A 288,358-nucleotide genomic window follows, 5' to 3' on the forward strand; every position below is an offset into this window, starting at 1 on the left:
CAGTTATTGAACTGAACTAAATCAACACTGAAATGACTTGAGTTGAATAATGACACTATTGTCTTTAGAGCTGCTGTATACCAGAAATTTGAATTTGTCTCATATTTAATGAAATTTGAATTTGAAATTTGAAATGATCTGTCTATTAAAGTGCTAAATAAATAAAGGTGACTTCTCTTTCAACAACGCATCATAGTGAAAAAAAAATTGTCACGACAGTATATGACTTGTGCTATATTCCAAGTCATATGACAGCTGCATCACCATGTAAGGTACTTTTAATTTACAATCTTCCCCTCCAGTGAGCTGTTAACTGGAGAAGCACATGACCGGATCACTGAATCAGTGTGGTGCACTAAGTACCAATTCAGTTTTGTACCTCTCTGAAAGGCTGTTTTTGAATGCAGTGTGTGGATATGAACACATGCTCCTGTGCACATGAGGTCAAATGCAAGAAAAATCGTCTTTGCAAGGTACAGTATTAAAGGTGCCCAGGAATGCTTTTTCACAAGATGTAATATAAGTCTAAGGTGTCTCCTGAATGTGTCTGTGAAGTTTCAGCTCAAAATACCCCATAGATTTTTTTTAAATTAATTTTTTTTAACTGCCTATTTTGGGGCATCATTAACAATGCATTGATTTAGGCAGCGCCGCCCCTTTAATTCGCGTGCTCCCTGCCACATGAGCTGTCGACTATATTACAGCGCATTTACAAAGTTCACACAGCTAATATAATCCTCAAATGGATCTTTACAAGATGTTCGTCATGCATGCTGTATATGCTTCGAATTATGTGAGTAAAGTTTGTTTTATGTTATTTTAGTTTATTTGGATGTTAAAGTTTTATTCTGAGTGAATTTGAGGCTGTCCTCCGTGGCTAACGGCTAATGCTACACTGTTGGAGAGATTTATAAAGAATGAAGTTGTGTTTATGAATTATACAGACTGCAAGTGTTTAAAAATTAAAATAGCGACGGCTCTTGTCTCCGTGAATACAGTAAGAAACGATGGTAACTTTAACCACATTTAACAGTACATTAGCAACATGCTAACGAAACATTTAGAAAGACAATTCACAAATATCACTAAAAATATCATGTTATCATGGATCATGTCAGTTATTATTGCTCCATCTGCCATTTGGCTGCCCTTGTCTAATGCCTTTTATAATGTTGGGAACATGGGCTGGCATTATGCAAATTTTGGGGCGTTCACCCCGACTGTTACGTAACAGTCGGTGTTATGTTGAGATTCGCCTGTTCTTCGGAGGTCGTTTAAACAAATTAGATTTATATAAGAAGGAGGAAACAATGGTGTTTGAGACTCAATGTATGTCATTTCCATGTACTGAACTCTTGTTATTTAACTATGCTGAGGTAAATAAAATTTTTGAATCTAGGGCACCTTTAATGTAAACACATCTGGTTCGTCTTGAGTACATGAAAAATTTGAGATAAAAATTGCACGTGTGCCACATAATGGAATCTGAAAGCTACATGACATTGTTTTAATTTGTTTATATTTACAATGTTTAACCTCTGTGCATGTTCATGTTTGCTGTTAATAATGTTCCCAAAGCCTTAGCATGTAAAACATTATTCATCATTCATGGTTTGGAAGTGTTACTACTTGTTACAGAATGTTAAGAGAACATTCATTTTGCAAAACAATAAAATGGAATGTTCTCTTTAATGTCTGCATAATCAAGAAAAAAATCTATATATATACTGAACATTGAGATAATATAATTTTCAGAACCTAATGGGAACATTTTTCTTAGAACATATTTTTATAGGAAAACTCTCATGCACGGTACACCAGCTCATGTTCGTTCTGCCGGTGATGCCCATGAAGCTTCATGTACATATTTCCATTAAATGTCATAATGATGCAGAGATTTTTATGGCCTTGTGAGATACAAACTACATTCCTACATTCATCAGCTAAATAGCGAGAAAGCAATAGATACACATTTCATCTCTGCACTGTAATTAGACATGAAAGCTTCTCAGTATGCACTGAAAGTCAGCATGACCTGTTTACTTGCATAATAAATATTTAAAAGAAGATGATTGTTTCATCCTGAAACTTTGTAGTTTTTTGTACAAACTCTTTGTAAATGATAAGGAATTTCCATTAGCTAAATGCAAATGCAAACAATATTATTTTTTTTCATTTTGTCTTTGACCGCATGTACTCACGTGTTGAATGTAAATACTTTTCCTCTTAATATGGCCATAAATAATAATAAAAAAAAAATATGCATCTTTGTGATTGCTTTGTGATCATTAGCTGGATGCCAACAACAGCATTTTCATCAGTTCCAGTCAAGTACTGTGGCTTTGTTCATGATCTGAAATCATGAAAAGATCCCTGAGTGTTACTGTCCAATATTCTGCACAGTTTAAGTAGAATTACAAAGAGCTAAGCAGACAAACAGACCAAGACACTAACAAAAGACAGAAAGTGAGAGACGGAAAGATAGTGAGTGACACTGAAAGGGCAGGATATGGACTGACAGATAATGAGAAACAATGAGAAGAAAAGAAGCCGAGGTGAGAGCAGCCGACTGTGACGTATGGAGCTTTTTGAGAACGAACAGAGGAAATGAAAGACACAAAAAGAGGAAAAGAAATGCTTAAAATCAGATTCTATCTTATAATTTACAAATATTACAATCTGTAAATGGAAAAGCAAAAGTAGAGCCTGTCAGTATCATTCATCATCATGTTCTCAACATGTCTTCATATATTGAATAAAATATTAAAGCAATTTTTAAAAATTGGAAATCAAATTAGGTTATCACAATTAGGTATACATAACACAAGTTAAGATAGGGGTGAATTTGAAACTGATTTGAGCAGATGTTTTGTCATGTCCAATTCATTATGTTCCAAACAAGACATGTTTTCTTTGGAATATTGTTTGAATTGATACACTATATCACTGACACTTTATTATCCCATGAGGCCAGCGTATAAAAGAGCTGCCAGATTCAAAAAGTCATTTTTTGTCATTAGAACATTCCATTCTGTCTGATCAACGTGATATTAAAATTTCAAAAGATGATTAAAAATATGAGAATGTGACATCCTCATGTAAACCACCTGTCAATCCGTTCATTTTTATGAACATCCTGTTCATTTTCTCACCAACTTATAATTAATAAAGTTTCTGAGCTTGAGTATATTTCCGAAAGTCTGACATAGCTTTTTAAAAGAAACATTTCCTTTAAGGGATGATTCACTGTCATATACTGTCATGAAATATACTGTCAACATTTATTCACCCATATGTCGTACCAAACCTGTATGAACAGATCATTTTAAAAATGTTGGTAACCAAACAGTCTTCCACTGTATGGACAAAAAAGAGAGGCATTTCTTTTGTTTAAAGTCGGCATGAAATGGAAGTTGCGACTGTCTTCTCTATTGTGTGGTACAGTATATCTCAGTGAAACTCATTTTTGACTTTTTTCTCTTTTTTTTTTTTACTTTTTACTTCATGGGAATGGAGCGAAACTTGGTAAAGGTTTTTGCACTTGCTGTGTGAACACACACAAAAAACAAACAAACAAACAAACAAACAAACAAAATGGACATGATTTGAAAAGGTTAAATAATCCTACAAAAAAAAAAAATAGTCAGATTGTATTGTTCACAGTCAATTGGAAATGAATGGGAGACGAATTTCATCTAACAGAAACGTTTACTACTGCACCAAAACAAATTCTTACTGAAAGCTAAATTTTTGAGATATCAACCTCAAATTTGGAACACAACTTGTTTAGATTTATGTTTTTAGAACAAAGCATGTTTTGAAAAAATATATATTTCATATACAAATTAATATTTTATGCATTTTTCATAATGAAACTTCTATAAACTTTTTTTAGTTTCACTTTTTAACTTTTCACCTCAGCAATAATCTGTTAAGTGTCTTCTATAAAAAAAGGCCAAAATGGAAAAGTCAAGATTTACGACCAATCATATCTATTCCATAAATATACTTTAGTACCATAAAATCCCCTAAAATTACAAAGTATTACATAAAAAACGTTATCGAACTAAAATAGATTCATTTCATTAAATAAAAAATCTGTAATTTTTGACCACTACACGACCAGAGAGTTAAAAAAAATAATAAAGTGCGCAGATAAACCATTTATAATAAATACTGCAAAATGTATTATTCCATAAAAAACAAGGATTGTCCATTTTGATTTCATGGTGACTTTGAAACGCAAGCATATTCATTTTCTAAAAGTTACTGAGTTATAAAGTTTCTTCAGAACAGGAATGACCTGTTATCACTCACGGCACAGACATGCGGTACGTGTCGTGACAATGTTACAGCTCACTGAATCACACTAAACCAAAGGAGATGAATGGAGAAGAGTGGAGAGGAAAATATTGTGAAAAGATGAGGAGGGTTATTGTTACACAGTGATGACTGAATGAAAAAGAGATAATTGCTGAGACGTCAGACACTAACAGGACATAATCTGGTTAAGCATCAGTCATCCATTATTCTGATGTATTTCAGATGTTTTTTAACGTCACAAGGAAAATTAATCTTTTTTTATCTTTTATTATCTCAGATGTTTCTCCTACAATTCTGGGTCAAAAAAAAAAAAAAAAAAAAAAAAAACCCAAACAAACAAACAAAAATGGCATTTTATAATTTTCCATAATTCATTCTGAAGGTGACCAATGCATAATTGCTCAGAAACTTCTTAAAGCTAATTAGCTAAAGCAAATCTGGAGCTCAGTGAATGTGGAACGTCAGGGAGGAATAGTCCAGATCTGAAAAGAAGAAAACCAGGAGCGGTGGAAAGATAGACATCAGTTGTGTATTAAGGTCTTAAGACATTTTGTTTTAAAGGATTAGTTCACTTTCATATGAAAATTATCCCAAGCTTTACTCACCCTCAAGCCATCCTAGGTGTATATGACTTTCTTCTTTCTGATGAACACAATCGGAGATATATTAATAGGATCAACGAAAGTGCCTCCATCCACATCCATCCATCATAAACATACTCCACACGGCTCCGGGGTGTTAATAAATGCCTTCTGGAGAGAAGCAATGCATTTGTGTAAAAAAATATCTATATTTAACAAGTTATGAAGTAAAATATCTAGCTTCTGCCAGACCGCCTTCCATATTTAAATAATGAAAAAAAAAAAAAATGGAAATGGCGTTATGTTAGTTAAGCTTTTTCTGTAAGTAGAATAGGGAAGGAATAGGACATAGCGTAAGCTTTTTGAACTTTCTTTGTAAGTTGAATATGGAAGGTGGTCTAGCTAGATATTTTACTCAATAACTTGTTAAATATGGATTCTTTTTTTTTTTTTTACACAAACACATCGCTTCAGTCAGAAGGCCTTTATTAACCCCCTGGAGCCGTGTGGAATACATTTTGCTATGGATGGATGCACTTTCTACCGGTAATTTTCATTTGAAAGTGAATTAATCCTTTAAGTCACAGCTCAGGGTAGCTGCAAAGGGTTTGACAATGTAACTGAGTTCAGAACAACATTAGCATGTATGTTCAGCCTGCGTGCTTTCCTGCTGCTCCTGAGACTTTAGTCACATGGCATTTACGGCTCAGCTGATTGGTTCAAATAAGCAAAAATGGCTGATTTCAAATTTTGTGCTTAAACCAGGCTTCCTGCACCAGTCGACTGCCATTGAGATGAATGGTAATGCTAACGTACAGCTTTCTCCAGGTATTACAGACCTGCTTGGATGCATAAAAGGTTTTGTGCATAAAAACTGGATGAGAACTGAGACATAAAAAAAGAAGCTAAAGGGCAATCATCAATAAAGATGCAGAGAAGCTTCCGTGATCCTTCAGGCAAAAGCAAACCCCTGCTGCGTCTTTGGAAGATTCCACATCCGAAAGAGCAAAGCATGGATTTCAATAAGGCAGGAGGTGCAAGAGCAGGAGAATGTGAGTTTATAGATTAAAGCAGCTCTCCAGCGGAGAGCAACTCGTTCAAAGAGCTCAAGTATCGACATGATTTAAAATACCTGCTAAATGAACAAATATGCTCTAATGAACAGCAGATTATACCTGAAACACTGTCAGAAAATCCATAATCCCATAGATTTCTGATGTGTTTTCAACTCTATGTGAAATTTCATAATGTCACTGCTTTAAATTCACTTATAGTGCCATATGTGAAAATATGATATATTTTATGAGTCGATTTTCATGGATGTATATAAACTACCTACGAAACCCTTGTGTAAATCAGTCTTTAAATGAAAAGAAAATCTGCTGAAAATGCTTGCATGAATCTCACTAATTAAACACCTAACACCTACACTTAAACCTGAGTGAAAGAGGCAAATGAACTACACTGTGGCATAAAGGGACATAATTGGCGAGAGTGAAGTTCACCTGAGGATTACAGCATGAGTATTAGTCTAATTCTTTATGAGCTTTCTTCTGGTGAAAATTCACACATTCTGAATTATTGAAATAGAAATTTATATTGAAATGACAAAATGATTGATAACACGGTATCAGTGGAAAATGCAGCTGGGTAGATAGTTATATATAATACATGATATTCATATACTGCAGAAAATAACCTAAGATTTCTGTTCTTTATGTTCTGAAATCTTCTGTTTGGATTCTTGTCCAACTGCCCTCTATTTGTCCATCTGCTCTGAAGGGTAATTTATTGAATTTGGTCCTGATCCACTTTAAGGATATGACTATTTGACCAATTTATTTTTGGTTTTAGACCATAGCAAATATAATGCTAATGCTTTGAGGTAATTGCATTTTAAAAAGTTCAAGGTGTTTCAATTATAGCTTTATATTAAATTGTGCTTCCATTTGGAGAATCATTCCTTCTTGTTCCTTCCCCCTAAACTTGATAAATGCTGAGCTGGTGTTTTGGAAATGAACTGAGTTTATTTGTAAGCTGAGACATTTGAATCACTCTTTCTGAAGTGGTAATGGGAGCATGGGTCTTGTTGATATTAATTTTTAAAATTTGATTTTCTCAAACACACCATTGTTTTCTATTGCTTTGATTTTTGTAGTTCAGTATTTCAGTTGTTTATTGTAGGTTATGAAAAATCAAGAACTGATTAATTGGCTTCCTATCAATTCATAAATTGGAATCGAATTGGCTGACTGCACCCCAAAATGAAACTGGAATTTGAGCTGAACTGGAATTTGAATAGGAATAAAAGGAAGAGGAATTTACTAAATTGCAATAGAGTGCATTAGTTCCCAGCCACTTTTTCAGTGGTGCTGGTTCCGTAAGTATTTTTTCCATTTATTTCTCCCATTGGGATTTCAAAAAAGACTTGGTTAAAGTGTTTTAAGCCATGAACCAAGTCAATCAGCTATGAGGTGAATCATAACATTACAAACTTTGATTTGAAGTAAAAAAGCATTTGAAAATCAGACAAAAATACAAAGGTACAAGACTGTGTGCTTAATGGCTTTAGTGAGCATTGTGAACAGCATAATAATGAAAGAATTGGATAAATATAAAACTTATTTAAAAATGATTTTATATATATATATATATATATATATATATATATATATATATATATATATATATACACATATACATATATATATAGTTTTATACAATATAGTTTAAGTTTATTGCAAAATATGCATATATATTCAAATATTTCAGTATTTTGAGAGTATAGGGAGACCAACTCAATTATGTCATCGTGGTGCTTCATGGGAGTGGGTGGAGATAAAATGATCTTTTAGTGCTTTTTGTTTGTTTTGACTCTGATTGGTGAAATTTTCTGTACAGCATCATGGGTAATGTAGTTTTTCACCATGAATCCCACTGTTAAACACAATTATTTTACTTCTGGAGCCCAACTGTTGCACTCTATTGTTTTTCAAGACTGGGAGTTTAAAGTTTTATTAGATGGATGGATGGATGGATGGATGGATGGATGGATGGAACTTTGTAAATTTCACACAACCCTTCTGTCAAAATTTCACTAATAAACAGAGTAGCAGCATCAAACCTACTGTAGATACTGTATCATCCTCCTACAGAACGCCTGCAGGCCAGAGTGAGTTTTTAGAACATCCAGTCCTTTCTGCAGATTCAGACATGTCAAGAGGACTGCTGTCCACATTAAGGCCATCATCGGTTAACGGCAGTTGGCTTGCTGTTTTTGGGACAGAATGACTTGTGCTCTTCATCCCAGTGGTGGCAAAGCTGGCATTTCATGTCTGTAATGGGAATGAATGCCATGAATGATAAAGGAATAAAGTGCATAAGATACATAGAATACAAGTGATTAAGTTGAGTGTGGCTATGGAAGAGTTACGTTATCTTATGGAAAGATAAACTGTTTCTCTGAAAATAAAGTGAAATGGAGAACCTTATTATGCACCAAACAAATAAACGAGAGATTATTTGTTATTAACTAACATCAGCTATATTACATCTAATGGGAATTAGGAAATCATTTACTGATAATATACAACAATGCCAAGGTCTCTGAAAAGAGGTTTGATTAAGTGATATTTACGTTGCACGTGGTTGAGTCCGATGACGGTGACGTCTTCCACTGGTTGTGCTGGGTGACAATGCAGTGGGGAGAGGAGCCAGAATCTGTTTCAGCACTCTTGAACACGAAGCTCTGTGGGATGCTGATCTCCTGGAGCACCAAAGGGTCCTAAAATCTGGAACATGCAGATGAGGCCCTGGTGTAGGTGCAGAAGGTCCTTAACAATCTGGAACATGCAGACGAAGGTACCTTGGAGTGAAGGTTTGCTCTCCTAAGCTTAACCTTGTTGCAGATGTCGTCACTGTCTCGCTGGACGGAAACTCTGAACGTAGTGTTTGTTAATGTTTCCTCACAAGCTGTAGACTCAGATCGTGGGACCTGTTGTTGTCTCTCTGGATGGACCAGGTGCTCAGAACGGTGTTGTATCTGTTAGAATCTCAGCTTTGCAAGCTGGGACTCAAAACATTATATCTGTTATGTCTTCTCCCTTTGAAGGACCAAGGAGTGTCTGTTGAAAGAGTACTTTTATCCCTTTCTGATGAGGAGGAGATTGCAATTTGGCGCTTCTCCATTCGAGTGCTGTGATTGGCTGCTGGCAATCTTTACAGTGTCTTTAAAGTTTACCAATGCATTTCTCACTTTCCAAACCACCACCAGAATACCTTTGGCAATATTCTAAACAAATCGAGACTAAACATGATGAAAAATAATTGAACTGCCATGCATTCATTCAATTGTACATTAACAGCTGAATTTGTGTCAGATGTTGCACTACAAATAGCTGTCACTGAGAATACTTATTTCTGTGAATACATATGAAATGGATGTGTAGTTTGCATCAGTTCTAATGTTTTAAAAACATAGTTTTGAATGGATTTGGATGGATCTTTGAAATCTCTCTTTGTTTCACCCATTGCTGATAAGGTCCTGAGGAATTTTTATGGCAGTCTGTGGCCAACTTTAGGAAGTAGTCTCTAGATGGGTGAAGGGCCGAAACTGCATGTGGACCAATGAGAAGTCCTGTCCTTCTCGTGCTTGGTACAGGAGGTCTTCTTCTTGCCCTCTAAGAGGTGTCTGGATGTTGTCCTTACATCTTTATCTGTTGACGTTGGACAGTTTGTTTGTGTTAGTCCACCAAGATCCAATCAAAATGTAGCAAACATTTGTCCGCTGTTACGGACAGAGAGGGGCCCGGCCATAAACTGGGCATAATAGCATAATAGGGGCACTTTAATTATCAAGAGGTTATGTGCTAAATCAGATGAATTGGCCCTTTCCTCTTGTGATACGGCTGGCATTCATGTGGTGTCGTCTGGTGTTGGAGTGTGCGTCACCCTTGACTCCAGTCTGATGGCTGTGGATTGTGTCTGTTAATGTTTTCTTGTCCTCTTCTCCCTGGAGCCTGAACCTTGAAGTCCCAGATGAAAAATCTATACGTGGCCAGATCCTCTAGGTCACCGGCGCGGACTGCCAGCAAACAGACACAATGCACGACCAATTTGTTTGCCTGAGCAAGTTTGCACATAACTCTTAGGCAAGAAAAATCACAAATGAGATCTCTCTAAAGTCAACCTGAATGTTTGCAACCCATTTCATGTCTGGCGCATTTTCAATTGAAATTGAATATATTTAACCGGGAAGGACTTTGTATTCACTGGGAATATAAAGTAAAATGTCAGTTTTGATTTCACGTTGACTTTAATATCTTAATTAATTCTCCTACAGTGTAATGAGATTATGTGGAGTACAAATGGTGATGAAGTCTCCTGCTTCTGAGATGTTTCTCCTGCGATAACAATCCCAGTATTTTCACAAGTGTCTCCTCTAAAGTTTCAGAAGAGATCTCAGCAACATCACAGATTTGCTAAGGTACAAAAGTTAGAGATCTCAATATACATTCAAACATTTCTCATCAAATTCTTAAACAATCAAATGATCTGATCTGATATCTATATTAATTTTAGCTCTCTCTATGACAAATATTGACTCGTTTGTGTATATTTTTGTTTGCCCAAAGGAGAGACAAAGTTTGTACTAAAATTAGACCTAACACTTAATGACATCCTCTGAGAAATTAAAAAGCAACCTTTGATTAATCAAATTTTCCCCAGGCTGATTTTTGCTCTGTTAATGTTGTTATTGTAGATTTTCGTGTTGATGTTATCCCAAAATGAACTCAAATATTTCTCACCAAACTCTTACAAGACTAAAGGATAAGAACGTCTCAGGTTACGTATGTAACCATAGTTCCCTGAGAACCGTCACGTGACCCAGGTGTCGAAAGCACTATCCAACAACTCCAATTGCTATTGGCCGGCGACAGCCTATGACGTCATACGGCGCGTCCCGGATGTATAAAGGGAGCGCCTGGAGAGACAGTCACTATCTTATCGTCTTGAGGGACTGTTCTGAAGGCAGGCAACCTGAAGCATGGCAAAGGAACGCAGAGTCTCGTTCCCTGTTCTCAGGGAACTATGGTTACATACGTAACCTGAGACGTTCCCTTTCGAAGGGAACTCCACTCTGCGTTGAACAGAACGCATTGGGGAACGATATACCAACGCCGCCATGCTGGAGGGGAGTGCCTGCCAAAAAATATGGCTGGGGCAAAGACCTCAAGGCAGTTCTCAAACTGCCCAGCAACTCCCCCTCGGGTCACACCAGGCTGTCGGTGACAGCATTCCCTTTGGCCAACAGCCCAAGCTGACCTTCCCACAGGCTTCTACCTTTCTCTTTTAACAAATAGAGCCTAGAGAAACGCTAAGGCGTCTAGAACCCAATTTTCTTGTGAGAAAAGTGGTTCCTTTAAGGGAATGTGGCCAAGGAACCAAAGGGAACCTCGGCCAGTCACTCATGAGGGGAGCAAGGTCACCCTCATTGCCACCAGGGAGGCCGACCTGGTCTTCTCAGGGAACAGACTCAATTCAGGCCAACCCTGTCTGAATACAGAGCCTCTAAAACGCATTCTTCAGAAAGATAGTAGGTAAGAGTGACTGCAGAAAGGCAGAAACCAGCTCAGACCCACGCGTAGAGACGGGCATCCTGGAGAGCAGAACTCAGCTGAGTGCTATGAACCCTCATATCGAGGGGAGATAATCCGCTCAACCTAGGATCTACCCAGTCCTTAATTAACGCACTGAGGAGGCTGTGCGCTGAAAACCCTGAAAAGGGGAGCACAAACCAGCCTGGGGCTGACGCTTAAGACAGGGCCTGGTCAAGGCCGAACCATCATAATCAGCTTAGGGGGCTAAGCACTATTACAAACCCCAAGGGGAAGCGCAGAGCTCACCTAACAGGTAGACTATGCCAAGAGCACATACTCATGGAGGCCCGAGAGGGGCTACAACATGACAACAGTTCTATATACATAAAGACAGAAGAAAACTTCAGAAAGAGGCCTGTTTCTGGTAAAGCCATTCTGAACATCTGTCTAAGCCGGCGGCAGACAGACAACTTCCATGGCAGCAATAGAAAGCTGCACAGTGCTCTTATGATAATCCACCCAACACAATCCGACGAGCAGTGTACTCAGTAAAAGCACCTTTTACTCTTTAAGCAAGAGGAGTACAGCGTACGCCAACACGTATTAAGGAAGGCCTGGAAGGCCTATAACCTCAACAGACACGTGGCATCAGCTCGTGGCAGTGTTTAGGTCCCAAGCCTGGTAAACAGCCCGCAAAAGAGGGGGTTGAATCTACCACTTGGGCCCCTGGCCAACGAAAGTGTATAGAAATAGTTCTCAGAGAGAAATACACCTAAACAAACACTAGTGTATCCAAAAAGGGCGACCCGCAGGCTTAGCATCCTTCAGGACACACGGCGTAAGTCTCGTGGCCGTTTCCAGGAGCACAAAGATCCAACCTAAGCGCTAGGTGGCTCTTAGCTCAACTAGAATCATCGTCTCAGAGGCAACAATAGGTTAAACCAAACCTCAGTAAGGTTTCACTACTGACATCTCATCCAGAGCCGCACAGAAAAACACAATCTGTGCCAATGTGCAAACTAAAAAGGAGGCCTGAAGTGGCCTGCCGATCCAGTGACACGTGGCTTCAGCTCGTGAATTCCCAGGGAACCAAGCTTACAGGGAACCAGCTCTAACCCACTAACTATGGGAAGCCAACTGCTACCTGTGCTAGGCTACACTTTCCAAACAGGCAAAGTACCCTAAGTTCTTGTGACTAAGGGGAACCAATACAACCAACATGGTCTAAGGGAGGCTAATTAAGCCTACCACCTCAAACAAACATGCTGCAGGGCCTGAAGCAGTGTAATAAACATTCCAACAGGCAATGTGACACAAATACACCTCTTAACTGGGGAATATGTAGTCACCATCCTCTCAAATAGAGGCCGCTTTAAAGCAAAAAGGGGCCTACTATTAAGAGAACAGGTGCTAATCTGTGGCAGCATACGTAAGCTCACATATATAAATGTAGGGCAAAAATCTAGAACTCAAAGTAACATAAAACTTTGAAATGCATGCCATTTAAAAGGAAAAAACATTCCCATACAGATCCTCAAATCTGTTCCAAGCCTAGAAGACGAAAGGCTAAAAACTAGCATCGTCCAATCAAACTTGATAAATACAAATATCAAGTGGCTCAGAGGAATTCATTTCCCTTAGCACGAAAGTTCTAGGAAGTGGGGCCTAGCAAACCTGCATAACTTATCTACGCAAAGATAAGGGCCTACCACCTGAGAGACAGCATCAGGGAGTCAAAACAGTCTACGACCTAGCTGTTAATCTCACAATTGCGCCTACACAAGCAAGGGGATAATGGCATATGGCCTAACAACTCCCTCGGGAGGAGGCCAGAACTAGGAACTATACAACCTAATCAGGGATAGTAAACATAAGGTTATGTAAATAACAAACCAAACCTAGCTCTAGCCTAGCCGCTAAGCTACGGGCCTTCATGGAAGGCCACAAGCCTAGTGAAGCCCGGGCTTCACCTCCAAATCTCATGGATAAGAGAAAGAAAGTGAAGCTCACAAGCAAACAATGTCAGGCGGCCGATAAAGGCCGACCTAAACATCTATATATTAGCTGAAGTGACAAGTACTATCAACTTCAGTATGCCAAAAACCCCCTAATTTTCCTGACTACATGCTCAGAAAAATATACAGGAAATAAGGTCTTATTTTAAATGAATAAAATATAGACCCTCCTGCAGCTCAAAAACCAAAAACTCCTAATGCTCCTTTTTACATAAAAGGATGGAATCTAAGGTTCTTTAAGCTAAAAGATCCTCTTACTATCAAACAGAAACAGCGGGCTGATAGAAACAATGACTATGGGCCCAGCCATCAGTCTGACCATAAGAAGCATCTGAGCATGACATATGCTTATATATACATATACACACAGGAGGTGGAAGAAGAAGAGGAGAGGATAGCTATAAAGCGCCCTATCTAGCTGGGAGATTGATCACACACGCAACAGTGTTTACAATCGATCACCCATCTCACTCGCTCTTCCTCCCCCTCCCGTCTGTCTGGGTTCAGATACAAATCTGAATGGCTAGGGGTTTTTCCATTCCTGACCGATCTCAAAAGCGGAGATCAGAACGGAATGGAAAGTATGGAAGCTGCCGTATTAATGGACAGAAAGGAACCGCTCGCCGAACCGTCCGCGCGCGGCCCCTTTCTTAACGCGCCCTCCCGGCAGCCGCAGCCCAACGAGAAGTGCGTCCCAAACACACAGCAGCTCGCATACACCCGCCAGAGGAGCGCTCGCCGCCGGACGCGATGACGTCAAACACGAACGTCATCGTCATCCGGGTGCTCTCGCCAGCCCCAGGGAAGTTGAGAGAATAAAACTTTCTCAAACTTCCCAACGAGCTCCTCCGCAAGCCCTATGATTGCAGCCACCGTTAAGCCTTAGCAAAAACAGGGGCCAGAACCACCAGGCAGAGATGCAGACAGCTCTTCCCTCGGGAAGAGTACCAACGAGAACAGAGTAAACAACAGACAGACACACAGCAGCGCCCTCAAACACTGTGTATGCATGCTCCTCTCCAGACAGAAAACGCTCAGAAAAATATGTATATCAAGTGTCAAACCTTGGGACACGGATAAACACACTGTCATGAACGTTTGTAAGGTATATATAGAAAACCCTACCGGAGTCTTATGGTATAGATGCAATCAGACAGAACAGGACCGAAAGACGAAAAAGATAGTGACTGTCTCTCCAGGCGCTCCCTTTATACATCCGGGTCGCGCCGTATGACGTCATAGGCTGTCGCCGGCCAATAGCAATTGGAGTTGTTGGATAGTGCTTTCGACACCTGGGTCACGTGACGGTTCCCCAATGCGTTCTGTTCAAAGCAGAGTGGAGTTCCCTTCGAAAGGGAACTGTACTTATTAAGTTCATAGTGTTTTTGTGTCAGTTTTATTTCTCCAATGACATTTCAGAAACATCTGAGACAAAGTTGACACTTAAATGAGACATAACTGAAAACACAGATTTCTGCATGAATGATGCAGATGGGATTTCTGATAAATGTTAATGAGTTGATGTTAATGTGATTCCAGACATATGTCATGGTCTGTAAATATGGGCAATCACCATGACGACACAATTGAAGGTCTGAAGGTCCTCGTGATGACAGATGTGAGAGAGGAGCCATTAAATAAAATTTGCTTCTCCTCTTTATTCAAACAAGTTAACAGATTGGGAGGTGGAAATGCTTTTCTTACAAATAAAGCGGTAACTACCTCATGCTGTTTTCTATTTCTTGGCAGATTGTTTCTGTGATTTTACACCCTTTTAGAGGAAAAAAAGGAGTAACATTGTGTCCTCTGTGATTTTCACAAGTGTTGGTGTTCATATTTCTCTGTACTAATCAATGAACTATCTTCCTGACAGCTGGGAGCCACGAAAAAAGAGATGTTTACTGTGCATTTGGAGACAAAAGACCAACTACTGTGGTCCGGACACAGAAAAATCACACAGATCAGACAAATCATCCACAACCATAAGAGGAAAACAGTATGAAAGCACAGGATTTGCCATCTCTCATCTGACTTTACAGAGTTTTTGACTCTTGCATTATCAATACAAGAACTTGACCAAAAATGTATGCATAGGTGGATACATTTTTGGTCAAGATCTTGTATTTTTAGAAGGATTTTTTAGTTATTTCTTTTGTTCTCTGCCTTGGTTCCTGTCTCACCTGTTTTCTCTACCTGGTTTGGCCATTGCATTCGTTCCTGACTGTGACTACCGCATGCTATTCCGACTGATTAGTAATTCCAGTTTTATTGCCTGCCTGGTCATTATCTTTTTGCTTGTTCGACTCTAATCCTTCATTCCTGGATCTGCATAATTGTCTGCTGATTAAGACCTGTTTTGATCATCTACCTGAGTTGGTCTGGAGCCAGCTGTTTTTGCTCAAGAGTATATTCCAGCATTTGTCAATAACACTGTTAAGCATTCTTCTTCTCTTGGTTCAAATATGATATAAAACACCACCCTGCCTCTTATTGTTTTCATTTAAAAAAAAAGGAACATTAATAGGCCTTTATGGTTCAGGCAATGTGCATACTTTGATTATCTTCACTGTATGTATAATCAAATTAAATATGACATAAAACACAACAATGTCTCTTTTTGTTAAATGTTAGTTTTAATGAACACTAATGGCATTATAAAAGTATAAGATACGGAGCCCCGCACAGGACATGCAGGAAAAACAGTAGGCTAAATCGTGCGCACGATTTACTGTTCTCTCAATTTATAAATCATGCCATGATTTAGCAAATCGAGGGAATGAAATCAATCATACGCACAATTTACTTTTTTCTTGCATGTCATGAGTGGGGCTCCATAATAAGAAGCTTATACAATAGACAAAAAATTAATAAATAAAGACAAACTAAAAATTTACTCAAAAAAACACTCAGCCAAAACAATTTGCCCAGGAACAAATAAAACATTCTTGAGGCCAAAGATTGCCCGTTAGATATACCCAAAATGAATTATGTCTCATGTATAACCACTGCAGAGACATCAAAGCCAGCTGCAAATGTCAGAAGGACTTGCTGAGGTAGGGCTGTTCTCAGTGGGTACATGAGCACTGAGAGTCCAGCGATCACCGGACCTCACAACTCTGAAAACATCAAAGCAATTTTTCTACATTTATTTATAAATAAACCACAGATCTGAGGTTTAAACAAATATAATCTTGCCTGAAAAACTACATTTCTTGACAAAACAACATTTTAAAAATTATGCAGGCTTCTTGGTGCAAGATGTATTCTGCACAAGTCTCCTCATGGTGCATCCTCGATAAAGAGGGCAGAGCAAGAACACATCCAGGGATCTGAATTGTACTCGGCTAGATGTGAACTTTGAATTAGACCATAGTTGACGTTTCACAAGAAAGTACAGACTAGAACGCATAGTGAGAAAAGGCTTTTGTCATTGTATGTCCATCCCAGCTAACCATATTCAATGAGGCCAATTTAGCAATTTTGTCATTTGATTAACTGACTTCTCCACACCTTTTGAAATTTTTTTCAAAAGTTTAGGGACAAATCTAGTAGCTTCTTGGACAAAACTTATCTAGATTCTTATTTTGCCCACTGATCTATATTCATATTTATTTGATTTATTGATCAATGAATTTGCCATTATAATGTCATCTAGTGACATTTAGCTACCGGTTCTAGCTACTTTTAGTTGAAAGCAGTTGGCAACACTGACCATATTATGTGATTGTTACATAATTGCAATGCAATCTGATGACCTTTGGTTGCCTATGGTTACCTCCTGTTGCTATGAATACCTCCTCACCCAGCCCACAGAGTTATGGTTCATAAACTCTAATTTGTCATCTAACTTTTGTGGTTACTGAAATGTTTGAAAATGCATTGACTGGGAACCATATGGTAATGTGACTTCAATTTTTTTTGAGAAGGACTTCGAAAACAAAGCAAGGTAGAAAGCGTCGCCCACTTGTAATGTGGTGTTATGAGTGTTATACAGCTGTGACGGTGTGGGTGGAAACCAAGACAGAGGTCTTAAAAGATTATTTTGTGTTGGACAAAATGTCAGTGGGATAAAAGTGTTTGAATGAAGCCAAATAAATGGTTTATTAGAAGAAGTAGAATAGTTGAAGCCAAATTATGCAAACGAGTGATGAAGTCGTGTGACAAAAGTGTCTAGCTGTATCACCTCTCTGATTTACAGACCAGGCAGAAAAATAAACGATTAAAACGAATGTGGTTTGTTTCAGGCTATTCTTGGCAGGTCAGATTAATCATGTCACTGATGGAGCAGATGAAGAGAGTTAAAACACAGTCGCATTGATTCGTCTGTCAGAGGAAGCAGCGAACTGGAACGCAAAATGGAAAACAACAGGCTGAAGAAACAAAGTCTGTTCAGTTGTCATTGAGTCTTTTATTTTCTTTCCTTTGGTCTGTTTTTTTTTTTTTTCTTTTTCCTTCTGCAGTACAAACCTGTAGTTTCCTACATTATGAACAATACATCCTAATACTTTTTGTCCTGCATTTGAACATTGCAATTATATACTGCAATGCTCAAATGCTGGATTTTATATATAGTGTAGGAAATTTTTGTGTTTATTGGTTCCATTTACTGAGAATGACCTATAGTATAATCATGTTTGTATTTTACTGTAGTTATTTGTTATACATTTAAATTTATTCAGTATATTCATAAATTCAAAATGTAGTCATAAATAAATATAATTAATGTGTTTATTTTTAATGTAAATCAATTACTGATCTATTAACTATGTTTCTAAGGAAGGTTACTATACTTTTTTCATGTTGATAGAGCACTATACATTATGTAATAATTAGGGCTGTCAAGCGATTATATTTTTAATCTAATTAATTAATTAATAACGTACCTGGACTACTTACTTCTCCATTGATGTCTCCGTGTTTCCACTCCTTTGTCCCATCTTGTCTTCCCTCGTCGATCTTCTGCCAAAGAGAAAGGACTCTGGTTATTGTAAAGCTAGGTGACTCTACATCAACATGCTCATATCTACAAACAACTTACCTGTGTGATTCCTGTGTTCATACCTCTGTTTTTCAATAAACTACCTGTTTTACATTTACCCTCTTGTGCCTGTCTGTGTCTGACAGAAGACCAGACCACATGCAGAGCTCCATGAACATAGGTGAGGATCGTACCCCGGATCCGTTTGCCTCCTTGGTGAACGCGGTACAATCCTCTCTCAGCACACCCTCCATGAGCTAGTGCACGCCGTACGCCAAGCACTCCCTCAACCAGCACCTGCTGCAACAATTTCTTCAGTTGCCTCTGCCAGTCCCATGGCCCGACCAGCGACAACGGAGGACTGCAGCGGGTTTATACTCCAATGCTCCCTGTATCTCAAAGCACAGTTTCATCTCTTTGCTACAGAATGTGCCCGGGTGGCGTTTATCATATCGCTGTTGTCAGGATGAGCTCTACAATGGGCACAACCGTGCTCCTCTGCATTCAGAGGAGATCACGTTCATGGTGCTGAAGGGATCCACGGCTGGATCACATCATCCTGGGACGCCCCTGGTTAACACAACATCAACCTCAAGTACAATGGAACACTGGGGAAATCTTGAAATGGGGTGATAATTGTTGCCAATCCTCCTTATCTTCGATCATGCAACCACCAGTTAAGTTCCAATCTAACTCTTCCCATTCCAAGTGTGTCCCTCTTCTCTCTACCTCCATTGAAAGTCCAGAGACGGATCAGAAAGTGGAATTTCCTCCAGAATACCGGGCGTTCCAGGATGTCTTCAGCAAACGACTGGCAACCCAACTTCCACCTCACTGGCCATGGGACTGTGCCATCGACCTGCTACCTGGGGCTACTCTACCCAAATGCATGTAGAGTTTACCCATTGTCTATCCTGGAGCAAAAGGCAATGGAGTACGTCAAAGAAGCCCTAAATCAACGTTTCATCTGTCCATCGACTTCCCCTGCCGCTTCAAGCTGCTTCTTCGTGGCCAAGAAGGACGGAGGCTTGAGGCCGTGCATTGACTACTGTCATCTGAACTCCCAGACAGTCAAGTTCAGCTATCCCCTTCCTCTGGTCCCAGCGGCTCTGGAACAGCTCAGGGGAGCTCGCATCTTCTCCAAGCTGGACCTGAGGAGTGCGTATAACCTCATTTGAATCCGCCAGGGGGATGAGTGGAAGATAGCCTTCGTAACACCATCTGGCCACTATGAGTACCAGGTTATGCTGTACGGCCTGTCCAATTCTCCCTCCGTGTTCCCGAATTATATGAATGAGGTGTTCCGGGAATTCCTCCACCGGTTTGTGATAGTATACATCGATGACATCCTCATCTACTCCTGGAACCAGGCCAAATATCGCCAGCCCGTTGCTCAGTCTGTGCCATTGCTGACACTCCTAAGAGGCTCCCCAAGGGTAAGCTCCCATACCACAGAGACCCTGGACTCATATCGGAGTGGACCTCATGACTGACCTGCCACCTTCCAACAACTTCACCTGCGTCTTCGTGATTGTTGATAGATTCTTCAAATCATGCAAACTAATTCCCCTCAAAGGTTTGCCAACAGCATTTGAAGCGACGGAGGCTCTTTTCAATAATGTGTTTCGTCACTTTGAAATTCCTGAAGACATCGTATCCGATCGTGGTCCCCAGTTCATATCTCGTGTCTGGCAGGCATTCTTTAAACTCCTAGGAATGTCAGTCAGGCTGTCTTCTGAATACCACCCTCAGACCAATGGCCAGACTGAGCGGAAAATCCAGGAGATCGGGAGATACCTGCTGGTATATTGTCACCAGAACCAGGACAGCTGGAGCCAGTTCCTGCCCTGGGCGGAGTATGTTCCAATGCATTCTGGGTTTCCAACCTCCTCTACTCCCCTGGTTGGGTGAGCCCTCCGAGGTTCCAGCAGAGTGAGAGAGTGTGGGTCTCAGCTCATGTCCATCTACAACAGGCAGTTCGGAGACACAAACAACAGGCGGATACTACAAGAGGACCTACTCCACAGTATCAACCCGGCCAGAAGGTATGGCTCTCTACATGGGACATCCGTCTCCGACTGCCCTGTCGTAAGCTAAGTCCCCGGTACATAGGTCCCTTCACCATCCAGAAGCAGCTCAACGAAGTCACCTACGGGCTCAACTTACCACCTCAGTATCGTATCTCACCTTCATTCCATGTTTCATTGTAAAACCACACACTGAACCCTTGTCTCCTCCCTCTACAGATCCCGGTGACGATGCGGTACCTCCTCCTCCCGAAATCGCTGAAGAGGAGAACATCTACCGGGTGCGGGCAATCCTCGACTCTCAACGACGGGGTCCCGCACTGGAATACCTTGTTGACTGGAAGGACTATGGCCCCGAGGAGCGTTCCTGGGTCAACCGGCACGACATCCTCGATCCCTCTCTTCTGACACAGTTCCATCACGACCATCCGGACTGTCCTGCTCCTCAGGTCGAGGTAGACCCCGTCATCGGCGCCCCATCTGGTCATCAGGAGCCGCCCGTGGAGGAGGGGGTACTGTCACAGAATCAGTTCCCACCACCAACACACAGCGCGCATCGTCACCAGATCTCCATGCTCCACCTACTCGTTCCCAATCACCAGAGTTCTGATCAGCATCACCTACACCTCATCACACCAGCACTATATGAACACTCACTTCCCGCACCCCAGTGTCTGGTCTCGTTTCACGTACCTGGACTACTTACTTCTCCATTGATGTCTCCATGTTTCCACTCCTTCATCCCTTCTTGTCTTCCCAAAAATTCATTCAGGTCATTTTTGCCCATATATCTTGAATTTTAGGGGCATATAACTGCATTCTACAGGCTCCATCACACTGTAAGTTGTTAACCTCCTTCAGGTTCACCAACAATCAACCGTATGAAATGGACTGGGGCGCTATTTTTTCCCATAACTAATTAATTAAATTAGCACATTAAACTGACAGCTAATCATAATACAACAAATATGATAATGTACTTGACTGTTTTTGCCTGTCAGATCATTTATTACTTTTCTGTTTTTCTCCATCAGACACACACAGAATTGTTTCCCAACTCATCTGAACACAGAATGACCCCTACACTTCACCGGTTTTGATTCTTTGCTTTTGGGTTCATTCATTTTTTATGCATCGAGTACAGAAAGTTCTGAGAAATTGCTTTAAAGGTCAGTCCAGTCAAATGGTAATAGCTCTAAAGTCAGTCTGTTTTCACTTCCTGTCTTTCATACAGTGAACTGTGAGAACAGCTTTGTCATAAAAGCAGCCGAGTAAATTCTGACATTAACTACAGATAAGCAGGGCAGAGAAGCCAAGAAAATAATTTTAGGACATCAGAGAGCATGTGACATCCATTCAAATGGATAATAAGGAGGAATTAAAAAATAATGGTGATTATTAGCTGAAAAGGAAAGTTGTTTCAGAGACAAAGACAAATATTAGGGTACTTATCGATGATTTGTTCACAGTAACACATGGAACATGTATAAAGGAAGGTAATTCAACAACAAAAAAAGTAGATTTTGATTTTGATTTTGACTAAACGTAATACATGTATTGAGTAATACTGATAGTGTAGATCAATTCTAAATATGCATATTATAATGTGTGCTTTTTGCATGTCGTCATATATCAATTGTTTGTTTTTTCTCCAGAAGTTTTTTCGTCCATCGACTTCCCCTGCTGCTTTAAGCTTCTTCTTCGTGGCCAAGAAGGACGGAGGCTTGAGGCCGTGCATTGATTACCGTCATCTGAACTCACAGACGGAGAGAGCCCGTTACCATAGTTTACAGCCAGTTGCCATAGGAGCAAACCTGGATCTCAAACTGTTTTTGTGAAAAAATGACATTAAAGGTCCCATGACATGCTACTTTTTGGATGATTTTATATAGGTCTAAGTGGACCCTAGTACTGTATCTGAAGTCTCTTTCCCGAAATTCAATCAGAGAACCAATTCAAACCAAACCAAACCAAACCAATTCAAACCAATTCAAAATTGGTTAGTTTAAAACATTGTGTCTGGATACCTTTACATTAGCGATAGTAACTGGGCTGTATTGGCCCACGTTGAGGAAACAGTCGTCGGTGAAATATGTGGCGCAGACATACAAAACTTTGGGAAGTTGTATCAGCGCATTACCAGAGAAAATAAAATTAACCCACTGTTTCTTCATTGGCTCAGATGAAGGAACTAAAAAATACTAAGGTGTTCATTTGTACATCCGAACAATGAGCAACTGCCATGCTTCGCTCGTTTGCAAGCCATGGTGTCTCTCGAGGAAAAAAAAATATTGCGCTCGCCTCGCACAGAAGTAGCTCATTTTCTCATGGGCGGGCAAAGCAGAGAAAGGGGAGGTAACCTTTCCCCATATGACTACATATAGGGAAGATTCCAGATTGGGCCATCTGAGCTTTCATTTTCTCAAAGGTGAAGCAAAATAACCAGGGCTCGGTTTACACCCATCGCCTTTTCTAGCCACTGGGGGACCATAGGCAGGCTAGGGGAACTCATATTAATGTTAAAAAAAACACATAAAGTGAAATTTTCATGCCATGGGACCTTTAAGCATTAAACAAAATCCAGTTACATCAAGTTCAATCCACCTTCACATACCAGTGCTTTAAAGAACCCAAAAACCAAAACACTTATGCGAGCAACAGAATGAGGCATCAAGAACTATATTTATCTGTTAAGAGCCATATACTGTAGCATATTTGCAGCATATTTCTGCAAAGAGCCTTTGAAAAACCTTAGAAATAAAAACCCTGCAGGTTGTTACCATGGTAAGCAAAGACACATCATTCACCGGCTGCCCATGTGACAGCGCACTATAAAATGGCTTCTACTGCATTCATTATCTGTGGTTAATTTGCCAAAACAGTTAAATTAATTCCCTGGCAGGTCTGTTTTCCACTGGGAATGCATAATTATTTGTGTCAGTTAGTTCTGGAGAGATTGTGCCCATAACATCTGTTCCTGCTGCGTTAATTGATCACAATAGTTTAGTGACCCACAAATGTCCAGAATATCAAATGCATTATTAATCACGTCTACAGACACTCAGCGTACATTCTACCCGTTAAGCCCACTTCAGAGTCCTCTTCACTTGTGTAATAATGATTGATTAAACCATCATGCGCTTTGTTGGACAGTAACGTTATTTCTTTGATACTGTAGTACATTTTTGAAATATCTGTACTTTATCAGAGTATTTTTATTTTGGAAAACTTTTACTTCACTGTTCCAAAGCATAATATTGTACTTTTTACTCCACTACATTCTATAAAAAGATATCATTCCTTGTTATTTTGAACTGCCCCCTCTGAGATGCAAAATGTCTGATTTACAAATGAGTTGATTCTTTCCAATGACTCTGCTGAATTGGTTCACAAATAACACTGAACAGTTTGTTCACAAATTGGACTGACCCAATTGCAACGATGTCAACGATGAGCCAAGAGCATGCAAAAAAGAGAAAGAAACAATTCTATTTTGGATGTTTATGTTAACAATGTAATTCTCATGAAGTTAGTGTTTTTAACACAATCAAACCCCTTCAGCTTTGACTTATTCATGATGCAGCACTAGCCTCAAGTATCTTATTGCTTTTATAAAAAGGGTTACCACACATTACAAATATTAAAGCCAAAAATATGCATCAATGCAACTTTCATGAAGTAAACTCTTACTAAAAGCCTTCCTTCCGCCGGAAAAAAATTGTCCCTGACCATGAACAGCAACAGAAGTTACATTATTACGCCATAAGATGGCAGCAAAGACTGTCTTTATGAGTGTATCAGTCAGTAGCGAAGACTTTTACATTACTAAGCGCAACTGACAAATGCTTTGACTAGCGCTGTAAGTCATGGGAAAACCCCTTAAATGTTAAAAGGACAAGATAATACATCGGACATTTAAACAGATTTTTTATTATGAACATAGGACTGACCTGAAGGAAAATGCTAAATCTGAATGCAGGTAATAAACTCGCTCACTCAATCTCTTTCTCACAATACTCTTCTATTTAATATAGTAAACTTCAATGAACAATATCAATTGAGAACATACAGTTTACGTTGCTAAGAGTGGTTGCTAATTGTGTTGTGTAGTGATACACAGAACTGTTGAGTAAAGTAAAGTGGTCATAGCCATGTTTCATGGTGAATTTAAACACAGCTATTGACCAATCAGAATCAAGGATAGCAACTAACCATTTTATAAACACTTTTTAATGGCACATTTTGTAATATTTGCATTGCTTAATTTTTGTATTATTTTTGCATTGTTTTATTTATTGTTTTTATTTTTTTCTTAATTGCCTCCTCGGAGGAAACTCCCCTGAGACACATAAGATTACTTGGATTGTTTTCTTATGATAAGTGACATTTTGCTCTCCTTTTAATGTAATTTCTTCAAGGAGAAACAATTGAGATGTTTAAGACCTATTTTGGTGGATTTAGTACACTGAATCATGGGGGAATTCACTTCTCTCAAGGGTTTAGAATGCTAACAAGTACGAGTCCTTCTAAAAAGATTTGTGCTGTTCTCCCAAGATAATTTGTAGGCACCTTAATTTTCATCCATATTGTCAGAAGACTTGGCACTGCTGTTGATCTTAATAGAATTCAGCATCTTAGTTGAGTCTACAAGACCTTCCTTGTCAGCAGATATAGACTGTCCCACTAAAGTACTATAAATTCACTGTACACCTGACACATCCAGTTTTATTGGTTACACTTAAATGAGCATTGCTGCGGTACACAGGTGATGGTTCACCTTCTGCTCAGCATGCACTCGCTGTCTGATTCCATTCTGAGAGAGGGACAACTAAACCACTATTTTAATGGTTCTATTTATGAATAGCATAAGTTTTAGTGGATAGCATGTCAACATATTAAGTGATAAACATTATTGAGGAAAAGCACAGTGGATTCAGCAAAATTCAAATGAAGTGCTTTGACTACAGGTATAGGCTGCTTATTATTCCAAACAGATGCTGAATGAAATCAGCCATCAGTCACGTAGGCTATTCCAATTATTCAGATTCAGAAAATACACTTTTCATTCAAATGCATTACGGCAATTTAATTTGTAGTCCAATTTCTATACACAATGTCATATTCTACCACTTTCATATAAAATTCTTTTAAATTAAAAATCATATCATTAAGTAGACTTATTATTGCTTTTTTCCCCTTTGACCTTACATGGGTAGAGTCATAAATGTTTTACATTTCAGTGTCCCCATCATCATGTGCTAATAACAAAATATTAAGCTCACTGAATATTTTTACTTTAGTTTGAGTAGATGTTGTCATTTCATGTCCTTTTAAAATGAAAAACTATTAAATATTCCGAGTGTTTTTTTAGATTTTCCCAACTCTTTTTATTTCAATTGTTTCTCCTAGACATCAGTGAGATCAAATGAAGGGCAACATCTCCTGCTTCTCTGATTTTCTTACTTAGGAAAAGACTCATGTAATCTCACACGTATTTCCTCTTAAGTTTCAGGGTATGACAACAATGTACTAAAAACGAAAAGAAGAAAAACAAATCATTTATGTTATGTATTTTTTTAGAAAATGGCAGATCGTTTCTCTGATAAGACTCTTATTCCTCGTCTGGTATCGTGTAGAGCCCTCTGAAGCTGCACTGAAACTGTAATTTTGACCTTCAACTGTTTGGAGTCCATTGAAGTCCACTATAAGAAAAATAATCCTGGAATGTTTTCATCAAAAACCTTAATTTCTGAACATCTTGGATGACATGGGGGTGAGTAAATTATCAGGAAAATTTTATTTGAAAGTGGATTAATCCTTTAAGGACCCATCAGCTTGCGTCATCTAGAGTTTCATGACAGAACTTGGTATTCCAGTGCTGATTTAGTTCAGTTCAATAACAGATATGGTGTTGCAAAATTCATCAATTATGAAACAAAGTTGATTCAGCTATAAAGCAGCTCTACAGAAGACAATAGTGCCATTATTCTGCTCAATTCAGTTCAAGTTTTTCTCATTAAATAGTGTCAGTGCAGGCAAATCAATAATGCAGTATTATTGAATATAAAGAGTAAAAAAACAACTAAATCCGAACCCCATCAGGTGAGAGAAATGGAGAAAAAACCTTGGGAGAAACCAGGCTTCTCTGGCTTCTCCTCTGGCCAATTGATCGAACATGGTGTGGTTTATTCCAGGCTGCATCACAAGTCAGATTTGTGGATTAATATTATTCATTCTAAAGTATGCAATCAAAAGTCAGTGATCTCAATGGAACATTGATATTGAAGCGGCTTTACATAGCAACAAACTTTCCAGACCATATCATTTTAACAGTGTGTCTTCTTCTCAGGTTTGAAGCATGAGCATGACATCCTTGAATAAAATCTATAATTGGAAGGTCCTGAGGAAGTGGACAAATTGATGGATGAACACATAACAGAATTTCTTGGCTAGAACATTTTGAGCTCCTGTGCGAGAACCGTAGCTGTCGGCAAGATTCAGACTTAATAAAGACAGTGACACAGCCAACCCCGCAAAACAAAGACATTCCCCTTTAGGGTCTCATAACTTGGAGGACTTTGTTAGGAGCAATAGTTAAATTTTTCAGAAGTGAACAATGATGATGTATTAATGCTTTAAAGTGCGTTTTGTGTACATCAATCATCACAGGATGCAAATATTGGGCACATTTTAGATTAGACACATGGATTTGCCTCCGGAAAACAACAATGGCATCCTATCACAACCCAACTAAGCACTTTATCAGAATATATTCAGGGATTTCTTTGCAAAAGCAGCACAATCATTTTACTTTAAACAAACTTTTCTTCCGCATAGAGTGCTGCAGGCGTGAAGTCAAAACCCAGAAGATTAATTCGCCACTGGTTCCCTTGAGATTTTCCTATGGGGTTTTCACTTTATGAGTAAAATAAGGTCTGTGGTAAACAGAACTTGACAATACTTGGATGTTTTGCTCTACAACGTAAATTACACACAACCATATCAAAAAACAGTTTATGTTGTAGAACAAAACATCGTTATAGTCGACTTTCTGATTTCTGAAGGATCATGTGAGACTGAAGACTTGAGTAATGATGCTGAAAATTCAGCTTTGCATCACAGAATTAAATTACATTTTAAAATATATTAAAATAGAAAACTGTTATTTTAAATTGTAAAAAATTTCAACATTTCACTGTATTTTTGATCAAATGAATGCAGCCTTGGTGAGCATAAGAGACTTCTTTCCCTGATTTAGTTGAGAATCAAATCTGAAAATGCATAGCTATCATGGCAAAAAAGTAAATTCAGTAGATAGTCATAATCCATGACACAAAATGACTGAAAAGAACACAAAACGTGTGATGACTCCAATGCAGAAAGCTGGTCTCTTTTATGTTCTTCTTTGATCAGTTGAATGTCTGTTTTGTTGCAGTGAACAACAAATTTGAGATCTGCTATAGATATATCCTGTTCATCCATATCAGCACTCAATAAATCCTGCAAGTCAGCTGTTTCACTGAGAAAATTAAAAAGAGATTGTCCTATGTGTTTTTCAGCAGACAGGCTTCTTCTCTGACATCTGCAGGGAGACAAGGGTGCAAGTGTGTCATGATAACCAAAAGCCACGTCCAGCGCTATCTGAACGCTGAGCTAAACTACCCGCTCTGACCGGATCACTATCATCCGGCTAGGCCAGATGGAAAGGTCATGGCCTGACCGGTGTGAAACAATTACGATAATCTTTTGAATGCAATTACTTGTGTATTTCGTGTGTCAGTTTCAGCGAGGGAGAGCAGAGGCCTGAGGGGTGTTTGAAGGCAACTTCTCACAACACATATGTAGAAGACGTCCAGTGGGATCTGAAGTGTGTGATGTTACAGCAGTGTGTGAGATGTGCGGAGCTGTTGAGGAATACATATGAAGGTACAAGAGTAATGAAACAGGAATTTAAAATGATGTATTTTAGCAGCCCACACAAAACCTGAACAGTATTTATAAGTAACAGCATTCATTTATCTTCATTTCTTTCTTTTTTTATTAGCTGATTAGTCCATGGAAGAGTGAAGAAACTGGACATGACTCTTTGAATTAGTGATGTCTTTTGATCTCTTTTGAACAGGTTCTTTTTACTGAACCAGTTTACCAAATCAGACTTAAAGGGTTAGCTTGCCCAAAAATTTAAATTCTGTCATTAATTACTCACCCTCATGTCATTCTACACCCGTAAGACCTCCATTCATCTTCAGAACACAAATTAAGGTATTTTTGATAAAATCCGATGGCTCAGTGAGGCCTCCATTGCCAGCAAGTTAATTTACACTTTCAGTACCCAGAAAGTAAAACAGTTCATGTGAGGTTCAACCTTAATATTATGAAGTGATGAAAATACTTTTTGTGCACCAAAAAAAATAAAAAAAATAAAGACTTTTCAACAATATCTGGTGATGGCCGATTTCAAAACACTGCTACAAATCTTTTGTTTCTGTGATTTGTAGCACCAAAGTCACGTCAAACGTGATTTCAGCGTGTTTGATTACAAAAAGATTCGTAAAGCTTCAAATCTTCATGAAGCAGTGTTTTGTAATCAGTCATCACTAGATACTGTTGAATAAAGTCGTTACTTTATTTTTTTTAAGAGCACAAAAAAAACAAATTTTAATCGCTTTATAATATTAAAGTTGAACCACTCTACTCACATGAACTGATTTAAATATATCTTAGTGTCTTTCTGGGCACTGAAAGTGTAAATTAACTTGCTGACTATGGAGGCCTCACTGAGCCATCGGATTTCATCAAAAATATCTTAATTTGTGTTCCGAAGATGAACGAAGGTCTTACGGGTGTGGAACAGCATGAGGGTGAGTAATTAATGACAGAATTTTCATTTTAGACCATCTAGACCAGTTCGCGGCTCAAGTCAGCACAGATCTACAAGCAAAACTCACTTTCAAATGTGCCTGATAGTCACTAAATGAGCCACTATCCAGCAGTAACCCTTACTCACCCAAACTTTGCATGTGAATGTGATGTGAGTGCATTAGAGGGTAGTTGCTGAATCATAGGAGTTTCACATATGAGATGAGGACATAATGAGGCTGAAACCAGCACATAGTGCAAGTAGGCTTTGACTATTTCATTTTATTTATTTATTTTTTGTCCATTATATTGAAGAGACCTTTTTGAAGGATATTGGTTTACTTGTGCTCTTTTTGTGCACTTGAGCTTAGCTGAGATGATTGTTTGTAGACAGTCTGTTGTTGACCTTGGATTATTGCAATTTTGAGGTGTTCAGTTTCATTTCGACTTTAGAAAACAAACACATGATTGCTCTCCTCACAAATCAAACGCTTCTTGTTTTTCACTTGTCTCTTTGGTAACACTTCATTTTACAGTGCCGTAGTTACACGTTACTACATGTACTAACAGTAAATTATGCATAATTACAAGTAACTAACCCTAAACCAAACCCAGTAGCACTTTATTTTATAGTCCTGTTCCCCATGTACATACTATGTACATATTATCGTAATTGCAATAACTGGGTAATAACTAGGTACTAGCCCTGAACCTATCCCTAAACCTAACCTTAACCCATGTAGTTACCTTATAATACCAGTACTTTCTTAGGTAAGTACATGTAAGTGCATGTACTGTAAAATAAAGTGCAACCCCAAACCCTAACCCTAACTGTAACTCTATAGTAAGTACATGTACTTAATTAATAGTACTCATTACTTATCTGAGTAATTACAATGTAACTACGGTACAGTAAAATAAAGTGTAACCGTCTCTTCTTAGGTGTTGAGGACTAGTGCAAAAAATTCTAAATTCAGTATGAGTAAAATACTGAAGTACTGTTAAATTCAGACACTATGACTTTTACTCAAGTCATATTGGAATTGGACATTTTCGCTGTAAGGTATCTGCACTTTTACTCAAGTATGGTTTTCATGTCTTTACACCTCTGCCCAACACAAAATGATTAACTTGAATTTAACAAATTTTAAGTGTATTAAACATAATGAAATGAAGTTGCGACCAAATGTTCAAGAATAGTGTTGCTTTAGCTCATGTTTTAACACAGTAGTTAAAATGATGAAAGTAGTGATCTGATCTGAGAGTATCAGATTGTCATTTGGATGCTCTGTATATTTCGAGTCTGAGTGAAGGATCTTTAATGTGTCGCCTCTGAATAGAGTTCTCACCTCTCTCCTCTGCCACCAATTACCAGCAGACCAGAGCTGAAGGTCTTCAGAGACAGCCATCATTGCCTGCTAGGAGAGGAAATGTTTGCTTGAGTTGTTTCCTCCAAGTAGCACTGGGGTTGAGCTCTGTTGATTGGTCGTCAGAAAAAAACTGGCTATAGAAATGTTTGACAGGATTTTGACTTGATTTCACGACATTACTCTCTCTTCAGCCTTCGGCTCCCAATTCTGAGTGGCCCGTCTGAACACTAACTCTTTGAATTCTGAAATAAAATAAACAGTTTGGTCATGTCCTCTAGCTATGCCCTGTCACCTTTGCTGTTTATACGTTAATGAGAGGCCGTGCTTGATTTCCTCAGTGGTTTTACAGAGGCAAACACAGCCATGGATTCAGAGTTTTGATTCACTCCATAACACAAAGATAGGGATCGTGCTCACAAAGCTGAGACTCAAAGGAATTAATACAAGTGAAGCTCTGAGGAAAAAACTGTGTCCTGCAGTCAGTTAAACACAAAAAAATATTTGCAATGGTTTCTTAGGTTTTTCTGCAGTGGACCATGTAATCAAAAAATGATACTTTTAAAGAAGTGGTTGATTATGATTTCACTTTTTTAACTTCAGTTAATGTGTGATGTTGCTGTTTGAGCATAAACAACATCTGCAAAGTTACAATGCTCAAATTTAATGCAAAGGGAGATATTTTCTTTTAAAGAATTTAAAATTTTAAGGACTACAACAAATGGCTGGTAGGGACTACAACAAGGTTCTTCCTGGGTTGGTGACATCACAAACCCCAAAATTTACATAAACCCCGCCCCCGAGAACACACAACAAAGGGGGTGAGGCCATGTTGGGCTGCTTTAGAGAAGAGGAAGAGTTGTTGTAGTAGAGTGTTGTTGTCATGCCGTCATTTTACGCCGGATTGCTTCACAAACGAGGGTCAATTCAACGCTGGATTTGCACAAAAGATGAACATGACGGCACATGCTAGTGGATGAGTTGAATCAACTCCACAGCAACTACATAAATTTAATTATTTAATGTCCAGTTTCATTCTAAAAGTTGTAACTTCTTCCTGAGTCTCTCCATCAGTGTCGACTCCGGTTTGAACAATGTAAGGCTGAACACCGTTACTGGCAATCCTCATTTTGGCTGCGTGAGATTCTCCAGCTTTGTTGTTGTTGAGCAACCGAAGCATGAGCTGTTAAAGCTCCGCCCTCTTCTGGAAAGGGGGCCGGGAGCAGCAGCTCATTTAAAGAGACACACAAAAATCGTGTGTTTTTGCTCACACCCAAATAGGGGCAAATTTGACAAGCTATAATAAATGATCTGTGGGGGATTTTGAGCTGAAACTTCACAGACACATTCTTGGGACACCAGAGGCTTATATTATGTCTTGTAAAAGGGGCATTATAGGTCCCCTTTAAATCTAACTCTATCTAATTGGTTCCATATAATGGAAACTTGGGTAACACTTCAAAATACTCTTCTGTCATTAATGAGTGTCTACACAGAAACAAATGAGTTACGCAGTATTAACATCCATCAAACTATTAAGTAACAAGAAACTTTGACTAACGAATTTTTAAGTAATAACGCTCAGTTGTATTAAGAAGTTCACAATTAGCTAATCAATAACTAAATACCACTGTTGTAGACTAGTGTATGAATATCTTAAAATAAAAAATAATTAACCTCTGCTGCTCTTTGGTCATTTTTGACTGAAAAATTTACTTTTTTTAAATTTGCGGTTTTTTTGTTTGTTTGTTTTTTTAGATTTTTTTTTACTTCAGAATGTTACAAAACTTAGCTATGTGAACACACAAAAATACATGATTTAAAAAGGTTTAATGGTCCTGAATAAAATAGTCTCACTTATTTTTTTTTTCACGGTCAAAAATGGCCGCATTGGAAATTAATTTCAACTAAGTGGAAACATTTGGTACTGCGCCCAACCAAAATCTTACTGAAAGCTCATTTTTTGAGATATGCTCAAATTTGGAACACAACTTGTTTAGATTTTCCCGCAGTTTTAGAGTAAAAAGTGTTTTGGAAAATATATATTTCTTATGAAAATTGAAAACAATATTTTTGTGAATTTTTCATAACAATAAATGTAAAATTCTATAACATATTTAAAGTTCATTTCTATAAACTTTTTTTTTTTTTTTCATTTCAGCAATAATCTGCCAAGTGTAGTCTTTAAAAAGAGATCAAACTTCAGTCAATTTGGACAAGTTGGAAATTTAATTTTCAGGTCTATGCTCAAAAAGTGAATAAATGGATTATAACTACTGCATAAATTTAATTTAGTACCAAATAATCCCCTAAAATACAAAATATTAAATAAAAAACATTAATGAACTAAAATAAAGTACATTCACGTCACTGAAATATATAGCCTATATTAATAATAATAATAATAATAATAATAATAATAAAAGTAATTTTTGACCACCACACGAGGAGCACTAGAGGGTTATCTTGTGTATTATTTAGTGGTTGAAATGATCCATGCAACATATAATTTGCAAGTACTTTATTAGTGTAAATGTTTAGCAGTGTCTGATCTTGTGGGAGCAGCTGTCATCGAGATGAACGTGAATGCTAACAGCTTTCCTCAGGTCTCAAATGGAGCTCTGGAGTATTCACTCAGTAGCCTATATAATCTCAGCTCACGTACAAGGAGCAAATGTCACTAGGTTCTTTAAGACTTTTCTCAATCATTTACAATCACAGTTTTCAGCTTCCTGCATAATAAGTGCACATGTTCCAGATCGAGTGGTAGGACCTACTTCATGGTTCTTTATACAAGGAGTGTGTTAAAGGTTAAGTGCTCATTTCAATGCACAGACTCTGGTTAATTAGCAGCAGCGAGGGATCACGTCTCACATGGAATCCTGGATAATTACATGGTTTAATTTTAGGCCATTTGTGTTCTTTTTTGCTTGTGTTGCATATTACAAGTACTATTGAACTTAAGGTGCTGTGATATTGATCCCTTTTTAAATTAAACCCTTTTAAAACCCTTTAGGATTTTCTGCCTGGAGGTTGTGTATTGTGTTGTGTGTTTGTAAATGGCTCAGATTTTATTCAGGATTTAGAGTCCTTCACTTTGTGAAGAATCATTTTTATACATTAATTGGTTTTTGGGATATGCTGGAGGAGACTTTACAGAGTGCTCGACGCTTGCATTGTCAATACAAGATCTTGACCAAAAATGAATGCACCAAATTTCCATCAAAAGGTGCATTCATTTTTGGTCAAGATCTTGTATTGACAATGCAAGCATGTAGAGCACTCTGTAAAGTCTCCTCCAGCACACCCCAAAGACTTTCAATGAATTTAAGAGACTCAGAGGTGCCAATTCATGTGTGAAAATGATTGTTCATGCTACCCTCCCAACCATTCTTTCACAATTTGAGCCTGATGAATCTTGGCCATGGAATATGGCTTGATCTGTCTTCCTACATGGTTATTTAAGAAATGAAAAGTTACACAATTCATAAATTAGGGTTAGAAGAACTGTTTCCAAACATATGCTAGAATAATTCATCAATAATTGATCCAGTCATAGACTTAAGTATTTGCCTATTAAAACCCAAACAGTGACTTAGTATTTTGTTGTGAGTAATACCACTTTAATTCTGAATTTCTAACATCATACCATGGTATTAACGCTATATTTCTCTGTCCTGGATATTCCACTCTGAGATCTTGATTAAACTGACAGCAGAGTATCAATGACCTTTGCAAAAATCACAAACAAAACAGCTTAATTTAATCAAACAGCATCCTCCAGATTCACAAGAATGACACTTTTAAATGGCAAATCCACTTCAGAATTGCAAAGCAGATCATCTCTGCTCTCTTACACTCCTGCAGTAAACAAATCATTTCATTTTTCATTTAACCTTTATTCAAGAAGGGTAGTCACATGAGATTTCCTTCTCTTTGGCAATTCAGCTCTGACATAGAAAGCTGCATATGTCTCACAGTGATGCTAAACTTAACAGACAACGATGACAGTAACACGCCAACCAAATTAAACCGTCTTGACCCGGTCTGATTGCTAAATTAAGACCAGTGCTTTCATGCAATGACATGTTTTGATCTGGTTATTGATAATGGAGAGCAGGCTCAGGGGAATGGAGATCATACACACCTACTGTGAATTGTTAAATGATGTGAATTGTCCAGCGATGCCCTTGAGCAAATGAACCTCGGTATATATTTTTTTTTTCTCTATTTCAAGGCTGCTTTTTCATGCAGTTGAGGTACAAAAACTATCATTGGTTTTATAATATTTCAGTTTGGAGACTTTATTTGTCCACGTTGTGGAACTTTGACTTTGGCTTCACATTACAGAAACAAACAACATTAATTTAAAAATCCTATACACAAACTTACTCATAAATGAAAAAACTTCTTTAATCACTTGCAGATACACATTAACTGCTCTTTAATGAAAATATCTAATCAGCCAATCACATGGCAGCAACTCAATGCATTTAGGCATGTAGACATGGTCAAGATGATCTGCTGAAGTTCAAACTGAGCATCAGAATGGGGAAGAAATGTGATTTAAGTTACTGGTTGTTGGTGCCAGGTGTGCTGGTCTGAGTATTTCAGAACCTGCTGTTCTACTGGGATTCTCACACATTAAAGAGTTAGTTCAGCCAAAAATGAAAATTTACTCACCCTCATGTTCCACACCCGTAAAACCTTCATTCATCTTTGGAACACAAATTAAGATATTTTTGATGAAATCCGAGAGGTATATGACTGAGTCCATAGATATGACCACCACTTTCAAGGTCCAGAAAGGTACTAAAGACATTGTTAAAGGTGCCCTAGAACCAGTTTTTACAAGATGTAATATAAGTCTAAGGTGTCCCCTGAATGTGTCTGTGAAGTTTCAGCTCAAAATACCCCATACATTTTTTTTAATTAATTTTTTTTAACTGCCTATTTTGAAGCATCATTAAATATGCTCTGATTAAGCATGCGCGGCCCCTTTAAATCCTCGCGCTCTCTGCCCCTCCGAGCTCTCGACTATAATACAGTGCATTTACAAAGTTTACACAGCTAATATAACCCTCAAATGGATCTTTACCAAATGTCCGTCATGCATGCTGCATGCATGCGTCGGATCATGTGAGTATAGTATTTATTTGGATGTTTACATTTGATTCTGAATGAATTTGAGGCTGTGCTCCGTGGCTAACGGCTAATGCTACACTGTTGGAGAGATTTATAAAGAATGAAGTTGTGTTTATGAATTATACAGACTGCAAGTGTTTAAAAATGAAAATAGCGACAGCATATGCAAATATTGGGGGCGTACATATTAATGATCCCGACTGTTACGTAACAGTCGGTGTTATGTTGAGATTCGCCTGTTCCTCTGAGGTCTTTTAAACAAATGAGATTTACATAAGAAGGAGGAAACAATGGTGTTTGAAACTCAATGTATGTCATTTCCATGTACTGAACTCTTGTTATTCAACTATGCCAAGGTAAATTCAATTTTTCATTAGATGGCACCTTTAAAACAGTTGACGTGACTTCAGTGGTTCAACCTTAATGATATGAAGATATTTGATATTGTGTGTGTGATATTTGATATTTGTGTGTGTGCCTGTATTATGGTTAAAGCATACCAAAAATAAAATGTGTTATTTAAAAAAATATTTTTTTTTATGATCATCCATTTCAATTAATAAAATTATTTAAAATTATTAAGTTTTATGCAAAAATATAGACACTTGAAACAACAAAATATTCGAAGGTAGGCTCAAACTGGGCTAAGTCATTAAAACATTAAAAGTGCTGATGAACACAGTTCAGCTTAACACAGCCTTCAGAATGCATCTGCATTTTCTTGATGGTGCAAAGTTAAATATTTTAGTTGTGTGAGGCACTTAGATCAAGATGAGAGTAAGAAATCTCTTGCATCACATTGCCACAATATTTCAAGGGTTTTTTTTTTTTGTTTTTTTTTGTTTTTTAGAAAACTTTTTTTAGAGTGTGGAGTGTGTCTAGGCCTATTTTAATTAATAAATGTACACAGACTGTATTAAGCTACTTAACAATAAGCATGTGAGACCATCCATCAAAGCAGAAGCAGCACAGCATAATTGCAGTGAATTATCCTCCATTACAGCATTCCACTGTAAACAGCAGGAATCAGAGGAACTGAACCTTTTGGCACTCTGGTTTTTCAAGCAAACTTGTCAAGATCTTCCTAGCATCTGTCACTTCGGCAGCTTCTGAAACTGATCATCTTCTGGCAATCCAGCGAGAGATGAGGTGAGTAACGGCATGTCACTGTCAGCAGTGCCAAACACTTCAAAAAGATTTACAAACACACGGGATGTGTGTTAAGACTGCAAATGAAGTCATTAGCATTCATGTATGCTAGTTGCCATTTTGACGGTGAGCAATTAAAGCATTACAGATGTGTTTGTACAAATAGGCTATTTGTTAATTTAAACAAATTAATTTGTGAATGAAATGATTTAATGACTCACTCATATCTGCGTCCAAAATCGCATATCTCTCAGTAGGTACTTCTTTAGAACAAGTAACTACTTTGCCCGTCATGTTGTCATTGTCATGTGACCAACCAGCATCAGTTGCATTGCTTCACTGCAATTCATAAATCTTCTCACGTGGCCTCGCAGGATAGGAAAAATGTCCATTGAATGCGCACTTCAGAATCTCAGTGTAAATAGTAAGATATATCTTGAATACTGTTTTATGAATACTTTGAATTCAGACATACTACCATGTTGTTCACATACTGTTTTCACTTTATTATACAAAAGTACTATGTGATTTCTATGGAAGCTTGTTTCCTCCACTGAATAAAAATAAAGATATAATGTCACAAATGTGTGTTATAATGTCACGGTCGCTGGTTGCAACACAAAGGAAAGTTGTCAGGATCTAGATGCAGCAGCTTCTTTTATTAAACTTTACAAAACACTGGTTAATCTCTGGAACAGAACAACCAACATACATAATGATGAGGACAGACAGTACACTGAAAGAAACACAAATACAAGAGCAATCAAAAATTAACTAATTAGCGAGACAAACCTGAACAGAACTAATTTATTCTAATAGTATTCATAGAAAGAAACAGGGAGAGAACTGAGGAGAACTGAAATAAAAAATAGAATAACAGAGAAACTCAAACATGAACAGAACAGATCAAAAACAAACTCTAAATGTGAACAAGCAAACTCAAAGCGTGACACAAAGTCAGAAACTCACAATTCTGAGAAAAAAAGTCAGAATTGTAAGTTTATATCTCGCAATTCTGACTTTATTGCGAGCTATAAAGTCAGAATTGCAAGATATAAACTCACAATTGTGAGTTAAAGTCAGAATGGTAAGTTATAAAGTCAGCATTGTGAGATATAAACTTGCAATTCTGAGGAAAAAAGTTAGTCTTTTTCCTCCGAACTGGACTTTATAACTTGCCATTGTGAGTTTATATCTCACAATTCTAAGAAAAGAAGTCAGAATTATGAGTTTATATCTTGCATATGCAAGAAACAAAGCCAGAATTGCAAGAAATAAAGTTAGAATTGCAAGTTTATCTCAAAATTGTGAGTTTGTAACTTGCAATTGTGAGAAAAAAGTGGCAGAAACAAGCTTCCATAGATTTATAGCCAGTTACTTTTGTTCTTGAATGAATGAGAATCGGTCGAGTGAATTATTCAATGGTTCACTCATAAAAAAAGACTGAATTACAAAACCCTGCACATGACATGCAGGAAAAAAAATTGTAGGCTAAATTGTGTACACTATTTACTAATTGTTTGCAAGATTTACTTTTTTCCCTGAATGTCATGTACGAGGCTCCGGACTGAATGAATCAGAGTTTTGAACGAATCAGCTGAATGTATGATTCAGTGACTCACTCATAAAGACATCTTTTTCCACAGTCACATATCGTCACCTACGGGCGTAACTCACCATTAATACACTCTGTAAGTTACTAAATAAATGAAAAAATTCACAGAGGATGTTTCTTTCTACTTCAAAACACACTTATCCCCAATGTTTTGAAAATGATTTGAGACAGTTACATGTCTGTCCATTAAATTTTTATTTAAGATGACAAAATGACATAAGAGGCCAGTCATACAGAATTATGGTTATAATGGCACTAAAAGATATTTACACTACATTAGCTGTGCTACATTTTGGTTTGACCGAATCAAAGCAGAGCATGCATTTGCTATGCTGCTTTATTTCTGAAGTCCATGAAAAATGTAGGTTAAGCTTCCAGCACAAAATGTTCAGCAATTTCATCCAGAGCTCCTGGTAACAGGCAAACAAATTTAAGATTCACCACAGAATCCCTAAATAAATCAAATGTCAGCTCTGCTATAAAGCAATGCCATGCCACTCATTTAAAATTAATAGGCACAATCTAAATCTGATTATTTAGAATAAATCTACTGCATATAATAATTTAAATCATTTAAAATTTAAACAGGATCCAGTATATTGGGGTTAGTTTATATCTCTTCAGTCACAGCTGTAAAATCTAAAGCTGATTTACAGAAACAGATGCAAGAGTGAAGATCTGTATTGCCAGTTGACAGACATGACTAATGAAGAGCGCTTCATGACCTGAGATTGTGCATCTCACATGAAACCTATCTGAACATGTGGAGAGATGAGAAGACTTAACCATGACTGACAGCTCACAATGCTGAATGTCGGATGAGAGGTCACGATCATGCATATTGCAGTGAAATTTTTCTCCAGTTTTATTGCATTATTATTCTGTGTGCATGAAGCTTTATGGTTTTTCATCAAGCGAAACGCATGCTATAGAAACCACATCATCACATTTCCATTCTTGTCACTGACCTGTTTACAATCCAGGCTAATGTAAATGCACAATCACTCAAAATAATAATAATAATAATAATAATAATAATTCTTTGGTTAAACTTAATTTGGTTGTGGGCAGAGGTTTCACACACTGGAAATTGATTTTTTCAAAGGGATAGTTTACTCAAAATGAAAATCTTCATCTCGTTGCAGTCCTGTGTGAGTTACTTTGTTCTGTGAAACAAAAAGAAGATATTTTGGAGAAATATTTCCCAAGGAAATTAAAAACAAATAATTGTAAGATTTGCTCTCTCTGTGCCTGCTTGCATCAGGAAATGCCTGGCCTAGTTTCAGCAATGCTGCATTAACAGCGACGGATATTATTTGTGGAACACAATTGGATTGAGTAAACTTCTGTTTTAGAAATTGAAATGGATTGCATGAATTATACTAATTAAGCAAGCAGCAAAAAATCATTTCTGAATGTTTCAAACGTTTGCTTTCTCTTACAGTTGTTTGTATTAAATACAAAATACTGCACATCATATTATATTGCGCCTATTTTCATTTTTTATTGTTGTGTTTCATCTTTGGTATTTTGCTCAAATAATCAAGAGTGAGGAAGATGTTAAAAATTGTGACTAAACAAAACTGGTTATGGAAGGTACTGTACAATGTGCTTCACATTGTACAGTATTTTAAGCAATGTTGTAGACTGAATATTTAAATATTTTGTGCATACATATATATATATTTTTTTTAAATAAAGGTTGCAAAAGGGTTTTTTGCAGTGATACCATAGAAGAAACCTTTTGTTGTTGTTCAAACAGTGAACACTTCTTGAAAGAACTTTTTTCTTCTTAGTGAAAAGAACATTTTAAAATCTGAAGAATCTTTTTCCACTATAAAGAACCTTTTGTGGAATGGAAATGGATGTTAAATGTTCTTCATGGAACCATACAGTGAATGCCAATAAAGAGCTTTTATTATTAAGAGTGTATATATGAATCTGACACATATTACAGCAAAGCCTGCAGAATTTATGTCATACAAATACCTTGAATATCAAGGCATAACAACTGGATTTAGATGTTATGACAAATTGTGCACCTCCAATAACAAATTCCATTTTTTCTCAATTTCATTGACTATCATTTGATCAAAAGTGAATAATCACCAAAAATAGAGAATTTGCTTGAAACGTTTTTATTTACACAGAGCCATGTACAATCCAGCAAAGTGAACTATTGCAATTGACTTATGCTATCAGAAGATGTATCAGAAGTGGAAATATACTTAAACATTTATTTTTTCGCAGAAATGACACTTTGAAACATCAGAAAGACAGTGTTGTTGATGATGTGCAGATTGTGTTCACACTGCAAATGGACTGAACTATTCAAAGTGCTTACGGACAGTTTAGAAAATAGTTCCTCTCCGCATGGCTTTTTCCTCTAAAGGTCCAAAAAGTTCAGTCAATATTTTTCTGTCCTTATTTACCCCCCAGCAGGAAAAAATACACTCAGTCTCAGTGAATGTCCTGAAGCTCAGCTTTTGGAAACACTGCATATTTTATGGAGACGTTGGCTGTTTGAGATATTTGAGATGGCCAGAAAACAAAATGTTTAGAAATAGAATCAACTATCATGGTCTCATATGTCACATTACCAGTCAGGAGGCGGAACACACCTCATTTATTATATTGCTATGATTGACATTTTCGAATAATGGACTCATTTCCAGGATTCTCAAAAGCACAAATCTTCATAGTTGGATAAACTTCCATAGTTGTAAATGGAAACTACAACAAATATCATTTTTGCATTCCCATGACATTTGCTAATGCTTTTACATAACTATCTGCTTCAATTTACCCATTAAACGAAGATAGATCGATAGATCAATAGATAGATAGATTACTTATCTGAGTACTTACAGTACTTATTTGAGTAAGTAAAATGTAACTATGTCACCTCAAAATAAAGTGTAACCGATATTTTTGTATCTCCCTTAAGCTTTTTAAGAATATTTCCTTCAACTTGAATGGGAAAAACATATAAAAGTGTGTCCAAATGAATGACTGGTAATGCAGATGTATTATGTGATAATGCAATGCTATTTCAAATAAGCAATGTCTGATAAATCCATGTTGTAGAAGTATGCGATGATGATGCATTTAAAAGTTCAAACGAGTCTTAGTGGCTTTTTCCTTATTGGTAACGTCACATCCCGATATCCATCTGCACCACGGCAACTCCAGGCGGAGCCTCCGCCACCTTCTTCCTCCTGTAGAACAGCTTGGCCAGGCTCCGGATGGACGGAGTGGCTCTAAACAGCAGTTTCTTGAGGCCGGTGCGGTACTCCTGTCGGATCAGACAGTACAGCACCGGATTCAGGCAGCTGTTGGTGTGCGCCAGGCACACGGTGATGGGGAACGCATATGCCTGCGCGTTGTAAAACGCGTTACTGAACGGCACCAGGTCGAATTTGATGAGCACTCCCCAAAGGGTCAGCGCCTGGTTGGGTAGCCAGCACAGAAAGAACGATAGAACCACGATGGTGACGGATCTGGTGACTTTGGAGCGGCGCTTGTGCCGCCCTCTCTCGCTCTCCGAGCCGGGAATGCCGCTGACGCGCCGCCGCAGAACGAAGCGCAGCAGGAGGAGGTAACAAACGCAGATGATGACCAGCGGAATAACGAAGCCCAAAAGGACCTTCTGGGTCTGATAGAGCCCGAGCAGCAGCTGCGGGTCCCAGCTGCCGGAGTCCGAGAAGCGGACGAGGCACAGCTCGTCGTCGGACACCTGCGCAGTAGTCGAGTACACCGCGTGCGGGATGGTGGCCACCACGGACACAAGCCAGATCCCCAAGCTGGCCCACTTGACCTCGGCCGAGGCCGTTTTGGGACTTTGCATCCGTAGGGAAGAGGACAGAGAGCAGTAGCGCGCCACGCTCATGGCCGTCAGGAAGAACACGCTCGCGTACATGTTCATGGTGGTCACCGAACTGATGATCTTGCACATCACCTTTCCAAACGGCCATCTGAAGTCCAAAGCAGTGTCCACGGCCCAGAACGGAAGGGTCAGGACGAACTGCAGGTCTGTCACGGCCAAACTCATGACGAAGCAGTTGATGGACGACTGCTTGAGTCTGTGGCGCGACTGGAGCAGGTAAAGTGCCAACAAGTTCCCGACGAGCCCCAGCGCGCACACGATCAGGTAGACGAGCGCAATCACGACGCGCATGGCCATGCTCGAGCTGTCGCCGTAGAGCTCCGGCGCGGATTCTCTGGAGAGCAGCTGCAGCCAGCAGCGGAGCGACAGGTTCTGGACAGTCCGGTTCGACAGCGCATCGCCCTCGTCCAGTCCCGGACCGCACGACGCTAAACCCGGTGCCAACGCGCTGCTGTTCCCCTGCATGGCACGGCTTTACGCACCCATACGATTTCTATGCGCTACACAAATGTTTCCCTAAAGTTCATCCTACATGTGCAGCATGCGATCCTAATGTGTATAAACTCTTTATTCCCAGATTCAGATGCTGCTGCTGCTGCTGCGTGAATCTGTGCTGCTCCTCTCTCCTCTGACTCACCGCACCTGAATGAGCTCGAGGAGCATCACTGAGGCTTTTATAAGGGAGACTGGCTGCTGTCACATGGGGAAGTTTTCACTTATAGCGTTAAAAAAAGAGATAATAATGTAGGCTAGTTGTTTTTTTTTTAATTATTATTATTGTTATTTAACTTACTATAACAGACATTTGAGTATGGATGAAAGCATCTGTAAAATCAATAAATGTATGTTCTACAAGACTGAAACTTATATAAGTTCTATATAAAATGTAAATTCTTTAATGCAATTTTTTGCATTACAGTAATGCAATCTGATGAGAAATATATATATATATATATATATATATATATATATATATATATATATATATATATGTTTGTTCATTGGGGATAAAATGACCCTGGCATATTTTGTAATACCCAATTTCTGTAGCTTACATTTAAATGAAATTAATGTGGGTGACTACTATAATGTCTTTTTCCTGGTTAATAACTAGACTTTAGAGAGTGTGTCTATACTCAAATGTTCTTAAAAAATAATCTCACCTTGAGAAATATTCACTGTAATAAATGCTGTACTGACACACATATATAATGAACCCCAAAGCCATTAACATCACCGTAGCTAGAATCGTGGAATTGAAGAGAAGTGATTTTTTTGTGGTTGAAACACAAAAGCCTGTTCTGACTGAAGCAAAGTAACTGGAACACATATCAGTTAATTCATTGAGTTTTACCAAGTTTTTCACTCTTGGGAGATACTGAAATGAATTTAACAGTTTGTCCTGAAAATCATCTCTGTGTAATATAATCTAAGAATGCATATTCTTAAACTTTTATAGGTCAAACAAGGTGACTTTTCTGAATGGATGTGTCCTGTTTTCCTTGTATATTCATGAAGATTCTTAATAGTTATTGTGTGTTAAACAAAGACTGATACTTAAGTCATTATTTGCTGAAAAGACAATGTCATGCTTTTTTCCATACAAGTACGTTTAAGGGTTAAACAGAAACAGGGATGACGCTATTTATTTATGTTGTAAATTTAGATATTCTTATATCATTTTGATATGATCATACTTTTTTCTCCTCCCAAACAATGTCACTTGAAGGATGTTGCAGAATGAAGTTCAATTGATGACAGGAAAAAACAACTATAAATTGATTAAAATTTAAACTATATTCCTAAAACAATGAGAATATATAGAAAAGAAAAAAATAGGCACTGCTGAAATATTTATTTTTCATGTTAGTAATGAAGCAGAAATCATCTGATCAAAAACACCTGCTCAGACCAAATGAATGAAGCCATTTCAAATTCACTTAACTGTGATAAAAGCAAACTAATTTATATCTTTAAATAACTTTAAGTTTATAAACTTTAATTCATATAGGGAGGTTTTTTGAGAGGTAAATAACTGAGAAATGTGAGAGAGATGGTGGCTGAATTCTGTTGAGTTTGATGACCTTCAACATTTGCCTGTAAAAATGGGTCAGTATTCAGACTTCATATCCCATCAGAAGTGTTATTGGAATGCAAAGGGATTGCATTCCAATAACACTTATAAAACCATCATACTGAACCAGAATTCTTCTCAAAAAGCCAAGTTGAGCAGGAGGATGGACATCTGAATGTGTCTGGAGAATCACTGACTGCTCCGATCTCTCTCTAACTTCCCTTTGCATTCCAATAACACTTGAAGCAACAACAACAACTGAACCTCAAACCAAAAAAGGGAAAGTGGCAGTATGTGTAATCAATCACGAATGAACATAGTGTAATACCATCTGTTCTGTTCAGGGACGTGCAGAGAGTTCCTCAGGGGCAGGGGCTCAAATGTAAAAAAGGGGCAATGTAAAAAAAAAAAAAAAAATAATATATATATATATATATATATATATATATATATATATATATATATATATATATATATATATATATGATCCTATTCCAATTGCCATTTGTTTTTGGTGTATGTATTTAACGCTGTTTTCAGGTCTGTAAAGGGTATAGAACATTTTTCTGGTTTAATGCTTCTTTGGCAGCATTGTCGGCTTGCTCATTAGATTCCTGAGTGGCCAGGTACCCAGCAAAAAATAAACAATCTCCAAAACAATCGCAGAATACGCAGTGAGGTGGTGTTTATTAATTAATAATTGTGTGTTTATTAATTAATTTTAAGTTATCTAAAAATTTTTAAGTTATCTCCAAGCTTCACCTTGGAGGATCACTGGCCTACGCAGTCATTATGGTACACCACATCGCCCTCCACTGAGCGTATTAATGAGCAGCAATAAACTACATTTTAGCATTTTATGTCTGTCATACTTCTGTGGTTATTTAGGTGAAAGTAAATCAAAAGTAATGCAAAAGTAGTGTAATGCATTACAATTCAGAGAGAGTAATATTGTAATGTAACTAATAACTACTAATATATAATATATTACATTTTTGAAGTAAATTGCCCAACTCTGTTATTACACATACTGTCACTTTCCCTTTTTCGGTTTGAGGTTCAGTTGTTGTTGCTTCAAGTGTTATTGGAATGCAAAGGGAATACAGTTAGAGAGAGATCGGAGCAGTCAGTGATTCTCCGCACACATTCAGATGTCCATCCTCCTGCTCAACTCGGCTCTTTGAGAAGAATTCTGTAATCCAGAACGAACTACTCAGCCCTGGGCTCTGTGAGACAGTGATTGAACATGTTAGAGGTGGAGGGGCAATCGACTTTTCCTCAAGGCGGCTGATGCATTAATTGAGTTCATTCCAGGACAACTGGCTTTCCACAGATTCTGAGATATTCAGTCAGGATTGTTTTAGTGGCTCTTCTCGAACGTTTCATAATTAATAATCAATCCTAAATAATTCTAATGGGACCAAAGGCGAATCCTCAAAGAATCAAATAAGAATATTTTTTACACTACTCAATGAGCATTTTTTAGACCTCAAAATATATACAGTGGGTACGGAAAGTATTCAGACCCCCTTAAATTTTTCACTCTTTGTTATATTGCAGCCATTTGCTAAAATCATTTAAGTTTTTTTTTTTTTTTCATTAATGTACACACAGCACCCCATATTGACAGAAAAACACTGAATTGTGGACATTTTTGCAGATTTATTAAAAAAGAAAAACTGAAATATCACATGGTGCATGGTATTCAGACCCTTTGCTGTGACACTCATATATTTAACTCAGGTGCTGTCCATTTCTTCTGATCATCCTTGAGATGGTTCTACACCTTCATTTGAGTCCAGCTGTGTTTGATTATACTGATTGGACTTGATTAGGAAAGCCACACACCTGTCTATATAAGACCTTACAGCTCACAGTGCATGTCAGAGCAAATGAGAATCATGAGGTCAAAGGAACTGCCTGAAGAGATCAGAGACAGAATTGTGGCAAGGCACAGATCTGGCCAAGGTTACAAAAAACATTCTGCTGCACTTAAGGTTCCTAAGAGCACAGTGGCCTCCATAATCCTTAAATGGAAGACGTTTGGGATGACCAGAACCCTTCCTAGAGCTGGCCGTCCGGCCAAACTGAGCTATCGGGGGAGAAGAGCCTTGGTGAGAGAGGTAAAGAAGAACCCAAAGATCACTGTGGCTGAGCTCCAGAGATGCAGTCGGGAGATGGGAGAAAGTTGTAGAAAGTCAACCATCACTGCAGCCCTCCACCAGTCGGGGCTTTATGGCAGAGTGGCCCGACGGAAGCCTCTCCTCAGTGCAAGACACATGAAAGCCCGCATGGAGTTTGCTAAAAAAACACCTGAAGAACTCCAAGATGGTGAGAAATAAGATTCTCTGGTCTGATGAGACCAAGATAGAACTTTTTGGCCTTAATTCTAAGCGGTATGTGTGGAGAAAACCAGGCACTGCTCATCACCTGTCCAATACAGTCCCAACAGTGAAGCATGGTGGTGGCAGCATCATGCTGTGGGGGTGTTTTTCAGCTGCAGGGACAGGACGACTGGTTGCAATTGAGGGAAAGATGAATGCGGCCAAGTACAGGGATATCCTGGATGAAAACCTTCTCCAGAGTGCTCAGGACCTCAGACTGGGCCGAAGGTTTACCTTCCAACAAGACAATGACCCTAAGCACACAGCTAAAATAACGAAGGAGTGGCTTCACAACAACTCCGTGACTGTTCTTGAATGGCCCAGCCAGAGCCCTGACTTAAACCCAATTGAGCATCTCTGGAGAGACCTAAAAATGGCTGTCCACCAACGTTTACCATCCAACCTGACAGAACTGGAGAGGATCTGCAAGGAGGAATGGCAGAGGATCCCCAAATCCAGGTGTGAAAAAATTGTTGCATCTTTCCCAAAAAGACTCACGGCTGTATTAGATCAAAAGGGTGCTTCTACAAAATACTGAGCAAAGGGTCTGAATACTTAGGACCATGTGATATTTCAGTTTTTCTTTTTTAATAAATCTGCAAAAATGTCAACAATTCTGTGTTTTTCTGTCAATATGGGGTGCTGTGTGTACATTAATGAGAAAAAAAATGAACTTAAATGATTTTAGCACATGGTTGCAATATAACAAAGAGTGAAAAATTTAAGGGGGTCTGAATACTTTCCGTACCCACTGTATATTTTTAAAGAAAATTTTGTTCTATGTTTTTTTTTTATTATTATTATTAAAGCTATGCTATGTGAGTTAAAGCATAAAACTACAAGGAGGAACATTGTTTTGGTAATGACGTGAGTTGTGCTTCGGTTCCACTCAGGGCCGACACGTGCCTAGTGCGGCAGTGCAGTGAAGGTGGCAAAAAAGAGAGGATTTTTTAATTTTTTTTATTTCATTAATTAATTTATTTATTTATTGTACATTCATTTGAAATTATTTCACTTATATCATAAAGTTATCACCAGATTAGTAATTGTAAATCTAAATTACCTTTCCTTTATTCTACAACTTAACATAACCCAACCTAGAGCGGCATATAGCACACTGAACAAAAGCACCGGCATTTGGAGCAGTGTGTAGACTATGAGTTTGCACGCTCACATATCCTCTTATAATAATAAAACTAATTGTGGCGTGCAGTGGTGTTCTGAAAAAAGGAATGTAAATCAATGTAAATTCATGCATTACTCTTAACGTTGACACATCTTCCTTGTTAAATGAACATTACTTTACATTACATCAAAAAAAGAAAAAAAGAAACCAAATACAATTCTATTTTGTAATTTTACATTAACAATGTAATGTTCTATTTATCAAAACCAAGTCAATCTCATCAAGTTAGTGTTTTAAGCATTTCTACATTAATTCCAGAATAATAACTAAAGGCAAACACACCTGATTCAGATCATCAGCTCATTAGTAGAGACCCCAAGACCTGAAATGGATGTGTCAGACAAAGGAGAGATACAAAATATGCAGTGTTGGGGGGCCTCCAGGAAAGTGGTTGGAAACCACTGTGCTAGTTGATGAGTTGAATCAGCTCCACAGCAACTACATTCATTAATCCACTAACCATTATGAAACATTTAAAACTTCCTGAGTCTCTCCATCAGTGTCGACTCCGGTTTGAACAATGTAAGGCTGAACACCGTTACTGGCAATCCTCATTTTGGCTGCATGAGATTCTCCAGCTTTGTTGTTGTTGAGCAACCGCAGTCTCAAGCTTCCGAAAGATAATTCACTGTATCATGTATTATGTTTTTTTTTATTTAATATATAGCCATATACAAATAAAGACAAAACTAAATGAGTGTATCATGACTTTAACAATTACCACATACTGCTTCCACTTACCTTGTTGGTCTGTATAAACAAGTTGGGCACAGCTGTTGATTTCAGTAATCTTTTTTGTTGAACTGATTTGAAGTCGTCTGGAGAGAAATGTTCACTGCACAACTTCATGTGCTTGACGAAATTAATCGGTAAATTAACATCCCGTTGAACAGCCAGCAGCCATAGATTCAGTCACTCACGATCATTTGATGGGAAACGGTGAAAGGTAAGCCGTTCATTTTGTGGCAATGTTAAGGCACCTTTACGTTTACTCGTTATTTTTTCACGATTCGGACATCCAGGAAATGCACACTTTCTAACTGTTAAAGCTCCGCCCTCTTCTGGAAAGGGAGCGGGAGCAGCAGCTCATTTGCATTTAAAGAGACACACACAAATGTTTTTGCTCACAGCCAAATAGGGGCAAATTTGACAAGCTATAATAAATGATCTGTGGGGTATTTTGAGCTGAAACTTCACAGACACATTCTGGAGACACCAGAGACTTGTATTGCATCCCGTGAAAAGGGGCAGGTTCCCTTTAAATGCATATAGTAGTAGTCTGAGCTTCTTTCCTTTATTTACGGATATGCCGTGAACGCACACAGACGAATGATGAAAGTATGCAGTTTCCAGGGAAATCTGTCCCGATAACTCTAAAGTATGAATAATAATTATAGGCTTACCATAACGATTTAGGGTAAGGCAAAAACACGGGTTGGAAGATGTTTTATGACAGCTACTCGTTTATTATTTACATTTTGTTGATTTCGAACAAAACAGTTATATATAGTGTAGCTTTAAATATTGATGGAGAAACCCATGGTGCACAACTGAGCCAATTATATACCTATACTATTTCAGTGTTGTTAAGTTGTGGATATTTTCAGCAAACAGTTTGATTAGTACATTCAGCATTAGAGGGCAAATGTTAGCATTCAACTGAACTGTGTATATGCTTTTTCATAACACATAAATCACATACACTGCTTTTTATACACCTTTCGAAAATACAAGTGGTTAAAAGTGGACCTAACCAATGTTTAAAAAAACAGTTATGAAAACCTTTGTCATATTAGATATTGTAGAGCCTTAACAGACCCTCACTTTTAATGGAGTTTAAAATCCCTGAAAGACTTAATAAATATATTCATAATCATAATAGTCCTATATTGGGAACAGAATGTTCTGAAAGATCAAGCCTTTGAAGAAAAGTCCTATTCAAAATTTTCTGAATTATGATACACTAAAATGTATACCTGATTACCTGATAAAGTTTGTGAAATGAACAAATTAAGTATACATCGTAAACGTGATCTACTTAACTACTGTCAGTCAGAGGATTTTCAAATCACAAAGGAACTTCCCATAAATCACACACACACATATCAACACCTGAGGTTATTTATTTGCAAGTGGATGCCATCATTCAAGTCTGAATATCGTCTTAAAATACAAAGCAAAAGGAAATAAATACATTCAATTTGATGTGGTATTTTACACATTATTGCAAAACCTTGAAATCTTCCAACTTTATCTTGGAAAATATAATGCCACATACTCATAATACTGTGGTTACCAATTAATCAGTAATATTCTAAAGACTCACTGCTTCAATTATGCAGTATAAAATGTAAAAAAAAAAAAAAAAAAACAAGAAGTAGAAAAGAATTTAATGAGCAAAAACCCCCGAGGAAGGAGAGGAGAAATGTGTAGAAAGAAAACAAAGCTGCTCCTTCAGTCCAGGGTTGCACTGTATTTCCTGGAGCTCCACACTGTGTGCCAGCAGCGCAGTTTTGATGCAAAAGGATTGACCTTGAGTGAAATGGATAATTGTTATTCCTCACTGCCTTTCCTTCACCTCTAAAGCACACAACATGAGCAGAACATTCGGCTCAGCACCTGAAACTCTAGTGCGTGTTGGAGCGAAAGGTGCTTTTTAACGCACATGGCCTTGACCACTCCTGATGCGCTGATGAATGCTTCGGTCTCAGGATGTGCAATACTCCACGGATCCAATTATACACATTCTGATCGTCAGGCGACCGCTGCCTGGAGGTTCACAGAGATGGAGCAAGAAAGAGCAAACACCTGCTTGAACAATCTACATTCTCTGCTTCATTATTATGTAGTAAGTTTAGGTTTCACAGCTGCTGCCTGTTTTAATAGGCTACTAAATGGATTGTGCATCTAGTTTACAGAGCAACAAAAAGTAAAAGTGTCATTTAGCATTCAGGATCCGCACTTGAGGGAGTTCTGTGCACCGAATGAGTTAGAGAACAAAGTTATAGACAAAATGACCCCTCAGATAAGGATTAAGACAAAGATATTACTGGATACAAACTCACATTAACAAACGTCTGGAATGAACACCCAGTCCTATGTTGGTACAGTACTCTTTTGCTGCTGCTTGATTCTGCACAAATGAGATGAGCTGTCTGCGCATCAATTTGAGCTGATCAACAGCCGAAGCAAAGGTGATCTTGGCACGGCGATCAGAACACCGCTTGGCAGGAGCATTCGCTTTTAATGCGATGTGCCGTTTTAGGCCAATTTCCGAATGATTAATCTCTTCCCCGATGGCAACATTTAAAAACACAGGCCAGCATCTGACTTTCTTGCAAATTTGTGGATGCATATGCTGGCTCACTGATGCATATTGCACAGAAAACACTTCCTAATCAAATCTGATTGGCTGGTTTTATGCAATTTAAGGGAGTAAACAAAGCCATGTTTACAAATGTTGATGGTCAGAAAAGTCAGCTTAAAGGGGTGTTTGATTATGTTTCACTTTTTTCACTTTAGTTAGTGTGCAATGTTTGAGCATAAACAACATCTGCAAAGTTACGATGCTCAAAGTTCAATGCAGAGGGAGATATTTTCTTTTACAGAAATCTCTTTTTAAGGACTACAACAGACGGCTGGTAGGGACTACAATGAGCTTCTTCGCGGTTAGTGACATCACAAACCATAAAATGTACATAAACCCCACCCCTGAGAACACACAACAAAGGGGGTGAGGCCATGTTGGGCTGCTTTAGAGAAGAGGAAGAGTTGTTGTAGTAAAGTGTTGTTAACAAGCCGTCATTTTACGCCGGACTGCTTCACAAACGAGGGTCAATTCAATGCTGGATTTGCATAAAAGATTAACATGACGGCACATGCTAGTCGATGAGTTGAATCGACTCCACAGCAACTACATAAATTTATCCACTAATCATTCAGAAACATTGAAATGCATTCTATAAGTCTCTCCATCAGTGTCCGACTCCGGTTTGAACAATGTAATGAACACCATTCGTTACTGACAAACGTCATTTTGGCTGCGTGAGATTCTCCAGCTTTGTTGCTGTTGTTGTTGTATTACATCTTGTACAAGGAGCATTATAGGTCTCCTTTAAGCGTCTGTGAAATAAGCACTTTTCTCTATACACATTTTACACTATTTTTTGTTTTGCATACGCTGTTACAATATTTGACGTATTTATTTTCCCATTCCATTATGTTATTGTGTAAAAAACAAATATTCTGATAAACTTGGAATATTTTACACTATTTTACAATTTTTTGTGTGTTTTCTGTACAATTTTATTTTTTGCATAGGCTGCTGCATCATTAAAGCATGATTTATGTTTCCATTCCAGTCTGTTATTGTGGTCAAATCTATTCAGATAAACGCACAACTAAATGCAACTTAGAAGCAAAACAAACTGGTTGGTTGCAGACGGTCTGCACATCTGATATGTGGCCGGAATGAGCAGCGTTGCCATAGTCAAAAGTCTGGTATAATATGCACCAGTCGGTTACATCACTTCCTGTCTTTATCGTGATGCGATACCCAGCTCACTGAGGCAGCGTTGCCGGTGATGGGGTCGCTGTGGTGATGCTCACGGTCTCCGTAACTATGGTTGTGATGTAGACGGTCCATGTCGGCGTACTCGGGCCTGAGCTGAAGCTTGCTGCGAGGGGACGAGGACACATCCGCATCTCTGTTGACTGAATAGCCAGGCTGAATGCTGTAGACCTCCATCACCGAGCGCAGTGACCTGGACTGAACTGCAGGAGAGAGGGGAAGAGTAAAACAGATCTTGTTTTGAGTCTCGGCACAGTGACTCACTGATGCATATTCAGTGTCTTCTGTCTCCGGGAGTTTTCAGAGTCAGTGAATTTTTTCATTTGTATGTACATAGAATTAAACGTTCACCCAAGAGCAGTTCCAGGATATTGCTATAGAAAAAGATCAGTATGTCTGGACATGCTTTAACACTCTTGGGTTTATTCTGTCATAATTTTCTCAGCCTTCAGGGTCAGAACAATACGAGGGTGCGTAAATGACATTTGGATTAACTCTCTGTTTAAAACTATTGTTTTACTTTAGTTCTTTTCAGAACTTTTAGGTTCTAGAGATAATTTTCTATCAATAATCACTTTTGGCTGTATAGTGCTCTTGAGTTGAGCTGTATAGTTCTCTGGATATTAAAAGAAGTTGTAGATTGCGACATTAAAGATGTGTTTTAGTTTCTGAGTTCTTTAAAGAAGGGGTTTCAAATGTTTTGATGACATTGACCACAGATATAATGATCATTTTGCTAAAATATAATGGCAGACTATATTATTTTTATGTATAAAGACCCATTTAAATTGTGTGAGAAATAGTATGATATGTATGATACATCATTTTGTAAAATAATTATTTAATAAAAAATATTTGTATTTAAATATTTACCAACATGTTTTTTATAAAAATTAAATAATAATACTTGTTTTATTAAAATATTAGCTTTGTATTATTTTGAATTAATCTTCTCTTCCATATATATAAGATGCATCAGTCATTTTGAAAAATAACCATTTAATAAAAAAAATGTGCATTTAAATATTTAGCAAAATATTTTAAAATATTAATTAATTAATTAATTAATATAATTAATTTGTATAATCCATGCTTATATTATATATACTGTATGTACGTATATATATATATATATATATATATATATATACTGTATGTGTGTGTATATATATATATATATATATATATATATATATAACATTAAAGAGAAAAAGATGAATTCAAAATAATACAAAGGTAATATTTTAATAAAACAATTATTTATATTTATAATTTATATATTATTATTTTTTTTTAAAACGTATTATTTTTTAAACGCATATATATATATATATATATATATATATATATATATATATATATATATATATATATATATATATATATAGTCATTGTGTAATTATATATAATACAATACAATTAATTTATAATCCATATATATATATATATGCAGACACGTTATTTTATAAAATTAAATGATAATATAAATAATTGTTTTATTAAAATCTTTTTCTCTTTCATATTAATGTTAGATGTTACAAAAATTGAAGCATTTTTTTTTTTTATTAAATTAAAGTATATTTGTATAGTCCACACTAAATCAAAATTTTGTAAAATTTGTAAAAAAAAATAATAATAATTTTTTCAAGTCAAATTTTCCATAGACTTCTTAGAACCCTCTTCTAGAGCCCAGTTTGAAAACCCCTGCTATAAAACACCAGATGGTCTCTAGATGTAGAGAATAAAAGATTTTTTTTTTCAGCATCTCCTACTATTGTCCATAACCTTGTTTGGTTGAGTGCAAGCAGACAGTGAAACACTAGCAGAGATTAAATCAAGCAGAGTATGAGAAAGGTCAAACATGAGTTGAGAAGAAAAGTTGTGCCACATGACAAATGAATGCAGGTGAGTGTTCTGAACATCTGTGATTGTGAAAAGCACACATTGTATAACGTCTGACAGCCGTGACCCCATTGCTTTCAGATTGCTGTCACTACTCTAAAAGTACAGAAGTGCCTGGCGACTCTCATATGTGAGCTAAAAATTGCCTGTTCGCTTCAATGCTGCAGCCTCCCACTTTGACCTGTTCAAGAAACTCTGAATATAAATCAGGTTAAGCCTTGATGTAGAGTGCTTATGTGTCTGTATTATCTTTAAATTAAAATCAGTCGGTTTACATTGACATCTCAAGTCGCGGTGATTCACTACACGCTTCAGATTGGAAAACGGAGATGTTTGGTAGATACACACAGTTTTTCAAAATGCGTTGAGAAGCATATCATGATATAAATGAAGTAAAATTCACAGTTTCATGATGCTGTCTGAAATGCTTTTCATGTGGCATGATGTTGATGTTGACCAACCTTTCACAGTGCTGAAGTCCCCGGGGTCAGCGGCCCTCCTGTGTGAGATGGGCTGGAGGCTCGGGATGAGAATGAGAGAGAAAGAGATGACTAGCACCTAGGAAAAGAAGGAATATTAAACGAGAGGAATTAAATATACAAGTCCTGCTATATGGGTCAGCTTATGACCTACATCCTTTAAACAGGCTTGTACCAATCAACACTTTCATTATAATCAGCATCCTCATTCTCTATCAGGAAAGATGAAAAGATTCAGAAAATCAAGAATGTTCTTTACTATAATCGGCGATATTGCAATATTCTCTGTGATATACTTAAAATAAAAATAATATTATTTACACAGTTTTTTTTTTTTTTTACTGTTTTTGTTTTTTAAAGAAGTCTCTTCTGTTCACCAAGGCTGCAATTATTTAATCAAAAATGCAGTAAAAAACTTAATATAGTAAAATATATTTTTACATCTGTTTTCTATTTGAATATAATTTAAAATGTCATTTATTCCTGTCATCAAAACTGAATTTTCAGCATCATTACTCCAGTCTTCAGTGTCACATGATCCTTCAGAAATCATTCTAATATGCTGATCTGGGGCCAGATTCATAAAACATTCTTAAGAATAAAATCCTTCTCAACTGCTATTTTTATCTTATTTTCCAACTTAAGAATAATGTTAAAGAATACTTTGCAGACTTCTGGAAAAACTGAATTGACCAATGACATTTGAGCTTACACTGAAATAAGTAAAGTCCCGCCCCACGACTGACAAAAATCAAAAGTGTTCGCGCGAGCGAAATAGAAGATTGAGCGCGAGTGTGGGGAATGATGACGCGCGTGCTGCGAATCTTGTCCGAGCACGCGAGGGCTTGATCTGCGCACAGAGGAGATGTCATGCGCGCGCGCGGGTTTAAAATGAGCTTGCGGGCTCCCGTTTCCTCGCGTGCAGATCTGTTATCCTCTCGCGGAAGTGATTTACTGCGCGCGCAAGCATCAATTGTGCGCTCGGTCATTAATGGCATTAAAATGCCGCCATACTGAATGTAATCATATTGACCAGCACATCTCAACAGAAATTGAACCGAAATTGTGATTTGGCTTGCGATTATGATGATGCAAAGGCTTTGTGATCCATCTGAAAGCACTGCATTTGAAAAAGCAACACGCTTCAAACATACAAACTTTACAAACACGAGAAGCGTTTATGAACCTCTTTTCCAACAAAATTGAATAACGTGTTTTTACTCCAAACTCACTTCATAACATCAGTCGAGTGTTTGAAATAGCATTTTGATTAGCACTGCATTATAAATATATACGTTTTATTATGGAAATACCCAAGAAGGCTTGAAGAACACAGATAAACCATGTATTGTCATAGTCGTGTGTTTATTATATTCATGTTTAATCAATCAAAGTGTTTCAATCTTCTTTTTATTCAGTTACAGCAGTAGTATGATACTCATAGGGGATTTCCTGGAACTGTGTGTATTTATTACTTCTCTGAGGCATATCTGGAGTATCTGCTCAAGGGCGCCCTCTGGCGTCCAGTAGGAAACAGACATGTTTAGCACCAAGTATTGCTCATTCAATCCTATTCTGGGTAAAAATAGGCTATAACTGTAACTATACAATCAATATTTTTTTTCCAGAGCACACACTCTAAAAAATGCTGGGTTAAAAACAACCCAAGTTGGGTTGAAAATGGACAAACCCAGCAATTGGGTTGTTTTAACCCAGCGGTAGGGTTAAATGTTTGCCCAACCTGCTGGGTAGTTTTATTTAACTCAACTATTGTTTAAAAATTACTGTATTGCTTAATTAAAATTAACCCAAAGTATGTTGGAAATGAACATTTATTAATGTTCAGTGAATAATTATTAAACAATAAACATTTATTAAATTGCTTATTAATAAATTTATATTAATAAACTATTAAACTATTACATTTATATTAATAAAATATTAAAGCTTATTAATAAACATTCACCTTTTGTCTATTATTGTTGCCTCATTTTAAGCTAGCCATATAGCAATTTTTAAACAATAGTTGGTTTAAATAAAACTACCCAGCAGGTTGGGCAAACATTTAACCCAACCGCTGGGTTAAAACAACCCAATCGCTGGGTTTGTCCATTTTCAACCCAACTTGGGTTGTTTTTAACCCAGCATTTTTTAGAGTGCAGGAGGGGTTTTTTTTCACAGTGGATGCATAAGAGGCACATATTTAATATTAAATACATGGACTCCATTTTTTATTTTGCATATCTCCTGACAAAAATAAAGAAATTATTGTCACAGATCTTAACTTAATGTTTTATAATAAATCCTTAGACCTTTATAATTATTTATAGTCATAGGCTGTTGCATTACAAGTTTTCTGTAAAATAAAAATATTACTATTTTTTAATTGTTAGAGTTAAAAACAAACCTGATATTGTTTTATAAATCGCATTTTAAATCGCAATTTTAACCAGAAAAAAAATCTTTAAAAAAACGCTGATCGGTCTGCTCTGCGCCGATGCATCTCGAACAAGCCTCCTGTCTCTATGAAGCCCCTCCTGATTGGTCGGCTGGAGCAGTGTGTTGGGATTGGTCAACCGCTTCGAGCGTGTTTTAGAAATGTCCCGCCTCTTACCATAACCACAAGTTTCAACACACTGCTAACTAACTCAACCAGGCCCCGCCCCTTTATTTTGAGTATGCTTTGGGTGGGAATTATTCAAATGAGGAATATTGTGACGTGTTCGTTCCTGGAAGGAAACTCAAGACTACAATGGAGGCGTTTCAGGGAGTTCAGAAACAGTGACACTGATATGGAGAATAACTCCCGCTGGAGTGACTTGGTGCTTTGTAACTTTGCAGACCTTTTTCATGCTCAAACAGCAACATTACACAGAAAGTTTAATGCTCTTTCAGAGGAGTATGTGAAGAGCACAGCCAGATATTTCTGACTTATAATTGCAGCCTTTGGCATCTTGGCAAATCTGAGCATAGTTTGATACAGTAACTCACTGTTTGAGTACTCATGATCAGTCAATGATGTAATCAGTTGTAATAAAGAAGAAAATGACTTAATTAAGTGACACTGACGCAGACACAGCTGAAATCTCTGTCTGCTCTGGTCGATGTGTCACTGAAGATTTATTTTCTTCCTTTTTCTGACTCTTCCGCAAATGTTCACTTTGAAGCTTTACTTTGATTGTGATTCAGTTCTAAAACCGCCTGGAGCGGATTCCTTCAAAGCACAGAGCTACCTTTCTTCCTTCATTTCTTTTCCTTTCCTTTCATTCCTTCCTTCCGCTGTCATCTTACCAGGATGCAGGTTCCCGTTTGAGCCGGTTTACAGGAGCCATTCATCACCAGTGACTGCAGTCGACGTAACTGCTCCATCAGAGACCTGACAGATAGATGGGGAGAGTTATGAGTTAGGGGAAGGGGAAGGAAGTAGTAATAAAACTTCCATTTGATGTGAACTTTGAAAGTGTAAAGTACCGAGTCATGCTTTAAAAGGAAATGGCTTCATTTGAGGACAAATATGCAGTGAGTGGGAGGATTTCAGAGTGCTGAAAGGCGTTTTGAAAATGTCAAGATGGATGAAATAAGTTTTGAAGTTGAGTGAGTCCATCAAACCAAGTTTGTAATATATTATAATATATATATATATATATATATATATATATAAAAGTTGATTTATTTCACTAATTTCATTCAAAAAGTGAAACTTGTATATTATATTCATTCATTACACACAGACTGATATATTTCAAATGTTTATTTCTTTTAATTTTGATGATTATAACTGACAACTAAGGAAAATCCCAAATTTTGTATCTCAGAAAATTAGAATATTGTGAAAAGGTTCAATATTGAAGACACCTGGTGTCACACTCTAATCAGCTAATTAACTCAAAGCACCTGCAAAGGCCTTTAAATGGTCTCTCAGTCTAGTTCTGTAGGCTACACAATCATGGGGAAGACCGCTGACTTGACAGTTGTCCAAAAGACGACTACTGACACTTTGCACAAGGAGGGCAAGACACAAAAGGTCATTACAAAAGAGGCTGGCTGTTCACAGAGCTCTGTGTCCAAGCACAATAATAGAGAGGCGAAGGGAAGGAAAAGATGTGGTAGAAAAAAGTGTACAAGCAATAGGGATAACTGCACCCTGGAGAGGATTGTGAAACAAAACCCATTCAAAAATGTGGGGGAGATTCACAAAGAGTGGACTGCAGCTGGAGTCAGTGCTTCAAGAACCACTACGCACAGACGTATGCAAGACATGGGTTTCCGCTGTCGCATTCCTTGTGTCAAGCCACTGTTGAACAACAGACAGCGTCAGAAGCGTCTCGCCTGGGCTAAAGACAAAAAGGACTGGACTGCTGCTGAGTGGTCCAAAGTTATGTTCTCTGATGAAAGTAAAATTTGCATTTCCTTTGGAAATCAGGGTCCCAGAGTCTGGAGGAAGAGAGGAGAGGCACACAATCCACGTTGCTTGAGGTCCAGTGTAAAGTTTCCACAGTCAGTGATGGTTTAGGGTGCCATGTCATCTGCTGGTGTTGGTCCACTGTGTTTTCTGAGGTCCAAGGTCAACGCAGCCGTATACCAGGAAGTTTTAGAGCACTTCATGCTTCCTGCTGCTGACCAACTTTATGGAGATGCAGATTTCATTTTCCAACAGGACTTGGCACCTGCACACAGTGCCAAAGCTACCAGTACCTTGTTTAAGGACCATGGTATCCCTATTCTTAATTGGCCAGCAAACTTGCCTGACCTTAACCCCATAGAAAATCTATGAGGTATTGTCAAGAGGAAGATGCGATATGCCAGACCCAACAATGCAGAAGAGCTGAAGGCCGCTATCAGAGCAACCTGGGCTCTCATAACACCTGAGCAGTAACTAAGTATTGAGTGCTGTACATGCTCATACTTTTCATGTTCATACTTTTCAGTTGGCCAAGATTTCTAAAAATCCTTTCTTTGTATTGGTCTTAAGTGATATTCTAATTTTTTGAGATACTGAATTTTGGATTTTCCTTAGTTGTCAGTTATAATCATCAAAATTAAAAGAAATAAACATTTGAAATATATCCGTATGTGTGTAATGAACGAATATAATATACAAGTTTCACTTTTTGAATGGAATTAGTGAAATAAATCAACTTTTTGATGATATTCCAATTATATGACCAGCACCTGTATATATATATATATATATATTACAAATAATTTAGTTATAATTCATTCATTTTAATCCAATATCTTTATTTTATTGTTATAGGATTCTTTCTTCATTCCATTTGGATTGATTTAAAATTATGATTCATTAAGGATTGTTTGACAAGAGACTGAACACATTTTTCATGTTGAATTCTAAGTAAAATGCTGATGGCGTCAACCTTGCAAAAAACATCAAATCTGACTTGCATGAAACAGTGCTGATGGGTTCAGTATGATATTCTGGTGTCTTGAATGTATAGACCATTGTGCCTTGCCTAACAACATCCTTTTACTGGTAAAAATCATCATAATGCACAGCCTCTCATGGTTTATTGCTTTATTTTATGTCTGTTTTCACTAGACTTCTCCTTTAAATTTAATAGCTGATTTTACAGCATCTTAAACAGCCTGTAAAATAACCAATAAAAGACAGAAAGAAGTGCCGTTCTGCAAATGAATCTCATAATGGAACATGGTTTCAGGAGGGTCAGGTTTATAGGACAGTTAAAGAGGTAGTTTACATGAGCGGGTTATAAAACCTACACATTTTACAGCAGTGGTTTTCAACTGATGGGTCACGTTCTGATCACATAGCAGGGGAAAAGCAAAGCAATATATATGCAAATAACTACTGTATATAATCTTGAATAGTTCAAATAGCAAAATAAATCATTTTATAAAGGGAGGAGAAAGAGCTGTTGCATACATCACAGGATTTATATCCAATCAAATTTAGTAACACTTTAGTAACACTTTATTAACTAACATTATGGTTAACAAATGCTATATTATTTTTCTCATTGTACATGTTAGTTGATTGCATTAACTAATGTTAACAAATGAGACCTTATTGTAAAGTGTTACCTCAAATTGTATGATATTTTGAATCAGAAAATAGTAGAAGCTGCAAATAATAACATTGCTTTGGATAAAAGCGTCTGCTAAATGCGTACATGTAAATGTGAATGTAGAAGAAGGCCAAATTAGACAGATGCCAACATATGAAAGGCTTTTTGAGGACTGTAGGGGGAAAAATTACACTTTCACACTAGCACTTTTGGTGTGCACCCAGGTTCGACTGATGTCAGAGTTCAGTTTGTTTAGATCAGGGGTGTCAAACTCATTTTAGGTTGAGGGCCAGATGGGAAAAATGTAACCATGTGCGGGCTTTTTTGGTATATTAACCATAAAAATTACAAATTAATACAACTAGAAAAACACACTGCTCTGTGAAAACTGCCTATTTACTGTGAAAAGACTTTATTACATTTTTAAAATAACGTTTTATTTAACATTTTTAATAGCTGATTCAGATTTTTTACAAGCAAACCGGCCTGTTTCGGTTTGTTTAAGCAAATTTATTTGTTGTTTATTTGCTCTATAACAGGCCAAACTGGCCTTAAACAAACAAACAAACAAACAAACATTTGTAGCCAGCCAATTAAAGGTGATAGAGAGGATGTTTTCGTCGACTGAGAATCCAAAGACTGTTACTGAGTTTTCGAAATGAGCGCATGCGTTTCAAAGGAACGCCTCCCAAAACTCGTGCACGAGTATTTACCACCGGCATTCGCTGTGTCGTGTTAATGGATTCATTATGTCGGACTCACCGCAGGTAACTCATAATCTGCAGTTGTTACTCCTGTCTCCTGACAAAAACATTGCATGCGGCGCCTGTGGAGTGTGGAAAGTTACTGGAGCGCGCAGCCGCGCACGTCTCTCACAAGGAACGTCACGGCAGTGATTGACAAGCCAGAGGGCCAATCCTGTAAATCGCGTGATGTTTTTAAGGCCCTACCTCGTGCACAGATGATGTATATTAATATTATTACTTTCAGTGCACCTAATAAAGTCTTTTATCAGTTAGTAAAGACAGTTTCAAGTAATATTGCAAAAATGTATAAAACAAAACATCCTCTTTAGCACCTTTAAAGGCAACCACTACATTTTAATCATGATGCAAACAAAGATGCTACACATGTAACATGAACAGTTTTTTTTATTTAAATTATTATTATTATTATTATTATTATTATTGTATAATTTCAATAATTAAAGGAAAAACAGAATGGTCTGACTTTTGTGTTGTGAAATTATGCTACAAGACACCTGCACAAAACAAAAACAGCAGACAGACTGAATGAAAATTCACTCTCTGTCAGTAGGTGGCGCTTATGGAACAGCAGCAATATAGTGTTTCCTTGTTTACAGCTGTATACAAAACAGCGCTGCGCTTTTAAACACTACTTTATACAGAGGTAAGAGGACAAGAAAATGGAATCGAAGCTTATGAAGACAGTTCCTTTTCATAGATACAATCATATAAACCTAAATCTGTGTTCTCTTTTGCGTCAGTCTTCAGCGTGCCTCGTCTGGTCTGTGTTAATGTCCTGTTTACAAACGTAATAATATTCTACACAAAGGACATTTTGGGAAATGATTGCAAAGCTGTTTGTGTGCAAGTCTGGAATATAGATCGGCCAAAATACAACTTAAAGGTCCCGTTTTTCGTGGTTTTTGAAGCTTTGATTGTGTTTATAGTGTGCAATATAACATGTGTTCATGTTTCGCGTGTAAAAAAACACAGTATTTTTCACATAATTTACTTATCTGTATACCGCTGTTTCCACTGTCATAAAAACGCGCTGATGACTTCCTTGTTCTATGAAGTCCCTCCTTCAGAAATACGTAACGAGTTCTGATTGTGCCAGCGGTCCCTGTGTTGTGATTCGACAGCAGCTTAGCGCTCCTTGCCCGGAAAGGTCACGCCTCTTACCATAAACATGTCTTTAATTTTACCTTATCAATTTGAGCCGGAATCAGACCCGGTGATTGGACTGCGGGATGAAAATAACAGCGTTTCGACGACATGGCGACAAACACACTCTACAAACGCAACTCTTGTGTATTCCTGTGGGCGGAGGTTAGTCAAAAAACTGTTTTAGTGACGTCATTAAAGAAGGAAGTAGAGGGATGTAGTCCAAACTGGCCGTTCGATGTAGGCGACTTCTGTTAAATAAAATATCTCGCTTGGCATTGAACTTTGAGCTTTAAAATTTTACAGATTTTATTTATACTCTAACAACAACATTACACACTAACTAAAGTTTGAAACATGGGATCACGAAGAACGGGACCTTTAAAACCGTTACAATTTATGGCCGTTCGACTGGTGCATCTCTATTTTCTATTACTGTTAAAATCATCTCCTGGTCCGGATTGGACACCGTCGTGAGCTGTATGTTTGACACCCCTGGTTTAGATGATGTGAATGCTGTTTTCCGAACTCGGGTGTGCACTCGCGAACCGTACCCGAGTCTGCATAAAAAGGGTGGAAGGGGAGCAATCGAACTCAGGTTTGGACCATGCAACTGAACCAAGTGTGAAAGCACCCCAAGTTTCCTTTTGTAGTGTAAGTAATTTTAGTACTCTGTGGCCACTTGATGTCCAATCTAAAGTCTGGATTCTGAAGCAAAACTAGTAGAAAACCATTGATTTATTGCCTTGCCAGAGCGGAGCAGATCTGATATTGTTGTAAAACAACACTTACGTGTTGGTCTTCTCCAGCTGGAGGACTTTCCGCTGTAATTCCATGTTCTGAGTGCTACAGGCAGCCATCCTAAACCAGAGAATATTGGCCAATTACTCACAGTGATAAATCTGACCTACAAACACCCTCACACACTCTCCGTCTGTCACAGCCTGTGTACGTACACACACTTCCTATTTAGTGTGCATAGTGTGCTGCAGCATCAGTAACACAATAATTCTTGGTGGTTCAGTATTTCTCATGATTGGGAATGCCAATAAATGAGCCATAACCATATAAAAATGCTGGGTTAAAAACAACCCCAGTTGGGTTGAAAATGGACAAGCCCAGCAACTGGGTTGTTTTAACCCAGTGGTTGGGTTAAGTGTTTACCAAATGTCCCTGACAATTTTATTTAACCCAATTATTGTTTAAAAATTACTATATGGCTGGCTTAATATGAACCTAACCTAGTATCTGTAAAACCGCCTTCTTCCATCTAAAAAATATATCTAAATTACGACATATGCTCTCAATGACAAATGCGGAACAGTTGGTTCATGCATTCATGACCTCAAGACTAGATTATTGTAACGCTCTACTGGGTGGTTGTTCTGCTCGGCTTTTAAACAGACTACAGTTGGTCCAAAATGCGGCAGCTAGAGTTCTTACTAGAACCAGAAAGTATGACCGTATTAGCCCAGTTCTGTCAACATTACATTGGCTCCCTATTAAACATCGTATAGATTTTAAAATCTTGCTACTTACTTATAAAGCTCTAAATGGTTTAGCTCCCCAGTACCTAAGTGAGCTCTTAATGCATTATAGTCCTTCACGTTTATTGCGATCTCAGAATTCAGGCCAGTTGATAATACCCAGAATATCAAAATCAACTGAAGGCGGCAGATCCTTTTCCTATTTAGCACCTAAACTCTGGAACAATCTTCCTAGCATTGTTTGGGAAGCAGACACACTCTGTCAGTTTAAATCTAGACTAAAAACACATCTCTTTGCTCTTGCATACACATAACACATTATCAATACATTAACATTTTTCAAATCCGTTAAAGGATTGTTACGCTGCAATAATTAGGTCGGCCGGAACCGAGAACATTTCCTATAACACTAGATATACCTGTACATCAGAATAAGAATGGCATCTACGCTAATATCTGTCTCTCTGCTTATCCTGAGGTTTGCCGGGTGCTGGATCCAGGCCGTATCCAGATCAGATGGAGAACCTGTGTCTGGACCTGACTACAACGTAGCCCAGGAGACAATGGGCCTACAGATCCAGTTCTGGCTGCATCTATAATTCAGATTTTTAATCCCCGTATCCGCTTACATATATTTATATATAATCTATTTTTAATCTCTATAATAAAAATGTGTAATTCAGATTTTGATCTCCATTACATATATTATAGATATCTTCCAAGGGGTTTTTTCCCTCCTAGGACTTTTTTCCCAGTGTTAGCACGCTGGGTTTTTCTCCTAGGGGGTTTTTTCCACCCCTGGGAGTCAGCCGACATTGGCTTAATGTAGCACCATCTTGTATATGTTACATATTACCACGCTTGTTTGTACAGCTTATTTTTAACCACTTCCCTTTTTTCTGTGCTTCTAATATGTAAAGCTGCTTTGAAACAATTACCAATTGTAAAAGCGCTATATAAATAAATTTGACTTGACTTGACTTGACTTGACTAAAATAAGTTGGAAATTAAAAATCAGGAATAATTTCTAGAGGCACCAATAATAATCAAATGGTGATCATTTATTAATAAGCAATTTAAAAAATGTTTGATTTAATTATTTATTTATTGGACTATATAATTATTATTGATGTTTGTTTAATTATTATTCATTAAACTCAATAAATGTCCTTTTATTTAACATATTAATAAATATTAATTTTCACCATTCTTTGGGTTAATTTTAAGCAAGTCATATTTAAACAATAATTGAGTTAAAGGATTAGTCCACTTTTAAATGAACTTTTCCTGATAATTTACTCACTCCCATGTCATCCAAGATGTCTATGACTTTCTTTCTTCAGTCGAAAAGAAATTAAAGTTTTTGAGGAAAACATTTCAGGAATTTTCTCCTTATAGTAGACTTCAATGGGCACCAAACAGTTGAAGGTCATAATTAGTTTCACTGCAGCTTCAAATTGTTCAACACGATCCCAGATGAGAAATAAGGGTCTTATCTAGTGAAACCATCACTCATTTTCTGAAAATTTTTTAAAATTATATAAATTTTAACCAAAGTTTGAACTAATTTTTATATGCAATATGCTAGTTCAATAGTATATAACAATTAGTTCAAACTTTGACCTGTGGAGGGCAGTAATACGCTTAGCAGCATCTACACTGTTGGAATTCTAATAGAGAAGAAGAAGAAGAGAGCTAGTTCAAGGTTAGCATTTCTGGTTAAAATGTATTGGTTCAAACAACCCATTCACTGGGTTTATCCATTTTAAACCCAACTTGGATTGTTTTCAACTCAGCATTATTTTAGAGTGAATGTTCACCTTTTGATTATAATTGTTGCCAGCAATTATGTGTCTGGTTTTTAATTTCCAACCTATTTTGGGTTCATTTTAAGCCAACCACTCAATTTTTAGTTGTGTAAAATAAAACTGCCCAGCACACTGGGCAAACATTTAACCCTACCAGTGGGTTCATCCATTTTCAACCCAATGTGGGTTGTTTTTAGCCCAGTGTATGTGTAAATTCACATGACTGAAGTGTGAATGCGTGAATAAAAAACAGCAAGATGGCTGCGGTGCTTTTAGTGACTACAGTGCCTGCTGTGGAATGAGTTTGTCCTTTGGACAGATAAACCCACGGGCTCTTCCTTAAAGGCCAATTTCATGCCCTGAAATTTGTGCAGCAGTGTGTTCTAAATCATTTCTTCAGCCTCTCGGAGGATATACGATTCCTTTGATCCCAAGTTAAGATAAGTTCGAGCCTGGGTTTTTAATGACTTTCGACCTCAATTTCAACTTTACTGCGAGTTTACTTCGTAATGAGTTTTTCTTTGATGTCATATTCATTCATTCAGCCTACTTGTACCACAAACAGGACGTCTGAGGTAAATGCTTTGATTGCACACAAGACAGGTACATACAGTAGTTCACAATATACACTACCGTTCAAGAGTTTGAGAAATATTATTTCAATTTGAAATCATTTATTTTTGAATATATTTTCGAATGTAATTTATTCCTGATGCAAAGCTGAATTTTCAGCATCTTTACTTCGATCTTCAGTGTCCTTCAGAAATCATTTTAATATGCTGGTTTGCTCAAAAGAACAGCATTTACTCTATGTGAAATAGAAATCTTTTGTAAAAGTTTAAAAGATTGTACTGTCAATTTAATTTAGTATGTCCTTTCTGAATATAAACAATAATTTCTTTTAAAAAAGAAAAAAAAGACCCCAAACTTTTGAATTGTAGTGTATATATTCAGATCTGTTTTCTCATACTACATATGTGCAATAAAAAAATTGTAAGCTAAAATTGTAGAAATAAGGTCTGCATTCATGTACATATCTATATTAGGGCTGTCAATCGATTAAAAATTTTAATCTAATTAATTACATACTCTGTGACTAATTCATCTAAATTAATCACATACATAATTTTTGCTGTGAAAGTATTAAATATTTCAATTCAAATGAATCAATGCAGGGTTTTTCCTGGGTCAAAAATGGTCTTCGGTGGTGACAGACATGGTCATCCACACAAACACTAAAAAATGCCCTACCCACGTGATCTGCGAACCCGATACTGACAATAAAGTACCCGTCACTCTCACTGTAATTCTTTCTTGCCCTCTTTGCAAAAAAAAAAAAAAAAAAAAGTGATTTTATAGCTTTGTAAGAGAAGATGCTTTTTTGCTAAACCTGAAAAGTATTAAAAAGTAGCATTTAGAAGTTATATTAACTAATAATATAATTTTCTACCATATACAATTGAATGCACCTAGCTAACAACAGCTTGCTTTGTTCTGGTTTCACCTCACTCCAGTCTAAACTAACTGATTTTATAGGTAGGCCTAATTTACTACACATTGTCATTTAAATAACCTGAAAATATTGTGGATTATTAAGGCTAATTTTACTAACCACTCTTGCTAAATGGGGTAAGCACACTTATGTTCTCATTTCAGAGTTGTTCGAGTAAATGATTCATTATAGACCGTGTGGACAGATCAGTTGTTTGTCATGATTCATTAAAATGAATCTGTTCAAATCTGAGTCATTAGGTCGCGAATTGGACATTAGCGGACGTTGACGGGTTGCACGCGAATCGCGACTGTTATTAGGACATCGCAAAAGATTTGTCAACACAGAAAACACTTCACCACTGGATAGGATTTTCTTTTTGTTTACTGAAAGTGTGGTTTATGTCAGCTGCACGTGCAGGGCGCCTGTCAGAGAAGATGAGGTGACGTTCTTTTGAGCACTATTCACACCCAGCGGTTATTCAGGAAAGACATTCTCCGAATGCACCTCGTGAAACATGGATTCGGTCTTACGAACTTTTAGCATTGTGTCAGTTGATTTAGATTATTATGTGTGAGGTAGAGAGAGTGCAAAGATGGTGCTTACTTTGAAAACAGAGAGAGCTCGCGCGCACGAGAACGGCTCCAGGTTCAAAGGTCAATACGGAATGGATTAATTTTTCTCAGATTAATTAATCGAAATTAACGCGTTATTTTGACAGCCCTAATCTATATCTATATCTATCTATCTATCTATCTATCTATCTATGTATCTATATATATATATATATATATATATATATATATATATATATACATGTTCAATGGCTAGAGCAAGCACAAACAAGCCAAGTGTGGCAGCTCTTCCAGTGCACTTAGTGTCCGAGTACACTTTTTCATTCACTCCCTCAAGTGAACTACATTAGTGGACTAATGTATGAAATAGTAAATGAGGGTATAGTGTGTGTTCACCTGCCCTCCAGTCCATCTATGTATTCCTTCTTTTTCTTGCGGCTCTCCTGTGCCGACTGCTTGTTTCGGATTTTCCTTCGAATCTTCTTCAGAACCTTTTCTTCATACTAATAAAAGCATGAGAGAACAAGCCAGACAAAATGTTAAAAGGAATTCACCTTGAATTAAAACGGCACAAAAGTACATTTTTAACATTTATTTTGATACAGATTTTATTGAAAGGTCTGAAGTAGGTGACACGTGAGTTGAATCAAATCAGCTTATTCATGACATTATCCATTATCCTAACACAGAGGGAAAAACCTCTGCGGCTGAAAAGAAGGTGTTATTACGATGAGAGCCACCTTTCATCACTGACTTCCTTCATCTCAGCCTCTATAAAAGCCTCTTTAGTCCCTGCTGATGTCTGATCTGTCTTCCAGCAGAAAATATAGAGACACGTGTAGGACATGGATAGATTATTACAAGTGGCCACGTGGCCTCGGTCTAATTCAGGTGGAACCTGTGTGTGTTCGACGTACCTTGTTAAGAGGCAGTTGGCTGGGAAGACTGACTCCTTCCTTGGCTAAAAGTTTCTTCTCATCTTCATTGAGAATCAGTTCTTGCTGGGATTGCTGGGAGGAGGGTTTTGTCTAGATGCAGAAACACACATTTCATTTCATGCTCTTGTTCAAAAACTTTCAAATTTGTAGGAACTGCATATGTTAGGATTATGATTAAGGACACTCTACTTAGTCTCCAGTATCAATGCAGTGTAATACGTTCATTGCAATAATGACAAGAAATCCTTCAGGAATTCAGGAAAGTGTTTTTGTTTGTTTTTATGCAGCATACATCACAATGCATAAATCAGATGCAATGCATCATCAACCCAAACAGTGAAACAGCATCTGTGGATGTATTAAAGCGCTGTGAAGCACTAACAGCTCTCTATTTATGTTGCCCAGTACTGTTTACAGGTCAAAGTCATTACCAGTGTGAGGATGAGCTGTTTATGCTATATTTGATAGAACACATTGCCCTCTCCATCCTCAACATGCTTTTATCTGTTCAAAAAACACTATTAGGCTGCCTCACTGTCTGTTGTCTACACAAGCAGCTGCTTTCTAAGGGGGCATTCTTTCATAAAGCACTCTTTATGCTTCCTCGCCCTTGACATAATTTTCCATAGTTTATTAGACAACGCTTCCCCGCCCTTGACAGAATTTTCCATCATTTTTTAAGACAACGCTTCCCCGCCCTTGTCGGAATTTTCCGTCATTTATGAGACAACCCTTCCCCACCCTTGACATAATTTTCCGTCGTTTATTAGACAACACTTCCTCGCTATTGACGGAATTTTCCATAATTTTTTGAGACAATGCTTCCCCGCCATTGACAGAATCGCCATCATTTATGAGACAACGCTTCCTCGCCCTTGACAAAATTTTCCGTCATTTGAGACAACGCTTCTCCACCACTGACTAGACTTGTGCCGATATTCGGTAATGCGATATATCGCGATAATGAATATGCACGATATTGTTATCATGGGTATTTCAAAATACCGTAAATAGTAATTTATTACTAATTATTCAAATTTTTATAATGCATTTAAGAATACTTTCCCCATCAACCGTATAAAACGCACAACACCGCTGTATTCTGCGTCAAAAGAACACGCGCTCAGATGTAAACAAGCCCAACGTGCACGAGAAGCACATGACGGAACGAGTGAAGGAGACGCGCTGAATGTAAGTGCACGTTCACTCTCTGACAGCAGAGGGCGCTGATGGAACAGCAGAGTGCAACGGTTACCCCGGAAACCCCATAAACAAAGCAACTGCGCTAGTGAAGTTTTTAAAATGCCTCAAACATATATTTTAATCTGGACTACAACATGCCCTAATGGTTAGAAATATTCTGATTATTTGTTATTGTTCAGCAAAACTGAGACATAAGGCTTCATTAGTTAACATGTTAATTCATTATTACCAAACTGACAATGAAAAATACTTATAAAGCATTAATTATTCTTAGTTAATGTAATTTCTTAGTTACGGTTTAATATCATTACTAAAATCAAAAGAACTTATTTAATGGACCTTAAATTATCAGTTGTATTTCTTAACTAACATTAACAAAAAATAATACTTTCTGTAACAAATGTTGCTCAATCTTAGTCAATGCGTTAAATACTGAGACCTTATTGTAAAGTGTAACCTGTTCTTTATAGCCTAATTCTTTTGCATTTTAATCTGTTTGAAAATTTTACTTTATATATTTTTTGTGTATTGTATTATTGTATTTAAACATTTAGAGGTTTTTTTTTTGTTATTACAAAAAGAATTCTTAAACCTGTTATACTATGGCAACACTTTTTTTTGCAACTTATTTCAATACCGTATACCGTGATAAAAGCTTCAGCAATTAATCGCAACATGAAAAATTTATACCGTCACATGCCAACCACTGACATAATTTTTTGTCATTTATGAGACAATGCTTTCTCGCCCTTGACAGTATTTTCCGTCATGTTTTGAGACAACACTTCCCTGCCATTGGTGAAATTTTCTGTCATTTATGAGACAACGATTCTGATTTTCACTGTTGTACGGTGGGGGTGGGGGCGCTATTACGCTACTTTCTGAATCAAAACACATGCAAAAAGGAGCAGAAACAAGTGATAAAAGCATTACTTATGCACGTTTTAATTTTTGGAAAAAAATTTGATTTTCTCATCTTTTTGTTCAAAATGTTGCTTTAATGTTGATTTAAAATGATCAAAAACGCTGGCAGTGGCTGGCAACTTTTTTTAAAAAAAAAACACTGTAAAGCCTGACATATGAAATAATAGTCCAAAAAATGTTATTAACATTATAAATGTTTTTTGACCAATTTATCACGTTCTTGTGGAATAGAAGTATTAGTTTATTTTTTTTAAAACTGACCTTGTTTGTTGGAATACACTCTGGGATTTGCTTCTTAGTGAACAACGCATTTTGTTTTCATACTTACAAGCTTTAAAACGTTGTCTAGGTACTGTAACTTGCTAAGTTTTCGAGCCATTGCGTTTCTCTCTTTCTCTGTCATATATTTTTTTCCCAAGTTCCTCCATATCTCCTGTTTTCCAGTATGAAATCTGACATCTCCACTGCTTTCTCTCTCTATTCGGTTGTCATTAGCATCCGTGTGGATGTCACACTCAGCAGTATGTGTCACACTGAATGTCACAGCAGGACTGTTTAGTCACATACACAACATGGTGTCTGTTTGTGTTCTGTCAGTACTCACCGGTTCTCCAATGTTGGAGAGCAGCAGGTCTTTTATGGTGAGCTGGTAAACGGGGGTTGGTTGAGTTCTCGCCACTGCTGACGTGCACTGAGAGTCTGTCAGACCGTCAGAGAACAGGCAGGCCTCCCAATCTGCTACACACACAACACACACAAACACAGGAGCGTTTTACATCACGGAATGCATTTGTCTGTTGTTAAAGAACAACTCTTTTTCTGAGTGGTTGTTATTACATTGCCATATGGTAGATAGAGTTTTGGCGTTTTTAAGACATTGGAAAATAGTTGTTAGGGTGTTCTGAGAGTTTACCACATTTTAGGTGGTTGCTAGACCACTGCTGTGCAGTTGCCAAGGTGTTATGATGGTTGTTCACACTAAGGGGTTGTTACCCCATTTCTATATGGTTGCTAGGGCGTTACTATGCAGTTGCTAAGATGTTCCAATGGGTCATTACCCCATTTCTATGTGGTTGTTAGGGCATTGCTATGCATTTGCTAAGGAGTTCAAATGGGTTGTTTTTTAAGTGGTTGCTAGAGCATTGCTATGCAGTTGCTAAGATGTTCTAGTTGGTTTCTAGGGTGTTGTGGTGCAATTTCCAATGTGTTCTCAGTGGTTGTTAGCACATTTCTGGATGGTTGCTGGGGCATTGCTACGCAGTTGCTAAGGTGTTCCAGTGAGTTGTTTTTTTAAGTGGTTGCTAGGGCATTGCTATGCAGTTGCTAAGATGTTCCAATGGGTCATTACCCCATTTCTATGTGGTTGTTAGGGCATTGCTATGCATTTGCTAAGGAGTTCAAATGGGTTGTTTTTTAAGTGGTTGCTAGAGCATTGCTATGCAGTTGCTAAGATGTTCTAGTTGGTTTCTAGGGTGTTGTGGTGCAATTTCCAATGTGTTCTCAGTGGTTGTTAGCACATTTCTGGATGGTTTCTGGGGCATTGCTACGCAGTTGCTAAGGTGTTCCAGTGAGTTGTTTTTTTAAGTGGTTGCTAGGGCATTGCTATGCAGTTGCTAAGATGTTCCAATGGGTCATTACCCCATTTCTATGTGGTTGTTAGGGCATTGCTATGCAGTTGCTAAGGAGTTCAAATGGGTTGTTTTTTAAGTGGTTGCTAGAGCATTGCTATCCAGTTGCTAAGATGTTCTAGGTAGTTTCTAGGGTGTTGTGGTGCAATTTCCAATGTGTTCTCAGTGGTTGTTAGCACATTTTTGGATGGTTGCTGGGGCATTGCTATCCAGTTGCTAAGATGTTCTAGGTGGTTTCTAGGGTGTTGTGGTGCAATTTCCAATGTGTTCTCAGTGGTTGTTAGCACATTTTTGGATGGTTGCTGGGGCATTGCTATGCAGATGCTAAGGTGTTCCAGTGGGTTGTTTTTTTTAAGTGGTTGCTAGGGCATTGCTATGCAGTTGCTAAGGTGTTCCAAAGGGTCATCATTACCCCATTTCTAGGTGGTTGCTAGGGCATTGCTATGCAGTTGCTAAGGTGTTCCAATAGGCTGTTTTTCTAGGTGGTTGCTTATGCAGTTGCCAAGATATTCTAGGTGGTGGGGTAACACTTTACTTGAAGGGGTGTGCATAAGACTGACATGACACCTTCATAATCATGACATGACACATGTCATGAATACGAAGGAGGTTTTATGAATGTTTGACAACTGTCATTAAGTGTCATTCGCTCAGTTATGTCATTTTTAATGCAAAGATGACATTGTTTGAGATGTCCGAGTTATGACAACTTGACATAAACCAACACATCATAACCTGTCAGTGTCTTTGTCATGACAACTTGACATCATTTAGCTTTATGGGTTAACATTACATTAAACTGTCATGTGGTTGGTTTTGACATTGGCTGTCATGAGGCCATTATAATAGTGTCATGAATATGTATCTTGAGCTCAACTACAGTGTTACAAATTGAACTTGTCATTAAAATGTCATTAAGTGACAATACTCTGACAAATAATTTTATAACAGCGTCACAACTATTTTTCATTTCATGTTTTTTTTGTTTTTGTTTTTTGTTTTTTTTAAGTTTCCACCAACAGAAGGTCAGATAATAGACAATTTCAAATTTCTTAAAAAAGATGACACTTTTATAAAATAATGGTAACACTTTATTTTAGGGTCTTTTAACTAGTTGCTTATTACTATTAGCATTCATATGGCTAAAGTATTGGCTATTTATTAGTACTTATAAAGCACTTATTAATGCCTTATTCTGTGTGACCTTATTCTACATTCTTAATCCTACCCAATACCTAAACCTAACAGTTAACTATAATAAGCAGTAAATTAAGAGTTTATTGAGGGAAAAGTCATAGTTAATCGTTTATATATGTGTTCCCTATACTGAAGTGTTACCAAAATAATGTAATGTAATGTTAACCCATAAAGCTAAGTAGTTTTTTAAGTTTGATAAGTAATCTGCTATGTCATTTTTATGACAGGTTATGATGTTTTGCTAATGTCAAGTTGTCATGACAAAGACACTGACAGGTTATGATGTATTGGTTTATGTCAAGTTGTCGTAACAAAGACATCTCAAACAATGTCATCTTTGCATTAAAAATGACATAATTGAGCGAATGACACTTAATGACAGTTGTCATAAACATTCATAAAACCTCCTTCATATTCATGACATGTGTCGTGTCAAGATTATGAAGGTGTCATGTCAGTCTTATGCACACCCCTTCAAGTAAAGTGTTACCGGTGGTTTCTACAGTGTTGTGATACAAAGTGTTCAGAGTGGTTGTTAGCACATTTCTGGGTGGTTTATATGATGTTGCTATGTAGTTGCTAAGGTGTTCTGAGCAGTTCTTGTCACATGTTTTTTTTTTTTTTTTGTGGTTGCTGCTGTTCTGGGTGGTTGATAGGGTGTTGCGAGTGGTTGATAGGTGATTGCTTACTGGCTCAAGTCAAAAAAGTTGCAATAACTAAATTACAGGTATTTTTGGTGAGCACAGACCTGCATTAGTGGAGGAAAACCACCACTGCGGTGAAGCAGTAAGTAAAATTTACGTCCCTTGTTATGGTCTGCTTCCTCTTGGAAGATCACAGGCTTCTCCTGCCTGGCTCAGAATTATAAGTGCATTCCTGCTGATTCTGTTCAGACTCTGTTCACTACATTTGCTCAGGCTTTGTACTCTGAAAGCTATGAAAGTCTGTTGTGTGTTCTGATGGTTTTGCAGGCCCTACAGGTTGTTGTGATTGAAAGAATAAAAGGAAATGCAACCAATCCCAACATTACTTGCAATAGCTTGCAATTTTGCCTTATTTCTGCAATTTTCCACTCAAAAATTTGAAGCAAGTTGAGTTGAGTTGATTTCTTGATTTCTCAAATAAAAACTGAAATGTTTGTATGCAATTCAGTTGCACATAAGGTAGTGTTCATAAACGCAGGTCTTCATGACAAATTTATTCAAGTATACATAAATAATTATTAGAGCTCCTCTCTAGGGGTTTTTATATAGCTAACTAACCAACTGTGAACACTGGATAACTTTCCTGAGGTAAATGCAACGTTAAGCGACATATTGTTCACAGGCTTTTTTTTTTACGTCTTTCTGCGGTTTAAACACTGATTGAGCGATTACATGAAACATGATTAATTTCAGTAAGCTGTACCTTCTGATGTTTATGCGTGTTTTTTTTGTGTGCTGTAATTTGTTGAAGACTCGAGTTACTCGAAAAGGCGCTACTGTGATCTGTGACGTCACATTTAAGCACATCAAAATGGCATTTATTGTTTGAATTTCATGTTAAAATGGACAGAATTTGAAAGCTGATACTTGTTTCTTATCACAAGTAACAAACACACAAAGCTCTTTGTGATTATTGGATGGGAGGTGGAAAAAAAAAACACGCAGATCTGGCAACCCTGGCTTAAACTACGGGTGATTCATAGGGTCAAATAGAGCCTGCTTTAACGTTGCTATTTTTTAACTGTTAATGCATTAAGTTCAAGTTCATTTATTTATAAAGCACATTTAAAAACATCCACAAGACTGACCAAAGTGCTGTACATTAAAATCAAACCGTAAACACATAAAACAGAAAGAATAAAACATGTGAATTTAAAACCAAAGAAATGACAGATAAACAAGACCATGATACAATGAAATAAGAATGGGATTATAGTAGGCCAGATCAAACAAGTGTGTTTTTAAAAGAGACTTAAAAATGGGTAGGGAAGATGCCACTCTAATCTCAAGTGAAAAGAAAAAGCTCGTTTTAGTCTGGACTGAGGAACTAAAAGGATAATACTAATACTAATGCATTATTGTCATGTTAACTTGTCCTAAATTCAAAACGAGAGCATATAATCGGCCCTGATCATGCCGATGGCCGATAGTGAAAATAATTGCTTTTATCGGCGATATCCGATTATTGGCAGATACATCGGTGCATCTCTACTTTAGTGCATCTCTGATGCAGCATAAACTGTATATTCACCCTAACTGTACTCTTTAAATTTGTATTTACATAATGATTGTTGATGTTTTTTGTTTTTACTGCAAAATGAAAAACAATTGATCATAATTTCATGCAAGATGTTCCAATCAAAAAGATTCTGGTCTGACTGCTGTTTGAAGAGCGAAATCTCACCCAGATCAATGGAGATATCAGGCTCTATGTTTGTGGCATGTGCAGCCTGCTGCTGAAGACGCTGAGGAAGAAGATGAGGATGCTGAGGGAGGAAGATGGAGTCGAAGAGTGGGCTGGTGGGCGGCGGCGGGCTGTCCAGGTGGTCGGACGGGTCGTCACTGATTCCACTGTCACAGGGTGAGGGGACCCAGAGAGGAGAGCAGGGCTTTGGCATGACGCTGTCTGACGCTTGCAGCAGGGAGTCCAGGAAGTTATCAACAACAGCTTCACCATGAATCTGCAGGGATACAAACAGAAAACACTATTATACACATCTGTGTCATAGCAAAAACACACATGCAAAACCATGATACACAAACACTGCAGATAGGTCATCTCTGTCTCTAAAGTACAATATATCATGTTACATTTACTTGAACATAAACTTAAATTGTTCCTACAAAAAATAAAGCGTGTTTTCACAGCGATGCTAGAAGAACCATTTTTGGTTCCCAAAAGAGCATTTTAGCAAACATTTCTTAAAATAACCTCTTTTTTTTTAAAGTGTGAAGAACATTTTAAAAAATTTGAAATGACTTTTTTTCCATTATGTAGAACCTTTTGTGGAATTAAAGGTTCTATGGATGTTAAAGGTTCTGCATGAAACCGTCAATGCCAGTAAAGAACCTTTATTTTTAAAAGTTTTACCTCTATAAAAATGTCTATATTTACACAAAATAAGAAAACAAATATTTACATTTTTAATATATTATAAAAAATATATATCATTTTTAATGTATATTTTGATACAAAATTTCTGTCCAAAAATGTTTATTTAAGTTCATTTTGTCAGTGCTTGCTAAATAAACTTATTCTTAGTCTTAAACTAATAAAAATATTGATTTGAAATTTTAAAGATTTAGTTTGTATTTAGATCAGTTAATAAGTCCTATTTTGTCTTGAACTGTTCATCGCTCAAAAGTGGTACATGTTTTCTGCCTGTCCCCAGTATTGTCTTGCACCCTTGGCAGCTTTAACAGATTAAACCAACCAACTCTGACACCCATTAGTTTCCCCCAAGTAACAGCACATCTCAAGGGAAATTAAAGTATAAAAACGCTCCTAATGCAATGCTTTCTTAAATAGATACATAGCAAATTAGCATATTATAGAATGATTTCTGAAGGATCATGTGACACTGAAGACTGGAGTAATGATGCTGAAAATTCAGCATCTTATCAAAGGTATATAATACAATTTAAAACAGTGGTTCTCAACTCCAGTCCTCGGGACCCACTGCTCTGCAAATTTTGTATGTCTCTCTTACCTGATACACTCAGTTCAGGTCATGGAGTCTCTCCTAATGAGCTGATGATCTGAGTCAGGTGCGTTAAATATATTAAAATATATTTAAATAGAAAACAATTATTTTAAATTGTAATAATATTTCACAATATTACTGTTTTTACTGTATTTTTGATTTAAAAAAAATGCATCCTTTGTGAGCATAAGATACTTCTTTCAAAAATATTTAAAAATCTTCTGAAAGGTTCACTAGGTTTTGGAATCATACACAACAGTGTCATATCAGATACAAACACACACACACACAGAAGCTGTCAAAGTCAAATCTGGGTCAGACATGTGAAGTGCTGTCACTGTGCTTACAAGAAGATTTTCAGGGCACCTCATTAATTAAAATAACTAAAAATAAAATATTCCCAGTGTGCTCTCAGTAGGAAGCATGTCTTGCAATTTATCAGATAAACTCAGGTCACAAATATCAAACAGCATTTCACTCACGCTTTGATCTGTGATTGACCACGCTGGGTTGTCATGGTCACCATCGCTCTCCATATGAGAGACCTTATGAGGCTCGAGGAGCAGGTCTAGGAGTTCAATCCCAGAATAACCCTGAGATATAGAAGAAAGATGAAAAGAAGGAGGAAACGTGGGATAAAAACAAATGTAAGTCATGACCTAAGGTGCCTTCACACAATAAAGTCACCATTTTTTTAATGTATTTTTACAGTGTTTATTATAGATCAGTTTTTTTTTTTTTTTTTTTTATTCACGTTATCAAAATAATGTCTCCTCCCTCTTGCAGCAACATCTCTTCTCTGATGATGTGTTTACTGGCCTGAGGGCGGGGCAACCTGTCACTCACATGAGATCCACCAATAGCATTTTAGCTGGCCAAGCTGATCTGGTTTGCTGGTTTTAAAGGGGTTTGGGGCACTTATCAGCTGATTAGGCAAATCAAACATCTGAACCAGGTAATAATCTTATCCTAAAAAAAGCTTTTAAGTTTTAAGCATTTAATGCACGTGTTGTTCACAAAAGCAATGGCGTTCTGTCTTTTGGTGCATTCAAGTCATGTCAGAAAGATTATGAGTTGAATGCACATGAATGTCACTACAAAGTCGTAATTACAAGTGGGAAGCTCAGGATTTTTTTTAAGCCCTGAGTTTCCGAGTTGGTGGTGAGAAAACATGCTGTACGCAAAGATGCAGCATCTGTATTAATGATAAACTGCATATACACTGTAAAATCCAACAGTTGTTCTAACTAACACTTTTTAGGTAACTTTCCTTAATGTCTTAACTTAATTGTAAAAATCGAGTAATCTGTAATATTCACATACTATGCCTTGTTTATCAGAAAACCCAAGTTATGGTTAATTGGTTTGAGTGCAATTTTGTCAAGCAAATTAAAAAAAGAGCAGCAGGGCAATTCTTAATAGATTTTTCACTCATTTCCTCCACTTCTGCAGTTATCTTTCTTTAGTTGCATTCACTCATTTCCCAAAGTCATCTTGAATGTTGAATTGTCAATACAACTTAAAAATTCGAAAGAACATCACATAAGCTTTATAAATTGATGTTGATTTTCCTAAAATGTTTTTGTTTGCACTCACCATTATGGTGATTAGTGTTCCTTTGGTTGGGCACTTGGAACTTCATTTATATTATTGTAATTTTCTTCATATCGATGCAACAAGAAATCACAGTTATTTGGTTTCAAAGAAAAGGAAATAATAAATAGGTTGCTTTTAAAAGGTGACATAACTTACCAAATCATTAACTAATCTATTTTTCATGTTAATGAACTTTTAACATTTTATTTCTAACACTTATGTCATAAACACCTTGTGCAACTTTTATTTGGGCTGATATAATTCCTCTATATTTGTAACAATTGCAATTGATCATGCTTGAGTCACACAGATTTCAACATTCAGCATGCATAACACAATGGTAGCTATACTAATTGAAGAGTAAATCTAAAGTAAATTATCAAGTTTTTAGTTACACTCTAAAAAATGCTGGGTTAAAAACAACCCAAGTTGGGTTGAAAATGGACAAACCCAGCGGTTGGGTTAAATGTTTGCCCAACCTGCTGGGTAGTTTTATTTAAACCAACTATTGTTTAAAAATTGCTATATGGCTAGCTTAAAATGAACCCAAAATAGTTGGGAAATTAAAAACCAGATGCAATTAGAGGCAACAATAATAGACAAAAGGTGAATGTTTATTAATAAGCTTTAATATTTTATTAATATAAATTTAATAGTTTAATAGTTTATTAATATAAATTTATTAATAAGCAATTTAATAAATGTTTATTGTTTAATAATTATTCATTGAACATTAATAAATGTTCATTTCCAACATACTTTGAGTTAATTTTAATTAAGCAATACAGTAATTTTTAAACAACAGTTGAGTTAAATAAAACTACCCAGCAGGTTGGGCAAACATTTAACCCAACCGCTGGGTTTGTCCATTTTCAACCCAGCTTGGGTTGTTTTTAACCCAGCATTTTTTAGTTACTCGTGTAAGTGAACTATACTAAGCTTTTGTCAGTACAACATACTATTCCTATTTCACTTTACTTAGCTTTTGTTTAGATAATCTGTTTGCATGCTTTTTTTAAAGGCTAACTAAATAGATTTTACAGTGAACAAAATACCATATATTGTACAATTACAATAAAATATTTAGTGATTCAATTCACAGCACCTTCATAAACTGAATAAAAACATAAAGAAAGCAAAGACACTCAATATTGTATTCATCAAGCTCAGTTTCACAGGACAAAAACATTATCTCAGTGTGAACTGAAGGGTAAAATGTGGAGTTAACGTCAAATGTAGCCTATATGAATGTAGACGAATCCATTGTCATAGTCCCCAAGTATCTTGGCAAATCTCAGCGCAGTTTGAGACTGTGTTGAGAAACTTTAGAGGAGGCACATGTGAGATTACTGGGGCTGTTTTTGGAAGAAAAATATCATAGAGGCTTTTTTTGGATACTTAGGATATTTAACATCCTTATAGTAAACCACCCAGAACACCCTGCAACATGGTAGTGACCACTTCAGAAATTGTCTTCATTATTTCCACATGTCTGGGGTCCTGAATGTAAATCTTCCAATTTCACAATTTATTAAAGAATGAGGCAGGAAGCTGCTCCGACCGTTAAAGTTTAACAAGGTCCGTTGGGCCGGCATTAAGTATTCATTTGAAAGTCTGCAATATCATTGTTAGTGCTGTAGCACAGAGAACGCCTGTAGTTAGTGGTAAAGAATATGACATTTGAAACACAGCAGGCTGTTTGTGACACAGCTGACAGAAAGCCTGGTTACAGCATTAAGCAACAGGATAGCATCAAATGTGTCACAAATGATGACATGTGACCAGGCCATGCACCTGATATAATGAGCACAATGACACAAAAACCCATGACCTAGATGGATTCATGTTGACGATGAGTGATGAAGACTTGTTCCAGGCAAGTTCAACTTCAGCTCTGCTAACTCAGAAAAGAAGAGAAATACAAAATAAAAAGAATATCATGCTCTGAACAACCTCTTGATGTACCAGAGTTGAAAGATTCCCTCTGCCAGAGAAAGTAAACTTGATCCCAGAGCAATTAGTCTGCTGAGAACCAGAGCATTGATTCAGCAACACAAACGCACTGGATTCACACTGAATCACTGTTTTATTGGTTTTCTGTTTAAGATTTAGTTGATTAGCTATCTGTGCAGAATTAAATAGGTTGTTAGACTGCAAAGAAAAAAAAAAGATTTTCTTCCTCTGTATTTTCGTCTAGTTTTCCTGTAAAAATATCTAAACATTCTTAAATTAACATACATTTACTTGAGAAGCAAAATTACATAAGATATTAAGTCTTGTTTTCTAAAAAAAAAAAAAAAAAAAAAAAGAAAAAAGATGTAAAAAACAATATATGCCACATTAGCAGAAAAATAAACTTAATTTAAAGGGGACATTTTTTATTTTTTTTTTGTTCTTGTTTTAAGCATAATTTTGATACAATTTTCAGAAAACAAGAATAGCTTATACCATTTTGATTCAGGTAATTTTGTCTTGATTTGAGAATGTTTAGATGTTTGTACTGGAAAACAAGATAAAAGGAAGAAAATCATTTTTTTGCAGTGTAGTTTTGCTAAGCTGATTTCTAGCAACAGTTTCTCACAATAAACTTCTACAATTGACCCTAACTTGGCCTTCGGGAAGAAAAACCATTAATGAGATCTATTAATTTGATCTCAATTGCTTTTTGCAGACAGAAATTAGATTTATTTGAGATAAAATCGAGATGTTTGATTACTGTAAATCTCCTGTCTTTCAGATTTATCTTATGAAAAACATGCTGCAGTAATAAATATCTCAAAAATGAGATGTCAGTAGCAATGTTTTAAAGTGTGAACAGATAATATCAAAAACTGCAGTCAAAACTTTTAATATGATTTGAGCTATGTTATCTATATTAAATGTATCTCTTCAGTATCTCAACTGTTTCTTCCAGACACCAATAAAACTGAAAGGAGATCAAATAAAGACTTTAGTCTCTAACTTTTCTCCTAGGAAACAGATATCTCGTCTAGAGTTTTAGAAGAGATTCAACAATGTCCTTATGACTTTAAAAACAAACAAACAAAAACCATCTGAGACAAAGTTGATGCTTTTTTGAAATTCAAATCAATTCACATTTATTTGTATAGTGCTTTTCACAATACATATTGTTTCAAAGCAGCTTTACAGAAAATGCATGTCAACATTATAATTTAGAGTGATCTGTTATCAGAGTTGACTGTCCAAATTATGTAATTTTAGAAATGCACATATATAATCACACAGCTAACAATGTAATAATTTAATTTACAATCACTGTTAGCGAATTAATTGAAATGTTAATTGAAATATAAGCAAAAACTTTCCTAAGCTATAAAAGACAGTAGTGGACTAAGTACACAAATCAAGTAAGTAAAAGCACAGATACCCTATTAAAATATTACTCCAGCAAAAGTATAAGTAGGTGTTGTGGAATTTAATTTTTCATATGATTTTTACCTTTATTCTTGTGAAATATGATGCTTATGGAACATGGTATGATGTTGGCTTAAGTGGTAATGTTTAACATAGTGTTAACATAGATGTTAGAAATAGAAAGGCCGGGACATGCAAGATGTATGTTAAAAACATGTCTGTGCTAACAATGTGTGGAAAGTTACAGCCACTAAGAGATGTTCCTAATATGGTAAAAGGACAGAGGCTTCGGCCTTGGAGGTTAGAGATATAAAAGTGAGGGGAAGCTTTCGTTCTTTGTCTTACACTCTGCAGCTACTTGTGTTTCTGTATGACCTGTCTGACCTTTCTTGCAAGAAATAAAACCTTTAAAAATAATTGGATGTGTTTGTCTTTTATACAGTAGAGTCGGGTTGATTTTTTCCCACAACAGTAGGCCTACTCATTTTCAGTTTTACTTGAGTAAAAGTACAAAAGTACTTAATGTACTTATATGTATAAAAAAATTTAAAAATTAAAAAAAAAATCATGTATTAATCGCTTTTTTAGTGCCAATATTTGTGAACAGCTTGTAACGAAACTTAAAAAGTGATACCTTCCCCGACTTCCTAGGTTGTCTATATATGAAAGCCTGTAGACTGATTTTTATGTGAAGTTCTCAGGTCGTTTTTGCCGGGAAATTCGAAAGGATGTGACGTTTACACACGCAACCGATAGCCTCTATTCTGTTCAATAATACGTTAAATGAGTGCTTACACAATGTTCATATAATGCCGAAAGAACCATTCTGCACCGTAATGTCAATGTGTCATGCAAAGAAAAGCGATGAATTCAAACTATAGTCTCACATAGCCAGATATATCTATATAGTCTATCGTCTCAAATATACCCTATAATCAAATTATCAGTGCAGTTTTAATTACCTCATCTGTCGACAAGATGCCGGTGAATTGCAGAGCTGGTGCACACATATCCACATCGCTATGATCAGATTAACTGCTGCTTTCTCACCGCTGTCATTTTTGTTATTTTGTTATTGAGAGAAGAAAGTGCACATAGGTTACATATTCATCTAAACGTCTCTCTCAGCAGCGTGGACGATGTCTGGATGTTCGTTAACAGTATATCACTGCCTGGTATGTCCAACTTCTTTTTACTTCAAAGCAAAGAACAGAAAATAACTTGGCCATCGCGTTCATTCTCTTGTAACCTACTCGTGTGCACAGCTTCGAGCAAGAGCAATAAGTTGCTGGCTGCAGTTCACTTAATGACCACCGGTGTCGCTAATAACAAGGGTAGAATTAAAAGTAAAAAAAGTACTGATTGATGAACCATATACAGGTGCATCTCAATAAATTAGAATATCATGAAAAGGTTTTTTTTTTTCTTCTGTAATTTAATTCAAAAATTAAAACTTAAATATATTCTAGATTTATTAGACATAAAGTAAAATATTTCCAGACTTTTTTGTTTTCAATTTGATGATTACAGCTTGCACACTCTAAAAAGTGTGGTAGGAAAAGGTGTACAAGTGAAAGGAAGGCCGCAGGCTTGAGAAGATTGTCAGGCGAAGCTGATTTAAGAACTTAGGAGAGCTTCAAAAAGACTGAAGCTGGAGTCAGTGCATCAAGAGCCACCACACACAGACGTCTTCAGGAAATGGGCTACAACTGTCACATTCCACGTACCAAGCCAGAACATAACGTCAGAAGAGTCTCACCTGAGCTAAGAAGAAAAAGAACTGGACTGTTGCTCAGTGGTTCAAAGTCCTTTTTTCAGATGAAAGTAAATTTTGCATTTCATTTAGAAATCAAGATCCCAGAGTCTGGAGGAAGAGTGGAGAGGCACAGAAACCATGTTGCTTGAAGTCCAGTGTGAAGTTTCCACAGTCAGTGATGATTTGGGCTGCCATGTCATCTGTTGGTGTTGGTCCACTGTGTTTTCTGAAGTCCACAGTCAACGCAGCCATCTACCAGGAAATTTTAGAGCACTTCATGCTTCCTTCTGCTGGCAAGCTTTATGGAGATGCTGATTTCATTTTCCAGCAGGACTTGGCACCTGCCCACACTGCCAAAGGTAACAAAAGCTGGTTCAATGACCATGGTGTTACTGTGCTTGATTGGCCAGCAAATTCGCCTGGCCTGAACCTCATAGAGAATCTATGGGGTATTGTCAAGAGGAAGATGAGAGACACCAGACCCAACAATGCAGATGACCTGAAGGCTGCTATCAAAGCAACCTGGGCTTCATTACACCTGAGCAGTGCCACAGGCTGATCGCCTCCATGCCACGCCACACTGATGCAGTAATTCATGAAAAAGGAGGCCCAAGTATTGAGTGCATAAAAATTAACATACTTTTCAGAAGCCTGACATTTCTATTTAAAATGTCCTTTTTTTATTGATCTTATGAAGTATTCTAATTTATTGAGATAGTGAATTGGTGGGTTTTTGTTAAATGTGAGCCAAAATCATCACAATTAAAAGAACCAAAGACTTAAAGTACTTCAGTCTGTGTGCATTGAATTTATTTAATACACGAGTTCCACAATTTGAGTTGAATTACTGAAATAAATCAACTTTTCCTCGACATTCTAATTTATTGAGATGCACATGTATTTATTCTAGCCAGCACTAGTCAGACTAGTCAGAAGTCAGCATTAATAAGAAAGATTAGAGCATATTTGCAGTGTTATTTGTCGACCAATTCAACAGAATAATTGGAAAGAATCAACTCGTTCATGAATCGGACATCGCTCTTGCATCTCAGAGGGGGTGGCGATATCTTCAGTTCAAGATAATGAGGAACAATGTGTTTTTATTGGTATGTAGTGGAGTAAAAAGTATGATATTATGCTTTGGAATGTAGTGAAGTAAAAGGAAAAGTTTCCCAAAATAAAAATACTCTGATAAAGTACATGAAAAATGAACAATACTTTTATGTACAGTAATGAAGTCGAACTACCTTGTTACTGTCCAGCATTGATAAAAGATTGATTAAATGTTTCTTTGTCCTTACATGGTCGGCTGTGGCTTATTGACAGATTCCTAAAGGAAAGGTTTCATTTGGTATGACAAAGCCAAATTGAAAACTGTGATACCGAGTGCTAAGAATGAGAATGTGGCATTGGGTATCTAATACAAAAACAGATCAATTTCTCCAATGAATACCACAAACCCTTGGGATCATTTAAACCTCAGCTTAGTTTTTCATCCCAGACAGGCATGTCCTCTCAAACCTCAGTTTATTTGTGTTTCATTGACAGGATTCTTCAGCAGCCTGCGACCTACATCACTCGGTGATCATGTGGTTTTGCAGTGAAGATAAGCTTATCTGATCTGAGCAAAGTTTTATGTGGCTTGTCCTAATAGCACAGAAGAGTAACAAAACCACGACATGCTTGAGTAAACCTCTAAAGAGCAGGAGACAATTTCATAGCTGGTGGTTTCGAGGACACGGCAAGGATATTTGTGAAGTGAGACTCCTCAAATGAGAGCAAAGCCAGATGGGTGTAATTGAGTTTTGTCATCAAACAAATCGAAGAAACCTAAACGTGCACACAGACACACATCATATTACACAACAAAAGAGCAATCTGTAAACTCCAATTCCATTTGGGAGGTTTTATATAAACTGATTGCTGTACTAAATCAAGATTATAGATGGAAAAGTAATCCACTGACACAACAAACATCTCTCATGGATGAGTGGGTAATTACGATGTTTTAGTCTAATTGCGTAGATCTGTTGAACTTTCTCTGCCTCATCTGTTGTTAATGGAAAAACTCTGAGAGGAGCCTTGGGTTTTACTCTTGTTTATGTGCTCGCCGAGCTAACTAGACTAATTAGGAAAAGATAATTATCATCGGGTTTGTACTGTCATTTCCACAAGGTTTCAAGCACAGCAAATACACTGGTTCAATAAAACCTCAAAATAGCAGATTGCGCTTTTTCTCGATTGATGAGATACAAATGGAGAGCAAATTTGCTCTAGTCTTCTCAGATCTATAAGTGAAAGAGCCCTATAATCTCACACATATCTCAACTAGAGTTTCATAAGAGATATCAATAATGTCTCAGATTTGCCAAGATCTGCCAGAAATCTCAATATGAACTCAAACATTTTTTTTTAAATCAAATTCTTCCAAGACAAACATTTTTCTCGTGGTTGTTCATCTTCAGATCATCTGGTTTAACTACATTAATTGGGTCATTCTCAAAAAACAGTGCCATGTGACCCCATAACTTACTACTAATTTTATGTGACAATCTGAACTCTGTTTAGAGTGTAATGAAAAAAATGTTGTTGTTTTTTTTGTTTTTTTTATATATATATATATATAAAAGAAATATATTTTAAATGTTTTTCATTGGATCATCAAACATTTTACATGTCCCTATTCATATATATCATATATCCTACTGTATATTGTATATATACAACTTGTCAAAAGCTTGGAATAATTTTTAATGTTTGTAATGTTTTTGAAAGAAGTCACTTGTGCTCACCAAAGCTGCATTTATTTGATCAAAAATAAAAACAAAATGTTATATTAGAATGATTTCTGAAGGATCATGTGACACTGAAGACTGGAGTAATGATGCTGGAAATTCAGCTTTGATCACAGGAATAAATTACATTTTTCTGTATTTTTTACAGCATAAAATAAGCATAAAAGAATTCTTTCAAAGACATCTTAATCAACATATATTAACACACACACACACACACACACATATATATATATATATATATATATATATATATATATATATATATATATATATATATATATATATATATATATATATATATATACTCTAAAATATATGAATTTTAAGCGTTCGATATTTTGGAAGACGCACACAGTTATGGTGGTCCAGCAGTGTCTATGGCGGTCACAGCCCTACAGCCCTGGTACTTTGGGCCTGAGGTGGGATGGCTCAACAGCAACCTTTTCAAATGAAATTATTTTAAAAAATCAAGCATATTGGCACTGTTACCTGAGAACGACCCCATTCCAATATGACACAAACTATGAAAATCACAGTAAAAGCAAAGGGAATGCAATACTTCACCTTGTCTGAGAGAAGTGCCATGTTCCAGGCACCAGAATCCCCTAACAGATATACAAGCAAACAGAAGAAAATGACTAAAATCCAGAGAGAAATACACAGTATGTCAGTGTGCTGCCGTCCTCTGCACAGTTGTGTTTCTGCTGTTCTCTGTTCTAGGACAAAGTTGAAACTCCAGATAAACTCCAGATAATGAGCCTATGATTCAATAATGTTCAGAGGGCTTTGACTGACAGGTCAATTCATACATGTAAGAAACTGCCTTCTGTTTATCAGTGAGGAGATGATGATCTCATCAAAATAAATTAACAGGAGAGGATGACATCATTGTCTAAATGAAATGTAAATTAGTTGGAAACATGCACTCAAAAAAAGTTTCTATGGAGTCTTAAATGATTGGATAGTATCATGTTTAATGGGTTATTTCCATTTTTTCTAGTGATATATAATGTTTGAATTTGAAGTTAAAATTAATTTCAACAAAATTAATTAAAACTAAATCCATAAAATGATCTCATGATGGGAACCAATAAAAGATTCTATATATGAAGCACCTGACTGAACCCTTTAAGATTCTATTTAGAATTTTTCTTAACAGTGTGGAAGATTTTATTGCTCATTTTATTCTCTTTCACAGCTCAAGAGACTTGAGTAGTTTTGTTTTGAGTAGCAACTTTGTCTTACATTTCTTTGAAAATGTCTTTGAAGGGATAAAAATAGATCGAAATGAGTACTGACATACCTGTACAGCAAAAGTAAAGAGCTATAAAAGTTAATGCGGATAGATTATTTGAGAAATAGTTGAGTTCTTATTGAGATCTTTGACTTTTGAATAAGGTGCTGGTATCTTGGCAAATCAACACAGTCTGAGACATTGTTGAGATTTTTTCTAAAACACAGCTGTGGCCGAAAGTATTGGCAGTGACATAAATGTTGTGTTTCTCAAAATTTGCTGCTTCAGTATTTGTAGATTTTATGGTACACTGGAAAACAATGAAAAGCATTTCATAAATTCTAAAGGTTTTTATTGGCAAAAACATTCACAGAGTCAATATTTACAGTGTTGAACCTCTGCAATTCGCTGTGGCATGCTGGATATCAGCCTGATCCTGACTGATGCCGATCCATTCTTGCCTTTTTAGTGTTCGTAGTTGATCACAATTTGTGGGCTTCTGCTTGTCCAATCGCCTTTTGAGGATTGTGACCACAGGTTCTCTATGGGATTAAGATCTGGGGAGTTGCCTGGTCACAGATCCAAAATTTCAATGCAATGATCTCATTATCACTCTTATCTTGGGACATGGTGCTCCGTCATGTTGAAAATGCACGGATCATCACCAAATTGCTCCTGGGCTGGGTTGTTGGGAGAAGTCGCTCTTGTATTCATGGCATTGAAAAGCAACCCCACACATGGATGGTCTCATGATGCTTCACTGCTGGCCTCATTGTAACGTTCACCTTTTCTTCTTCGGACAGTCGACTTTCCATATGTCCCAAACAGTAGAAAGAAGGTTTCATCAGAGAAAATACCTTTGCACCAGTCGTCTTTTGTCCAATCCTTGTACTCTCTGCAGAATATCAGTCTGTCCTTGATATTTTTTCTTGGAGAGAAGTGGCTTCTTTGCTGCCCTTCTTGACACCAGGTCATTGTCCAAAAGTCTTGGTTTCTCTGTGCGTGCAGATGCACTGACTCCCACCAGCTGTCAATACTGAGCAAGCTCTGCACTGGTGGTGACACGATTTCGTAGTTGACTCCTCAGGAGGAGATGGTCCTCTCACATCCTTCATTGTCGTCACTCCTCCTTTTATCCTTCTGGAGCTCCTCTGTGAGACTCGAGGCCGGTGTGTCATGCAGGTGACACTCATTAGCAATCGCGCCACGGGCCTCGCTCCGTTCCCACAGCTCTCGGCCTCGCTTACCACACAATAGCTCTTTCTTTGGAGGTAACCATTGCTAACACAAGAATACAATAATTGGAATCATTTCTTCCCTCCTTTTATAGCATTTTTATTCTCTGCTCTTATAATCCAGTCAGGATGATAGAGTGACTTCACCTGACTCGTTCACACTTTCCCATGCACTGATGATAGGATTAGTGAAATGATGTTAGCTGGTCATTTTGTTCCAGGGCCAAAAAAAAGTAAAATTTGAGATAAAGTTCATTTTTTTGGCCACTGAAGTTTTTTGCAATTATTTAAAATGCATCTGATCAGTCTGCACACTAATCTAGAGTTAAACTTTGCAAAACACAACATTTATGTCACTGCCAATACTTTTGGCCATGGCTGTAGAGGAGACTTGTGAGAGCTCTTTTGGGAGAAAACCTCTATGCTCTTGATCTTGTTGCATTTCCATTGCATTGCATTGCAAGAGATTTCACTTTTATTGCATGAGGTTTGTGTAGACTCGCAGTCTACTTGAAATCTGCAATAATATAACGTGTATTGTGCATAGACCTGTGCATTCCTAGAATCCATTATTCTTAACTTGAGGCTTGGCACACAGATAAAGCGAAACCTTAAACTAAATAAGTCTCAACTGTGCAATCAGTGCATGCTTATCCTTTATTTGTCCCAGCTGTTATCACAAAGGATAAGGAAAATATTGGGAACTGCACATACTCATCAGAAAAAAGAAGAAAGGGTTACATAACTCATCTACAAACTCCAGACATGTTTTAGCGGTTATTTATGTTGGCTTGACAAAATCAGCATACTTTTATTGTGCAAATTCTATATCTAAATCAACAGCCTAACTTTCAACCACATTTAGCAACACATTAGCAACTAAACTGTTGAACAGCTGAATATGTATATTCATATAGTTTATTCATACAGAAATTAATAATTAATACAGCTGGAGCTCTATCTACAGGATCTGTGACAAAGAAAAATTAATTTACAGAAATGCATTTACAAGTCTTTGGTAAATGTTATCCCATGATGTTTATTGTCAGCCTATTTAATGAAATGAAACTAAATTTAACCTAAACAGCAATATTTAAAAAAAAAAAAAAAAAAAAAAAAAGACTAAACATTAAACTGAAATTATGAAAATAAAAGCTAATATAAAATATTATTTAAAAATTAAAATAAAAACTAAAATAACAGAATTCTTTATGCCTCCCAGACATGCCTGCAAACAAGCCCGAGGGGACCATGCCGGGAGCTCTTTCAGCAAACCGCTCACATTCAAGGGCAAAGGTCATATTGACTATGGCAAACAGACAGTGAGACTTTGCTTTTGCTTTTTTTTTTTTTTTTTTAACCGAATGGTATTAGGATATTTGATGTTATTGACTACGGGAGTGTGTGTGAGTGGTAAAGGTGGAACGTCTGCAGGTTAAGCAGTTAAAGTCTCACACCGGCACAATTCTTTACAAAAATGGTTCTGATAGAATCTACCACAAAAAAAAAAAAGGTCAAGAAAACCAATTACCTCACTGTTCCCAATGCCTGGATGCACAAAAGAGGAATTCAGAGTAAAAAAGAAAAGGAAAAAAGGATTTAGATTTTATCTATTTGTGAGTCAAGTGTCCCCATAAGGATAGTAAAACCTGGAAAACGGATTACTAAACACACTATATAATGTTCTAATGAAAGTCTAAAATGCACAAACGCATTTGAACAAAAATACAATAACAAAAACAGTATTCTATTTGTTTGAATATTTTTTAAAATGTAATTTGTTCCTGTGATCAAAGCTGAATTTTCAGCATCATTACTCCAGTCTTCAGTGTCACATGATCCTTCAGAAATCATTTTAATATGCTGATTTATTGCTCAAGAAACATTTCTTATTGTTATCAGTGTTGAAAACAGTTGTACTGCTTCATATTTTTGTGGAAACCGTGACAAAAGAACATAATTTATTTAAAATAAAATATTTTATAATAATCCGTTACAGTTATATAGCGCTTTTCAGGGTACTCAAAGCGCTTTACACTAATGTTCAAAAGTTTGGGATCAGTAAGATTTTTAACGTTTTTAAAAGAAGTTTCGTCTGCTTACCAAGGCTGCATTTATTTAATTAAAAATACAGTAAAAACTGTAATATTGTGAAATATTATTACAATTTAAAATAACTGTTTTCTATTTGAATATATTTTACAAAGTAATTTATTTCTGTGATCAAAGCTGAATTTTCAGCATCATTACTCCAGTCTTCAGTGTCACATGATATTTCAGAAATCATTCTAATATGCCAATTTGCTGCTAGTGTACATATGGAAGGGGGAATCTCCTTAATTACCACCAATGTGCAGAATCCACCTTGATGATGCGACGGGAGCCATACTGTGCAAGAACGCCCACCACACACCAGCTTATTGGTGGAGAGAAGACAGAGTGATGAAGCCAATCAGTATATGGGGATGATTAGGAGGACATGATGGACAGAGTCCAATGGGCAAATTTGGCCAGGATGCCGGGGTTACATCCCTACTCTTTTCAAAGGACATCCTGGGATTTTTAATGACCACAGAGAGTCTGAAGGATGGATTTTGTAACGTTATAAATATCCTTACTGTGTTGGCTCAAATCTGAAATCCATGCATAAGTCCAATTAGAAGATTCTGTCATCATCTATCCACCCTCATGTCGCTCCAAACTCATGCAACCTTTCCTGTCAAACATGAAAGAATTTATCAAAATCTCAAAGCTGCTCTAATCCATACAAAAAATGTATGCTGACAACTGGCTGTCAAGTTTCACTTTTGCCATTTTTTTTTTTCTTTTCTTTTCTTTTTTTTTTTTTTGTGTGTGTATTTGCCTTTGGAGATGTCCAGGACCACCAATGGTTCCCCCTCAAAAAAAGTGCACGACGCTCTGTATGAAAACAACAGAAGTCAATGGAATGTCCTCACTATGATAGAAAAAACAAATGTGTGTGTGATCCTGGTATTCTCTATGTTATGGTGACCAAATGTCCCCAGAAGTACTGTTGGGGAAAGTAACTTTTACAAGTAATGCATTATAATATTGCATTACTCCCTAAAAAAAAGTAACTAATTGCGTTAGTTACTTTTATGAAAAGTAATGCCTTAGATGACTTTTGCGTTACTTATTCTCATCTGGCTGGGCTTGCTTGTTTGTTTTTAGAAAGTTATAGAAAGTTATTCTATTTTTGGCAAATAAGGTCCTGTCACACCAAAAGTGAAATGAATAAGCCTTAGGCTGAAGGAAATGCAAATGCAAAGTTCAAATGCAAAGTTCATGACTCTTCAACAATATAAACAACAAATGAAACACAACTGCGATGTCTGTCTAAAGTCATTTTTGCTTATTAGTATGGTTGAATTAGGTCATTGAAGGTCAGCAGCAAAGACATTGGTTAATAAAGTGAGATTAAATACATAAAGTATATTTGTGTTATTTAACATATTTAATTAGTGCAGGTTTGTGTAATTTTCTGAGTTTGCATTTCACTGTTTTTATTCATTTTGAGGAATACTGAATGTTTTTGTGCAAGTGAGATGAGTAAATGAATGCTCACATTTAGTGTCAAACTGCAATACCCATCATGTTCACACAGCGCACACAACACCTCTGTGCTTTATTTCTCTCAATATGGGGACAGGAGAGCTGTCAGTCAATACATGGGATAAAAAAGTAACTTGCGTTACCTATTTGAAAAAGTAACTTAGATATTTTGTTGTAAATTTAAAGGTAATGCATTACTTTACTAGTTACTTGGAAACAGTAGTCTGATTACGTAACTTGCATTACTTGTAATGCGTTACCCCCCATAGTAATACCAGTAAGCTGGTGGGGAAATGTTTTGGTCCCCATGAGGAAACAAGCTTATAAATCATAGAGAATGATCTTTTTTGAAAATCTAAAATAGCAGAAAGTTTTCTGTGATGGGTAGGGTTAGTTTAGGGGGACAGAATATATGGAATATCCACATAAAACATGAAAACCCAGCATGTGTGTGTGTGTGTGTGTGTGTGGTGTGTGTGTTTCTCTGTGTGTGTGTTTCTGTGGTTTTAGAACAGAAACCAATTTAAACAGCATTGGCAGTCTGCGGACGTAATGCTCTGGCTGTGGCATCAAATAAATCCAATGAAGAAAGAAACAAAAAGTTTTAAAATTGAAACAATAACGTTCATATATTTCCAGGTATTTGTTATAATACACACAGTCCTCGTCTCCCACCAGAGCTGTCATGTTTGGCCAAATGCAGTGAAGAAACACACAGATTCTCTGAAAGAGTTTTATTATCATGTGGTTTTATCAAGATGGAAGGAGGTTTAAAGGTCAAGTAAGATGATTTCAGGCAAAAAAACAATCAACAATTAAATACTTGAATCGAAAGTTAGTTCTATTTTTGGATTGCTTTTACTTGATTAATCATTTTATTTTTTCTATTTCTTTGATGTATATTTTTTGTATTTAAAGTGTGTTGTTTTCTCTGTTATGTTTTCTTGTAAAGCGCTTTGAGAAAGCAACTTTTAAAGGAACTATATAAAATAAAGGTATTATTATTATTAGTTAGCTAAAGAAAGTTATAGTTGCATAGACAACATTTTGCATTTTCATTTAGTTTATCTTGATGTACTAAAATAACTAAAACGGAAATAAATAAATACTAATTAAAAACTATATACAAAAACAGTAACTTACAATAATGACAAAAACACACAACAAAATAACTAAAATGGAAAATATAAAAAATAAAAACTAATTAAAAAAAATAATAATAAACTATTAGTGTCTCAGTTATATGAAATAAGTCTGGTACCTGTTTTCACTTACTGTAAGCACTGACTCATACAGCTGTATTTATCAGTTAAGCATGTTCTGCTGAAGTTTTATGATGGATGTCATAAAATATGTCCAAACTCTTATCTGGCATCTCAGATAATGATTCTCACACCCATAAACAAAATGATAATGCCTGAATCATGAATGTTATTTCATGGCAATCCCTTAAATGACCTAACAAGAGGAAGAACAACTAAGAAGGTCTGTTTTCTGTTACTAGGGAACGGTTTTTCCCCCATCATAAACATGAATGAACTCACCTAACATTCATTGAGCTGTAACGCTGCACTGCTGGTCTGTTGCTCAACAGCTTCATCTGCTGGCCTCATAGAAAACACTGAAAATAATGTATGGAAGAAAATGTAGAACAAAATCCTTACATCTTCTTTTTTTATTTTGTAATATAAATGAATATCCTGATAAATAATGTCTTCAAATGTATCTATATATCAGATTAAAACAAAAAAAATTTGAGAGAACTCAAACTAGAACTCCCATAATTCAAGAAGGCTTCAACTGCGCATGCGCGCGTGTCAGATGGGACGTAAACAAGCTACAGGAAGTGCAGCTGTTACATTGATCATAGCAGGTTTGTACACGGATTATTTTTCTCAATATATTTATGCTTATTCTCTAATATTTTATTAGTATTATTGCTTATTTTCTCTATTATGCAGTGTATTTGTCTTTTGATCATTTTAAATGTTGAATTTGTACATAAAATCCGGGGTTCGTTAGCAAACATGCTAAGCTATGAATCTCCCTTATGTACTATTGAATATTTAGTTATTATCATTGTTGTTATTATACGTTTTCTTGGTTGAAAAGCATATTTTAAGTGCGGTTCATTAATTGTTGTTAAGATGTCATATGGTCTGGCTTCTGTTCCATTCAACGAAACAGCTGCTGTCAGGAGAGGTTTATTCTGCTCTTCAGTGGAGAAAATCTTTAATTCATAATCTGTCGGAATGCCTTTAAATCACTATGGTTGTGTAAGTTAAATCCCTGTAGCCCTTTTGAATGTAATATGATTTCTTTCTTACGGTGCTTTTTGGATGTGGCAGGGGCAGGGCCCGCAGATAAAATAAATACACTCATATATATATATATATATATATATATATATATATATATATATATATATATGTGTGTGTGTATATAAATATGTATATGTATGTATGTATGTATGTATGTGTGTGTGTGTATATATATGGTCCCACTGTATATATATTAAGTGGTCTTAACTACTATGTACTTACATGTAAATTAATAATTTGATACAATGCACTTATTGTGTACATTCATGTTTTTACATTGTACTTATATTTGAAAAACACCTGCATGTAATTACATATGTAATTAATTTCTGTAATTACATTTATAATTACACTGTTGACCCATCCCTTACACCTTACCCCTACCCTTAAACCATACCACTTTCCCTAACCTTACCAGTATCCCACTTCAATAGCAGCAAAAGTGTTTTGCAATTCAATATGAACCCAATAAGTATATTGTACTTATTTTTTTATTTAAGTACATAGTAGTTAAGGCCACTTAATATAAAGTGGGACTATATATATATATATATATATATATATATATATATATATATATATATATATATATATATATATATATATATATATATATATATATACCAATCTAAAAGATTATTTATTGTAAAATATTGGTTATTTTGTATACTTATTGTATATGTATGATCATTTTACATTCACTTTTTAATTGTTTTTAATTATCTTAATATTTTTTCTCATTTGTCACACTACAGGATTGTTTAAATGAACAACAACAACAAAAACTTTCCCTTATGCAGATTTTATACAAAAAACATTTTGTCTGTTATTTGTCAACTAGTACCAACACATGAATATTAATGTATTTTATCATGATTTAGAGACTTTTGTAAGTGATCTGAACACTTTTAAAGTCGACATAAACTCAAAAGTGACCCTATTTACTTTCTGAATGCACGTTTCTGGTCTTATTGAGATTAATTCATAAATGCATGTTTTCCAAAAGAAAAAAAAACTTTTGTCTTTGTAATTTTTTCATATTGATATGTAATAACTTGCTCCGCTTCTGATATGACTGTACTTTTCAACTGGCAAAGCTCCCATTTTTTGTTTCAGTGAGATCTAAACTTGTAGATTATGTTTTCTTTATTAAATATGTCTCTCTGTGTTTGAGCTTATGTTTATATTTATGGGAAAATGGGCTGCTTTGGCTGTGGGCCTACAAAATATGGTTATACAGTTAATTATTTTACTTAAAGGGATAGTTCACCCAATAATGAAATTTCTATCATCATTTACTCACCCTCAAGTTGTTCCAAATCTGTATACATTTCTTTGTTCTGTTGAACACAAAGGAAGATATTTTGAAGAATGTTTTTAACCAGGCCACTTTGGGGCACCATTGACTTCCATAGTAGGAAAAAAACTACTATGGAAGTCAATGGTGCCCCATAACGGTTCAGTTTAACACATTCTTCAAAATATCTTCCTTTGTGTTCAACAGAACAAAGAAAATTATACAGATTTTGAACAATTTGAGGGTGAGTAAATGATGATAGAATTTTCATTTTTGGGTGAATTATCCCTTTAATCAAATAAGATAAGATGACTTTTCATGAACGATTCTAGCTCAAAGTGCTACTAGTTGGTACTATATTTTAGTGTTTGCAATATGAGACCGAGAGAGTTTATTTAAAGCCTTGTCTCATTTCTGTTTTTGTGCTGTTGTTGGGTCTTTAATAATAATAATTGTTCAATAATTCAATAAATGATCAAGCAGATTATTGATATTTTTTGATATAAAGAAGAAGGTTTTTTGTGGTTTGAAGTTTGCACTTTTTGACCCCTAAACCCCTTTTTATTTTAGTGACAGAATTCATAAATCATTTTATAGCAATAAAGCTGCAAAGAGCATTATGGCCGCTAGAGGGCAGTGGTATCTGTGTTAAAAACTTACCGGTATGCTAGCAGATTTGAACATTTAGTCACACATATAGTCACACAGTTTACAGAATGGGTTTTTAGAGATGTCCTGATCATGTATTTGAAGGTTATCTGTTCATCTGATGTAAGAAAACTGCTGTTTACAAAACAGACTGAAGGGTTCATGTGCTCAAAATGTGTTTCAACAAACAGAGTGTAGATTTTTTTGCGCAGTTCTTACATTTCAGATTCATCAGAAAGAGTGTCATTTGAAAATGCAATCTTGAAATTGTATTTAAAGTAAGAGAATCTGAAATAACTTGTCTGTTTTTCCCCTTTTTCAGGTGACATGGAGAGGTGATGCGTCACCAGAGCGAACAGCCAATCCCAGGGCATCGTGCTGCGAGGAGCCAATAGGGCAGCGCAGAGATGACGGAGTGCTTCCTGCCACCCAGTAGCAGCCCTGCGGAACAGAGGAGGGCGGAGCATCCTGGGGGCGTGGCTCGTACCCCGAGCTCCGAAGAGATCAGTCCCACTAAGTTCCCAGGTCTGTACCGTACAGGCGACCCTTCACCCCCTCACGACGGACACCACCATGAGCCGCCTGACGCGGTGTCTGATGACGAGAAGGAGCACAACAAGAAGAAGAACAAGTTTAAGAAGAAGGAGAAACGCAGTAAGATAAACATACACACACTGTATTTACACTCAACAATGACTTATACTGATGCCCACATCTAAATATAGACTTGAATGTTATTGCATAAAAGAAAGGGAATAGAGAAAGCACAGGCACATTTTTCATACAAAACATTTAACAAAAAGATCTTTATTTGGTTTGAATATTACAGCATTTGTGACCCTGGACCATAAAACCAGTCATAAGTCGCACGGTTATATATTTGTAGCAATAACCAACAATATACTGATGGGTCAAAATTATTGATTTTTCTTTTATGCCAAAAATCATTAGGATATTAAGTAAAGATCATGTTCCATGAAAATATTTTGTAAATATATCAAAAATTTATTTTTGTGAGCGGATATGCATTGCTAAGGACTTCATTTGGACAACTTCAAAGGCGATTTTCTCAATATTTTGATTTTTTTTTGCACCCTCAGTTTCTAGATTTTCAAATAGTTGTATCTCGGCCAAATATTGTCCTAACAAACCATACATCAATGGAAAGCTTATTTATTCAGCTTTCAGATAATGTATAAGTCTCAATTTAAAAAAATTGACCCTTATGACTGGCTTTGTGGTCCAGGGTCACATTTATTCTTGATTTATTCACTTGATTTTAATATTTTATTATTTAATGCAATCATATTCAGACATTTTAAGTGTCTGAATGCCTTTTAGAGCCTCTGTAGATCTTTGCTTTTAGATTGTGTCACAATCATTTCTTGTCTTTCATCTATGATTTTGAATTTTAGTAGCAAACATGCTGTTAGATACTTATGTTTTGTTTCCGTGAATCAGTTCAAACTGTCGTGTCAGTCAATCAAATCAGTATTATGATTGAGTTATTCATTTGCGTCATCACAATCACAAATGTTACTGTTAATTAGCACAAATTTTAATAATTAGCACACTCCTTTTTTTTTAAAACTATATGTGCATAAATATTAATATAAATGAAAATGCGGAAATATATTTCTTGCATGTGCTCATTTGTTCGTGGGAAAAATGCCTGGATAATTTTTAGCAATACATTTTTGGTTGAATTTATGTTTTTTTTTTTTTTTTAAATAATTAATATTTTTATTTAGCAGGGATGCATTAAATAGATCAAAAATTACAGAAAAGAGAATATTTAAATAAAGACTGTCTTTTTTATTTATCAAAGAGAAAATCCTGATTAAAAAAAGGAATTAAATCATCAATTAAATTATTAAGCAGCACAACTGTTTTCAACATTTAAAATAATAATCAGAAATGTTTCTTGAGCAGCAAATCAGCATATTAGAATGATTTCTGAAGGATCATGTGACACTGTAGACTGGAGTAATGATGCTGAAAATTCAGCTTTGATCACAGGAATAAATTACATTTTAAAATATATTCAAATAGAAAACACTTATTTAAAATTGTAATAATATTTCACAATATTACTGTTTTTTACTGTATTTTTAATTAAATAAATGTAGCCTTGGTGAGCAGACGAAACTTCTTTTAAAAACATAAAAAATCTTACCAACCCCTTTTGAATGGTATATAATCTAATCTATATAATATCATCAAAAGGCTTTTGTAGTTAAATAACCCAGCTGTAATTTGTAGTATGGACTTCTGCCCTCAATGTGCAAATGTTCCAGTTTCTGTGCAGCTTCAGAGCGAATTCTTTATTTTCACTCTGACTCTATATTTAGCCCCCCCTACAGCAACCTATTGCACACAAGCAGGAAGTGATGGAGCTTTAAGGACACACCCTGTAGGTGTGTTATAGTGGCTGAGGAGGGGCGTCACAAATACTGTCTGATGGGGTCAGAACTGTGTTAGTTAGCTGCCGAATACTGTTCTGCTCAGGGTGAAGTCGGTGTCAGGACAAGGAAATGGATCACTAAAAAAAGAACTGGCACAGGGGGATATTGCTAAATTGTAAGCTGACCTCCTTAGAGCAGTTTTGTGTGCCTTTCTCTCTGTCTTGTTTCGTTCAGTCTCACCTAACCTTGAGAGAGACAGATGGTGGGACAGTAAATTTTGCACAGCGGTTAATAGGACATATTCTGTTTAGCATCAGGTAGAAAGATGTGTCTTCTCTTCTCTTCTCTTCTCTTCTCTTCTCTTCTCTTCTCTTCTCTTCTCTTCTCTTCTCTTCTCTTCTCTTCTCTTCTCTTCTCTTCTCTTCTCTTCTCTTCTCTTCTCCTCATTTAGTCTCTTTATCTCTTCTTTTTTATCTCCTCTCCCCGTAGCCGAGGGATACGCTGCTTTCCAGGAGGACAGCTCTGCCGATGAGGCCGAGAGCCCGTCTAAGATGAAGCGCTCCAAGGGCATCCACGTCTTCAAGAAGCCCAGTTTCTCCAAGAAGAAAGAAAAGGATTTCAAAGTGAAGGAGAAGGGACCTAAAGAGGAGAAGGCCAAGGACAAGAAGTCCAAAGACCTCACGGCAGCGGACGTCGTGAAACAGTGGAAAGAGAAGAAAAAGAAGAAAAAGCCAAGCACCGAGCCTGAACCCGTCATCACGGAGACGACGACGACATTCCGGCCAATCTTCGGAGCGCCTTTAGCGGAAGCGGTGAGGAGAACGGCGCTGTATGATGGGATACAGCTCCCGGCAATCTTCAGAGAGTGTGTGGACTACATCGAGAGCTACGGCATGAAATGTGAAGGCATCTATCGTGTCTCTGGTATGACTCTGTTCTACTTCGTTTTAAAGTCGTGTTGAAATATATAACTGAGTATCATCGGCTTAACAGTGGAAACTAATTCCATGTTTTCTTATAAAATTACCAAGTGGCAACATATATATTGAAAACAACAGGGGGCCTAACACAGATCCTTGCAGGCACTCCTTAATTTACAGATGTTATCTTAGATTTTTCCCCGTTTAAATAGACAAAATGGTCACAGTCTGATAGGTACGATCTAAACCACCATAATGCATTAATATTTATTATTTATATAATATTTATAATAATATTTATTTATAAGATTTATTATTATATATACATTTATTTAAAGGAATATTCTGGGTTGTTTTCAACTTTAAGTCAATTATTACAGATGATAATTTTAACTTCTATCATCACTAGCTCAAAAGTGGGCTTGAATCTCTTTTTGGTCCACTTGTAATAATTAGTCCACTTTACATTTATGATGTTTAATGCAACACTAGACTGCTGAAACGAAGCGAATGTGATATAAGTCACATGCGAAGGTGCACCGGCACTGTTAGGAATATCTGAGCGGACAGTGAACACATGTGCCTCAGCAGCTTTTCTTTTGTCTGCTCTTTTCAAAGACATAAAAAGTCAAAATCAAATGTGCCTTGCTGCTTTTGACTGTTGTCTTCACTCTCGTGTTGTTTCTGTAGGTATGAAGTCTAAGGTTGACGAGCTAAAAGCAGCGTACGACCGCGAGGAGTGTCCATGTCTGGAGGAGTATGATCCACACACAGTGGCCAGCCTGTTGAAGCAGTACCTGCGAGAGCTGCCCGATAACCTGCTGGGTAAAGAACTGACCCCACGCTTCGAGGAGGCCTGCGGGCGGCCCAGCGAGGCAGAGAAGCTGCAGGAGTTTCAGAGGCTCCTGGGGGAGGTGCCCACGGGGAGCAGACTCCTCCTGGCCTGGCTCATCACTCACATGGACCATGTCATCGCCCGTGAAATCGACACCAAGATGAACATCCAGAACATCTCTATTGTACTTAATCCCACCGTACAGGTGAGTTTATAATCTACAGGTGATGTTCTGATCTTCAGTTTTAGATGTGATACAGATCATTCTATAGTTGTAGTGGCATGTTCATCTGATAATGTATCAAAAATTAAACTAGATATATTGTTCTTTCATTTCATACAAGGTGAAGCTAAATAATTGTAACTGATCACTTAGCATCGCACACCTGTAGGTCATGGATAGGTGCGTTGGAGAGAAGACCAATAAAGTCAAAATTCAGAAAAAACAAAAAGAATCCCGTATACTATCAACTTGCAAAACCTTAAAAAAAAAAAAAATTATAATTCGGTTGCCTGATGAAGATCATGCGATCGAAACGTTGCCAGTAAATTTGTTTTTTATGGTTTTGCAAAATAATTGTAATTAAATTGTAATTTTAATTGATGTTAATATTTTATTTTAATAAATTTGTGTGTATATATATATATATATATATATATATATATATATATATATATATATATATATATATATATATATATAATTTTTTTTTTTTTTTTTTTTTTTATGTTTATACAAATATATTAAAATTACATCACCTTGTATGAAATTGAAGAGATGAATATGTTTAGTTTCATTTTTATTTAGCATAAATAAAAGCATAATTTTGCATAATTTTGACCCGCGGAGGAAAGGTTTGTAACTCGGAAAGGTTAAGAGTTAAAATATATTTTACTAAATTATATATAATGTGTTAAATATCTACAAAATATTGCATATATGCCTATGGAAGAGCAGTTATCCTAATTAGATTTGATTGAGGTTTTAAATAATTTTTTTTTAGTTTTATGAATTTTCCAAAAATATGCAAGACTTATTATTATTATTATTATTATTATTATTATTATTATTTTTAAATATGATTTTAAACAACATTTCAAGTTTCTTATATTACTCAATAATCTTTCTTCTCAGAAGGGTAACATTTTGTAAATTTTCAAGACATATCCAGATGTGGCAAAAAGTGGATGTATGTACACTGCACAGTAAAGATTCTCTGATGGGAAGTTTAGTATAGTAAATTCATAATATACACTCACTCTTACAGTAGAGAGTTCTGGATGTGTTTCTGCTCTCAGACTGAAGGTTGTCCTACTTTAGAGTCTCACAGGACACATGCAGGATGGAGGTGCCCTCATACTGCTAATGAGGTCTTTGTTTGGGGTCAATTTATTTGAGAGACGACTGCAAATGATGTGGAGAAGAGGGGGGGGTGGAACGTTATTGGGCAATAACATCATAAATTCATATCCCATAAACAGTGGTTCTGTATTTTTTTAAGGTTCACCCTGACTGTGCCTATGCCTATATGACACAAAATCAATCTTTTGCTCCCTCTCTGGTTTCCAGATCAGTAACCGTGTGCTGTATGTGTTTTTCACACACGTCCGTGAGATGTTCGGTGATGTGGTTCTGAAGCCCGTCGTCCATCCACTGCGTTGGTCCAATATGGCCACCATGCCAACCCTACCTGAGACCCAGGAGAGCATTAAAGAGGAGATCCGCAGACAGGTGAGTCACAGGACTGAAACACACAGGATTTTGCTCTGTACAATGTATTTTCAAAATCTCTTCAAGCGTGTAAAACCTGTTAACGGGTCACAGTTCACCCCAAAAATTCGGAAGGAAATAATAAAAACATGGTGGTATTTGTTGTAGTGCTTTTTATTTTATGCATAAAGACATTTAGTACTTAAAGCAATGTACTTAATTTCATTAGATTATCTTCTGTCTGGAAGAGGAACCTGTATCATGGATGACGTTTTGTTTTATGCTTTACATAAAATGAATAGTTTTAATGTGTCAAAGGCAAATGTGTCCTTAGAACAAGGAAATGCATGTGATATTCAAAACAGGAGATGAATCCAAACTGTGTGAGTGTGGAGAGACTGGAAACAAAAACAGTTGGAACGGCGTAAACAGCTCTGATGTGTGACTCTATAGCTGCTGTCACATGACTTCAAAAAGGAATGTTATTGCTCAGAGGTTGCTCTTGCATATCTCTGAAAACTTAATGTTTTTTTTTAAGTTATGTTTGTTAGAGTTATCAACTTTGTCTCAGATGTTTTCACTGAAATTCTGTTGGAGAAATAAGCAATGACACAAACGAGTCGTTGGTTTTCATACAGTTAGAATTTAGAGCTTTAAAATGTGCATATCACCATATTGGATCATTTGGTTTTGTTAGAAAAATTTTTTATTAGTTCATATTGAGATCTCTAACTTTTGATTGAAACTTGATTACTAATGTGTTTTTCTCAGGAGGAAAGAGACACAGGAAACACAACATGAGAAATAAAACATCCCTATTTGCTCCAGGACAACTGAGATTTTAAAGAGATCTTATTTGTGACTTGTAGTGATGCACCTACATTTCAGAAACCAAAAGTATCCTGCCAAAACAGCAAATTTTATATAGTTTTAGAAGGCAGAAACTGTGATGTTTAACTGGCGCCTCTCCGATGGCATGTATCTGTTAGTGATGTCTTATTTAATGTCTGTTTTTATTACAGCCTCTGTTTAAATGTTTATATTTCAACTACAAATTGGAGTAGAAAGATAATTCTTATGTGCAATTTAAATGTTTGTATACAACTTAGTTTTTATTTTAGCATTAATTATTAAATACATTTGATTAATTGATTATTAAATAAACTATTTTTGGTTTTGGATTTCAGCTAAATGAATCCTTTAATTTCGGTTTCGGTGTTTCAGTAAAAAATGAATTTCAGTGCATCACTAGAGATTTTATGTTTGTTCTTACGGGTCTTCACATCTGTCCGCGTGTCTTTCTGCAGGAGTTCCTCTTGAACCGTCTGCACAGAGATCTACAGGCCGGTGTGAAGGATCTGTCCAAGGAGGAGAGACTCTGGGAGGTGCAGCGGATCGTCACCGCGCTGAAACGTAAACTCCGCGAGGCCAAGAGACAGGCAAGAGCTGTGGCACTCTGACTTTACTGTACATCAGAACACATAGAATCTCAGAATGAGTTTGACTGAGTAAGAGAAGCATCAAATACAACTGATGGGTGGGGGGTTTAACATAAAACTAGATTTGAATCACCTAGCAGAAAGAATATTGTTGATGTTTTAGATAAAACGAAAGTTAGAAAAGTTATGAACCCAAATACAGATAGCAAGAGCGAGATTGGGTAGAAATGAAGGAAATGTACAATATGGAAGAACTGACTTTTATTTTTAGATTTAAAAAGGATCTTTTTACAACTTATTGGGAGAAATGGATGGAGTACTGTAATGTAAACAATAATCAATGATTGTGTAAATGTAGACCTATACATAAACTCCTGGGCCAAGCCAAAATTGGCAAAATATTTAGTGGTCTTTTAATGGTTTTAAAGGGTTAGTTCACCTGAAAATGAAAATTGTGTCATTAATTACTCACCCTCATGTCGTTCTACATCCGTAAGACCTTCGTTCATCTTCAGATCACAAATTAAGATATTTTTGATAAAATCTGATGGCTCAGTGAGGACTCCATTGCCAGCAAGATAATTAACAATTTCAAATGCCCAGAAAGCTACTAAAAACATATTTAAAACACTTCATGTGACTAACATCAACCTTAATGTTATAAAGCAACGAGAATACTTTTTTGTGCACCAAAAAATACAAAATAAATAACAACTTTATTCAACAATATCTAGTGATGGGCGATTTCAAAACACTGCTTCATGAAGCTTTCGAAGCTTTACGAATATTTGTTTCGAATCAGTGGTTCAGAGCGTGTATCAAACTGCCAAAGTTACGTGAACTATTGAAATTTTGAAACACTCATGATGTAACGAAGCCTCGTTTACTGAAATCACATGACTTTGGCTCTCCGAACCACTGAGTGTTTTGAAATCGGCCATCACTAGATATTGTTGAATAAAATCGTTATTTTGTTTTTTTGGCACACAAAAAGTATTCTCATCGCTTCATAACATTAAAGTTGAACCACTGTATGAACTAAGGTCTTATGGGTGTAGAACGACATGAGGGTGAGTCATAAAAGACATCATTTTCATCTTTAAATATTTTAATCACAAATCACTGGTCAGGAATTTCATTCTGCAACATTCTCCTGTACTCCAAAGCATTGAATGGCTTTTCACAGTGAAGAAGCTCACCAACACCAGCAGTGGTAGAGATGTATTTATTATTATATGTCTTACCCGATTTTCAAAGGCACCGCTCTGGAGCATCACTTCATTCTGTCTTTGATGTTTTTCTGAGACAGCAATGGCTTTTTAATTAAGTAGTGCATTTGCTTAAATTCTGCTAATTTCCTGACCAAAAATTTCCAGTTAAGACAAATAAAACAATTTAAGCCATTTTGGGCTTGGCCCATTTTTGCCCAGGAGTGTACTTCAAAAACAAAATGTATACCCTATGTTCTGTTGTTTTTATTTATTTTATTTTTCCCCTATATTTCTTTAATATATTTTTGTAATAAAAATAATGTTAAAAAAAGAAAGAACGACAGAGATTGAGAGTAATGCACAATACTACACTACTATTCAAAAGTTTGGGGTCAGTAGGGTTGTTTTTTTTTTTTTTTTAGGAAATTAATACTTTTATTCAGCAAGGATGCATTAAATTGATCAAAAGTGACACTAAAATATTTATAATATTACAAAAGATTTCTATTTCAAATAAATGCTGTTCTTTTGAACTTTCTATTCATCAAAAACCTGTTTCCACACACACACACACACAAAAATGCAATCAAATTTTTATGTTTCCACAAAAATATTAAGCAGCACAACTGTTTTCAACATTGATAGTAGTTATAAATGTTTCTTGAGCAGAAAATCAGCATATTATAATTATTCCTAAGGGATCATGTGACACTGAAGACTGGATTAATGATGCTGAAAATTCAGCTTTGAATCACAGGAATAAATTACATTTTAAAATATATTCACATAGAAAACAGTTATTTTAATTTGTAATAATATATTTCATAATATTACTTTTTTCCTGTATTTTTGATCACATAAATTAAGTCTTGGTGAGCATAAAAAAATTTCAAAAACATAATTCTTACCGACCCAAACTTTGGCACAGTAGTGTATATAAATGAACAGATCACAATTCACAACAAACTTTATAGTAGTCCACTTCTCTAAGAAACTGGCCAGTAAAAACATTACATTTTAATTTATGCCACATTATTTATCATGCCACACTTCCAGAAACATCCTGATATGTCATTTCTTCTCTGTCCTCCTGAATCTGCAGGAGTGTGAGACTAAAATCGCACAGGAAATCGCCAGCCTGTCTAAAGAGGACGTATCAAAGGAGGAGATGTCTGAGAACGAGGAGGAAGTCATTAATCTTCTCCTGGCTCAGGTAAGTCCACCTGCTCAGACGCTAATGCCACTTTCACTGCGTTTTAGATGCTGGTTCGACACTCAGATGGCTCTGACAGATAAACAAATTAGCTGTTCAGTGATAAGCAAATGGTTGCATTGTACTTTGCGTATTATACAGCCATTTGTAACATATGAACCTACAATGAGTAACAGAAAATGTACAGATGACTGCGTGCAAGCAGCATGTGACAAAAGAGTCTTTTTTCTGTCATGCAGCATGTCCATATTCTACCCTACTGTTGTGCTGCGTACTCAAAAGCATGCACCAGCAAAGTGTAGGACATGAATTGGGATTCAGCTGAAGATTCTTTGTGATGTTTGATTTGTTTCTCTGCCGCCCCCTGCAGGAGAACGAGATCCTAACCGAGCAGGAGGAACTGATATCACTGGAGCAGGTGCTGCGGCGGCAAATCGCCACAGAGAAAGAAGAAATTGAACGACTGCGTGCGGAGATCGCAGATATACAAAGGTGAGAGTTCACTCACAGGGAAAATGATCAGATTTGTTGCTAACTATGATTATGCATGATTGTATTCATGTGATTTCTATAGGAAGCAACATTTTGTTTTTATAGTTATGGCTGCTGTACAGCAGATCTGGTCATCATTACTCTTTATCTTCCATTTTCTGCTTGAAATGACACACACACACACAGCCGTCAGCAGGGCCGCAGTGAAACAGAGGAGTATTCATCAGATAGCGAGAGCGAGAGTGAAGATGAAGAGGAACTGCAGATGATTCTAGAAGACCTGCAGAAACAGAACGAAGAACTAGAGGTGAGAAGATTCACATTTAATTGACCATTTGCTGAGCTCTGCCCTCTTTAGTTACTGTTGCTAACTTTAAGCTTTCCTTTAGAGTGGTGCAGGGATGATGTATTTTTGTAGGCCAACTCGTAAGTTAGCATGACCTTGGTTCCCTTGAAAAAAAAAACAATAGGATTCTTCCATTGGCTTTTGGATTATTGCAGAAAATAATGTCTTGTGTGTGAAAAGCTTGTAGTTAATGCACGTTTTGTTCATCATGATTATCACAAATGAACACAACATCTATGAATTTTGAATATTATATACCAGGGGTGGCGAAATCCGGTCCTGGAGAGCCTCAGTCCTGCAAAGTTTAGCTCCAACCCTGATTAAAATCTCACCTACCTATAGCTTTCTAGCAACCCTTCAGACATTGGTTAGCTTGTTCAGGTGTGTTTGATTAGGGTTGGAGCTGAACTCTGCAGGACTGTGGGTGAGTAAATTATGAGGAAATTTTAATTCTGAAGTGAACTAATCCTATAATTTACCAACAGAAACCTCCTTCAAGAGAAGTAAAAGCTTTAACAAAACAATAGGATTTGTATGGCTCCAGGGGCCTAAACTACCCATCAAATCTCATTATGAGAGCTGTTATGTTTTTGATTTTTCTCTCCAGAATAAAAACACTCATCTGAATCAGGCCATTCATGAGGAACAGGAGGCCATATTGGAACTGCGTGTTCAGCTCCGCCTCCTTCAGAGTCACAAGCTACAGCAGCAGGAGCTCACAGCCCCGCCTTCTGCCGAACAGGCCCCGCCCTGCCAGCCCAGCCCAGAGGAACGATCCAGAGGGGATGAGCCAATCAAACGTGCCGCAGCAGTCGCCATGGAATCCACTGCCTCTACGGTTGCCGCCTCAACCAATGGAAAGCCTGGAAAAGATGCTATGAAGCCATCGCCCAGCAAAGACAAGAGAGAGGCCAACCTGTAAACCATCTGACCCTCACTACATCCATTAAACACTTCACCTGTGCTTGTGTTTGCGTATCACATAACTGTGACATCTTGGGTCAAGGGTCAGCAAGGTGAAGTGAGATGTTCATTACACTGGGAGAAAACTGGACAGCAGCATTTCTGATTGGTCATTATCACAATGGAATGAGATTGGATTCTTTTGACACGTTTAAGTTTGTATGTGAAGTTGCAACAGCACAATCAGATCTTTGTGAGTGCTCGGATTTATCAGATCTGCCCTTTGACCCGTGCTTAAAAGGACAGGGTAATTCTCTTCAGTTTTTTCCCAAACAGTTAAGAGTATTAGGGGTTTTTGTTTAAAAATCCTATGTTTGCATACAAGTGAATATCATCTGTCCCGGTCACATTGCACCCCATGATCCATAGAAAAAAAGAATTAAATTATATTTTGCATGAAGAAAGTAAAGCATATATTTTAGGACTATTAAAATATATATATATATATATATATATATATATATATATATATATATATATATATATATATATATGCATTATAAAATTATTAGCATGACAATTAAGCACAATTTGTATAATTCTCATTACTGAAATGTGAAAAAATAATTGATGTATTATTTAAATTAGAAAGTATACATCAGAATTATTTGTCGTACTGCCTTTATGCAGATTTAAATTTAAAAATGATTCAACTATAGTAATATAGGGGCAAATTTTTCTTGATAGTTATGGAAATAATGCCGTAATGCAAAAAAAAAAAAAATCTTAATGGTCCCAAAACTAGTTTGTATGAAGCACCACACATGACATGCAAGAAAAAAATTAATTCCCTCGATTTACTATTTTGTTCCCTTGATTCACTAAATCTTTCACTAAATCACACGATTTAGTAACTCGAGAGAACAAATTTTACTTTTTTTTTTTTTTTCTTGCATGTTATGTGCGGGGCTCCATAAGTTTGCATTTTCTTCATGCAAAAATATTTTTCCGTTTAATTTTGGATTATGTAACCTCTGGACATCTTTTCTTATTATTCACCTAAGCATTTCAAGAAACTAAGCCATGAAATGTTAAGCATAATAGGATGTTATGATGCAGCAAATGTAATTGCAACCTGTGTGAAAGCGACAAACATCCGTATCTTCATATGACATTCAATGCAAAAACTGCAATCATCATTTTAGACGCCTGGCTTAGCATGCAGATTTACCTTATTGGTTATTATTAACAAAGGCTTCAGTTTTTATTTATGCAGTTTAGCTCATAATTAAATTGCAAATGGGAAAGTACGCCGGGAAGTATCCTGGATGCCTATTACCAATGCGGAAAAAATCATAGTTGGCTGCCAGTTCTCCTGTTGTAGGTCAAGGTCTAGAACCGAGATCAGTGTAAATGAAGTCGTGTGTGTTCTGAAACCACTGTGCCATAGGTGACTGACTGTGTGTGCTGCTGCACAGAAGAATTACTTTGAAGACATTGTAATACAACCAGATTGTATTTTTTACCTATTAAGATATTCAAAAGAATCGGTTTTGAACGTTTATTCTAAATTTCCCTATTTAATAGTCGACATTAATATACATCTAAACTGTAACTGCACTAAAACGTGCAGATGTGCACTTATAGAGCGTTTGTTGTGGAATTGGTAACATTTTTGTTAGTTTCCATACTTTCACGTAATGTCACGCTATGTTTTTAAAGACATAATTCATGAAGCACAAGAATATTTTTGATTAACGATGAATTTTGAGGGGTATTATGGGATGCTTTAGTAAGTGTAGGTGATGCAGTGAATCTCATGAAGAAATTTTTAACCAGAAAATCAAAAGAAATACTTTGAAGTATATAAAATGAAGCTTATTTTGACATTATTTGCCATGAAAATGATGAAAAAACAAAAAGGCTTTGTTTTCTTTCTGCAAAAGGTCTTATTTTTCTTTTGATTTGGGGTGAAATATGAACATTAATTTTTTTTTGTGAGATCAACCCAACCGGTCCTGAAGTTTTGGCACAGTTGTTACAGATGTTCTGACACACTGATAGATGTTTTATTGGAAACTTGCACTAGATTGTTACCGATTCTTTTCTTTTTAATACCGTTATTCTGTCAATTTCACTTTATTTTGTGATTCTTCTTATTATTTTTGTCTAAAGTGCTTGTTGAATGCTACTGGATGATTGTGTATTATTATTCTCTTTCAGATATAACACATTTCTACCCTCTTTTTGCTTTTTGTTTGTTTTCCCTTCTTTTGTGTCATGATGTCAAGTAAGTGAGATGCATTTCAATACTGTATAATTCTATTGACAGGCTGATTGTCAACTATATCAGATGGAGAAAAAAAAAAAAAAAGCTCCCCCCCCCCTTAATGTCTGCTAGAATTTATCTCAAAGAGATACATACCTTCTCATCTACTTTTGGAAATGATAGTTTTTCATATTATAGATAAAGCTTTTGTAGCTCATGATCATTGCAAACAGAATGCTGCCGTCTAAATAAAATTATAGGTTGGACAGTAACTCAAGTTTGAAGGCTTTTCAATGCAATTCTGAATTTCAAGGATCAACCTGTTGCTCTTGTGATGAAGGCCATGATGATGCTGGATGACCTCTGGTGTGATTAGTACTATTAACAAAATTATGGATAAAAAAAGAAAAAAGAGGTAAGTGGTCTAATTTAACACAAGAAACTTAAAGATGAAGGTTTTCTCTGTCTAACCACTGTGGGTTCTGTTTGACTAATCAGTGCAAGTTACCAGGCAGAAAAAAATAAAAACAATAATTAAACGACTACTTTAGAATGATAAAATTATATGCCAGTTATTAATAATGGACAATTATTCAGATCACTCTCTGTTTTATTATTATTATTATTATTAGAATTTGAATTGTTGCTGTTATATGAATCTTTTTACAGTGCCTCTCTCTTTAAGGCGGGGCTAATGTCATCACGTGATGTGAGTGACAGCTTAACCGAATTTCTCCAGTCGGTTTCCGTTAGCTTTGGGAAGGAGATGGTCAGAGTTTGTGTTTTACAGATGAACAGTCTGCTGTGACCGTGATAGATGAGAGTCGACAAAACAAGACCGGAGACTGCTAGAATAATGCTTCAGCTGCCATAACGTGCTTTTACAATGGCCATCAGGGAATTGAAAGTTTGTCTGCTAGGGGTGAGTGTTGAGAATCCTCTGTCTGCGGCTTCATACGCTTCAAAATCCATCGACACAAATAGACTGACTGGAACTGTGATTATTCCTGGTTCCTTTTCTCATAATTAACGCGTAGAGATGTTTTACCGCGTCACGAAGGTCCTCTTTCAGTCGTCGTGATTTGCTAACACAAGTAACTTATTTGTATTTAACGAGAGAGTTGGAGCTAAAGCTGGAAGTGTTTTCGCATAAATTCATTCTTTAGGAATGTTTGCGGCCATGACGTCACTGCCTGTTGGATACTGGCCGTGTTCGAAATGGAATTCTAGCGTACTGCATATTGCGCATGTTGCATACTGTCTAAAAAATAGAACGCAAAACAGAACACGTTGATTCGGAAGAGCACACTACCATACCATACTATTACTGTGTCTGCAGTATGTATACTGTGCGTAGTATGCAGATTTTCTGTTTACATGGAATACCTGTATGACCTAGTTGTAACTGTGATTTTCAACATCTCTGTGACTTAATTAAACTTACCCTAAAGTTAAGACATTTTTAAGCAAAACTGGATTTAAAATGAGTTCTGAGATGATAATGTGATGTAATGAGGTCATGTGACACAATGTAGCATACTAAAGTTTGAAACTTTGTTGCATACTGTTTTACATACTTCAAAAGAAAAATAGTATCCAGTACTAGTATACAGTAAGCAGTTAGTATTCCATTTTCCAACAGACACTAAATATTTCAGGCAGTAGTTGTGTACTACACACACGTGTATAATATATATATATTACTCTGCATGGTATTGTAGTATGATATTTTGAAGCCACACATTACACTTTATCAGTGAGACGCACATTTAGACATCAATATTTCATGTATTTGATATTTTATTACATTATATGTGTTTGTTTTTCTTTTTCTCATAATCACAGGACACTGGTGTCGGGAAATCAAGTATCGTGTGTCGATTTGTTCAAGATCACTTTGACCACAACATCAGTCCAACGATAGGGTAGGGGCACATCTGTTTACTAAAAAATCATGACATAGGGATTTACACATAACTGAGGTGAAGAAATCACCTCTGTCAGCTTATGTTCAGGACATGACCTCCCTCTTTCTGCTCTGCTGGAGGAATGTGTGTCTAAATATTCCTTTATGAGTCAAACACTCAGGATCCAACACGGTCTTGTCTTGTTTTGAACAGCTGATTCAGAGTCAGTTTGGTTAGATTTGTTTACTTCAGCACATGCTGATTTCTCTCTGTTGGGTTAGTCATTGCCTTTAGATGAGAGGGTATTTTTAGCTTTTCTGTTTTGCACCGTTTGCACTTCACACTCTTGCAAGTTTTGTTTTTCTTCATATATTAGTCATGGTTACCGTGATGTCATTTCCCCTTTGAATGACGTCTGTGTTACATTCAAGTTGAGTTTAGGGTATTGTGTAATTTTTTTTTTTTTTTTATTATTATTATTATTCATTGATTTTATTGCATTTTATATATAATATTATACTTTTAATTTAGATATGTATATATTATTTTTTATTTTAACCATATTTTTATTATAATGATATATATAATTATTTGTTTTTCAGTGCATCATTTTTAACTAAGACCGTCCCCTGTGGAAATGAACTTCACAAGTTTCTGATCTGGGACACCGCAGGGCAGGAACGGGTGAGAATGTTTATTTTGTTTTATTCATTGTTTGAATGTTTTATGAAAACTGTGTCTAACCTTGTTTTTGTGGCCTTTTTGGCCAATATTATATGTGTATGTGCTTTACTCATTTGTGTGTTTGTTCATTTTTATTTCACCAAAGACACTCTTTTTCTTCCTTAATATCATAATACTGAAGGGCAAAAAAATCATATCTCTTTTTGGCTAAATGGCAATATATGGTATATATCTTACTATTTTCTACATTTTTCTATTTGGATAAATATATATTCTTTCACATCCTGTCCAATGTTGCCCAACAAACAGTGTTCATATGGAAGGCTATGAGAACAAATATAGTGAATGTAACAATATAAGCTAATGATATTAGGGATGCACCGATTACAAGTACCGATATTTTTTTATACTGATATCGATGCCTATACATTTATTAATTTCTTTCTTTTCTTTTATTTATTTTTCCAAGCACAACACAGTGAGACTAATGAATGTAGGACAGCTTCTTTATTATTACTCCAAAAAAAAAAAGTAATAATTTTTATGTGCTTGTCACAAACTTAACCGAGGGGGCTTGAGCCCCTGCCACTTTGATCGCGAAAGTGCCCTTTGCATTCGCGTCGCGGTGCCCCCGCGTTCCCATTTTTCTTCCCCTGGAACTCGATTTCTACTGAGGGGGACACCCCAACCCCACCCCCTGCAGTTCGCAATGTGTGGTTTGTCATCATTAATTTTGAAGTATTTCCACACCCCTGAGGCTGACATTGTTTCTGCTGCTGCCGTCGGTGTCTCTGTGTACGGAAAATTCTGTCAGTTTCGTCACGTGAGGTGTCAGTCTTTGGTTTCGGGGTATTTTTACGAGTACTAGTACAAGTACATGAGCTTGGTATCGGGCCTGATGCCGATTCTAGTATCGGTTTCGGTGCATCCCTACTATATTTTATGTGCAAAAATCACATTACATTCTAACATTGTAACATTACAATCTAAAAACGGTAAGAATGCTTTTTAAAGCAGAAGTAAAATTCAGTAAAATTCATTTAGTAATTCACTGAACTAAAAAATGAAAATAGATAAAAACAAAAGCACAGACTTATTATATTTTGATTACCCCATTACAATAGACACTTTACAGTTACTGCTATCATAAAAAAAAAACACTTGTAGGTTTAAAATTCTACATTTGGCACATTTATTGTCCAACAACAAATATTTTAGCAAAATGTATTGTCAGAATTATTGGCTCCGTCTGTTTGGCACACATCTTAAGTCTGTGAGGTTTAGCGAAGACTCGCTTTCATAAGCCTCAACCGCTCTTGACAGCAAAATGGAAATATTTGCATGACTTTCTAACATTAACAGATGGAGAATATACCTGTGAAATGTTATGCACTGAGGAAAACAGCATATCTCAAACACATTAACCCTCTGGAGTCTGAGGCTGATTTGGGGCTTGGAGAAGTTTTGACATGCCCTGACATTTGTGTTTTTTTCAGTTGTTCATAAACGTATAAATGACAAAAGTGTCATTACACTGTATTCAGCACAAACTAGGCTACTATAATATGTGAGGAACATGTACGTACATGTTTGTATTTTTGAAGGAATAATGTTTATGCGTGGTTATTGAAAAAACGAAAAAACTTAAGTCACTGAAATAAGGCCAAAAAAAGTATATTAAATCTGTGTTCACAAGACTTTTGGGTATTGGAGGTTGTAGACTAGAGTTTTTGCTTCAGAATTATGTAAAAATTATGCTGCCTACTCCTTCATCTAAAACAATATATTGATTTAGTTTTTGTAAGACACTTTTTGTCAAGAAACACAGTATGCGTGGAGGCGTGAATCTGCATGAATAATGGGCCATTTACACCCGAGAAGACAAAAGAACCGCATAATAATGACCTGAAATGACTTGCATATTAATGAGGCCTTTCAGTCAGGTAGGCTGTGAAAAAAAAACCTCTGTAATAATGTCTCAGCTCTTCATAAACAGCAATACTGTGAAATATTATTACAATTTAAAATAATGGTATTCTATTATATTCTTTAAAATATAATGTATTTCTGTGATGCAAAGTGTCTGAACAATTATATTACCTCTATGGCATTTCATATAGGCTTTTAGCTTAAAAGCATGCACATTTGGAGAAATATTGATGGATTCTTATATATTTATGTCAATTTTCTATACTGAGAAGTAATATGTATTGTCATCACTATGAGTGCTGGATACCGTGTTTTCAATTCATACTTGCAGCCGGAGGGCGCTCTCTGTACACCTTTAGGCCACAAATTCATAGAAGAAAAGGAACTAGGAACTAACGGCATGTCTTCTAGAGATCGCTAACCATTGCTTTAACATCCAAATAAACACTTTTCAAGACAATAAATACACGATAGCGTTGGCTCCGTGGGCGTGGCCGCATTAGCGGATAATGAGCTGAATCACAGACTTCTGACATGGCTCTCTTTTCATACAGATTACATAAACACAGAATGTTTGTTTTCGATTTGACTTGCACGATTTAAAACCTGACATTTCATCGTTTCTTTAGACGCAAGTGTCATTTTTTTTGTCATTAGTATTCATAAGTTACAGTTCATTTTCTGAGAACTATCAGATTGGACTTCGTTCAGAGGGACAGGAGAGATCACGCATCATGTTAGTTTTCTTTATTTTACAAAAAGCACAACATTGTGTTTTTACTCTGAGTGTACACAAATAAAAGAAGACATTCTATAGTTTCAATTGATATATTACTTATGTCTCTATGACAAGAAATGACGGAGTATTTTAAGTCTGTTTTGCTGCAATGTGAAAAAAATCCTGCAAAACGCACCGGCGCGTTTTCAGACCTCAGGGAGTTAAACAGCATGAGTTTCTGACAGGGCAAGCCGCTTTTGAAGGCCTTAAAGGATTAGTCCACTTTTAAAAAAAACTTTTCCTGATAATTTACTCACCCCCATGTCATCCAAGATGTCCATGTCTGTCTCTCTGTCTTCAGTCGAAAAGAAATTAAAGTTTTTGATGAAAACATTTCAGGATTTTTCTCCTTATAGTAGACTTCAATGGGCACCAAACAGTTGAAGGTCATAATTAGTTTCACTGCAGCTTCAAATTGTTCAACACGATCCCAGATGAGAAATAAGGGTCTTTATAAGGGTCAAAGTTTGAACTAATTGTTATATACTATTGAACTAGCATATTGCATATAAAAATTAGTTCAAACTTTGGCCTGTAGAGGGCAGTATTACGCTTAGCAGCGTCTACACTGCTGGAATTCTAACAGAGGAGAAGAAGAAGAGAGCTAGTTTAAGATGAGCATTTCTGGTTAAAACTTATATAATTTTCAATTTTTTTCAGAAAATGAGCGATGGTTTCACTAGATAAGACCCTTATTTCTCATCTGGGATCGTGTTGAACAATTTGAAGCTGCAGTGAAACTAATTATGACCTTCAACTGTTTGGTGCCCATTGAAGTCTACTATAAGGAGAAAAATCCTGGAATGTTTTCATCAAAACCTTTAATTTCTTTTTGACTGAAGAAAGAAAGTCATGGACATCTTGGATGACATGGGGGTGAGTAAATTATCAGGAAAAGTTCATTTAAAAGTGGACTAATCCTTTAATATAAAGCATGCATCATGTTTGTCTCATTGAAATATGCACTTTCCACACTCCACTATTCAATTGTGCTCATATCAAACTACTGTATAACGATACAAACTGTTTTGCCTCATTCCATATTGTTTATAGAAATATATTGAAATAACGTACAAACTCGATATACCGCCCAGCCCTATAATACTGCATAACTTTGTCATACAACCACAACACTGAACCTATGAAAATAATAAATGACGCGGCATCAGATTTGACACTCCATCCCATGATCCATAGTGTTCATCTCTGTTCTCCACCCTCATCATATTCCCGTCAGTGTATATGTGCCCTTTAATTCCCATCGCAAAGCAATAGTTCACTCAAAAAGGAAAACTTCTGTCATTTACGATTGTAACATCTTGTGTGTGAGTAAATAATGACAGAAGTTTATTTTTGGATGAACTATCCCTTTAACACAACATTAAAGGATGCAAGACAATTCTAGGTCAGAGCTCTGTGTCACATTTGTCATCAGTTAGTATGAGAAATCACGTTTCATTTCCAACACACACACACACACAGTTTAGAGTTCACTGACTCATTGGGTGCGGTGGAAATGTGTGTGTGAGAGTTGGAGAAGTGCTGGCGTGACTTTGTGTTCACGTCTGTATGTTCACTATTAGCTTATGAGTCTGTTCAGATCGCTCGGAAAATATGTGTCTCCCTTTGAACTCGCTCAGACATAATTGCTGTCTACTTCTTTACAAATGTCCTGCATCTGTCTGAACTGAAACCACCAAAGTGATCCTAATATGCTGTTTACAGCAACTACGTACTTTTTTTAAAGAAAATGTGAGTGGTGTTTTCCGGTGCAAACTTTGCCTGAGCAATAGCAGTAGTGGTGTTTGCCTTACTTAACACATACCATTTATGTTAATATAGCCTAGTCATCAAAATAAATGTGACTATCTTTAATTAAAAGCCCCCAACATTGACAGAGTGTATCTTATTTTTCTCCAGTTTCATTCGTTGGCTCCCATGTATTACAGAGGCTCTGCAGCGGCTGTCATTGTTTATGACATCACAAAACTTGTAAGTTGTATTATAGTATTTTTGTGCAATTCATTTCCAAGTTGTTTCTATTTAAAAAACACATTTAACTGTTTAAGGTGCAATATACTTAAATGATATGCCATTTTGTTTGTTTGTTTCTTTACAAACTTTTGAGAAAACAATAACTTTGGAAAGAGAAATCACAAATGAGATCTCGCTTATATATCAGTTGTTTCTCCTAAACAGCAATGAGATTAAATGGAGACGGTTACAGTGGCATGAAAAAGTATGTGAACCCCTTGCAGAATCTGTGAAAATGAGAATTATTTTAATAAAATAAGAGGGATAATAAAAAATGCATGTTATTTTTTGTTTAGTACTGTCCTGAGTAAGATATTTTACATAAAAGATGTTTGCATTTAGTTCACAAGACAAAACAATAGCTGAATTTATTAAAATAAGTATGTGAACCATTGATTCTCAATACTGTGTGTGGTCACCTGATGATCCACGACTGTTTTTTTTTTGTTTTGTTTTGTGATGGTTGTTCATGAGTCTCTTAAACTGAGCTCTGTTCTTCAGAAAAATCCTCCAGCTCCTGCAGATTCATCAGTTTTCAAGCCTTTTTTTCATATTTGAACCCTTTCCAGCAGTGACTGTAGGATGTTTTCATACTGAGGACAACTGAGGGACTCAAACACAACTATTAAAAAAGGTTCAAACATTCACTGATGCTCTAGAAGGAAACATGATGCATAAAGAGTCGGGGGGTGAAAACTTTTGAACAGGATGAAGATTTTTCTTATTTTGTTTAAATATCATTGTTTTTCATTTAGTACTGCCCTTCGGAACCAACAGAAGATACTTGCATGTTTCCCAGCAGAAAAATTAAGTACAATTTACCTTGATATTTGAATTCAAAAGTTTTCACCCCCCGGCTCTTAATGCATCGTGTTTCCTTCTGGAGCATCAGTGAATGTTTGAACCTTTTTAATAGTTGAGTTTGAGTCCCTCAGTTGTCCTCAGTGTGAAAAGAGGAATCTCAAAATCATACAGTCACTGCTGGAAAAGGTTCAAATATGCAAAAATGCTTGAAAACTGAAGAATCTGCAGGACCTGGAGGAATTTTCTGAAGAACAGAGCTCAGTTTAACTGCTCAGGACAAACAAGAGACTCATGAACAACCATCACAAAACACAAAAACAGTCGTGGATCATCAGGTAACCACACACAGTATTGAGAATCAATGGTTCACATACTTATGAATGGGGTTATTTTAATAAATTCAGCTATTGTTTTGTCTTGTGAACTAAATGCAAACATCTTTTATGTAAAATATCTTACTCAGGACAGTACTAAACAAAAAATAACATGCATTTTTTATTATCCCTCTTATTTTATTAAAATAATTCTCATTTTCACAGATTCTGCAAGGGGTTCACATACTTTTTCATGTCACTGTACTAACATTTCCTGATTTTGCTCATGAGAAAAAGACCCCAGTGACCACACGTGTGCCATCAGTAGCTATTTTTCCATCCAAAGTTGTGAATTTAACTTGTGTGCAAAAATGGAATATTGCATAAAACATTTGCAAATAAAGTATTGTTTCAATCCCATGTGTTCAAGAGAACAAAATAGTCATTTCTTAGGAGATTGGCATGAAATACATGTAATAAAAATGGAAGTTGCTGCAATCGGTAAAGCCACTGTTGTTCTATTTTTTTTTCCTCCATCATAAATGACTTGAGCTTCAGAGCGTGCAGATGAAAAACAATAAACGCTGTCATGTCATCTTGCGTTCGGATGCTGGTGTTTGGGGACGTAATCATGTGAGACGCTTCTGGGAGGGAAATCATTCCGATGACCGACTTTGGCTCAGTTATTTGAACTTTTGAGATGCTGTGTGTGCAATGAAATCGGTCCACTGGTTAGTCCAGCTATCCAATCACATCCACAGTTGAGGCAAAGTCATGTGTGCATCAAGGGATTTATTCGGTAAATGTGTTTCCATCATAGTATATGCATAAAAAATGATCCACAATCGATTGAACGCATACATTTTTTATGTGCATTTTTAGAATTTTTGCATTTCTTGGCATTTCTGTCATTTAAAAAAAAAAAAAAAATTATACGATATACCCCAAATTTGCATAAAATATGTTGTTGGAAACATAGCTACTGTTTCTTCACGACAAAAGTCAGAGATCTCCATATGAACATTTCTCTTAATTCTTCCAAGATCAAATTACCTGAGCTGCTATCAACATTTTACAGCTCTATACTCTTACTAGATGACAACTGTTGACTCGTTTGTGTCATTTTATCTCCTGAGAAATTTCAGGAGAAACATCTGAGGCAAAGTTGATATTTCAGTTACATTTTTGAGACCTCAATTAAAGAAGTAGTTCACCTAAAAATTAAAATGTTGTCATTATTTACTCTCCCATGTGTCATTCCAAACCTATATAACTTCGAAACACAACTGAAAAGGTTTCTGTCACTCCAATGAAAGTCCACATAACTAAAACTTTAAAGATTCAAAAGGATTATAAAGGTGTACAGTAGGTAAAACAAATCCAAATGAATCAAACCAATTAATCCAAATCTTTTGAAGAGATTGCTTTATATGGTAAACAACATATTTAATTTAGGCTTTTATTTACATTTAAACAACGATTGACACGCATACATAGTTCACATCACATTGGTTACCTTTACTTTCAATGGAGGAATATAAACCTTTCATTGAACCTTTCACCATGCAGAAACGTTTCATTAGAAATATCTTAATTTGTGTTCCAAAGAGTCTTATGGATTGGTTGAGTAAATGATGACAGTCTCTGATCAATGACAAAGCAGCCTATGTTTTTGAGTTGCATGTTTTGTGATGTATCTGGTTTCTGCAGGACTCTTTCCAGACGTTAAAGAAGTGGGTAAAGGAGCTGAAGGAACACGGGCCAGAGGATATAGTCGTAGCCATAGCAGGAAATAAGAATGATCTGGGTGACATCAGGTTAATAAAACACTCTTCCTGTCTCTGAGAATGTATTATATTCTCTGGAGTTTCTTTCCGAAACCTCCAGCCACTCATGCTTAGATTTTCATGTCTTAAGCTATACATGTGATCATTTAACTTGTAGTTGACATGAAATCAAAACTGACCCTATTGACAATCTTAATGTGCATGATTCATAAGTGCATGTTATTAAAAAAATAAAATAAAATTGTAATCTTTCATTAAAATGTAATAACTTGCAATCCAGTCAAATCCTAATGGATAAAATCAAGTAGAGCCCTAAGTTTTTCCTCATTAAATATCCTATTTAACTTTACATTGCAAGATGGTTTGCGAATGTTGTTTCACTTTAGTTGTGATTAGAGTTTATTTTTCAGTCCTGAGAAATGCATGCACCACATCTCAGTGGCAACAAACTGCACCTTCAATTATAGCTTTGCTGAGCTGTTAATTAAGCCATTTCCACCTAATTTTAATCATGCTTAATCACTATTCCCTTATAATTTTCCTGACAGTCAGTTTTTGCGTCTGTATAATAACTCAACATTTGCTGGCAGTCCATTTAAGACAAACCCCTCTGCAGTTTGTTTCGGTCTTGCCCTTGGTTGGACGCGCCCCTCAAGCTGATTCATATCATTGTATCATATTCAATGTTTGTATGTTTTTTTTTGTAGGGAAGTTCCAACTAAAGAGGCGAAAGATTTTGCAGAGTCCATCGCTGCCATATTTATGGAGACCAGTGCCAGAAATGCAGTTAACATAGAGGAGCTGTTCCAGAAAATCAGTAAGTATTACTAAAACTAGTCAAGTGTCCACGCTACAGCATACCTGAACACTGTCTGCAGCTATAGGGATTGTTAGTGTTTTTGTTTTTTTTGTATTTTTGACACTGTATATCATCTTCTCCCTCATTCACTCTCATTTTCCAGCTTTTTACAAAGTGATCTCAAGTTAGTGATTTACTATTCTAATAGAAAAGACTCTTAAAGGATTAGTTCATTTCAGAATTCCAATTTCCTGATCATTTCCTCACGCCCATGTCATCCAAGATGTTTATGTCTTTCTTTCTTCAGTCGAAAAGAAATTAAGATTTTTGAGGAAAACATTCCAGGATTTTTCTCCATATAGTGGGTTTCTTCAGCTAACAATGGGTTGAAGGTCCAAATGCTGAAAATGCACTGCTCTGCGATTCGCCACGCATTATGTAATCACGTTGGAAAGGTCAGGTGTGACATAGGTGGAAGCACTGTAGGGCAACAAACATTCATCTCATTTTCTCCAACTTCAAAATCATCCGACATCATTATTTTACCTTCTTTTAAAGGCCGTTTGACTTAATCTTTGCACATTCACTTTGTAAACACTGGATCGCTGCTTCCGCCTACGTCACGCATGATCTTTACAACGTGATTACATAATGTGTGGCGCGTCGCAGAGCAGTGCACGGCGAGCATTTGTGGTTAAAAACTAACTTAAATTCATTGCTTTGAGTGATTTATTGCTTTTATATGATGAGAATGGGAATTTGCATAAAAACACACAACTACTCTACTACAATAAGTTTTGTTTTAAATACATTCATATTTTTATTCAGCGAGGATGCATTAAATTGATCAAAAGTGAAAGTAAAGACATTTATATTATCAAAGATTTCTATTTCAAATAAACTGTTCAAAAACATCTGTTTTCAACATTGATAATAATCATAAATGTTTCTTGAGCAGCAAATCATCATATTAGAATGATTTCTGAAGGATCATGTGACACTGAAGACTGGAGTAATGATGCTGAAAATTCAGCTTTGATCACAGGAATAAATTACATTTTAAAATATATTAAAACAGAAAGCAGTTTTTTTGATCAAATAAATGCAGCATTGGTGAGCAGAAGAGACTTTCAAAAACATTAAAACACTCTTTGCACATTAATAAATTTGTGCAGAGTTTGGTGTTTGGTGTCAGCAATGATGACACAACGCTAATTTTAACTTCTTTAATCTTCATCACCTCTCTGTCACATTTAACGTCAGTTTGTGTTTTGAAAGATTGAGTTTCATTGTCTGCTAGCGTCCACTGTATTATATAATGCAACGACATGCGCTCACTAACTATATGTGGCATAATTGTTCATATTCTCACATCTGTGTGCAGGTCGACAGATCCCTCCGCTGGAGAACACGGACGCCGACAGCCAGGAATCTTTTAAACTGACACGACAGCCTCCTCCCTCCACCAAACGCTGCTGTTAAACATCCGCAAGCCACATGAAGAGGATACAGTCAAATGACTGACAAACATGTATATTACAGTAGGAAACACAGCAATTCTGCAGCTGAACAGTTTTATACCAAGTCATAATGTTTTCTGAATATTGCAGTGATGCTGAGCAACTTCAGGAGGTGAGTTATCACAACTTGAAAGAATTTTCATATCAAGTCTTTTTAAATGCAACATTGTGTTAAATTGAAATGCTGTCTAGTAGTAGTTAGCGCTATGTTTACACAATAATAAGTGCCTTAGAAATGCCATTTTTACGTTTGAGATTGTCGTTTCGAGTTTTGAAAACAAAAGCTTTGATTGGTTATTTCTAATCTGGCTTTATTTGACCACTTACAATGACATGATAGTGTGATGTAAATGACTTAGAGATTTTCAAATATGTTGGTCACACTTTGTATTACAGTGTTCAACACTCCTAAAAATAAAGGTTCTATATTGCAGCAATGGTTCCAAAAAGAACCTTTAACATCCATGGAACTTTTCCATTCCACAAAAGGTTCTTTATAGTGGAAAAGGGTTTTTCAGATTATTAAAATGCTCTTTACACTAAGAAAATAATGATTCTTTCAAGAACTGTTGACTGAAAGGTTCTTTTGGGGAACCAAAAATGGTTCTTCTATGGCAGGGGTCTCCAAACTTGATCCTGGTGGGCCACTGTCCTGCAGAGTTTAGCTCCGACTTTCCTCAACACACCTGCCTGGAAGTTTCTAGTATGCCTAATTATACCTTGATTAACTAGTTCAGGTGTGTTTAATTGGGGTTGGAGCTAAACTCTGCAGGACAGTGTTTGAGAGTTTGGACACCCCTGTTCTATGACATCGCTGTGAAAAACTTTTATTTTCAAGAGTGTATGTTTTTACATACTTCTACTGCATAATACTAATAAACCGCATCCGTTTAATGTCATTTTTTGTAGTGCTGTGTGTAATTGCACATAGTTATTGTTTTTATTTTAGTAATTCATTAAATGGGCACTGTAAAATGAAGTGTTACCAATTTATTTATCCTGGAAAAGTGAGTTACTTAATTATAATTTTGTTTTTTTTTTTATTCCTTTCATGAACATTTAAAACTCATGTGAAATATTTACCCCTTTATCAAATGAAAATGTGAGAAATCAGCCACCAGAGGGCACAATTGGCTTTACTGTGAACAACAGTTTTCTGCTTACCTGTTGCTGTCAGTGGAAAAAAGACTTTCCCCCCCCACTAAAATGTCTAACAATATGCGTTTTTCAATGGTTTTTAGGAAATGACAAAATTCTGTTAATCTGTTAAACAGGTGCACTTATTAGCTGATCACTAAATATGTACAACATTTCCCCAAAAAGTTTAAACACTGTGATTCTGCTGTGCTGTCATTACATTACTTTACTTTACTTTAAGCATCCCAACCAACCTCACACCGCAATCTTCGCTGGGACAGGACTATTTGTTCGACTGACAGCGATTCCTCCATTGGTTGGCTCATTATTTTTGCAATTCCATTTGGTGACACTAGTGCTTCAGAAATTACACACTTCACCTTTAAGGCTAAAAGCATAAAAGCAGGGTAATTGTGCGTTCTCCTACATAATCAGCCTGCCTTGGTGTGGTTGTGGGAGGATTGATTACCTGTCCTGTAGTTTTTCAATTTTGTAATCAGAAGGATCTTTTCTGTCAGTCACAGCTGGCAAAATCACACATGTGTCACATTACAAGCAGTAGTTCTAACAGTTCTAATCATAAAGCATCACATATAATATAACATTTAATATGAGTATATCTATATATTTATATCTCTTTTCTAAAATAAACGTTAGAAGGATTAAAATTTAGTGCGAATTCACGTAGATGCCTTAACCTAACTGGGTGAGATCTGGTGATTAATTATCATTTTATACATTTTGTAAATAACTTCATATTTGTACTTTTAAACCTTCCTTTTGTTAGTTAACTTAATTTTTGTTTTATGTGATGTTGTGACAATGGTATCCAACACATTTTGTACCAGATGTCATAAATAAACTACAAATGCAGTACACAAATGTTTGCTTAAAATGTTATTGAGTATTTTCTTTGTATTAGATTAAATGATTTTGATTTATGAGTATTGCTACAGATTTGGACAGTGCTGAAGATGTAATTATTTTGGAAGATAAAAAAACAGTACAATTGGATTTTATAAATCCCAAAGGGGCAATTTAGCACAGCGGCAGCTACAGCTGTCCAATTTCTTGAACTACAGATCTAAACTTTTCTTCATGCTACTGTATTTCAGCAGTAGCTTTTCCTGAGCAAAATATCTGAGTCAGTTAAATGCTCTTTTTTTTTTTTTTTCTGTGTGGTGTTTGGAACTGGTACCATTTTAACATTTTAATAGTGTTGACAACCATGCTGACTGCAGATGCTTGTTAAAAACAACAAGAAACCGCATTCGGTTTAACCTATAGCAGTCAAAAGTTTGGACACACTTGACTGAGTTTATGCTTTGCAGGATCTTAAAAACATTTGAAATTAGTTTTGTAGACAACTGTAAACTTAAACTGTGCCAGTGTTTTGTGTCTTTAATTAATTATCTATGTATGTATATACACTGCCATTCAAAGTTTGGGATTGGGAAGATTTTTAAATGTTTTTGAAATGTAATTTATTTCTGTAATGCAAAGCTGAATTTCCAGTCTTCGGTGTCACATGATCCTTCAGAAATATGCTGATTTGCTGCTCAAGAAACATTTCTGATTATTATCCATGTTGACAACAGTTGTGCTGCTTCACATTTTTGTGGAAACCATGATAAATACCATGAAAAAAGTTCAAACGAACAGCATTTTCTTGAAAGAGGAATATTTTGTAACATAAATTACTCTAAATTTTGATCAATTTAATGCATCCTTGCTGAATAAAAGTATTAATTCTTTAAAAAAAAAAAAAATCTTCTTGACCCCAAACTTTTGAACAGTAGTGTACGTTTGAATATATGTGTGTATATTGATGTATTATTTATTTTTTAATGAATGAATTGGACAAAGTAATGAAGGAAGAGAAGCAAATGAGTGTCCAGCATACATGGACGTATCATGAACTTGGACCTTTCTGTAACTTTCGACAGGTACATCGTTCATGGTTTCTCAAAGCGAGTGGAATCTGGTGTTCCTCAGTGTTCGGTGCTTGGTCTTCTTCTCTTCGCTATTTACACGTGCTTCACTGGGTCCCAGGCACATGAATTATTGTATTACTGCTGCACTGACAACACTCAACTATACTTCACGTTAGCACCTTGCTATATGTTTCTGAGTGGTTGCTGAATGGTTGCTTACTGACCCGAGTTAAAGTCTATATGAAATTCTGGTCTCTAGATATGGCTCGGCTCCCCTCTTCAAAGTTTATGGGATATCTTTTCCTTTTTTATTATCCGCCAGGTGGAAATGGAAAGTCTAAACCTTAGAAAAGTTATTGCACATGTCGTCAAGCTGTACAGTTTGAGGTTTTATGTTTTAGTACAAAGTGTATGGCGAGACATAAGCAGCAGCAAAGATGTTAGGCTTAGTAAGCACCACTAATTAGGACTCTTCTTTACCATTTTGTTTGTCACATCATATAAAGTGAAAATATGATGGCAAAACAAGTATTTTCCTATCCTATCCTTATTTTTAATGTAAGAGCGAGCGGACATGGCCATTTGTAAACTTGAATGTACGATGTTGTCATCTGCTTCCAGTTTTATTCCTGCTTGTTATGCTGCTTGATATTGCAAACTGGTTTTTCTTATTGTATCATTTTAATGTATTGTCATAATTCTAAATGCAATGGTTTGTACTGCAAATAGTTTGATCATTTACTGCACTTTTGTTATTTTTCCTTTTATCTACCAATAGCAGCTAATAAAATCTTGCACATTCACAGAAAATGATATGGAAGTCCACTTCCACCACATAAGAAACATTTTTGGTAAATCTAATTTTTGGTAAATTCTTAATGACATAAAAGTCAAAATAATAACGTACTAAGTCATAATTATGAGATGAAAGTCTTTGTCATATGAATTTTTATGGCATAATTTGACTTATTCTATAATTTCGACTTAGTATGGCATTATTTCGATTTTTATTTCATCATTTTGATTTAGTATATAATAATTTAGCGCTGTCCTGATTATGATTTCAGTTATTTTGACTTTTCATCTTATGACTAGTATGTCATTATTTACTTTTCATCTCATAAATGTGACTTAGTTGAAATTAGCATAAAATATACTCATAATTAAAGCTGCAAGCAGCGATGAAAGGGCCCTCGTATCCGGTGGCCATAGGAAAACAGTGAACAGTGGGTGACATGCATGCAAGCGAGTAAATACAGGAGAATTATGGCAAAGTCATTTCAACGTGCCACACTTCCTGCTGCCAACAGGTGGCGTTTTGACTATTGCTGAATATTGCCATGTAGATGTCTTCAGGCTATGACTATTATCAAACGTGAAGCTCGGAGCAGATCGGACATTGTATGCCTGAGTTACAACAACTTCCTGTTTCGTGGCGTTAATCACATACTTGAGCACTTAGCCAAGTGTTGCATGATTTAACATGTTTCTAGCATGTTTGGTACTTCATGTTGTATTTAAAGGATTAGTCCACTTTCAAATAAACTTTTCCTGATAATTTACTCACCCCCATGTCATCCAAGTTGTCCATGTCTTTCTTTCTTCAGTCAAAAAGAAAATAAGGTTTTTGATGAAAACATTCCAGGATTATTCTCCTTATAGTTGACTTAAATGGCCTCCAGATGGTTGAAGGTCAAAATTACAGTTTCAGTGCAGCTTCAAAGGGCTTTAAATGATACCAGACGAGGAATAAGGGGCGTATCTAGCGAAACGATCGGTCATTTTTGAAAAAAATACAACTGTATATGCTTTATAAACACAAATAATCGGCTTGCACGTGCTTCCGTTTTCGGTATTTTCGGTACGTTTTGCAGAGAAAATTCAAAATGCCTCACTTCCTGTTGGGTTTTCAGATTTCACACCCAGGGACTTTTTGTATGTATTGGGCTGTTACATCTGTCTACCAAATTTCATACCTGTACGTGAAACGTAGCGCGAAGGGCACTTAATTGAAATTTTGTAGGTGGCGCTATTGAGCCATTTTGCCAAACCTAATTCTGAAACCCATATCTGATCCAGGTGCAAAGTTTAATGAGTTTACAAGCATGTTTAGGCTCTCAAAAATGCGATTCATTTCGGAAAAGAAGAATAATTGACAGCAATTACAATAGGGTCCTCACATCATCGGTGCTCGGGTCCTAATTGTGACTTTTTGTCTCAATTTCTACTCATGTCACAATTTCGACTTTTCATCTCATTCTTAGTATGTCATTTTGTCATTTAATCTCATAACTTAGTATGTCATAATTTCGACTTCTACCATAATATGCTGTACTTCCACATTGCAAAATAAGGTGGATAGTTTATTAAAGTTCCATTCCCTTTTAGAATTTGATGGGTTTTACTTTATCTGCCAGGTCAAAGCTTTGTCAAGCACAACTTGACCTGAGGTTCAAGTATTGTTTTGATTAGAAACCTTTGGAAACTCCTTGAAAAGGAAAGGAAATGGAACATTTTCTTGCAATTGTCTTGTTTCGGCCAGGAAAATAAAGGCTTTTGTCCTGTGTAAATTACTCCTTAAGCTCAACTAACTCTCTGGCTGACCCCGCGGATTCTCTCTCGGGTAAAACGCTCGTAATACCCGAGTGACCTTTGTGATGGCCAAAGGTGACGCAGGTGTCCTTGGCCGGTGGGTGTTTGTGACAGGTTGACGTTCGGGTATATTACGCTCTTCTCCACGCTTCTCCTTGTGTTTAACAGATCCACGTGCGGACGCCCACCGCTAGCCTGGACTTTCTCACTGAGGAGACAAGTGGGCGATTCAAGAGAGGAGAGCGGAACAAAATAACTTGTGGCCAAATGTCAGTAAATCGTGTAGCCCGCATCACCATGGGAACGAGCTGGGAAGAAACAACAGCAGCGGCGGATGGGGAAGCAGGTTTTCACTCTGTGGTTTCCTGAGATGATCATTTTATTATTTTTTCACGGAGGTTCACAGGGGTTCAGATGTTATTGTCATCCACGCTTTGTGCGCACTGACTCCTTTTCTACCTCACAAAGTAGCTGGAAAATTTTTGTCTGAGCTCTGCTTTTAGTAGAATGTCAATGAATGAGTTTGATTGTGAGTCTTTGCACGATGGCGTGAATGGATTTTAAAATAGCATTTGTGTGCTTCATGGCAGTAACCATTCAGTTTCTGTGATTGTAGGTCGCCGTAGATGCATGTGGAAGCAGCGGCTTCATCCCTCTTCCTCTTCCCAGTGTTCAACTGAGTTCAGTAAGTGTGAGAATAACTTGGCAGAGATCATTAGACCTGTTGTTTACACTGCCTGTTAAAATATCATACCGTGACATTTTCTCAAACATGTTTGGTGGCACCTGCACTTGTTAAAATAAAGGTTCCCAAATGGGAGAGCAAGTTCCTGTAATGCCTAAAGATGAGGATCTATAACCTTTATTTTAATCAGTGGTTTTTGTCTTGAACAACTGAATGCTCAAAGACTCCTCATTTAAGCCTATAATATTTCATCAGGTGTGCTCGGCTGTAATTATGATAAAGCTGATTGTTTTCAAACTTTTTATCAAATGGGAGTGTCAACATACATGGAAATATTTGATCTCATCTTATCATCTTTATCTTTTTTGTTATATTTATTTGCCTGGTCAATGTCGTTGTGGGTTTTGGTTCTTTTGCTGTTGTAGGCTATAAGGACCTTTTGAAATAACTGAAATGATGTGGCAAAGTGTGAAGTGTTCAAGACCTGACTGGAACTATGATTTCTGAGAAACACTGTTGATATTTGAAATCAATCCTACAGCACACAAGAGTGTACAAGCAAGAGTTGGTTGTTCGTCTCCAGCAGCACACCAGGGGCCTGTTTCAGAAAGGAGGTTAAGTGAAAACTCTGAGTATGTTAACCCTGAAATGAGAGAAACTCTGGGTTTTCCGTTTCAGAATGGGAGGTATCTCAAATCCGAGAAAGCAGGGTAAGTCAAGTCCGTTTCTGGTGACTTACTCTGTGAACCTTACCTGGTCAGGAGGAGGTTTTCTTTGGTAAATCCACTTTCTTTTGGTCTCCTCCCCTTTTTAAAGTGCAAGCAATGTTTAAATACTTTATTCATTCATTCATGCTGCAAAAATGCTTTTCTTAATGAGAATTTTTGTCTTATTTCAAGTGTAAATATCTAAAAATCTTTCAATCAAGATGCATTTTCTCTATAAGAAAGATTATATAAAAAAAATTAGTCTTGTTTCCTAAATTAACCCTTAAATGCATACATCGGGTCTTTAGTGACCCGGGACGTCATTCACTAAGTTAGACATCAACCTTCTTGATATTCCACAAAAATTCATTATAAAGAATATAACAAGAAAAAAAAAAATCATAGACAGAAAATTTAGACTTTTAGACAGAAAACGAAATAAGAGAAACATGAAATGGCTCAGCGATTTACTGCAGAGCGAGTACTGAACATAATCACATATGACTGTAACTTTCACTGGATGGATCGGAAGCTGTTAGTGATCGAAATAATGATTTTGAAGATGTTGAAAATTATATAGTTCTGAGAATATGTTTGAGATCGCGAATGGGCTCATATTCGTGACCTCAAACATAAAACTATGAGCTCTGACGAGGACAGTGATGATGGCATAAAACATCTGCTCAAACGGAGCCCTTTCAAGCTCCAAAAGGTAACAAAATACGATTTATTTTATTCTTCTGTAATTGTTACTCTAATATCAGGGGAGTTTTATATTATCACGACAGGTAGAGATCCTTCCGTGTTAGATATAGATCCGGGTCGATAAAGAATGATTGGCAAAACAGACATGCATTTAAGGGTTAAGTGCATTTTACATAAAACAAGTACAATTATCTGTAGATCAATGCATCTTGATTCAAGAATTTTTAGAAATTTTGACTGGAAACAACAAGACAAAAAAAATGTAAGAAAAGCTTTTTTTTTGCAGTAGTACATTCATTCATTGCACATATTTTCATCATGCAGAGACAGTCAAAGTGACAAAACACTTTTGTTCTGGTCAGAACAAAAGTGGCAGACATGTTACTTACTTGTTCAGATGACTTTTTCTGTTATTTTGATTTTACTTCAAAGACGTAGAATCTGTGATTCTGAAGTACACCGATGTGGTTACTGACAGCAAACATTAGATTCATCCGTGCTGAGGAGTCGTGCCGATACACAACCCATGTGACGATGATAATTCCGCAAATAACTGCAATTGCAGGATTCAAACAGAGATGGCGACAAAGAGGCAAAACTTACAGTCTATAGCTTTAAATGGTAGTTTTCTATATAACATCAGGGATGCAGAGCACATAAGGCCGCTATAAGAGAGGTAAGGAAAGTGTGCCTCGCTCTCATGCTCTTTCTGATAATTTGTGTTTTGTTTCCTGGGCAAAACCCTGTGAGAGCCATCAAAGAGGAGTTTCACAGGACTGCAGGTCAATGGTGTAGCTTAAATGAGGCTAATCTGATAAATGACGTTCACTTTCGCATTCCTACAAATACAAAATCAAGAGTTATTCTTTTTCCTGTTGGATTTTAATATTCTTCATATGTCAGTGGCAGTGGTGCAGGTCCTCCCCCCATTTTGCAAGCCTCTGTTGGAGTAGAAGTCAAATGTTAATTTCATTACCCTAATTAAGAAATGTAACAGGTTGGATTAGAGAACATTTAATTAAGTGAAAATAGCATTAGATATGTGGAAAAAGCTGCTGCAAATTTAAATAGACACTGAATGATAATTATTTAATATGTCAAAAGTTTGTAAAGTCATGTAGCCTACTCCCATGAACCTTTTATGCTTAAAGCTTTACCTGATTAAATTATGCTTTTGCACGCTTAACTCAGTTAATCTACTCAAAGTTGATTGAACTAACTCATTTCAGCTGTTCTCAAACCAAAAACTCAGAGTTTCTCATCTCAGGGTAAAGGCCCTGGTATACTTCAAACGAAGTTCTTTTTCGTTCTTCGTTTAGGGGTAAAACGAAGTTCGAATTGCGTGACCAGCGATATACTGTAAACGAAAGTCCGACGCCACCCACACTGCTGAGAGCGACGGTTAGATGAATATGTAAAATAGCATCGGATCATAAATGAATCAGTGTATCGAATCTGCTGTTCGGAGTGCCAAAGTCACGTGATTTCAGCCGTTGGCAGTTTGACACGTGATCTGAATCATGATTCGATACACTGATTCATTTGTGCTCCGATGCTTCCTGAAGCAGTGTTTTGAAATCGTCCATCACTAAATAAGTCGTTATTTTGTTTTTTTTTTGGCGCAAAAATATTCTCGTCGCTTTATAATATTAATATTGAACCACTGTACTCACATGAACTGATTTAAATATGTTTTTAGTACCTTTATGGATCTTGAGAGAGGAAATGTCATTGCTCCCTATGGAGGCCTCACGGAGCCATCGGATTTCAACTAAAATATCTTAATTTGTGTTCTGAAGATTAACGAAGGTCTTATGGGTGTGGAACAGCATGAGGGTAAGTAATAAATGACAGAATTTTCATTTTTGGGTGAACTAACCCTTCAACTCGACGAACTCAAACACACAAAATGAATCAGAGACGCATCCCACGTGAGTGAAGGCGTAGCCTCGGCGCACACCTCCTATTACGTTATCGTCACTGACCAATGGTGGCGCGAAGGTGTTTTGCAGCTGCAGTGAACTTTTCCCGAAAGTTCGCTTTGGCAAGCCGTTTTGAACTTCCAAAAAGAACACAAAACGAACTTCGTTCTGGCCTGATTTTGATCGAAATGACGTCACATCAGTTCGTTCTTCGATTTCATTTGAAGTATACTGGGGCCTTAAGTCAACTCAGAGTTCAAGTTTGAACTCAAAGTTGGTTGAACCTCCTTATGGAAAAGGGCCTCGGCTCCAGTCAAACAATGACACTCAAAACTGTCCTGTTACTATAGCTAACATTACAACAACAGCATATCTTGGTTCTCTCAAACATAGTAAAACCAGTGTTACGTATGGAGCAGAAACAACGCAACCTCTGTGTCTGTTTTCTGGAAAGCATTTCTAATATTAATGCGGGTTCTAAAGCTGTTATCTGATCATAACTCTTTTTTTTCCAGTGATATTCCTTTGCGCTTTTCTCTTTGTAATGTCTTTCAGCCATTCACTTTTTACACTCTTTTCTTCAAATCTCCCTTTTGCTCACTCTGTCTTCTCCCACATCATTAGTGGACACACCCCCTATTGCTGATTGGCTCACTTTCTCTCCTCCCCATCATGAGTGGACACGCCCCCTACTGCTGATTGGCTCACTCTCTCTCCTCTCCTATCATAAGTGAACACGCCCCCTATTGCTGATTGGCTACAAGTGTGTTGTGCTGCTCAGCCTGATCCACTTTCAATAGCGTTTTCTGTACCTTTAACTATGCATTTCTGGAAAATAATTGCACAACTTAGAACGTTCGTCAACCAGAATCAAACACTCGACAGCCCTGTATTATAAATATTCCTCGTTATTAATTTGTGTTAGCTAATGCATTAACAAATGCTAACAGATGAGACCATTTAAAGAAAGTCAATAGGGTTCAATGTTCGGAAAGACCATCATACAGGTTTAAAGCAATATGAGGGTGAATAAATGATGGCACGAATTAAATTTTTGGGTGAACTACCTCTGTAAATGAAGTTCTGTTGCTTCAGCACTCATATTGCAAAGTGGCTGCAAAAAAAACTTTATGAACTCTTGATTCACAAAGTGTAAAAACAATGATATGTCCATATTTGGATGTTTCTGATCATTATCTTGAATTGGTCTGAAGCCGTCACCCCTCTCTGTGATGATAGACTTTAGATCTGTAAACACTATCATCACTGCTGAATGGGCCGCAGTTGGAAACCAGCTTTTGTTATACGACAGTTAAAATGACATTATCTCAGATGTGCATAATACTTTCCGCAGATAAAAGTACAGTCTATAATTAATACCTGGACCCCTCTATTTTTCCTCAGTGTTTCATAGAAAGGCACTGTGGGTAAAACCACCAATCTGCTTTTGCAAGATCATCTTGGCACTTATATGCACACAATGAAGACTTTTTAGATGATGGAATAGAAATGAAAGCATACTTGCGTGACAGTAGCGAAGCCCAAGATGCATCCTGGGAAATTAGAGTGAATGTGATCATCGTGGTACTTTCATAGCCATAATGCTCCTCACCTCTCCAGGCAATTAGTTAATTGCATTTTAATGTTAAGCTCGAACAGCAGATGAGCGACAGACACAGAGAGAGAGAGAAATGGAGGGAGGCTAATAAAACAGCGTACCTGGGGATGCGGTGTTGAAAACAATTTGTGTTTTGTGTTAAAGAGGAGAAACACACATTTCTCTACTCCAGATCATTAAGATGCATGCATTAATTACTCACATGTCATTTTCTGCAGTCTTGGTCGTGCTATAGTGATCTTGATGAATTGTGTAGGTCTCTATTCTGGACATTCACTGGGAAAAAAAGACTGATCTTACTTGGTATTTTTGTCTTTTTTCCAGTAAGAATTTCTAAATATTCTTAAATGAAGAAATATTTAGGGGTCCCACTTTATATTAAGTGGCCTTAACTACTAAGTACTTACATCAAAAAATAAGTACAATCTACTTATTGTGTTCATATTGTATTGAAAAACACTTTTGCTGCTATTGAGGTGTGATACGGGGAAGGTTAGGGAAAGCTTTGGTGGTATGGGTAGATTTAAGGGTTGGGGTAAGGGTTAAGGGATGGGTCAACAGTGTAATTATAAATGTAATTACAGAAATTAATTACAGATGTAATTACATGCAGGTGTTTTTAAAATATAAGTACAATGTAGAAACATGTATGTACACAATAAGTGCATTGTATCAAATGATTAATTTCAATGTAAGTACATAGTAGTTAAGGCCACTTAATATAAAGTGGGTCCTATTTAGGCTACCTGAGAAGCAGAATGACTTAAGCTATTCAGTCTTTATGAAAAATGTATCAAAATGAATTGAGTTTATTCTTAAAACAAGAGCAAATATCTGCCAATGGAGTCAGAAAATTAATCTTTAAGGGGTTATAGGTAAGAATGTTCATGTATTAATCGCTTTTTTATTGCCAATGTGTGAAAAGCTTGTTGCGAAACTTTAAAAAAACAAGACCTTCCCAGACTTCCTAGGTTGTCTATGAAAACCCGTAGACTGATTTTAATGTGAAGGACGTTTTTGCCGGGAAAATCAAAAGGATGTGACTATTAAACACACTCCTGTGAGCATCTTCCGTTCTTTGACACATGAAATAAATGCTTATATAGCCTACTATGTTCAGGATTATGCTGGAAGAGCCATTCTGTACTGTAATGTCAGTGTCATGCAAAGAAAACTGTAGTCTCAAATATACTTTAGCCTATAATCAAACTATCATAACAGTGTAATTTTAATTACCTCATCTGTCACGTCATGATGCTGGTGCAAACATATCCACATCACTACGATCAGATGCTTTCTTAACTGCTGTTTTCTCACCGCTGTCATTTTTGTTGTGTTTATTTTGTTATTGAGAGGAAAGCGTGCAGCACATAGGTTACATATTCATCTACACTGTAAAAAATGAATGTGATTTTAACGGTAAAATATTGTAAAAACGCTACGGAAAAAAATTGCAAATAGGTTAACATTAAGTTCCCGTATATACACGGAAAAACTGTAAAAGCTCTAACCAGACATTTATGCAGTTTTCACAGTAAAATGCTGTAAATTTTACAATTTTTATAAGTAAAAAAAGACAAAATCAATGTATAATTTACAGTCAAAATCTGTAAACTGATGTTCCCACAATTCCCTGTGTGACACTCCACATTTGAAAGTATTTTGTTTAAATAATCATGTTTCTTAATAGTTTTTGTTATCAGTTATATACATTAGGGTTTTATGTTACATCTTCTGTTGTTTAATGAATGTTTATTGCATTATTTAAGTATTGTGAGTTACCATGATGGTGTTTTGCATTTGTGTGAATGACTCTTTAACACCTTCTTTATGTTAGTATATCCTTCAGCTACTTGTGATGAACTTATGTGGTTTTCATGTGGTTTTCTCTTTACCACCTGCATTATTATGGTAGTTGTCAGTATATGTTAAAGGTACAAAACAGATTTTAGTAGTAGTGTGCATTGTTGAATTTATTGGTTTGCATTCAAATTTTCTTAAATTACAGTGTTATATTGTAAAATTTACTGTTTGCATGAGCAGTAAGTTGCTGGCTGCAGTTCATCTAACGGCCACTGTTGTCACTAATAACAAGGGTTTCTGACATAGCCCCTTTAATTGAAAGGGAAAACAGAACTTTTTCTCAGTAAACAAAACTTAAAGGTGTGGTATGTAAGAATGACAGTTGGGTACTGCAGTCCAAATTCAAAATATTTTTTGCCCCGCCCCTTCCTCCTCAGACTCTACGCTCACACGGGTTGCCATTTTGAGGACACGCAACAGGAGTGAGCTCAATTGACAGTGGAAGGCGAGGAGACTTACACTGCAAGTTGATGAGTTGATTTATGATGAGTTGATATCTTACCGTTCATAGAGATTTTTAGATGGATGCTGAGGCTTTTTAGGTTGGGTAGAAGCTGCGATCTCTGACACGTGTTTGTTCGCTGGCTTCCATGGCTGCAATTTACTGCATATGTTTCCCGCCAACTGGCAAAATTTATTGGGTAAATTGGCAATGTGCAGTCTTGCACAGACCAAAACAAAAACAGACATTCCACACAGAATGCACATTTTAAAGTAAAATAACTGGCTGTAAAAATGGTTTTCAGAGAAACAAGTATGTGAGCATGTTTCCTAAATTTCTGCAAACATTGGCTATTATGGTATTTTTATGCTCTAGTAGAGTCAAAAACTTACATACAGCACCTTTAATAGGCTTTTTGCATTTCAAGTAAATTTATCTTGATTTAAGAATGTTTAGGTATTTGTACTAAACAAAACAAAAATACTAAGCTAGTCATTTTTTTTTTTTGCCAAGTTACTAGTAAATTTCATAAATAATTACAATGAAATGCAGAAAGACTGAAATAGTATATTCTTGAAAAACACTCCAATAGTCTGTTTTATTTACAACTTGGAAAAATATTTTTTACAGTGTATAATGGGGAGATTTTAGTTAAAATGTATTCAGTGGGGATCCATTTGTCAAAAAAAAAAAAAAAAGAAGCTTTTTATAATTATATAGGCCATTATTATATACATATACAATTATACAATATACTTTTGTATTACAAATTAAAATATCGGCATTAATTATTAGTAAAAAAAAGTTGAAAATGCACATGAATTACGTTTGTGATTCAATGGGTGGAAGCTGTAAATCTGAACGTTTGAGAAAAGATTTGATTTGTGACCTAAAAATAATTATAAATGTCATAATGTTCCGTTTCTTTCTTAACATGTTAGCTACCTGTAGGCTTGTGCGTGCACAGATCAGTAACTCTACATTTAATCTGCACTTCATGCACTGGGAAAAGGCGTGAAGAAAAGGTCTGCTCCAATTAGGTGACTTTTGGAAAAGTTTTCTGCTTCTGCATATGGGTGTGCGTTTCCACAGCCATCTCTCTCTCCAAGTTTCCAGGGAAACAGACGGGCAGATCAGAGAACAGCAAATCAAACACAATTATACATCATCTTCGAGCACTATTTCATTCAAAACGCCTCTCTCACACACACTCTGCATGGCCAGCTATAATATTCCAGCGGTTGTGAATAATAGACACAAAGGGTTTAATTGATAAGGCGTTTTCAACCTGCCATTCGCAGCCCGCTCGTAGTTATCCATGCATCATGATTTTCCTGACGGAGCAAAGCAGTTTTCCTGCATGGGAAACGCCTGTTTTTGATGATTTTATGTTCAGAATGGCATACTGCAGTATCACTTTTGTATGCATACTGTGCAGTAAGGTAAACTGTATGCCTACGCTTGAAATTAAGCAATATTGTGCGCTATATGGTGTATTGATAAATGAGCACAAATGACAACCACGACTTTTTTTTCAATCTGACAAATGTTAATGTTGCGCAAAAGCAAATTATTTCTAAATTGCCTTAATTTCGGACATGATAACTGGAAACCACTGAGGTCATGTGATGACGACGTATTGAAATATTGATCATTGCATAATGCTTTTTGTTAACACATATTTAAAAAAAAAAAAAAAAAGGGGAGAATGCAGTAGCCTATATAATGCAATGTTTTGTAAGTAGTAATCTAGCATGCTTCATCTTGTTTTTTGCAGTAAAATGTGTGCTAGCATTCATTTCTTAACTTTGCTAATATGTACTCTTACACAAACTGTTTTAAAGTAACGTACAGTGCTTATTCCATTCCAAACATAACAAATATTTTCCATTTTGCATATTTTTAAATGGTATGGGTTATATTATATAGGCCCTATAGGGGCTATAGTAGTATTCAATAAGTAGTCTATTCTATTCCTAACATCGCCAATTTGTATTCTTTAATTTTGTATTCTTTTTTAAGTGGTATAGACAGTAGGCTATACAGTGCTATAAGCAGTACACGCTAGTATTTCTTTGCGAACACATATATTGATACGGACTGCGAGTAATTCCAGAGTGGTGCGCGTTACCATACGCTCCCCATTGCGCACTCCCATTGGCTGATATGCGCGTGCACGGGGGTTGGAGCGCTATTAAAACCGCGAGTGGACGCGCAGTGCAAACAGACAGTTCTGTCCTGGAGTACCGGAGACCTGAACGAGGGAGAGACGAACAAGAGCATATGGATTGAAGCAAGGGCATTTACTACTGTACTCTCCGGACCACAAACCACTTCACGTAAGTTCAACTGAGATTCAACAGGTTTTTAATACACGAACAGTTTTGGAAAAGTTTAAATCCATACATAAAGTAACTATATATTGCTGTATTTACTTACATATGCATTTAAAACTAAATATCTGAGACACAGAAGTGCAATGTAAATGATTTCTCATTAAAATGTGTTGTGGAATGTGGAGATCGCAGACACAGCAGTTTTACCGTGTTACATGCGTTTAAGATTATCTAGTCAAATAATAACGTTTTATTTTAAATTTCTATCTCTTAAAAATGTACCACACCCTTAAAAATAAAGGTCCTTTATTGCCAATAATGTCCATGAAGAACCTTTTTACATCCATGGAACCTTCATTATAGTGGAAAAAGGTTCTTTAGATAATTAAAATATGCTTCACACTAAGAGGTTCTTTGGGAAACCCAAAACAGTTCTTCTATGGCATTGATGTGGAAAACCCCTTTTTTGAACCTTTATTTTAAGAGTGCATGGTGACTTCAGTTAGTTTTCTATAGTTATTGTTACAAAAAAAAAAAAAAGTGTCATAATGTTACCATGGTATTCTTGGAAATACCTTGGTTCCTACAAAATTTAAAGGATATCCCATATTAATTTATTAATGTTTTACTGGAGTAACTATGGTATTTTATTAGGAACTATTATTACCATGGTATGTTTTTGTAAGGAATAGCCTAATCAATCATTATCACCTCACATTTGCATGTAAAGTCTTTCATGTGTGCCAATTTTGACAATGCAGATGTTTGTTAAAATAAGCTAGAGCCTGATTTTATGCACATAATTTACTTTTGAACAGATAAAGTACCCTCTTTGCAGCTCCGTCTCAGTGTTGTGCTTCTGCAGTCACAGCAAATACTGCGCAATCCATATTTCATATCACAATGCGCTGCGGTCTCCACACATTGAACTCAGAAGTGCAGTTGTTGTGCAGAGGACTCTTTCAGAGGGGAAAGCTCTATGCGTCAAGTGTATGCAGACATTATCTAATAGAGCAGGGGGTTTCAACATTTACAGACCTACTCGGACCAAGACAAAGCAGAACAGGGACCTCAAAAAAAGAAAAAGGAAAAAATATATACTTATTTGGTATATATAACTTAAGTTTTACTGAAGTCAGAAATATAATTTAATATTGCTTAATTACATGAGATTAAACCAGCAAAAATCAATTTTAGATTAGAACCGGGAGAAATAGCTCTTCATTTATGCACGCATTGTGTTTATTGTCTTTTTGAAAGCATCTGTATACATTTTGCATAATAATAATAAGCTTTGTGGCTTGAATATGTAATGAAAGAATTATGCTGAGCGCATGTTGAGCGGCATCTCCACAAGGTGATAGTCTACAATTGATAATGGAGAGGGAGACAGGTGTCAGCTGTCTTTAACAATTGCTTTTTAGAGTTAAAAATGTGTTAAGATAGCGTCAGAATCTCCCAAGAATCCACTGGGTGACAGTGTACCCAAAGCAGTGAGGAGGTGGACTGAATTCAGTTTGTATTTGCTTTCATGAATCGCAGGTGTCAGTGTGGGTTTATGATTCTTTGTTTCACTATCTGTGCACACAGGGTGCAATTGCACATCTCTCCCAGACCTCACCGAGAGATGTGGCTGCTGGAAAAGATCCGCGGTTCAGTGGAGGGAAACGTTCTCCGGCAGGGAGACTCGGCGGACAAACAGAGCAAAGCCCCCACCTACTGCAATGTCCTCACCCCTGACAAGATTCCTGACTTCTTTATTCCACCCAAATTGGTGTGCTGCCCACCAGAGGAGGAGACGCCAGAGATGAAGCCAAAAAACGGGCTCCACTCTTCAACATCAGAGCAGACCATATGCTGCAAGACGCCGCAGGGCAGTCCGCGCAGCCCACGCCTCATTAACAAGTTGGCTGGAGACACCAAGAACTTGCTCAAAGCTGCAAACCGCCATATCATCCAGATTGAGAGCGCAGATGACTTGGTGGTTGGGGAAGTGGGTGACCTCAACACGAACGCCGACCCGCAGTCCCAAACGGCCATGTCCCTGCCTTACGTACCCAAAGCACAGACCTCCTACGGTTTCGCCACGCTCATGGAAAGTCCTCACACGAGACGTAAAGAGTCTCTCTTCCACAGCGACCCCACAAGTCCACTCACCTCACCCAACACCCAACGCAAGTCGCAGGGTAACCACTTAAACCCCAGCGACTGTAACACCTCCCACTCCAATCCCTACAGGTACTTCAGCGGAGGGGAAAGCGACACTTGCTCTTCGGCCGAGTCCTCCCCATTCAACTCCCCTCTGCTATCCCGTTCCGCATCCCTCCTCAAGATGTTCACCCACGAAACCCAAGCCAAAGTATCCCGGGCCAAGCGCTCCTTCGCCAGGCACAGTTCTCTCTCCACGGATGAGTGCAGCTCCGTGGAGACCAGCCCGAATATTCAGAGGCGCTTCCGTTGCCCTCCTTCCCCTGCTTTCCGAGGACGGAAATACGGAGGTAACATGGATCGCTTCACGCAGCACACCGTCAACCTCCACAAGGGAGGAACTCTACGCCTCTGCACAGACTACGATATTGACGCCGCCAGGCTTCACGTCCGCGTGCTGGCAGCCGAGGACCTCTACGATAAGCAGTTTGACGTGAAGAGCATCAATTGTTGCGTGGCTCTGTACCTGAACCCGGGAAAGCTCCAGAAACAACGGAGCACCATTATCAAGAACAGCCGCAACCCCGTCTTCAATGAGGACTTCTACTTTGACTCCCTTCCTGTTGCGCAGGTGAAAAACCTTGCCATCAAGATGAAGGTTGTCAACAAGGGCACAAGTCTGAAGAGAGACAACCTTCTGGGAGAGAGGGAGGTACCCTTGAAGGATCTGCTTTCTGGAATCTAGAAGTCCAGTTCGTCCACCACCTGGGCATGGGACAAATTCCTCAATGCAGTCTTCAACTAACAGAACCAGACAAGGAAATATTCCAGCTTTGATTCCAAGTACTCAAAGTGATTGGAGTTGTAAAATTCTCCTACGAACTGTGTGCACCTTCCTAATTTGTTTACCAGCAGTGAGAGTGTTTGTATGTACTGTATGTGTGAGATCTTCTGTATATATCTTCTTCATGAGTGTACAGGCATGCTCCGATTGTGTACGTGTGAGTTCCCAGGGTTTGTGTTTGTGTTGAGACCAACGTCTTCTTGATTCCAGACCCTGCTGGGTCTCACTGTTGGAGACACCGATAGATAAAAACAGCTCCCCATCCACATGGCTATCTCGACGGCAACAGCTCAATTAATGCCAGTCACTTAATGCCAGAACACAAATGCATGCTTCATCAGCCGGTTTGAGCCTTAAAATGATGAGAATGACAAATATATATTTTTCCCCCGTTTTGCTATAACAACAGTGTTTCGCCTTATGCCTCTTTAATTTCACTCTAGGGTTTGAGACTGTGACATTTCTCACTGTAAAACTACTGGACTTTTGCTGTTTTTCTTTTTGAACATTGAGTCTGTGCAGTTAAAAACACCCTTCAGCCTTACTGAGTGACAAGCTGCACACTTTGAGTGACACAGAACTTTAGGGAGGGCGTGATTCGTGATTGGACAGAACATGTGGCATCATCACGAATGTCATCATGACATGATGATTTCTGTAAATAGAAGGCTGTTCTAAATCTGCTTCTAGCTGCATCTGAAAGGACTCCCTATTCCCTATAAAGTTGATTAAATCATGCACTGTCTGGAGAAAGAGTTCAAGATACTATTGGAAACAAAGAAATACCAAAAATTGCCATGGTATTACCATGTTAATTGGACATGCTACTGTGGTAGAGCCATGACTTTTGTTTTTGCAGTAACTGCATGGGCTTTTGGGCATGTACTGTATTAATACCATAGTTATCACATTTACAATGGTTATATATATAATTATAGTAATCATTCAGAACCGTAGTGTAAAGTATCATAGTATTACGATCTGATACCATCACTTTACCATGGTAATACCATAGTTTTTGGATATGTGCCATGGTAAAACCATGCTTTTGGACCATGGCAATCTTTGAAGTACCACATTTACATGGCAGTCCAAGTTTTTGGATATATACCCTGATTTTACCATGGTATTCTTTGAGGTGCCATGTTAATACCATGGTATGTGAATATGGTATTCATTCAGTGCCATGATACTGTGGATGTCAAAGTATTGCTTTACCATGGTACTATATTTGTAAGGGATATACTAAGCTACACTGAGTAAAGTGTTATATAAAGGCTATGCTAACAACGCTTGCAAAGAAGTTTCTTCAGAAACTTAACGTATGTGTTTACATTTCTAAAGGACATTTACCATGCCCACTAGTGCCATTTTAGCTTCAATCTCAGGTTAGGGAACATATTGCTTTTTCGTTACATGTGCACTTTAATGGAGTATGTTGTTGATTTGCAACAGTTTATGGTGCGTCGTGGGTAACGTTTAATAAAGTTTAAAATTGTCCAATAAGATTTGAGATATCCCCCAGGAAAAATTTACGTTTTCATACACTGTTTATGTTCATAAAGTGTTCAGATGATTATTCTTCTATTTAATATGTGCACAGAGTTTTGGCATGTTTATAGTATATGTGTGTGTAGATGTTTACCAATGGAAGCAGTTGCATGGCAAAATGTTCAAGCTCTCACGTTTTCATTTCTATTGTTCTTGAGTCAGATGGTGAACATGTAAGGTATAAGCTCACATCTTTTCTTAACATCCTCCCCCGTATTAGCATTTTTTTAGCCTACTATGCTTTAATTTTCATGACAGAGTGCAACAGTGACCACCCAATTTACCTGTATTTTTCTCCTTTGGGATTTCAAGAAGAAAAAAAAGGGTGTTAAATAGTAATACGTTGAAATGAATCTTGAAAGGTTTATATCATTCTTATATCATTCTCTGTGGAGAACATGAATGGGATTTTCACCTCCAGTACCTTCTTTTGCACTAAAATACTGTTGATTAAAGTAGAGTTAGATGAATTTGGACTTTAAAATTACTGTTGTATAAGACACTGTAATGCGTCATACGTGGCAAGCTCTTTGTATGACCTAAAGAGTGTCCGGTAATATTCCTGAGAGCTCTTCAATCAGGTTACTGCACTCTTCGGTTCTTGAGTGGATTCACACAATTGCACCCAATGCACCGCTATTAGAAGTGAGACAGATTGTCTCACAGTTCTGGCTTCGGTTCAAGGAAACACATCTGTGTGTTTTTGATGAATAATTTACATATCCTTAAGGGTGAAGTGTGTAATTTATATGCCACATGCAACCCCAAATGGAATTGCAGCTAGGTTTTCACATTTTCCATTGAAATGTGAGCGATGTTTGCCTGTGCAAAAGTTGCTATGGAGTTGTTGTTGGTTGCCATGGCTGTTCTGAGTGGTTGCTAGGCCATTTGCAACTTCCATAGTCTGGCGTTTTTCTAAATGAAACAGGATTTCAATGAGGAAAATGTCAGACGGGACATGATTCTATCCAAGGGAGTTGAGTGAATGGTGAAAAATGTCTTGGGCGGTTGAAAAAATAAGAGGGGTCGGTGATGTCAACCAAAAAGGAAAGTCGTTTCAGAGGCTTTGATTACTGATTCAACATACCATTTTCTTTCCTTTTGAATAGCATGGACTGATGAATCATGCGCAATAGGGATGTTCCCAAAGCTAAATACTATGTTTGGAAAGGAAATGACGCATTCTACGGAGCCCCTAAAGGGACATGGTGCAGGGAGGAAAAAATATATTTCAATGCTTTTGCATTCTCAGTTGGGTAATTATAGTCTATTGTAAAATAATATTGGCATCAGGGAGCTGCTATCAATATGCTGGGTTTTGAAATCGCTTTTAAGTGCATGTTCGCTTTTTCCTTTCACTTTTGAATTCGTGATCACGCGTACTCTGTGTATAGGGAGCAGCAGTACTGACCACACATTTTAAGCCCCGGTCTATGGAAGCTTGTTTCTGCCACTAAATAAGAAATAAAAAAGGTAATTGAGACTTTTTATCTCACAATTCTGACTTTTTTTCTCACAATTGCGAGTTATAATGTCAGAATTGCGAGATAGAAACTCACAATTGCAAGAAATAAAGTCAGAATTGCAAGTTATAAACTCAGAATGTTTCGTAATATGCTAAACACATAATTGCGCAAAATAAACTTGCAATTGTGAAAAAAAAGTCAAGCAATTGCGACATTATATCTTGCAATTCTGACTTTATGAAACAATTGCGAGTTTATATCTCGGAATTCTGACTTTATATAAACTCACAATTCTTGACTTTTTTTCTTGCAATTTTGACTTTTTTTTTTCTTGCAGTTGCGTTTATATCTCACAATTCTGACTTTATAGCTTGCAACTGCTTGTTATAAAGTCAAAATTGCGAGATAAAAACAATTCTGAGGAAAAAAAGTCAGGCAATTGCGACTTTATATCTGACTATAACACGCTATTGCGAGTTTATATCACTATAACTCGCAGTTCTGAGTTTAAATCTCGGAATTCTGACTTTATAACTCACATTTGCTAGTTTATATCATGCAATTCTGAGAAAAAAGTCAGAATTGTGAGATGTAAACTCGCAATTGGAAGAAAAAAGGTCAGAATTGTGAGATAAAAAGTTGCATTTAGCTTTTTTATTTTTTATTTGGTGGCGGAAATAAGCTTCCAATAGCGGTCACACTAGACTTAGAACATGCAAAATTTCTTCAGACACTGTAATGATCGTGATATGACGTCAAGCTCTGCAGCATCTATTTTATGAACATGAATTCAACATATAACAAATAGTAATAAACTAGTAAAAAAAAAAAACAAGATACTCAACTTTACTGCAAAAATATTGTTCATTTAATTTAACCAAGAGGTCCCGCTGTGACGTATCAATCTTCTACTGGTCACATGTCTGCACGCGATGTGAATTTGAACTTGTACTTTGGAATGCAGCGAAATGTGAAACTTTTCATTTGAGCTTGTGTTTGCAGTCTGACACATTCGCATGCGTATGAATAGAAGTAAATGGAACGAAAATGTAGTGTGACCACCCCTTTACAAGATATATTAGTCAATGATGCTCAGGAGCTGTTGCACACCAAATCCTCCATCATAGCCATCTCTCCTTACTATCTTCAAATGATAAGTGAAATCTGATGTACTGTAATGTTGCTGACTACAACAGCAAGCTTAACATGTCCCTTTAGGGAGTCCGTAGAATGCTTTATTCATTTTCCGTGCCTAAATTTGAATTTAGGCATTGGGCACATGCCTAATGCACAATAAAGGTGCATTAGGCAAAATTTTGCAGCCAAAAAAACTAAATATTTAGTCTCCATGCAAAATTCCCAATCTCATGGATTTCATTTGAAGTGACTGGATTTTGGCAGCAAACGGTTAATGTGACTGCGTTAAGAAAAGAGTTTTCATTTCATCTTCCTCTCTCAATCAATATGTGTTTATATTTTTGCATTCACTTTAATTTTTATGATAAAGCATGCTGCACAAGTTTAATTGATCAGTTTTAACACTAAACAATCTTTCCCTTTTAATGTAATGGATTTGTCCTTTTCTAGGTCACATTTCTGTTCTGTTTTTCCTTCATTCTTTCATTCATTCATACTATTGAATTATCATCTTTCATCCTTTATCGAAAGCACCTTCATGTCACTTTCGCCAAGCTGAAAACATTTATTATATATTAAAGAAAAAAGCCTGAACGCATTGAGCACACGGTCTGTAATTACACTCAGGATATGAATCACTCCATATGTGCTTCATGCGGATTCTCCACTGTATACTTCCAGAGTACAATGATTCATTTATTACATTATTTCCATTTCTATTTTCAGCACTCTTTTAAAACGGACAAAAATGCCAGCGTATTAGATTTCCCATCAGAGCCACGTAGAAAACAGAAAGTCTTATTCCTGTCGGTGACTGGGCTCTTTTTGATTGGCAGAGATTTCAAATTAGAAGAAGAGAATGGATTCCAGAAGAGATTCGACATGTGGGGTGTTAAATCACATTCATTTCTTTAACCGTATTCCTGTACGTGAGATTAAAGTGTCTCGCACTTGTGTTCGGATAAGTCATGGAAAATAAAGTGCCTATCCACTGTACTTGATTCCCGTTCCTTCCCTACACCCGTCACCAGCCGCGGCGTTCCTATGCATGTGTACATAAACACACGTCACCTGTGATGTGCCATTTCACACCCGGAAATCAACGTTCCTAAATAGTGTATCTCAAAAATGTGGTGTTTCGGCTTGTTGTTATTCTGAAGATGGATGTGGTTATTATTAGATGCACTGTTGTCATGCCATTAATTTTGTTTTTGCATCTCCTATCCAGTGGTTTATTCTTTCTCTGTATCTCTTCCTCTTTTCCAGACTGATTTTCTATCCATAACTTTATTGGACCATGTTATTGCTTTGTCTGTTTTCTTACCTTGCTCAATAAAAGTTGTGTAGATGGTGTACATTGGTGTGATGGTGTCAGATTGCTTTCTGTCTTTTAACCCCCAGTTAAAAGAGTCCAGAATGTTTCTGGAAATGCATGATCTTATTTGTATTTGCAGCTTCATGCACAAAGATTTTTGTATGTTTACTTTGCATAGGCACTAAAACATACAATATCAACATAGCAGCATCTAAAACTTTAGAGACATATATCCTTTGAGCTTCATAAAATATTGAATTTGTAGGGTTGTTTTATTGCATTTCTATTAATTGAATTTGCACATTTGTGGCTAAATTTAAATGGGTGGTTGATTATGATTTCACTTTTTAAACTTTAGTTAGCGTGTAATGTTGCTCTTTGAGCATAAACAACATCTGCAAAGTTACAACGCTCAAAGTTCAATGCAAAGGGAGACACTTCTTAAGGACTACAACAAACGACTGGTAGGGACTACAACAAGCTTCTTCCCGGGTTAGTGACATCACTAACCCCAAAATGTATAGAAATTCCGCCTCCGGGAAAACGCAACAAAGGGGGTGAGGCCATGTTGGGCTGCTTTAGAGAAGAGGAAGAGTTGTTGTAGTAGAGTGTTGTTTTCATGCCGTCATTTTAGGCCGGACTGACTCACAAACGAGGGTCAATTCAACACTGGATTTGAACAAAAGATTAACATCATGTCACATGCTAGTGGATGAGTTGAATCAACTCCACAGCAACTACATAAATTTATCCATCAACCATTCATAAACATCCAGTTTCATTCTAAAAGTTGTAACTTCTTCCCGAGTCTCTCCATCAGTGTCGACTCTGGTTTGAACAATGTAAGGCTGAACACCGTTACTGACAATCCTCATTTTGGCTGCGTGAGATTCTCCAGCTTTGTTGTTGTTGAGCAACAGAAGCACAAGCTGTTAAAGCTCCGCCCTCTTCTGGAAAGCAGGCGGGAGCAGCAGCTCATTTGCATTTAAAGGGACACACACAAAAATGTCATGTTTTTGCTCACACCCAAATAGGGGCAAATTTGACAAGCTATAATAAATGACCTGTGGGGGATTTTGAGGTGAAACTTCACAGACACATTCTGGGGACACCAGAGACTTATATTATGTCTTGTAAAAGGGGCATTATAGGTCTTGGAACCTCAGCAAAAAGCATGCAAATGACATTACTTTTATAAAACCCATCTGATTTTCATTTACATTAAAAATGTCCATCTTTATCTGATAAACGAAATTTGCACTAAGGCATTGTCTATTAAACTCAATCACCTGCATCAAAGGTTTTGACCTGTTTTTAATGGATTTGCAATATTTCTACACTCTAAGAAAAGTCCATAAAAAATGGCCCAATATAGTGTTAAAATGAAGACATTTTCTGTATTGATTTTTCATAGGTGTTTTTGAATTATGCATTACATTGTATTTAGGGTTAAAGGAAATGTTTGTAAACTTTAATGGAAATTTACTGGTAATTTTCGACCAGTACATTGTGGTCTTCTACTATTTTTTTTTTTTCTTACAGTGTGAAGTTATACAATGCAAACAGGTCTATGATTTAGATGCTGCTTATATGTTAAAATTGTATGCTTATACTTATAAAGCATGAGATTACCATGAAATGTGGTAACTGTTGTCAGTGGCACAGATGACAACTGATATAGTCTAATGAAATTAGAAATTTAGAACATCAGTTTGTTCTGTCTGAGCCTGAGAAATCATAATTGGAGACACATTATGTGTCCTGGGCTTGTGTCCAAATGGCAGATTTGTTGTTTCTGTTTCTCCAGGTGTTCTGTCGAAACGTCTGAAGTTGCAGCTTATGGCGAAATGATGAAAGTGTGTTCTTCACATAAAAAAAGAGAGTAATATCCACCCTCTTAAACTGCAGGATGAAAGTAAAATAAAAGTGGTGCCAAGTTACAGCTTGAATAGGGCTACAGATAATCAGTAATATCCATAATAAGGATATTTAATTACAAATTTCATTAGAGTTTTTTCACTTTGCACAAAGAAACCTTGTAAGTGACGTCATTTTGTAACAGTAGCCTAAACGATTATTTATATGAAGCTGCAAGGGTGCACTGTACATTTAACATTGTAATGAAGATCATTAGTAAAGTTCCCATGGCCAGATTGCATCATTAAACGCTTGGATATTTTAAAGTATTTTCACAGCATGACGCTGACGCCAAAGCTGGTGTTTAGTCTGATGGCAAAAAGCCTTTTGGTCTCATTAGACCGAAAAACCGCCTTCCAGCTGCTTCAGACTCTCCCACAGGCTTTCTGGCATTTTATGACAGTAGCCTCTCTTTGCCTGTGACTGGTGAAGCACTCGGGCAGCAGTTGTTGTCTCTCCAATGTCACCTTGCTGAAGCTCGTGGCTTTTTCACAGTTATCTTTGGTCTTTGGTGACCTCAATTACTTCTTGCATGATCAGTTTTTGAGGATTTTCTGGTACATTTACAGTTGCGTTAAACCATTACGGTTCTGATTTAATTGTACATCATTGTGTCTTGTATCCATCTTCTGTTTCTTGTTTTTCAGTTATTTTTCTGCTTTTGACTAATCTTTTACCTTATGGTGTAATTTCTGCCACAGTACTGACTCCAGTAAACATGGTTTCACTGGATTCTGAGCATGTTATTAAACTAAACATTTGTGGTGCAATTAGTGTAATTCTTTGGTCAAGATTGAGCACTCTGTAAAGTCTCCTCCAGCACATCCCAAAGACTTTTAATTTAAGGTCTGGACTCAGAGGTGCCAATTCATGTGTGAAAATGATTTTGTCATCCTGGAATATGACCATGATGTGTCTTCCTACATGGTTGTTTAAGAAATTAAAAGCTACACACTCCATCAATTAGGGTTAAAAGAACTGTTGCCAAACATAACATGCTGGAAACATCATAAATCTGCAATAATGATCCAAACATAGACTCTTAATCATTTTCTTATTTAAATCCAAACAAAAATCCGACTTTTTTTTTTTTTTTTTTTTTTTTTTTTGGCCAGGCAGTGTAATTCATATGAAACTCCACTTAAAATATATAAATGCCATTCCATTAGACACAAAAGATTCAATGCATGCCTTTACTTGTTTAACTTTTTGGAGTCACTGTACATATAGAAGTAAAGTTCAATTGTAAATTTTTTTTATGCTTCACTAAATGAAAAGTGTTTTCTTTTCCAGTGCGAGTCTCCAGCAAGCTGAACAAAGAATTAAGATATATTATCTTCTTGTGTGAGTATCTCTAGTTAGCAAGGTCAAATTATTTTTGGGAAATTGCAGTAAAGGAACTTCCCCACTATAATTCATCTTGATTCACCTCAGGGCATGTAACAAGTGACGTTGCCATTTTAGAAAGAGGAACTCCAGATTTTGGTGCCAAAAGTGTACAACCTGAAACAATAGTGTTTGCATGCAATTTTTTCTTCTTTGCACATCATGCATTAATGAGCACATATATATAATGCTGTAGACACTACATGTAAATTGATTTTGTAGGGCTGAGCAAATATGGGTAGAACTCTTTATTGCCCTAGTACTTCAGAAATCCCTTTAAAAAGGTATACATGTGAATTAAACATGGCACAATGGCCTTTATCATCACAGTATGCTAATGCCTATCTAGTGCGAGGGATTCATCAATATGCTGATTGAGGACTGTTGGGACACTCCAGGCACAAGATGGTTCTGTTTGGAGAGTCGTTTACACCTCAACACACCTCATCTATACCATTTGCTTCACATGGCATATATGCTATTTATCTACTAGTGTTTTCTAACTAACTATGTCATGTTTGGTCTCATCTGACAGCTTATAGAACCGAACTGAATGGTAGTGTAATTATTGGAGACATTGAAGTATCCTAATGTACAATCTAGGTATTGCTTAAACATGTATTGAGGAGAGTATGCTAATGTACACTGTAAAAAATGACCGTGATTTTAACAGTAAAAGACTGTAAAAATGCTGCAGTGAAAAACTGTCAATTGGTTTACAGAAAGTTTCCGTACTATATACGGTGAATAACTGTAATAGATCTAACGGTACATTTAATGTAATTTTACGGTAAAATACCGTTAAATTCACAGTTTTTGGAAGTGAAAAATAACAATTCATTGTAAAATTTACAGTGAAAAACCGTAAATTGACATTCCCACAATTCCCTGTGTGACACTTCACATTTGATATATTTTCGTTGAAATAACTCTGTTTCTTCTTAGTTTTTCTCATTTTTTTTCTAATCAGTTATGTACATTAGGGTTTTATGTTACATCTAATGTTGTTAAATTAATGTTTATTGCATTTTTAAAATTTCATGCATGTTACCATGATGGTGTTTAGTGTGTGTGTGAATGACACTGTGTGTCTATATATTAGTATTGTCCTCCTCAGCTTGTGAAAAAGCTGCTTGTGATGAACTTTGATTCATCATGTGACTCTCATCACCACTGTGTTTGATGACTGTCAGTGTATTATAAAGGTACAAAACAGATATTAATACTTCATTAGGTTGGTAAATTAACATTATATCAGTTAATGAAATATGTTATTTTACCGTAAATTTAACAGATTTTTTTTTTTTACGTTGCTACTGTATTTTTTACGGTAAAGTTCTGGCAACCACAGCTGCCGGTTTTTTACCGTAAATTTTACTGGGATTTTTTTAAAGTGTACTTCTCCCCCTCTTGATCACCACCCATTTGCCATATCTTGTGGTTTCCTGTCAGTTGGTTTTGGTGTTGGTATTCCACTCATGTATAACAATGCTTTGCTCAGGGTATAAGAAGGAGAGGTAACTGATGTTCGGGGAGAAAGGCTTTAACCCTGCCACTCCCGCACACCGGTGCGTAACCTCTGAATACAAGAAAGGCTTTTACGGCCTCTTCTGCACAACAGTGCATTATTTGTTCCAACTAAGTTTTCTATGCAGTATGTTGTTCCATTCTACTGTCTGTATATTTAAATATGTAACTTAATAAATAACTTTGCCTGCTTTAAAGGTTTTAAGAATCTTTCCTTTTGTAACTGATAATGTTAATGTTAAGCTAAATTGATTGTAACTTTCATTATCTAAACGTTCAGGTTAAATCTTACGTTTTCCTATCAATTCAAAGAAAGACTTTTACTTTTAATGAATAAGAGGTAAAAATAACAACAACTTTAATGGAGTCAGATTAATTATATTGGAGTCAGATAAATAACTGAATTATGCACGTCATCCTTCAACTGCTTTTTGTTTCCGATTATTGGTTCAAAATAGCAGCGTAAGCTTCCAGCCTTACAATTGGCAGAGGTTTTTTTTATTATTATTATTTGTGTAAGGATTCTGTGTTTCCATAGATGGTTAATGTTTTGGACATGCATTTAGCCATGTTTCACTGGCAGTTACTCTTTTAACAAAGTGACTTAAGATGAGTGCTCAGGCTATATTGTTCTGTTTAGTCAATTACAGTTGCTGCAGAAAAGAAACTCAAAGAATGATGTGCTATTAGCAGTAATAGTACTAGGATACAGAAACCTTGACAGTTATGAAACTCAAGACAGTTATAAAGCCATAATGAGTTTTTGGATTAGATTTTGGAGCTCTCTCTGGAGTGAGTTTGATGTGTTTAAATGTGCTGCTATAGAAGTGCACAAAACAGTAAGCAGCCTTTGAAAGGGAACAAAAGAAAACATTTAAATTAGTTAAAGGCATTGTTCACCCCCCAAAAAAACATTCTGTCAATTTATTCACCCTCTTGTCATTTAAAACCCATACAGCTTACTTTCTTCTGTTGGAGATTCTGTTCTGATAGATCTGATAGATGGGTTAATGTATGGATTTTTTTCAGATCTAATTGACAAAATAAGCTTGCGTAATTTACATATAAACACGCCCGGAGATGATGGGAAAACACGGAGAGCAGCAGCTTTTGTTTCTGCTCTGACAGCCACAATACTGGCCAAACGGTGTGAGTGTGTGTTAGAAATCAGGAATGGTGAGAGAACATTGTGTTTGGTACATTTTTTTGTCTTTAAACCAACTTAGGTCTTCAGCCGACAAAGTTTAAAGTTTATGCATTAGGTCAGTAGGTGGAGAGTAGTCGGTCTTTTGCTGCTGTTTGCACACATTTGACCACATGTGCGTTTACACTACGAAAGCAATCTGGTCGAATGCGTCTTCGATTACCTCTGGAAGTGGTGGAAAGTGGACAAGCTCATATTTAGCATTGTCCATTTGCAATCCAATCGACCAAAATGCATTTAAGACCAGATATAAACAGAGCCATAGTTGCAATGTTACTTTTAATTAGTAGAATGTCTAAAGTGGACCATCGGAATAAAGCGTAACCATAATTTATTTTTCCATTCAATTCAACAAGCTTCACACAGATCAGATCAGGTCAGACAGATGTGGAAACCTCTAACCAGGAGTCAACAAGTCATGAATCAATACATATTGCGATAAAATATTACATAGAAAGAAAATTAGTTGCACTCATTTCAACAATGCATTAAAATTACAGGCACTCTCAAGACGTAACAGCATCATTTTGCCTTATGGATGCTCATAGACATAACTTATATTTATGCTAATTATAGCTTTCATGCCTGACTGAATTATTGTGCCTCATTGTGAAAGAAATCGTTTGTCAGTCTTTCAAGTGGCTTTTCTGCAGAATAACAGCCAACTGCAAAAAGTCTGCCATATTGTGTTATGGATTGTGGGTTTGGCCAAAGGGTTTCTATGGCAACTATGCAGAACATTCACCGTCCGATTTGGTCGGATCTGCTTGAGCAGTATGTTCTGTGCATCTGCTTTCGAAAAACATTTTCAGAGAAGCTTCTGGAGTGACAGATAAAGATCACAAGCTGACTGTAGCATTTAGGCCAGTTTAGCCTGAACTAGACTTTGTTCTGTAGTTTGGTCTATATACTTTTTAAATTATCCTACCAACATACATTTTACCTTAAATGCACTGGAAAGTCTGATTTTTTTACCAAAGCTTCTCAGTTGAAGTCAGTGTTATAATTGCCTCAGCTATTACACAAAAGGTTGGTGGAAAGATTGAAGGCTTTTTTTTATATATATATCTGACAGACTATAATGAAACAAATCAAGGTTAAAAGCACTGTTTCTTTGAATAACTGTTTAATTTATTAATTGTTATGCACTGCAAAAATGATTTTCTTACTCAGTATTTTTTAATTATCCCAACATTCTTAAATTAAGTTACATTTCTTGAGAAGCTTCTGAAAAATTAACAAATTGAGTTTTTGCTTAAAACAAGACAAAATGTCTGCCAGTGATCTTCCCTTTTTTCCCCTTTGAATTAAGTTTATTTTTCTGGCCTCATTAGAAGATTTTTTTTTTCTGGTTTTAACCAAAAAGATATTCTGGGTGGTTGCTAGGGTGTTTTGGGTGGGTTCTAGATGGGTGCCAGAGGAGAACTGGCCCCCCGACTAAGCCTGGTTTCTCCCAAGGTTTTTTTTTTTCTCCATTTTAACACCTATTTGCCACCTGATGTCACCTGATGGAGTTTGGGTTCCTTGCCGCTGTCGCCTTTGGCTTGCTTAGTTGGGGACACTTGACATTTGACTTGACATTTGATATTCAACAGTATTTTTGACATTTATTCAACAGTGCTTCTGATCTGCCTGCATTGACTTGACTTGACTTCTAGGGGCTTTAGGGTGGTTCCTTACTGACCCATCTTCAAGTCTCTGATATTCTGGTCTCTAGATATGCCTCGAGTCCCTCCTTAAGTATAAGTTGGTGGTATTTTCTAGCTATATTTTTATAAACTACCAAACTGTAAAGACAATTTTTTTCAAAAAGCTACAAGATTTAAAGGTACAATTTGTAAGATATTTGCAGTAAAATATCCAAAAACCACTAGGCTAGTGTTATATATTTTGTCCAGCTGATTACTAACAATATCTCTAATGTTTTCAACTACTTGTAAATCATGAGAAAATTCCCATTCTAAACAGTAGGCTTGTTTGAGATGCGCCTAGCCTCGCCTGAAGTTCAGCCGAGAGTAGGCGGCTGCAGTTAGGGGAGGAGTGAAAAAAGTGCAGGCAGGACGAACAGTTCTCTGTTCTCGTAGTGGATCAGAACCTACGAGATCAAAGGCGGATATCGCGGGATTCACACTCGTGCGCTGTGTTGCTGATAAACTGGATGTAATTTAAGTTCTGTTGCTTTTATATGAAAATAAACATAATGAACAATACACCCAAAGTACTTAAGTATTTATTTCCATTCGAAAGATGTGTGTATCAATCATTTTTACTTTAATTATAGACATGTTTTTATATATTTTTTTATAAATGACAACGTTCGCATAACCCATAGAGAGATCACTGTGTCAGAGAGTTTGGGAATATTCACACATTATTTTTACACATAAAAACATGATATTAGAGTTTTAAAATCAAACATTTTAAATCAGATCAATACATCACGGTTGTTTAAACCAATAAGCTTTAAGCTGTGTCGTCAGCAAGTCGTTTCCCATCGTGCTTTTGGTCAGCGCAGTCGGTGGAGAGCAACTGCGCTCGACTGCAGAATCCGACACGTCCGCCTCGCACTCGCGAGAGGTTTTTGACACACGTCGGCATGACATCAGAGCAAGGCGGCCCACCCTCGGACACATTTCTAACCGGCATGCATCTCGCGGTGATCACTGGTGATCGGTTCTGCGCAGAATTTGCTCATCTCAAACAAGCCTAGTGACACGCAGTGCCCAAGGAAGTCGACCGGAAGTTGAAGTCGGCCGGGTGCCGCCATCTTGTAGCAGAACTTCACTTGCGTTAGCATCCCCATTGACTCCCATTCATTTTGGCGTCACTTTGACAGTGAATAACTTTACATCTGAGGCGTTTAAAGACTCCATTTGTCCATTATTTATTTCTAAAGATACACGACAATGTATAAAGGGCTCCATTACCTTCTATGTTACATTATGGCCCCGTAGAAACAGTTTTTGTAAAAATAGGCTAACGATTGCGTTATAACCACTCGACTCTCTGTCGCACAGTAGAGAAATTACCGTACAGACAGGAGGAGAAGCTCGCAGGCAATAGTATGCATTAACTTAATATGGCGTACTGGCGTTACATTTTAAAATACTATACAAAATAATTAATCAGAATACTTACTCCTGCTCACTCACGCCAAAGAACTCCCCGCTCAAGCTCGCCGTCTCTGCAAGATTAACGATGGCAGTTTGCACGCACAGCTACTAGAAGATTTACATCTGTCAGACAGGTTGCTGACGTCATCAAGCTTAGTTTGAGTCTGCGCGTCAGAAACGGAAGTGCTAAAAATCGCTAAAAATGGGCTTCACTTGTCTCAATTGAGTTCCAATGGGGTCGCTGTGTCCATTTCTTTTACTGTCTATGGTGACACGCATAGACAGTAAAAGAAAGGTGACACGGGGTAGTGCAGTCGCCTGTCAATGACGTCAGTTACCCTTTGTTACCGCCTTTACTGACGTAGAAACCACATGACAACAGTGTCGTGGACAAATGCGGAAGTAGTGTCTAGCGTCCAGCAAATCACTAGCTTGCTTCAAGCTGTTCCTTATTTACTTCTTGCATGTTTTATGGTGGATTGTGTTACTTATTTATGGAACATAATTACTGTTTATCATCTGCCGCTGGTTCTGTCGACAAGGACAGCTCCCGTAAACGTAAGCGTACGGGCCAACCAAACGACCCAAGAAGAGTTTGGGACAAGAGAAGAGAAAGAGCGAGGATCAATATCGGTGTTGCATTTTCTAGATGGAGAGAGTTTCGCGACAAACTTCACCTAGAAAGAGATGCCGATCTCGCTTGTGTTTTACTCGACAGGTGAGTTGTTTTGATTCGTATCTTTACAGAAAACGTATGCCATTATAACGATCAACACGATTAATATTATGGGGCATACACGCCAAACGCTGGGCATCGCGTCTCTAGACCCGTGCGAGGACGCGTCTGATCCATAGTCTGATCGCGTCTTTGCATTGACTTTGTATGTAATCTACTCGCGCAAATCGTTGAACTCGCGTTTGCTATGTATGCCCAATTATTGTGTTTGAATGTACACGAGTGTATATATTTGTTGAACAAGTGGTAATCGTTTTCATATCATCTGACTAAACAGTAATCAATTAATTTGATAATTTACTGTCAAACTATATTTGCTGTATTGTATTGCAATATAGCATGACGCAATATGTAATGGTGGCATGTGAAAATTGTCTTTTTCAGACACTTACGAAATCCAGTATTGGATAGATTTTGTTAGTTACTGTAGCAGCTACAGTGTAGTTAACATAATTTTACATCATAACCTCACAATAAAAATTGTGCTGTCAATACATATGATACATATGGTAAAGCGGAAGCGGTGCCGGCGACTGTGTCATAATAAAAGTCTCGCTGCTCGTGAGGCGTGTGTTGCGCAATCGCTCCAGCGGCCTCGTTCAGCTCCCACAACACTCGGTCCTGCTCTGCTTCATACTACAGTAACGTTAATAATCGCATCATGAACATGTTTTCTTCCCAAGTCCTATTGCACTGTCTGTTGAGGTGGAGACAGTGCCCAAGGAAGTCGACCGGAAGTTGAAGTCGGCCGCGTGCCGCCATCTTGTAGCAGAACTTCACTTGCGTTAGCATCCCATTGACTCCCATTCATTTTGGCGTCACTTTGACAGCGAATAACTTTACATCTGAGGCGTTTAAAGACTCTATTTGTCCATTATTTATTTCTAAAGATACACAACAATGTATAAAGGGCTCCATTACCTTCTATGTTACATTATGGCCCCGTAGAAACAGTTTTTGTAAAAATAGGCTAACGATTGCGTCAGACCCACTCGACTCTCTGTCGCACAGTAGAGAAATTACCGTACAGACAGGAGGAGAAGCTCGCAGGCAATAGTATGCATTAACTTAATATGGCGTACTGGCGTTACATTTTAAAATACTATACAAAATAATTAATCAGAATACTTACTCCTGCTCACTCACGCCAAAGAACTCCCCGCTCAAGCTCGCCGTCTCTGCAAGATTAACGATGGCCGTTTGCACGCACAGCTACTAGAAGATTTACATCTGTCAGACAGGTTGCTGACGTCATCAAGCTTAGTTTGAGTCTGCGCGTCAGAAACGGAAGTGCTAAAAATCGCTAAAAATGGGCTTCACTTGTCTCAATTGAGTTCCAATGGGGTCGCTGTGTCCATTTCTTTTACTGTCTATGGGTGGAGACCACATGTCCCAAGATTCCACACTCAAACTTGCCGTCATCAAGCTACGCCTTTGTTTTGAATAGGCCTCTAGCGACCTCTAGCGGACAAAATTATTACATACTGCACCTTTAAGGGATTGTTCATGTCTATAGCAGAAATAATCTAAAATAAAAATTAAAAATTTTAATGCATTTAATGCACTTGCCTCACCCCCAGACCTGCATTTGTCATTGGACAATTCACACAGTTTACTGATGATGAATATGATGCAGGGCAGCAAAATTCAAGATTACATCGATGCGCTCTCGCGTTAATGTATTACACTGATGCGCACTGGACATGTGTCATTAAGAAATGCCATAATAACTGCCTCAAGTGAACTATAAAAATAAAAAGAACATCACGTCTGAAAGCTGCAAGTGTTTTTTATTGCTTAAAATGAATGAAGAATATCTAATTTTTCCGTGGGTGCTCAGCACCTATATACAGTTGCATGAAAAAGTATGTGAACCACTTGCAGAATCTGTGAAAATGTGAATCATTTTAACAAAATAAGAGAGATCAAACAAAATGCATGTTATTTTTTATTTAGTACTGTCCTGAGTAAGATATTTTACATAACAGATGTTTACATATAGTCCACAAGAAAAAAATAGTTGAATTTATAAAAACGACCCACTCAAAAGTTTGTGAACCCTTGATTCTTAATACTGTGTGTGGTTACCTGGATGATCTACGACTGTTTTTCTGTTTTGTGATGGTTGTTCATGAGTCCCTTGTTTGTCATGAGCAGTTACTACCCAATATTCTTCAGAAAAATCCTCCAGATCCCGAAAATTCTTCAGATTTCCAGCATCTTTTGCATATTTTAACCCTTTCCAGCAGTGACTCTATGATTCTCAGATTCATCTTTTCACACCGAGGACAACTGAGGGACTCAAACACAAAAGGTTCAAACATTCACTGATGCTCTAGAAGGAAACACAATGCATTAAGAGTCGGGGGGTGAAAACTTTTGAACAGGATGACGATGTCCAAATTTTGTTGAAATATCTTTTGTTTGTTTTTCATTTAGTACTGCACTTCGGAAGCAACAGAAGACACTTGCATGTTTCCCGGAAGACAAATTAAGTACAATTTACCTTGATCTTCAAATTCAAAAGTCCCCCCCCCCCCCCCTCCCCTCTTAATGCATCGTATTTATTTCTGGAGCATCAGTGAATGTTTGAACCTTTTTTAATAGTTGTGTTTGAGTCCCTCAGTTGTCCTCAGCTAAGTTTAGCTGCTCAGAACAAACATGACAAACTCATGAACCACCATCACAAAAAAAAAACAGTTGTAGATCATCCAGGTAACCACACACAGTATTAGGTAAACTTTTGAACGGGGTTATTTTAAATAAATTCAGCTATTTTTTTCTTGTGGACTATATGTAAACATATTTTATGTAAAATATCTTACTCAGGACAGTACTAAATAAAAAAAAAATAACATGCATTTTGTATGATCTCTTATTTTGTTAAAATTATTCACAGATGATGCAAGTGGTTCCGATACTTTTTCATGCAACTGTAGCCTATAGTTCATGATAGTTAACAAGTTTGTAAATATTTTGAATAAAAAGGGAAAAACGAAATAAAAGTGATCTGTTGTCAGCGGCTAGTTGTGAGAAACACACGCAGATGAAGGAGCTTCAATATAAATGTCTTTAATGACTAAACTCAGGAGAACAAAGAAACACAACCTAAACATAATACATTGAAGAGAACCAACAAAGACTGAGGGAGAACACAGTGAATATATACAGGGCAATCAAAGGACTAAACGAGACTAATTAACAAGACACAGCTGGGACAAATGAACTCAAATGAGGGTAACCATAAGAACAAACAAGTGGCGGGAAAACAGGAAACAAAGGAGAACATGTGACAAAAGGAAAAACAAACAGAGAGTCTAAAACAAACAGAACCCTGACATCTGTCATAGTTACTTAGTAACCTAGATTTCTTGGTAGCCTTTAGTAAATTTACTTCTAAGAAAATGATTCATAAAACATCAGTTTCAATTTTTTATATTTCCACTGATAAAAAAAAAAAAAAAAAAAAAAAATCAGTCATCATTTACTCACCCTCATGGTCCAAAATTTTGTGTATTAAATTCTATGTTGAATCAAATAAAATATTTCTTTCTGAATGTAATTTTTGTAATGTCTGTTTGATGCTGTACACAATAATGACTTCAAATGATCTTTTGAGGATAATTCCTCAGCCAAATTTGATGTAAAATAATGAATTAATGAATTAATCACCACATCATGTAATTAATTAGATTAAAATTTGAATCACTTCCCAGCCCTAATATATACACACACACAAACTTTTATGTTAGATGCGATTAATAATGATTAATCGATTTGACAGCACTAATTATAATGCATTTTGCAAATGCATTTCTTCTACCTGCTGTCCTTTATAGTCTCTATGAGGCTGTGTTGGAAACATAGTATCAACTTTATACTGGTAAGATGCAAGAATACCAAGTAGAAAATGTTGCTATGGCAACAAAAGGACCATTGTTTCCTGATGCAAAGGGTGAATGTTCTGAGAGTGGCCATATTTCATCAGATCACATGAGACGTAAGAGTTCAGACTAACTCACAGAAGTTTAGGAAATGTTTCCTCTGAGGCTTGTTATGGTAATAAACCAGGCGCTGTGATCTTTCACCGGTTTTCCCAGACAACTGTAAACAATTCTTGACTGGCTAAGCCAATATGGTCTCAGTTGCTTTCAGAGTCAAAGCAAAGGAGTGTTAAAGGAGATTAAATGGCTCTGAGCGAAGTGAAACTGCAGTTTGATGTCAAAGCAGACACGTTTTAAGAAATAAAATACAGGCAAACTGAAAATTAAGTTCATTCGGGAGCCTTCAAAGCTGAGAATTCAGTGAGAACTTTTTATTTGATTTTTTATTCATTTATGAGTTTGATGTATTCATACATTAATAAAATATCTGAACTTAAACCACGATTGTATAAAATGTTTTCTGCAAATAATTATAGTGAAGTCAAATAAATTGCACCGTGTTTTGACAAATCAGCTCACTGCAAGTGAAGCGTAAAATGTAATCTACTGTAGGTTATATTTTCTTTTACCTTGACAATTTTGCTCAGGGTTTTTGAGGATGAATGTGTCACGCAACCTGTCGCATGTCTGATTTGTTTAGCTTTTTAATTTGTACTAACATAACAGAGTGTGAGATCACATTTTAGCTATGTACAACTATATTTTTTTATTTGCATGCAGCATTGTTTTCCCCTGTGACCATCAGCACAGACCTGCGAACCACCAGTTGAGAACCACTGATTTCCAGCAGCATTAAATGCTTATGGCCATGCCGATCAATTTCCAGAATTGTCTGTTTGGGTCGAGCAGTCTTGACATCTATAACCTTCATCCTCATGAACTTCTTTTTTTTTTTCTCCACAGCTCTAATGCTGCCACTACTGTAAATAGATCTGCATGAGTGTATGTGAGTGGGTTTGTGCACATGAGTGTCTCTGTGTACATGTGGGCATTTTTAGAAACTGTCTTCATATAATATATGAATAACAGATGACATATTCATGCATATCCATTTGGGTGCTCTACTTTCTATAACGGTTTTATTTTCAGTAAAATAAACCATCAAAATATGTTCTTGAGCTGAAATAAAAATAGCCTTTTTAATTAAAGGGGTTATATGTAGAATTCAGAAACCCTCGTTATTAGTGACACCAGTAGGCCGTTAAGTGAACTGCAGCCAGGAACTTACTGCTCATGCTCGAACTCGTGCACACGTAACGTACAAGAGACTGAACGTGATTCAAGGCCAAGATATATTCATGACAAATTTCTTTTTCGTTCTTTGAAATAAAACAAAGTTGGAAAAACCTTAACCGTGATATAGGCGTACTGTTAACGAACATCCCGACGCCGTCCACGCTGCTGCGAGAGACGTAGATATAATTCCTCTCCATAACAAAATAAACACAACAAAGCTGACAATTCACCGTCATCATGTCGACAGATGATGTTAGTTTGATTATAAAGTAAATTTGAGACAGACTATGAGAGCATGAACTTATCTCTGTTCTTTGCATGACACACTGACATTACAAAATGGCTGTTTCGGGATTATCCTGAAAGTTGTATAAGCATTTATTTCACATTAATCACCCTCATTCTGCACCCGTAAGACCTCCGTTCATCTTCAGAACACAAATTAAGATACTGTTGATAAAAACTGATAGCTCAGTGAGCAAAGCCATTCAAACTCTATAAAGCTACTAAAAACATTTAAAACAGTTCATGTGAGTTCAGTGGTTCTATCTTAATATTATAAAGCGACAAGAATACTTTTTGTACAGTAATAAATGACATTTTTTCATTTTTGGGTGAACTAACCCTTTAAATGTCTTTGTATGTAAAATGGCTGCATAAACATCTCTTTTTCCATGCAGAAAATAACACCATATGGGTTTGGAAAGTATTTATTTATATAGTATTTATTAATATTTTGAATGAGCTTTTATTTGTATATTTATATTTTCAAGTTTTAGTCATTTGATGTATGTGCTTTCGTCAATTTTATTAGTTTTTTTAAGCTAAATATTTCTATTTAGCTTTAATTTATTTTTTAGTAAGTATTTTAGTTTTAATTTTTTTCCACCTAATATTTCATTTCATTTCATTTAATTACTGAAAATTCTTTTTTTATATATTAAGTTTTGGTTAACATTATCAACACTAGTTTGGAATAACATGAGGGTAGGTAATATAAATAATTAAATCATTTTCATTTTGGGCAAATCACTCCTTCAGCTGTGGTCAAACCAAAGACAGTTTTTCTCAGTAAAAGTTTCTGAATCTGACTGGCCATTTTGTTTCCAAATTTAAACCAAGCAAACAATACAAGCAAAAACAGGCAATAATTTAGTCTGAATTTCTGCTCTAATGTAAAACACAGGGTGCTTTACTCACCCTTCTGTGGAGAAGGAACTGGTGCCTGCTGGGAGTTTGCGTTTGATTGGTCGGTGTCCTCCCCCTAGACGCCTTTGAGTGTGTAGATGAAAGCTCGTGTGGTGAGTTTTGATGATTGCGAGGCAATGGTGAATAAAGGAGCCAAAACGCTGCTGCACACCAATCACAGCCTAATCAACATGAGCAGTATGCTATGTGCTCAAAAGGCACAGCACTGCGTATTCAACTGCTATTTATAAGATCAAATGCTGCTGGTCACTCAGGGATATCTCGGTCAAAGCACAGCACTGTGTTGTTTATTAGATGGCAATTTAGATTCAACCCCAGAGTTTTTGTGTCCAGCTTTTGTTGGCTACTTACAACCCACTTTATATCATGATGTAACGAATGTAGCGGTTCGTACAGTTATTAATCAATTTATGGATGAAATATGAATATAATAATTCATAAGGTTATGAATAAATTATGATTCATATATCAACCCAACGGGGAATTAAACATATATTGTGAATCAATTACAACGAATTATAATCAATTACATATATGATTAGTTCTGGTTTAATAATTATCTAGAGAAACTGTTCGTTTGTCCAGCAAACTAAGTCCCTCACAGAATATTATAAACAGAGTTATTTTCTGGCCATGAAAATAACTAAAGCATAAAGCGATCGAAAAACGTTAAAGTGACTTGGGTTTTCAGCTGAAAGAACAAACAGAACAATCGAGCATGAATAACGTTTTAATATATGCAAACTACGAATACAGAGGTTATACATCTAAATATACAAGAAAATACACACCTATGTACAAGAATAGAAGTAGAGAAGGAAAGAGAGAAGGCAAGTAGCAAACTCACAACCAGTCCTAAGCCAGCACGGAAATCAGTTTCATCATCTAAGATTGAGAAACGGCAGTATACTTGCATTGGTTGCGTGTGTCGAATTTCAGGTTAGCGCTGGTGCAGTTCGTTGGCTTCCTCCGTTCAGCGGGAAGGTTTGAACTGAGGACGAGAGTGAGTTTCGCTGGAAGATGGCGATCCCGAAGCTGAGCGCGGTGGCAGCGCGTGGTCACCGGAGAGGTCCGGGAAAAACGTGCACGAGATGCTCGTGAGACAATCGGGAGAGAACACACAAGAAATTGTGCGTCTTTGCTTTTATGACAGATAAGCCGACACACCTCCTTGAGGTGGGGTAGCCAATAACATGGGTGCAAAGTTGGCGGGAAAGCTTTCCCTTTGTTTTTGTCTTGCAAACTCATTTGCATGATTTACAAGGTTGGATTAGTGTTCATTTTCCTTCGAAGTACTATTAAAAATAGTACAATGCATTTGTCAGCAGTGTGACATACATTATGGAATAAATCAGATGAACAGCTTTCAAAAGAATCTAGACTTGACATATAAACGAAACATGTAGAAGAAGTTATGGTTTACAGACAAAATTACATTAATAGGAATGAAACTAGAATGGCTACAGTCATTTAAACTCTAAAATCTAAACACTAGGAAGCATATATGCACTTAAAATATAGCGGGTACACTTTGGCACAGTCATATCTTGAGAATAACTGTGCATACCATCTCTAGGCATGTTTGTATATGTGTGTGTGTCTGTGTGTGTGTGTGGGGTGTGTGTGTGGAATTTGTCTGGTCAGTCTCTGGCGCTGAGTCTCTTGCCCACAACCGGGGGTTGATCCTTTGATGTTCCAAAAGCTAGGAAATTGGGTCCACTGTCTTACCTCGCCCAGGCCACAAAGATGTCAAATGGGCTCATCTTTGCAGACTGGTCGGAGCCGACTTAGTGATTAACGAACACAGTTCATCAGGTTAAAAGCATTCTGAAAACTCCAAAGTTTATTGATTGTCCTGATACATGTGCATATGCTACAATGAAGTGCACACAAACACACACATATATATATAAATGCATACAGTGGGTGCACACTGATTATTTATATTCAAACAGTTAATCCGAATGCACATGGGGTCATGAGATTCCACCCTGTCAACAAGTCTATTGTGTTGCTGCCATAGCAACATGAGAAATTTAGTTATTTTATTTCCAATTTGGGTATGTTGAGTGTAATGGATATAGTTTGAAGGCATTGCAGCTAAATAACAAAAACCTTGGTTTGGAATCAATATTTCAAATTTACCTTGAAATGGCTTCATTTAAACAAATGACTGAGTTTTGAGGATATTGGATGTAGTTGAGCAGTCATTTCAGTGTGAGAGTTTCTAAATCTCGACTATGTAAACAATATTTCATAATTCACAGATATGTGTGGGACGACACTTTTGCTGGCAGGCTCCTCGCTTAAAGGTGAAGTGAGTGATTTCTGTGCAACTATAGCATCACTGTTGGTTGAGCCAATGTTTCTGTGTCGGGCCGCTTAAACAGATCAATGTTTTGATAGCGCTGCAGTGTTTATTTCTTTCAGGAAATCAACTTGCACATTCTTTCTGCATATTAAGCTGAAAATTACACACATTGCCTTAAACATAATTCATCAGATATCAGTAAAGCTTGAATTAGGGCTGCACGATTGTGACAAAAATCATAATTGTTGATTATTCCCTTGAAATTGTAATCGCGATTATTAATTACGATTGCCACAGTTTACATCGAATGATGTTTTGAATAGCTTTATACCATTGTTTGCATGCCATATTTTTATATGAAGATAAACAAGCTGAAAACACTCTTCCTGAAATGTTGTTATTGCTTTGAACATTATTTTTCATTCTTTGATTATAGTAAAAAGAAGTTGGAAATACTTTTGCTGCGATATAATGTTAATGAACATCCTGATGCCGTCCATGCTGCTGAGAGCGACGTTTAGATGAATATGTAACCTATGTGCTGCGTGCTTTCCTCTACGGAAGAGGATTAGGGCCAAGCAATAATAAAAAATTAAAACCTTCTCGAGATTAAAGTTGTTACATTTTGAGAAAAAAGTAGAGATAAAATGTTGAGAATAAACTCGTTAAATTACGAGAAAAAGTTGTTAAATTACGAGAACAAATTCGTTAAATTATGAAAAAAATGTTGTTAAATTTCGAGAAAAAAGTCGAGATAAAATGTTGAGAATAAAGTCATTAAATTACGAGAAAAAAGTCGTTAAATTACGAGAACAAATTCGTTAAATTATGAGAAAAATGTTGTTAAATTATCATAATTTAACGACTTTTTTCTCGTAATTTAATACCTTTATTCTCAACATTTTATCTCGACTGTTTTTCTGGAAATTTAACGAGTTTTTTTCTCGTAATTTAACGAGTTTATTCTCAACATTTTATTTAGACTTTTTTCTCGAAATTTAATAAGTTTTTTCTCATAATTTAACAAATTTATTCTCATAATCTAATGACTTTTTTCTAGTAATTTAATAACTTTATTCTCAACATTTTATCTCGACTTTTTGTCTCGAAATTTAACGAGTTTTTTCTCGTAATTTAATGAGTTTATTCTCAACATTTTATCTCGACTTTTTTTCTCGAAATTTAACGAGTTTTTTCTCGTAATTTAACGAGTTTATTCTCAACATTTTATTTAGACTTTTTTCTCGAAATGTAATGAGTTTTTTCTCGAAATTTAACAACTTTAATCTCGAGATGGTTTTATTTTTTTATTATTGCTTGGCCCTAATCCTCTTCCGTATTCCTCTCAATAACAAAATAAACACAACAAAAATGACAGCGGTGAGAAAACAGCAGTTAAGAAAGCATCTGATCGTAGTGATGTGGATATGTTTGCACATCATGTCGACAGATGAGGTAATTTACATTACACTGTTATGATAGATTGATTATAAAGTATATTTGAGACTGCAGGTCTGACTGTGTGAGACTGTAGTTTGAATTAATCCTTTTTCTTTGCACGACACATTGACATTATGAACATTGTATAAGCATTTGTTTCATGGTCATTGAACAGAAGAGATGCTCTCAGGAGCACGCATAAATGTCATTGACATAAATGTCACATTCTTTTTGATTTCCCCAACAAAAATGTCCAGAGTCTTTCACATGAAAATCAGTCTACAGTCTTACATAGACAAACAAGGAAGTCAGGGAAGGTCTAATTTTTTAAGTTTCATTACAAGATGTTCAGACATTGGCAATAAAATAAGCAAGTAATACATGAAAAGTCTTACATATAATTAATACATATATAATTCAGTCTGTTCCTCATACAATGCTATCATATATGTTTTATATATTCAGAAGACTTAAAATGTAGTGCACAACTCTTGGACTGTTTGTAGTTTTATGTACTTTACTGTAATTTTCTGAACCTTACATCTCTTGGTGTTTCCATGAACATCCTTCAAAACATCTCTGAAGAAAGAGTCGAGTTTGGATTGACATGAGGGTGAGTTAATTACGTGGAGTAACCATCTAAAAAGAGCCTCAGAAAGCCTGTGAAATATTTTTGGCATTATTCAAATATCATACCATGGGATATCATATTTTTTCTCTCAAAACTAGCACTCATTTGCATTTAAAGTGGGCATATTCAATTTCAGAACTGCTCGGTCAATATAGCAATGAAGAGGTGTTTGGCAGTTGAACACAGCACTTACAGTTCATGAGTGTATGATTGTGTGATATTGATTCATTCAGTGTGCTGGAAATGTTATACTGTAATTTGAATATGGTCAAAATAAATAAGATGATAATATATAAAAGATAAAATAGTCTTTTAAAGGTACACTATGTAACTTTTTGTTCAAAATTAACCAAATTTAAAGTGTTTTTTTCTTACCCTGATTCACTATGGTAAGCCTATAATAAGTGTTTAAATTTTAGAGCAAAAGAGATTATTTTCATGGGAAATTGCGCTCATATGTCACATGCCCGTGAGTGTCTTGTCATATCCGTAAAATAGAGAAAAGTTGCTCTGGCTACTTTGACGCGTGTTTAGTGTGATAGTGGCATAGGTTGACATGGAGCAGCTAAAATCTCCAACCTTCGGGGAATCACCCTTTTAAAAAAACCCAGAACGGAGAGCAGGGTTGCCAGGTTTTCACAACAAAACCCGCCCAATCCTGCCTGCCTTGGTAAAGCGATGAAGCAAAGTGATGCGTTTGTGTAAAAAAAAAATCCATATTTAACAAGTTATTAAGTAACATATCTAGCTTCTGCCAGACCACCTTCCATACTCAAGTGATGAAGAAAGTCGCGTCGCCTCAATTTCACTTTTTCCGTAAATTGAATAGGGAAGGTGTAGGACATAGCATAAGCTTTTTGAACTGCAAGAGTTTTACACTTTCTTTTTAAGTTGAATATGGAAGGCGGTCTGGCAGAAGCTAGATATTTTACTTCATAACTAATCCTTTAATACAACAATGTTTAAAAATTTGCCAAACAAAAATTAAAAACTAATTGTTTTGGTAAAAAGAAGAACAGTTTTTGGTGTATGGGAAAAAAACCCAGTATGAACACAAGTCAATTATGAGTGAAGATCTGAATTTGAAAAGTCTGAATTCGAGTCCCAGCAATTGTAAGCTTTCAAGCTTTTATTTTCTTCCTATTGACCTTTGAAAGCTGCCATTTTTTCTAACATAAATAGCTCACAGTTAAACGGTGGCATCTCTGCATGGGTCTAATAATCCACATTCTGGCACTAAGAACATTTACTGCTGGTATTGACCAGGATTATGAGTGAATCTGTTCTGTTCCATGTTCTGTTATGAACAGTGTTATTCTAGCATCATTTATATTTTATTAAGTAACTTTATCAATTTATTAAAGGGTTAGTTCACGCCAAAATGAAAATTCTGTCATTAATTCCTCACCCTCATGTCGTTCCACACCCATAAGACCTTCATTCACCTTCAGAACACAAATTAAGACATTTTTGATAAAATCCGCTGGCTCAGTGAGACCTCCATTGCCAGCAAGATAATTAACACTTTCAAACACCCAGAAAGGTTAACAGTTAACAGTTCATGTGACTACAGTGGTTCAACCTTAATATTATAAAGTGACCGGAAAATATTTTTTGTGCACCAAAAAGACAAAATAATGACTTTATTCAACAATATCTAGTGATGGGCAATTTCAAAACACTGCTTCATGAAGATTCGAAGCTTTACGAATCTTTTGTTTCGAATCATTGAAATTGAAATTTTGAAACACTCATGACATAACAAAGCCTCGTTTACTGAAATCACATGACTTTGGCACTCCAAACCGCCGAATCAAAACAAAAGATTCGTAAAGCTTCAAAGCTTCATGAAGCAGTGTTTTGAAATCGCCCATCACTAGATATCATTGAATACATTTGTTATTTTGTTTTTTTGGTGCACAAAAAGTATTCTCGTCGCTTCATAACATTAAAGGTGCCCTAGAATCAAAAATTGAATTTACCTTGGCATAGCTGAATAACAAGAGTTCAGTACATGGAAAAGACATACATTGAGTTTCAAACTCCATTGTTTCCTCCTTCTTATGTAAATCTCATTTGTTTAAAAGACCTCCGGAAAACAGGCAAATCTCAACATAACACTGATCATTAATATGTACGCCCCAATATTTGCATATGCCAGCCCATGTTCAAGACATTACACAAGGGCAGCCAGTATTAAGGTCTGGATCTGTGCACAGCTGAATCATCAGACTAGGTAAGCAAGCAAGAACAATAGTGAAAAATGGCAGATGGAGCAATAATAACTGACATGATCCATGATTACATGATATTTTTAGTGATATTTGTGAATTGCCTTTCTAAATGTTTCGTTAGCATGTTGCTAATGTACTGTTAAATGTGATTAAAGTTACCATCGTTTATTACTGTATTCACGGAGACAAGAGCCGTCACTATTTTCATTTTTAAACACTTGCAGTCTGTATAATGCACACGATTTAAAGGGGCCGCAGCCTGAATCGGTGTATAGTTAATGATGCCCCAAAATAGGCAGTTAAAAAAATGAATTTAAAAAAATGGGGTATTTTGAGCTGAAACTTCACAGACACATTCAGGGGACACCTTAGACTTATATTACATCTTGTAAAAACTGGTTCTAGGGCACCTTTAAGGTTGAACCATTGTAGTCACATGAACTGTTTTAATATAACTTAGTACCTTTCTGGGCATCTGAAAGTGCAAATTAACTTGCTTTCAATGCAGGCCTCACTGAGCCATCAGATTTTATCAAAAACATCTTCATTTGTGTTCTGAAGATGAACGAAGGTCTTACGAGTGTGGAACGACATGTAATTAATGACAGAATTTTCATTTTTGGGTAAACTAACCCTTTACATAAGTTTTATTTCAGCTAATGTTTTTATAAGTAACGAAAATGTTTATGGTTTTAGTTTTAGTTTATTATAATAACCCTGGTTATGAATTATTGATCTATGAAATGATGGTTTATGGATGCCACTTTTTTTCTAGCACTTTATATAAAAGTATAGAATCGCTCAACATAAAGCATCTCGGTTCATTACGCAGCCTTTACATGCATTGTAATTAAGACATGCAAGACATTGAAAAAGTTTGCGATTGTGTTTCTTTATTTTTCAGAATGGAAAATGGCATAGTAAATGATACAATGGTAACATTCATGGAATGGAATGGGATTCCGCCAGGTTGTCAAGGCAACCTATAGAAGCAAACACCTGTGAAATAGAAGCGCTCTGCTCCCCCCTCCTTCAACAGGAAGTGCTTTAATTAGAGCCAGAACAGGAGAGCTGAGAGGACAATGCGCTTCGTTTCTTCAACCCACCAATTAACATGAGCCATCTATCAAATCACATAGAATTAGTTCTCAGCTCAACAATTCTGACTCGTGCTGAAGAGGGAAATTATGCTTAATATTCTTATCAAAACTCATCTTATATAGCAAAGTCTCTATTAAGTCTTTATCTCTTGATTATGGGTTTCTCTACAGATGTAGATGTGCTTTTCTTGATGGGATTGGAGTTCACAGCAGACACTGACGTTATCACAATCACTAACTAGGACAGAGAGTAAACATTATAATGGGTTATGTTATGAACAGACAATAGACGAGGATAAAATAAGAACGTTTATTGACGTCACAACATGCTTTTCAGAGAGGAAGCTAATTTGAAGGTGGAAATGAAGGATCATGTGTCACTGAAGACTGGAGTAATGATCCTGAAAATTCAGCTTTGCATCACAGGAATTAACTAATTTTTAAAATATATTCAAATAGAAAACTGTTCTTTTAAATTGTAATAATATTTCCCAATATTGCTATTTTTACTATGTAAAATAAATGCAGCCTTTCGAGCATAAGAGACATAAAAAAAACCTAATTATTCTAAACTTTTCACAGGTAGTATATATGTAGGCGTGGATGTGTTGATGCGGGGGCAGTCATTAATTTCAATTATTTTATTAAGTGACAAAAGTGCAGAATGAGTCATTTTTGCAGCCTACTACCAATGAATAATGTTTTTGGACTGGTGAATGATTTGGGACTGGTAAATGTTTTCACAGTAATGAACTAGTTATCCCAAAAGATCAAGGAGAATTAGATTCCTCGTACGACTCCTTTGAATATTTGTCTGCTTGGATTAACCACCAAAACCACTTGTGTATTGCAAAAGAAATTTAAGCAGCTGTGAGAAATGCATTATACTATAATGAGGTTCACCTCCATGAGTTAAGATGGATTGCTTTCATACTAATTGCGAATTGGACCGGAGTTCACATAAACTGAACCTTTTGAAACAGAACTTTTCAACTTCAGAAAACAGCTTTCGCACCAACCAAACAAAACTCTGACGTCAAACTGACTCAGGTCACCACAAAAAGGTGTGAAAGTGGCCTAAAACTCTAGTTTGAAATCAGAGTTTGTCTTTCTGCAAGACTCATACTTGTGTAGTGACAGAACGCATTACAAAAATGAAAATGTTCTGTCTGGTTTCAGTGCAGAAGTATCTCCTAATGAGCATGCTGTGCTGAATGTGACTGTTTCACTTAGACATGCTGATGAATCAGTCTCAAATAAACACATGTCCATCCGTTCTTACGCAGCACCTCACTTCTGATATCTGCATATGTCATCTGTACTTATTATTTGAAATTTAGAGAAGACAGATACAGAAAAAAAATATGTTCCCCGGAAAGCAATGAGACTAAATTGAAGTCCCCTTTGGATGTTTCTCTAAAAAATGTCCAGAGTAATATTTATGAAGGCACAATGCATGGGAAGAATTCTCATTATTATTTTATTTTGCTTTGTGTTTTGAAATATTAACAGTTGTTGTAACGTGAATGTGTATTTATATGCATAAACAGCATGCAGCTTTCTGATCGAAGACAATAAAATAAAATTTAGGCCTAGAGATGTTACGTTTTCAAAGCTTACCGGAGGAGTCTGGCTCACAAAACTTGCTTTTGAGATGGACATCACTAAAAATAAAGTTAACTTACAGTTCATTCAGAGTCGGATGTTAATTCAGTAACTGCTCTGATAGTTAGTTGTTCAGTCATGAAATAAGTTTGTCAAACTGAGACAAACCGATATATGTGATCAGGACTGCACTAGTTATGAGGTATGTTTGCAATTCACTAAAAAGAACCGGCTCATTAGAGTTATTTGTGAATCAGATTACATTAGTTATGTGGTATGCTTTTGGTTTACTAAAAAGAACCGGCTCATGAGAGTCATTGGTTCATGAATCGGAAACTTTCTTGCCCGACGGCCAGGATTCTGAATATGAGGATTCTGTGAATCTGAATATGAGGATTTGAAAACTTACTTACTTACTAGTTACTTATACCATCTTTGAAACACCTCTCGGGCATCCTGCATCCATGCAGCTCCTGAATGGGGAAACATCAAATTCTCCAAAGCTGTTTGCCAAGCTTTCTATTTGAAATCACCAATGAATTCTGACAACAACAGTCTCATAATTTTTTTTTTTTTCCAAACGCTCGAATCATGACAAAAAAAACTGTATTTTTAGGCTGGATCAAGCTAATGCGCATGCGCAGATCTAAATGCGCGTCTCTTGTGCCTCATTTCGGAGGCGCGCGTCTGACTGTTTCAATAGACCTTATTTACCAGAGAAACATGCGCGCCGCCATCTTTAGAATATTCCGTTTTCGTGGTAACCCTGTATATTTCTATGGCATCGCTGTTGAGGAATAATTAGCTGGTGAAGTGAATTTACCTGTTGTAGAGTTAATGAAAGTTATCATGAGCATTGTTATGTTTAAAGCAGATGTCTAAAAAAATGTCAGTAGACCGGGAAGATTTTAAATGAGCAGTTCATTCATGAATACGTAAGATCACTGTGGAAATACAAACCGGAAGTCAAAAGACAACGAGCGCAGCGCTGAAAAGGGGCGGGGCTACATACGGTCTATAGAAACCATAGACTGTAAAAAATATGGACGTAGCGTCCGTGACGTCACCCATAGATTCTGAACAGCAGTTTTGACTTGACCATAGACAGTAAAAGAAATGGACACAGCGACCCCATTGGAACTCAATTGAGACAAGTGAAGCCCATTTTTAGCGATTTTTAGCACTTCCGTTTCTGACGCGCAGACTCAAACTAAGCTTGATGACGTCAGCAACCTGTCTGACAGATGTAAATCTTCTAGTAGCTGTGCGTGCAAACTGTCATCGTTAATCTTGCAGAGACGGCGAGCTTGAGCGGGGAGTTCTTTGGCGTGAGTGAGTAGGAGTAAGTATTCTGATTAATTATTTTGTATAGTATTTTAAAATGTAATGCCAGTACGCCATATTAAGTTAATGCATACTATTGCCTGTGAGCTTCTCCTCCTGTCTGTACAGTAATTTCTCTACTGTGCGACAGAGAGTCGAGTGGTTATGACGCAATCGTTAGCCTATTTTTACAAAAACTGTTTCTACGGGGCCATAATGTAACATAGAAGGTAATGGAGCCCTTTATACATTGTCGTGTATCTTTAGAAATAAATAATGGACAAATTGAGTCTTTAAACGCCTCAGATGTAAAGTTATTCGCTGTCAAAGTGACGCCAAAATGAATGGGAGTCAATGGGATGCTAACGCAAGTGAAGTTCTGCTACGAGATGGCGGCACGTGGCCGACTTCAACTTCCGGTCGACTTCCTTGGGCACTGGACTTGACGCGTAAATGAGGCCGCGGCCATCTTAGCTGCGCGTCACCGCACGTCACTCCCGGATAACTGAAAATGGGCAAAGAGGCGGGGAGGTGGTTTGAGCTGATATGACTGGTTGCTGAAACCACGCCCGCCTAGCTCGACGTGACCATGTTAGCAGCAAAGGAGCTATCTATCTATCTTAGATACGGTCTAAAATATTAATGAAGATAAGTTTTATCATCAGAACGTTCTAAAGGTTTACTGTCAATCTACGGTGTTTTTTAAGATATAGATCCTCCAACACCAGTAGTGTTGGGTGTGCAAATAACAACATGGAAAATCAAATGGGACTTCATACCTTTATAATGAAATAGAGATCGCGAGATGAATCCAACCTGTGGCACTTGGGTAAAATATGAGTGTCCATTGCAAAACAAAAAAACATGTCACATTTCTTCTGAATGATCTGCTCTCTGTCGTCGTTCTTCAGGAAAGGATGCAATCTGAGCAGCCTTTATGTTGTAAAACTGTATACGATCGTATCTAACAAACAAATGAGCCCGTGTCCAAAGTATATATTTTTTTCAAAATAGTGCAGCAGTTTTAGTTATAATATCCAAGCAGTGCTGTCGGATTTTGATATCCTCTCGCCATTGTCATTGTAGTAAATCTCACAACCAAAACTTTCAGCCAATGCCACGATCCAACAACGTGTGTTCTGTTTCTTCCACATGCATGCACATCTACACAGACACACATCAGTCTCGAATATTATGCAGCAAGCCATATTTTAAAATTGTATAAAATAATCGAGCACAAATACGGCTGAGATGCCAAATTCAGCGGCAGCTGAGGTAACACGGCTCACAGACAGCAGCGCAATCTACCTGTCACTCAAGTGACCACGCCCTTAATTATGCAGAACTTTAAGGCTTAATATAAATTAAACGGATAAGTTATAAAAAAATTCACCCCCCTCAGAGTTGTCCTGAAGGGCAAAAATAGCAGTATAGACCAAAACCACAATTTGAACCAACTTGTAAACATGTTTTTTTCTGCTATAAACTTGGCCAATTTAACATGGGACTCTATGAGATTCTGCTCTCTTTTGGAGCCTGTCCCTAGCGGCCAGTCGACGAATCGCAGTTTAAGTTACTTCCGTATTGGCTTCACGAGAGAAAGGGGGAGGTTGCCGCTTGATAGAAACCAGTGCTTCTAACGGCCGCTGCAGTGACGCGATGACTTTACCAGTCGGCGATTGGCTCCTATTTTGAAGGCGGGACTTATTCCGCCATATTGCTCGTTACACTTTCTCCCATTCAAAACAATACGAGTGACATGTATTGTGTTATTCTTTGCTTATACTACGGTGCTTTTGAATGCTCGAATCTGATTGGTTGACCAACGTTCTAAGGTGTGCAATTATGCCACGTTCCAGGCAACCCGTAACCGTGTTTTTCCAACCTTCTACCCGTAAAAGTGCACTGGAACAGCAGTCAAAGCCGTGACTTCCCACCCGTGAACTCGTACTAGATCGGTGTACTCCCAGTTACGGGTTCTGACGTCACATAGCCCACGAAACAACAATGGCAGCCCCTACGGATGCGGTGTTTATGCAAATGCACGGTAAAATAACGTAAAATAAAAGGTATAACAGCTTCTTATGCCTTATGCGCCGTTTTCTTCCTCTGTTTCCCTCAAATAAGCAAGGAGTAAGCACCTTTGGCGATAGAAATAATTATTAATGAGCATAAGTCCCATACGGTCCGCCATGCTGGTTTGTTTACACTTTTACGCAGTTTGGCGTGACTTTCCTGGAATGCTACAAAGTCGTGAGTTGTGATTTTAAGTCGTGACTTACGGGCTCAAAAACCTGCCTGGAACGCAGCATTATTTTCAGGGAAACGCACGGCTAAAGTAGTTCTAGCAGGTGTTGACTGCAATGCAGTTCCATATCACTTCGCCAAATGATTTATTCCAATAGGTCCTTACAGCCTACAACCGCAAAAAAAAACAAAAAAACAAAACCCACAACGACACCAACCAAGCAAATAAATAAATATAGTAAACAATAGGATGGAAACCATAAATTATTGTCAATGCGCGTTCATGTAACAGCATCTGCTCTTGTGTCAACGCAACATTCATGAGGTAATATAGCTAATTGAGGTTAAACCACTGGAGTCACATGGAATACTTTAATGATGTCTTTACTACCTTTCTGGGCCTTGAAAGTGGTAGCTACATTGGATCTCTATGGAGGGACAGAAAGCTCTCAGATTTCATCAAAACGATCTTCATTTGTGTTCCGAAGATGAACGAAATTCTCACGGGTTTGGAACGGCATGAGGGTGAGTAATTAATGACAGAATTTTCTTTTCTGGGTGAAATAACCGTTTAAACATTTCTTATCAAATTATTCCAAAACCAAATGATCTGAGCTGTTATAATTTTATAGCTCCACACTCTTTCTGTATGTCAACAAATGATTTTTCCGTATTCATATATTTATTTTTCTTTCAAAAAACATCTTGAGAAAAACTTGAAACTTTCTTTAACTTTCCCAAGCTATAAATGAGCAAACTTTGAGCAACAAAATATCTCTGGCTTGGTTAATATTTCCAGCAGTTTACATACTTTAACAAACTATCTTTTGGAAAACTGGCTGTCATCAACATTCGTTGACCTCTCATTATTATCGTAACCTTTTGAACACTCATGATAATGGCTTTAAAGGTGATGTGTGTCATTTTTTTGGATGTTAAAATACTTTCTCCTTGCCAGTTTAATATGCAAAGACAGCTATAAGTAAGAGATTCATTTAACTCGCATTGTGGCACTTTTAATACATTGCTCTGTTTGACATGTCAGTGTGTGTCAGGACTATCTGTCCTGTGGCTTGTTTAATTTGTCCAGGAACTGTCTAGAAACCACCCAGAAAAAGTTTGCAACTGTATAGTAGAGCTGGACATGTCTGGATAAATTGAGAATCACAATTTTTTCTTTAAAACAGAGATCACGATTCTCCCACAGATTCTGAATAGACAAACAAAGTAGCATGTCATTCATTAGAGGTTCTGACAAAATGTTAATTGCTGCAGCGTATTTAAAAAAATATATTTAATTCATTTGAATCAATTCTTCATTTGAATGATTCAACGACTCACTCATAAAGACTTCACTTGTTTCATTACTGGATGAATCAGCGCTTTTGAATGATTCAATAACATACCTTTTTAACAGTCACTTGTCGCCACCTACTGGTGTAACAAAGTAATTGATACTATCTTTTGAAGCATCGAGTTACTTTCAGAACTTGATTTACCCTATTTTGATCGCTACCGTAGACATCAGTGTTTATATCCGAGCTATAAACATTTATCCCAGTACTTCTGTGATAATTTGAATTATAGTAACACAGATAATTATTTCACCCAGATGAATTTTGTAATTCAGATTTTGATCTCCATATCCATTTACATATATTATATATATCTTCCAAGGGTTTTTTCCCTCCTAGGACTTTTTTCCCAGTGTTAGCACGCTGGGTTTTTCTCCTAGGGGTTTTTTCCACCCCTGGGAGTCAGCCGACATTGGCTTAATGTAGCACCATCTTGTTTATGTTACATATTACCACGCTTGCTTGTATAGCTTATTTTTAACCACTTCTCTTTTTTCTGTGCTTCTAATATGTAAAGCTGCTTTGAAACAATTACCAATTGTAAAAAGCGCTATATAAATAAATTTGACTTTTTTTTTTTTGACAGAAATAATGATACTGTGTGGTTAAAAAGACTGTTTGTGAAGCTCTTTCGTACCTATAAATGACACTGCTCTCTCTGGGTCAGTGGCAGCGGCAACGCAGATTTGAATGTTTGCTGTGATCGTAATTTTAGGAATAAGATTGTGTGGGTGTTTAAATCGAGATTGCAATCTTTTAATGATTAGTCGTGCAGCTCTACTGTATGCTCTAGAAAAGCCTGGCAACAATTCAGAACACCTCAGCAACCACTTAGATTCTATCCCATTGTCCGATAATTTATTGTACGCTCTTAAATATGTGAAATGGCTTTAAATTGTCAGGGTTTGCTGCCTCACAGTTTAGCATAGTCACTATTGTGAAGGTTTTGGGATTGTGTGTGATTCTGTTGTCTAACCCTAACTAATCAATGTTTTCATAATTTTTGCAGCTCCAGAGTTGTGACTCAAAACCAATGGGCTTCAAAATGTGGAGGAAAAGTGTCCTTGAGCAAAAAAAAATAAAAAATTGCACCAGGTATGATGGATAGGCTTGCATACTACTGTTTTGATTGTGGACTAATGTCTATTGTTTCACTTGCTATTAAAAAAAAAAATTTATCGCACAGTATTCCATTCCAAACATTGCCGAAAAGTCCAGTGTCCAGTGTTTACAAGGGAATTTTCTGTTTTATTCTGGTCATAAGCACTAGATCCTCCCAAATCAACTCACTAGCTTTATGGTTGCTGAACCGGTGACTGATGGCCATCTGTGTTGTGTCAAAAGCACCAAATTAACCCACACAGACAGCAGTAATTGCTCTACTGTGTCGTCCCCATGGGTGTGTGTGTGTGTACTTGAGCAGATACCTTTGTGAGGACTGGTTTGAGTTACAGACCATTAGAGTGAGGACTAAGAAGAGTAAAGTGAGGATATTTTAGCCGGTCCTCACTTTCTGAGCCTGTTTGAGGGTCAAGATTCAGTTTTAGGGATCAGGTTATAATTGGGTTAAAGGTGCCCTAGAACTTCTTTTTACAAGATGTAATATAAGTCTAAGGTGTCCCCTGAATGTGCCTGTGAAGTTTCAGCTGAAAATACCCCATAGATGTTTTTTAATTCATTTTTTTAACTGCCTATTTTGAGGCATCATTAACTATGCACCGATATATAGGTTGCGGCCCCTTTAATTCTCGTGCTCCCCTTGCTCGCGCTTGCCTTGAACAGCATAAACACAGTTTACACAGCTAATATAACCCTCAAAATGGATCTTTACAAGATGTTCGTCATGCATGCTGCTTGCATACATCGGATCATGTAAGTATAGTATTTATTTGGATGTATTACATTTGATTCTGAATGAGTTTGAGGCTATGCTGCGTGGCTAAAGCTAACATTACACACTGTTGGAGAGATTTATAAAGAATGAAGTTGTGTTTATGAATTATACAGACTGCAAGTGTTTAAAAATTAAAATACCGACGGCTCTTGTCTCCGTGAATACAGTAAGAAACGATGGTAACTTTAACCACATTTAACAGTACATTAGCAACATGCTAACGAAACATTTAGAAAGACAATTCACAAATATCACTAAAAATATCATGTTATCATGGATCATGTCAGTTATTATTGCTCCATCTGCCATTTTTCGTTATTGTTCTTGCTTGCTTACCTAGTCTGATGATTCAGCTGTGCACAGATCCAGACGTTCTGCCCTTGCGTAATGTCCTCGATCATGGGCTGGCATATGCAAATATTGGGGCGTACACCCCGACTGTTACGTAACAGTCAGTGTTATGTTGAGATTCGCCTGTTCTTCGGAGGTCTTTTAAACAAATGAGATTTATATAAGAAGGAGGAAACAATGGAGTTTGAAACTCACTGTATGTCATTTCCATGTACTGAACTCTTGTTATTCAACTATGCCAATATAAATTCAATATTTAATTCTAGGGCACCTTTAAGGGTAGGTTTAGGGTAAGGGGTTAGGCACTTAGGGTTAGGATAAGGAGCTGTAGATTGCATTTTGTCTCTAATGCATGTGCTCGCAGTTTGAAATCTGTGAACAGGAATGATCAGTAAATTAAATGCATATATCATAGGTTTTTATCATCATATGGCTTTAATGTTAGTCAAGGTTTCTTGTGCCAAAAGAGTTTAGTTTTCATGACCATTTTCCACCTTCTCTCTGACCCTTAAGCAGGCTATTTTTGATGCAGTGCCTTAATGACATGCACTTTGCTGCTCTGCCACATGAGCTGTGGGTTTGAAAAATGTCTAAATAAATTAGTCAGCCTTACCATTTGACTAGTCATCCAAGTTTTTATGTAATGGTTTGTTTAATGTTTTGGTTTAATGCATTCATTTGCCACACATTAAGAGTCGTGGACACATTAAGTCATTTTTGCAACTAAGTTTGAATAGCTGCTCTTTGAGTGAAAGTTTTTAAAGCAACATTACTTTTAGGGGCCGTTTACAAGACACCGTTTTCAACTAAAAACGGAAAACTTTTTATGCGTTTTGGCCATTCATTTACACAACAAGGGCGTTTTGGGCGCCTGAAAACGCAAACTTTTGAAAACGGGTTTCAAAGTGAAGTTTTTGAAAACGGTCTCCGTGTAAACAACACAAACGCAAAACTGTGAAAACAATGACGTCATGCACATGCGCATTACACGTTAAGTCTATAGTGTTTCATCACCATCTAATGGCCTGCTAGCAGAATACAGCATTTTTAGTTATTTTCACGGATTCATATGAATGGGGATCATTTTGACAATGGTGTCGTCTGTAAATAAAACTCAAAGGAATGACGTCTCCGTTTTAACCATATCATTGTCATGTAAACGTACCTTCATTTTACAAACCCTTTAAACTCCCTATCAGTGCTATCTTGTGTGTTTATTCATATTTGGGCTGATTTGATTATGCCATCAGTGAAGTGTAGTACTGTTATGTGTTATTTTAGTATTATTTATTCTGTTACTAATTTTTATTAATATTTTGAATTAGCTTTTATTTTTTATATTTTCAGTTTTGTAATTTTATGTCCTTTTGTCATTTTTATTAGTTTTTAAGATATTACTATTAAAGGTTTATTTTTTTTTTTTTTTAATTGGATTATGCTTTCAGCTATCAATAAGAGTGTGATTTCCTGTGTTATTTTAGTATTATTTATATACTGTTATATTTTTTATTAATATTTAGAACATTTTATTTTTACATTTTTATTTTTATTTGTTTAATTGTTTGTAATTTTGTTGTGCTTTAGTCATTTATTATTATTATTTTTAAATATTTAGTTTAAGTTGATTTATTTTTATTTCTGTTTCAGTTTTTTTTTATTTCCAAGTAGTAATTTTATAGCTTCAAACAACTTATTTCAGTTAGACAACACTTCTAATTTTCATTTAGTTTAGGTTTTTCACTTAATATTTATTTATTTATTTATTTTTTTAATTAACAAAAATGTTTTAAAGGGGACCTATAATGCCCCTTTCAAAAGATGTAAGATAAGTCTCTGGTGTCCCCAGAATGTGTCTGTGAAGTTTCAGCTCAAAATCCCCCACAGATCATTTATTATAGCTTGTCAAATTTGCACCTATTTGGGAGTGAGCAAAAACTCACTGTTTGTGTGTGTGTCCCTTTAAATCCAAATGAGCTGCTGCTCCTGCCCCCCTTTCCAGAAGAGGGCGGAGCTTTAACAGCTCACGCTTCGGTTGCTCAACAACAACAAAGCTGGAGAATCTCACGCAGCCAAAATGAGGATTGTCAGTAACGGTGTTCAGCCTTACATTGTTCAAACCGGAGTCGACACTGATGGAGAGACTCAGGAAGAAGTTACAACTTTTAGAATGAAACTGGACGTTTCTGAATGGTTAGTGGATAAATTTATGTAGTTGCTGTGGAGTTGATTCAACTCATCCACTAGCATGTGCCGTCATGTTAACCTTTTGTGCAAATCCAGCGTTGAATTGACCCTCGTTTGTGAAGCAGTCCGGCGTAAAATGACGGCATGACAACAACACTCTACTACAACAACTCTTCTTCTTCTCTAAAGCAGCACAACATGGCCTGATCCCCTTTGTTGTGTGTTCTCGGGGGCGGGGTTTATGTAAATTTTAAGAAGCTTGTTGTAGTCCCTACCAGCCGTTTGCTGTAGTCCTTAGAGAATTGTGTAAAAGAAAATATTTCCCTTTGCATTGAGCTTTGAGCATCGTAACTTTGCAGATGTTGTTTATGCTCAAACAGCAACATTACACACTAACTAAAGTTGAAAAAGTGAAATCATAATCAACCACCCCTTTAGTAGTTTTAGTTAAAGCTGCAGTCCACGATTTTTCCTCTTTGTCGCCATCTCTTGTTTGAAACCTGCAATTGCAGTCATATGCGGAACAGTTATCTGTACGTGCGTTGTGTCTCGGCACAGCTCGTCAGCGTGGATGAATCTAATGTTTGCTGTCAGTCACCGCACCGGTGTGGATACTGTATTTCGGAATCACAGACTCTACGTCTTGAAAGTATGACCAATATAAGATTTTCACTGGAAAATATCATCTGAACAAGTAAGTAACATGTCTGCCACTTTTGTTTTGACCAACTGAGGGGAAAAGCATTACAATAATTTGCGCTGCCAATGATGATTAAATCTAACGATCGCTTAGCTTGGATCATGCCAAACAGTGCAAATTATTATTACTTTTATATTGTTCTCAAATTGTTATTGTTAACAACATCAGCATTGCATGACTGTGTATTTAGTGTGTGTTAGCGTTACCTGTAGATTTCAATTTCTGTAGCCATTCCACAGTCCAAAGTCTTTTGCTTTTTGACTACGGGTGAATCTCCAGTTGTCACTGATGATTGTCATTTGGATCTTTCTGGATTACAATCCACCATCAAAATGATAAGTTTAATTTTTTCAGCTGTTGTGAGAACAGGCTATAAATGATCCGCTACCAGCTGCATCCTCACGTGATAAAACCGACTTGCCTAGACTCCTTCCTTTCTGTTTATGGACGTGTCGCTCTTATTGGCATTGGCTGCATTGGCTTCCTGTTAAACATCGTATAGATTTTAAAATGTTGCTAATTACTTACAAAACACTAAATGGTTTAGCTCCCCAGTACCTAAGTGAGCTCTTAATACATTATAGTCCTTCACGTTTATTGCGATCTCAGAATTCAGGCCAGCTGATAATACCTAGAATATCAAAATCAACTGCAGGCGGTAGATCCTTCTCCTATTTGGCACCTAAACTCTGGAACAATCTTCCTAGCATTGTTCGGGAAGCAGACACACTCTGTCAGTTTAAATCTAGACTAAAAACACATCTCTTTAACCTGGCATACACATAACACATTATCAATTTATATTTTCAAATCCGTTAAAGGATTATTAGGCTGCATAAATTAGGTCAGCCGGAACCGGGAACACTTCCTATAACACCAGATGTACTCGTTACATCAGAAAAAGAATGGCATCTACGCTAATATTAGTCTTTCTGTTTATCCCAAGGTTTACCGTAGTCAACCAGATCTGGGCCGTATCCAGCTGAGACCAAGGACCTGGGCCTTGACACGACCACAATGCAGCCCTGAAGTATCAGCAGAGATCGAGTCAACTGGATCATCCATTGTGAAGACATCATCAACACGACAGCCAGTAGCACAGTTCCTCAACAGACCGTCCATACCGGTGTGATGAATACGATCCTCAACTGGATGGAACTGAAATAAATACTTTGATTGTTGCGATCCTATCAGACTTATGATAGCAACCTGATTGTAACAAAGCACTGTTCGCCAGAGGAGAACTGGCCCCCCGACTAAGCCTGGTTTCTCCCAAGGTTTTTTTTTTTTCTCCATTTTAACACCTATTTGCCACTTGTATGCCACCTGATGTCACCTGATGGAGTTTGGGTTCCTTGCCGCTGTCGCCTTTGGCTTGCTTAGTTGGGGACACTTGACATTTGATATTCAACAGTATTTTTGACATTTATTCAACAGTGCTTCTGATCTGCCTGCATTGACACTATTATTTAAGAGCTGCTGTGCAGCCAAATTATGTACCAGCTATCAATGTAAAGCTGCTTTGACACAATCTGCATTGTAAAAAGCGCTATATAAATAAAGGTGACTTGACTTGACTCTTATTATAAAACATTAACAAGCTTACCATTGTGAATCGAGCTAAGATAATGAGATAGTTTTGAACACTGGCTGGTTATGTACTTGCTCAAAAATTGATTTTGGATAATTTTTAACCAAAAAAAGTTACAGACTGCAGCTTTAACGAAAAAAAAAAAAAAACTATTTCACCACGTTTGTATGCATTGCACAGAATTCCACAGATTTTTCACTGTAACAATCACACTTCATCAACACACACTCTTTCTTCTCAATCAATCTCTTTCCCCCCAAAGCAATTAAGTTCATCACTGTATTTCCTCTGTTCACTGAAATTGCTCAAATAATCATTCAGGGAATGTTTTTTCTTCCTCATTAGGAGACGTGTGAATGTCGTTTACACGCTCGTGCGGAAGACGAGTGGCCCATTTACTGCTACTGTCACTAACCTTCCCAGCCTTTTTTAATGAGCATGAGGCACATCAGTGCCTGTATTCAAAACACCCCCATCTCCTTCTACATGTGGAGAATTTTTCCCAGAGATGCGAACTGGAGTTATGAATAATAAAGCTATTAGTGCTCGGAGGGAGAACAGAACACTAGAGCCGCATCTGGTAAATCGACCACCAAAGCATATAACTAATGTTTTCCAGGAAATTAGAAATAAAAGATGACAGGAAGGAAAATGGTTGTGTTATTATATGTTTCCCTCCCTTTCCCGAAAGAATGCTTGGAAATGCTTGGAAATTTAAGGCAAGTGTTTGAGCAATTGCGTCAGGACACATGCTATGTTTAGATCCAGTCGGGTGGAGGAATAGTGCTCTTGTATTTTATTTCAATCAATCTGATACAATCTGAATGTGATTCATAAACAAGCAAACTCATTTAGTCTGTTCTTCAGCTTCCTATTTCATATGTTATGGCCATAAGATGATCATATGATCACAGCTCTGACGAAGCAAACTGTATTTTATTTTATTTCCTTGTATATTTAAGGGACAATACACATTAAAAGTATGACAATATGTAAAATGCAAACAATTGCAGGAGACTGTCACCTTATATTGAGGTTTGGTTCTGCCACTATAACAGCAAAATGCATGTAATGTATGTGCAATGGGTTGTGCGCTTTCAGTGCACAACCTTCAAAAGTATTTGAATTTCATACTTGTATATCGTCCCTTACTGCAAATTAGCAGGTTAACAGAAGCAGGTGAATTAACATCATCAGATGAGTTCTCTTCTCTCCAGCTGTTCTCTTCTGTGCGTGTGTCAAATCAGCTCTGTGTTTCTGATTATGTGTCTATTTGTGTGTGTATTTATTCTGTTTGCTCGCTGGGTGTAGCGACTCAATAGAGCTTTGTAATGTGCTGCATTAGAAAAACAGCAGGAGGACGTTATCAGCAGAGCGGCGCTTCTCTGTATATGCAGCGGAAAGTATCAAGAAACTGTGTGTGTACGTTTTCAAGAACGTGCCCCACTGCTGAAGCTGGGAATTGTATTGCTATTGCATTGTTTTTGTTTAGTATATACCATGGGTCTCCAAACTCGGTCCTGGGGGGACACTGTCCTGCAGAGTTTAGCTCCAACTTGCCTCAACACACCTGCTTAGAAGGGCTCATCCCTATGCCCTAATAATCCCTTTAAAGGGTTTACCATCCAGAGTGAGAGCTTCGAAGGGATGAAGGATGCAGGTTTCAAAAAAACTATTTTTTGGAACATGCTTCTGTGTCATCTTAAAGTTGCTCTATGTAAGTTTTTGACTACTAAAGCATAAAAATAATATATTTATTAAACATGCTGAGTTCACATACTCGTTTCTCTGAAAACCATTGCTACAGCCAGTTATTTTACTTTGAAATTTGCGTTTTCTGTTTTTGTTTCCATCTGTGCAAGACTGCACGTTGCCAATTTACCCAATAGTATTTCTTCACCCCGGGTTGCCAGTTGGCTGAAAACACATGCAGCAAATTGCAGTCATGGAAGCCAGCGAACAAACTGGGTCAGAGATCGCAGATTCTACCCGACCTAAAAAGCCTCAGCATCCATCTAAAAATCTCTATGAACGGGAGCATATTAAAACACGATATCAACTTATAATAAATCAATGAATCAACTAATTATCTTACAGTGTGTAAGTCTTGTCACCTTCCATTGTCAGTTGACCCTTTGCTGGGAGTTTGATTGACAAGCAATCTAACCAATCATAACAGCGAATCCGCCATTTTGTCCAACAAAGCAGTCAGGAGTTAAAAGATTAACCTTGGACTTGAACTTGAAAAATGGTGTGTATTGATGTCTTTCCGCGTTTGAAACAACATTCTTTCTCATGTTCATTCATGTTTATTTGATGCTATAAATTAACTAGTAGGAAGAGATGATCGGTTCACGAGCCGCTTGAGCTGAGGCGCTACAGCAATCTGTCACAACACATTAAAGAGCCACAAATTTTTTTTTATTATTATTTCTTAAAAAATTACACACTTTTTTTTAAAGCTGGGACATTGTTTAAAGGTGCTAAAGAGGATGTTTTGTTTTATACATTTTTGCAATATTACTTGAAACTGTCTTTACTAACTGATAAAAGTCTATTTATTAGGTGCACTGAAAGTAATAATATTAATATACATCATCTGTGCACAAGGTAGGGCCTTAAAAACATCAGACAATCGTTTATGCGATCATCTCGTAAACGATTGGCCCTCTGGCTTGTCAATCACTGCCGTGACGTTCCTTGTGAGAGACGTGCATGGATTGGCTCTCTGGCTTGTCAATCACTGCCATGACGTTCCTTGTGAGAGACGTGCGCGGCTGTGCGCTCCAGTAACTTTCCACACTCCACAGGCGCCGCATGCAATGTTTTTGTCAGGAGACAGGAGTAACAACTGCAGATTATGAGTTACCTGCGGTGAGTCCGACATAATGAATCCATTAACACGACACAACGAATGCCGGTGATAAACACTCGTGTTCCAATACTCGTGCACGAGTTTTAGGAGGCGTTCCTTTGAAATGAGCTGTGAAGGAGGGGGTTGTTCTTACGCATGCGCTCATTTCAAAAACTCAGTAACAGTCTTTGGTTTCTCAGTCGCCGAAAAAAATCCTCTTTAGCACCTTTAATATCATAAGTAACCTGCTCTGTCTTGTCTGTCGACGTGTTGTTAGTGTCCTTTTTGCTCCGCAATGTATTTTTCACTGTGTGTGGCGTGACAGCGCCATGGCTTGTCGGACAAATTAACAGTAACTAAGGGGGGCGGGTCTTTGCGAAGGGTCAACTGAGCTTGCTCCTGTTGCGTGTCTTCAAACTGGCAACCCGTGAGAGCGTTGAGTCTGAGGAGGAGGGGGCGGGGCAAACAATATTTTGAATTTGGACTGCAGTACCCATTTCAGCCACTAGCTGTCATTCTTACATAGAGCACCTTTAAGGAGACAATCAAGGAGGCGCCTTTATCGCACATTTTGTACGCTGGTTAACACCCAAAAAATGCTCTAAACCAGGGGTCACCATTCCTGCTCCTGAAGGGCCGGTGTCTCTGCAGAGTTTAGCTCCAACCCTAATCATACACACCTGAAGCAGCTAATTAAGGTCTTACTAAGCATACTAGAAACTTCCAGGAAGGCGTGCTGATGCAAGTTGGAGCTAAACTCTGCAGGACACCGGCCCTCCAGGAACAAGTTTGGGGACCCCTGCTCTAAACGATGAGTAGATTGTTAGATTAACGTTAGATTATTTATTTATATCATATTGTATATTGTGTCTATGTATTTGAAACATTTGAATGGACTGATAAAGGTAGTTGTAAAGTATTTTTGTTGAAGTACAAGGTCGTTCTGACCATAATAATGTACCAAATCTAACTCATATAAATATTAAAATACTATACATACATTTATAGGTACAATCGAACTAGAGCCTTCTGTACCCATTCTGTGACAACAAACAAATTCCCTGTGCAAAGGATCATGGGGGCCCGAAGTGTCCATCAGTTGTACCCTTTGAAATCCTTCATTCTGAAGGGCCCTTTGAAGTGGCCAGTTTTGAGCACTTCGGTTTGGAACGATTCTTCAATATGACAGCCTTGATTGTTTTCACTCCAAAGTGCCCTTTGGAGGTTGATATATCCCATTTGGAATGCACCGTATGCCTAGTTAGACCTTGATCAGCTGGTTCAGGTGTGTTTAATTGGGGTGGGAGCTAAACTCTGCAGGACAGTGGCACTCCAGGTCCAAGTTTGGAGACCTGTGGTATATACTGTAGATAGAAGGACCAAAATGACATTTGCAAGATCATACTTGCGTATTTCTGAGTGAAACAGGATATTAAACAAAAAAATGTAGGGTGGCACTTGACTTTTTCCTTTATCCAATCACGTTGGAAAGGTCACGCGTGACATAGGTGGAAGTACCATAGGGTCTCATTTTCTCCTCCAACTTCAAAATCATCTGACATCATTGTTTTACCTTTTTTTGTAAAGGCCGTTTGACTTAATCTTTGCACATTCACTTTGTAAACACTGGAACGGTACTTCCACCTACGTCACGCGTGACCTTTCCAACGTGATTACGTAATGTGTGGTGCATCACAGAGCAGTGCAAGACAAGCATTTGTGGTTAAAAAGTATCTAAATTTTTTTTTTTTTTTAGAAAATGAGAAATCATTTCGCTAGACAAGACCCTTATTCCTCATCTGGGATCATGTAGAGCTCTTTGAAGCTGCACTGAAACTGACATTTGGACCTTTAAACCCCAGTGAAGTCCACTATATGGAGAAAAATCCTGGAATGTTTTCCTCAAAAACCTTAATTTCTTTTCGACTGAAGAAAGAAAGACATGAACATCTTGGATGACATGGGGGTGAGGAAATCATCAGGAAATTTTAATTCTGACATTGAAAAATCTTGCCGACCCCAAACTTTTGAGAGGTTCTGTATAAGGTGAGAGTATCACATTGACTTGCTGTTCTCAGTGCAGGAGATTTTGCACAAGAATCAACGCAATAATGAAAATAAAGATGCAGAGGCGTAGTAACAATTAAAACTAGACAATTTTACCACCCTCATTTTTGTGCAGATAATCAAAACCTATGTCTTGAATGTGTGCCCCACACTTGTCAAATCATTCCTACGCTCATGGATTTGGGTGCTGGAGGCATGCTGGGAGAAATATTGAAACAGGGAAGCTCTTTCTACACACGTTTGGTGGAACAAAATGAGCATATTGCTCCTGAACTTAGCGGTCAAACTGCATTAAATAAATCAATATTTTGTAATCAAAAGATCTGTTTGACTGGTGCTTCATTTTCCAAGTTGAACTTTGTGTCATGAATAGGGATAAATCAAGATCTATTAGAGGAATAGGGATAAATCAAGATCCATCAGAGGATATGAAGGATTTGCCTCGGAATTGTTGCTGTTTGCATAAGAAGTGAATGAAGGTTGAAAATGAAATTATGCGAGGCTCAAAGGGTGTAAGATTTTCATATGTTTATATTTGAGAGTAATCCAGAGATAAACAATTCCAGACAATAAGATGTATAATATAGTGTATTTATTATCATATTAATATAAGAATGATGCTGCGAGCTGGAGCTACTGTCACGCTGAGAGCATCAAATGTGCCACTGGCTTTATCCCATATCACTGTGGTATTGTTTGTGGTTCTCAACAAGGAAAAGCTGTTTCTTTTCCATTGCAGCTGATTTGCTGCTACTTTAAGCCAGCTAGCTTAAGAAAATGCTTGTTCAGTTTAATATATCAGGGAGCGCTATAGTGGATATTATTTGTTTTATTTTGTTAATTATTTTTAATTAGAAATTATTCTATTTTTAAATTAATTAATAGAATTTTTTTATTTAATTTATTTTATTTTACCAAGGATGTAGTTGTCTAACTGTTGGCAATCTCAATTAGAAATGTACAATTATGCATTACCCCGATCAGGCATAACATTATGAGCACTGACAGGTGAAGTGAATAACTGATTATCTCTTCATCACGGCACCTGTTAGTGGTTGGGATATATTAGGCAGCAAGTGAACATTTTGTCCTTAAGGTTGATGTGTTAGAAGCAGGAAAATTGGCAAGCGTAAGGATTTGAGCGAGTTTGACAAGGGCCAAATTGCGATGGTTAGACGACTGGGTCAGAGCATCTCCAAAACCGCAGCTCTTGTGGGGTGTTCCTGGTCTGCAGTGGTCAGTATCTACAAGGAAGGAACAGTGTTGAACCGGCGACAGGGTCATGGGCGGCCAAGGCTCATTGATGCACGTGGGGAGTGAAGGCTGGCCCATGTGGTCCGATCCAACAAATGAGCTACTGTAGATCAAATTGCTCAAGAAGTTAATGCTGGTTCTGATAGAAAAGAGTCAGAATGCACAGTTTGTTGCATATGGGGCTGCATAGCCGCAGATCAGTCAGGGTTGCCCATGCTGACCCCTGTCCACCGTCGAAAGCGCCAACAGTGGACACGTGAACATCAGAACAATGGAAGAAAGTGACCTGGTCTGATGAATCACGTTTTCTTTTACATCACGTGGATGGCCGAGTGTGTTTGCGTTGCTTACCTGGGGAACACGTGGCACCAGGATGCGCTATGGGAAGAAGGCAAGCCGGCGGAGGCAGTATGATGCTTTGGACAATGTTCTGCTGGGAAACCTTGGGTTCTGCCATCCATGTGGATGTTACTTTGACACGTACCACCTACCTAAGCATTGTTGCAGACCATGTACACCCTTTCATGGAAACGGTATTCCCTGGTGGCTGTGGCCTCTTTCAGCAGGATAATGCTCCTGCCACAAAGCAAAAATGGTTCAGGAATGGTTTGAGGAGCACAACAATGAGTTTGAGGTGTTCCAAATTCCCCAGATCTCAATCAATCGAGCATCTGTGGGATGTGCTGAACAAACAAGTCCGATCCATGGAGGCTCCACCTCGCAACTTACAGGACTTAAAGGATCTGCTGCTAACATCTTGGTGCAGATACCACAGCACACCTTCAGGGGCCTGTGGAGTCCATGCCTCGACGGGTCAGGGCTGATTTGGCAGGAAAAGGGGGACCAACACAATATTAGGAAGGTGGTCATAACGTTATGCCTGATCGGTGTACAATTACACTTTTATCCAAATGGCTTAGGCCTACAGTGCATTCAGGGTATATATTTGATCAATTCATGTATTCACTGGGAATCAAATCCATGACTTTAGCTTTGCAAGTGCCATCTACAAAATGAGCTACAAGTATGCATTAATATAGAATGTGCATCTGCTTTTTTCAATGGCATCCAATCAGTTTGGGTTATAATATTAATTAACTTTTAGAGGTTACTTTAGGTTCATGTTACATTGATAAATTCCTGTGGCACTCTTTGCATTTCTTGCCATTTTCTACATCTGAAAAATTCTACTGAGAAATTCCTTGTCCCTTAGTGAAAATGGTTATGCAATATTAGCATGCACTTAAAAAAAACAGTAAAATTGCATACAGTATGTAAACATTGGATACATATCTTTAGTCATCTAATCAAATCCCTTTTTCTAATACTCTTCTGTCTGATTCAGTCTCTGTGCCACATAGAAGCAGAATAAGTCATTTTGCATCAACTTCAGCATCACGTTGTGCGCGACTCAAACTGACACACTTGATTGAGTCGTGGTGCTGTAAGCCGCTGTCAGTCAGTTCCCTCCCCACACTGCTCTCACGCTGACATTTCCTTTGAAGCCCGCTCCTGTACGCCGCGTGATGGCGGAGTATTGAGCACACTGTGACGGTGTTTGTCAGAATCATAATTTCTCTTTCATGTCTCCCCACTGGCAGCCACTCAGGACGAGCTTTAATAACAATACGAGGAGGACGTGACTGATTTGTCACAAAAGCACAGAGAAGTAATATTTATTTATTCCTATATCAAGACATTCATGTAAAATCCCAGTGGACCGGACCTGAATCAAGGCCTTTTGGTTTAGTTTTAACAAATTAAATAGAAGTTGAGGGGCTGAAATGGAGAAAGCGTATGGTTGTAAAGTGCCCTTAAATGTGTCCTGGAAGATTATAATGTACAGCTGTGATTGAAGCAGCCTTGTACTGTCTTGTCGTATCCATCTCCGGCTTTGTTTTCTTTCATCTGTGCACAAATCACAAGCTTCTTTTCTTCTCCTGCTGTCACAAGCCTCTTTTTTATCACAATTTCATCTTTGTTTCTTCCTCTTGCGTTCTTTTGCTTTTGTCACATTAAAGTCAAGGATGTCGGTATCCAGAAACACATTTCCTCAACCTGCCACCTTTAACAAATGTTTCACTGCTGAAAGATGAGCGAGTTTTTACAGGCGAGTGTGAAGTTAGCGCGTCTTTAAGTCAAGAAATTTCTTTAAAACCTCGTAGTTCACAGTAGGTCTGTCTTTAAAGATTTATAAGTTGTCTTTCAAAATGTTCCAGGAGTGAAGCCTCTCCTCCATTGACATCATTGAAAAAAACAGCCTTGTATCCTTCTCTGCGTACCACAGCGTTAGCACGTATTATGCTTTTTTGACTAAAGCTCCGATCTGAAATTCTCGTCCGAAATTTCGCACGTTAAAAAATAAATACGACCTTACGTCATGTCAATTACAATTACACACTGCCTCCTAAACTTTCGTCTGTCATAAAAAAATTCAAATCGGGTTCAATTTTCTGCATTTGTCACATACGTAGCAAGCATTTTGAGAAGTGTTTCGACAATTCAGAGCCACCGTACAAGTGAACGCCAAGTTGATCCACTTAGTCTCGCAGCACAAATCACTGAATGACAAACAAAGTCTGGAATACAAAGAGAAGGAATATAAAGACAGGAGGTGTCTTTCTATGCAATCTCAGGATTGGATGGACCCAATATTTCCTCTTTCTTTTTCTCTTTTTAAGAAAAGAGAGGACAACAAAAGCATGCTTGAAGACTCCATTTTGTATTATTTTGCGAGTCCGTTTTGTATTTTTTGTTTTGTTGGTGCTAAACTCTGCAGGACAGTGGCCCTCCAGGACCGAGTTTGCCCATCCCTGATTTAAGGGATTCAGTAATGCATTTAGATTTTCAGTCCTAAATCTTTGCAGTGGCTTTAATTTACCTTCCTATGCAGAACATGGAATCCATTTCCACACGTCCTTCTTTTGTGCAGGGCAGTAGACTGCAACAAAATCAACATGAGCACCCAGCTCAACAATTAGTTGCTTGTTTGTGTTCATCACTCACTTGCTTATTAACTATTCACTCATTTTTCAGCATCTCATCTCAATCTATAAATGAAAATATTTACCAAGACAGTTGAATCCATTGACATGGTGCCTTATAATGAACTCCTGGAGGGAATGGTTGCCAATATGTGAATGGAAATTGGAGAATGGATCGTCCTCCATTTGTTTGGTGTCATTATTGACAATAGAACAGAAAATCATGGAGGGAAAAAAAAGAGCTTTTCACCATTTACCATTGACAGAACCCATTTCTTATAGGAAGAGAAGCTCAAGACTTAGGTGGACACCAATAGAAAAGAGAAATATCCATTTGGAGACATTTTTTTCGTAAGAAAGAGACAAAATATGAGAATATTTTGAGCTTTATGAGCTTGATGAAGAAGGCCATCAATTTACTCATTTGCTTATCTTTTGATTTCCCCAACGAAGTCTCAATTTTTCAAATTATGCCTGAATTTAAATTTTTTGGGTGAACTAAACTTCAAAGTTTAAAATCCTCTGAATCGAGTTGCAAATGGCACCAGAGTGACATTCCCTTGAGTGTGTTGGGAAAAAAAAACGAAAACAACATTAATGCAACATTTCAAACAATAGTATGAAAGCTCATAACTCTTTCCCCGCCAGCATTTTTAAAAAAGTTTCCAGCCAGCGGCAACATTTGTAATCATTTCACAAACTTTCATGGCCCCAGGAATATTTTGTTGTTTGAATATCTGAACTTAATATCTGAACAATATATCAAAAGAAAGAAACGAGCCTCTGCTTTAAAAACAACAACAACAAAAACATTTTATTCTAGCTCCTTGCATTATTTTTTAGCAACACTTGAATGTGGGTAAGTTTCATTAAAAAAAGGAACATTTTAAACAACAAGCTGAGAAAATTGCATTTGTCAAAGAGTTCGTCCGGATGGGATTCAGAACGATGATGGAAACACAGATGGAGTACACTGTAAAAAAAATCCCGTTGTTTCTACGGAAAAATACAGGCAGCTGTGGTTACCAGAACAATACTGTAAAAATGACATCAAACCGTAAACATACTTATGGAGTTACATGTGAATTTTACATTTTAAATATGTATATTTAACATTGGATTTCAGTAATATTAACATCATTGTTACACACTGTAAAAAAAAATCCCAGTAAAATTTATGGTAAAATAACGTATTTCATTAACTGATATAATGTTAATTTACCAACCTAATGAAGTACTAATATCTTTTTTGTACCTTTATAATACACTGACAGTCACCAAACACAGTGGTGATGAGAGTCACATGATGAATCAAAGTTCATCACAACCAGCTTTTCCACAAGCTGAGAAGCACAATACTAATATATAGAAGGTGCACACAGTGTCATTCACACACACACTAAACACCATCATGGTAACATGCATTAAATTTTAAAAATGCAATAAACATTAATTTAACAACATTAGATGTAACATAAAACCCTAATGTACATAACTGATTAGAAAAAAATGAGAAAAACTAAGAAGAAACGTTTACGGTTTTTCACTGTAAATTTTACAATGAATTGTTATTTTTCACTTCCAAAAACTGTGAATTTAACGGTATTTTACCGTAAAATTACATTAAATGTACCGTTAGATCTATTACAGTTATTCACCGTATATAGTACGGAAACTTTCTGTAAACCAATTGACCAGTTTTTCACCGCAGCATTTTTACAGTCTTTTACTGTTAAAATCACGGTCATTTTTTACAGTGTAGATCGAGTCCATCAACACCTCCAAAACTCTTCATGAGGTCTTCATGGGTTTGACATTTCATTCAGTAACATTAGGCAGTTTTGATTTATATGCTGTTTAATGATTAATGATTGCATTATTTTACATGTGCATAAGCAATGCTTCTATCACTTGGTGCTTCTTCTTTGCCTGTGTTTTGATGCAGAGATTATGTACTCTTTCAGAAGATGCGTGATAGCGCCCCATACTGTATAACAGTAAAAACATGGATTGCTGGAAATTTCCATCAATGCCAGGGAAGCGTTGTCATAAACGATGGAAAATTCCGTCAATGGTGGGGAAAGAGTTAGGCTAAGTAGTTAACAAAAATGATTCGATAACATTGGCCGCACCACTAGTATTCTAATAGAATATTAATGCTTCAGCTATTTTTTGGGAGCTGGAAAGATCATCCTGACTGGCCTGCATCCTAATGCTCAAGTTTCCCTCTTGGCAGCACATCTTGACTCATTAGGCTTGAAGCCACAGGTAAATGCATTCTCATTAGCCTCTTCTCTAGCTCACTAACAAATCCAACGAACCCAAAACAAAAAAAAAAACATCATAAGAGACATATTTGTCTGTACAAAACATTTGTTAGTGTCATTTGCTGGTTATTTTTTGCATCCTGTGTTCCCTAGAACAGACATTGAACAGAAGATTCTGATGCTTGTAAGTAAGGTACATACGTAAATACTTCATTAATAGGACTTTGTGAGAACTGTTGTTTTCTCTGCTTGCATTTTCTTTTAAATAGTTGCAAATGTTTATGATGCCATTTGCCAAATTCAAATATGCACAAGCATGCAAATGAGATTGTCAGTGAATGATTTAAATTTCAGTGTGTTTCTCACACAAAGCCATCGTACAGCTTCAGAAGACTTGGAAAACAAATCATATGGACTAAATCTAAGACACTATGGGGATTCTGATCCTTTTAGTGTTTGACAGAATTGTCACTATATGCTTTTGTTGTATGGGAAAGAATATTGTTAAAATTATTTAAAAATTCCTTTTGTGAAAGTCATATGGGTTTGAAACAACATGAGGGTAAGTAAATGTTTTTTTTGGGGGGGGGGGGGTGAATTTACCCTTTAACAATGCTTCTAAAAACGAGCGCAGCATTAGTTCAGTCAGGCCACGTAGGCATAGTGCTGCGACCAGCTGACACGGTCAGCTGTCAAATCGCTCCAATCACTACCATTCTCCTATTAGACACAGGACATATATACGTGGCATTACTGCTCGGTAAGTATGCTCAAACTGCTCGCATCCCTCCCTCCCTCCCCATTATAACCATGAGCAAATTACTGTGCACCTTCTGGTTGTCGTCTTCTTTTGTTTCAGATCACTAAGGCTTTCAAGTCCCGGCTGGCATGGACCTCACTGCTGAGAGACACTCATCCTCAAAACCAAGCTACAGTATAGACGTCCCACTGCCATATCTACACGATTACCATGTTTGCTTTTAAAGACATTACTAAGTATCTTAATTGTCTATGTATTTCCAAGCTGATGGTTCTGGGGGGTTAATGTTAAAGCTCTTGTATGTTCAATTAATTTTGGAGCAAGAACCCCCATAAGGAACCATACCGCCAAAGATAAATTGTGTTCAATAAACTCAAGTAACTTGCCAAAGTGCTCCTGTCTGAACTGAAAGCATTCTCTTTTAAATAACTTGGGAAAAGTGTTATCTCAACTTTTTTTTTTTTTTTTTTTTTTTGAGTAATCAACTTAAAAATTTGTGTTTATGCTACAAATTATTAAGTTCCTCTAACTCAATGTAGCTTGTTGGTTAAATGTAAATTCACTCAAAAAGTCGTCAGAACTAAAAAAAAAATGGATGCAAATTGATGCGTTAATTTTTGTTGTTGTTGTTGAGCCAACACATTATTTTTTAGAAAGATTTCAATATACTCTCATCTGAAAGCATTTAAAACAAATTATTTTTGATCTGTCAGAATGACAACTTTATGTGTAGGGTTGTTTTTAAACTGGACAAAACAGAGTCAGAATCAATGTGTTTTCGTTGGCATTTGTACAATTTTTAAGACACATTTTTGAGTTGGTTTTGCATCTTTTCCCAACTACAAACTCACTGAAGTCACTTCTCTGCCAGCACGATAGACTCTAAAATCAAAGATGCTTGCAAAATATCCAGCACAAATACCAAAGCGGCAAGAATAAAAAGCATTTGACCTCACCCACACACCGCAGGGTTCAGGGGACCTCTGAACTTCAGCTTCAGGATAAAAATATTGTTTCCTGCCAAAAGAACAAGAAAAGTTTACTCCACTGTTCAGCTACTAACAACTATTACTGACTGACTTGATGCAACTGATTAATATATAAAGCTGTGGTGTATGACATACATGTTTTATTCTGGGTCAGTCGGCAGCTCCAGTAAGTGGATAAAATAAATTTCAAACAGCTGCAAAAAGAGATTATGGAATACGGCCTGAAATTGTTCATGAAATGATTATCAATAAAGCTGAAGCTATTTATTGCCAAATAATATCTCTAAAGAAGATCCCTATCAATGTCAAAGCTTTGACTGCTTAGTTGTCCGCACACAACACTGAAGCTTCAGTTGTTGCTTTCTTTATATAACTTTACTTGCTTTCTGTATAACCCATTCATAATTTGAAGAAAATTTTATTTTTTGTGCTGCTAAGTACACACACTACAAAGTTGCGGAAGTGACAAGCATATTAAAATGTGGGACTGATCTGAAATTGTACAATGTTTGACACTGTGATAACCAGAGCAATGGATGGGACAAAACATTCTGGTATACCAAAATAAATTTGTGCATTAAGTTGTGTGGTGTAAGTGTGTTTCGTTGTTTTTCATTTTATTAATAACTCTTCATTTGATTCTTTCTAATGCAATATTTACTTAAATTAACAATATCTGAAGGCTACAATTATTTAATATTAATAGTTTAAAAAACTTTTAAAATAAAATAGTTACAGTACCAAAATTGATACCAAGAACTGCAAATCTTTGGTATTGGTACCAACTACTGAAATTTTGGTATCGTATAACGGCTATTAATTTTTAAACAAATAAAACTAGTAAGAACGTATGGAAGCTTGATCCGCCAAAGTTAATTGCAACTTTTCATCTCACAATTTGGACGTTAGTCTTTTTTCCCCTCACAATTGGACATTATAACATGCAATTGCAAGTTTTTATTTTACAATTCTGGAAAAAAGTCAGAATTGTGAGTCACAATTAAAAAAGTCACAATTACCTTTTTTATTTTTTTTATTTCATGGCGGAAACAAGCTTCCATAAGAATGTAAATGTGTGCTTTAGTAAATTCAAAAAGTGCACATACTTGAAGAAACACCCACATGTGACCTTGAGCTGCTTTAATAATAAAGGTTCTTTATGGGCATTAATGGTTCCATAAATGACCTTTAACGTCTACGGAACCTTTAAAAAATGCTTTAAAAAAATGATTCTACTACAAAAAAAAAAACCTTTTGGAACCTTTTTTTTTTTTTTTTTAAAGAGTGCACCACCGTAGGCATGTTATTTGCTTACACCATGCTGTGCTGTGCCACTGGCGTCCAGTTTAAACAGGTTACCACTGCAAAAATAAGGAACAAATTAATAAGTATATACTGTAGGCTAATTAATGGTGTTTGCCCTTTCTACATTTTGCATGGAACGCCCACTCACATTTTGTTCAGTAAGTGTAGTTTGACTTTTACATTGAATTCACCACCAGCAGCTTTATTACAGACAGAACACTTACTGTAAGCCAGTAAACTTCCTGTTTCTGCTCCATGTTCTCCTGAATTCCTCAGTGATGTGTGTCGTCTCCAGAGGATGCCTCCTCGGGAACGGCTGTTAGTGTGGTGGACAGGTCTCCCTGTGGACCGAACCTTCTCTGCAGAGTGAGAGACAGCGAGACAGCTTTCATCTGAGAGGTGTTAACCCGAAGGTCTAGAGGTCAGAAACCATTTGATTTTGTAGACAGTTTATATATATATATAAAAAACAGACATAGCATCTGCATCCAATTAAATTGTTTGAACTGCTGGTACAAGCTGCTTTAATTATCAACAACCAGAGTTATTGTTGTTAACTAAAACCATTTAAAAAAAAAAAAAAAATCAATTGAAAATAACTGGAATAAAATATATATATATATATATATATATATATATATATATATATATATATATATATATATATAAACGTAAATTTATAATATTGTAATAAAAAAACACAACTAAATTACTAAAACTTTTACTAAAATAAAATGAAAACATAAAATAAAATAAAAAAACCTAATTCAAAATATTAACAAAAGCTAATAGTACAGGTGCATCTCAATAAATTTGATTAATTTAATTCAAAAAGTAAAACTTAAATATATTCTAGATTTATTAGACATAAAGTAAAATATTTCCAGACTTTTTTTGTTTTCATTTTGATGATTACGGCTTGCTGCTCATCAAAATAAAAAAATCAGTATCTCAAATTATTAGAATATTTAATTTCAAGTTCTATTAAATTACCATTCTCAGGGTATAAATACTGGGTTTAGGTCAGTAATCCCAACAGCAGTCATGGGGAAGTCTGCTGTCCTTGACAGTTGTCCAGAAGACGATCATCAAGACCCTCTACAATGAGGGTAAGCCACAGAGGGTCACTGCTGAAAGAGCTGGCTGTTTGCAGAGTGCTGTGCCAAAGCATATTCATGGAAAGTTGACTGGAAGGAAAAATGGATGGAAAAGGTGTAAAAGTGAAAGGAATGACCGCAGGCTTGAGAAGATTGTCAGGCAAAGCTGATTTAAGAACTTAGGAGAGCTTCAAAAGGAGTGAACTGAAGCTGGAGTCAGTGCATCAAGAGCCACCACACACAGACGTCTTCAGGAAAAGGGCTACACCTGTCACATTCCACATACCAAGCCACTTCTGAACCAAAGACAATGTCAGAAGCGTCTTACCTGGGCTAAGGAGAAAAAGAACTGGACTGTTGCTTAGTGGTTCAAAGTCCTCTTTTCATATCAAAGTAAATTTTGCATTTCATTTGGAAATCAAGGTCCCAGAGTCTGGAGGAAGAGTGGAGAGGCACAGAAACCATGTTTCTTGAAGTCCAGTGTGAAGTTTCCACAGTCAGTGATGATTTGGGCTGCCATGTCATCTGCTGGTGTTGGTCCACTGTGTTTTCTGAAGTCCACAGTCAACGCAGCCATCTACCAGGAAATTTTAGAGCACTTCATGCTTCCTTCTGCTGACAAGCTTTATGGAGATACTGATTTCGTTTTCCAGCAGGATTTGGCACCTGCCCACACTGCCAAAGGTAACAAAAGCTGGTTCAGTGACCATGGTGTTACTGTGCTTGATTGGCCAGCAAACTCGCCTGACCTGAACCCCATAGAGAATCCATGGGGTATTGTCAAGAGGAAGATGAAAGACACCAGACCCAACAATGCAGATGACCTGAAGGCCACTATCAAAGCAACCCGGGCTTCCATTACACCTGAGCAGTGCCACAGGCTGATCGCCTCCATGCCACGCCGCATTGATGCAGTAATTCATGCAAACGGAGGCCCAACCAAGTATTGAGTGCACAAATGAACATACTTTTCAGAAGCCTGACATTTCTGTTTAAAATATCCTGTTTTTATTGATCTTATGAAGTATTCAAATTTATTGAGATAGTTAATTGGTGGGTTTTTGTTAAATGTGAGCCAAAATCATCACAATTAAAAGAACCAAAGACTTAAAGTACTCCAGTCTGTGTGAATTGAATTTATTTAATACACGAGTTCCACGATTTGAGTGGAATTACTGAAATAAATGAACTTTAACACAACATTCTAATTTATTGAGATGCACCTGTATATCAATGATACTAAAGTCAACAAGTCATGCAAAAAATTGCAAACAATTAAAGCACTGATTAAAGCATTTCATGATGGGGGTTTCAGTATTCAAGCGCACAACAGATATCTTCAAAAACTTTTAATAGAACAATCCAAACAAGGAACAGGGCAAATAACCAGGAAAACTTACTACAAACACCATGTAACTTTAAACAAAACTTGACAAAGAACGGACAGAAACTAAGGGCTTTTATACATGGAAAACTGAGGCACTAATGAGACTAATTAACAATACACACCTAAACTAAGGACACTAGTCAAATCTGTAACCTAGGAGACAACAGGTGGAAAATGAGGATGACCGATCTTATTAACAACCTAGAAGATTAACAAAGAAAACTCAGACATGAATGGAACAGAAAGAGAATAAAAAAACAAACTCAAAATGTGACAAACATACATTTTTTTATCAATAAAATGTATTATTAAAGCCAGCATGAAACGTAAGTTGCCATAGTCTTTTCTTCTCTATTGTGACGTATATCTGAGTGAAACAGCTTCTGGAATAAGAAAAGAGGCAAAAGTCCAAAAGTCCAATTCCATAAATGCTTGTTTTGTCTAACAGTAGTTTTGCATTTTTCAAACACTTATTGGACATTTTTGTTTATCATGCAAAAAAAAAAAATAATAATAATAATAATAATAATAATATCATTAAATCCAAAGAAAAGAAAAAGCAAGAAAAGACAAGTGCACAAAAAATACAGTAAGTAAATGCATGCAAATGAAAAAAAAAAAAAGTATAACAATTGCCATATGTTTCCGCCCTTAATGCACCTTTCCATTATGAAGAATGGTTTAGAAGTGGTCTGATTTGGCAGGCATTTCTGTCCGGCTCGTGCTCGATGAGGCCCCTGCAGACTTTCCTTGATGGATGACTATAAATACCGGAGCTCGTCCATAAACACCCTTCAGCACCGCGGCTCTCTTCTGACTCACTGAGTTCTTTTATTAGCGCGCTTAGCCTGCTGCCGAGGGCTGGTGGCTTTGGAACCCCACTTGTTTGATTAGCCACTTCACCCCGGACTGTTTCTTCACTTTTGATTCATACTGCGATCATGCTGTTCATTTGGCATTGAAATTATTTTTTAGTCAGTTTAAATCAAAGGGTATACTGTATGTTGGCCTTACTTATGGCTTGCAGTACTGTTCGGTTCTTTCTTTCTTTCTGGACACCAGTTTAAATGAGTTCTATTGCTGGATGCAATATAAGGCGCTTTCTTGCTGGTCAGTCTACTTGGCTGAGTTGTGAATACTGACTCATTTGTAAGTCATATGTATAAAAGTGTCAATCAAATACATTTTTTTAAATATTTAATGTTGATTTTAAGCTTCCATTCCATTTTCCAAACGCTCTAACCTGTCTAAACAGTGAATGTTGTTGTCCTCAAAGCCATAAGAATAAGAAGAAATGAAGTATTTGAATAGTGAAGCGTATTGTTGTTTCCATGCAGCTAACTTGTACCAACAGCACTCAACAGCTAATTAGATAGTTAGCTGAAATGGAAAATAATATGGCTCCCATCCTATCGTCATAGCAACAAGAACGTTGTTTCAAGGTACATGTCAGTTTAACAAATCAACAAATGCATTTTTTTCTCTCTCTATTGTGAATGCTAATTGTTCACCTGTAGAATATCTGTCTGTCTGTCTAGATGGATGGATGGATGGATGGACCAGAGCTTTAGGCATGTGTAGTCTGGTATTTGTTTCTTGCTCTCAGAATAAAACTTTCAATTAAATGTTACATCAATGGGGTTCAATGTTGTTTGGTCCTCAACGTTCTTCAAATATTCTTTGTGAATCAACACATGATGCACAGGTCAAAGAGAATAAATGCATCTACACCAGTGCAAATTATACACAAAAAACATGAACTGCTAATATGCATGATTCATTCATGTAGCACCGGGCAAAAAAATTAATTTACCGTTTCCATTGCCCTGTTCCGCAACAATGGTAAATGCTATGAGGAAGAACAATAACATTTGGTAACATAGAACCACCACAGTTTTAATTTAAAATAATTATATTTTTTAACATGACTGCTTTTTAGCATTGCAACGCTATGATCAAAAGAATGCCAACATTAGCTATTATTCTGTGACAGTTTGTGTTATTTTCAATATTTTGTTCAGAATAAACATCCTCACAATTGCAGTTTTGAGCCAGAGTTCTCCAAGTTAAAAGGGGATGATTATTTTTAGTGCTTTAGCACACATGAGTGAAGGGTCATGCTACTCTATTTGATGCTGAGTGCCGTTAGCAAGAAGCTAACGGCTCGAAAAGCCTCTTGATGCCGAGTGTAATTATAACACTCCATTGAACCTGGAAAACACATTGAATATCCCTCCAGAGACAAACAGCCTGGGCGAATAAAAAACCATCACAAAGTCACTACAGACAAACCAGAGTTTTTTCATGCACTGGTCAGTTTTGAGATTTTGGGCTCTTTTGCCTTTATTGCATTCCTTCTTTAAGACTACTGGAAAGAAAACATCCAAAATAGACATTTATGTGTTCTTTTATTATCTATTTGTGTCTGTAGATTTTAATTACATGCATATCTTTAAAGGATGTTTTCTCAAAAGGTCAGAAATCTCTGTTTCATTACTAGTACATTATTACTACTGCTGCTGCTGCTGCTGTTGGTTATTACTGCTGCTGCTGCTGTTATTGATGCTGCTGTTGTTATTGATGTTGCTGTTTTTGCTGCTGCTATTATTGCTGCTGCTGCTGTTTTTGCTGCTGTTGTTATTGATGTTGCTGTTTTTGCTGCTGCTGTTGTTATTGATGTTGCTGTTTTTGCTGCTACTATTATTGCTGCTGCTGCTGCTGCTGTTTTTGCTGCTGTTGTTATTGATGTTGCTGTTTTTGCTGCTACTATTATTGCTGCTGCTGCTGCTGCTGTTTTTGCTGCTGCTGTTGTTATTGCTGCTTCTGTTGTTATTGATGTTGCTGTTTTTGCTGCTGCTATTATTGCTGTTGCTGCTGCTGTTGGTTATTACTGCTGCTGCTGTTATTGATGCTGCTGTTTTTGCTGCTGCTGTTGTTATTGATGTTGCTGTTTTTGCTGCTACTATTATTGCTGCTGCTGCTGTTTTTGCTGCTGTTGTTATTGCTGCTGCTGCTGTTGTTATTGATGCTGCTGTTTTTGCTGCTGCTGCTGTTGTTATTGCTGCTGCTGTTGTTATTGATGTTGCTGTTTTTGCTGCTGCTATTATTGCTGCTGCTGCTGTTGGTTATTACTGCTGCTGCTGCTGTTATTGATGCTGCTGTTTTTGCTGCTGCTGTTGTTATTGATGTTGCTGTTTTTGCTGCTACTATTATTGCTGCTGCTGATGTTTTTGCTGCTGTTGTTATTGATGTTGCTGTTTTTGCTGCTGCTATTATTGCTGCTGCTGCTGCTGCTGTTTTTGCTGCTGTTGTTATTGCTGCTTCTGTTGTTATTGATGTTGCTGTTTTTGCTGCTGCTATTATTGCTGCTGCTGTTTTTGCTGCTGATGTTATTGATGTTGCTGTTGTTATTGATGTTGCTGTTGTTATTGATGTTGCTGTTTTTGCTGCTGCTATTATTGCTGCTGCTGCTGCTGTTTTTGCTGCTGCTGCTGTTTTTGCTGCTGATGTTATTGATGTTGCTGTTGTTATTGATGTTGCTGTTGTTATTGATGTTGCTGTTTTTGCTGCTGCTATTATTGCTGCTGCTGCTGCTGCTGTTTTTGCTGCTGTTGTTATTGCTGCTGCTGTTGTTATTGATGTTGCTGTTTTTGCTGCTGCTATTATTGCTGCTGCTGCTGCTGCTGTTTTTGCTGCTGCTGCTGTTTTTGCTGCTGATGTTATTGATGTTGCTGTTTTTGCTGCTGCTATTATTGCTGCTGCTGCTGTTTTTGCTGCTGTTGTTATTGCTGCTGCTGTTGTTATTGATGCTGCTGTTGTTATTGATGTTGCTGTTGTTATTGATGTTGCTGTTTTTGCTGCTGCTATTATTGCTGCTGCTGCTGTTGGTTATTACTGCTGCTGCTGCTGCTGTTATTGATGCTGCTGTTTTTGCTGCTGCTGTTGTTATTGATGTTGCTGTTTTTGCTGCTACTATTATTGCTGCTGCTGATGTTTTTGCTGCTGTTGTTATTGATGTTGCTGTTTTTGCTGCTGCTATTATTGCTGCTGCTGCTGCTGCTGTTTTTGCTGCTGTTGTTATTGCTGCTTCTGTTGTTATTGATGTTGCTGTTTTTGCTGCTGCTATTATTGCTGCTGCTGCTGCTGTTTTTGCTGCTGATGTTATTGATGTTGCTGTTGTTATTGATGTTGCTGTTGTTATTGATGTTGCTGTTTTTGCTGCTGCTATTATTGCTGCTGCTGCTGCTGTTTTTGCTGCTGCTGCTGTTTTTGCTGCTGATGTTATTGATGTTGCTGTTGTTATTGATGTTGCTGTTGTTATTGATGTTGCTGTTTTTGCTGCTGCTATTATTGCTGCTGCTGCTGCTGCTGTTTTTGCTGCTGTTGTTATTGCTGCTGCTGTTGTTATTGATGTTGCTGTTTTTGCTGCTGCTATTATTGCTGCTGCTGCTGCTGCTGTTTTTGCTGCTGCTGCTGTTTTTGCTGCTGATGTTATTGATGTTGCTGTTTTTGCTGCTGCTATTATTGCTGCTGCTGCTGTTTTTGCTGCTGTTGTTATTGCTGCTGCTGTTGTTATTGATGCTGCTGTTGTTATTGATGTTGCTGTTGTTATTGATGTTGCTGTTTTTGCTGCTGCTATTATTGCTGCTGCTGATGTTGGTTATTACTGCTGCTGTTTTGCTGCTGCTGTTATTGATGTTGCTGTTTTTGCTGCTACTATTATTGCTGCTGCTGCTGCTGCTGTTTTTGCTGCTGTTGTTATTGATGTTGCTGTTTTTGCTGCTGCTATTATTGCTGCTGCTGCTGCTGTTTTTGCTGCTGTTGTTATTGATGCTGCTGTTGTTATTGATGTTGCTGTTTTTGCTGCTACTATTATTGCTGCTGCTGTTTTTGCTGCTGCTGTTGTTATTGCTGCTGCTGCTGTTATTGATGTTGCTGTTTTTGCTGCTGCTATTGCTGCTGCTGCTGTTGGTTATTACTGCTGCTGCTGTTATTGCTGTTTTTGCTGCTGCTGTTGTTATTGATGTTGCTGTTTTTGCTGCTGCTATTACTGCTGCTGCTGCTGTTGCTGTTTTTGCTGCTGCTATTATTGCTGCTGCTGCTGCTGTTGGTTATTACTGCTGCTGTTATTGATGCTGCTGTTTTTGCTGCTGCTATTATTGCTGCTGCTGCTTCTGCTGTTGGTTATTACTGCTGCTGCTGTTATTGATGCTGCTGTTTTTGCTGCTGCTGTTGTTATTGATGTTGCTGTTTTTGCTGCTGCTGCTGCTGTTTTTGCTGCTGTTGTTATTGCTGCTGTTGTTATTGCTGCTGCTGTTGTTATTGATGTTGCTGTTTTTGCTGCTGCTATTGCTGCTGCTGCTGCTGCTGTTGGTTATTACTGCTGCTGCTGTTATTGCTGCTGTTGCTGCTGTTATTACTGCTGCTGCTGCTGCTGCTGCTGTTATTGCTGCTGCTGTTGTTATTGATGTTGCTGTTTTTGCTGCTGCTATTATTGCTGCTGTTGTTATTGCTGCTGCTGTTGTTATTGATGTTGCTTTTTTGCTGCTGCTATTATTGCTGCTGCTGCTGCTGCTGCTGTTGGTTATTACTGCTGCTGTTATTGATGTTGCTGTTTTTGCTGCTGCTGTTGTTATTGATGTTGCTGTTTTTGCTGCTGCTATTATTGCTGCTGTTGGTTATTACTGCTGCTGTTATTGATGCTGCTGTTTTTGCTGCTGCTGTTGTTATTGATGTTGCTGTTTTTGCTGCTGCTATTATCACTGCTGCTGCTGTTTTTGCTGCTGTTGTTATTGCTGCTGCTGTTGTTATTGATGTTGCTGTTTTTGCTGCTGCTATTATTGCTGCTGCTGTTGGATATTACTGCTGCTGTTGTCATTGCTACTGCTGCTGCAGAGCAAGTACGGGACTTGCTACTGCCAATACATACACGACATGCTGCTGTGAGCAAGTAAGACATGCTGCTGCTGCTGTTGTACAATATAGCATACATAAACAGATCTGTACAGGTGGAGCTGGGGAAGGGTGTAGGGTTTCTCTACAAGCATGCTGCAACTGCTACAATAATGCTAACCAATCATTTGAAGGTTGAGCAGTGAGCTAATTGGCTACTGATACAGCACAAACCAATCAGCTGCGCCCTATAGAGAATGATGTGATTACAAGCAGGTTGAGTTAAGGACCTATTAGCCTGCGTCATCTAGAGTTTCATGGCAGAAATTTGTATATATACAAAATCCACTCTATAAAAACCTTTGACTCTAACACCATGTCCTAACCAGACACGATGCAATAAGATTTCAGTGACAAGCAGTTTGTCAGTCCACACCAGATGCAACACAACTACGACAAAATCAATCAAAAAATCACAGCCAATCAGAAGAGTGTGTGGGCAGAGCCTCTCTGCAAGTGCACTGCACTTAACCATTATCATCTTCAATATGGTTATAATGATCACACAAAATGATATTCAAACTCACATTAGACTCTTTTAACAAGGCTGAGTAAACTGCTTTTGTGAGGAAATAGCTTATCGTTTAATGAATCGACCGTCCATTGGCTAAAATGTTTCTTCAAAATGTTTGCTCTCAAACATTTGTTTTCGATGAAGTCTGAATGAAATTCAATGACGTCAAGGCTGTAATCTGATTGGTTATCAAGGGACACGTGATCCAGGTTAGCCGTTACGCTTTCTCCCATGGCAGAGCCACGGACCCTCGTACCTCGTATAATTTTTGATCCATGTGTGTGCAGAATAAATGAGCAACTGAAATAAAATGAGGTTATGTTTTGCGGTTTCATGACTGTAAACAAGAAACATGGATGACAACATTTCCCTTTGTAAAAGGGGGTACAGACTTTTGATGTTTTCAAACTAGATACTTTCATAATAGATTAATTTGATATTATATCTAGTTTATCTAACTGCACTTATCAGAGGTCAATTGATTTTTATGATCAATTCTGATTACTATTATGTATATTATTAAGTGATTAGTCAAATTGATTATCATTCTAGTTGTCTCAACAAAAACATGGCATTTTTGTTTCTAATGCTTTAAAAGAAATAGTCTTTATTCGTGAAAACTGCCAGGTGTGTGATGGTGGGTTTGGTTCTTTGCTGCTAACTGAATTCAGAACAAGGAGAAGACTGTCAATTATGCTCAGTTTCAGGCAGCTTGACCAGCCGTGGCACGTCTCAGAACAGAGGAACGGAACTGTGAAACATCTGCACATCAGACAAGCTGTGCAGAAAGGAAGAGGGCAGGCGGACGGGAAGATCAGAGGAGGATTGAGAGAATGAAATGCAGATCGGAGGTAAAAGAGAGAGTATCTGGAGGGCAGCTCTGTCAGTGCACAGACTGGGCCTGTCCAAAGCACGTAGGCTTTAATGTTTGTTGGTTTGGGTGCAATTAAGAATGCACAGCGATCCCTCACCAGCCGACTGAACAGGAAGCAGTGACTTCTTTCTAACGCCGAGAGCTTCCCCAACCAGTGAATTCAACAGCAGGGCAAATCAGCCATTAACTGAGTGTCACCATCAGCTGATATCAGACGCAGAGCTGGTGATTACCATCAGAGCTCTAGAACTATCCTCACACCCTTCCACATATTCACTTCTCATTCACCTCCGTAGAATAATTGGAGAAAATGTCTATCATTGGTAGCGCTTTTCTTATAGTGTGCGTTACAGCTAACCGCACTCAGAGTGCTGTGGCCACCTGATGTGATCCGTTGAGCGTGTTTATCATGAAATTATGAGATACTGACACTGATGTATTGTTGATTTGGAGATGATTTCCATAAAATAAATGAAAACAGCTGGGCAAATTGATGTGCTTTAGCATAGATGCATTCTAAATGTTCTAAAAGTGGTAAATCATCTTTTCATCTTTTAAAAAATGCATTGGTAATACTTTAACACAATGTTATTATTGTGTTGTACATTTAAAGGGTAAGTTCACCCAAAAATGAAAATTCTGTCATTAATTACATACCCTCATTTTGTTCCCCACCCGTGAGACCTTCGGAACACAAATTAAGATATTTTTGATAAAATCCGATGGCTTAGGAGATCTCCATTGCCAGCAAGATAATTTACACTTTCAGATGCCCAGAAAGCTACTAAAGACATATTTAAAACAGTTCATGTGAATACAGCCATCAGATTTTATCAAAAATATCTTAATTTGTGTTCTGAAGATGAAAGAAGGTCTTACGGGTGTAATTAATGACAGAATTTTCATTTTTGGGTGAACTAACCCTTTAATCAAAAACCATTTAGGCTGCTTTTGGTGTAATGGTAATATATTATTTAACCCTCGTGCATCCTTAAGGACATTTTTGATTTCTCATTTTTGTTATTTTGATCATTTTGCCTGTGTAAATTCCAACTGCATAAATTTGTATTTTTATTGAAATTTTAATATTTCACCCTCATCTCCTTTAATACATCTTTTTTTACAATGGGTACACAAAAGATTTCCACTTAGGACCTTAAGGACAAAAATGTCCCCATTGAAACGTATTAACCACAATGTATCCGAAATCACATACACTCTTGAGTAGGTACTTATTTTGAATAAGTAATAATTACTTCACAACCTCTAAAAAAAGTATGTTCTATATAGTATGAATGTGTGTAATCTGGACGTACTACATTCACCATGTTGTTACTACCATGTGACCAGTAACACTTTAGAATACTGATCATTCATCAATGAATAACTACACAGGAACAAATAAGTAATGCATTATTAACACTCTAGTAACTACTATTTTTTCATACCTCCCAGAGAACTACTAAGAACTACTATATACAGTTTCATAGTTAACGTGAATGATGCATAATGTATAATTAATTCTAAAATAAAGGTCATGGTAACCCACTAGTAATGACTGAAGTATTACCAAATCCTTCAGAAGGAATTACTAATTATTTGGATCAGTATTCTAAAGTGAAGTTTATGGTAACCCACAAGTAATTACTTAAGTGTTACCAAATACATCAGAAGGAATTACTGTACAAAATTGTACAAAAATGTACAAAAACCTCAAAAGTTTACAATCCCAGGGAATGCATGTGCTCATAAAGTATATATGCACTATAATTCACTAAAGGTAGGTTTAGGGTTGGGGTAGGTGTAGTCATTAATAAAAAATGAGTTTTGCTAAATGGAAATAGGACAAATGGTGAGTAAGGCACTGTGTAAAAAGTCCACACATTGCATTTAAATGAACACGCATTTTCATTGGTAACGACTGTCATACGTCATTTCATGACAACAGACGTAACACGACGCTGTCATTATTTTTACGCCAGCTAGAGGGCACATGACTGAAAAGCATAAATAAAGGTCATAATAAGGTGCTTGAAAAAATGACCTATATAGTACTATATAGTAGGGAAGTATGTGATTTCGGATACAGCCACTATGTTAAGATTGTGTCTTAAGAGCATTGGATAGGGCTAATCAGTGTTAAGATGCGGACACATTTACCATTGCTTGGCGAAATTTCGTGGTAATTCCAATAAAGAATCTGCGCGATTAGAAGTTTCGTACAAGGCGATAAAGTTCCTCACGCAAACGTCTTTAATGTTTTTCAAATTTGTAGCGCTGACCAACAGAAAGCTGCTTAATTTGAAAGTGACTTCTGTTTAAGAACACTATTGACAATGTTTCTTTTTTTTGCTATCACTGAAATTTCGCTAATGTGATTTTTTTTTTTTTTTTCAGATTCAAATTAGACCAATCTACCATTTTATGTAACTTAAAAATGTTATGACCAGTCCTGAAGATGATGACTAACTTGTAAGACTAGTCTAAGCAGTTTATGCAACTGGCCACCTAATACCATACTAACCGCATAGATTTGCTCTTGCAGAACACATCTTGGTGGTGAGGTTTGCATGGGAAAGCACCACTATTTTTTTCATAAAATGTAAAAATATAGATAAGAAATGAACTGAATCAGTGCGTAATAAGGAAAACCACTGGAGCTTGAAGGTGTGAGTGTGATTTCTGAGTTTGGAGCATGCTTGCCACGCTCTGGCGCCGCACGATTCTGATTCAAAAGTCCAGGGATTTCGCCGTTTTCACAGAGAGGAGGGGGCACGATCAGCGTGAAAAACAATCATATTATCAGCGTAATTAAGGAGCGACGCCCCCTCACATGCCACAATTGACTGCCCACTGAGCTGGAGAATTTCAGAGAGAGATGATGATCTCCTAATTCGCCATTCTGGGAATTGCTCCTCTTGTCATTGAGGTGACAGCGTGAGCACTCAAAAGACCACTTCAGCTTACCAGAACATTTGTGCTGTTTTCCTGGTTTTCTGTTTTCTTATAGCCGTTACACAACTGTGTGTCATTTGCAGTTCAACTAGATCAATTAGACTGGCACACTTTACCTGCAGAGGTTTAGTTAGCACTTTCCATTACTTTGGTAGATGCATCTCTATAAAGTGATGTGATGCCACAATGCAATGCTTGAGCTACACTGATTGATAATTCATTTCTATCACTTAATTCATAGATCATGTTTTATTTTTTTTTTGTTTTAGGGATGTTAAACTCACTAATATTAATGTTTTGTCTTTGCAAACACCACTAAGTATTAACCCTGTAAAGCCTGACATATAAAAATGAAACAGACGAAAATATAAAAATATAGAAATCTAAAAAAAAATAGGCAAAATAGGAATATGCCGCCCCCTACCTTCAAAATTTTTAGAGAAAAAAATTCCAATTTATCATATTGGAGCAAAGAGGACACTGACAACACTTCAACAGACAAGACAGAGCAGGTTACTTTTGATTTGAAACAAATTTCAAATTTTGTAATTTTTAAAGAAATTTAAACAATAAATACCATTTTGTGTCTCTTTAATGTGTCGTGACAGATCGCTGTAGCACCTCATTTCAAGCGGCTTGTGAACCAATCATCTCTTCCTACTAGTTCATTTATAGCATCAAATAAACATGAATGAACATCGGAAGGAATGTTTCAACTGCGGAAAGATGTCAGTGCACACCAAGTCCAACGACGTTAATTTACTAACTCCCCCGACTGCTTTGTCGGACATAACGGCGGATTCTGCGTTATGATCGGTTAGATCGTCTGTCAATCAAACTCCCAGCGAAGACATTGTCGATAGCGCTTGTCATGGTGCAGCGCCCTCTAGTGATCTGGCACCCTGGACAATTGCCCAGTTTGCCCTGCGCTTCCGCCGGCCCTGAGTATCATATTTGATAAATCAGGCTTTTATGGCCCATATACAGGTGTGATATGACAGTATGGAGCTCATACTTGAGACGAAAAAAAGGAGGCCCAAATGAACAATTGAAATTTGGTGCAGATGCTATTTTATAGGTTTTAGAAATGTATGTATTAAATATCATACAGTAGGCTTTATAGGGTTAAACTTTTTCTGGTGCATAACTCATCATTCATGTATCATGTTCTTCTCAAATCACGTGGCTTGTTGATTGATGTGATTTCAGTGGTTTTAATTGGATCTTTATTTGTAACCTAATAAAGTTTCTGTACCCTTCTCTCTCGCCCTTGTTGGTCAGTGGTTTTATTTATTGTCGTCTTGTTATGATAAAGACAGATGGGGCTTCATAGACACTCCTCCCAAACACATTTGCTGTCATCAGTGTGGAAAAAATAGATCTTGTAGGCATTAAAGATGATGAATCGCGTTCACCCACACACATCGCATGTTTCACATGTTGTTGTTCTCTATCCCTTTTCTGTTTCTCTCACTTTCATTCTCTCTTTCTCTCCATTCTGTTTATTTTCTTACTGTACAGTTCTTTTGTCTTGTATGGTACAAAATATTACCATGGTAACCATAGCTTTTGTCAAAATGCGATGGTGGTGCGATAATAAAAACGATTCCCCATCAAGTACCAAATTTTGACTAGACACCCAAACAAACATGAGGTTCACTTATTCAATTAAACCATCCGTTTGGATTCGGTTTGAAACGCAACCTCTCAGAAACAGGTGAAATAGTCTGATACTTTCTTCTAAGAAATTATCATCCCAACCAGACTGCAAAACCCCATGAGCTCAAGAGATATTGTTGGAGAGGTGATATTTTTATAATGACAGATTAATTGAAACATGCGGGCCCGTGAAAACGTGAGCAATGACTTGAAACGACCTGATCAGTACCACCAGACCTTCTCATGCAGTCATTATAACTCTCTTTCTGTCTTGAAGTCACAGGTATTATAAAGAGCAAAAAGGCCTATCAACTTTAATGAGATATCACAGCCATTTATGGGAGTTGAGCAACTTTTTCAAGGGATAAAAATTCTTTTCAAATGAACATGACTTTATGATCTCCATCTGCTGTCAGACATTTGAGCTGGGACATAAATGAATGTGTGAGAAATCAAAATCTTCATGCAACTTGTGAACTAGACAATTACTGAGATAATCCGTTACTGCACCAATGAGCAATACAAAACTAGAACTCCGGATGTGATTTTGTCAAAGATATTCAAAATAAAAAAGGACATGGGAGTCATAAAACATACTTGAATACTAGACATTTGCTTATACCTTTGCAAAGTATTAAACACACTGCATATTCATTGTTGTGATTTTATGTCTTGCAATTGTTACTTTATTTTATGTACAGTATTTTACTATTATTTGGCCATGATATCTCACAGTTACAGTGTTGTAGTTTTGACTAAACATTTGGACTAATAATTTGGACTTCATAGGGTGTCAAATGGACTTCTTAGTGGATGGGCAGTAAATACAAACATTTCAAACAATTCCAATACAGTATATGGTCTATAATGTAGAAAGAATGACCACTTAAGCACAAATCAGAATAACAATAAACTCGTAATTCATAGTTTCACAGACATCATTTTGAGATATGAAGGTGCAATTATGTATGGAAGTTCATTTGTGCCACATAAGAAAAAAAATGATTTGTAAATCATAATTATGACAAAAAGTCAAAAATATCATATTAAATCTCTGGTGCTGCTCACGTGGTGGTCAAATTAGGTTTTTATTATTATTGTTATTATTCTTATTATTATTTCAATTAAATGAATGTACTATATTTTAGTATGAGAATTTTATTTATTTAATATTTTGTATTTTTAGGGGATTTTATTGTACTAAATTATATTTATGGAATAGCTCCATAATAATACATTTATTACCTGTTATAACCACTTTTTGAGCATAGACCTGAAAATGAAATTTCCAGATTAAACTGTCGTGAATCTTGAATGCTTTGGAGCGCAGACTTAAGTTTGGTCTCTTTAAAGAAGACACTTGACAGATTATTGCTGAAGTGAGAAAAGTTTTAAAAAATGAAACTTAATTTTTTTTTTTATAGCAGTTTAAAATTATTATTATGAAAAATTAGCAAAAATACTATTTCTAAATTTTATATGAGATATATATTTTCCAAAACATGTTTTACTCTAAAAATCTAAGCAAGTTGTGCTCCAAATTTGAGGTTAACATCTCAAAAAAGGAGCTTTCAGTAAGATTTTGTTTCAGTGCGCTCATTTTTGACAGCAAATAATACAAGTGTGACTATTTTTTTCAGGACCATTTAACCTTTTCAAATCATGTTCAAATGAAGTAAAAAAACAAAAGAAAAAACAAACAAAAAAAAAACGTAAAATTTTTCAGTCAAAAATGACTGAACAGCACCAGAGGATTGTCTTATTTATGAGATGAAAAGTCAAACTGTACATACTAAGTGATAATTATGATGAAAAGTTGCATTTATGAGTTAAAAAGTCATAATTATGGCAAAAAAATCAAACTGATGACATGCTAAGTGTGATGAAAAGTCGCACAAGACAGCAGGCAGGAAGACGAATAAACTGACTTTTAATTAACACAACGTTAACACTACAAGGAAATTAGGAAAACCAAGGGATTAAATACACAAGGGAAGCTAATCAACAAATAAGGGAACAGGTGTGAACTAATTAGAAACCATGGAAAGTAACTAGTGGCAGGAAAATGTAAACAAAGGAAACAGGAACTAGAATTAGACCAAACCAAAACACAATGAAAGTAACATATGTGACACTAAGTCAAAATTATTGTTTAAAAAGTCTTCAACTATGACATTAAAAGTCAAACTTAAGTCACAATTTTGACTTTTATTGACTTTTTATGTCCTAATTACAATTTACCAATGCATTCTTTTTTCTTATACATGTGGAGGAAATAATTTTGAGAAGTAGTCAGAATTTGTAATGTTTTCAGTCGAAATTGCAGAATCTTAAATTATTCCCAGAATTGTGTTGCAATAACACCTGGACCGGACCCATATTTAACCCCCCACCCCCCATCCAGAATGCAATTTCAACAGAGAGGGACCTCACCAACCCTCGTCCCCAACTACTCCCCCATAAAAGGAACTTATAAGTCTATAGGGCCCCCCTGAGAAATATAAAACCCCCCACAATTTGCAAGACAATCCATCCTTCGGGGGCAAGGTTAGAGTCTAGTAATTATAATTTGCCTTATTAAATCAACAAAAGTCATTGCCACATCTTCTTTTAGATAGTGAGGTGATGTGTGCATGATTTAATTGCTCAGACAGGTGTGAAACAGACACCAGCTGTGATGTGGAAGTGAAACAGAAAGAGATGCCGGGGTGCAGGAACAGCCGTCAGACCCACTGAGACAATTACTCTGCATCCACACGCTTCCCCTCAATGAAATTAATGTTTTCTTAAAGCTAATTGTATAGCTTTAACTCACTGATTTTAGTGCTACATTTGAAATCGTGCGCCTGTCGCTGAATGTATGTTGCACAGTGTTGTTTGCTGAAGAAATAACAAGACACATACTGAGAGTAAGAAGCTCTTTTACAATATCAGTGATGCAAGTAGTTAAGAAAGATAAAATTACAGCTATCTCACAACAATTACAATTATTTTTTTACTGTAATATTCTTTTTCAGTCTCTTTGCTACCAAAAAATTCGCCATGGTTACACAGAAATCACCATGGTAACCATAGTTTCTGCCAAAGTGCCATAGTTACTATAGTTCCATACTGAAAAGACCAGGTGGTGGTCTTAGCTGGTTTAAGGTGGCTTAGTTGGTCTCAAAACCTCTCTAAATCATCAAACTAGACCAATCTGAGCTGGTCGGTGATAACCAGCAAACACCTAAGGCTGGTTTAAGATGGTTTTACTATTGTAAAATAATATGCAGGGATCTGCACATCATAACTTTAGCTTCTTTTCTTTAAAGGTACACTATGTAACTTTTGTCCCTCTAGTGATTAAAAAACAAAACTGCATGCATTTCGCGGAACAACATTGTTTTGGTTGGGCTTCGGCTCTGCAAGACTGTGCAGATGAATATGGTATTCCTCCTGCCCATAAAACATTCACTACTAGGCTTAAGAGATATAACCAGTTTAGATGGAAAGGATCTCAAGTTGACTAGCTGAAGACGTTACTGTAGCTTTACCCATTAATAGACATGGATCTTCATGGAAAATAAAAAAGTCCAGCACAGCACTGCAACAACCATAATGAAATGAGCCTTCACATAATGCTTTACAATGAACTCGGTTAGATTCATCTGTTATTTTATCTGTTCAATAAAATACCTACTCAACTATTGAGTAATAAAAATTCCATCTCCACGTCGTTTTTACAACATTTCAAATCCATCAGTTCTCACCATCTCCGAAAAGCCAAGCCAATGTTGATTCTTGTTTTATTACAAGCTCTGTTGCATTCTCTTTTTGCAAGTAGAAGCTCTTCTGTTTGGTGTTTTTATAAAATGGGTGATTCCCCCGAGGTTCAAGATTTGCCTTTCTTGTCAACCTTTCTCACCTTACCTATACCACTCCCACCATACATTCGTCAAAGTAGCCTGAGCAACTTTTTTATATTGACGGATATGACGAGACACTCACGGGCGAGTGACATATGTACGAAATTTCCAGTGAAAAGCATCCTGCTCGGTCTAAAATATAAACACGTATAACGGGCTTACCACAGTGAATCAAAAAAATTTATTGTGTATTGACTCATTTAATTTTTGTTAAATGGATAGTTCACCCAAAAATGAAAATTTGATGTTTATCTGCTTACCCCCAGCGCATCCAAGATGTAGGTGACTTTGTTTCTTCAGTAGATCACAAATGATGATTTTTAACTCCAACTGTTGCCGTCTGTCAGTCAAATAATGGGGGTGAATGGGAACTCGAACAATAAGAGTCGAAAAAACATGCACAGACAAATCTAAATTAAACTCTGCGGCTCGTGACGACACATTGATGTCCTAAACACCTCTAATATACCACTATGTCCAACTGCGTTCAGCACTCGCTTAGTGAGGTCTGATCGCGCTCTGACAATGGAAGTAATGTCTAGCACTCATTAAAGTATATAGATCAGACCTCACTAAGCGAGTGCTGAACGCAGTTGGACATAGTGGTATATTAGAGGTAAAAAATGATATAAATACTGTTTGGTTTCTCACACAAACCGATCGTTTCGTGTCTTAGGACATCAATGTGTCGTCACGAGCCGCAGGGTTTAATTTGGATTTGTCTATGCAAGATTTTTCGACTCTTATTGATCCAAGTTCCCATTCACTCCCATTATTTGACTGACAGACGGCAACGGTTGGAGTTAAAAATCATCATTTGTGTTCTACTGAAGAAACAAAGTCACCTACATCTTGGATGCGCTGGGGGTAAGCAGATAAACATCAAATTTTCATTTTTGGGTGAACTATCCCTTTAATACTAAACAAAAAAAAGTTACATAATGCACCTTTTATTATGCTGTTAGCTAACAGCAAGTTCTAAAAAGTAACTATTTTAAGTGAAAATATTTAATTTGTTATGTAAAATGTAATAGAAATGCATGTCATTGTCTAGAAATGGTATACATCACCTAGGCTACTGAAAGTGCATTGATCATGGAAGCCTTTTTCAATTCTAGCCACCATCTACATGGCTTACATTCTCCATGCACTGCATTATTGTAAAGAGTGTGAGTCACAGTCCCGGTTTAGCCTTCTACATTCAGATGTGTCATTAAACTTGTACATGTACAAATGATGAAAGCGTCTTGGTGCAGAAAGCTAATTCTTTTCTTTTAAGACCCCTCTCTGGAGTTCAGATGTGTTGTTGCCATGTATTCTTTTGGTTTTATGGCTGTCGTAACAGTTCAGTATGTGAGCACTACACATGCGCTAACAGACTGTCCTCGGTGGGGGGCTCGTCTCTCTAGTCCATACCCGCTCTAATTGGCTGCTGTTTGCATGTAGCCTAATATTTCTCAGCATTAATAATGAAAATAGCTCAGATGCATCACATAAACCAGTCTGAGTCTGATCAGTGGGGGAAAAAAAAAAAAAAAACAGAAAAACAGAAACTATCCATGTTATCATTAGGAGGAGGATGCAATGTCCAGTCTTTACATAATATAGAAAGAGAAAATACATAAATAAACAACCAAGAACAGTGTCAATTAGTAGAGGGAATGTCTTTGCTCATCTCATTTAAGAATCAATTTTACCTCAGATCTTTCTCCTAACATGCCTTTGAAGAAATAGAAACAAATGAGACAGTTGTTGTGGATAGCATTATAGAATTTGAAGAGAAATTTTTGAGTTCATATTGAGACTCTAATTGCAAACTTTGGCATCTTGGAATGTGTGAGCACATGAGACAGTGTCGAAACATCATCAGGAGAAACATCATTTAAACTCATGCTGTAATGCTGTCTTTATTAGTTCATCGGTTTGGCTTTTAAACATTTTTTTCTGATGTAATAATAGTAGTCAGGCATTTTCCTTGCCTTTTCCCCATTATTCTCAGAACAGTTGTATGATCTGTTAATTAAAACTTAGAATTACACTCTGGCTTATACATTATAAAGTTAACTTCAGACACTGAGGAGCTGTTTTTATGATGACATGTAGCTATTTTTGCAAATGTTGAGTGGCACTTGATGCTGGTTTCATCATAACATAATGTCAGGAAGAGCAATGTATTCAAAAGGTCAGTAGATTATTATAAGAATTAGTATATTTTATTTCCTCCCAAGATTTCCCTTTGAAAATCCAATTTTCCCCCTTGGTGGTGGCGAATTAAATGTGAAGTGTGTAATTTCTCGGCAATAAACGGCACCAAATGGAATTGCAAAAGTAATTGCTGTGTTCCAATTCGCAGAGTCCCTACACAGAGTTAACCTGCATGTCATCAAACACAGATAACACTTGAGGTCTTCCACATTTAAAGGGGTGGTTGATTATGATTTCACTTTTTTAACTTTAGTTAGTGTGTAATGTTGCTGTTTGAGCATAAACAACATCTGCAAAGTTACGACGCTCAAAGTTCAATGCAAAGGGAAATAATTTCTTTTTAAAGAATTCACTGTTTAAGGACTACAACAGATGGCTGGTAGGGACTACAACGAGCTTCTTCCCCGGTTAGTGACATCACAAACCATAACATTTCCATAAACCCTGCCCCCAAGAACACACAACAAAGGGGGTGAGGCCATGTTGGGCTGCTTTAGAGAAGAGGAAGAGTTGTTGTACTAGAGTGTTGTTGCCATGCCATCATTTTACGCCGGGCTGCTTCACAAACGTGTCACGGTTGGTGATCCACTGTCTCATTATGGTGTTTGACTGTGCTATAGATTTACTGCCCGGTAAGTCTCCGCCTAAAGGCAAGCTGTACTCTCTTTCTGTTCCTGAGAGGGAGGCCATGGAGAAATATATTTCTGATTCTCTAGCAGCGGGGTTCATCCGTTCTTCCTCTTCTCCAGCGGGGGCGGGGTTCTTTTTTGTAGGAAAGAAGGATGGCTCCTTGCGACCTTGTATTGATTACTGAGGACTGAATAATATCAAGCTAAAGAATACCTATCCTCTGCTGTTGATGTCTTCAGCCTTCGAGAGGTTGCAAGGAGCATCCATTTTCACAAAATTGGATTTACGGATTTATCATTTGGTTCGCATCAGGAAGGGGGACGAATGGAAGACTGCTTTTAACAGCCCTAGGGGGCACTTTGAATACTTGGTCATGCCCTTCGGGCTGTCCAACTCCCCGGCGGTCTTCCAGGCACTCGTCAATGACGTGTTGAGAGACATGGTTGATCAGTTTATATATGTCTACCTGGACAACATATTTATTTTTTCCTCTTCTCTCCAGGAACATGTGCAACACGTCAGACGAGTGCTTCAGCGACTGCTAGAGAATGGGCTTTTTGTCAAGGCAGAGAAATTTTCATGCACAGTCTGTTTCTTTCCTAGGGTACACCGTCTCGTCTGAGGGAGTACGCATGGACCCTGACAAGGTTAAGGCTGTGGTGGATTGGCCAAGTCCAGATTCCCGTAAGGCCCTACAGAGGATTCTGGGATTTGCAAATTCCCCAAAACGACGTTCAGGTGGTCCGATGCAGCTGAGGCTGCATTAGCCAAACTGAAGGGTCGCTTCGTTTCGGCCCCCATTCTCATAGCCCCTGATCCCTCATGTCAGTTCGCGGTGGCGGTCGATGCATCAGAGGTGGGGGTAGGTGCAGTGTTGTCCCAGCGTTCGTCCACAGACGATAAGGTGCATCCCGTTTTTTTCCATGCACAGTCTGTTTCTTTCCTAGGGTACACCGTCTCGTCTGAGGGAGTACGCATGGACCCTGACAAGGTTAAGGCTGTGGTGGATTGGCCAAGTCCAGATTCCCGTAAGGCCCTACAGAGGATTCTGGGATTTGCAAATTCCCCAAAACGACGTTCAGGTGGTCCGATGCAGCTGAGGCTGCATTCGCCAAACTGAAGGGTCGCTTCGTTTCGGCCCCCATTCTCATAGCCCCTGATCCCTCACGTCAGTTCGTGGTGGAGGTCGATGCATCAGAGGTGGGGGTAGGTGCAGTGTTGTCCCAGCGTTCGTCCACAGACGATAAGGTGCATCCCGTTTTTTTCCCATCGCTTATCACCAGCCGAACGTAATTATGACATTGGTAACAGAGAGTTGTTGGCAGTCAAATTAGCGTTGGAAGAGTGGCGTCATTGGTTGGAAGGTTCGGGGGTACCTTTTATTGTTTGGACTGATCAAAAGAACCTAGAATATATCAGATCTGCCAAAAGACTAAACTCCAGGCAGGCTCGGTGGGCACTTTTTTTCGGACGATTTGATTTTTCTCTCTCGTACCGCCCGGGTTCTAAAAATGTCAAACCCGATTCTTTGTCACGTATTTTTGATCCTTCCGAATGCCCGTCTACTCCCAAGTGTATTTTACCTGAGACATTAGTGGTCTCCACTCTGACATGGGAGGTCGAATCGAAGGTCAGGGCGGCCTTAGAAGGGGTAACGCCTCCGCCCGGTTGCCCACCGAATTGATTATTTGTGCCGGAGGGGTTACGGTCCAATGTTATCAAATGGGGGCATTGTTCCAACATTGCTTGTCATCCAGGGGTTAATCACACCAGCTTTTTGGTCAAGCAATGATTCTGGTGGTCAGCTATGGCTCACGACATTCGCAATTTTGTTTTGGCTTGCTCGGTTTGTGCAACTGGTAAGATTTTCAATCGACCCCCAGATGGGTTACTCCAACCGCTGTCTGTCCCTTCGAGACCCTGGTCCCACATTGCGTTAGATTTTGTCACCGCCCTCCCACCCTCCCAGGGGAACACAGTTGTTTTGACCGTAGTGGACCAGTTCTCGAAGGCAGCTCATTTCATCCCTTTGTCTAAATTACGCTCTGCTAGACCACGTTTTTCGGATACATGGCCTCCCGATGGATGTGGTCTCCGACAGGGGTCCCTAATTTGTGTCCAAATTTTGGTGAGAATTTTGTAAATTGCTGGGGGCGACTGTCAGTCTTTCTTCGGGTTTCCATCCACAGAGCAATGGTCAGACCGAGAGAGCCAACCAAGATTTGGAAAGAATGTTGCGATGTTTGGTTTCCAAGAATCCTTCCTCCTGGAGCCAACAACTCTCTATGGTTGAGTACGCGCATAATTCGCTACCAGTGTCATCCACGGGCCTCTCGCTGTTTGAATGTAGCTTAGGTTACCAGCCACCTATCTTTCCCAGTCTGGAATCCGAAGTCGCGGTCCCCTCCGCTCACGCCTTCGTCCAGAGGTGCCACCGCGTTTGGAGTAGAGCCCGTGAGACTCTTCTTCAAGTGGGGGCGTGCACCAAGGCTAAGACTGATCGCCACCGGTCGAAGCCTCCCGTATACGTCGTGGGTCAAAAAGTGAGGCTTTCTACTAAGAACATTCCGCTCCGCTCTGTGTCTAATAAGTTAGCTCCTAAATTTATCGGCCCGTTCCCTGTCACCAAGATCATTAGTCCAGTGGCAGTCCGACTCAAACTTCCTCCAGCATACAGGAGAATTCATCCCGCCTTTCACGTGTCTAAAATTAAACCTGTGTTTCATTCACACATTAATCCGCCGACCTCGGTTCCCCCACCGCCGCGATTCGTAGACAGGGAACCCACATATTCGGTAAATCGCATTCTGGACTCGAGACGGAGGGGACGCGGATTCCAGTACTTGGTGGACTGGGAAGGTTACGGTCTGGAGGAGAGAAGTTGGGTACCTGCTAGGGACATCCTGAATCACTCCCTTATCGATGATTACAATCGACAGGTAGGTGCTTCTGGGAACGCCAGGAGGCGTTCCTAGGAGGGAGGGTACTGTCACGGTTGGTGATCCGCTGTCTCATTCTGGTGTTTGTGTGTGTGTGTGTGTGTGTGTTTCGTCATGTTAATTGTTTCATGTGGGCGTCGCCACTGATTGTCTTGATCAGCGCCAGCTGTATGTCATCTACCAGCCTATTTATTGCCCTGTCTTTCATCTCATGTTTGTCAGATCGTTGTTTGGAGTTCCCCTGTGCTGTTCCCTGTTTTTTCCTTGTGTGTTCTTCGGCTGGAGTTGTGGTCTTCGTGGCATTCTGTTCTTGTACCTGTAATAAAGAGAACTTTTTACTTGCACTTGTATCCACTTGTATTTCCGTGACAAAACGAGGGTCAATTCAACGCTGGATTTGCACAAAAGATTAACATGACTGCACATGCTAGTCGATGAGTTGAATCAATGTAAGGCTGAACAGCGTTACTGACAATCCTCATTTTGGCTGCGTGAGATTCTCCAGCTTTGTTGTTGTTGAGCAACCGAAGCATGAGCTGTTAAAGCTCCGCCCTCTTCTGGAAAGCAGGCTGGGAGCAGCAGCTCATTTGCATTTAAAGGGACAGACACAAAAACGGCGTGTTTTTGCTCACACCCAAATAGGGGCAAATTTGACAAGCTATAATAAATGATCTGTGGGGGATTTTGAGCTGAAACTTCACAGACACATTCTGGGGACACCAGAGACTTATATTACATCTTGTAAAAGGGGCATTATAAGATATAGATCTAAAAAGTGTTCTAAATATAAAAGAATAGCAGAGTCCACACCACAACTATAACGATATTGGCACAGAGAAATTATATCGTTGGAATCAGTTTGATTTTTTCCCCTAGTGAAAAATAAATGTACTAAAATGTATTTAAAATACAAGTATACAACTAATAAATTTACTTAATTATGTAATTAATAAAAATACCAGGCAACTGTACTTTTAGTATACTAAACTGGTATACTTAAAGTCTGCTAAATTGGAACAACTAATTTTGTACTTAATGCACTTTAATTGTGCGGAAGTAGTGCTGAGGTCCAACTAAACATACTAAAGTATATTTGACTGTGCTAAAATGGAACTATTAAAAGTATACTTTAGGTACACTTCAAAAATCTTGCATTTAGGATTAATATTAAGAAACGTGCATTGTGTTTAATATGCATAAAGTTTAATTATAATTTTTATATTAGTAAGTCTCAAGTGATATGTCAGTAAATATATTTGAACTATACTTAGTATGAAATAAATTTATTTTAAATATATTACTTTTTATTAGGGTTCTCTTAGAACATGTTTTGTTTTTTTATTAACTCCTCTCATCTTCTATTATTCAATTAAACTGGGATATGTGAAAGCATTTTAACATCTGAAACACGTCTCATTTATAAAGTTTATTGCACCTTCTGGCTGCTTTTCATATTGGAGCAAACAAATGATTCTTCCTACTGTTTCAGTGTGACTTTCATGCCATCTGGAAATGGCTCTCAGCGCCCTTGATAAAGCCAAGAAATCTTTGCTTTTTGGCTGTAACGATATTTTTTAATGAGAATATTTGGCAGAAGTGTGAAAGGTCTTTAGAGCTAGTTGATTCAAAGTCCAGTTGATTCAGGCACGCTCTCATTACCTTTCCACCCACTTCTCTCTCTCAGGAATGAGCATTTCATGATCAAAGGATGCCTCCGCGGTTAACATACTCTTTCCACAAAGCTTGGATTAATGAACAGATTTACCTAACACCATCCTGCTCTGGTTCACCTTTTCCCCTAAACATCAGCAGGAAGCCCAACCAGCGGCGGTGCTGGAACATGTGGCGCGTGTGTACCGGGTGTCGTGCACATGTTGCACATGATTAAAACCTCTGCGATGGATTTCTTCAGCTCATGGGACTCTCTTATATAATACCATCTCAATAATGTGCCTCTTTCTTGTGTGGCCGACTTACAGAGGGATCAATCCATCTAAATGCCACCTCACAAAGGAATAGCACTAGTTAAAACCGATGAACTTGGCACTGTAAGGCTGAAGCGCGTGATCAATATTTCCTCTCCTTTGATAAGTTGTGGTTGGTCAATGGCGCATTGAATATCTAAGACTGACCCTGGTACCGGAGACGGCAGGTGATGCTGCTCTCCAGCATTGAAGTCAATTATGGAAACAAAAGCCACTCCAAAATGCCATGACTGATTCATTCAGAGTGTACAGAGCACAGCTGTTGCATTACAGACATACGGTAGAGAACACTAGCGGTTTTAGCTGCAAAATCAGCCGCTGGGGAAACTTTCAATTTTAGTGCTCAGTGTGTGCTGCGGAGAGATGCGAATGAAGGGGAAATAACAAAATATATCACATTTCTCAAACTCCCGCCTCCCACCGTGGGGCTGAGAACAATTTGCTCACAGAGTAATTTGCAGTAATGGTTATTTACGATGGGAGGAGGCTGTAAAGTTTCTTTTCAGTCTCTCGAATCAGCCGGTGAAAAAAGCTGAACGTTTACAGGTTATTACCAACCATTATGGTTGAATGCTGTTCCTGCAAAAACATAAAAAATAGCTTCAGTTCCAGGCAGGCGCTGAGGCTTTTTTCCCCTAGATTTTGAGATGGCGGTATGGAGGTGGACAGCGAACAGTATCGTGTTTTGGAGGTGCAGTCCTGCACGCCTAGGGCTTGACACGGCTCATCGCATCACCTTAACATCTCACAGTTAGATGAACTCCCACACTCCAGTCAACAACACCTACAGGAAAGAAAACTCACTTTCACTTTAATATCTCAATTGTTGGTCCTGTAGAGCGAATGGAGACTTTTGCTTAAAGCACCATGAAAACAAAATTGACAGTCCGATTTATCTGTGCACATATTTTTTTTAAATTCATGTCCCTTGTAATCTTTAATCAAAATAATTTCCCCTCCCTCTTGCAGCGACATCTCTTTTCTTCTCTGATGATGTGTTTATTGGCGCGAGGGTGGCCGACCAATAGCACACCACAACCATCCAATCAATTCCCTATGGACAAAATTTAAGTATCGCCCCTACATTCACTCAGATATACAGGGAAAAATGCGGTGGCAGAGAGAGTTCAACATGCTGCAACTGAAGAAAACACATGCAAGTAGAAAAAAACGCCAGCAAATAAAGAAAACATCTTCATCAATTTGACAACACGTGTGCTGCAAAGGTTCACAACGCACCCAAATACAAAAACACGCTGCAAAAGTTCACAACACACGCAAAAAGGCTACAGAAACGCGCTGCAAAAGTTCACAACCAAAGACAAAAACTCGCTGCAAATAGGCCTGCTCACATACGATCAGGGTGTTAAAATAAACAAAAAACTCACCTTTCAGTTGCACACCACTGAAGAGTAAATATTGAACAATAAGCGGTCCCAGCCAGGTTCGCTGATGTCCCCATAAAACATTTCCGTTGTGGTCTGTGCCAGTCCCAGAGCCAGGACTAATGACTTGGGGGGCTTGAATAAAAAAATATTATTATTAATGATTTATTTAATAATTTACTTGATTTTATGTCTCAAATCCCAGTCAATTATTCACTGCAGAAAGTGAAACTAAAAACTGAGCAATGAGAGCTCTACTTCAACATGTTCTTATAACAGTATTTATCCTTAATTTATTTTCTTAAAGGGTTAGTTCATTTTTGTTGAAATCCAATGGCTCAGTGAGGCCTGCATAGGGAGCAATGACACTTCCTCTCTCAAGATCCATTAATGTACTAAAAACATATTTAAATCAGTTCATGTGAGTACAGTGGCTCAATATTAATATTATAAAGCGACGAGAATATTTTTGGTGTGCCAAAAAAGCAAAATAACGATTTATATAGTAATGGCCGATTTCAAAACACTGCTTCGGGAAGCTTCGGAGCGTTATGAATCAGCGTGTCGAATCAACGATTCGGAGCACCAAAGTCACGCGATTTCAGCAGTTTGACGGTTTGACACGCGATCCGAATCATGATTCGACACAAAAGATTCATAATGCTCTGAAGCTTCATGAAGCAGTGTTTTGAAATCAGCCATCACTAAATAAGTCGTTATTTTGTTTTTTTGGCGCATAAAAAATATTCTCATCTGAAGATTAACAAAGGTCTTATGGGTGTTGAACAGCAAGGGGGATGAGTAATTAATGACATTATTTTCATTTTTGGGTGAACTAACCCTTTAATATTTCTCTTGTGCCCCTTACATAGTGGTGAAAAAAAGAGAAGAGATGTGGGCTATTTCGTGTTAAACAAGTTGTTTTTTTTTTTAAATGAGGAGTTAGCTAAATAATCTATCATCTCATTGCAGCTCGTCAGTTCTACCAGAAAGACTCGGGAGGCAAGATAACATAATAATTAAATTTATTAACAACCAGAAAGCTACAGAATAAGATAAAGTTCTTTGGCGTAGGCCACATCCGTAGCACACATCCAAAGGGTTGTAGGCTCAGCATATCCTGCCCGGAATTAAGGCGGGGCGTAGCCGACCCCCACAGGGGTATGTACAGGGAACATCCTGGTGGTGGTGGGGAGGATGGAGGTGGAGATTGGCGTCAGCATCTCTGAACTCAGATAAGTGTAAGTACCAATGCTTTATACCCAAGTGTTTGATAATGATTGGTTAGATGTGATCTAATGGATGACGTAACATTAGAGTCTTCCCGGCAGAACTTATGCTAGAGCTTTCATTTATGCGGTGATGCGCTATGAAATTATTGCGGGGCAAATTAAAATATTCATATAATTCTGAAAGTAGCCTAATCATCATCATCATTCAGATCATCGCAGAGGGGGCCTTGAGATCGCTGGGCCCGGTATGTGCAATTTGCAGCGCGTTTCTGTATTTGCATGTGTTGTGAACTTTTGCAGTACATGTGTTGTTAAACTGATGAAGATGTTTTCTTTATTTGCTGATGTTTTTTCTATTTGCATGTGTTTTCTTCAGTTGCAGCGCGTTGAGCTCTCTCGGCCACAGTAGAAAAAGGTCCATTGCAAATTCAGTGCAAATCTCCTGTTTAGATTTTTTTTTTTCTTCTGAAAAGGACCCCACTAATGCCACAAAACTTCAGAAGAGATTGTCTCAGTTACTATTGTAACCTTCGAGGAGATAGAGAACAAAAACTATCTTTATTTTATCCACAAACTAAAACTCAGGAGATCTCAGGAGAATAACGAACACAACCATGTTTAACTTAGATGATAATGGACAAAGAAACAGAATGAAATTCAGGGCTTAAATAAATTAAACTGAACAGAAACAGACTAATTAACAATCATTTAAACTAACTAGGAACTCAGGCAGATAAAACAGAAACAGAACACAGTGAAACGAAACCAAAACTGAACATACACGTTACAGTTCTCAGATTTTAATAATCAATACATTTTGCCAGCTCTAGTAACCTAATTCTTAATGTAATTTTTTTTAATGTTTGTTTTTGTTGCTTTCAATAAAAAAGGCCTATCCAGGGACCTGAGATTCAAATTAGCATTGTACTAAAATCTCTATGTACTATACATCGTTTTCATTTTCTAATGATATTTTTTTTTGTATTGTACCTTAATACATACAAATACCAAATCTTCAATAAAACATCTTGAGATCTCAGTATGAATTCAAATGTTCTTATCAAATTTTCCCAAAACCAAAATAGTCTGAGTTGCTATCCACATTAGTTTTATATGGATGTGTTACCATGCCACAAAAATCATGATAATACCATGGTAAAGTAAACACAAATTAGACATATTTGGACATTGTTCATGAAAACAACCTGTACGGTTTTGATTGTTTTTGTTTTGCTTATTTACAGAGAAACTATTGAGCATGGAAGAATCTCATGGAAAACCTGGGATAAAGCATGGGGAAAAAAACCCAGAATAGCATTTTAAAGGGAAGAGTGGTGGGTATTTGTATTTGAGTAGGCTATGCACTAGTTTCCTTAGTTCACACTTTCTCTTATTCACTCTCTTCCTCTTGATTACTGTGTAATTATGGTGTTTCTATTTGCAGGTATGACATATCTGTGTGGATAATCAAATCCATGGTGATGGCAAACAACTTTGACATTAAATTTCATATCCTGATTTCTAACATAAGCGATGACGCTTGTTTGTTTGCTAAGGCTACTATCGTTATTACTATTATCCCATACTTGGAGTCAATAATTTGACCTCTAAATATTTATTATGTACAAGAACACTGGGATCTGATCTTTTCCGTCTTTCAGTCATTTTAATGAAAGGGACCCGGTATGACAAGCTTCTTCCAGTTTAATGGTACATTGAGTCACAGAGACACCAACTTATTCTCATTATCAGAATAAATGAACACAAGCTGACTGCGTGACTGAAGATGAGGTGAAGATCCACTTTACTTTAAAGTCAGCATGAAACAGAAGTTGCAATAGTATTTTATATTTGAGTGAAACAAATGTAGGGTCAGACTTGATTTTGTCCATATGTAGTTGATTGGATGGTTGTGGTTTGCTATCGTTGGATCTCATGTGAGTGACAGGTTACACCCTGCCCTTGCGCCAGTAAACACATCATCAGAGAATAGATGTTGCTGCAAGAGGGAGAGGAAGATAATTTGATTAAAGATTACGAGGGCACATGATTTTAAAACGATGTGCACAGATAAATCATATATACTGCAATATTCCATTAAAATATATGGCAACTTTAAGAAAACAGATTTAGGGAAATGCACCTTTTCTGACATATTGAACCGTGGTGCTCAAATGGGTGATACAGGTTCAAAGTTTCTCCATTTATTATACCGTTCTCCACAATATATAAAATGGTTAAAAAAAAAAAGAATGAAAATAGCAGATCATACCATTCAGTACAAGTATGAATACTGATGTGTCCATTTCTTCATAACAAATGCTTAGAACAGGTCATTATTTTCTCTCATTTATATATTCAATTCATGCAAATAATGAAGTACCAGTCAGTATTTACACAAACAGAAGTATTCTGTAGGAGGATGGTGTGTCTGAAATAGACTTCTACAATATGTATATTTTAGTGAGCTCAGGAGACTCATTTGCAGTATCAGCTTTGTGTCGGATACTTCTCTTAAAGGTGCCCTAGAATTAAAAATTGAATTTATCTTGGCATAGTTAAATAACAAGAGTTCAGTACATGGAAATGACATGCAATGAGTCTCAAACACCATTGTTTCCTCCTTTTTATATAAATCTCATTTGTTTAAAAGACCTCCGACGAACAGGCGAATCTCAACATAACACCGACTGTTACGTAACCGTCTGGATCATTAATATGTACGCCCCCAATATTTGCATATCCCAGCTTATGTTCAAGGCATTAGACAAGGGCAGCCAGTATTAACGTCTGGATCTGTGCACAGCTGAATCATCAGACTAGGTAAGCAAGCAAGAACAATAGCGAAAAATGGCAGATGGAGCAATAATAACTGACATGATCCATGATAACATGATATTTTTAGTGATATTTGTGAATTGTCTTTCTAAATGTTTCGTTAGCATGTTGTACTGTTAAATGTGGTTAAAGTTACCATCGTTTCTTACTGTATTCATGGAGACAAGACTGTTGTTATTTTCATTTTTTAAACACTTGCAGTCTGTATAATGCATAAACACAACTTCATTCTTTATAAATCTCTCCAACAGTGTGTAATGTTAGCTTTAGCCACAGAGCACCATCAAACTCATTCAGAATCAAAAGTAAACATCCAAATAAATACCATACTTACGCGATTAGACATGCTGCATGACGAACACTTTGTAAAGATCCATTTGAGGGTTATATTAGCTGTGTGAACTTTGTTTATGCACTGTTAAAGGCAAGCGCGAACTCCGTGGGCGGGGAGCCTGAGCATTTAAAGGGGCCGCAGCCTAAATCACTCATATTTAATGATGCCCCAAAATAGGCAGTTAAAAAAATTACTAAAAAAAAATCTATGGGGTATTTTGAGCTGAAACTTCAGACACATTCAGGGGACACCTTAGACTTATATTACATCTTTTAAAAAGATGTTCTATGGCACCTTTAAAATTCCTATGGAGAAATAAACACAGACACAAACGAGACAATAGTTGACATACAGTAAGAGTATAGAGCTATAAAGTTAATGTGGCATAGCCCAGAACATTTGTTCTTGGAAGAATCTGATGACAAATGCTGAAACGATGATTTCATTCCTATAAAGCTGAAATAGACTTTTCTGATGAAAGTCCAAAAAGGAAGATTAAATCATTTTAGTGGACTCAGCACAGTGTGGTTTTATGTGGTCATCCTTTATAGCTCTGATTCAAACTGTAACCTTTCAGCCTCCTGTTGCTGGACAATTATTTCCTTGATTTCTCATCCTCGCCCATGGCGGACCTGTTTCAGGACCAACCGCTGTGCCTTAGTTTGCAGCCGTTCCTATTTAAATTCCCTCCCTGGCAATTAATAACTCTCTAAATTGGATCCGTGCATCTTAATTGCAAAAGGCCTCTTGGTTAGTTTCAATTTGTGACTCTGATGTAGAAGGAAAGGATGTTTTAATTAATGACTTGGGTTTGCAAAAGGCAAGATACCAGAGACAACCCACTGTTTTCCTTCACCGCAGGACCCCGGCTACCCCGCGCTCTCTGTGATAGATAACTGGGAACTTGTCAAAAAGACGCAGTCAGGGATTTTTTGGAACAGTGTTTTGTAAGCGTGACTGTTTTTCTGCAGAACTACAGGGATGAAAAGTTATCTGGCAAGTGATTTATGCTATGAAAGTAGAACAGTTTTGGTCTTTGTGCAGAGACTGTCCCTAGAAATACTGTAGCATCTTTGTTATGCAACTAGTGATAATGTGGTTGAAAGAAGTCTTTTCTGCATTTATTTGATCAAAAAAAGTAATATTGTGAAATATTGCAATATAACATGTTTTCTCTGTGAATATATTAAAATGTAATTTATTCCTGTGATGCAAAGCTGAATTTTCAGCATTATTACTCCAGTCTTCAGTGTCACATGATCCTTCAGAAATCATTCTAATATGCTATATTCTAATTGCTACTCAAGAAACATTTATGATTATCAATGTTGACAGTTGTGCTGCTTCATGTTTTTGTGGAAACCATGATACAGTTATTTTCAGGATTCTTTGACGAATATAAAGTTCAAAAGAACAGCATTTATTTGAAATAGAATCTTTTGTTACATTATAAATGTCTTTGCTGTCACTTTTGACAAATTGAATGTGTACTTGCTGAATAAAAGTATTCATTTCTTTTAAATTATTTTTAGAGTTAATTTCACTTAACAGGCCCCACAACAACAAAAAAATGAAATATATTTTAGCAGTTTATTTTCATATTTGTTAGAAATGTTGGGATAGTTCACACAAAAATGAAAATTTTACTCACCCTCAAGTTGTTCCAAACCTGTATGAATTTCTTCCTTCTGCTGAACAAAAAAGAATATTCTGAAGAATATGGGTAATCAAATAGTTGATGGTCCCCACTGACTTAGTATGGGGGAAAACAATGCTATGGAAGTCACTGTGGTCCATCAACTGTTAGGTTACAGACATTCTTCAAAATATCTTCTTTTGTGTTCAGCAGAAGAAAGAAATTCATACAGGTTTGGAACAACTTGAGTAAATGATGACAGAATTTTCATTTTTGGGTGAACTATCCCTTTAAGATACTGATTTGCTATATTAAAACAGCATATTTTCAAATCAGAATTTTCAAAGAATTTACAACAACAACACATAGATCATAGCCACAACATCATAGTTTGCAAGGCATAAATTCACTGGTAATGCAATCAACTGGCCTATAGTCTCGACCTTCAGACTGAAGGTCTGGACTCTATCACAGCTTTCATTGGCCAAGGACCACCCAAGACATGTAACGCAACCAATCACAGTTCGTTTTGTTCCCCGTCATGTTTAGGGGCGTAAAAATGTAAAGATGTCCCTCCAATAACTGACCAGCAACAATGGAGCTTGCGAACTTCACATACTTTTGAAAATCCAGCGTTTAGTTGATCCTGCAAGCGCTCATCATCACAGTTTGGCAATGGCATTTGTTTCCAGGAGGACCATTAAAGAACGTGACACACATCTCCCGGACACTGGATTCAACCAATCAGATGATGACTTCAAAAATCCTAAAGTGTTTCCAGCTAAGTGTGCCATATGCATCAGACTTTCACCCAAAGGTCCGTGGTCGTGACGTCTGAGGCTGAGACTAACTGGCCTAAATAGCAGGCTGTCCTTATTGTTGGACCCTGGTAAAGTGTTTACGTTCATATGTTCCAACAATATTACATTTGTTGATCATGATCATGTACATGTGTTTAAATGCTTTGCAACTTGAGAATTGTTGCTTTGCCAAGGTAAATCTATCAAGCTGACTGACATATATGAGGTTTTGTTTTTTTGTTGAACTCTGACAGTCTTGGAGTCATGATTGATAAATTACTAATGTTTTGCACCGTAGGCTATGCCATCATTTTCCAGCAGAAGTGTTAAAGTTAGCTGTCACAGAGTTAAATTATAACTTTACATGTCCTGCTATTTTTGCAAATAGAACATAAATTATTTGTTGCAGTGTTGATTAATATATACACTGTAAAAAAATATCACAACATTTTTTCTTCTGTCAAGTCACGTTAAATAATTCATTTGGTTTAGATAACATACTATTTTGAGTTTCTGTTTAATTAAGCCAATCACCTTTATTGTATTAACTACATTTTTTAATTTCAATGAACTCAAAATTCTAATGCAACCAAATAACTTACTTTTTTAAGTTAAACCAACAGTTCTTTTTTAGTGTAGGTGCCGAAATATATATATTTATCACTGTTGTTGTTTGTTTATTTTGGTGAGCCCAGTGAAAATGCAAAGAAAAACTTCTGGGCAAAAAAAAATAAAAAATCTGGTTGCACTTTATTTTAAGGTATGTGTACTTACAGTGTACTTACCTAAGAAAGTACTGGGTATAAGGTAGCATGGGTTAAGGTTAGGGGTAGGCTAGGTACGGTTCATAGTTAGTTATTACCCAGTTATTGCAATTACTATAATAAGTACCTAGTATATACATGGGGAACTGGACTATAAAATAAAGTGCTATCAAAAATCCTTATGGTAACCCAAAATAATAAGGCCCTGATTCCAATGGTGTGCTCGATTAGTTGATATTTTTGCATCACTGACAGTGCATTAATTGTAGGGGAAGTCCCTGGGAAAGAGTTGGGGTTAAGTGCCCTAATCAAGTGTACAATGGCTAGAAGGCAGGACTGACATCTTAATAATACTTCAGTTTCATGGGTCACCCCTTTTAACAAATGATCCCATGACCTTTATAGCAGAAGCACTAATCCTGAACCATTACTGTATGCGTCCACAGGCGTACAGTGAGTGGGGCTTTCCAAATCATTTTCTTTGAGAGCTGGACAACAGGGATTGTGGGGTTGACAGTAGAGCGGAGCAAGCAGTGAGGGGGAAAAAAAACAGATGGCAACCATTCTCTGAGATTTGAGAGCTGCAGCAGAGAGGAAGATTTTCAGTGAATCACAGCATAAATTTCACACAGCAAATGCATTTTTCACATCTTGAGGGTGAGTAAATGATGACAGAGTTCTCATTTCTGTGTACAGCAGGGTTGCCAGGTCTGTGTAACAAAACCAGCCCAAGGCAAAGTCCAATCAAAAACAGCCCAAAACTAACCCAGTGGCCCTTTCCAAATATCAAAACTCAACATATGCCACTCCCATTCCTAAAATACATATACTGAAAGTGAAAAGCAAAATACACACAAGCATTATCTGACTCGGCTCCTCCTGACCGCAGACGCAGGATTACAAGCCACTTTTTCCTGCGTTTTTCAGTCAATTTCTTGCATTTTTCCCCTAATGAGCAACAAATTTTGGTACACGATAAAAGCTCCTTGTGGTTTCTCAGTTTGATCGATTAGAGCAACCATAAACGACACAAAATAAAGGCATTTCATAGTGCTTCCCTATAGAAAATCACTTCCTGCCCTCCATCTGCATTTCATGTCACCCCGTGACGTCATGTGCAAATAATCTAGCCTATTTTACACTCACGCTTTTCAACTTGAAAATCACTATATAGTAGAATCATAAAACATAGACTGTAAAAAAAAGATGGACGATGCAACACCGCGTCCTTCCATTGTAATGAACTGAACGCAAAACGTACGACGATGGCCGTTGACATGACATGACATGACAAAAACGTCAGTTTGGAGCCTGGGCATGCGCAGAAGGAATCATCACTGGAGCCCGGAGGCGGAGTCGCGGTAACTTCTGCCCAGGCGTCTGCATCATCAAGATCAGATCACCTATTTGTTTTATCATCTATTTATTATACTTTTCTTTTCCTCCTTCCTTTTTTCATTTGGTTTAAATGATGGCTTACATTGTACATTGTTCGTTTTTAGATAAATTACTAGTGATAATTACAATACATTGGGATAAGTCAAAACAACATATTGTAATTTATGTATTTTAAATATATAAATTTTACGCAATTTAAAATTCTATTCGGTAAATAATATTCGGTTTCTAGAGCAATAATATTTTTGAAACAGCAAATTCAGTAGATAAACTCAATAATATGCCACTAGAAACAACTCTAAAATGTCCTGCCATTTTAAATCAAGTTGAACTAACATTAAAGGACATTGATTGCTGTAGACAGTGCTCTATAATTAATTAGAGTGGGCTATCATTAGTTTTGTCCTGCTAATTATTAATTTATACCCATAAAAATAATTAGTAACTGCCAGATAATGATCACCTGCTTTTTCCCGTCATGGCTAATGTTAGGCATGTAATCTTAGCTAATAACATTTATTAATTAGCTTATAAAGCCCACATTTAACGTTACCGAAAATATCTCAGTGATCCGTCAGATACCGTAGGTCAGTTACAGTTTACTGCTGAACAACTCATTTTGTCAGTGTGAAATAACACAGAAATCGAAAATTAATAGTTAGTTATATATCTTCAATCTCCCCTCAAAGCTCCAACAGTCCTCAGAGAAGCTGTCACTCACAACTGTCAATCATAACGACACGCCCTGTTTCTATAGCATCAAATTGACCCTTCACCGGGAGTTTGATTGACAAGCGATCTAACCAATCATAACGCCAAATCCGCCATTTTGTCTGACAAAGCAGTCAGGAGTTAGAAGATTAAAGGTGCGTTCACGCGGCCTTGTAATTCCTGTAGTTACGAGATTCTAGATTGTAAAAAGCGTTCACGTCCTCGTAGAGATCGTAGTTACAGCTTGTAAGCTGGGAGTCTTCTGAAAGCTCCCACATGTACCACGTGGCCGCTGTAGGCGTTGATAGTGGTGCCATGGAAACGCATAAATCCCAGTCCAAGGACCAAAAGGACGTGAACAGCTCCGAATATAATGTTACGTGTTGTTATCTCAAGATTCCGGTAAATACGAGGTGACGTGAACGCAGCATAACCTCGGTGGACTTGAACTTGGAAAATGGTGTACTGACATCTTTCTGCGTTTTAAACAACATTCCTTCTCATGTTCATTCATGTTTATTTAATGCTATGAATTAACTAGTAGGAAGAGATGATCGGCGCTACAGCAATCTGTCATAACACAAAGCGGTTTTTACTGTTCGAATTTCTTTAAAAAATTACACAATTTGAAAGCTGGGATTTTGTTTAATATCATAAGTAACCTGCTCTGTCTTGTCTGTCAACGTGTTGTCAGTGTCCTCTTTGCTCCGTGATGTATTTTTCACTCTGTGTGGCGTGACAGCACCATGGCTTGTCGGACAAAGCAACAGTAACTAAGGGGGGCGGGTCTTTGCTAGCTAAAATCAAACTTATCACAAAAACAAACAATTGAACATATATCAGCGTGATACTACCTTAAATGACCAAAACCATCTTTCAGAAAATTTTATTGGAAGTGTAATTTTTTTTTTTTTTTTGACTCAAGTGCCATTCGTTTACATGGAGAGGGCGGGGTTTATGACCTGTACTGCATCCAGCCGCCAGGGGGCAATCAAAGAAACCGCAGCTTCACTTTTCAGGACATATCAGGCACACCTGTCATAAACAGTCGGTTTCTCATCAAGGAGCTCAAAGGCCTCTCCCTCACAAAACTCATCTGGCACAGTTTTATGACTGGTATAATGTAAAATATTTAAATACAAGCATTTCAGACAAAAACAATGAATGCAATATGCCAAACCTTTAACCGCGGGAAAAAATTAAACCGCTTAAACGTAGCACAATTCCGCGAGAAAAACACGAATTTGGCAACCCTGCTGGTGTACAGAGTTCTGGCATTCGGAACGTTCCATTACTGGCCAAGTGGTGAAATCGCAAACTTCCCGCGGTGCAATTAGATTCCCCGAAGAACTCTCTAGTCGCTGCACATATATGGTTGCCATTGGAAACAGAGGTTGGCAGAGCTTTGGCGGGTATAAAGTGATCTCGGTAGCTCCCAGCTCAGATCCGGTTTAAAGCACGTAAATCCAGGGTAGGACCTTCACTATCAAACATCAAAACAAAAATCAATACTGTATTTATTTCTATACGACTATATGAAAGGCCATGTTCTGTGTGTAGTAGAGGATTTGTGCACCTTATAAATTGTGAAATTAAATATTTAGTTAATGAGGAGTGTTAAATTTAAAAGTCTTGTTAAATATTCAGCAGAAAGACCAAATAAGATAAAATAAGTTAGAAGCCGTCGAGCACTTTATTTTTTACCAAAGTAAGGAGAAAGTGAGGTTTGCACAGGGATTGAGTGAAGCAGCGTGTCTCGTGCTGTCAGCGGCCTTACATGTTACTCTCAGCTTGTCTTTGCAGCTCTTTGCACCTAAATCGATATGAGGCTGGAAGAAGCAAGCATTGAAACCAAAATGGCTTTGAAATGAGCGATGTGATTTAAGAAAACTGCAGATTATGACTTGAAGTGTTTTTCAGTCCTAATAGCAACGAAAATAATCATGCACTATTCAGAACGATTTAGCAGAAGTAGCTATGTGACGTGTGTGCAAGAGATTAAATTGTTCTCGAGGCTTATTAGGCTAATTATGATAACTTTTGCCCTTGAATTGGATCTATGCATGGTTGAGAGCATATGTAGTCGAGCAGTGCCCTCTTTTGTTTGAAGAAACAATATGTGAAAAACAGGAAAAGCCCATAATATTGATCACAAATATCTGCTGCCCTCTGCTGTCAGCATCTATAGTTCACTCAAAAATGACAATTCTATCATCATTTACTCACCCTTATGTTGTTTCAAAAAAGAAGATATTTTGAAGAATGTTGGTAACCAGACAGTTGACAGTAGCCATTGACTTCCATAGTAGGAAAAAAAATACTATGGAAGTCAGTGGCCAGTGTTGGGGAAAGTTACTTTTTATTTTTGTTACTTTTTCCTCACCCGTGCTGGGCTTGCTTGTTTGTTTTTTTTGTTTTTTAATAAGAAAAAAAGTTCTATTTTTGGCAAATGTTAAAAGTTCACCTAAAAATGAAAATTCTGTCATTAATTACTCACCCTTATGTCGTTCTACACCCGTAAGACCTTTGTTCATCTTCAGAACACAAATTAAGATATTTTTGATGAAATCCGATGGCTCAGTGAGGCCTCTATTGAGAGCAAAGCCATTCAAACTCTTGAGGTCCATAAAGCTACTAAAAACATATTTAAATCAGTTCATGTGAGTTCAGTGGTTCTATCTTAATATTATAAATCTTAATATTTTTTGTGTGCCAAAAAAACAAAATAACGACTTTTCAACAATATCTATATGGGCCGATTTCAAAACGCTGCTTCATGAAGCTTCTGAGCTTTATGAGTCTTTGTTTCGAGTTAGTGATTCGGAGCTCCTATCAAATGGCTAAACTGCTGAAATCACGTGACTTTGGCACTCCGATTCACTGATTCGATTCGTAAAGCTCTGAAGCAGTGTTTTGAAATCGGCCCATAGAGATATTGTTGAAAAGTCGTTATTTTATTTTTTTTTGACGCACAAAAAGTATTCTTGTCGCTTTATAATATTAAGAACCACTGAACTCACATGAACTGTTTCAAATATGTTTTTAGTACCTTTATAGATCTTGATCTTGAGTTTGAATGGCTTTGCTCTCAATAGAGGCCTCACTGAGCCATCAGATTTCATCAACAATATCTTAATTTGTGTTATGAAGATGAACAAAGTTCTTAAGGCTGTAGAACGACATGAGGGTGAGTAATTGATGACAGAATTTTCATTTTTGGGTGAACTAACCCTTTAAGGCCCTTTCACACCAAAAGTGAAATTAATAAGCCTTATGCTGAAGGAAATGCATATTTACGACTGTACAGTAGAGGGCGCAGCTCAAACAAACCTTTCAGCTGTGCTGCCATTCTGGATCAAAGAAGAATAGGATACAGGAGAAGGTTATTTCTAAATCCAATCTTAAGTAATTTTTGCTTATTAGTATGGTTGAATTAGGTCATTGAAGGTCAAAAGCAAAGACATTGGTTAATAAAGTGAGATTAAATACATAAAGTATATTTGTGTAATTTAATATAGTTATTACAAGTTTGTGTAAAATTCTGGGATTGCTTTTCACTGTTTTTCAGTGTTTTTCAGTGTTTCTGTGCCAGTGAGATGAGTAAATGCATGTTCACATTTAGTCTAGAACTACAATACCCATCATGTTCACACAGCACACACAACACCTCTGTGCTTTACTTCTCTCAACATGGAGGCAGAAGAGCTGTCAGTCAATACATATGAAAAAGTAACTTGCGTTACTTATTTGAAAAAGTAACCTTCTTTTGTTGTAACTATATTTTGTTGTAAATTGAAAAAGTAATGCATTACTTTACTAGTTACTTGAAAAAGTAATCTGATTACATAACTCAAGTTACTTGTAATGCATTACCCCCAACACTGTGGCTACTGTCAACTGAGTAAAATGATGACAAAATTTTTGGGTGAACTGTCCTTTAACATGGAAATGTATTGTTTTTATGGATTGGTGAAATAAACATACCACATCAAACCAAATCACAGTGAGGACATTATTAGCATTACTGCCAAGTCAAGCACTATTACTATTGCTTATAGAGTTAGGGATTCAAGTATTATTATTCAAGAAATAGTTCACCCAAAAATTAAAATCCATCATTTACTCATCCTCATGTCATTTCAGACCTGTATGCATTACTTTTCTCTCAAGAACACTGGAGTCCAAACGACATTGGACACAATTTTCAAAATATCTTCATTTGTGTTCAACAGTAGAAAGAAAGTGCAGGTGTGTAAATGATGACAGAATTTTCATTTCATTTCATTTCATTTCATCCCTTAAAGAGATAAGCATGTGACTTTTCCCACATGTATATTACTTTAGTAACCACAAAGCAACATCTATAGCATCATGCTGGCGAGTTGTGCATTGATCAAGAATTTCTAACATTAACGTAATATTTCCAGTCAGGTCTTTAGAGATATCCTCATTCATATTACTATTTTCTACATTTTAGAGTAAAGTCATTAAAACACTGAAATAGCACATGGACATATCGGAATTTTGTTGTGACTTAAAAAAAAAAAAAAATCTGTCTATAGATTAGTTGATTTATTTACATTTTATGCTTCAGGTTTATCTTCTATGTTTTACACTTTGCTATGGATCTTAAAGCAAATATAAATGTTTAAGTTAACATGTCCACTCATCAGGACTTTATCAAAGACGTTATGTCAACATGTAATACTTGATGTGTCCACTAGATGTAGGCAGAGTTCCACAATTGTGATGTTTAATTACAGCATCGTTAAATTATTAACAGCCTACACAGGCAATACCAAGTCATGTTCAAGTATATGTGCGCATATAGATAGATTAATCATTTTAGGTAATGTATTCTGACTACTCGTTTATCATATTGTTTTCAATATTATAATCTTGGACCATATTGATATATATCTATATAAAATCTATTTATAAAAAAAGAAAATATATTCAATTATTTTCTATCAACAACATGAAGTGCATTAAATATTACATTACATAAGGGTTTTCCAGACTAAGGTCTTGACTTTATTGAACAACTATTTATTAATAAAGTCATAAAAGTTTAAAATTAAAATAAATAATTTTAAAATAAAAACAAATATAATAATACATTAACTAAAAAAGATTTAAAAAAAATATTTGTTTACCTGCATGTCATGTGACCATTAACCTACATTAGAAAACCTTGAACTTCATTTATTATTATTTATTATTATTATTGACTTAATTTTATTACTGACCTAACTTATTAACTTAAAATCTCAGGACTTACTTCAGGTAAATATATTAAGTCAAAGACGTTCAGCTGGCAAAAAAAGTTGGGGAATTCCTGCATTGCATATGAAACAATGTGAATTTGTTCATTCAAAAAAAATGAAAAGACAAGACAAAAAGCCTTGAAAGACAAAAGCCTTCCAAAGACAGTAATACATGCATGGTTAAATGAGTACTTTAAAATGTAATATATTCTAATTACAAGTACTTAAATTTTGGAATCTGATTACATAATACAGAGTAATCAGTACTCAGCAATATAGTTCTCGGAACAGAATGACCATAGGCAAGATTTTCATTGAATACTATAGGGGGGGGGGGGGGGGGGATATTATGGCAGTCAATGGGGGGCGAGATTTGCTTGGTTACAAACATTCTTCCAAATATCTTCTTTTGCGTTCAGTGGAACAACAAAATTTATAAAGATTTGGAACAACCTGAGGGTGAGTAAATGATGACAGAATTTTCATTTTGGTGTGAACTATCCCTTTAAAGTAGGGGTGAATTCAGGTTGATTTTTGCCATTGAGATGATGACTGGAAAAATGTGTCCCAATCAACCTGAATTCACCCCTATATTTGTCTATTATAAATGCGAATGTCTCTATCCATTTTTTGGTGCAGAAATCTTCTATAATGCGAGACTTCTGTGAAAGTAATAGAGCGCAATACTATTTCCTCAGAATAAGCGACACACCCCGGCAGTGAGCACTTTCAGACTGCCTGACTGACTTGTGCCGTCGACCAAACTTGACAGTTCCTGTTATCCGCCTCCAGAGCGCGAGTTCCCGCCTCTCCTCTCCCGCTCGAGCCTTCTCTTCCTGTCAATCATCCGTGGCTGTGTGGAATCACTCTAGTGTGCGCGCTCACGCAGCTCCGCTGATGTAGGAGGAGACGCTGCTGTCATCTGCAAAAAAAAAAAAAAGTGGCAAAATCCATTTTTAAAGGCAACGGGCTTTTCTCCCTTCCAGGATTTTTAATTCTACAAGTGTTGTGACTGAGAGCTTCCATTATATAAAACGACACAAAAGGGAATGTTTTTGACATTATTCAGTTACTCGTTGTGAAGCTGTGACGCTTCATTCACCCGATCGGACTCCTTTCCAGAGGAGGAATCTTTTTTTCCCTGCATTTGAAGGGGTGGATAAGGCTGGAGAGGGGGGAAATAGGAAAAGTGGATGTCGCGACTGTGCGATCTGTCCCGTTTTCACCGGGACCCGTGTTGGTGGTGAGCCGCCGCGGAGCCGTTGTGGGAGTGTCGCACGTACGCGAGGATAGTTTGTCCTGGATTTTTCAATCATTTGCGAGATAAGGCTCCCGGACCTCCTCCTCCTCGTCGACGCTATTCTCCCTTCCTCGTCCTCCCGGTTTTTTCTTCCTCTCTTACCTCCGTGATTTTGCCGCGGTCCGCACGCGGGGTAGAGGCTCGCGCTCACCGCGAGAGGACTGAACGCAGCGCGCGAGGCCCCCCGGCCCCCTCCCCCACTCTCAAACCCCCTTCAGATCATCTCCTCACCTCCCTCTCATTTTTTCCTTCTTCTTTCTTAATATTTTTCCTCAGAGAAGAAGAATAGGGGGGATTATTTCATTTTTACGCGCCTTTTTTCCAACGGCCACCCGAGCGAAGTGATATTTTTGTGTTTTTTTTTTCTGGTTTCTGAAGCCCCGACGAGGCCGGGCTGTGTACAGTAAAGCAGTGGGGATGACTTTAGAGTCGATGATGGCCTGCTGCCTGAGCGAAGAGGCCAAGGAGTCGAAACGAATCAACGCCGAAATCGATAAGCAACTGCGTCGAGACAAACGCGACGCGAGACGGGAGTTGAAGCTGCTCCTGCTCGGTACGAGTACCGCCGTTGCCTCCGCCGCCGCCGTTAAACTCACTCACTCACACACATACATACATACATACACAGTCAGTCGACAGGTTTCGCTGTGGTTTTCAGCTGTGACTTGTGGTGCTAAACACACCACCTGTGATTTAGCGCGATGGCGGGTTTCTAATCTTTTGAGGTGTTTGCGGTTAAAGCTTGTCTTATTATTCCAGTGAACAGTTTGCAGGATATGAACGTTAGCGAATAGTGCTAAGGCGTTAGCGCTTTAGCATATGTGGGCCGAATGCTGGACAGGGCCTGGCATGCAACAGCACACAAATCTCAGCATGCTCTCTGTTGTGTGCATGTACATGATAGTGTATGCCATAGGTCTTTCTATATAATAGTACATTAGCTAGTTTATTTTCTAGCTGTCAGCTTTGTGTTGTGATGAGTCAACCCAAGTGATCTGTTGTTATGATATTGCATGTTGCATGCAGCTATAGAGGAATATGTGCAATCAGGAGTGAGTTTACTGTATGGCAGGTTTGCTTTGAAGGATGCACACTGTCAGTAGGTGCAAATTATATGTGATTTGTGTAATCGTATTAGTCCTGTCAGATTACAGTATTCAAATTTTAGGGAAATTAGGTTGAGGTTTGGGAGTTTGTCAGATGAGCGTTTACTGCTTTTGAAGTATAGACACTTTTCTGTAGCTGCAAAGAATGTTTTCCCTTGATAATCTTCAAATTAATGAGAAAAAACAATTAGTTTGTAGTTATCAGCCTTGAGTTGAGTGCAAAACATCAATCAATTTATGCACCTTGAGTGCATCACGTCAGTTTGTGCCACCTGTCAAATTTGGGTCGCTTTTAACAGTTATTCCTGGGTTGAATTATCTCAAAATGGTGGACAGTTATTGCCTTATGAGGGCGTGAGTGCTCCGCACACTGGACTCTGGTTTCTCCCAAGGAAGGAGAATTGGATGCTTTATCAAGCTGTGAAGGTTGGTTGCTGTTCTGTCAATGACTCAGTGAGTTGGTAAGCAGTGATATCTGACACGGACAACCGTCATTCGTTTCCTATTAGTCAGGACTGTTTTTCCGCTTGAAACCACAAAATGAGCTGCTCGTATTAAAATGGATCATAAAATACTATGAAACTGAGCTGATGATAAAGGCAGATAGGGAGAGATGGACAGAAGGATGAGTTTTGGTGACATCATGTGCTAAAATGAAGTCCAATTGACCCTTCGCTAAACTCCGCCCACCTTAGTTACGGTTTCTAAATCAGGCAAGCTTTACAGAACATTGGAATGAACTCGAAATTTCCATGAACATTGTCTTTTTTTTCAGTAAAATATGCAACAATTTACTCTTCACTAAGCAAGTCCCTTTTTTTTTACTATTATTATCTGCCATATTTTTACTTTTTTTTTTTTTTGATGCTGCAGGTCTACAGGCTTCTCAACGAGGATGAACACCTTTGATACCTGATACAGTACCTGCAGAAACATTTAAGAACCGTTATGCTCAATTAAACTAAAGATATCTGGGATGTTCTGTGAAGCTTGTTTGCTGTTGAGTTAGCAATAGGGAAGGGTCAGTTGACATCTCTATTATTTTGAATCTATTAGATACATTGGTGAACCAGAATGCAATAGGGGTGTGACGAGACAGTTGGCTCACAAGACGAGAGACAAGATTGAGTTCACGACGTTAGTTCACAAGACAAGATAAGATTTTTACACAGTATTTTTAAGAAATCTTTAATGATGAAATACATCAAGACTAGACAAATAGTCTGCAAAATAGTCTTTCAATATTCAAAGTGCAAATAGAGACCAAATTTTTCTTCAAGCATGATTCAGAGCTAAAAGATTTTCACGCTTTAGGCTCTGTTGTGCAACCAATCCTCCGCCATGGTCTTGTCAGTCATCTCATCACTTATTCTTGTCACGTGATCATTGAAGTCTGATTCCTGTTGCACTATGTACAACTCTGCTGCTTGTGTTGGATGAGCTGAATGGGATTGAAACAACAGTTATACAACTGAATTAAATGGTTTTTGTTTCTATAAAAAGGAAATAGACAGTGGAGGCGTAATGCTAACTTAGCGGTGGCAAATTCTGTCCTAATTTCACTCTTACACAGCTTTTCACCTCAACAAGAAATCTTGTCACATTTTAATTTTGCGAGATCTCGTCGCACCCCTAGTATGCAAGATAGTAGTACATTTAATTTGAAGTTGTCACCACTCAGGCTCATCAACGCTTTGCATATGCGTTCCTGAACTCTAGATATGCGAGAACAGGAGCAGTTCTGTAACAGTGAATGATTCTGAGGACACAGTGGCTCCTATGTGGCACTGTGACCTCTGTGAAAATACAAGAGTTCGACCTTTACCGCTATGAGAGAATTAATAAGTAAAAGTTCTCTCCCAGTCTCATTCCCGCTATCCCCATGCCACCAAAGGAAGTATTAAAAAAAAGTAGCTTGTCGGTGCTCAGTCATCCTATTAATGGCCCATTCTAAATAAGTTAAAACTGTCAGCCTAACTCTGGATAAGTCTTGGCTAGTCTGGATTAGCCAAGACCTTAATAGGCTTTGCAAACACATATTTGCTTCCATTGCTGATACCATAGTTGCTTTGTGTTAACCAGCCTATCACGCTGTAAACACAGCTTAGTCTAGTTAGTTAAGCTTTGATAAATTGCGGTTATTAGTAGGGCTGGACGCTGTTTCAGGTATTCACAATGTATTTGTGATGATTTTGCTGCAATTTATTTGGTCATAGTTTTTGTGATTCTTGTCTTACAGCTTGCATGTATGAGAATATTAAGTCTCTGTGGCATTATTCATGTTTGCGGGAAAAAACATTTGCCGGTAGATATTGCTGCCTAATACCAATGTGTTATTATTTTAGTGCATATATATGAAATTGCCTATTTTTCCCGTTTTGTGTTCATTTAGTGAAAGTCAATATGCAAAACATGCCTTGGCACAAAATTTTTACTTTTAGACATTTTTACTTGCATTAAATATTGTACATTCAATTGGTCAAAATTATATTTTCTATGAAAAATAAATGTTCAAAGCCATTTCAAACCAAATACATGAAGGTAGTAGTCTGAGATAACTACTTTGTTTTGCTTTATTGTCCTAATTATTTAATATTTGGCATAGTATAATGAAGTCGAGCTGGTAGCTCTGCTTTCTGAAGTTTTGATAAAACAAAAATGTCTTTACATTTATGCATATGTCAGACACTTTTATCTAGAGCAACTTGCTTTTTTTTATTGCAAGAAGTCTCTTATGCTCACCAAGGCTGCATTTATTTTACAAAAATAAGTAAAGTAAATCAGTAATATTGTAAAATATTATCACAATTTAAATAACTCTTTTCTATTTGAATACATTTAAAAATGTAATTTATTCCTGTGATGCAAAGCTGAATTTTCAGCATCATTACTTCAGTCTTCAGTGTCACATGATCTTTCAGAAATCTGATTTGCTGCTAATGAAGCATTTCTTATTATTATCAGTGTTGAAAACAGTTGTGCATTACACTGAAGACCGGAGTAATGATGCTGAAAATGCAGCTTTGCCATCGCAGGAATTAATTGCATTTTAAAATTCAAATAGAAAAGTTATTTTAAATCATTAAAATGTCACAATAGGACTGTTTTAACTGTATTTTTGATCCAGTAAATGCAGCATTGGTTATTTACTTTTTTTCTTCTGAGGTGACTTTTAAAATAATTAATTTTAATGCCACTGCACTACAAAATTATTAGAAAATAAGTTTATGAATTTCCTGCTGAATATCTGCTGTCTGTGCTTAGCGCTGAAGTAATATGCCATTTATTGTACAGAGTTTTGTCTTTTGAGAGCTCAGAGAGCTATTGTGATGCTGTCACATCTTGAAATCTGGATATGTTATGTCATTTGTAATGTGAGATATTTCAAACACAGAATTTTAATTGGAAAACCTATTATGTTCTGTATGACTTCTGAAACAAAGTAGTGTGTTTTGGCTTTTCACCAACCTTATGTATAGGAGCTCAGTCCTGCTCCTGGAGATGTAACTGACTGTAAACTAGAATATGCATAAAGAAACAGGATATGATGTCATGCTCTAAGGTTTCTGTTCTTAAATAATAGTAAATTGGAAGTGTTAAAAATGTTAGTTTTTTAAATTGCATCTTGTATTTGTTGTAATAAGAGGTTGTTTGGATCCTCTGGTCTGCTTTGAGGAGAAATTCATGAAATTCATGTTTTCTTTGAGAAGAAAACATCTATGCATATATGTGCATTCACTCTCCCTCGTTTGTGTGTGAGTGGAACACAAAGTCTAGTGTGAAGTTAGGTTTCCAAGAGCAGTCACTATTCCACTTAAGCATGATTGCTCATTTAAGAAATTCCCAGAGATTCCTAATCATGTAATCAAGAAGCATTCACAAAATATTCTGTACCTTGCTGTCATCTTATGGGATCCGAGTATGAGATCTTCTTCACCAAGTTGTAATCTCATGCATGCTTCCAATTAAGATGTTCTCCTGATATAATTATACTCTTACTGTTAACAGCGTGTTTTATGAACCACAGAAATGCTTTCACCCGTGCAACTTTTACATAAATTGACATGCGTGTTGTAATGGGGTTTAATGGACTGCTCATTTGTTGTATATATTGCTATACCATTTGAACATATGATGTTTGGCCCAGTTCAGATTCCATTCAGAAGTCATAATGGCCATAGTCATTATATTTTAACTCATCCTAATCCGCTTCTTTACCCGTTTGACCCCCACTCGGGTGTTTGAGATGGTGAAGAGTTCATTTTATCCAGCTTCTCGCTGGCTTAGTTTGACAGGGCCATGACTTCCTGCCAGTGCCATTCATTTTGCTGTTCGCTTCACTGAACTGGCTGCTCCACCCTTTCCCCTGTCCATGCGGTTTGTGCTGCCCCTGGTCTGCCCTGAAGCCCTTATCAGGCTATGGAAGGGCCAGGCGCACTGGGCCTTGTCGCTGTCTGTACTTGGTCAAAACAGATTAAAGCTAGAATTTGTCCCCCAAAATTAAGTATACACTGTTGGAATGGACAGAACTGTGGAACTGATGCTGGGATGTTTTTTCTTGCACTGGGATGCATATTTTTCTTGCTAGTCAATAGCTTCAAGTGAGCCGTTGTATAATCATCTCTGTTGACGTACTAGCACTATTCTGGCTTTAACCTTGAAGATTTTATAAGGATGAGTTGAATGACCACTGCAGCAGTTGCAAACACAATCCCCAACTCTAGACTTTAAGCATGCAACGCTGCAACAATGTTATTTTAGGATTATTTATGTATTTATTATAAGATTTTGAGTTAGCTTACATGTGTATATGTTCAGCTTGTTAGCTGTAATTTATTTTCATTTCAGTTGTAGTTTTAGAAATTTTAGTAGTTCAGCTTATTTCAGTTAGTTGCCAGGGCATCATGGCAACAATTCTAATTTTCATTTACGTTTTGTATGTTTAAGTTTTTATAATATTTATATTATATTTTATTTCAGCTTTGTTTAGTTAACAATAACAACACTCATAAAAATGAATTGTTGGATTTACTTAAAAAAGCAGTGTCAAGTGGTTCCACACAACTATATTGAGTAATTTGTACAAATAACAATTTAGTTGTATGAACAAAAGAAATTCAAGTAAAGCTGACAAAATTTCTTTGAGTAAATACAAATCATTTGAATTTGTCATTGATACATATTTATATGTGCAGTTTACTTAATAATGTTATGTTAAATTTATAAAAGTTTATTGCATAAGGTGAACACAGACTTAATTTACCTTATTAAATTAACAACAACAACAAAAAAATAACTCATTCAACAAACTCAATTTAATTGAGAGCAGGAATTCCATCCTATAAACATGTGTAGGCCTATATGAGTGTTCACAGCCTAAACACAGCCCCCACTCTTCTGCATTATGGTAACCACAAAATTCAAAAACATCACAGAAACTCCTCTAAATGTCCAACATAAAATGAAATACTAACATAAACTAACATCTTTCTCTTTACTGAAAAACACATAAAATAACACTTTAATCCCTAAATGTACTTTCAAAGCATGCTGGGAACTACTGATCCACTGCTCATTTAGTTATGTCAGCATTAATTTCACTCTGCAATGTTACGTTGACTGAACAAACACTTAAGTAATTCTGACAATAATCATTTTTAGTAGAAACAGCTCAGTTAAATTAAGTTCATGTAGTTACATGAGTTTTTAAGTATTGTGAACAAGGATGGTTTGAACAAATAGGATATGTCACACTCAAAAATAATAAATTCAATGTAAGAAAATATATAATTACACCATTTTTTTTGTAACAATGATTTCACAGGTCAGCATTTAAAATTACACTTTCATATGCACAGTTTCTTTGAATAAGTTGCCAGTCTATAGCGTTTACATGCAATGGAGCACAGTGTCTAGTTTGACTGCGTCTTTACACTGAAGCTTTTATGTTAATGGTGGGTGGGCCAGTGTCACACATAATTGTGAACAACAAAACCAGACAATTTTATTTAAGCTTTTTATGCACCAAAATGGCCTGGTGATGTGCTGTGTGATTTAGTATTGTTGGCAGTGTGTTAGCAGTTGTTTTAGAGTGCTCCGTTCCTGGCTGCCCTTCGGTTTTGACGGCCACATCACGTTTCAGTAAGGGCCTTGGCTTCTGCGCACACTTTCACTTTCAATTGTAGTGTTCCCAGGACACATCTGTCTTGTTTTTTTTATAAGCAGTCCTTTACTTTGCTTTCAGAGCAACACTTGAACTGTTCTCCAATCAGTCGCCGTCTCTTTCTCTGCTCTCTCCTAAGCAAGACTTCACGGTGGTTTCCATGTCCAGTGCAAACAAGAGGATTTGCACTTTGGACTTCCATCTAGCAGGTGACGAAACTCTTGGCCAGCGTATGCATCAGGTGTCTGCGCAGGGCTTTTGTTTGATTGCGACCCACTGTCGCAGGGCATAATGGATATCTAAACGTGCTGCGACATCCGTCTTGATCAAATAAGGCAGTGCAGTCATGACTGTGCCTCTGTGACAAGACGCTATGACAGCCCAGTCTGGAGCTGGAGGCTTGTTTCCTGTCGCTCCTGTCCATGTTAGGAGAGCTGATAGACTGAGTTTATCACAGAACCACCCGCTTTCTCTGCTTAGAGAGCAGTGGATCTCTGTGAATGTTCCTGTCAGTCATTGAGATGATTTTCCACCTAATCACTACCAGAAGTAGGATACTCAATAAAATCCCTAAGATTCACTTTTATGTTGTACCAAAATGTTTCAGCATTATGATGTTTTTATCAAGCCTGTGTTTTACCTTTTCAAGCCCCATCAACACGAATATGACATTTCTAAAACCAAGAGTTTTCTTGGCCTCCCATCCACCAAAGCTGGGCAAAATTCAGAATTGGAAGAATCGGCTCACTTTCAGATAATAAGTGTGAATTTAATTTGAATTTGCCACAACATACAGGAAGTTGAATTGGGATTTGAATTAGATGTGGAAAAGCCGTGTTCAGACTGTCGGTCCAAATATCATTTTTGTGAGTATCCGATTGAGATCCGATCAGATTTAGCAAGTGTGAATGAAAATAAAATCACATGAAATGCTGTTTTTACAAATCCGTTTCAAGCTACATTCATATGTGGTTTGAAATCCATTTCAAATCGCGTTCATGGAAATTTGTTTGTCCATATGAAAAAGCTAAAAAATTAGTTTTTTAAAAACAGCTTGTTAATTGAAGACAAAATGCATAGATTTTGGAAAACGATAGCATAATGAACCAGGAATTTGGTTGTTTATACATATTGAGAATGCGCTGGATTCAGACTGACAGGTTTTTTTTTTATGGTGATGGTGGACACGTTTTTTGTTTGTTTGTTTGTTTTTTTGTGGTCAGCTGTTGCAGGTTTGATTGCATGCTTGGAACTTGGAAGTGTTAGGAAGATTTTGTCCTTGCTGTTTGGTGTCAGGAAAACTTTTAAGGTGCTATATCACCAATTAATTGCCTGGCATGCCTGAACATCTTGAAGCATTTTTGTATTGTCCTATGTACAAAGAGATTTACTATAACATTGTTGGTGTGGACAGAATTTTTTGTCCACATCAGTGTTGCCAAGTCCGCGTTTTTTTCCGTGGAATTGGGCTACTTTAACACTGTTGCCGCGGGTTGTTTATCATGTCCGCTGGTTGAATCGACCCCAAATATCATGATATTTAGCCCCTGGAATGCGAATTTTACCAGGGGATTTTAAAGCAGATTTTTTACAAATGGATTTTACCCCCTGGAACGTGATATATATATTATTTTTTCATAAGAATAATTTCAGAACTATTAGTGTACCTGTAAACAAGAGTTCAATTGCACCCTCATTTTAGTTGCATTTTGTTAATATTCATTCAGCCTCCATTCAACAACCTATCATTCCTTCAAGACCAGTATCAGAATTTTGCATAACAGTAGGCAAGTGGAATCCTGAAGTGTCCCTAACGGTAGGTGATGTACTCTTTAATGAGGCTGGATTTTAATTGGCCGTGAGTCCCTGCTGTTACTCTTATATAAGCAGCCCCCGTCTTAACCGGCCTGTAGAGAGCACTGTTGTCCGAACCGCACATGCCGCCACACACGACGGCGCCCAGAGCCAAACGGGGACAGGTGGTCTCGGAGGAGAGCTAAGTGAGAAAGAAGCGACACAGGCCGTGGTGCCGTGCTCTCACGATGCTCAGAGAAGTTTGAGTATTTTCATCCCAAACCTGCTGTGTGGGTTCTTACAGTGAGATTACTAAGTGAAGGGTCTCTTTTATTCTGATGCGTGTATTTATAGACATATTCTCTGTTATCCTTGATGAAATTCTTCAAGGTGGTTGACTGACCTGAGTTCGTCCGCTGCTCCCCCTGTGGCAGTATTTATAGAACAGGTGCCATTCTACGGCAACGCCACAGAGACCTGCAGGGATAGATGGCACACACATATCATTCTTTATTGCTCTCTTTCTTTCTTTCTTTCATTATTTTTCTTCTGGTTAGGCTCAGCCACAGCATATGACAAACAGAAATTGGGTGGCCCAAAAATGACTTTGTATGGTAACCAGGTATCTAATTATACACTGCAAACCTCGAATGGCCTTTCCTGTCAGCCATGTTGCACTCATGCACGTTTTTCCTTTTCTTATCCTTGACACATTTAACAGATCGATTTCCTCACAAAGTAGGCCATAGAAACGCAAGCCCACTGATGGAAAGGAACAGAAAGGGAGCTTTTAGTGAGTAGATGTGGAATACAGGCAGTCTCCTTGCCATCTCATTGGTAGCAAACGTTTGATTTCCAAACACTTACTTGCTTGGCCGTACGCATGCTCACATCCCAATCATTCTAGTAAAATGCAAGATTGAACATTACACGATTTGCCTCTTTATTAATCATTGGCTCATTTCAGGTGTAATTTGAAGGACAACCGGTGTTCATCTATAGATTTTATTGCAAGGTCTATTAAAGGTCCCGTTCTTCGTGATCCCATGTTTCAAACTTTAGTTAGTGTGTAATGTTGTTGTTAGAGTATAAATAAAATCTGTAAAATTTTAAAGCTCAAAGTTCAATGCCAAGCGAGATATTTTATTTAACAGAAGTCGCCTACATCGAACGGCCAGTTTGGACTACATCCCTCTACTTCCTTCTTTAATGACGTCACTAAAACAGTTTTTTGACTAACCTCCGCCCACAGGAATACACAAGAGTTGCATTTGTAGAGTGTGTTTGTCGCCATGTCGTCGAAACGCTGTTATTTTCATCCCGCAGTCCAATCACCGGGTCTGATTCCGGCTCAAATTGATAGGGTAAAATTAAAGACATGTTTACAATAACACTGAGCGCGTGCATCTCCACGTTATGGTAAGAGGCGTGACCTTTCCGGACAAGGAGCGCTAAGCTGCTGTCGAATCGCAACACAGGAACCGCTGGCACAATCAAAACTCGTTACGTATTTCTGAAGGAGGGACTTCATAGAACAAGGAAGTCATCAGCCCGTTTTTATGACAGTGGAAACAGCGGTATACAGATAAGTAAATTATGTGAAAAATACTGTTGTTTTTTTTTACACGCGAAACATGAAAACATGTTATATTGCACACTATAAACACAATCAAAGCTTCAAAAAACCACGAAAAACGGGACCTTTAACCGTCTGGTTACCAGGGTTGTGTTTCATTCAGAATTGAATTGAATGGAATTCCAATTTAGTTCAAAAAGCCTTGAAGTTTGAAAATGTCTTATGGGTGATAAATGGATGGATGTTTGAAATCCTACCTATAGAAATTTTTGTTTATATATTTTGTTTTATCATATTTAATATAATACCTTTTGTGTTCTAAGGTTGAAGAACACATTTTCACACCTGTGTTGAATTTCTTTCTTACTGTCTAGTTCAAATCCACAAAAACTTTTTTTAAACAAGATCATTTATTTGAAAAGCAAAACAACCAAATAGCAGAAACAATTTGCCAGTGGGGTTAGAAAAATAAACTTGTTTTCCCTTTGAATTAAGTTTATTTTTCTTACCCCTATTTTATTTTATTTTTTTCTTGTTTTATGCATAGAGCTAACTAAATTATTCCGTAATATCTTGTGTCATTTTGCTGCTTAGGTCAATTAATCTTGTTTTAAGGATGTTTAGATATGTTTTCAGGAAAACCAAACAAAAAAATATAATCATTGGCAATCTTCACCATCTTAGTTTTGCTGGTCTACCAGCTAAACCAACGCTAAAATAGTTTTAACCAGTGCAGACTGATAATGCTTTCACATTATTGTTTTAAAGAATTAATCGTTGGTTCTGTGTTATTTATTTGTCGGGTACTCTTCTCCTTCTTTACAGAAGGGAAAGACTTCTTTAATTGTATTGGCTCTGTCCCTGCAGCATTTCCTGTTTTCCTGTAGTAGCATTGAGGCATGGAGCGTCCCTGGTTTTCAGCATTTCCCTCCGTCACTCATAAAGAGCACAGAAGGAACGGGAGGCGACGCTACCAGTCTACAAGTAGCCATTCATTAACATTACATTCCATCCAGACGGCAGCTTTAACTAGGAATCATAAGGCAACTAGTGTGAGGAACCGCATACTTTCGAGAGATGACAGACGGCTCCAAAATGAGAACTTTTTTAAGGCCAGTAAAATGGAGTCTTTGGTTCCATTAATAACCTTTTAAAAAGCAGCCCAGACATTTTTGTGACATAAGTGCAACTGTGCTTGTATACGTTAAAGGGTGATTACACCAATTTCTCAAAGTTTCACCAACACACTTTGGCCTCCTGAGAGCTTTATGTTTTAGAAAGTTCTATTGCAAGTTCTATTGATTTATTGGATCATAAAAGGACTTGTATTGCAGAAATATGGCTATGCATTATGTTGTTAGGCAGGGTGTGTCTGAAATGATGCTCTTATTACTATAACAGCATCACATTTAGGAATAAATCCACATCAGATGGATATCTTATTTCTGTGCAAATTATTAAATAATTAGACTTTCACTTTTTGCTGAAATAGAGAGTGTAAGTTTTGTTTTAGCCATATAACGATATGTTCCAAACACTTTGTGGGAGCAACTTTTGTGCAATCATGCATTACTAACCTTATAGATATTTGTCTTTTGTTTTGCTGTCCTTGATGAAGTGAATAGAGTTTAGACCGAGTTTTACAGTGGTTATGTGGCTCTAGATATCATTGTTTGTGCTTATTAGTTTGTCTACTCTATGTTCTTCAGTTTGCAGTGCTTAATCAAGTGTCAGAGGTCAGAAGTGTGTTGATTCAAGTTAGTTTTTTTGAAAGCTTTTAAATTGTCTTGTTTCTACTCACAGTAATATAGGAGTCTGTTATGGTCTCTTTGAGTTGAGAGACTATCTTTATTTAACTTTATTTAGTGATATACCACACCTTAAACGTGTAGTTTATAATTTTGGCTATCGGTTGTAAGATAATGGTACTATTAGATTGAACTAAAATAGCTTTGATGAACAGAAAGTTTCTTTCAACAAAATCTTACTAACCCCAAACTTTTGAATGGTAGTGTTGTTATACCCAGTGAAATTTCTCTCAATTGACTGCTTTTGAGCCTTATTTCAGTACCCTTTAAAATGTATTTTCTGGATTTGTGGAATTTCTATACATTTGTCATGCCTTGTGTTTTATCTTTAGCTGTTTTATTTCTGCTGTCCAGTCTGGCCAGTAGTTTTTTTGTATTTTTTTAATACTACAAGCTGTAAATTATACCGTTATAATGTAACTAACTCCATAAATGCATAAACTCAATTTTCCTAAAAAGCTTTAGATTTGTTTGAAGTTTACCACATTCTTACTGATGCTTTTAAAGGGGACCTATTATGCCCCTTTTTACAAGATGTAAAATAAGTCTCTGATGTCCCCAGAGTGTGTATGTGAAGTTTTAGCTCAAAATACCCCACAGATCATTTTTTATATGTTAAAATTGCCACTTTTGGGGGGTGAGCAAAAACGCGCCATTTTTGTGTGTCCTTTTAAATGCAAATGAATTGCTGTTCCCGGCCCCCTTTCAAGAAGAGGGCGGAGCTTCAAGTGCTCATGCTTCAGCATACCGACAACAACAAAACAGGACAATCTCACGCACTGAAAATGTCAGAAACTTCAATCAGTAGTGGTGTTCAGTTTAAACCGGAGTCAGACAATGATGCCTACAGAGCCAGAGAATTTATGCTGCATGGAGATAGAACAGGTATAGTTTAGTTTAGTTTAATTACAGTTATAACTTATGTTGTCATCTTGCTTTTATCCACTATTAGTACAAGCCTATTGTAGCGGACCCTGTTCGAATGATGGCCAAAACTTTACTGATGAGTTTTATGAAGTTTATTGTACTTCACACAAAAGATGAAACATCTGTTTTCACTATAAGAGCTGAATAAAACACAGTACAAGAAGTGCGCAATAAAGTCTTATCCATAAACTCTCTTGCATTATCATCAACATACACAGCGAATTACATAAAAACGTTCGTTACAACTAACAGTATACAAATCTATACAGACCTTATGCCTTTTTAGGGGGTGCTTACTAAACTGGTAAACTTTATATCTGTAAAACAACTCTGATGAACTGTAATAAAGCGTGTGCTCTCCCTTTCATTACTGCCGTAACAAGTATTGCTCCGGAGACTATGAGCTGGATCACGAACAGTTGGTACTGATCCATTCTTGAGTAACAACTTTTTAGCAAAACCTGTTTTGTATAGTTCCTTTGTATTGACCCTCGTTCACAAAACAGTGTGGTGCAAAATGATTCATGCAGACATAAACAAATGTATATGGGGGAGCATTCCCTTCAAAAATAAAACTAATCCACTGAATCTTCAGCGGCTCTGATGTCGAGTACATAAAGAATTTTATGTTCACTCATATATCAAACAACTAAACAGTTGCTTTCTTGTTGCTACGGCTGCTCCGGCCTGGAGAAAATGGTGGACAGTGTACAACTTGTTCAGGGCGGGTTCTATGTTGATACGGCAAAGTCTGTCAACAGTCGTGGGTGGGGCCTAGGCATTTTGTGACGTCACAGAAAGTAGAATCTGGGTAGGGTGATAGGGTGGTTGTGTACACACACTGCTAACACACATTTATTTTCACTCACCATGTAAAAGTCAATTTTGCATAATAGGTCCCCTTTAAGACAATTACAAGTCTCTTGTTTTGAAGATGGCGTGCTAGATAACATCTTGTTGACAAATCAGCATCCCATGTTTCTGAAGTTTTGGATTATGGGAATTTTTTGCTAAGAAGACATTTTAAGTGGTTTATTGGCTGAACAATTTTATTCATGTGACATTCAATATTGCAGCCGTATCACTTCTGTGTTTTAATGCATGTTTATGCATGAACTTGTGAGACTTATTGGCCTTTGGGAGAAAGTTCAGTGCTAGTGGAGTTTACGTAGTCAAATAAAATAACCAAGCACTTCCTTTTTGAATCATGTAAACCTCAATAGGTTTATCTCTACCACTCATGCAAATTCTGTGGTTGTCGTTTATCTGATTCGCTCACCTCAAACAGTTCACTGCGGTTTCAGCGCGCTGCAAATGGCCTACTGGTTAGATTTGCATGCTTTCCAGGAGCAGCCCTGCCACTTCCCCCTCAAAGTCTAGGCGTCTGCCGTGATTCAGACCTGTGCTGACCGTAGGGTCAGTATAACATATGGAGGAGGGAGCGCAGTGGAAGTAGGTGCAGATCAGATTCTGCTGAAAGCAGGAAATGCTTTATTAAAACAGAGCCGTATTTGCTGCTTGACCCCAGTGCTGCATTTTGGAGTGTTTTTGGACTAAATCTTTTTGTTTCTGTCTCTCCCCCTCTTCCCAGCATCATCTACTCGCTTGACTGCAGTGAGGTGATAAGATACAAGTGCTCTTGTTTTATACGTACGCTCAGGAATTGACGTTGTGGTTTGTAGCGGGGGGAGGGGGTTAGGCCTGTTTCTATGGCAACAACACAGTTTCTCGGCTCTGTCCGCCCACGTGGTGCTCGCCATGCGCGTGTTGGCCTCTTTCCCCCCCACATGGTTTCAGGCCGGTCTCTGAATGAGACTCCTGCAGGACTTGAGGGACAGTTGTAGCCTAGATTGGAGTGACTTTTCTGGCTCGCGCTCTCAACTGCTGCCAGCGTCTCTGGTGTTATACGGGCCACTCGTGCTGGGCTGTAGCCCGAGGTGCCGCTATATCCTACATCCCAAACTGCTCTCCTATTTCCACTGTTCTTGGAATAATTATTGAACCTGAAAATTAGCAAGTGGTTTTGGGATGCTGTTCAGCCCAGATCCAGATTCGGTTAGTTTTTACTTTGAATCTGAAATCGTGATCGACATAACTGACTATGTTACTGAATTAACTGTCCACAAACTAAAAATCATAAGAATAAACTCACAAATATAATATTTATATTGGATATATAAATTTGTACTCCATATGCACTACCATTTAAATGGTTTGGTGTCAGTAAGATATTTTTTTTATTGATTTTATTTTTTTTTGTATGCTCACAAAGGCTGCATTTATTTGATCAAAATTACAGTAAAAAAATTATATAGTGAAATATTATTGAAATTTAAAATTTTCTAGTTTTCTGTTTGAATATATGTTAAAATGTAATTTATTCTTGTGATTCTTGAGCAGATTTGCTGCTTAAGAAACATTTCTGATTATTTTCAGTGTTAAAAACAGTTGTGCTGCTTCATATTTTTGTGGAAACCATGATACATTTTTGTTCATGATTCTTTGATGAATAGAAAGTTAAAAAGAACAACATTAATTTGAAATAGAAAAGACTTTTTTGTCACTTTTATTCACTTGAATGCCTCTTAACTTCTTTGTTTAGAAGATTTTCATAAATCTGGCCCCAGGTTTTAGAAATTACTTAGGGAATTGAATGGCTGTTTATTGCCAAGTGTAATTCACCATTCACTGTCATTGCGGGTGAGAAAAATTTACAAAATTGATATTTTAGGTGAACTATTCCTTTAAAGAAATGCACAATATTTTGTGTAGGCCAACTGATAAGTCACATATGTGCTTCCATTGCCATTGTTTTTTTACTCTGCAATAGCTCTACTGTCCTTCCCCCCATGAAAAAAAGAAAAAACATATTCTTTTGCTCCCTAGTTCTCCTCTGACAGAGCCGGTGGTCCAGTCCTATGGTCCTGTATTCGATTTTGTAAGAGAACTGAAGCCGAAGTGTGACCGCAGGCCTGCACCGTACCGGCTGGAGACTATAATAGCTGCCCCCTTATTTCTAGATCGTTTCAAAAAATAGAATAAAGGAGCATTTGAGTTATGAATATGCCTAATACTGGATGAGGAGGAGGTCTGGGTGTTCAGAGGAGCTAAATGACTGATTTAAGAGGAGAGGCTGTCTGTCCTCATACACAAAGCAGAATGAAAGAGAGAGAGGACAGAGATAACAGCAGCCGGCTGGTGGAAGGGTGGAGTATATGTTGGGGGGTGTTGTAATCTTGTGACAGGGTCACGAGAAATAAATCAGACATTTTAAATTATTCTATTTCTTTTCCTCAGCTCGTCTGGGAAGGGATTGGAGGAGGATCCATGCGCTTCATGAATGAATGAATGTGTTTAGAGCTCAGTCGGAGGAAGCACCATATTTAATTTGATGTGAATGAAAACAGCGCTGTGAGGGACAGAAGTACAGGCCGTTCAGTGTGTTGTACTGGCCTAAGGTCATGTCTGAAGTCGTCACGCTTTAAGTCAGCGACTAGTCCTAACCGTGTCTGTCTGTCTATCATTGTATTGATCTGCCTATCATTCTGTATATCGTTGTATCGTTCTATTGTTGTATTGTTTTGCCTATCGTTGTCTGTCGTTCTGCCTATCGTTGTATTGCTTTGCCTATCGTTGTGTCTATCATTGTATCATTCTGCCTGTCGTTATATTGTATATCGTAATATCAGTATGACTGTCGTTCTGTCTGTCGTATCATTCTGTCTATCGTTGTGCCTATCGTATCAATTTATCATTGTGCCTATCGTATCATTTTATCGTTCTGCCTATCGTATCAATTTATCGTTCTGTCTGCCGTATCATTCTGTCTATCTTTATATCGTTCTGCCTATCGTTGTATTGTTCTGTCTTTGTATTGTTCTGCCTATCGTAGTCTATCGTTGTATCATTCTGCCTATCATTGTCTATCGTTGTATTTTTCTGTCTATCGTTGTATCATCCTGCCTATCGTTCTGTCTATCATTGTATCGTTCTGCCTATCGTTGTATTGTTCTGTTTTGGTATTGGTCTGCGTATCGTTGTCTATCGTTGTATCGTTCTGCCTACCATTCTGTCTATTGTTGTATCGTTCTGTCTATCGTTGTATCATCCTGCCTATCGTTCTGTTGACTGGGTAAACCCAGCCTGATCTGCCGGGCGAAATCAAATCTCAGTCTGGAAACCCATACATTCATTTCTGCTGCATCTGTTACACTTTTGCGGGGACCAATCACAGACTGGCTTATCCACCTTGCTCGCTATTGGCGGGTACAGAGCTCTTTCTATGGCTCTGGGCGGGTATAACACGATGACGTCTCTCGCACGACCGTCAATCCAATTCCTTTTAACCTCTCAACGATGCTAAATGACTTCTTTAGTTTAGCAAACAAAGCGCTCGACTGGGTGTAAATATCACTCACTTTCATGTTTTTTTGCACAACCTGCAAAAATCGCTCGATGCCATTGCTGCTTCTGCAAACCGCTGATCAATGCTACAAACCAATACAAACTAAGCCTGTCTGGAGTTTTCGCATCGCTCTGCAAAAGTACGTCACCCGGATCGTTGATCTGATTGGTTGAAGGACTATCCAATTGCGTGAATAATGCTCGTTGATCACGCCTCTTGTGCAGTAGAAAATACATACAGACTCTCCAGACCAATGTTCAATTTTAAATTGAGCTTGGTCTGGTGATAGCCAGACAAATCGTTCTGTCTACTGTTGTATCATTCTGCCTATCATTGTATAATTCTTCCTATCGTTCTGTCTATCATTGTATCGTGCTGCTTGTCATTGTATCGCCCTGCCTTTCATTCTGTCTATAATTGTATTGTTCTGCCTACCGTATCTATTTATTGTTCTGTCTATCGTTGTATCATCGTCTGTGTCTATTCCTCACAACCTTGTTTTTTCTGGCTTTTTTTTCTGAATACTGACAGACATTTTTTTCAAGCAGGTGGTCAACTGATTGACAAAAAAAAAGTGAAATGTGAAGTGCCAAAGTTCGCATTATACTGCATTATACTGACTGTAAGAGCTCATTCATGAGAGATCCAGCACTGAGAGATGCTGATGCGTGTAGTATTTCTCTGACGGAAACTGAATGCACTAAAACAAACAAAGGGAAGGCATTGTTACTATAGCAACCAAATGACTGGCACTTTGAACCTTGAATGCAGATTCTTTTTCCTTTAAAGCACTGCAAATATTTGTCATCAAACTTTCATTCACTTTGTGTAGTAATAGTTCATAGAGGTATAGAAGAGTTTGTGTAACAATGCCGGATGTGCGTCTTTTTAAAAGATTTTCCACCTCATTAAAAGCATTGTGAACATGAGTCTGTTTGGGTTAAAAGGTGTGTACAGAGTTTGGAACGGCCTTCAGTCTTTACCCACTGTATTGCTCAAATGGTGCTCTTTCATAGCTCTTGGAGAGCTCCGTTAGTAAATGTAACTTAATGAGAAATCAATATGGAAAGCAGCTTTGATTAGATATGTTTGAGTTCCTATTGAGATCTCGGACTTGATTGCAGACTTAGCAAATCTGAGCACAGTTTGAGACATTGTTTAGATCTCTTCTGAAACTCAGACGCATGTGAGATTACTCTGGAGAAACATCTCAGAAGCAGGAGACTTCAGTGAAAGTCTTAATCTCATCGTTGTCGCAGAGAATTAAGTTTGAATTTTCCTTTTTCTGTCCTTTACGTTTTTTTGGACAGAACTGGCACATTCAGAGATGAGAATGAGTCACATACTCATTTGATACAAGAGATCTATTAAACGTCAGACATTTGTAGGACATTTCCTGCTACCTGAAATGAATCATGGGTCATTAGAGCCTAATCTCATCTATCTCTTGCCCATATAGGCTTGCGTTTTGTTTTGATGAACATCCTATAAGCCAGGAGTCTCTTGGCATTAATGCATCCCTATATTTGGAAAATATGTTGTTGTTTTTTTGTGATTGGGAAAATCCCCATTTCACATGGTTTCAGCGTTCAGGATATTTCCTGGTTCTGTGAGCAACAAAACCATCTTTTCTGCTTTTGTGCAAAGATGCAATTAGAAGCATTGTGGCATGTTGCTCTGCTGAAGGATAAAACAATTAGACCTGATGCATGTTTTGCAGATTGCACATGAGTTTTAAATGATGCACGGATACTGTAATTTGATGCAGTTAGATTTGCATCTGTTTAGCATGGGAAGCAAATGCTGTTTGACCTGTTTGATGTGAAGCACATTGACTCTCCAGGGATCCAGCCCTGTCATAACATAATCAGCACTGACCCATTAAAAACCAGCTCTTCTTTTTGCTTTAGAAAAGCAGTGTAGACTTCTATGTTTTCTCTTTTGGTTTAACCTCGGGTGTTGCTACTTCAGTTGTCTAATGCATCACGTCTTAATGTGTTTCCATTTTGGACCTGCTACACAATCAGTGTGTTTAATGGTGATCTCCATTAGCATGAATCCACAGAGAGAAAAGAGAAAAATAACATTCTTTGTGCTTCTTCTAAAAGATCAATAAGCCTTATTTCTATAGTTTTTTATTTGGTACTTGTAATATCTGCAGAGAGTTGATTAAATTCGACCTGTATGTTTGTGAAGTGCAGATTAACTGCACAATAAAGTTTGCTTTTATTAAATAACCTTTTTGTATTGTAACTACCTATTTGAGTTTTTTAAATATGCATTTGTAGAATTGTTATTTGGCTGCATTTACATTTTGACACATGGGTAAGTCTATGATTTTTAAAATTTTAAGATTTTAAGACTTTAAACAGTTGACAAATATTAGACAAATAGTCTGTGTGTCAATGACACCATTTAATTAAAATCAAAATATCTTTATTATAATATAATTAAATCATTTATATTATTTAAATAAATTATAATATATCATTATTATATTATATCATTTATTTAAATAATTTTAATGCTATTAATTAATTTTAATGTATATTGGGTAGTGGTGCAATGGATCACAAAACTCACGGTTCGGATCATATTACAGTTTTTGAGTCACAGATCGGATCATTTTTCAGATCAGTAAAAATAAATATATAAATAAATTGGGGTGGGTAGCAAATATAACATTGCTTTACATTTATTACTTACAACCAATGTTCCCTCTAATTTTTTTTCTCGCTGAGCAAAACTTTTCTATGTTGAGCGCACATTTTGGCCACCTGAGCAAAAACATTCTTTATATCAGACCTGTACAATGAACGTAAACACACACACACGACAAAAAAAAAAAAATGGTTTTATCATGCAACTGTAACTTTTAACTTTAATGTGCTATTTCTATTTTATTTGACCCTTGATATAACTTAGTGATATATTAAATCATATTTTTGAAAACAAGCAGTTCAGTCACTAAATTAAGCACATTTTAGGTTACTTGAGATTTTTCACATTGCTTTGTTAACTGTACCAGTCTTTACCAAGAAATTCTATTAAAAAAAAATTATTTAAAAATCTCCTGCAGGACAGTTAAATTCTTTATAATAATATAATATGAGCAGTTACACTGATGGATTGGGACAACCATAATGTGTTTTTGTACACATTATGGTATGGTTTTGTAAATTATTAGCAACAGACAGTGTTAAACCATCAAAATTACATGTTTATTGCTTATGAATTTCCCAGATTTTCTATACCAGGAGGTTTCAAGATTTTTAGTGGCAAGGAGCCCTAAACAATCCCCTTGTTAGATCAATTTTTTTATTAGGCTTACATTGTCATATAATATAATAAAATATATTATAATCTTGAAGGATTTAAACTGATATACAGTATTATTTCAGCTTAAATGCTTCAATTTGTTTTAATATATTATAATACGAAAACTGAAGCATTTAAACAGATCTGATAGCTAAATATTTTTAAGAAAAGTGTACATGTAAACTCTTTCATAGTTATCTAAACATCCCTGAAACCCACACCACCACACACAATAATCTATTTAAACTGATGTATATCACTTATGTAGTTTGAGTTTGCACGCTACACCTGTGGTGGGAGTGTAGGCCTAATTGTAAATGTCTCATTGTTTTTTGAACATTCTGTGCCAATCATCCGTTATTTCCACCACTTTTCATTAAAACATGACGTTTTATTTCACATTTCTTTTCTTAGTTTCGCGTTGCCTCTCGTATTGAGGTATTTAGTCCTCAGACATGACAGTATTCTTACCGTGACTAATTTGGCTCAGGACAGCGCCCGCTCTCATGCGCTCACATCGTTCTCTTTCTATGAAACCTCTAAACCGGTTCTAACTCTATAGCGACAATAACTCTATAGCGGTTGACCAGAGCACTGCACTTATTTCTCATTAAAACTACAATCGAATGGATTTCCCCCGATTTCTGTCCTCTGCGCGGCAATTATTCTTTCTGCGCGGCCGCGGCATCAGAAGTGCGCAGCCGCGCACGCGCGCAGCTTAGAGGGAACATTGCTTACAACTTTAAGTACTTTGACAGCACAGCAAAAACCACTAGCCTAACTAATAAAGTTTTAATTTTCAAATTGTATTAAAGACAAGTAAACAGTCAGTAATAAAGAACAAATACAAGTTACAAATAAAGTATAGTCTGACAGTAGTATTCAAATACAGAAAATTAATCATTAAATGTAAAAAAAAAAAAAAACACTACAGTGTTCACTGTATAAATTAAATATAATCTTTGTTAAAGCTGTATTTTGTTGTTTGATTAACATTAATGACTTAGAAAGCATTTATAGGCTGCTGTCACTTTAAGACTAAATGCACCGATCTAATATAATGATACACATCCGATTTCTTTCTCAACTGTTTACATTCAATTAAGACATAATCGACTGTGTTTACGAGAATACTTGCTGAGACTGTTATTTTGACAAATTTGTGTGTACAAGTCCATTTAAGCACAAGGAGTTGTGAAATAGGAATCAATTCGGTGTTTGCATGCTATCTGAAACATGCCTCTCTGTGTGCGCATGTGCGCCTGTGTACAGAGATAACTGTGTGTGCGTACCAAATTAAGTTCTCTTTTGCCTCTTCTTGTACTTGAATGTGTAAATTGGCAAGACAAAACACATGCAAATTATAAACTTTCACTCTTTGATGGTTAATCTTTGCAATTAATCCGCAAATTACATGTGTGCCGAACCGTGGGGCCTGGTCCATACGGATCACGGATCAACTACGATCCATTGCACACCTAATTTTGGGGTTGACTGTTTGTTGAAGTTGTCAACAAAAGTGTCAGGAAAAATCTGGTAGATTTTGTGCTGCAAGTAGAGTTAGAATCGATCGCCCACAGCAGCTTTAACTGCAGCACCACATTTACATTCCTCAGAGCCTCAACATTTTTCCAAAAACTGAGTAGGATTTGGCTTTATTTGTGCAGATATGCTCGTGCCCCTTCGTTGATCGGTTCACTTCCTGCAGTCACAGAGGGGATGAAGGACTTTTCTCATTCTGAAAAAGCGGCCTTCTTTTGAAACCCTCATTCAGCTGAAGCGAGAAGCAAAACAGGAGTGTTATGTAATGAGAGAGGGAAGGAGAAAGAGCTTTTAATTGTGTGTAAACGTTGTGAAAAAAAATTGTGTGTATCTTTTTTTTTTTCCATGATAAAGAACCTTTTGCTGATGCTGAATTGAAAGGTTCCATGGATGTTAAAGGTTCTTAATGGAACCATAGATGCCAATAAATAACCTTTTATTTTTAAGCGTGAACATAGGTAGTCAATTTATAATAAAAATTGACTCTTTATAGACCTTATGTAGCCCCGCCCCTTTTCAGCGTTGCGCTCGTTGTCTTTTGACTTCCGGTTTGTATTTCCACAGCGATATTACATTTATGAATGAACTGCTCGTTTTAAAATCTTCCCGACCTACTGACATTTGTTAAGACATCTGCTTTAAACATAACAATGCTCATGATAACTTTCATTAACTCTACAACAAGTAAATCCACTTAACCAACTAGTTATTCTTTGACAGCGATGCCATAGAAATGTACCGAGCTACCGCAAAACGGAAGTTCAAAGACAATTTTATAAAGATGGCGGCGCGCTTGTTTCTCTGGTAAATAAGGTCTATACATGTTCCAAGTCTTATTATGCATGTTTAATTAATGCATGCTATTTTAAAGGACTTCCTTCCTTTAAAAGAAGGCATGCCCCTTTTTTTCTCATTGAATACCCTGTTTCATTTGGAAATGTTGCAGAATTAAAACATGAGTGTCATTTCATGTTAACTTTAATATCTGTCTAAGTATCAGGGTCTATGTGTGTGGGCGATTTCACATATGTGACACATCATACCAACCCTTTTGAAGTTCAGACTGTACACTGAGCTTCACAGACAGTCAACATTTCTTTAGATTAAAACACTTTGCATTAATGAAACCCAGTGGTTCCCAAACTTTTTTGTTAGTCAATCCCCTTAGATGTAAAATACTGAGATTTTAAGTTAATATTTCAATAATTTAACACTTTCATATATTCTAATGTTGGTTAATGGTGAAATTACATGCAGGTAGGCAGATAAATATTTATATATATATATATATATATATATATATATATATATATATATACAAGTATAGAAATTAAAGGGCAAAACAAAATGTGTTTTTTTTTCTAAAAAATGGACCCTGATATTTATACATATTTGCTCTCATTGACTCTTTTCTCTCAATTGATCTATTTGTGTTATTGTTATTTAAATAAATTCTAAGTGTCCTGATTTGCTGCCACATTGTGACCAAACCATCTGAACAGATGATCATAAATGAAGGATGCCGTACCTGTGTTCTTGATCTAGTCTTTCAACGTAAACCTGACCTCTGACCCTTCTCTCTGCTCTAGGCACAGGTGAGAGCGGCAAGAGTACGTTCATTAAACAGATGCGTATCATCCATGGCACCGGATACACAGACGAGGACAAACGTGGCTTCACCAAGCTGGTGTACCAGAACATCTTCACCTCCATGCAGTCCATGATCCGTGCCACTGAGACCCTGAAAATCGGCTACAAGTATGAGCAGAACAAGGTAAGAATAGTTTAAGTTGAGTTTTTCAGTTGTGATAAGCAGACGGTTTGCATTTGAGGGTTAGTCTAATGAAAACATCTAGGTCACTTTTTTGCATTAAGAAGTTGAAGCCTTTTTTGCATTATATTCTTGATTATAATTTCTTGTTTCTTTCTTTTGATTTTGAAGTTTGTAACAATTTTCACAGCGTTTTTCTATTTTGGCTAAAAAAAATACCATTATGAAATAAATGTTTTTGTCTAATACACATTGGCCACAATTGATGGCACCCTTTTATTATATACTTTTAGCTTGGCTAGTCTTCTCCTATAATGCCTGATGAGGTTGGAGAACATCTGACAAGAGATCAGACACCATTACTTCATTCACAATGTCTTCAGATTCCCAGGTCCATGTTGATAGACTCTCCTTTTCAGTTCCCTTTCGAATGGGAACTCGCACAGCCTCCGGAATGTTCGACGTCTGAAGTACATGTAAAAACACGACAATAACATTGGCCGGCAACAGCCCATGACGCCACTACTGGTGTGACCAGAGTACAAATAGGGCGCCTGTAGTACACGTCATCCTCTTTCTTGTCTTCAGGATCCGTTTGTTTATGTACGTGTAAAGACGATCACTCAGCCAAGCGTTTCAGGAAGTATGTGTCTGCATATCAGAGATGACACTTGGGGACACACAAACCTGTGTGTTATGTGTATGGGTAAGGAGCTCGCATGTTCAGCTCTCTGGAGAACTGAATTTGTGCTTTGTGATGTATTCGTGAGACTGACTGACAGAGACAGATAAGAAGCTTTTACTTCTTTGCAGGGTCCTCCAGTACCTGGGATGAGCTCTTTTGATCTTGAGAACCTGACAGGGAGTGGTTTTTCGCCCCAGTTTGCAAACCTTTCTTTGTCATAAGGCACCTTTGGGAGTGTCTGGACTTTTGAGATCCTACGAAGACATTTGTTTCTGAGTGCTCGCAGCTAGCACTTAGCTGGCTCTCCTTGGTGGCAGTGTTTTCATGGTTGAGCATAAGTGGAACCCTTAATAGTAGGATCCCTAACTCCCTTTGAGAGAGCTCGGTTTGTTGCTGGAGTCTCAGTTGAGCATTTATAATGGCGCAGCTAGCATTTTTACCTAGCCCCCTTATACTTTCTTGTGCTCTGCTGACAAAGGAAGGCTCTGAGCTCTTCTGGTCTCTGAGCTCCAGCAGGAAGTGGCCTGTTCGCCTTGGGTGAACCTCTCCTGTTTTACATCACCTCTACAACAGGAGCCTAGAGATCAAATCTTATTACAGGTTTTTCAATGGTTGTAGCTGGCCTTAGCTGGTAGCTCCCATTGGTCAGTTAGGTTGAGCATGGAGTAGAACCTTCCTGGTTAGGGTAAGGTCCTTCGCTCCCTAATGAGCTCGTTTTGACTTCAGCATCATTCTGCTATAGACAGTGTCACCGAATGGTATGGCTCTCTGTGAGGCCTCCGCTTGGATAGAAGTATCGAGTTGTCAGGCTCTTTTGTGAGCCTCCTTGGTAAGCAGTCCTTAGCGTAGAACGTTGTTAGGCTTCCTCTTGCTATAGAGGGTTGTTACGCTGAAGCCTCTGAGAGCTCCGTGGAGGCAGTGGACTGGGTTGTCGGCTCTTTTTGAGCCTCCCTGGTTAACTTCAAGGTGGGCGTTGCTAGGTCTCCTCTTGCATTAGAGAGTCGTCCCGCTGAGGCCTCTGCCCCGGGGCTCTGCCTGGATTGCAGTATCTTCGTACTGCAACCTCCTTGGTAAGCAGTCCTTGGTGTAGAACGTAGTTAGGCCTCCTCTCACTTTAGAGAATCATCTTGCTGAGACCTCCGTTCATAGAGCTCAGTCACGGTGGCTACACAGGGTCATATGGCTCACTGTGAGCCTCCTTGGGGGAACCACGTTTCATGTAGGGAAGCGTTGTTAGGTTTCCTCTCGATTTAGAGTTGTCATGCTGAGACCTCCACTCCCCAGAGCTCCAGATGACATAAGATGACATGTCCAAGTGGTATGGCTCTCTTTGAGCCTCCTTGGCGAGGTGGTCTTTTAGCATAGAGCGTAGTTAGGTTGGGACTGGGTTGTAGGCTCTTTTCGAGCCTCACTGGTTAACTGTCTTCAAGGTTTGCGTTGTTATGTCTCCTCTCGCTTAAGAGAGTTATCTTGCTGAGACCTCCACCCCCAGAGTTCCGCCTGGATACCAATATTGAGTTGTCGGGCTCCTTTCGAGGCAGAAGTGTGGTGAAGGGATGGTGATGGGAGGATGACGACAATCCCGTGGTGGCAATGGTGGAGAATGTCCTCTGGCACAAACCCAGAGCTGGGGATCGACCGACTGAATGCAGTGGATGGCCCACAGATACGTGGTGGAAGTTGTGTGATGACTGACCAAGGGGGAGCAGGTAGGATGAGGGAACCCGGTGGAGCCGAAGGTGGGAGGAGCCAAGGTGGAGCTGACAGGTCGACAGGCCAAGATGGAGCAAAGAGGTCGAAGGCGGGAGGCGGAGCCACAGGATCCTCTAGCACAGGTGCTGCAGGTGGATGCACGACCTGTGATGACATCATGACAGATAATCCCCGGAGATAGCACAGGGATGTGGACATCTGGAGCTGGAGGACGGACTGATCTTCACGATGCCAAACAACATGACAGAAAAACGGTAAGAATAGTACAGTTCATGCAGGTTAATGAGAAGAGGAGCTCATGGCCCATAATGTCATTGGTACTGTCTGAAAAAAGCGATGATGAAGGTACCGGGTGGGATAGGGCGGGAGTTGATACTTCCTCGTTGAAGTTTATCAGCCAGTCCTCATCGTCCGTAGTTACTTCTCCCTCATCCGCTGATGTCGTGGGCTCACACCCCTGGTCAGACTCATGTTGGAGCACCACTTCCGGGGTGAGGGTCGGCTCTGTCCTCTTTCTCTTGGGGTCTGGCCGACGTGTCGCGGCAGGTGGTAGCTCTCTGTCTGCTAGGGGCTCACACGAGTACTCCGCGGTCGATGGAGGTGATTTGGGTTCTGGGTCTGACTGTGTTCTGGACCAGGAACAACTTTTAGAACAACACAAACGAGATGTAAATAAATGAAAGTGGCAAGCAGGAAAACTGAACAAAGGAAACAGGAAACTAATGAAAGCATACTAAATGTCCCAAAGACACAAACATAATGAACATAATGGTGACAACATTATTACAAAGTGTGTTAAGAAACTGTCATGAACGTGTGCACTTATTTAATTAATATTGTGTTATCTGCAATTACAGTTTTTAAAAAATATACTTTCAAGGTTTGAAGTACACTACAAGTGCACATTCAGTATAATTAAGTGCACTTCTTTTTCACAAGCAATGTCAGCTGCCCTATTGCAGTGCTGTAGATTATCAATATTTTCTTTTGTCTTAACTGTTCATCTACTCTGGACTGCAGGCAAACGCTATGCTGGTAAAGGAGGTGGACATTGAGAAGGTGAATTCATTTGACCAGCCCTACATTAATGCCATAAAGATGCTGTGGTCAGATCCAGGCATTCAAGAGGCCTATGACAGGCGGCGAGAGTACCAGCTGTCAGACTCCACGAAATAGTGAGTATATCTGTCATCATCTCTGTATTGAATACAATATGATTATTCATAATCATGTTTGTTTAAACCTTGTCTAATCCCCTAACAATTGAATAGATGTATATCATATTGTATCAGTAATTTAAAGTTAACATGAAGTCAGAATTCACCCTATTTACTTTCTTAACACGTTCCTAGTCATACTGTAAATGATCCATTGGTGCATGATATTTAATTGAGAAACATTTGTTTGTATGGAATTCTGTCATCATTCAGCTCATACACTCTGTCTAAACTCTAATGTGAGGAACAGACTGGAATATATAAATCTTTAATTACTGATAATCTTGAACTGATCACTGAGTATCAGTCTGATTCATTAGCGGGTCATTCAGACTGATTTTGTGAACTGAATCAACTGATTCTTTGGAAAGATCTGATTTAAAAAGTCAGTTTGAAGTATCATACACCGTTATTTCTCATGAACTCTGATGAATGAGAATGATTTTCAGTGACTAACTCGCACTAAAGCGATCACGTGACTTCAGAAGATTTACGATACAGCATGCGAGTCACATAGATTACTTTTATGGTGCATATGTGTCCTGTTTAGAGCTTGAAAGCCTGTGTTCCTATTCATTGTAATTGCTTGGAAAAATGACCAATACAATTTCGAAAAAATTCTCCTCAGTTGTTCCATGAAAGAAAGAAAGAAACAACAGGAGAATAAGTAATTGCCATTTTTGGGTAAACTATTTCTTTAATTCTAGCCAATATCCAAGGGGGAAAAAATCAATTTCTGCTTAAAAGTAACACATTTTCCAGCATGTGCAACACACACAAATCAATTAATCTCTCAAAGAACATGTTTTAGTGTTTCATGGCCCTTTTTCTGAATGGTTTTGTGTCCGTGTCTCTCTGATGAGCTAATTGAACAGTTTGGCGGCAGTCAGTCTTGTCCTATTTCTTTTACTGGCCCAATAAAATATGGAGGCAGTGCGTATTTTACCACATTAATACACACAGATGTATGAAGCCTGGAGTCAGTTCAAGAATCATTGGCATCATGTGAATCACACCCCCTGCTGGTTTGTTGGGATAATACAGGTCACAGTAGAAATATCTGGGTGACAGCATTAACTTCAACAGATTACAGACTTGTTCTACAAAAGCATTTTTGATTATTGATTTGATAGTTTCTACAGTTTATTTCTTCAGTTCCGTATATTTAATCTATAATAGTATAATTATTTCTAAAACAAGTGCATTGCAGTTTAATTGGTAAAACAGGATGCATATGACCTCATCTAATTTAAAGTATTTATTTACAAGATGATATCATTTTGCCAGCATTTGCTGAATTAAACATGCCACATAATGAGGTCATGTGACAACATCGTAGCAGCCTGCTGTTTGTTTATTGTTGCATATTGTTTTACATGCTATGCAATCTATTCATACTGCATACATCACAGTATAATATTTTGAAAAAAGTATTATGTCAAACAAAAAAGAATAATGCAGTAATACAAATTATTACACAGCAGATCACTTAAATTTAGTGTATGATATTGGAGTTATTTTGACATTTAACTGCATAATAATTGTAGTTACCTTAAGACTGTTTTTACAGTTATAATTTATTGTATTATTTTCATTTATATATATATATATATATATATATAAAATACATCTGATCCATATCTCCATAGCAGATTCTAAGTGATCCATGGCGTTCCATTTAAACCCATAGGGTTCCGCCAGTAGTGGGCACTCATTCAAGCAATGACGTACACCCGAGTGAACAAGACGGATAATTTAGTCTTCCAAAAGGGCGTTCTTATAACTAAAATCATTCCCAGTTCCTGCATTGCAAACACGCCAAAAAGCAGGTACTTCCGGCAGTAGTTATAGGAACTATGAAAATGTTGCAAGTCAATGAAGAGATTTCACTCATACTATTCTTCAGGAATATTAGACCATATGCAATGTGCATTCTGAAAAAAAGAGAAGTCTACCTTAGTTTGGCCAGACACAAAAAATCTTCCCTATTTAGCCGTTGTGTCCTTTAGGTTGTCTCACAAGACAACATAATAAGCATCCTCTAAGATCTGCTGACTGGGGACGTCTGGAAAAATCCTTTACCAAACCACCCTCTTGTGATATAAAGGGGTTAATGATGTTTTTATCTCTCTCTCCTTCTCTTTCTGTAGCTATCTATCTGATCTGGATCGTATCGCCGAGTCCTCCTACCTTCCCACCCAGCAGGATGTTCTGAGGGTTCGAATCCCGACCACAGGGATTATTGAATACCCGTTTGACCTTCAAAGCATCATTTTCAGGTAGAGGACACAGGGCAATTATTCATCAGCTTTCATTTGAAATTTAGGAAATGATTTTTTTTTTTTTTTTGTCACACTGAATGTAGGTTAGCATTGAGAATACATCCACGCTGGAGAGTTATTAATATTTTCCTGAGCTGAAGATGACTTTCTAGTGTGACCTACAAAGATCAAGTCACACCCCACATCAGTCAAAGTTGTCTTGGTTGTATTTTTCTAGTGATTTCTACAATTTTCCAGTTTTCACTTGAGAGAGAAGCACTGTCATGGGCTAAAGCACAAATTTAAATGAGTATTAAAAAGTTTGTTTTTAAAGGAAGTCTCTTATGCTCACCAAGCATGTGTTTAGTTGATCAAAAATTCAGTAATATTCTGAAATAATATTTCAATTGAAAATATCTGTTTTCTATTTGAATATATTATAAAATGTAATTTATTCCTGTGATGCAAAGCTGAATTTTCAGCATTATTACTCCAGTCTTCAGTGTCACATGATCCTTCAGAAATTTGATTTGCTGTTCAAGAAACATTATCAATGTGGAAAACTGTTGTGCTGCATAATATTGCATAATAATTGATGAATACTGCATAATAATTGATCGATTTAATGCATCCTTGCTAAATTAAAGTATTAATTTCTTTAATAAAAAGCATTCGAACGGTAGTGCATGCATGGGCGTAGCAACATCTTGCTTTTTGAAAGATGACCATTAAATTTTCAAGTGGTTTATTTTTCATGGCCACAGTGTGTATTGCCAGTTAAAAGGACTTTAAGCAGAAGCCACTGGCATCCGGTCGCTGTGGTTAAACAAATGCACAAGTGGTAAATTGTAATCCTACCATGGTTAGCACTTACCAACTTCCGCAAATCTAATTTCTAGATGTTTGAAACTTTGTATTGTAGCACACTTTGGATAAAAGCATCTGCTAAATGAATAAATGTGAATGTAAATCAGTGAGGGCCAACATCATATAATGTACTTAATATTCATGACCCAAGGGTGTGGTCTATGTAGAACAAAACTAGCTCAATAAAACTAAAGTTTAATAAAAATGAGAGTTTGCAAAGGATTTTGTGAACTAAAATTTGAACAAGAACTCCATCAAAGTACAATACACTTTTAAAAATGATGTGCATTTTCAGACCTACAGATTCATAGTTTTTGCAACAGCGTTTTATGCACAAAATTGGTTTGAGTTAATGGAAAGTTTTCGTATCCAGTGCGGCGACATATTTAAAGGGTTAGTTTACCCCAAAAAATAAAATTTCTGTCATTAATTACTCACCCTCATGTCGTTCCAAACCTGCAAGACCTTCGTTCAGCTTCAGAACACAAATTAAGATCGCCCATAGAAAGAAACGAAATTACCAATACTTTTTGCATGCAAAAACAAAACAAAAATAACAAATTTATTCAACTATTTCCTCTCTACCCTGTCATTCTCCTACACAATTTACATTGAAGACACATTGCAGAGCTTCCGTGTTCTACCTCAGAACGCTGACTCTGTATTGGCCGGATCCTGTGTCAGCATCACACGCAGAGTCGGCGTTTGGGCGTAAACATGGAAGTGCTGCACTACGTCAGCTGCGTATGTAACGCTTCTCATCCGACTGCACGTGAATCACAGGCGGACACAGAGAACTGCGTTTCATGCGATGTTTACTGTAACACAACAAGGAGAAACATATATCCTTTTTCGACAGTGGGCATTTACACTCATGCATCACCTCTCAGCATCGGATAAACTTCTCTGCTGGGGGTGGGGGCGTGGTTTCACAAATAAGACAAATGACCCACTAATGTCGCCACAAGGGGTCTCCAAACAATTAATAAATGAACAAAAACACAGAAATTTTGGTGAAAGTCATAACATTTTACAGCAACATTATTAACCCTGTTACACGTAGGAGACCGACAGGGTAGATAAGAATTTGTTGAATAAAGTGATTATTTTTGTTTTGTTTTTGCGCACAAAAAGTATTCTTGTCGCTTCATAACATTAAGTCTTTACTACTTCTTTACTACTACTTTATAACGATGTCTTTACTACTTCTCTATACCTTGAATGTGGTCATTTTGTTGGCTTTCTATGAGAGATAAAAAAAACCCTCAGATTTCATCAAAAATATATTAATTTGTGTTCCGAAGATGAAAGAAGGTCTTACGGGTTTGGAACAACATGAGGGTGAGTAATTAATGACTGAAATTTCATTTTTGGGTGAACTAACCCTTTAAAATCTGTCATGCTTATGAAAAGACGCTGATGAGATTCACAGCATGTTTTTGAATCGTTCCTATGTGCGTGATTTGAAAATTCATCAAAACACACAAGAGATTATTTCTGCCCTTTCTGCCATATTGACTCCATAAATGATTACCATCAGCTCTGTGGTTGTTAATCTCTGTAAAACTGTCTTAAACCCACATGCACCTCGTGTCGAGCTTCCCGGAAGAGAAAAAACGAGTTTGCACGGCCATCTCTCAATCTCTTTACATCTCGCTCTCTCTCTTGCTCTCTGTCTGTCCTCCTGCCAAAGTTCGCAAAGTGCGGAGTGAATGTGGAGACTCGTCCTACATTAAAGAGCGTGTGTATGTTCAGAAGTAGGTCACCGAGCCCCTGGCTGAAGGAAATGAGGACGCTTCTATCTGAAGGAGCTTTATTTTGGGCAGCCAATCCTAGAGGGCTTCATTTATCAAAGGCCCCTCTGTGAACTGCTGGCTCAGGACTGGAGCTCTGACTCCACTAGGGGCGCTGCGTAAACCCCAAAATCAGTCCTGGATAAACAGCGCCATTCTGGCTGCACACATTTACCATGTTTCTGAAATCTAGGGCTATGGGTATGTTCAGAATAGCATGCTAGCGTACTAATATTACTTTGATTGATTGTGCATTATGCATATACATGATATTTATCTTTATTGACCCATTAGGCGATTGGACTGACAAATGTTCACATAAAAATATTTTTATTTGCAAGATGATTCTTGGACTTACTGGATTTAACATGCAACATTATAAGGGTCAAGTGACAATGTAGCATACTACTGTTTGAATGTATTTGTTATTGCATAATACTTTCTTGTTCAATTTTTTTTTTTAGTAGTATACATTATATATTGCATGGTATGTATAAGGTATTTTGTTGCTTCCATGCATACTGCATACTATTAATACGATGTATGCAGTATATGCATGCATATACTGTATACGGCCTACTTTTTTTTTTTAGAGTATATGAAACTGAAAAGGTGTGCATTATGCAATGATAAACTAACAATACTCTGCTATGCTGTTGTCACAATGCCTCACTATGTTGTAAATTCAGTACATCCAGCTCTCATCTCAGTAATAAATACACTTATTTTGCTTTTTTAGTCCAAACATTAACATTTAATCCAAAAATTAAGTTAAGGAGGAGATAAGGAAGGTAAAATGTTCGATTATTGCATTGCATTATGGGATAAAATACTTCATGCACCGTGTTCTAGTTGTGTACTGTGCATTTTAGCATGCTGACAAAGGTCCTTCCATGCATACAGAAGATTTGCATACTGTGCACAGTATAATCATGAATTATTAATGCATATAATGTCTGTAACCAATCAATAATGCAAACGCTCGCTCTCTTTGTCTTTCAGGATGGTTGATGTGGGGGGTCAGAGGTCAGAGCGCAGGAAGTGGATCCACTGTTTTGAGAATGTGACGTCCATCATGTTCCTGGTGGCTCTGAGCGAGTACGATCAGGTTCTGGTGGAATCGGACAATGAGGTGAGCAACTCTCAAACCACCACAGTGCTTTATTTTACTGTAGAAATGTTTACCTTTACCTTTTCTTATGGCAACTGTGTGGTTTTTAGTATTTTTTCTGGTAGCAATTTGACAATGCAGCCAACTACAGTTTCAAATATTTATTATTTCATACTGTCTACTATTTCACACACTGTTTTTATGCAAGGAAAGACCAGTTTATTTATATAGTACATTTCATACACAATAGTAATTCATAAAATAATAAAACAAAAATTAAAGATGCATAAGAAATAAAAATATCAGTAAAAAGTGAGAAAAAAATTATTAAATTTAAAGTAAATTTATTAAAAATCGAATTAAAATGTATTAAAACAAATTTTTATGAATAGTAAACACTAGAGTATATACTGTGCAGTAAGCAGCATATATATATTATCACTGGCGGCAGAAACCTCGTATGTCCAAAACAACTACTTTTCAGGAAATGGAGAAAAAAAAAAATAAAATAAAAAATTTAAAGGTGACCTATAATGCCCCTTTTACAAGATGTAATATAAGTTCCTGGTGTCTTTTATGTTTAATTTATGTAGTTGCTGTGGAGTTGATTCAACTCATCGACTAGCATGTGACGTCATATTAATCTTTTGTGCAAATCCAGCGTTGAATTGACCCTCGTTTGTGAAGCAGTCCGGCGTAAAATGACGGCATGACAGCAACACTCTACTACAACAACTCTTCCTCTTCTCTAAAGCAGCCCATCATGGCCTCACCCCCTTTGTTGTGTGTTCTCGGGGGCGGGGTTTATGTAAATTTTGGGGTTTGTGATGTCACTAACCTGGGAAGAAGCTTGTTGTAGTCCCTACCAGCCGTTTGTTGTAGTCCTTAAAAAGCAATTTCTGTAAAAGAAAATATCTCCCTTTGCATTGAACTTTGAAAGTCGTAACTTTGCAGATGTTGTTTATGCTCAATCAGCAACATTACACACTAACTAAAGTTAAAAAAGTGAAATCATAATCAACCACCCATTTAAAGAAATTTTTGTCATGTTCATGTCACGTTTCATCATCAGTGTCATTTATGTTGTCAAAGTTGATATTGTGGCTTTAAATGTGGTCAGACACTTGTCATTATATTATTAACATTTTACCAAAATCAAGCTCAAATGGGGTTTTTGATGAGCAAATTTAGTTTTTATTCAATTTTTTATTTTTATTTAGTTTTTTAATTTAGTAATTAAGTGTTTTGTCTGTCATAATTTTTTCATTGTGCATTTTTAGATATATAATGATCCATTCTTTGTGTCTGTGTTCAGAATCGTATGGAGGAGAGCAAGGCTCTGTTCAGGACGATAATCACATATCCATGGTTCCAAAACTCCTCTGTCATCCTCTTCCTCAACAAGAAGGACCTGCTGGAGGAGAAGATCTCTTACTCCCACCTGGTCGACTATTTCCCAGAGTTTGATGGTTTGTATTCTTCCTGTCGAACCATGTTTTTCATGTAGCCAGATTTTGGATGAAATACATATTACAAAATCACTAATCACAGTAGTTGTTTTTACGGTCCTGGAAAACCTGGAAATATCAGGGAATTTGTGATTTCCCGGCCTAAAAAAGTCATGTAAATTAATAAAATCTTAAAAGGTCATGGAAATTGTTATTTTCAGCACATTTTATAAACAATACACTTCCATTCAAAAGTTTGGGGTAAATATCTTTTTTTTTTTTTTTTCTTTTTTTTAAGAAATTAATACTTTTATTCAGCAAGGACGCATTAAATTCATCAAATGTGGCAGTAAAGACATTTATAATGTTACAAAATCTTTAAATGTTGTTTTTTTGAAGTTTCTATTCATCAAATAAACCTGAAGAAAAGATCACGGTTTCCACAAAAATATTAAGCAGCACAATTGTTTTCAACATTGATAATAACCAGAAATGTATCTATGAAATCAATAAAAAAAATTCAATAAAATCATTAAAGCATTTATTAAATAGAAATCTTTTGTAACATTATAAATGCCTTCACTGTAATTTTTGATCAATTTAATGCATTTAATCTCTCTTTTTTTATTCTTACCACAAATGTTTGAATGGTATCAAAAATGTTAAAATGGTTGGTTTGGATCAAGGTGAAGAACTCCTCCAGTTCTCCTGAAGTGTTTAACTCCATGTACACGTTGTTTTGTAGGTCCCCAGAGGGACGCCCAGGCTGCACGGGAGTTCATCCTGAAGATGTTTGTGGATCTGAACCCTGACAGCGACAAGATCATCTACTCGCATTTCACCTGCGCCACCGACACGGAGAACATCCGCTTCGTGTTCGCGGCGGTGAAAGACACCATCCTGCAGCTAAACCTGAAGGAATACAACCTGGTGTGAGACGTGCGACGAGTCCAACACCGCTCACACGAATCAGCATAGAACAGGCACCCACAGAGCGTGCGCACACCTACGTCCACACACACAACACACACACACACACATACATACACACACACACACACACACATGCATCATGTACACAGTCAGAAACACACGGTTCTTTTGATTTCTCTTTCCCAGCTTCCAGAGTTCTTCTCTTTCTGTCCAGTGGAATCGTAACGGACGTGTCCTGCTCATCGTTTATTTTTTATTTGTTTGCCAAAGTCTGTCCGCTCAGCACCGGCAGCTCTCGTCAAAGGCCTCTTTCCCTTTTATCAAATTTGACCACCAAAACGTGGCTTGGATTTGACAAAGGGCGTTAGACTCCGACTCGCCACACCCAACGTTTGCGTATTTCAAGAAAATGTTGGATTGGCGGAGCTACAATGAGAATGATCTGTGATGCGCTGGCCTGAAAAACTGGAAGTGACGTTCCTTCCTCTTCCTGTACTGTCACTCGCTCCAATCACGTCATCTGCTCCGAGAGCTTCTCGGGAATTCTGCCTGGATGAATGGAAAAATGTGGTGTTCACAGCCCTGCAAAAAGACAAAAACGACAAAAAAATTAATAAAAATCACAACATATTTACATACTTGTACATGGACACATGGACTAGTGCTGTGGTGCCAGAAGTTCCGAAACGGATCCATTGGATCCTTCTAGAATTCCGAGGATTCCGGCGGATTCTAGAATCCAGTGGATTCCAGCGGGTTCCACTGGTGGTGTGGAGAACCTTTCACTCGCAGAGATGATTCTCTCGACGAGGCTAGTCTTCAACTCGCATCGATGAATGTAAACTTCATGTGAGAGCATCGCAAATGCAAAAAAAAAAAATCAACAAAAAATCTGAAAAAAAAAAAATGATAATGAACGAAAATAGTGTAAGAATGCCTATATAAGCAAAAAGCACGCGAGGGAGAGATGAAAAGAAATAAATCTGTGTATATTGCTGAGATGATCATTTTAAAAACTTTTTAATGATAGGTAACTATAGCTACTTCTACTGCTACAGAATATAAAGTAAATTATAACAGCAGTCGAATTAATGATGGGTAAGAGACAGCGTTAAGGATTTTTAAATGTGCGCGAAACAGGATTATACACATACGATAGGTATTGTTCCACATTTAGAGTTGAAAATGATTGCATTGCTTCCTTCCCCCATGGTTATCTTTTATCTTCCTTCCCGGTTTCGTTTTAACCTCGCGATCTAATAAATTAGTGCGCGATTATCTTCTTTTTTTTTTCGCTCACGAACAGATACTTTATCAATTCAGAATCCGGGCCGTAGACTCGCGGGTATCGTCGTCATCCAGCGGCCCAGATGCACACAATCCATTATTTGTTTATGTAGTTTTTTTATTGACATAGCGTAAATTTTTCGGTCAACAATTTCATGAATTTCGAAACGAAATTCCGGTGGGAACATGGGAGGACGAGGGTGGGGGGACAGGAAAGCATTCATGCGCTGAAGTTAAATGATTGTGTATATTTATATTTGTAAATACGTATACACATTATTGCTTATGTACAAAACGTCTGTGGTACACTATCTTTGGCAAAAAAAAAGAGAAAAAAAATCACTTTTTCGTAATTGTGTACGGTTCTGTTGGTTTTCTTATGAATTACAATATTATTGATACTGTGATTCTTCGTTTTAATTTTTGATTTTTCTTTTTTTTTTGGTCACTATGAATACGTCAAATGATATACACATAGCTGTACATGATGGTAACGTGTGGAGGACGAATGTGGTTTTAAAAAACAACGCGCGCGGTTATGATGAGCAATAGTCTGAGAAAACCTAGAGCGTTTGGAAACATCGGAGAGGGATGGCGAAACGGCCTTCTCTACAGTGTGAATGTTATATGAGATAAAAATAAAAAATATGATTTTTAAGCAAAAGAAAAGATTAATTAAATAAAGAACATTTTATTTATATAATTTATGGACCAGATCTGAAGTTGTTGATAATTTGAATTCTATTGTTTCCTCTTTCCTATTTGAAGCACTCCCATGTTATGAGACAGAAATAGGAGACTAGTGTCTGTACTGCTGTATAAACCTCCGTTATGGATAAAATGATCAGCTTTTTTGTTTTAATTTTCTTTTTTTTTTTTCCCAAGCACACAATATATTGTACTATAAATATATTTCCCTAACCACACTTTTCACTTTCCTCCAGATTTTTTTTTTTTTTTTTTTTTAATTGTTTAATTTCCAAATGATGTTTAGGTGAAGTGCTTAAAAACAAACATAGGAAATGTACCATATGAAAATAGACAGCTTTTTATCTGTGATTGAAGATCTATTTGGTTGACGCTTGCAAGTAGTGACTTTCTTTCAATTACGATTTTCTTTGAATTTCTTTCTAAATTCACAGCTTGTTTCCTTCATTGTGTATGTGATGCACAGATAGAAAAAAAAAGTGTTATTTTACAGTTGATATTTTATACAGGTGATGTTTCATTCATTTTCATCAAGGGCTACGAAAAACATGCCACATGAAAACCAGAAGCAATTGGTCACAGCCCAAAGTGTGGTTCGGTACCAAGAGAAACTTCTCTTTAGTTGTACGTGATCGATTTAAGCAGATTCAGAAATGCACCCATTCCACCAAATACTCATGCATTATTCATTATTTTATCACTTTTGCTGCCATGCATCCGAGTTCGTCACTTGCCACGGTCATACTAGAGAAGCATTCCCAAACGCTTTCTTGATGGATATAAAACCTGATGTGATATTTGTAAACGGAACCCGTGTAATTCAGTGTTTAAGTGGGGTTTGGAAACGTCACACCATTTTGTAAATCTTGCAGTGTTTTCTTAACTGTTTGTAGTGAGTTAGATTTGAAGACACTGAAGCAAATCGTGGCCATTGAGCACTTAATCATCTAAAATACCATCATATTGACACTCGTCTTACTCTGAAGTGTTCTAATGGATCTTGCGCCGTGACAGATTGAGGCTGTCTACACTAGAGGAGACAAAGCGACCGTTGCAAATCCAATGCATGAATTTATCATGTCGCGCCACGCTGCATCCAGCTGCACCCTGTTAAACTAATGCGTTTTCATTATAAACGGCATAACTTTTGCTACGTTTACGCCTGGCATCTACACTACTCCTGAGTTTTTAACCCTCAAAAACGGAGAATTTTGGACTCCATTTTATTTTAAAAACTTAGACCAGTGGTCTCCAACTCAATTCCTGGAGGGCCACAGCTCTGCACAGTTTTGCTCCAACCCTAATCAAACACACCTGATCCAGCTAATCAAAGTCTTCAGGATTACTAGAAACTTTCAAACAGGTGTGAGTTGGAGCTGGTTGGAGCTAAACTGTGCAGAGCTGTGGCCCTCCAGGAACAAAGGCGTGGCCAGGGTTGCCAGGTTTTCACAACAAAACCCACCCAATTGCTTCTCAAAACTAGCCCAGTCGCATTTCAGGGGTGTCCCCGGTAAAAATCATGTTCCAGGGGTAAATTCCACGTTTTTGGCGGGGTTCCTCTGGTAACATTTGCATTCCACAGGGCTAAATATCATGATATTTGAGGTCGCTTCAACACGCGGACATGAAAAACAACCCGCGGCAACGGTGTTAAAGTAGCCCGTTTCCATGGGAAAACTGCGGAATTGGCAACACTAGGCATGGCATGCTCCCTGATTGGGTCTTCTGGATCATTGTGTATCCTTTCCTGATTCGTCAAGCCCCTATCATATGACCATTATGCTACCGTAAGATGTCAATATGATCAGCCTCAACAACCGTGTAAACAATAACATGGAGATGGCGGCCATTAGAATAATTGTATGCGCATGCCCAGTGTGCATGATTAGTCATGTGACATGCATTTTCGGTCTTGTAGCGTTTACGGAGATCTTTTCACAAACCCCGGTACGGACGAGGATCGTTTTCATTTCAAAACGCCGTGTTAAAACGAAAACGCACTAGTGTGGACAGCCCCAGTGTAGACAGCATCACTTTTTATAATGGGTTCTATTTGCTTTTGTCACACCGCTTGCATCTGGTGTAGACGCAGCGTCAGTTTACTGCGGCTGTCGAAATTATGGCTCTGCTCACTATGAGAATGTGTTGCTTTGTTGTATCTGCGGTTCGAAAGCCTTCGATTGTAAGAAGGGGATGTTATTCGGCATAGCTTTGATTGTTCCGGATGCACTTTTTTGTTTTTTTGTGCCACAAAGCAAATGCCTAGAAACGCTTTGAGCCGCAGGGCGACCGTTCGAGCTACACATATCTATAAATGTGCCAGTTCCTGAAGTCTCGTTTTTTTGACGTTCCCTCAAGAACCTCTACCTCTGTGAACCGTGTGGTGTTTTTTGGGCATTTTAGGATTGGTAGTCATGTGACAAGCACACTTCTTTTGTCAGTAGGGCACAGTCGATGAGGTTTGGAGGCAAAACTTTTTGTTTATTGGATCCTGCCAATGACCTGCATGTATTTTGTTTGTTTCGTACACTGAACACAGCAGTAAATCAAAACCTTCCTCAGGTCTTTCTTTGGCCAACTTCCTAATTGTCCAGCGAGTGGTAAATGAAAAATAGCATCCGTCCCGCTGTTGGCAAGAGAATTGTCCGCCTGCTGCTTTTTATTTCGGTTCCAAAGTGGACAGGTGAATAGACATATCTGTTCTGAAGGCTTTGGCTGTTCTCAAAGGCATCTGGTCACCAATACTGTACACAAATGCATAAACGTAGATGTTTGACCAACGCACTGCAAACATGTCGTCTTGTTGATACCGCATTGCTCTAGCAACACTCAGTACTCAAGAGGGTGCTAGAGTTTCCTTCAAATATCTGTGCCATTAAACCAGATGTTATTATTGCTGAAAAGGATATTTGGCTGTAGAGGTTGCTATTGTTCGAACCAAATTCTCAGTATTCGCTCCATTTCAGAGACTCAAAAATGAATCTTATGCATTCCTCTTAGAGCTTTCTCTAGTGTGTAGGCACCTAAAGATGAATCCATGATGGTTATTATTTGATTCAGTGATTCATTGTGATGGAATGAACATATGAATCTTGTTGGATGCTTCTTTTGTTGACATCGAGTCAGATTTGCTGCCCCATCGCAGTTATTTCCATATTCCAAGTATGTTTACTGGTACGGTTAGATGCATCTGTGTGGTGGACGGTCACATGGTTGAAGTTCTGACCCAGTGAAAGAGTCATAAAAATTCGATTTCGTCCCCTGCTCTTTTATTGGAATACATTACCTGAAAGCTGTTATGTCCAGGACCACTTTAATATTTTCTCTTTCTGTTAACAGGACGATCATGTACATTTTATTTGGGTTTTCTCTCTCATTTTTTCTCTGCTTCTTTTTGCCCTTTTATTTTGTAATTATACCAAATGTAAATGTTGTATAATATTGTGCGTGCCAATCCCCTTCTCTGAGACTGACTCATAACAAGTGCCAATTGTTGTCCAATACATGCGGACTGTGAAATTAGACATGGTCCCCTTTTAAAATGAGTAAAACACTAAATAAGAGAGTAAACGGATTTACTTTGTATTTAAGTTAGAAGATAAACTGCTGTTTTTTTTTTTTTTTCTTTTTTTCTGTTTTTTTTTTTTTTTTTAAAGGAATTGTAATTATTAAAGCATGTGCTCTTTGTCCAGGTGGGAGTTTTGGGCTCAGACAAACATCGAAATCCTCAAGACGAGGAAACATAGTGGAAATTTATTTTACGACATTCTCGCCATATTTTGTTGTTGTTGTTGTTTTTATTTGTATTTGTTTCATTTCAACCACTGTTGCCTGAACCTCATTCAAACATGGAAATGATTTTCATAACCGCCTTCTAAAAAAAGAAAAATTATAAAGTATCTGTTTTAAATTTAAATAAATTTGTTCCTATACTTGCTGATTGTCTTGTAACTTGTTTTCTTTGCAGTGCCTGAAATCGTGACATGTTAAAAATCTTCAGATTGCTGCTTTTCAAAATGTGTGAAGTGGAAGTAAATATTTTTCTGTTTTATCTGCATTATAAATTCAACACAGAAGTCTATTATTTCCTTTATTTTGCCAAATATGGTTGGGTCTTTTGTCCAGAAGGGGGCACACAGAGATTGCATAGAGGAAAATTCCCTACCAGCTAAAGTATCTAAAACTTAAAAACACACATTGTAGGGGGAATTACATGCATTTACGACTGTTTTAATCAGTGATGTAATTCATTATTTATAATGTGCTTGATCAATTGGTTTGTTTTTAAAAGTTGTTTAATATGCATTAAGCAGTTTTTGTAGCTAATAAACCCAATGGCAAAAATATAAATGATGAGACCCAGGCAAAATGCTTTTTTTTTTTTTTTTTTTTTTTTTTTTTTTTTTTTTATTTCATCATAATATTGTTCTTTGCATTATTATATTATATTATATTATATTATATTATAAATCACAAGATGCCGTCTTTAATACTCAAGGAATATTTCTGGTCTTCGAGATATTAATAAATAACATGTTCACTACAGTGGAAATGGTCCCATGGGTGCAGTTGCCTGTGTTGCAGGTTGGAGTCGCTGTGCACTGACCGGGAACAAAAGCAGCACAATTCCAACACCTTCCACCGACAGACACACTTCCGGTGTTACTGTTATTTCATCCATTTGACATCTTAAAATGGGCCTACTGAGCGCCACCTTAAATCCCGCATGCGAACGCACTAAGGTACAAATCCTACTATGATAAAGGCTTGTCTTATGAATATTAATGACGCAACATGGCGTTCGCCCGGCAGACCTGTCTGATTGGCTGCAGAGCAAACGCTACTGTTTTATTTTTTATTTTATTATTTAACAATATCAATATTCAAAACAAACCCTACTTTTGTAAACAGTACCAAACGGGTCTCGTTATAAAATGTGCTCTAGATATAGAAAAAAATGCTTCAGAAGTCAAATAATGAATACAAATAGATTTAAAAAAAAAAAATAAGGAATCACATTCCTGAAATAAATATTAATAAAATATGAATAATTAAATTGTTACTGTAAAACACCACAAATTTATTTTGAGATATTAGGTAGGTGTCACTGTGTATTTTTGTCACCGTGTAAATTTGTGTTGCCAAAAGAGTGCACAATAAAACACAATAAAGCTACTTTATTGAACTTTTCGCAATTGTGGAAGGTTAAATAATACATTTGAATTTAGTATCGAATACCCTGGAACAAGCCAGACCACTCACTGAATATTAATTAGATGACGTAAACATACGCTCCCGGAAGGTTACCAGGCAACGTGAGCACGGTGTAATTAATATTCATGAGTAAAGCCTTCCCCGTAGTAGAATCTGTAATTTGGCGTCTTGCATCACATGAGTCTGTACATACGAGTCCTGAAGCGGCGGAACTACGAGGCATGATTTTCCGAGCACAGGCAGCTCTTTCACCGCTCATAGAGAGATACACGCAAGACTAGCGTACAGACGACCAGTTTTAGACGTTTTTTCCTTCTTTTCAAACGCATTCTGCTAATTTTCTCCAATATAAACGCATCTATTAGCTTTAGCCAGGTAGCTTGTAGCTGGAAATTGGGCAAGTATGATCAGCCTGGCAGTGGATTAATCGCTGAAATTGGCCTATTCCAACAGAAGATTCATTTTTCGTTTGTGAAACCGCAATGTCACACACTGTAGTAAAGATAACCTGTTGTTTTTGTTATTCTAAAGGCAGAGCTATCTGAAGTTGATGTAGGTTTTGCAAAGCTGAACAACAAAATCCAGGAAAACTGGAGATCATAGCCAGGAAATCTGTTCAGGAGACCAGACTAAAGACCTTTCTACCTTCAAACTGATC

General features: G+C 37.2%; 7 protein-coding genes across 13 annotated transcripts in view; 5 read left to right on the forward strand and 2 right to left on the reverse strand.

Moving 5' to 3' along the window:
• Positions 1-40,780: 40,780 nt before the first annotated feature.
• rxfp3.2a (relaxin family peptide receptor 3.2a) lies at positions 40,781-43,489 on the reverse strand. The gene has a single exon (XM_048164933.1). It carries the CDS (start codon positions 43,007-43,009, stop codon positions 41,813-41,815), a length of 1,197 nt encoding a protein of 398 aa, XP_048020890.1. The 5' UTR covers positions 43,010-43,489; the 3' UTR covers positions 40,781-41,812.
• An 8,508-nt stretch (positions 43,490-51,997) lies between these two features.
• creb3l3b (cAMP responsive element binding protein 3-like 3b) lies at positions 51,998-88,279 on the reverse strand. 3 transcript variants are annotated; one of them, XM_048164273.1, is made up of 10 exons: positions 88,123-88,279; positions 78,516-78,626; positions 76,734-77,010; positions 72,125-72,258; positions 69,373-69,483; positions 68,852-68,958; positions 63,886-63,954; positions 58,431-58,515; positions 55,122-55,218; positions 51,998-52,961 (listed from the first exon to the last, which is right to left on the reverse strand). In XM_048164273.1, the coding sequence occupies exons 1-10, from the start codon at positions 88,141-88,143 to the stop codon at positions 52,714-52,716; spliced, it is 1,260 nt and encodes a 419-aa protein (XP_048020230.1). In that variant the 5' UTR covers positions 88,144-88,279; the 3' UTR covers positions 51,998-52,713. The 3 variants fall into 3 exon arrangements, with proteins under 3 accessions (XP_048020230.1, XP_048020229.1, XP_048020228.1); XM_048164272.1 differs by lacking the exon at positions 88,123-88,279 and adding an exon at positions 83,967-84,307 and having other exon boundaries at positions 72,125-72,255; XM_048164271.1 differs by lacking the exon at positions 88,123-88,279 and adding an exon at positions 83,967-84,303.
• Positions 88,280-95,376: 7,097 nt separating this feature from the next.
• ralbp1 (ralA binding protein 1) lies at positions 95,377-109,766 on the forward strand. Of its 2 annotated transcripts, XM_048165075.1 has the most exons (10): positions 95,377-95,473; positions 98,189-98,520; positions 100,761-101,195; positions 101,882-102,231; positions 103,597-103,758; positions 105,045-105,176; positions 107,490-107,600; positions 107,971-108,092; positions 108,279-108,399; positions 109,046-109,766. In XM_048165075.1, the coding sequence occupies exons 2-10, from the start codon at positions 98,274-98,276 to the stop codon at positions 109,358-109,360; spliced, it is 1,995 nt and encodes a 664-aa protein (XP_048021032.1). In that variant the 5' UTR covers positions 95,377-95,473; positions 98,189-98,273; the 3' UTR covers positions 109,361-109,766. The 2 variants fall into 2 exon arrangements, with proteins under 2 accessions (XP_048021032.1, XP_048021033.1); XM_048165076.1 differs by lacking the exons at positions 95,377-95,473; positions 98,189-98,520 and adding an exon at positions 100,318-100,446.
• A 2,547-nt stretch (positions 109,767-112,313) lies between these two features.
• rab31 (RAB31, member RAS oncogene family) lies at positions 112,314-126,185 on the forward strand. 2 transcript variants are annotated; one of them, XM_048165077.1, is made up of 7 exons: positions 112,319-112,532; positions 113,456-113,535; positions 114,120-114,201; positions 118,829-118,900; positions 121,771-121,877; positions 122,555-122,664; positions 124,031-126,185. In XM_048165077.1, exons 1-7 carry the CDS (start codon positions 112,497-112,499, stop codon positions 124,126-124,128), a joined length of 585 nt encoding a protein of 194 aa, XP_048021034.1. In that variant the 5' UTR covers positions 112,319-112,496; the 3' UTR covers positions 124,129-126,185. The 2 variants fall into 2 exon arrangements, with proteins under 2 accessions (XP_048021035.1, XP_048021034.1); XM_048165078.1 differs by lacking the exon at positions 118,829-118,900 and having other exon boundaries at positions 112,314-112,532.
• Positions 126,186-137,184: 10,999 nt separating this feature from the next.
• LOC125251510 (C2 calcium-dependent domain-containing protein 4C) lies at positions 137,185-146,390 on the forward strand. The gene is made up of 2 exons (XM_048164538.1): positions 137,185-140,110; positions 141,698-146,390. The coding sequence occupies exon 2, from the start codon at positions 141,735-141,737 to the stop codon at positions 142,998-143,000; it is 1,266 nt and encodes a 421-aa protein (XP_048020495.1). The 5' UTR covers positions 137,185-140,110; positions 141,698-141,734; the 3' UTR covers positions 143,001-146,390.
• Positions 146,391-238,839: 92,449 nt separating this feature from the next.
• Positions 238,840-282,855, forward strand: gna11b (guanine nucleotide binding protein (G protein), alpha 11b (Gq class)). Of its 2 annotated transcripts, none has more exons than XM_048162222.1 (7): positions 238,840-238,957; positions 268,282-268,466; positions 271,882-272,036; positions 274,229-274,357; positions 278,002-278,131; positions 279,426-279,579; positions 280,304-282,855. In XM_048162222.1, the coding sequence occupies exons 2-7, from the start codon at positions 268,320-268,322 to the stop codon at positions 280,492-280,494; spliced, it is 906 nt and encodes a 301-aa protein (XP_048018179.1). In that variant the 5' UTR covers positions 238,840-238,957; positions 268,282-268,319; the 3' UTR covers positions 280,495-282,855. The 2 variants fall into 2 exon arrangements, with proteins under 2 accessions (XP_048018179.1, XP_048018178.1); XM_048162221.1 differs by lacking the exon at positions 238,840-238,957 and adding an exon at positions 243,609-244,606.
• A 4,986-nt stretch (positions 282,856-287,841) lies between these two features.
• Positions 287,842-288,358, forward strand: part of chico — a 25,838-nt gene continuing 25,321 nt past the window's right edge. For both annotated transcript variants that reach the window (XM_048163034.1, XM_048163035.1), the window contains exon 1: positions 287,842-288,358. This exon is cut by the window's right edge and continues 123 nt beyond it. The gene's annotated coding sequence lies outside the window, so the exon portion shown is untranslated.

This window comes from Megalobrama amblycephala, linkage group LG17, assembly GCF_018812025.1.
Source record: "Megalobrama amblycephala isolate DHTTF-2021 linkage group LG17, ASM1881202v1, whole genome shotgun sequence".
Classification (NCBI taxonomy): domain Eukaryota; kingdom Metazoa; phylum Chordata; class Actinopteri; order Cypriniformes; family Xenocyprididae; genus Megalobrama; species Megalobrama amblycephala.

Excerpts from the sequence above, each read along its gene's own strand:
- ralbp1 (XM_048165075.1), top strand. The coding sequence starts at position 98,274 with ATGACGGAGTGCTTCCTGCCACCCAGTAGCAGCCCTGCGGAACAGAGG. Across the intron at positions 103,759-105,044 it reads AAGAGGAGATCCGCAGACAG|GAGTTCCTCTTGAACCGTCT; the intron begins GTGAGTCACAGG and ends GTCTTTCTGCAG. Across the intron at positions 105,177-107,489 it reads TCCGCGAGGCCAAGAGACAG|GAGTGTGAGACTAAAATCGC; the intron begins GCAAGAGCTGTG and ends CTGAATCTGCAG.
- rxfp3.2a (XM_048164933.1), bottom strand. The coding sequence starts at position 43,009 with ATGCAGGGGAACAGCAGCGCGTTGGCACCGGGTTTAGCGTCGTGCGGT.
- LOC125251510 (XM_048164538.1), top strand. The coding sequence starts at position 141,735 with ATGTGGCTGCTGGAAAAGATCCGCGGTTCAGTGGAGGGAAACGTTCTC.
- gna11b (XM_048162221.1), top strand. The coding sequence starts at position 244,471 with ATGACTTTAGAGTCGATGATGGCCTGCTGCCTGAGCGAAGAGGCCAAG. Across the intron at positions 244,607-268,281 it reads GTTGAAGCTGCTCCTGCTCG|GCACAGGTGAGAGCGGCAAG; the intron begins GTACGAGTACCG and ends TCTCTGCTCTAG. Across the intron at positions 274,358-278,001 it reads CTTCAAAGCATCATTTTCAG|GATGGTTGATGTGGGGGGTC; the intron begins GTAGAGGACACA and ends TTTGTCTTTCAG.
- creb3l3b (XM_048164271.1), bottom strand. The coding sequence starts at position 84,014 with ATGTGTGCACCAGCTCTGCAATTCACCGGCATCTTGTCGACAGATGAG. Across the intron at positions 63,955-68,851 it reads ATAGATGGACTGGAGGGCAG|GATGGCTGCCTGTAGCACTC; the intron begins GTGAACACACAC and ends TCTCTGGTTTAG. Across the intron at positions 55,219-58,430 it reads AAACGGGAACCTGCATCCTG|GTGCTAGTCATCTCTTTCTC; the intron begins GTAAGATGACAG and ends TTCTTTTCCTAG.
- rab31 (XM_048165077.1), top strand. The coding sequence starts at position 112,497 with ATGGCCATCAGGGAATTGAAAGTTTGTCTGCTAGGG. Across the intron at positions 114,202-118,828 it reads ACACCGCAGGGCAGGAACGG|TTTCATTCGTTGGCTCCCAT; the intron begins GTGAGAATGTTT and ends ATTTTTCTCCAG. Across the intron at positions 121,878-122,554 it reads AATGATCTGGGTGACATCAG|GGAAGTTCCAACTAAAGAGG; the intron begins GTTAATAAAACA and ends TTTTTTTTGTAG.